This window comes from Lontra canadensis, unplaced genomic scaffold, assembly GCF_010015895.1.
Source record: "Lontra canadensis isolate GAN:19392208 unplaced genomic scaffold, GSC_riverotter_1.0 scaffold13, whole genome shotgun sequence".
NCBI classification, from domain to species: domain Eukaryota; kingdom Metazoa; phylum Chordata; class Mammalia; order Carnivora; family Mustelidae; genus Lontra; species Lontra canadensis.
Window position 1 is genome coordinate 18,606,233 of NW_022631007.1, and position 266,079 is coordinate 18,872,311.

The 266,079-nt window shown below is 55.2% G+C and overlaps 11 protein-coding genes across 21 annotated transcripts; 7 read left to right on the forward strand and 4 right to left on the reverse strand.

Annotated features, from left to right (window-relative positions):
• Positions 1–20,442: 20,442 nt before the first annotated feature.
• On the forward strand, positions 20,443–30,349 carry BOK (BCL2 family apoptosis regulator BOK). The gene is made up of 5 exons (XM_032857721.1): positions 20,443–20,707; positions 21,159–21,410; positions 24,047–24,175; positions 28,364–28,527; positions 29,538–30,349. Exons 2-5 carry the CDS (start codon positions 21,188–21,190, stop codon positions 29,661–29,663), a joined length of 642 nt encoding a protein of 213 aa, XP_032713612.1. The 5' UTR covers positions 20,443–20,707; positions 21,159–21,187; the 3' UTR covers positions 29,664–30,349.
• Positions 30,350–35,699: 5,350 nt separating this feature from the next.
• Positions 35,700–75,555, reverse strand: THAP4 (THAP domain containing 4). Of its 3 annotated transcripts, none has more exons than XM_032857722.1 (6): positions 75,301–75,555; positions 72,154–73,322; positions 52,612–52,771; positions 51,431–51,540; positions 50,503–50,606; positions 35,700–35,953 (listed from the first exon to the last, which is right to left on the reverse strand). In XM_032857722.1, the coding sequence occupies exons 1-6, from the start codon at positions 75,375–75,377 to the stop codon at positions 35,834–35,836; spliced, it is 1,740 nt and encodes a 579-aa protein (XP_032713613.1). In that variant the 5' UTR covers positions 75,378–75,555; the 3' UTR covers positions 35,700–35,833. The 3 variants fall into 3 exon arrangements, with proteins under 3 accessions (XP_032713613.1, XP_032713614.1, XP_032713615.1); XM_032857723.1 differs by lacking the exon at positions 75,301–75,555 and adding an exon at positions 74,810–74,998; XM_032857724.1 differs by lacking the exons at positions 72,154–73,322; positions 75,301–75,555 and adding an exon at positions 59,661–59,788.
• Positions 75,556–75,876: 321 nt separating this feature from the next.
• ATG4B (autophagy related 4B cysteine peptidase) lies at positions 75,877–98,152 on the forward strand. Its single transcript, XM_032857725.1, is given in 14 exon segments — positions 75,877–76,007; positions 76,009–76,043; positions 83,851–83,952; positions 84,085–84,156; positions 85,972–86,070; positions 86,437–86,538; positions 87,172–87,244; positions 90,446–90,525; positions 93,597–93,790; positions 94,312–94,390; positions 94,672–94,817; positions 96,074–96,130; positions 96,518–96,611; positions 97,654–98,152. Coding segments are annotated over 14 exon segments (1,323 nt in total). The 5' UTR covers positions 75,877–75,891; the 3' UTR covers positions 97,728–98,152.
• Positions 98,153–101,355: 3,203 nt separating this feature from the next.
• Positions 101,356–113,239, reverse strand: DTYMK (deoxythymidylate kinase). The gene is made up of 5 exons (XM_032857728.1): positions 113,077–113,239; positions 112,468–112,576; positions 107,718–107,808; positions 105,613–105,810; positions 101,356–101,760 (listed from the first exon to the last, which is right to left on the reverse strand). Exons 1-5 carry the CDS (start codon positions 113,204–113,206, stop codon positions 101,650–101,652), a joined length of 639 nt encoding a protein of 212 aa, XP_032713619.1. The 5' UTR covers positions 113,207–113,239; the 3' UTR covers positions 101,356–101,649.
• A 6,333-nt stretch (positions 113,240–119,572) lies between these two features.
• On the forward strand, positions 119,573–138,350 carry ING5 (inhibitor of growth family member 5). 2 transcript variants are annotated; one of them, XM_032857726.1, is made up of 8 exons: positions 119,573–119,675; positions 121,924–121,995; positions 124,414–124,580; positions 126,021–126,132; positions 126,299–126,392; positions 135,736–135,871; positions 136,034–136,095; positions 137,899–138,350. In XM_032857726.1, exons 1-8 carry the CDS (start codon positions 119,639–119,641, stop codon positions 137,939–137,941), a joined length of 723 nt encoding a protein of 240 aa, XP_032713617.1. In that variant the 5' UTR covers positions 119,573–119,638; the 3' UTR covers positions 137,942–138,350. The 2 variants fall into 2 exon arrangements, with proteins under 2 accessions (XP_032713617.1, XP_032713618.1); XM_032857727.1 differs by having other exon boundaries at positions 126,302–126,392.
• Positions 138,351–143,557: 5,207 nt separating this feature from the next.
• Positions 143,558–164,566, forward strand: D2HGDH (D-2-hydroxyglutarate dehydrogenase). 7 transcript variants are annotated; one of them, XM_032857732.1, is made up of 10 exons: positions 143,558–143,604; positions 144,399–144,766; positions 150,087–150,144; positions 150,715–150,854; positions 151,504–151,697; positions 152,299–152,467; positions 154,492–154,635; positions 157,476–157,618; positions 159,065–159,230; positions 163,402–164,566. In XM_032857732.1, the coding sequence occupies exons 2-10, from the start codon at positions 144,409–144,411 to the stop codon at positions 163,659–163,661; spliced, it is 1,632 nt and encodes a 543-aa protein (XP_032713623.1). In that variant the 5' UTR covers positions 143,558–143,604; positions 144,399–144,408; the 3' UTR covers positions 163,662–164,566. The 7 variants fall into 7 exon arrangements, with proteins under 7 accessions (XP_032713623.1, XP_032713624.1, XP_032713625.1 ...); XM_032857733.1 differs by having other exon boundaries at positions 143,574–143,604; positions 144,404–144,766; XM_032857734.1 differs by lacking the exon at positions 143,558–143,604 and having other exon boundaries at positions 143,734–144,766; positions 159,065–159,126; positions 163,402–163,520.
• Positions 164,567–170,432: 5,866 nt separating this feature from the next.
• On the forward strand, positions 170,433–184,908 carry GAL3ST2 (galactose-3-O-sulfotransferase 2). The gene is made up of 4 exons (XM_032857737.1): positions 170,433–170,511; positions 181,195–181,278; positions 182,433–182,697; positions 183,308–184,908. Exons 1-4 carry the CDS (start codon positions 170,483–170,485, stop codon positions 184,124–184,126), a joined length of 1,197 nt encoding a protein of 398 aa, XP_032713628.1. The 5' UTR covers positions 170,433–170,482; the 3' UTR covers positions 184,127–184,908.
• A 6,399-nt stretch (positions 184,909–191,307) lies between these two features.
• Positions 191,308–195,294, forward strand: NEU4 (neuraminidase 4). The gene is made up of 3 exons (XM_032857738.1): positions 191,308–191,803; positions 191,911–192,166; positions 193,294–195,294. Exons 1-3 carry the CDS (start codon positions 191,603–191,605, stop codon positions 194,274–194,276), a joined length of 1,440 nt encoding a protein of 479 aa, XP_032713629.1. The 5' UTR covers positions 191,308–191,602; the 3' UTR covers positions 194,277–195,294.
• Positions 195,295–198,990: 3,696 nt separating this feature from the next.
• Positions 198,991–210,449, reverse strand: PDCD1 (programmed cell death 1). Of its 2 annotated transcripts, none has more exons than XM_032857741.1 (5): positions 210,295–210,449; positions 202,226–202,585; positions 201,537–201,698; positions 200,446–200,480; positions 198,991–200,227 (listed from the first exon to the last, which is right to left on the reverse strand). In XM_032857741.1, exons 1-5 carry the CDS (start codon positions 210,368–210,370, stop codon positions 199,997–199,999), a joined length of 864 nt encoding a protein of 287 aa, XP_032713632.1. In that variant the 5' UTR covers positions 210,371–210,449; the 3' UTR covers positions 198,991–199,996. The 2 variants fall into 2 exon arrangements, with proteins under 2 accessions (XP_032713632.1, XP_032713630.1); XM_032857739.1 differs by having other exon boundaries at positions 198,993–200,230; positions 210,295–210,448.
• A 7,777-nt stretch (positions 210,450–218,226) lies between these two features.
• Positions 218,227–222,077, forward strand: RTP5 (receptor transporter protein 5 (putative)). Its single transcript, XM_032857742.1, is given in 3 exon segments — positions 218,227–218,450; positions 220,301–221,375; positions 221,377–222,077. Coding segments are annotated over 3 exon segments (1,620 nt in total). The 5' UTR covers positions 218,227–218,298; the 3' UTR covers positions 221,770–222,077.
• A 7,757-nt stretch (positions 222,078–229,834) lies between these two features.
• On the reverse strand, positions 229,835–234,688 carry LOC116867972 (protein FAM240C-like). The gene is made up of 3 exons (XM_032857982.1): positions 234,643–234,688; positions 231,992–232,140; positions 229,835–230,075 (listed from the first exon to the last, which is right to left on the reverse strand). The coding sequence occupies exons 2-3, from the start codon at positions 232,135–232,137 to the stop codon at positions 229,946–229,948; spliced, it is 276 nt and encodes a 91-aa protein (XP_032713873.1). The 5' UTR covers positions 232,138–232,140; positions 234,643–234,688; the 3' UTR covers positions 229,835–229,945.
• Between the last annotated feature and the right edge of the window lie 31,391 nt (positions 234,689–266,079).

The following is a 266,079-nucleotide window of genomic DNA, read 5'->3' on the forward strand; positions in this document are numbered from 1 at the left end:
AGGCACAATGTATTTTCCAATTAGTGCCCATGGCCTTGGCCAATGCCTGTGAGATTGAACTCACAAATGTAGGGCCATTGTCTGACTGATCGCGAGAGGTAACCCAAACCTCTAGTAGTTTTTTGGCTACCACTCCTGTTGTCTCATGTTTGGCAGAAAAAGCCTCTACCCAGCCTGGAAAAGTATCCACAAAAACTAACATATACTTGTGTCCATATTTTCCCAGTTTCATCTCTGTAAAATCTATTTCCCAATAAATTCCTGGTTCCTTACCTCTTTCTCTTTTCGCTCTTCCCATTCTAGTTCCTCCCACATTTACCGCCTGACATTGAGCCCATCTATCTACCACATCCTGAGCCATACGCCCTAATTTAGAAACCTGGAACTGCTTGCCCATAAGCTCCTTAAGCTTTCGTGTCCTCAAATGAGTGTCCTGATGTATCTGGCTTAGCCCAATCCCCTTCATAGTCTAATTTAGTCCATTTCTGTAAATATACTTGCATCCTTGACCGGGAGGGCCGTGGCAGAAATTATGAGGAGGTAAGAGGGGAACCCAGCTGCTACTGGATCTAGTTTCTTGCTAAGATGGGCTACTGGCCTTTGCCAAGGCCCCAGAGTCTGAGTCAGGACTCCTTTGGCCATCCCTGCCTTTTCATCCACATACAAGTGGAAGGGCTTGGTAACATCTGGGATAGCCAATGCTGGGGCACTCAGTAAGGCTGTTTGTAATTCCTGAAATGCTCCTTCTGCCTCAGCTGTCCACTCTATCATAGTGAGTCCTCCCTTAGTCAGTTTGTAGAGAGGTCAGGCACCCTCTGCGAACCGAGGTATCCACAGCCTGCAGTAGCCCACCATCCCAAGAATCTCCCTCATGGAGATCAAAGCCAAAATAAGTGGCATGGCTCTGACAAAGCTGTGCTTTCATTGCTGACACCTGATATCCTTTTTCCTCCAGAGTCTGTAAGAGAGCTCTTGTCCCCCGCAACCATGATCCATAGTCCTCAGCTGCTATTTCTGCTATTCCCACTAACTCAGTCAGATTCTTCTTTTCAAATCCTTCAATTTTCTGAAGTGTCCTCCTTATATCTGGGGCTGACTGACTGGCAAAGGCAAGATTGTCTAAACAAGCTATTGTGCAACTTCTCTGAAGTTTACCTCAAGTTGTCTAGCTTAGGTAAACAAACATTTAAAGACAACCAAATATAGAATTTAACATCCATAAAGATGTGTTATTAAAACATAATTTTTCTCTCTAAAATAACCCTAATTTCCAGAGGTAGCCAAATCAGGACTAATTTATTTGAAAAACAAGTCCAATTTTAACAAACTTGGCCTACTTATTTACATATGCCCAGCAAGAACAGTGAGTGATCATATAGATCTTTTAGAATCTGCTTTGCTGGAACTTCTTATAAGGAATCTCTAGGTTGAACTTTTAGTAGCCTCTCCGGGCCAGAAGCCAAGACATGTACTTGCCATCAGACATGCCTGCAGTACCTGTTGATTTGGGTGAATTCCTCTTCCTGAGGTCCTGTACCTGCCAGGAAGTGACATTCTTTACTCACCTGGTGAGGGGTGAGGCTGCTGGGAACTCTGTAAGCAAGGTATCAGGCCAACAGTTCCGAAGGGCTTTACGGCTCCAGGTTTTATAAAGTCAACCTTAGTTCTTTTAAACTGTCTGGTCATATCTGAGTCTTTTTCAAATATGACATTCCAGTCAAAGCCTTGGTAAAATAACCAGTGTTTCCAATGGTGTCCTGTTACAAGGAGAACGGATTCTTATTGAATTTATGCAAATGACTGATTGCCAGGGAAGAAAGAATACTTACTGAGACCTTTTGGTTTCAGAGGGTTCGGATAGAGAGAAAAGTTGAATGCCTTGATCTGTTTACAAATGAGCACTTTTACATCTCTGTAAGTTACAGATAACTTAAGAAAAACTTTCCCTAGTCTGGAGGAGCAAACATTACAGAACCAGTAATTGTTTAAAACATTAAGAGACACCGCATTACAATCTTTCAGTTCATCTAGTCCCATGTTGCTAATTCTGGTTTAGTCCGAATGCAGCTTTTACTTCTGGAAATTCTTACCCATTTCAGTTCCAGGATTTTAACATATCAAAGACTTGTATTTGTCCTGAAAGTCTCCCATATGAATTTCCTTTAAGGCGGAATTAATCTTACAAGAGAATGAAAACAATTACAAATGACAAAAACTCAGAATAGATATGGTTAAGTATCAAGTGATGACCCTATTAAAACATTAAAACTTTAGGAAATGTATAGAACCTCTAGAGTAGTTACAGCATTTACCCAAATGTAACCCAAGGTTTGTCATTGGCTTAGAGTACTCCCTGAGTAACTTAGCATATCAAGGAAAAGCCTTATGAGCCAAAGAGATCTCATTTACAACTCTGGGCAGGCAAAGAGAAAACCAGTTACATTTTCTTAGAAACACTTCAATCTCTAGTGAAGACTAAATATTAACCAATTGTGAACTGTTACAACAGAATTCTTAGAAGGTAAATTTATGAATCAGTTAAGCACAAAACATGTTTACCAACAGATTTCAAAAGCACAAACCTAGTTCCAGTAACCAGTGCTCTAGCATTTTATCCCATTTGGTTAAGACCTAGATGCCCAACAAATTTAATTCCATTTGTCATCCAAGCAAACCTTTAAAGTTTCAGAAAGCTACTTTGACAATTACCCATTAAAACCCTGAGACAGACAATTAGCCATGAGTTCAGCCATCTCTTTGCTAACAGATTTTAACAAATAACACGAGTTTATTTGACCTTAAGTAAAAACTTTGAAGTTTCACATTTACTGCTGTTAACTCAAAAGACGTGTTCATTCTAATTAACCCAACAAACTTAACTTAGTTCAAATACTGATTTACGTTCCACCTAGGCCCACTCCACTTCAAATGTTTACCTGAGACATGGGTGGGAAGATCTGGAATAGGGGTGTTAGGTCCAGGGGGTGCTCTTCTTGTTTCCCGACAGTGAAGAACAGAACAAAGTGCCACCAGAAGGCAGAGAAAGGGTTTCCAGTTCCAGAGCTCATCAGCTTCACCAGAAGAGCAAATGCCATGCTTTCCCACCAGCAAGGGGGAGGGGCTAGGCAGTCCCCATCGGGCAAGAGAAGACAGGAACTTCCCCGAAACAAAGGCAGTTTTGGCAGCTGCTTGGGAATATTCCTTAAAGTCTCTGTCTCAAGTTAGACTAACTAGAGTTGGCTCCAGTTATAGCCATTAAAAGTCAGAGTCCCCTTACTCTCTGCTTGCCCCATTTCTTCAAACACAGCAAACAACACATCAGACAACAAAAAGACAAGACAAAGACAACCGCAGGCCCAGCGGTCCTTACTCAGAACCTGCGACCGGTGGGGAATTTCTTGATCTCCTGACAGCCTAGGGAGACTCGAACCCCCTGACCGTCCAGGTGGACTCGAACCCCAGACCGCCTAGGGGGACTCAAACCCCCGGTGACTGCCTAAGGGGACTCCAAACCCCGGTGACCATCTAGGGGGACTCAAACCCTCTGGCCGTCTAGGGGGACTCGAACCTCCTGGTGATCTACCAGTGGAGGGAAGGGGCGTCCCCACATCCACTCCAGCCCTGGGGAGTATGGCTGCATCCAGCTTCCCCAGTGGGCCATACCCTGGAGCTCCACAACCAGACACGCAGACAGGATCCCGAGATCTTACCTCCAGAGGCTTTTCCCAGAAATTCTGATGCTGGCTCTGTTCTCGTCATTTAATCCTGGACGAGCCCCCAAATGAAAGGCTCCCCAACTAATGGGTCCATGATTAAAGGAGTGAGGCTGATACAAAGCAAAGGTCAAGCAAAGCCTTATTTTGAGCCAAGCATTGAGAATCAAACCGACCGGCCGGGGCCGCCCCTTACAAAGAGGCGACCTCTCTCTGCCTTACAGACTAGCTTTTAAGGGCAAAGGCCATGTGGTTGGGCCTGGCCACACACAGGTGGCCAATGAGATTGTAACACACAGAGAAAGCTGCACAGTCCTGCTAGGTCACACATAAGTGACCACTTGAATTACAATTTACCCTATAGTAGATATTTGAACTAGCCTATCACCTTGGTCAGAATTGGTGCCCAAAAGGCGGGACCCACACTCCTTGTTAGCTAGGGAGACAGTACACGCCCCCACTGATTGGATACCTCCACCTGGCCTGACCCGCCCTTGTATTTGGGCTTTGTTACCTGGTTTCCCAGGCTTGCCTTTAAGTAAGTCCCCTGCGGGGGCAGGGGGCAGGATCAGTTTAAGTTTTACTGCATAAACAATAAAATGACTGTTTAATCCAAGATGGAATCATTCTGGCTAAATAGGCCCTTACAATTACTTATCAGGGACAGAGTTTCTGTTTGGGGTGATAGAAAAAAAAGTCCTAGAAATAGTAGTGATGGTCACACAACATCATGAATTTACCTAATGCCACTGAACTATACATTGCATATTTTATGTTTTGTGTATTTTTTAAAAGATTTTCTTTATTTACTTGAGAGAAAAAGAGAGAACACACAAACAAGGGAGGGGTAGAAGGAGAGAAAGAAGCAGGCTCCCAGGGAGCCTAATGCAGGACTTGATCCCAGAACCCCAGGATCATGACCAAAGGCATATGCTTAACTGACTGAGCCAGCCAGGTGCCCTGTCATGTGTATTTTACTACAAATAAAGAAACACAGTGATAAAATGGACCTCAACAGGTTTTTAAATTTTGCTTTCAGAGCGACACCGCTAAGATAAGGAAAAGACATCCTACAACACTGGGAGAAAAAAACTGCAAATCACACTTCCAACTGTATATAGATGTAGATAGATATATATATACATACATGGATATATATGTATGTATATATATGAAATTTAGAAAGAGCTTTCCAAACTCAACAGTTAGAAAACAACCCAATTTGTGGCGCCTGGGTGGCTCAGTGGGTTAAGCCTCTGCCTTCGGCTCAGGTCATGACCTCAGGGTCCTGGGATCGAGTCCCGCATCGGGCTCTCTGCTCAGCAGGGAGCCTGCTTCCCCCTCTCTCTCTGCCTGCCTCTCTGCCTGCTTGTGACTTCTCTCTCTCTTACTCTGTCAAGTAAAAAAATAAATTGAAAAAATCTTAAAAAAAAAAAAAGAAAGAAAACAACCCAATTAAAAAAAAAATTGAGATGAGGCTTGAACAGCACAGCACCGAAGAGGACCTATGAATGGCAAATACCGCACGGATGGGTGCTCACCATCATTAACTATCAGGGAAATGCAAATTAAAGCCATAGTGAGGTACTACCTACATACATATTAGAATGGCTAGAATAAAAAGAAATTTAAAATTTAATAAATTGGGCATCTGACTGGCTCAGTTGGTTTGGTATCTGACTCTTGATCTCAGCTCAGGTCTTGAGCTCAGGGTCATGAGTTCGAGACCAGTAAATTAAAGCGGTGCCTGGGGGGCTCAGCCAGTGGAGCATCCGACTCTTGGTTTCGGCTCAGGTCGTGATCTGGGGGGGGTGTGTGAGATCGAGCCCTGCCTTGGGTTCCTTGCTCAGCACAGTCAGCTTAAGATCCTTTCCCCGTCTTCCCTTCTGCTGTTCTCCCCCACTGTGCGTGCTTGAGTACTCTCTCAAATAAATAAATAAATAAAATCTTTAAATAAAAAAGAAGGCTAAAATAAAAAGTACTGACGGTAGCAAGTGCCCTAATTTTCCCAGGATTTTCCCAGCTTCAGCACTGAAATTCCTGCATCCCCGCAAACCCCTCAGTCACCAGGGAGAGGACGCAGAACCAGAGATCTCATAGGGTGTAAATGGTCGGAACGCAGAATGGTGCAGCCACTCTCGACATCCGGATGGTTGCTTAAGTCCACCCTACACCTTGCGTATGAGCCAGTCTTCCTATCCCTGTCTATTTATCCTAGAGAAATGAGTTATCCTCACAGAAAAACAGTATGAATGTCTACAGCATGCCTATTCACAGCCCCCAAATGGAGACAAGCCAGAAGCCCCCAGCGGGTGAGTGAGTGGTCCACCCACGCCAGGAACACTATGGTTACATGCACAACCCTGGTGAGCCCACTCACAGAGCACGCCCACCCATCGCAGAGCTCCCTTACAGAGCCAACCCCCACCCGTGGAGCCCCCTCGTGGAGCCCTCCCCCCACTGATGAAACCCCCTGTCTCGCAGATCCGCCTTCCTCCCGCAGAGTCCTCTGTCTCCTGGAGCCCCCTCACCCCCAGGGCCACCCCAGCACCCTGTTCTCTTCTATGCCCCCCCTGCTGTGAGCCCAGCAGGTGTCCTATGCTGTGACCCTGCCCCAGGCAGCGGTCCCTCCATCCTTCCCACCCTGCCTCTGGGAAGGCGGCCTGGCTCTTGCCTCTCCTGGCCCAGGGCTCGAGGCTGGGTGTCCTGTGGGGCAGGAATGCACAGGCGTCTGTCTGTCCCCAGAGTTCCTCTCCCCCACCCACTGCTGCAGGCTGGGAAACAGAGCTAGGAGCTCATTCTGGGGGACTGCACGTTTTTCCTCTGGCAGGCAGCCCCCTCTTCTGTCCAGTGACCCAGGTGCGTGATGCTATAAGCCCGCAGCCCACCCAGTGCCCCCATGGAGCAGGGAGCCCAGGCTTCCAGGTTCAGAATGGGCTGGATGGGGAAAGAAGTGTTTGGGAGGGGGGATCTGGGGAGCCTTCCCGGACTTCACAAAGAAGCTTCTCTCTCCAACAGAGGCTATGCCTGAGGGACAGGAGCCCAGGTGGCCAGAGCTTGGTGCTCACCCCCTTGAGATGGGGCTTCTCTACCTGGGCTCAGATTTTCCTTAGCACCTGGAGGCCCACTGGCCTTAGGTGAGTGTTTTCTCTCTCTGGGGCCCCTTCCAGGCCCGTCTCGGCTCTTAATGGCCTAGAATGATCCCACTAGCCCAGTGACCCAGGTACAGGGTCAGAACCCCTGCTCTGGGGCCTGGGGTTGGGGTGAGATGAGCCAGAAGACTCTGCTCAGACACGTGGGCTCTTTGGGACAATGTCCATTTGAACTGACTCATCTTGGGAGGGTCCCAGAAGCTCACCCTGTCCAAAGGGCCAGTGGGCCGGCAGCAGGGGTGGGACAAGGTGGGTGGGGAGAGAGTAGACTAGAACCACCTCCCTGGGTGGGAGGGATCGAGCAGTTTGGGCACTTTACCTTGCCCCTGGGTGTAGGTCCCAGAGGGGACTCTCCAGGCCTCTCAGACTTTAAACCAGGCAGGGATGAGAGAATGTGGAGGCCACCATGGGGGAGCTGGATGGGTGGGGGGAACAGCCTTGCTCCCTCTCCTTGGGACAGACTGCAATGAGGGGAATGTGCAGATGGCTGAGCCCATCCCTAGGGGCTTCCTTGTCACACAGTGGTCACCCAACAGCCTTGATCCCGAAACTCAGTGGATGAAGAGAATGGGGAAGAGGAGGGTGTTACGGGCCTCGGCCAAGTATTACCACTTGGGTCCCTGGGCTCTCTGCCCAATCCCTTGGCTTTTGCTTCTGCTCACCACCCACTGGCTTGGTACAGGGCCGGGGCACCCCTCCCTGGGCCTCAGATTCTCCACTGTCCAGGGAAGCCTGGGTCCCTCTTCAGGTCATGATTGAAGCCCCAGCTGCACACAAACTGTCCCTGGGGGTCCCCAGGACTAGGAGGGTGAGTGGTCTCTCTTCTAAACAGAGGCAGCTTTGAGGGCAACCCCGGGAAGGCCTCACATTCCAGCTCTCGGGATGAGGCCAGGGCGGCCACAGAGAAGGGCAGGAGTTTCCCATGAACGCTTGTCTGCCTGTTGGAGCACTGTGGAGGAGGACTGCCCACTGAAAGGGGGTGGGTGAGCGAGGGGACCCCCCATAGCCTCCCCGAATGTGAAGGGAGGCCATGCAAACACTCACCATGCACTACTGAGTGAAAAAACAGGTTTTAGGACTACAGCCTAATTTTGTATCCGTATAGATACTATTTTGAACTGAGAGGATTTTTGGACTATGCACAGTGATGTGGATCTTAAATTTTATTTTTATTTGCTTTTCTAAGCATACTTTAGTGACCGGGTTTTACTCTAGTACTCAGAAAAATGGCTTATCTGTGGCTTCTGGCCAAGACTTTGAAATCTCAGAACAACGAGGATTATTTCAAAACAACATATTCATGAGTAAAGCAGGCCTCAGGATCCCAGGAACATGACTGGTGTGGTTCCCTGGGCCTGCCCCCCGGGGGCTGCAGGGTGAGGGCCCCGGCTGGCCCTGGGGAGCTGAAGCCCACCCCGCCCTGAAAACAGCAGCCTGGGGAGATCACCTGGGTCAAGGTCTTCTGTACCCCTACAGACAGTAAATCTTCACCTTCCAAGACTGAATTTAAGTTTTGGAAACATTCAAAGCCAGTTTGGTGCTTCCTAATGGGTCGTCCACCTCTGCCTCCCATCCAGCTTCCCGGATGCCGGCAGCCAGCTTCTTCTGTCTCTCTGGACACAGACCAGCAGGCATCAGGCTCCAGGTCCCATACTCGTTTTGCCCTGTGCCCAGTGGATGAGCTCAGACCCCTTGGCCAGGTTTCTGTCTTTGGATCCCGGCAGTGGGGTTCCACGGGGGACAAAGCTCTCCTCCGTGACGTGGCCCAGACGCAGAACTTTGAGGATGCCCCTTCTGCTGACCCAACAACTCCGAGTCCAGCATCAGCACTGAGAAAATACAGAGGCACGACTTCGCTCAACAGGGGCACAGGTGCAAACACCTCAAGTACCCAGTGATAGCCGCAATTAAATCACACTTCCAAACTCCCAGGGAACATGGTGCAGAGGCCTCGAACTGTCGAACTGGAACTGTCGTTGGTAATACATCGTCATGACTGAGCAAAACGCTCCCCAGCCACAGAGCAAGTGGGAAAACTTCTACCCTGCTCCCCTTCCTTCCTCCCTCATTCCCCTTCCCCTCTCTCCTCCCTCTTCCTCCCCCTGTGGTTGGATAGGAATGTGTCAGACATTTATAAGACTAGCCTGTGAGGCAGATTATGAATCTTTCATGCAAATTCTTTATATTTTTTCTATACTTTCCAGACTTTAACAATGCCTCTGTCTTACTCTTAGACTAGGCTTCCCCAGGGTGGGGCAGCAGGTCAGCTCCCAAAGTGTCCACCTGCCCTCCCCAAGCAGGCTCTAACACAGCCCAAACACAGGCAAGCTCACAACCACATGCTCCAAGCACACACCTTTCCTGTCGCAACTGTAACACAACGCCACACACTGAATGGCTGAAAACAACAGGTCAGTACTAAGATGGTTCTAGAGGCAAAAGTCTGGCATGGGTCTCACTGGGCTAAAATCAAGGTGGTGCCAGGGCTCCTTCCTTCTGGAGGTTTCCTTGCTTTTTCCAGCTTCTAGAAGCCACCTGCATCCCTTGGCTCCTGTCCACCCCCCTACCCTCCACCCCTGCAAAGCCAGCCTCTCTCTGACCCTGTTTCTCCCAGACCCTGTGATGTATCTCCTCTCTGAGCCGACCCTCCTTCCTCCCAGTTAGAAGGACCCTCGTGATGCTATGCCCACCTAGACAGTGCAGGTGACGGCTGCCTCAGGACCTTCCATCGAAGCCCACCTGCAAAGTCACTTTTGCCACGTGAGCTAGCAATGCACCAGGATTCGGCGGAGGACGGCTTCAGGGTTGTTGCTGAGCTAGCACACCACGCGGGGAAGATGCACCCACACACAGACACACACAGACATACACAGACACACAAGCACACACGGTCACATGCAGACACACACAGAGACACCCACACACAGACACATGCAGACACACACAGACCATACACAGACACACAGAGAGACATGCACACAGTCACACACACAGACACACAAGCACACATAATCACACACAGACACAGACATACACATACACACACATAGACACATAGTCACACACACACACGCAGACACACGCAGACACATAGACACACAGTCACGCATAGACACACAGACACATACATAGTCACACACAGACACACACACACAGACACATACACACAGACACACATCCACATACAGGCCACACACACAGTCACACACACAGACACATACACAGTTACACGCAGACACACACATAGACACACAAGCACATAGCACACACTGTCACATGCAGACACACAGTCATGCACACACAGACACACAGTCACACACAGACCACACACACACAGACACACACAGTCACACGTGGACAGACACACACACAGACACACAAGCACACACAGTCACACACACAGACACACACACTCAGACACTCGGGCCCACACACTCAGACACAGACACACATACACTCTCAGACTCACAAGCACCTTACTCAGACACACACACAGTCACACACACTCAGACACTCAAACCCATGTACTCAGACACACACTCAGACACAGACACACACACATTCAGACACACACAGTCACACATGCAGATGCAACAGCACGCACGGTCACACACAGACACTCAGACCCATGTACTCAGACACACACTCAGACACACACAGAGATACACAACCACACACAGTCACACACAGACCACACACATTCAGACACACACACTCAGACTACATACACAGAGATGTGCAGAGATACACATGGGGGAAAGTTTCCTAAAAAGCAAAGAGAAATGTGGGTTTTCATGTTAGAAGGGGTAATGAAGTCTTGACCTAACACACTGTAGTCAGTTTTAGAATTGTAAAGATAGGGGCGCCTGGGTGGCTCAGTGGGTTAAGCCTCTGCCTTCGGCTCAGGTCATGATCTCAGGGTCCTGGGATTGAGCCCCATATCAGGCTCTGTGCTCAGCCGGGAACCTGCTTCCTCCTTTCTCTCTGCCTGCCTCTCTGCCTACTTGTGATCTCTCTCTGTCAAATAAATAAATAAAATCTGGAAAAACAAAACAAAACAAAACAAAACAAAAAACAAAGAACAACCAAGGGGGTTGAATGGCATCACTCATCGAGATATGGTGAGTCCTAATCCTGTCCTGTGAGCAGGATCCCGTTTGGACAGCGGGTCTTTGCAGGAGTCACCAAGTGAGGACGAGGTTATGTTGAAGGAGGTGGGTCTGGAAGGGGAGCTGTCCATGCTGACACACTGGCGGGAGGAAGGTTGCGTAGCAGAGTGGGCAGAACTTGCGGAGACACAGCTCCCAGCCAGGGACGGCAGGAGAGCCGACAAGTGGCGCAGCCAGGAGAGAGGCAAGGACAGATCTTCCCGGAGGACCACAGGGAAGCCAGCTCGGCCCACACCTGGAATCGGGGACTTGTGGCTTCTGGAACCATGAAGGAATCCGTCTGTGGTTCTGTGCCATGGGGTTTGTGGTCCTGTGTTAGGGACCCCAGGTGATGAACAAAGGGATGGAGCAGGAGGAGGGTCATAGCAGAGACAGGAACACAGAAGGATGGCTTTAGGCCTAGAGATCAAGAGCGGGGTCTTCCAGCTTTAGCCCAGAGCCGAGCTGTGGGCATTCCCACCACACAAGGACTTAGGATTTGCCCCATAAGCCCACAGAGATGGCCGGCACGGAGGCCTGGAGCACCGCAGCAGGATGGGTGGAAGGTGCTGGAGGCCCAGGCTGCCGTGGTGTGCAGGCAGATCCCTGTCTACGGTGTTGGCCGGCTCCTCCCCACACCCAGCTCTGACGACAGTGAGGGAACCGTGAACCTTGGGAGAGGGCTTAAAGACAAAAAAGAGCACAAAGTAGGCACTGGCAGAGGTGAGAGTCGAGTGTCCCCCCGGGGCAACAGTGGACAGATGAGGACAGCCGGTGACTCCAGAGTGGTGCTGTCACCCCATGCGCTGAGGCCACCGATCAGGCCTCTGGGGAGTCCCCATGGCGAGCGGCAGCCAAGGTGTCCTCCCAGGGCAGAAACTGTGTCCCTCCCAAGCTTCTCCCTGCAGCTTGGCCCACATACGGTCCTGGACCTGCTTCGTTCCAGGAGCAACTTCCGTGGAGACCCCTGTCCTGGAAGAGCGAGGAGGCAGAAACCCACTCTGGCTCGTCAAGGTTCTGCCCCATGTGGCCTCATCACCCTACTCATGTGTCATGGGCTGAGGTGAGTCTCAGGGCCTGGCTAGACGTCTAAAGATTTTATTTATTTATTTGACAGAGAGACAGAGATCACAAGTAGGCAGAGCAGCAGGCAGAGGGAAAGGGAGAAGGAAGCTCCCCGCTGAGCAAGGAGCCCGATGTTGGACTTGATCCCAGGACCCCGGGATCATGACCTGAGCCGAAGGCAGACCGCTAGAACCACTGAGCCACCCATATATGCACATGTTTAACAGACAAGAGATTAACTCCCAGAATCTATAAAGATTGCACAAGTCAGTGAGAAAAATAAATACCCTGAAGGAAATGGGTGAATTCTGTGCCTAGAAAATGTCAAGAGCTCAGACGCCCCATAGCTGGGTGGAAGGCTGCCCGGGGCCACTTGGCAAGCAGGGAAGCCATACACATCAAGACAAGGCAATATCGCCACTCATGTTGCTCACTTGGGCCGCTCACGGGGCTGCTCACCTGGGTGCTCACCTGGGCGCTCACCTGGGCTGCTCACCGGGCACGTGGACACCTCTCACACATTTTATAACTTATAACACCAGGGTGCTGCAAGGACAGTGGGGGCATTGGGCAGAGGGGGACCAGGTACAGGCCACCCTTCTAGACATGCGGCCGGAGGGGTGGGGCAGAGGAGTGGGGGGAAGCACGTGGGCCCCTCCCTGCCCTCCTGACTGTTTACCCAGCAGTATCCCGGTGTACCTGAGTATATACAGAACCCTCCCTCTTGGCAGCCTCCTGTGGGAGGCTGAGCTGCGAGAGAGAAACAGCCTAGGAACAGTCTGGGCAAACGGTGACAGCCCCCCAGGCCTCAGCCCCAGGAGACTTCGGGGCAGGACCTCCGTCACCCAAGGCACCTCTGATCACCTCCGATTACTGGGGGATTGCTCTAGCAGAGGAAGGGCAGGGAGTGGACACCCACCTAGGCTGTTTCTGCCCCCCATGGCTCTCCTGAAGGGGCCAGGGAGGGTTACCTGCCCTGCAGGAATACCTGGCACCCCCCCCCCACACACACACCTGCAACAGGGTGGGGAGGGTTCTGCACCGCCTGCCTGGCTTTGTTCCCTGTTCCCGGGGTGGGATGTGGCACCATGGAAGCACTGAGGCCAGACCACCCTGGGAGCCAGCCCACTATGGACAAGCATGTTGCCTCCAAGGGCCCCTCCTGGGCTCTCTGATCAGGCAGCAGGGCGATGACCTCCTCCAAGGGCCTGGGCCAAGCGACAAGGCTTTGCAGATTGCTGTCCACTCGACCATTTTATTAGCTTCTGCTTCTGGGACTCTTTAAACGTCTCCAGGGTTCAAGGATGCTATAAATCTCTGGTCAGGATCCTGTCTCCTTTCTGCTTTCGTGTCCGCCAGCCTCACTTGGTGAAGTAGGCCCTGTGCCAAATCCCCTGCAGAGAGGTTGGGGCCTGGGGGGCTGTTTCCCCTCCTCTGTTTTTTCTGGAAGCTCCTGACCTCCTTCCCAGAGAAGGAGCACCCAAATTCCTTTCCTGTCAGAGATGCTTAAGGGGCACCTAACACCACAGGGAGAACTAATGGTGAGAGGTGCCCATCCTGACCTCAAGAGAAAAAGAGTGAGAAGGTCTTGGGGCTTAGAGTAAATATGAACCCCCAAAAAAGATGATCAAGGGAACCTACTGAAAGGGACAGGTGGTCACAGCAGCCCCCAGACCCCTGCCTCCGGGTCCTGGAGGAGCAGCACACCTGCAGAGCACCTGAGCAGAAGGCCAGGGGACCCCCGAGCCACTGGGAAGGAAGGTTATGCTGTGTCTAGTAGAAGAGACATAAAGCGATGCCAAATAAGGATGCCTGCCTCAGTGATGGTTTGGGCTTTGGGGAGGGCAGACCTGGGTGTGTGAGTGGTAGGCTGAGTCAGAGCTCTTGGGGACCCAACCTCATGTCCTCCTGGCTCACCTTGTCCTTGGCTACCCCTGTAGGGACATGCTTCACACAGAGGATACGGAAGTGGGAAAGACTGACACAGGGGTCAGGGGAGAGGCAGGACACAGGAGAGTGTATCTCTGATGAAATGATACATGAGCAGAGCTATGAAGATAATAGGGAAGCAGGCACAGCAAGAGCAAAGGCCCTGGGGCACAAGTATGCTGGGTATTTTTGATGATCTACAGGGAGATGGGTGACTGGAGCCCTGAGAGCAAGGCAGAAGGAGGGAAGAGGAACCCCCAGAGGTTGGGGAGGGTGAAACCAGGTCCTAGGGAGCTGGGCATTAATGTCAATGGTTGGTTTGGAATAGGCACTGTGACCCCATGCATAGGGTAGACTAGAGAGGTCATCCAGAAGAGAGGGGTGCTGGTCTGGACCAGGGTGCCAGCAGCAAAGGAGGCAGAAGTCGCTCTCTCAGGATGTATTTTTTTTTTTTAAGATTTTATTTATTTATTTGATCACAAGTAGGCAGAGAGGCAGGCAGAGAGAGAGAGAGAGAGAGAGAGGAGGAAGGAGGCTCCCGGCTGAGCAGAGAGTCTGATGTGGGCTTGATCCCAGGACCCTGGGATCATGACCGGAGCCGAAGGCAGAGGCTTTAGCCCACTGAGCCACCTAGGCACCCCTCTCAGGATGTATTTTGAAAGGAGAATGAAGAGGCTTGGTGAAGGCCCACTCCACCCAGGGGTCACAGGTCCCTCCCTGGACAGCAGGCCTCATGTCCAGAGCCTACACACAGAAAGAGCTCAACGACACCTCAGTGCAACAGGGAGGCCCCCTCTGGACAAGCAGCTCGATGATGGCCTGGTAGGCCTGGACCTGATCCGGAAAGCCACGCTCCCACCAAGAGCTTCCCGGGAACCTTCTCAGTTCCAGCTAACCCTGGGAGCCTCTCCCATGCCCGTCCACACATCCACGTCCCTGCAGACCCTGGCTGCTCTGTCCCCTCCAGGGCCAGGCTCAGGGAGAGGCCCACACGGTCTCTGAGGGTGGCTGTGGTGGTGTTGACGGGGTTCCAGGGGCCCTGGCATTTGCTCTGTGGGACAGGAGACTGCCCTGCATGTGCTTGTCTCACTGCATGGCTGTAGGGGGACCAGGCAGGGCCCCCGGTCCATATCTGAGGTAGGTATTAACACTTATCTTTCAAATGTGGCATCACTGGGTTATGGACCCCCTGCTCCCCAAATTGTGACCCCCCCCCACAAAAGTCTTGAGCAGATTTTTATGGAAAGCCAGGATCTTTCTCCTGGTCCTCTTCCATGGGGCCTCATGAGCCCCACCCTCCATGCTATATGGTGGCATTGACAGGCCGTTGTGCCCCATCCAGGGCCAGGTATGCGACCAGACCTGAGGGCTGGGCACCTCCACCATCTCCAGTCACAGTTGGTTCAGGGAGTAGCGCACAACCAAAGATGCTGGCCCCAGGGCACCCCCAGCAAAGCTCTGAAAAGATGTTTTTTGTTTTTTGTTTTTTCCCCAGCAGGAAAGGCTGAATTGGTGAGGTGGGGCGGGGTGGCTGTGTGTATTGTGACCTGCAATCACTCAGGGACAGCCCACCCAAGAGTGAAGCCATCACAAAGGAGCAGACAGACCCACAGATGGAGGAGAGACACCTGGATCCAGCCATGCCTGAAACTTCCCGGACACTCTATTGTATTTATTTTTTTACAGGGGGAGGGGCAGAGGGAAAGGGAAAGAGAGAGAATCTCAAGTGGATGCCATGCTGGGTGCTGAGCCAGAGGCAGGGCTCCTTCTCAGGACCCTGAGATCAAGACCTGAGCCTTAATCAAGAGTCAGATGCTCAACCAACTGAGCCACCCAGGGGCCCCACTCACTCTGGACATTTTAGTCACATGAATCAACAAATCTCCCCATGCTCAAGCCAATTCTGACGCACAGAAGGGATGCACCAAGCAGGGACCAGACTCCACACTTGGTCAACACCAGGACAGACGGAGGGGGCAGATCCAAGAGGAGAGTACAGTGCAAGAGTTCTGCAGAGGCAGGAAATCTGGGCCAAGGGGCACTGGAGGAACGTTGAAGCCCTTTTGGGGAACTGGGGGCCAGGACTGTGTGGATCTGGCCAGCTTCCTCCAGGCCTCAAGGGACAAGAAGACCTCAATGAATTCCAGCATGACCCAGCCTTTTTAAGGTCTGGATAAGGGTTTGTGCTCGAGCTGGTCAGGATTGGTTTAACCTCCTCTCTTAATAAACACTTGGGTCATTTCCAGTTCCTCACTGCTCTCAGTATTCTGTTTTGAACATTCTGAGACCTGGCTTTGATCTAATCTAAAATATCCTGGGAGAAGTCCACTGGTTTCAGGCATGGCTGGATCCAGGCCTGGCATCTCCCAGACTAAACACAGACATGCTATCAGTTTTGTCCAGTGACTTGTCTCCTCGACGTGAGAGTCTGTGAAGGTTTTCTGCACCCATCCATGCTCCTCAGGAGACAGGAAACAGAGAACGGGATATCATTTTGTATAGGAGGCTGCGAGTGGGGCAGGAAGTTGCCTGAGGCCACATGGTGGGAAGGTAGCAGGAGGAAACACCCCTGTCCCCTGTCTGCAGACATAGGATTTTCCCCTGCCAGGTGTACATTCCAGGGACCCCAGGGTCAGACTTCAAAGTTCACAATCTGATGAAACCGGGTTCTGCAATGAGGCCTCGGGCAAGTCCCTTTTCGTTCTGATCTTCCATATTCCCATATATAAAATACAGGGCATCCCCACCTAAGTGCTCTGCAGGAATGCCAATTGCAGAGGCGCCTAGGGGGCTCAGTCCCTTAAGCATCTGTGTCTTGATTTTGGCTTGGGTCATGATCTCAGGGTCATGGATCAAGTCCTGCAGGTGAGCCCCAGGGCAGGCTCAGCCCAGAGTCTGCTTGTTCCTCGCCCTCTGCTCCTCCCCCAACTCATGCTCTCTCATAAATAAATAAGTAAATAAATAAAATCTTAAAAAAATAAAAGAAAGAAATGCCAGAGGCAAACTCTGTCCTGGTGCTCCAGCTCCAGCACTGAAGAATATATTAAAATGCACACTCACATTTTTGAGCTCTGTAGGTTTTCTGCAGAAACTGCTAACAATTAATGAGCACTTCCTACATGACAAGCAAGTCTTTACATAGATTCAGTCCTCTCAACAACCATAGAAGGTAGGCGTTGCTATTCTCTGTACTCTGTGGATGGAGAAGCCGAGGCAGACAGAGGCTCGACAGCTTTCCTAGATTCTACTTGGGTTCCTGATAGTGCTGGCCATCAGTGCTTTGTTAGCCTCACAAAATGAAGTGGTAAATATTTGCTTGCTTTTCAGTCTCTGGACAGGTTTATGTAAGGTTGGCGATCTTTCTTTCTTTCTTTTTTTAAAAAAGATTTTATTTATTTATTTGACAGAGAGAGATCACAAGTAGGCAGAGAGATAGGCAGAGAGAAAGAGGGAAGCAGGCTCCCGCTGAGCAGAGAGCCCAATGCAAGACTTGATCCTGGGACACTGAAATCATGATTTGAACTGAAGACAGAGGCTTAACTCACTGAACTACCCAGGTGCCCTGGTTGGTGATATTTCTTTAACTGTTTAGAAGAATTCCCCAATGAAACCATCTGAATTAATCAACTTATTATTATTATTGTTATTATTGTTATTATTATATCATTTTTAACTAGGCTCCATGTCCACAATGGTTCTTGAACTCACAACCCTCAGATTGAAATTTGCATGCTCTACTGACTGAGGCAACCAGAGGCCACTGAAAACATCTGAATTTCGAATTGTCTTTGTGGGGAGATTTTTAAATTATGGATTAATTTTATTTAAATTGGCATAGGACTACCTAGATTTTCCACTTCTTCCAATGTCAGCTTTGGTAAATTGTGTTTCATTTATATTTCAAATTTATTGTCATAGAGTTGTTCATACTATCCTCTCATTATCCTTCTAAAATTTTTAAATTAATTAATTAATTAATTAATTTTCAAGTAGCCTCCATCCCCAGCATGGAGCCCAATGCAGAGTTTGAATTCACAACTCTGAGAGCAAGACCTGAGCTGAGATTAAGAGTCAGACACTTAACCGAATAAGCCACCCAGGAACCTCTTTAAATTTTATTTTTAAGTAATCTCTACACTCAGGGGTGTCTGGGTGGCTCAGTGGGTTAAAGCCTCTGCCTTCAGCTCGGGTCATGATCCCAGGGTCCTGGGATCGAGCCTTGTATTGGGCTTTCTGCTCGGCCGGGAGCCTGCTTCCTCCTCGCTCTCTGCCTACTCTCTCTCTGTCAAATAAATAAAATCTTAAAAAAAAAAAAATGTAATCTCTACACCCAATGTGGTGCAACCCCAAGATCAAGAGTCTCATGCTGCATCAACTGAGCCATCCAGGTGCCCTTTTTACCCTTTTAATGTTTATAGTATCTCTTGATGTCCTTTTTTTCATTCCTGATATTGGAATTTGTGTTTTCTTTTTCTTACTCGACATTTCCAGGAATTTATGAAGTCTATCAATCTGTTCAAAGAACCAACTTTTGGCTTTGTTGATTTTCTCTAAATTTTTCTGTCCTTCATTAAGTTTTGCTCTTGTGTTTATTATTTCCTTTCACCTTTGGGGTTAATTTGTTCTTTTTTTAGTTCTTGAATTGGAACTTAGAACATTAATTATCAACCTTTCTTCTAAAGCTATAAATTTTCCTCACAGCACAGCTTTACCTGCATCCCATCATGTTTGATACATCATATTTTCACTATTGCTTCAAAATATTTCACAATTTCTGTTATGATTTACTATTGGAACTTTAATTATTTAGAAGTGTGATGTTTAAATTCCAAGCACTTGGAGGCTTTCTAATAGTTTTCTTGACATTGAGTTATAATTTAATTCAAAGAGGACAAACTTGTATGATTCCAGTCCTTTGAAATTAGTTGAGATTTTATGGCCCAAGATACTGTCTATCTTGAATAACACATTTTTTTAAGATTTTATTTTTAGGGGCTCCTGGGTGGCTCAGTTAAGCATCTGCCTTTAGCTTGGGTCATGATCCCAGGGTCCTGGAATGGAACCCTACATCTGGCTCCTGCTGAGTGGGAAGCCTCCTTCTCCCTCTCCCACTTCCCCTGCTTGTGTTTCCTCTCTCGCTGTTTTTCTCTCTGTGTCAAATAAATAAAATAAAATCTTTTTTAAAAAGTTTCTTTTTAAGTTAAATAAAAGCCCCATGGGTCAAACTTGCAACCCTGAGATCAAGGGTCAAATGCTCCCCCAGTGGAGCCAGCTAGCTGCCCCTATTTTTTTGTTAAGATTATTTATTTATTTGAGAGAGATAGTGAGAGAGCACAAGGAGGGTACTGGGATCATGACCTGAGCCAAACGCAGTCACTTAACTGACTGAGTCACCCAGGTGTCCCCAGGGGTCCCTATTTTTTTTTTTTTAAGATTTTATTTATTTGAGAGAGTGTGTGAGAAAGAGAGCACAAGCAGGGGGAGCTTCAGAGGGAGAGGGAGAAGCAGGCTTCTTGCTGAGCGGAGAGCTATATGTGGCCTCCATCCCAGGACCCTGAGATCATTGACCTGACTCAAACTCTTGAGTGACTGTGCCACCCAGGTGCCCACCCAGATGCCGCTATTTTGATTAACATTCTATGTGCACCTGGAAAGAACCTATATCCTACAGCTATTGGGTAAAATGCTGTTATGTACGTGAATTAGAGCAGGTTGGTTCATCTTGTTGTTTGAACTGTGTGTCCCAGCTCAAGGATAGAGGAATTAACCACAGGGATGGAAGAGAGTCCAGTCCAGGTCCTCACATAACAGTTACTTGATTTATGATGGAAGCTCTTTTCCAATTCAAGGGGAAAATGATGGCCTTTTCTACAAAGTGATGCTGGGTCAACCGGATATTCATATTAAAAAAAAAAAAAAAAGAGCTCTGGCCCCTACAACACTACCCAAAGGACGAGTGACCCATCACAGATGGTAAAACATTTAAGCTTCTAAAACATAGGCGAATATATTAATGAAAAAGCACTAATCCTAAGAGAAACAACAAATAAATTGGACGTCACTGAGAATCACTCCGGCTCATTATAAGCAACAGCAAGCCACGAGTGACAGAAGATTTCTGCAGTATCTTCAACCCCGTACATTTTCGGATATCCATCGACAATATCGGATATCCATGCGCCACACCGGGGGCACATATCCAGAATATATAAAGAACCTCTAGGAAACAATAAGAAAATGGAGTCGGGTGTGAACCCAGGCAGCCGACGCCAGAGCTAGGCTCCAGTCACCCACTCCCCCGGCCTTGCCGAGACAGCTCCCGCCTGGTGTCCCTCTCCAAGCCTCGCCGGAAACTCGCTCGGTCGTCCTTAAGCGGGGAGGCGGCGGGGAAGCTCTGGGCCGCGGCTCCGCCCCGGGGGCTGCCTTTTCCTTAGAAGGCGAAGCCCCAAGCCTCGCCTCTCGCCGGCAGAGAGCCGCGCTGTGCGCTCCGCGCGCCCCTCGCCGCCGCCGCACCCCCAGGAGCGCAGAGCCCCGCGCACTCGCGCGCCAGCCGGGCCCGGGCGCGGACGGGCAGGCGAGGGGCGGGCGCGCGTCCTCGCGGCTCTGGATGGAAGGATCGAGGTCGGCGGAGACGGCGGCCAGCAGGTCCTGAGGCCAGAGCCCCTCCCCGGCCCCGCGCCCGCGATATGCCGCGGGAGAGGTGAGCAGGGCGACCTCGCCGTGGGAACGGCTACGCCCGGGACAAACGCGAGGACGGCGAGGCGCGAGGCCGGGTGTCCTCGGAGCGCGCGGCCGGGCCGGGTCCTGGCCGTCGCCTGTCACCCGCCGGCGCCTCCGCCGCCCGCGCACTCGTCTTCGAGCGCGGGCACGGCGTCCCCACGGCGTCTTGCCCTGTCCCCGCGGTCCTTCTTATCCCGGGCAGCCGTGGGGATCTTTGGGATTTAACTTGGAATCCGAAAGAATGTGACACCATGTTTTCAAGATTTGGGGCCCCGAAACGAACGGCTCCTCGCAGTCGGCGGCAGCCCTTCCTCCCCGCGCGCCCCTTCCCCGGGCCCCCCGCCCCCTCTCCCACCCCGCGGGGCGACCTCCTCCCGGGGCTGGCTCCTGGCCGCCGGCCAGGCCGGGGCGCTGAGCTTGTCCCCCCGCAGGTGCCGCGCCCCTAGACCGTGTCCCCGCCATGGAGGTGCTGCGGCGTTCCTCGGTCTTCGCCGCGGAGATCATGGACGCCTTTGACCGCTCGCCCACCGACAAGGAACTGGTGGCCCAGGCCAAGGCGCTGGGCCGGGAGTTCGTGCACGCGCGGCTACTGCGCGCGGGCCTCGCCTGGAGCGCGCCCGAGCGCGCCGCTCCCGCCCCCGGAGGCCGTCTGGCCGAGGTGTGCGCGGTGCTGCTGCGCCTGGGTGAGTGCGGGCCCTGGTGGCCTATGCCCTGGAGGTGCCCTCTGCTGCTGGGCCTCAGTTTCCTTTACGGACAGAGAGGGGGCTGGCGGGGGGTGTTGGGGACAGCCTTGCGCAAGGCAGACCTACCTACACTCGCCTCATTATGCCTCAGGCTGCCCTGCCCACCCGCCACAGCTAGCTCCCCCATATGCCTGTTCAGCCCAGATTTCAGACCTTCTGGCCATAAAGACTAGAAAGCTCCAGGAAGAATATTGTTTCGGTGGTTAAACTTCCAGAGTGACCCTTGTACTGAGCTGGGCACGAAAATCCTTTGTGGGACCACGTGTCCCAGTGTTTATTTTGGAAAGTAGTTCTTTGCAGCTCCTGCCTGAAATCCTGCAGCTCTTTCCTCTTGATGTGGATGCCTGGCAGGGCTCCCTCTGGAAATTTGGTGCCCCAGAAGGGTCAAAGCCACCAAGGTTCTGGGCAGCCAAAATCCCACCTGGCCACCTGGTCATGCTTAGACACCTGGGAGTACTTGGTTGGAGTGGGGTCCCACACAGCACAGTGACTGTTTCCATCTTCTCCAGGGTCTAGACCCCAGAGGGCTGGGGCCAGTCACCACGAGGGCCGAGGTTGCTCACTCTGGAACTGGTTGTTGGGAGTGGGGAGCAAAGATGGAGCCCTGATGGGGTGGCTCTTCATGCAGAGTGTGGGGAAAGGCTGGCCCAGGATCTGGGGTTGGAGGGGGTCCTCAGTGAAAGGGGACAGACACCCTGCCTCTTAGGCCGACACTAGTGTCTGCTGGTCCCAGTTTTGTGTGGCCCCTGAGATCAGGACTGTGCAGACCCAGCTGCCCCAGTGTGGGGCAGGGGGATGGGCAGACTCCATGGGCAGTGTAGAAGATTGCCAGGAGACGTGGTAGCCCACCTGGGCCCCAGGGGAGAGGAGTGGTTCCTGGGTGTGGAGAGCCAGTGGGGTTTGGGGAATCAGACAGGGATCCAGAGGACCTGGACTCCCATGAGGTCAGCCTCCAGTTGCTGTTTCTTCAGCGGGGCTATGGGGATGGCACTGGGGAAACATTCTAGAGGGCCCTGGAGAAGATGGTTCTGTGGTCTCCCAAGAATGTCCCCCTGACTCCTAGGGTAGCCAGAAGGAAGTCTTGCCTCTGTCCTGACCTGTTCTGCCGCTCTTCCCAGCCTCCTGGTCTCTGTCTCCTTGTCTGTGCCCAGGAACTGGTGCTGCCTCTACCTGGGCCCAGAGTCCCTGCTTCGGGCTCTGCTGTTCTGACCAGGCTGGTTTCTGTAGCCTTAGTCCCCCGTGTCCCACCCTGAGAGCCCCAATGCTCCGGGCCTGGTCTTGGGGAGCAGGGGCTGGCCAGGTGCCCAGCACCAGCCCTTTCAGGAGCAGGGTCCTTCCTCCGTGTCAGGCTCTGCCCAGTCCCTGGGACTGGGCCCTGGCAGATAGCTAAGGAGGGGGAGGATTTGGACCCCCAGAGTGCTCTCGTTCTTGCCTTCCTGCTGCGCTCTGCTCTTAGACCGCTCGGCATGAGCCCTTTCATGCCTGGTGCAGTCTCCCTGCCCCCGCCCGCCCCCCCCAGCATGCTCCTAGCCCTCCCAACCCCACGCCAGCCCAGACACCCAGCTCCTGGGGCAGCAGCACACAGGAAGAAGCCGGGGTCGCGTCCCCATGGTCGGTCTCTTGGGCCGCAAGATCTGCATGTGGGAACAGCCAGGCCTGCCCTGGGAATTTCCATGCCATCCACCACTCCACCCCCCGGTCCCCACCGTCCCCCAGCCTCGCTGGTTTCTGCTCTGCATCCAGATCTCGTTTAATTAGATGGAGTGCAGCTGGCCCCAGGGACGATGCAGACACCCTTATCGGCGCACGCTGTCCTGTCCACAGCCTTTCCCTGTTTGCTTTGGCTGCATAAGTGCCTGGGCTGGGGGACACCCAGTCCGCGGGCTGCGTGGAATTCCCGGCACCTCGCTGCCAGGGGCGCTGCAGTGAGCGCGGGCAGCAGGCGGGGCTGCTAAGAGGGCATTTCCTCTGCCGAGTGTGGCCACCCACCCTGACACACCCACTTGGCACCGGGAGCCCAGGTTTGAGCCTGGGCGGGCGAAGACTTAGCTTCTGGGTTCACAGACCCATGCTGGGGGGTGGGGCTGAGTGAGGACGCCCCCCGGAGGCAGGAGCCAGGGGCCCCACCTGTGTGGGGTCGCTGGCATAAGCCTCTACCCATGTGGGGCTCTGGCTGCCTGCCCAGTCCTCCTGCCGCCCGGGCAGCTCGCTGTGGGCCATGAGTCACCCATCAGGCACGGCCCTTGCTCCTCCTCGGGATTCCCGCCCCACCGGCCCGGCCGGCTTGGCCCTGGGTGGGGGTGGCGGGTGGCTGGCTTGTCAGAAGGGGCAGGCCGCAGAGGCAGGTCTGGGGGTGCCCACAGTACCTCCTCGGTCTTCTTATCCCCGGGGGCCATGGTGGGGTCAAGTGGAGGTGGAAATTTGACAGGCTGAGGGGGGTGGTCAACAGTCAGGCCTGTTCAGTGCCAGTTGTGGCCATGGGCCAATGAGCAGTGGGCTGGTGCCAGGCTTGTGTGCCCGTGGGGCTGGGGTCAGGCAGGCCCGACCACCTCTGACCTCCCTGCGTGACTGCCCAGGGGACGAGCTGGAGCTGATTCGGCCTAGCGTCTACCGCAACGTGGCCCGTCAACTGAACATCTCCCTGCAATCTGAGACTGTGGTGACTGACGCCTTCCTGGCTGTGGCGTCCCAGATCTTCTCCGGAGGTAGGCCTGGGCCCCCATGCTGCTGTAGGCCCGGGTCTGTGGGCTGGCGCAGGGCCTTGGGCACTGGGAGGGTGCAGCAAGTAGCTCCCACAGGTCCCAGGACCACCTTACTGCTGTACAAACCCGCCCAGAAGCTTGACCCGAACAGTGCTGTGTGGTGCTTCCCTGGGTTCTGAGGATGGGGCTGTCTGCGGGGCACCTGGCCTCAGGCCTCTCATGTGGCTCTGGCCAGTATTAGCTGGGGTGCTGAGGACTGAGGTCTTCCTGGGGGTGCCTGGGTGGGCTGGTCAGAGAGCCAGTTTCCTTCAGAGTGTCCTAACAGTCCTGACCTGGGTCCTGGGAACCCTGTGAGGATGAACCGGGACGGCGCCTCAAAGAGGAGGCAGCAGGTGGGGCCCAGCGGGCATTCGAGGCTGGTGGCCACCTTTAGCCCTCCCTGGGCTCCTGTGTTCTGGGCCTGACGCTGGTGTGTGGGTGGCCGTGTCTGTCTCGGGGCTGTTGGGCGGCTGGTTTATGAGCCGAGGTCTGGCTTTAAAAGGAAGGCTTCTCTCTGAGAGCGCAGCTCTGGGCTGCTGGTGGTTGGGATGGAGCCGGGAGGCCAGGCGAAGCCCGCGGTGGTGGCAGGTATGCACGCAGGGGACAGGACAGAGGCCCAACACTGAGCACCCTCCCCACCAGCCTGGCCTTGCTCAGTGCGGGTTCAGGCCCGCGAGCTTCTGAAAGGCTCTGGGCTCTGGGAGGAAGGACTTGGGGTGGGGGAGGGGTGGGGATAATGGACACAGGCCACCACAGCTCAACCCACTTGTGGAGTTCAGTGAAAGTCGTGTGATTTTCCTTTGAAATGGGGCAGAATATTCCCCTTCACATTGAAGCATCAGTGTCCGCAGGCCTACCCCATGTAGGTGCCACCCTTCTTCAACAGCCTTCACTCCTGTGCCTGCCCCTCTGGGACTCTGGGGCAGCTGCTCCCTCATGGGCTGTGTGACCTGCAGCTGGTTTCTTAATATCTCTGAACCCAGAGCCGCCTGAAAACGGAGGAGGAGCAGGGCTCCCTGGAGCGTGGGGTCACAAATCCACCCCTCTGTTGTGACCTGGCTCTCAGGCCAGCCCCTCAGCAGCTGTGGCTGCCCCTCCCACCCTCCCACCTGCTGCTTGGCCAGCCTCCCCTTGGCCCTTCGTCCACCTTCCTTTCTCCACAGAGTCAGCCCAGCCACAAGGTGCTCGCTGGCCTTGGTCCCTGTCTTCCTGAGGTCTCTCCCAGACCACTCACTGACCCTCACGCTACCCCTTGTGCCCCCTCTTCCTCAGGACAGGCCCCCCGGCCTTTGGTGGGTGATGGGGCAGCTTGAGGACTGTGGGCGGGGATCTGTGGAGGCGTCTGTGTGCTCCTGGCGGAGGCAGCGGCCACCAGCGTGGCTCCTGGCAGCGGCTGCCCAGCTTAGCTCTCTTCAGGGGAAACACGGATCTTTCCCTCCTTGATGAGAAGTTGGCAGGAGTGTTGTTGTTGTTTTTTTTTTTTTCTTATTACAAGAGCAAAATATTTTACCACAGAAAGGTCAGAAAATGCAAAAGATAAACAAGTTTTAGAAACCAATACTAAAAATGAGCAAAGGATCAGAAGAGCAGACACACGGCTGGCCCAGAGCCCACGAGAAGCCTGCCCTCTGCCGTGGGGGAGACGTGCGGCAGAACCACCGTGAGCCTGCGCTGCGGACCCCCAGTGGCAGGATCGGTGCTATGAGCACTGGCTTGGGCAGGGTGTGACCGGTGGCACCCAGGTGGTGTGGCTGCTTCGAAGGGCTGCCCACCCCCAGGTGTCGCCATGAGGGGCGGATGCTCGTGCATACACATGCCGCCCAGACGCCATGAGTGCGTCCCTCAGAGGAGCCATGGCGCAGGCAGCCCATAGTCACCGGCTGGCGGACACATGCGCCCCACGCGGACACCCGTGACTGCGTGGATGAACCCTGCGGACCCCGTGCCCGGTGCGGGGAGCCCGAGCCACTGTGGAGCACTGGCCAGAGCCCTTTCCTAGCGAACACCGGGAGTGGGGAATCCACGGGCCCAGGGAACCGAGGAGTGGCTGTCAGCCCGGGAAGGGGCCCAACGGTGGGCGGGTGGGTGCGGCCGCATGGATGCCACTGGAACTTAGGGGAACTGCTTACCGGTTTATGGTACTGAGATCATCTATCCATGAGAAATTAAGCACAGAAGACCCCGAGGAGACCACGTGTGCAGCACCTTCCAGACCTTCAAGGGTCAAGGCCATGTGGAGCTTGCTGTCCTCTCATGGGACTGTGAGGCCCCTCTCCGGGTGGCAGTACAGAACGTGGCATTTGGCTGGGGAAGCATGGGGCGAGACACGGTCACTGTGACTTGGGGCCCTGATGGCCCGGCCTATGGAGGTGGGGAGAGTGGGCGCAAGACCTCAGTGGAGGGAAGGCACCCTTGGGGCCAGGGGTTCAGTTGAGATCTCAGAGTTGGATTTTTTTAAAGTAAGCTCTACACCCAGTGTGGGACTCAAACTCACACCCCTGAGATCGGGAGTCATGCTCCCCTGACTGGGAGTGAGCCAGGCCGTGCTCCGTAACTTGGATTTATTTTGAAAGAGATGGAAAGTGGGGCGCCTGGGTGGCTCAGTGGGTTAAGCCTCTGCCTTCGGCTCAGGTCATGATCTCAGGGTCCTGGGATCAAGTCCCGTGTCGGGCTCTCTGCTCAGTGGGGTCCTGCTTCCTCCTCTCTCTCTTTCTGCCTGCCTCTGCCTACTTGTGATCTCTCGCTTTGTCAAATAAATAAATAAATAAATAAATAAATAAATTCTTTAAAAAAAAAGAGAGAGATGGAAATTAACAGTCACAGGAGGGTTTAGGCAGGAGAGGGATGGGATCCAATTTATGGGTTTTTAAAATTTTTCTTGTCACGGTGATGGAGCTTACCTGACCATGAGGCATTGTGATGTGCGGGGACACTGCTGTCCATCTGCCCCATTTCACATTCCTGGAAGGACACCTGGAGCCCTCTTGGCACTCACTCTGCACCCCTCCCCCGTTCTGGACGGTTCATGTCTGTGGACTCACACAGCACAGGGGGCCTTTTGAGTCTGCTGCTCCCACTGAGCGCTGTGTTTCTGACACCCGCCCCTCCCCAGCCGTGGCAGTATCAGGGCTCCAACCCTTTCCGGGGCTCAGTCCTAGTCCCTGGTTTGGAGCCCTTTGCTTTTCTTTTCGCCGTTGGGTGTCTGTCGCTTTCATCTTTTTGAGTGTTTGTCGCTTTCATCTTTTGGCAGGTATGAAGAGGGCCCCCATGAGCGCGGGGGGGCCGGGTTTATGGGAGCTGGTAGAGGCTCTGGCTGCGTGGGAGGGTGCATGGAGGGGCAGGGGCGCCCTCTGCCCACACTGCCACCTCCTCGGGCTCCTGTCCTGCCAGGACCATATGCACGTATTTCACGGACACTGCAGGCGCCTTGGCCTGTTTGTCTCAGCAGACGATACGGCGCAGCCTGTGGTGACCTGAAGCTTTCATTTGATAGACTGTCATCTCTCCCTGCTTTTCTCTGACTTTTCTTGGGTTATTCGTGAGGGCAGACATTTTTCAAAGTTTTGATGCATTTGTAGTTTTTCTTCTGTGAAGCAGCTGTTTCTTCTGTGCTCATATTTCTTTAGAAATGTTTCTCTTTGTTCTCGCGGACTCGTGAGCTCTCCTTGCACACGAAGGAGGCTTGTGCCCCAGCATCGACAGGTGGCCTCCCCACACTGGCCTTTGCCTCTTCCCAGCGGCTGTAGGTCTGGGGCAGGCCGTGCGCTCACGGACCTCAGCTTCTCTATGCAGACTGTCCTGCTGCCCTCACCTGGCCCCTCCGAACACACAGGCCAGGGGCAGGTGCTCCTCGGGGCTGCTCCCTCGGCCGTCAATCGGTCACCCCCACCCTTAGCCTGTTTCCTATTTCCTGGACGGCCTTGCTGCCTGCTCACCTCCTTCCAGGGACTGGGGGCTGGGCGAGGCTGGCCTGGGCCCTGGCACAGGTGTGCAGGTGAGGGTGGCAGGACTGACCCGAGGCAGGTGCTGGGTGCGGGGAGGGGTGGGGGAGGTGGCCCCAAGTCTCAGGCCCTTTGTGTGACCCTGAGGGCTGGACTGGAGCCTGGGTTTGGGTGGCCTTCTGCTCACCGGCGTCTGTCTCTCTCCTCGCAGGCATCACATGGGGCAAGGTGGTGTCCCTGTACTCAGTGGCGGCAGGGCTAGCCATCGACTGTGTGCGGCAGGCCCAGCCCGCCATGGTCCACGCGCTTGTCGACTGCCTTGGAGAATTTGTGCGCAAGACCCTGGCTCCCTGGCTTCGAAGGCGTGGCGGATGGGTGAGGGGGGACCTGAGGTACCCGGTGGGGGGTGGGGGCGGCGAGGGGTTAGGGGAGGTGGGAGGGCCGGGGCGGCTCCTGCTGCCCAGCTCCAGCGCTGACCTGTCCTCTGCTTCCTCCATGCCCAGGGCCATGGGCCCCTTAGCCCATGAGAGGGGAAGTCCTGACCCTGCCCAGAGCATCCTCACCACACCCCCTCCTAGCTACACTCTGATGCTGGGGGGAGACCAGCCCAGACCATGGGGGTGGGTGCGTGGGTCTTACCCACCACGGGCTCTGTGCCCCCAGCTGCCCACCTGGCCCCGACCGGCCCCCCCCGCAGAGATGTCCGTTCTCTCCTCTGTAAATGGGTGGTGGACCAGGGTGTGTGGGGCTCGCTGGCTGGGATGACAGGGCTCAGCAATCTGCTGAGGTTGGGGCCAAAGGCTGAGGTTGGGCGGTGGCCGGGGCTGCAGTCTCCTCTGAAGCTGGCATTGGTGGGGATGGGATTGCTTTCAGGATGACCCGTGGCTGTGGCCATTCATTAGCAGAGAGACCCTGGGGCCTCTGTCCCCCTACATCCTCTCCTCTCCGTGGAGGCAAAGACGTTGCTTGACACCACAGTCAAAGTCCAGACTACAGAGAAAAGATTTTATTTCTCAGCAGGAATAGAAAGGAATGAGGAATGGCTGTTAATTGGGCTTCTGGAAATCTTGGTTCTCAGTCCTGTTCTGAGAGAGAGTGCAGCTGGATCGGTCGCTTCCTGGTACCCCAGTCTCCACCGTGCCGAGGCAGAAGGACACGGGGTGTTCGTGGGCCCATGGGCAGTAGGCAGGTGGCCGTGTTGGGAGCTAGCTCTGGCCTGGAGATGGTGGTGGAGGCCGCAGTGGGGCAGTGTCCATCCCTTCCCCTCCCATGGTCCAGAGCAGACCACAGACCTTCCCTGACACCCTCAGGCACCCCCTCATGGTAGTCAGCTGATGTCTCATGCAAGGTGCTCTGTTCTCTAACCGTGTCCTCTTGCCTCCCAGACCGATGTCCTCAAGTGTGTGGTCAGCACGGAGCCCGGCTTCCGCTCCCATTGGCTCGTGGCTGCACTCTGCAGCTTTGGCCGCTTCCTGAAGGCCGCCTTCTTCCTGCTGTTGCCAGAGAGATGAGCTGCTGCCTCGGGCACAGGCTGAAGCCAGGCACTCCGACCCAGGAGGCCCTGGGCCCTGGAGAGCACCCATGTCCTCCTCGACCAGGCTGGGAAGGCTCCGACACTCAGAGCCCTGCCCCCATGCTGGAGGCCCTGCCCTGAGCCCCTCGCCCTCAGACCCAGGCTCTCTAGAAGGGGCAGCAGAGGGGGCCTCCCTGGCCTGGAGCTGGGCTTCAGTGCCTCCCTCGTTGCTCCCCTTCTCTTAGAAATTCTGCTTGTCCTCTTTCTGGAGCCAGAAAGTCAGGGTCACCTCCTGGGTCCAAAAGGAAGGGAGCTGAGAACACTAGGCTCCACTTGATGCCTGGGTCCCCTCTGTGAAGGGGGACCATGTCAGGACATGAGCTGGCCTTGGTCCTTGTGGGGAATGGGCCCTGCTCGTTCAGTCATAAGGTGTCACTGGCCTGGCCAAGGCTGGAGGAGCCGTGGGGTCTTACTGACCTTGAAGACAGGGCATAAAGTTTATGTGCTGGTTGCTTAATCCATTTCTGGAGGGAGCAGTGTGTCCCCCTCCCATGGCAGGGTCCTTGTGTGGCAGGGACCAGGGGCACGGGGCTCCAGGCCAGCACACTGACCTGAGTGCATGAGCCCATAAACAGAAAGGTTGGTGTGTGTGTTGAATTCCAATAAAGTTTCACGGCCATGGAGGGGTGACCCATCTTTGTGCCTGTTGTCATGCTGCTGCCCAGGGCCAAAAAGAGCCAGTGAGCCCGGGAGTGTCCCACTGTCTTCCCTGATGAGGGGTCTGCTGCCTTCTCCACGATGGGGAGCTCACTCACAGCGTCATGGGTACACACTCCTAGTCTCACTCATGCACATGCACCGGTAACGAGTGGCGGTTGCTCAGCTGTCCTGCCGGGCACGTGTGCACAGTCCAGCTCCGGGCCATGCAATGCCTCCTCTTGGCCAACAACAGCCTCTATCCCCTTCCTGGCCATGGCCTTCCTTTCCTCCATGGCCACGGGCTCCAGGCAGTCCCCTCTATGCTTTCTGAGGCGAGGACATTCTCCCCAGGCGGGCCTGACTCCTGCTCGTACACAGGCACAGGGTGCTGGGGGGCTGCCATGTGGCCTCAGTCTGGTGCCCTTTCTGTATGACGTGTGGCTGAGCCAAGGCCTGCTGAGGTCAGCGGCCCTGCCCTCCCATCCGGCCTCCCAGTGAAGTAGGGATCCTGACGGAAGAGGCTTCCAGGAGTTGGGCATGCTAGAAGGCCTGCGGCTTCCACCAAGCCCTGCCTCGCCCCCTCGCACCTCCCCAGGGCCGGTGCCCGAAACGGGGGAGGCGGGCCTGCCCAGGGGCGTCTGCTGCACTTGGTCCCAGTCCAGGGTCAGGCTGGCCACACAGGGGACACTCAGAGGACAGCAGCGGGGTCTGAGGCCATGCGGATATCGGATGGGGGCTGTCTTCACACAGGGTTAGAAGTCACAGCAACAGAAAGATCAGTTTCCTACGTATCACACACAAGATGTGTGACAGACTGGGTGAGGACACCTTCCCATGTACCTTCAAGACCCCACTTAAAGGTCTTGAGCAGACAGAATCACCACATTCTGGAGACGAAGTCCATCTTATTAAGACAGTTCTTCCTAAGTCAATTTAGACATTTAATGCCATTCTTGTAAACAGAATGGGTTTTATCTTAGATTAAAACAAACTATAAAGTTCATGTGGGAGGAAATGTTTTTAAAAAGCGAAAATAGCCAGGAAGAACCTTAAGAAGGAGAGAGGTGTGGGAGCCCTGCGAGGCACCTGTGTGGAACCCGGGTGTAGGGTCCACGTGCAGGCGGTGGCCTGGGAGACCTGAGACAGCCACAGCCAGACCCTGGTGCCCACGACACAGAGTCCGTGAGGAAGGTGTGGAAAAAGATGGTTTTGCTGACGAGCGTGGACAGAGGCCAGGCGGGACCCACGGGTCATCCTGGACACAGACACGGGTTCCATGTGGATCCCAAGTGTAAACACGGAATAAAAGCTAGAAGACATGGGTGATTTTTCTCTGTACCCAGGGATAGATAAAACTTTCCTAAATAGGACTCAAAATTCAGAAACAATAAAAGACAAAATACATACTGGATAAAAATGTTTATAAAACATTTAACATTTTCAAAAATATTTTAACTTGAGACAGAAAGCAGGAGTGGTCGCCAGGGCTGGGGTTGGGGGATGGCAGTGACTGTCCTGTGGTTACGGTGCTCCTTCCAGGGTGACAGAAATGTCTTGGGAATGGACAGTGGTGACGGCTGCTCAGCATTATGAATACAAAAAACGCCACTATCCTGCACACTCTGGTTTTTATGCACCTTAAAATGACTACAATGGTGACATTTATGTTGTAACAGTGCATTTTACATTTTACCTCAATAAAAAAGCTGTAATTGAACACTGAGAATATCAGGGTTAATATTCCTAATTCAAAAGAGCTCATTAGCTAAAAAAATCCAGAAGAAAAAGGGAAAAAGCAAATAAAGAAAAGAAAGAAATGCAAACCCAAACAATCACAGCTCCCACTCCCCACCCAGTGGGCTGGCCTGTCCCTGCCCCGACCACAGCCGGTCAGCGGGGCCGGGGTGGCGCAGCCCCCATGAGGGGGCTTCCAGCCCTCCCAGCCCCTGAGCAGGCTGGTGTCGCATCCGCTACAGCTTGGCTGGAGGCTCCTGGGAGCCCCAAAGCCAGCAGTGGATGACTGGAGGGAAGGGTCCCTCCTTCACAGCTGGCTTTCTGCGGGGGAGTCACTTCAGGGCGACCGGACGTGGCCGATGCACGTGGAGGGCGGCTTTCCCTGCACACTACATCCCCAACACAGGAGTGACCACAGCTGGGGGCACCTAGCTGGCTCCACAGTCTCGGGGTCCAGAGTTCGAGCCCCGAGCCCGCCGCAGAGAGGACTACAAAACAAGTCAGGAGTGAGAGGCCTGTCCCTTCCCAGCTCCAGGTCTCAGTGCAGCTCTTCCTTGTTGTCCCTGAACTCCCCTCTCCGGGTCCCCGGGGAGCTTTTCCTATTCCTCTCTCCACACCACCTCTCTCATGCTGTGGCTCCAGGGTGAGCACACTGTGAGGCCCACACAGCTCTTCAGGTGTCATCCAGCCCCACAATAGGGTGTCCGTTGTCCTGCTGGAGCACCTCCTTCTCCTCCGGTCTGTCCTCATCCTTGTCCTGCCCTGGGGGCTGTGGGGGCATCAGGGATCCAGACTGCTGGAGCCAAAGGGGCTGGGGCAGGGGCTGAGTGTGTCCGTGGGGCACTCACCAATCGCCACAGCTGCCACCCCCCTCCTGCCTGACGCTCAGGGCCGAGGGTGCCCTACCAGAAGAAAGAAGGGGTTCTCTACCACCCGTCCCCACTTGAGAAACTACACCAGTAGACAGAGTGCCTCCTGCATGGCACTGCCCCCAGCCCAGATCTCACCATTTCCGCCAAGATTCCCTTCTCAGACAGGCTTCTTGGTGCAGGGCACTGCCCGGCCCTCCAGACCAGGGCCTTCAAGAGCTTCGCCATTGGGGGACAAGAACGTGGAGGGAGCCAGTAGTTTGGTCAGAGGCGGCCAGGGTAGAGGGTGGAGAGGCCTGGAGACTTGGCGACAGCGCACGCATGCCAGATAGTAGCTCCGAGCCCCACGGGTCTGCTCCCCTGGCTCTTTGGAAGACGCTGTCTCCTGGGACATGCCCCAGAAATGTCCATACTCTCCTCAGTATCCTGGGAGGGCCTGGCTCATGCCTGGAATTCTTCCCTCTCCTCCCTGTTTGTATGGGTGGTGGCAGCGACAGGGGAGTATGGGGGAGAGAGGTCCTAGCTGACCCCTCCTGGTAGCTACAGCTTTAGTCTCTGTTTGCTGTCTCCTGCAGACCCGGAGGCATGGAGTGAGTCAGGGGCCATCCCGTGGTTGCCAGAGAAGAAATGGGAAGGGGGCGGCAGGCACCCAGCCTCTTGCTTTACTCAGTCCACCCAGAGATGCCCTGAGCACACCCATAAGGCAGGGACCACAGAACCCAGTCCCACCATGTCAGCATTCCTGCTCTGCGGCCACCGGCTCCTTCCATGCAGCTCACCCTTCCAGTCCGTCAGCACCTGAGGGGAAGGGCCCAGGGGAGCCCCCTTGCCCATCACAACACTGCCGACTGCTTTGCATTTTTGGCTCCTCTGTAGATTTTGTAAAATAAAAAATACACCAGATCCAATAACACACAATGTCTATGCGCACACACACACACACACACAAAACAAAACAAAACAAAAAAAGAGAGAAAGGAAAAAGAAAGTGCCTGGCTGTCTCGGTCAGAAGAACACATGACTTGATCCAGGGGTCGTGAGATCAAGCCCCACACTGGGCGTAGAGATTATTTAGATGCATAAACAAACTTTAAAAAAAAAGGAAATGACTGTAACAGGAAGGTGGCCAGTCTGTGGCGCTGACCAAGGGGCTGGCTCAGAAGGTCCCCTGGGCGGCCTCTGAGTTTTAGCATCAGCAGCGGCAGAAGGCGGATAGGTGAGGCTCCTGGTGCCGGACAGAGGTGCTGGGCATGCCTTGCAAGCAGCGGATCCAGTGAGAACTTCCCACCTGCAGGGAACAGAGGGGACAGAGGAACCAGACAGACACACCCAGAATCCAGCCTGGGAACCCTTCTGAGATTAGGGACCTGCTTCCCAACAAGACAACGGCCTAGGGGTAGGAGACCGATGACGGTGCAGGGTGTTTGCTTCTTGTCCTGGGCTCTGAGCCCACGCTGCATGCAGCTCTGGGAGCTGCCCTCTGAGACCCTTGGAGCCCTGTGCAACTCAGGAGGAGGGATGGAGAACTTCCCGCAGCTCTGAGACAGCTTCCCGGTTTCCTCAGTGCCAAGGTCTGAATGCTTGTTCCCCCCAAACCCGCATGTGGAAATCCTAACCAGAGGGGCTTTGCTGTCTCCACCTAGATTTTGGAGGGTGAAGCAGTCTCGGCCTTGATCCCAGCAGAGCCACTGGTGATTCCAGCCACAGAGATTGGAGTAGCCTGTGTGATCCCACAGGGAGACCAGGGGAATGGCGGCGTGGGCTGCGCCCAGTGAGGCTGTGGAGGCAGGACCCCCCACGGGCCTGGAGGGCAGACAAGGAGCCCAAGAGAGTAACTGTCGCCCGCGGGCTCTGGGCGTGACCAGGAGCGTCCATCCCGACCGCGGCTGTCGAGGCGCTTTGGAAGCCCAAGGTCTGGTCCCACAGGTTCCCAGAGGGGACTCTGCCCCAGGGTGAGTTTGCACTGCGAGTCTCCTACAGGTGCTTTACCAGGCCCGATAGCACCAACCTCCTCTGCCCCTGGGCCCTCCTCTGGCGACCCCAGCCACTGATGCCTTGGGACCCTGAGCCCCGGGGGTGGGGGGTGAAGGCTGCAGCTGCTGTCACCGGTTCTGATGTCCCCGGGGCCAAGCACCACCTCCCCCGGCACAGTGCCCCAAGCTCCTGGCAGGACTTTATAGATGCTGGTGTACGAGGAAGAAGAAAACGGCTTGGTTTTGTTTTTCCAGGCATACTGCAGCAGTCAGGGATAAATGCCCAGAATTTGTTTAAAAATATGCCCACCAAAAGAAGGTAGAAGAAAGGAAGCCAGTGGTGGGAAACAGTGGGGTGACAGGCACATGGGGCTCAAGCGTGTTTGGGAGATGTCACAGTCAACACACGAATGATAGCAGCATCCTGATCCACAGTTAAGATGTGTGCAAGGATGCCGAGCTCACACCATCCTGGGGCCTCGGACGCCCTTCATCTGTGTGGACGTGGCCCCAAGACCCTGTTAGCTTCAAAAACAGTGAAGTGACTGTGACCCTATTTGTCCCACGTTTGTCATCAGCTTATTATTGGCTCCTCCAGGAAGACTTACAAATATTTTAGGTCTTGCCAAAACTGCCGGCAGAAGAAAGGGGGAAAAAAAAAAACACTCCTTAATTTTTTAGGGAAACAACTGGAAAACAAGTTACTCACCAGCTGATGAAAGAAATGCACAGTCTACACAAGTGATAATATTCAAAATGCTCAGTCATAAAAATAAAGGCCTTTTATTTGGTTTTTCTACGCTGTTACAGGAACCCGTGGCAGCACTCTGGGGCCCACGAGGCCTGAGGCCACACCCGCACGGGCTGTGAGCATCTACGGAGAAGCCGAAGGGTCACGGGGTCACCTTCTTGTAGGTGATGTGAAGATGCTGAGTCATGGGCTGGGTAGTGGTTGCCATGGAGACCGTCTGTTCAAGTTTGCCTTCAGAATTCAGCCTGAATTTTCGGGTGATCTGAGCAGAATAGAAACACCTTAGTTTTACCTTCCAAAGGCGGTCCTGCCGTGGGCCAAGGGCTCTGTTCAGGCTGCAACGTGCCGCCCCACTGTCAGAAGCCCGTGGGCCGCACAGTGTCCCCACTGATGGATGATGGACATGCAGCCCACAGTCCGGGGTCTTACGGGGTGTGCCAAGATCAAGGGGTCCTGACCTCTGGCCCTTTCCTCTGGCCCTCGGCTGTCCCCAGAAGACCAATAGGCATGCTTGGTCTTGTCTCAGCTCATTCAGAAGCCAGCCACTTTTTCCTTTTGGACAAAAGCTGGCCTTCCATTACATTCCGGCTTTCCCCTCTTCCCTTTCATGCTAATAACGTGAACTGATGTCACCCGTGTTTTCGGAAAACTCAGTGTGAGTGCCTTTGGAACCACTAATTTATCAGAACAAAGTATGGTAGCCGATGAGAAAGTCCTGTCCTCCTGGAATGTTGAAGTGACTGCTGAGACTCAATACACAGCCTCCATCCTCCCCATGACCTGGAGCACGACAGGGCCAGAATGTATGAAACAGGCCACAGCCAACCACTCTGTAACTGACCATATGTCACAGAAAAACCAGAAAAGCCACATTTTAGAAAGTCCATTTAAAGATACAAGGGAACCAGCCCAGAAGGGAGGACAAAGGCCCTGGAGAGAAGAGAGTGTAGAGACCCTGCTGGGAGTGACTATTCCCCTGAGGAATGTGCCTGCCATGAGGGGACAGAGGTAGGAACAGGAGGCTGGGGAGCCGGGCCAGCGTGCCGATTCCTGGCACACTTTGGAATGCGTGCCCACTGAGAAGGAGAGGCCATGGAAACACCCCAGACTTTGGGTTGGGACCCGAAAGGCTGCACTCTAGGAGGGAGAGTTAATCAGAAGCGGACAGGCAAGGCTGGCTTCCAAAGAGCTCAGCCTCCAACAGTCCAGGTCTGCCCTCCTGGGACGGACAGCCAGCAGCACGAGGACAGCTCTGCGGTAGGAGATGGCATTACACAGAGCCTTGCGGCACCTACAGTTTTCACACGTGGTGCCTAGGATTCAAGAAGAGAAAAACGCAGAAAAAGCCGACTTAGCAAGGGAGGTGAGACCACAAGTGCATGAGCAGATGCCCTGAGGCGGGCACGCCAACAACAGAGTCCTTAGGAGCAGGTGTGGAGCTTTTCAGCAGAGGACTCGATCCGCCAGGAGGAGTAAAATGGGAATTCTATAACTGCAAAGTGGAATCAGCAGAACAGACCCTGCCCAGAAACAGTCCGTAGAAAGACCCGGCTGCAGCCGGGAGGAGGATGGATGGGAGCCACGATGGGAGCGAAGAGACCCAGTGGAGACCTGAAGTCCTGACATGCATGCACTGGGGACCCCAGGAGATGGGAAGGAGAACGGAACACAAGCCAAATGCGAAGGGATTACAGCCAGCTCTCTGAGGCCGACAGAACATATAGCAAGCCACAGACGCAAATTACAACCTAGCAAGACACCGGACAGATGGACACCTGGGGGCACGGGGGAGGGCAGCATGTCCAGGGACCAACTGCCACATGGGCTTTGGGCTTTCCCAGAGAAGGACGGGAGCTGGAGATGACGGGACGGCCTCTCAAAGTCATTACCATCACCACCACCCAAACCATTCTCAGTGCGGTGAAAATACTCTTCAAAAATGAAGGCAAAATAGGGGCATTGCGGGGTGGGGGGTGTGTGTGGTTTCAGTCCACTGAGCGTCTGCCTTCGGCTCAGGTCATGGTCCCAGGGTCCTGGGATTGAGCCCTGCGTCGGGCTCCCTGCTCAGAGGGGAGTCTGCTTCCCCTTCTGCCTCTGGCCCTCCCCTCATCGTGCACACATGTGCCCCCCCACCCATAAAAAAAATCTTAAAAAAAAAAAAAAAAGGCAAAATAAAGACATTTCTAGACCAAAAAAACTCCACAGCAGTTCTACCAGCAGCAGGAGTCCCCAGCCCCTGGAAGGAAATACTGGAGGAACTTCTCAGGTTTTCAGAGGAGAGGCCCTGCAGCAGCACAGAGAAGCAGGGACAGCCGAAGCCCGTGGCCAACCACGCAAGCCCAGTGTGCACCGTGGAAGCCTGCGAGTCGGGAACCTGAGGCGGCGGCATGTGTGTGAAGGGAACTGGCCTGTGTCCAGCACACGGATGGGCACGAGAAATGCCTGAAATCTTAGTGATGTTTCTGAAAATACGTTTCCCCACCCCACCTTCAAAGTCAGAACGCTGGGGTAGCACATACTGCGTTTCTTACTTCAGAAATCCAAGTGTCTGTTTTTGACCGGAGAGTGTCACCTGCGATGGGAGCCAGATAAGCCCGGGTTCTGATGGAGCTCCTGGGCTCCTTTCCAGCCAGAGGTTCCCTTTTAAAGCAGGGACACTTTTGTTCTCTAGAAAGAGTGTTTACCCATGTTTTCAAGTGGGAGAAAAGATTTCCAAGTGTCGGGGCGCCTGGGTGGCTCAGTGGGTTAAGCCTCTGCCTTCGGCTCAAGTCATGGTCTCAGGGTCCTAGGATCGAGCCCTGCATCGGGCTCTCTGCTCAGCAGGGAGCCTGCTTCCCCCTTTCTCTCTGCCTGCCTCTCTGCCTACTTGTAATCTCTCTCTCTATGACAAATAAATAAATAAAATCTTTAAAAAAAAAAAAAGATTTCCAAGTGTCGTCTGTGATGAAATCTCTGACTCATGTGAAAATGACATTAAACATTTGTATTTACTTGTAAGAAGGAAAAAGTTTCATTTTGTTGTCGTTAGGAAAAACAGTGTAATGTAAGACAAAAAAGCAAAAGAAAGAAAGAAAAACTGATAAACGAGGCCCCCTCCCCCACAAAACCCCAGGACTGGAGAAGCAGACAGGGCCAGGGGAAGACACTTGGTGTCCTTGTCCTGTGTCTCTGTGACTCCATGTCCTGAGCACCACCAGCAGTGGTAGCTGCCGGGAGGTGCCAGACACGTGGCCGCAGGCGCAGCACGTGGAACCAACACCCTAGCGCTGGTGTGGCCCAGGCACCAGGAGTGGCTGTCGCAGGCTGAGAAGGGCCATTCCCAGGTTCCTGAGGTGGTCTGGAGCAGCCCGTGCACCAGGTTATGTCAGACACCCATTAACGCAGACCGCATTTGTCATTGGCAGAAATCACTGAAGGACAGCAGGGGAGGGACAACACCTGCGCCAGTAGGCAGGAAGACAAAAGGGTATAAGAGGGCAGGAAGGGGGATAGCAGGACACCCAGAACCAGATAGACAGAAGGACACTTCGTCTGCCAGGGAAGCAGTCTGACGCTGTCTTAGCATATTTATTTTTTAAAGATTTTATTTATTTATTTGAGAAAGAGAGCATGTAGGAGCAGGGGAGAGTGGCAGAGGGAGAAGCAGACTCCCTGCTGAGTAGAGAGCCCGATGTGGGGCTTGATCCCAGGACCCGGAGATCATGACCTGAGTGGAAGGCAGAGACTTAACCCAATGAGTCACCCAGGTGCCCCATATTAGGGTCTTTAATTCTACATTACTTTTTCTGGAATTTTGTTTAGAAATAAACAAAGCTTTTACTTTTGAATCCCTTCCAGAGGAAACGAGGTGGTGTAGAGATACGCCCCACCTATGCACACACACACAGTATCTTCTCCAGGGCAGGGCTCGCCGACCCTCACAGCTCAGACTGCGGACGGCTGGGCCTTTGCCTCTGTCATGGGGACACGGTGCTCTTACAGCTCCCTCACTTGAGTGCCCACAACAGACCACACACATGGAGCACAGACGGGCCAAGAGGGACGCCTGCACAGGGACATGCAGGGGAGGGGGCCGTGGGAGCCAAGGAGAAGAGTGAGGCCCCTGCTTTTCTCCTCAAGCTTGATGGGTGCTGAGGCTGACAGTCCCCTTGTGAAAACACCGACACCTGAGCACGGCTGGCCTGCTCCCAATGGCTCTGTGCTATCAGTGCGGCAGGGGCTCCTGGCCACACCCACGGGCCCCACGTACCACACACACTGCACAGCGATCCAGGCAGGGGTCCCCCAGCCCTTCCCTGGGAACCCTGTCCTGACCACCTTGCTTCCGGATCAGCAGGTGGCGACAAGCAGCAGCCGAGCATGAGAAGGGAGACAGGACTGGGGTGTGTACCATGACCACCAGGTCCTAGGGAAGAACAGAGCGAGGGGCCGCCCATGCCCACTGTCACGGGAGCACACTCATGGGCCTCTGTTCAGGTTGGAGACGTCCCAGTCATGGAGCATGGCCTCCAGAGTGCCACCACCTCCACCACAGAGATGACAGCCTGCTGTCACGGCAGTGTAGTTGGCTCCACAGACAGCAAAGGCACGGCCACACACAGGCCCCCGGGGAGTCACTGGGTGGGTTCCTTTGGGTTTGCAGCCCTGCAGAGGACGTTTCCCGCCCCATCTACCTCTTCCCGTGGAAGTCGCTAGGACTGAACATGGATGCAGGCTGTACATGCCTGGTAAGCTCACTCCTAAGAATTCCGTGGTCATTCTAAGTCATCCGCCACAGCTAAGGCATCATCCTGATCAAGGCCTGTCTGGCCCAGATGCATCCCCGCTTGAGGAGGAGGGAGCTGGGGGCAACTGCTCGCCTCCACAGCTTCAAAGTGGAGATTGTTCAGGCTACTGGGGGATCATAGGCCACACGCCCACATTGCTCGAGTGCCTGGTTCCTGCTCATGAAGCCGGATCAAGGGGTCCCTTGGCCTCAGAAGGTTCAGGAAGAGTCCATGTCAGTAAATACAAGTGCTTATTTAAGCCAAGCGTGCTCCCGCTCCCTAGACTGCTCCGTCTCCAAAGGAACAGAACCGTGGAGGGAAGTGTGACATGAGAATTTCTCTGTGTTTTAATGCTTTTCAAGGCATTTCCCCCGCCCCCGACCTTGTTTCCTTCAGTAGGGAAAAGGTGAAAAGGAACGTCCAGAGGAAGATGGCTATGACTGTGTTTTAGGACCTAAAACAAAGACATCAGGAAGGCACAGCAGCTAATATACCCCCTGTAGAGCAAGCCTGGATGTGGAGGCAGGAGGGGCCCCACCCAACGGGCATGGGAATCCCAGTGTGCTGACAGCACCCCGTGTCTTTACAGAAGTGATGGCTCGCTGACAGCGGACACAGCGAGGATCAGAGCAGATGCACGCTGCCCATAACACACACAGCTTCTTCCCCCACCCCTGCTTTCCTGAGATGCGACCGGCACATAATGCGATGCTTGGACATGCATGTGTACGGTGTTGGCCGACACCCCCGTCACCTCACTGCTACCCTTCACGTGTGGAGTGCGGGAGCTCTTAAGATCTACTCTCCGAGCAAACTTCACACGACATGGTATGAACGGCAGACAGTGTGCTGTCTGGTGGCTCCCTATGACTCACCCCTCTTACAGCCAGAGGTCTGTGGCCTCTCACCTACAGCCTGCTATCCCTCCGCCTCCCGGCAACACCACTAAAATCTGTTGTTTTTTTAATAAGTCCACATATAAATAAAACCATGCAGTACTTCTCTTTTTCTACCTGACTTATTTTACTTAGTGTAACCCACTCAGGGATTCATGTCACAATTCTTTTAACGGTTGAATGACATTCCTTGTGTGCATGTATGCATATGCATACGTATGTGCGGACACGTCTCCGTGTTCTTGAACAGGCGAAGGAGCTTACCCACAGGGGGCCCGGGGCCAGAATTCTGTTTCATAGCTATGGACACACAGCATGGCCATGACTATAACCAAACCCCTTCCCTGGCCCTCATGGGTGACAAGGAAAGGTTACTGGTGTGGGAAAAGGGGAGGCAATGGAGAGGAAATTGGGAAGAGGGATCATTTTGAGAAAAAGCATAAAGACAGAAGAAAAATTCACTTATTAGCTTAATAGCAATCTGGAGACAGAAGAAACAATTGGTGAATTTGGAAACAGGTCAATAAAAACATCCAAATTGGGGGTCCCTGGGCAGCTCAGTCACTGGAACATGTGACTCTTGATCTCGGGGTTGTGAGTTCAAGTCCCATGATGGGTGCAGAGATTAAAAATAAAATCTTTAAAATATATAAACTGACTAATATGGAAAACACAGACTGAAGAAGAATGAACAGAGTCTCAGGGACACGTGGGACAGCATTAAATAGACTGACATCTGTTTAGTAGCAGTTCTGATGGGAAGAGTAAGAATGGAAAAGAAAAATGTTGAGAAACAATGGGAAAAAATCCCCAAGTATGACAAAAAACACCATCTTACAGATCGAAGAATTTCAGGAGACCTATAAAGGATAAATACAAGGAAACCACACCCAGTGAAAGGGTGTAAAAGAAAGAAACCCACAGTGAAAGTAAAGTAAAAAAAAAAAAAAAGTCTCAAAAATGACTAGAGAAAGGACGCCTGTGTGGCTCAGCTGGTTAAGTGTCTGCCTTTAACTCAGGTCATGATCTCAGGGTCCTAGGATCGAGCCCCACACTGGGCTCTCTGCTCAGCAGGGAATCTGCTTCTCCCTCTGCCTCTCCCCTCACTTGTGCTCTGTCTCTCAAAATAGATAAATGAAATCTTAAAAAAAAAAAAAAAAAGACTAGAGAAAAAAGACAAACCATGCACAGGGCATGAAGAATTTAGGCTGACTTTCAACCAACATAATTAAGGTCAGGAGACAATGGAACGAAATGATTCCTTTTAAAAAAGTACGCCTGTTGGGGCACCTGGGTGGCTCAGTGGGTTAAAGCCTCTGCCTTCAGCTTGGGTCATGGTCTCAGGGTCCTGGGATCGGGCCGCACATTGGGCTCTCTGCTCAGTGGGGAGTCTGCTTCCCTTTCTCTCTCTGCCTGTCTCTCTGCCTACTTGTGATCTCTGTCAAAATAAATAAAATAAAATAAAAAAAAGTATGCCTGTTGACCCAGAAGTTTATTTATGATAAAAAATATCCGCAAAACTGGGAGTGAAAGAGGATTCCGTGAAGAACTCCAGTCCCTGGAGCTGGTCTCCCCACTGGATGCAACTGTGCTGGCCTGTGCTGCAGCAGGAGACAGCTCTGTGGTGTTGCAAGAGCAGCCCGTGGGGCCAGGGTTGGCGGCAAGCACCTGACCTCGAACACGGAGGACCTCTCAGCTCTGGGCACATCACCAGGGACCCAGAATAAGATAAAAGAAATTCCCGAAGAACAAAACTGAAGGACACATACCCCGCCTGATTTCACAACTGTCCGGCCCTAGCATAAGGATGGCCCTATAAATCGATGGGACAGAACAGAGAACCCAGAAATAAATAAACTCTCACAAATGTGGTCAAATGATTTTCAACAAAGCTGCCAAGAAGACTCAATGGGGAAAGGACAGTCTCTTCAACAAACGGTGCTGGGAAATTGGACATCCACCCGCAGAAGAACTGAGTCGAATGCTCACCTATCACCACACACAAAAACTAACTCAAGTGCATTGTAATTCATGAACATGAAACACTTTCATGCATCAAAAGATATTAAAAGCAGAGTGAAAAAGCAGCTTGCAAAATGAAAGAAAGTATCTGGGAATCACATATCTAATAAGGGATTCCAAGAAAATGGAGATGCCGGCTTCTGGGCACAAGCAGAGGACAGGCCTCATTGCTGAGGCCGTGGGGGGACTGGGGCCCATGTCGGCGAGGCTGTGGGGGGACTGGGGCCCATGCACCACTGGCAGGAACGCAAAGTGGGTCAGCTGCTATGGGAAATGGTATGCTGGTGCCTCAAAAAATTAGTATGGAGTCACCTATGATCCAGCAAATCCACTTCTGGGTACACGCTCAGAAGGGCTGAGAGCAGGGTCTTGAAGAGATATCTATAACCCACGTTAATGGCAGCATTATTCACAGCAGATAAAACATGGTGGCAACTCTGGCATCTAGTGACGGATGAATGAATGAGCAAAACGTTAATACACACGTGATAGATTACCATCCAGCCTTATGAAGGAAGGAAATTCCATCATATTCTATAACATGGATGAGCGCTGAGGATATTAAGCTGAGTAAAAGAAGCCAATCACAAAAAGACTAGTGTGTGATTCCACCAAGATGAGCTTCCTAGAGTAGTCAGTTCATAGACACAGAAAGCAAATGGGGGGGGGTCTTTTTAACAACCGTACTGGTAATATTTTTATTAAATGTAAGTGGACTAAACATTCCAATGAAAATATGGAGCTTTTTGATTAGACAAGAAAAGCAAGACCATGGGAGATACACTCTGAATATACAGAGATAAATAAGTTGAACGTAAAAAGGTAGGAAAACAGATGCACTGTATGAACAAGCACTGGACAGCAGGTGTGGTTCTGCTGTCATCAGACTTCAAGGTGCTTACAACAAGCTACCAAGAGGAACATTTCATAAATGTCATACAGACCGCCATATAAGCACCTGAGGACAGAGCTTCAGTCACGAAGCAAAAACAGACCCAAAGAAAGGAACAGAAATAGCCTCGATCACTGTTGGGAGATTTGAGCACATCTCAGTTATCAGACAGAACCAGATCCCCCTCACCAAACAAACCAGCAGTATAAAGGAAATCTGAATGACCTTATCCATCAACTTGACCTAAGTCCACTACACTGAACAGCTGTCAAATGCCTATGTATCTGGAGTGCGCGTGAGGCATTCACCAAGTTGTACCGCACCTATGGCACAGAGTAACTCCGAGGGCATGTTCTCTAGGCTTTTACAGAATTGAAGTAGAAACCATTAGCAATCGAATATGCAGAAAAGCCTCAAATATTTGGAAAGTAAGTAACACACTTCTAAATGACCCAGTTCAAATAAGAAAGTCACCAAGGAAAGTATTTTGAGATCGGAGGTACTAAGAGCACACCCCTCATTCCCGGGGGATGCAGCTGAAGCAGGGCTCAGCGGGAAATTCACAGTTTCGAGTGGTGCATCACAAACTAAAAATGGGCTAAATATCAGTGACTTAACTTTCCCATTTAAGAAACCAAAAAAGAGGAGATTAATAAGCTCAGGATAATTAGAATAAAAGAAATAATATGATGCAAAAATCCTTCAACTTGTGTATTTTAATAAAACATAAAACCAGAAATAACTAAATAACTAAAAATGACAAATTGTTTATCTGTCATTGGGATTTATCTGAAGAATGTGGGGTCAGGTCAACCTCTGAAACCCGTTCCTATAACTCAACGCATGAATAGAACAGAGCATCTCAATGGTTACAGCAGAAGCACCTGTCAGAACTCAACACCCATTTGTAATTTTTAATAACTGGCAAACTAAAAATATAAGAAAACAGAAGGTAGTAAAGGGCATCAGTGGAAACCTGACAGTGACCATCACAGCCAGTGGTGAAAGACAGTGGCTTCCTGTGAACAGAGAACAGGGCCTGGTGCCTACTCCCACCGCCTGTACCGAACATTATGCAGGCTGCCCTTCCCATGTCCTAGCGCAGAAGAAAGAAATCACATCGAGACTGGAAAGTGACCCTGTAACAGCAGATGACAGGATGTGTAGAAAACCCCCAAAAAACTATTAAAAAAAATGAATAAAATAAAGAAGTGAATTTAAGAAAGTTACATGATACAAAATCAATGTGTAACAGTCTAATGCATTTCTATATGCTAACAACAAGTAATTGGGAAAAAAAAGAAATCACTTATAACAGCATTCCCAAACCCCAGAATACCCAGGCATAAATTTTGCAAAATCCATATGAGATTGTACACTAAAAACTCCAACACAAGTTGGGGTAGGGGAGCCTACATAAACGGAGAGGTTTACATGGTACTGGATAAGGAGAGTCACTTCACTGAAGATGGTACTTCCCAAATTCATCTAGAAATTCAAGAAATCCTAAAAAATTCTTTTACAAGTTGACAAGAGGATTCTAAACCTCATACAAAAAAACGTGAAGGGTCTTTGGGCAGCCAAAATAATTTTGTAAAGAAGAAAAAAAAGTTGGACAACCGAAATGATCTGATTTCAGACATTACTATAAAGTGACAGTACCCCAGATTGCGGGGCCTCGGTGTACACGGAAACCCAGAGATCACCTGGATGGAAGAGTCCAAAACGGACCCACGCGAGCGCACCTCACTACGGGACGAAGGAACGAGGGCAGTCTTTTCAACAAATGGTGTTGGAACAATGGGATATCTATCCGGGGGAAAAAAATCGAAGAATCTTGACCCCTAATTCATACCACAAAAAAACATAAATCCCAAAATTATAGACTTTAAAGCAAAAGGGAAAACTGTGACAATTCTTGGAGAAATTGCGGGTTAAAAATCTCTGTGGCCTGGGTTAGGCAAAAGAATTTAAGACGGGGCACAAAAAGCACAGAGTATAAAAGAAAAAGCTGGTAACAGAACATGAAAATTCAGGGGCACCTGGGTGGCTCAGCTGGTTGTGTCTGCCTTCGGCTCAGCTCGTGATCTCGGGGTCCTAGGATCGAGCCCCGTGTCGGACTCCGTGTTTGGCGGGGAACCTGCTTCTACCTCTCCCTCTGCCCTTCCCCCAAGCTTGCTCTTGTGCTCTGTCTCATTTTCTCTCAAATAAATAAACTCTTTAAAAAACAACAACAACAAAAAAAGAGAACATGAAAAGTCAAACATTTTGTCAAAAGCTGGGTGCACATGCCCCTGATGAAGGACTTGGCTTCAGAACACATAACTCTCAGAACTCAGTAGGAAGACCAACAACCCGCTGGGAAGAGGAGCCCAGGATCTGAATGCTTGCTTCAGAAAACAAGAAATACATGGCAAATAAGCACCACGGAAGAGGGCCAACATCATCAGTCATCTGGGAGACATGTTTAACTGCGTGAAACGCGCCTGTGCAGCCACCAGGACGGCACTCAAGGACCAATGCAGCAGAGGGGGCAGAGGGGGCAGGGTGGCCAGGACACCTGACCCGGCCTGGTGCGCCCCCACGTGACTCTGCAGTCCCAGTCCTAGGTCCTTAGCCGAGAGACACAAGAACACACGTCCGCACCAAGATGTCCACACACAGGCTCAAAGCAGCTTGATCCCCAACAGCCCAGACCTGGAAACAAGCCAGTCGGTGTCCATCAACAGAGGGAGACAGATGCAGCTGGGATGTGTCTGCGGTGGGGAACACTACCCAGCAACTGAGAACCCAAATGACCACTGACTGCAAAAGCAAGAACAAGTCTCACCAACACTACCCTGAATGAAGGGAGTAAATAGTACATGGCTCTGTTTGCAGTGAGTCCTGGAGATGCAAATCTAGTCGGTAGTGACGGGGTCTACCCTGGCTTGGGGAGGTGGCCAGGGGCTGTTAGGAGCCCCGTTGGGGCGCTCTCTCTGGGAGACGGATGTTCTCATCTTGACGGGGGCACGTTCCAAGGCTGTCCACTTGAGCTGCATGCATTAACTCTATGTAAGTCATACCCCCAGAGAGATGATTTTTTTTAAGTAAAAAAAAAAGAAAAAAAAAATTCTAGTAATCCACGGTAATTAGTGGGGAACCGGCCCGGGTCAGGGGGACAAGCAGGGCACCTAGGACGGGGGTGGGGGAAGGGCAGGCTCTGCCAGCAGGGGCCGGGCAGCTGGCCACTCAGCCACACAACTCAGTTCTGGGTGAATTAATGACCCGAAGGGGAGGTTTTAGGTTAAGCTGTTATGTTTCCAGGAAAAAATATATATCTGTTTGCGGGGAAACCTGCTTAAATAAGAAACACTAAAATCCAGAAAGGAGAGACTAGGAAATGGAACCACAAAATTAAGAACTTCTGTTTCTCAGAAGCAGCAAAGGAGTGAAAAGATACAAACTGGAAGGGTTATTGGCCACACAAGTAACTGTGAAGCTTACATCCAACTCAGAGAAGAACGAGTGTCAGGAAGGACAGACACTGTGGACGCTGGTCAGAGGACCTGGACGGGACCTCACTAGACGGGGGGCAAGCAGGATACAATGGGATGCTGGCTGTGACAGCAGCTCCAGCCACAGGTCTCAGCCCCTCGGGATGTGGCGGGCATTAATGGGGGGAGATCCTGGAAGGCAGGGGCCTCTCTGATCCTTGGTGTCAAAGAGCCACCTGGAGCCGCTGTGTCTCGGGGCTGCCATAGGGCACCGCCGTGTGGACTGTGTAGGATCCTCAGTGACCAAGCACCAAGAGCAGGGGAACAGAGATGGGGCGATGTCAGGCTTCAACAACAGATAGTCAGGGACACCAGGTTCTGTAGAAGCCAGGCCTTCTGACCACCAGCTGCTGGGAGGACAGACAGATGCTTCCAGCCCCTGCCTCCCTCCCTTCCAGGTTCTGTCCATGTTGACCCAGCACGAAGGCCAACCCAGGTGCACCCGGCCAGCCGTTTGTCAGCTAGGTCATTGACCCCATGGGGTTTGGTTCCTCCCCTCACTGTGCCCTCATGGGCTTTACCTCACCTCCTCCCTCCTTTTACAGAGAGAGACTCTTGTGTTTAATTAACAAAGCCCAAAGTTAGTTCTCTAGCAAAAATAAATAAAATCTACCCCCCCAATCCCTGATAAAATAAGTAACTTTTGATAAGTATGAGCCAGAAAACGAGAAAACAGACACATATAAAAGATCAGGAATATAAAGAGGACACAGAATGGCAGATACAGAGAAAGCAGTAAGTGTTACTTCTTCCTCAAACTCTGAGTATCTCGGTGAAAGAGTGCTGCTCCAGGGAACCTTGACCCTGCAAGTGCAGGGAGGTCAGAGGGTGGTGAAGCAGGGAAGAGAGCACGGGCAGCCCACCACACACTGGGCCCAGATACTTCCCTGCGGACATCTAGGAGGACCAGGCGATGTTGATGGGGCTCCCTCCTTGTCAGGGAACAGAAATAGCTGAAAAGCTCCCAGCTCACTCTATGAATAACCTGATACCAAAATCAGGACAAGGAGGAGTTATCTTCCAAAAGCAGACATGCCTCAACACTTAGAAGTTATTAATACAATTTACTGCATCAATAGCTTCAAGTGGAAAAAACACAGAATCCTCCTAAAAGAGGCTTCAAAAGCCTTTGATGAAATTCAAAACCCATTTCTGAATAGAATTCTTACCACAGTAGAAACAGGACATGCTTACCGACAAGGGCTGCCTGCCAGCAGGCAGCCTCAGGCCAGTGCCTTGAGGGGTGAGCGCTCCGCCCAGGCTGTGCCCGAGAACCAGGTACCAGATGTGACACTCAGCAGAAGCGCACGGAAGCCAGAGCACCCCCCCTCTGTTGACACAATCAGAAGAGGGAACGGAAGCCACGTGCCACTGACGCGGCCACGAAGACTAGAAAGCACTACAATGTTACCCCAGCATGAAATGTCCGAGACCTGCATAATTAAATTATAAAGAAATAAACCTGATACCTACTGAAGGAACCCAAAGTAGGCCACCACCTGCCATCCACTGACTGGGACTCCCCCATCCTCAAAGTGATTCATGTGCTTATGTGATCCTGGTGTAAATGGTGTGGACCCAACAAACAGGACAGGCCATCTAGAAGAGGGACTGCTGAAGAATTAACCAAGAAAATGGAGTAAAGAATATCAGAAACTTTCCCCAGATACAAAGATAGGACCTAGAGCTACAGTAACCTAAGTTATTACATGACCTTAAATTACTGTTGGTGAAGAAGTAGATGAAAGAACAGACCCTCCTCCCCTATTAACAGGGATGGGCTTAAGACAGGTATGACCTTTCAGATCTGGGGGCTGCTGGTCACCCGTCTGTACGTGGCATCATGTAAAAACCCATCCGGGAAGGACTAGGGTCTAAGAGTAAAAGGGAAAGATACAAGAGTGCAGGAAAACAGAAGACCAATTTTATCATGTGAGCAGAAACACCTTCCAGGGCCAGAACCCAGATCCAGACCCCATAAAGGAAAAAGACCACCAGAGAGAAAACAGAAAAGCTCACAAAGCTATGAGGGGAACGCATCATAAACCAAACTCACGTAAGCCACCCAATGGAGAAATATTTGCCCTGTAAACAGCCACAGTATGCAGAAAGCTCCCGTAAACCAGTAAGACGACGACAGCCCATAAAAACACAGGCAATGATTTCGAACATCAATCGTATGGAGCAAGAAACACAGATGGCCCCCAAGCATAGGAAATGCTCCTTTGTACCCGTAAGTTCAGTTTCAAACACAAATGAACTACCATCTTTTATGGGTCAGATTTAAAAGATCAGTGAGTCTGGAAATGCGGGTTGGCATGCTCCCGCAGCGCTGTTGGGAACAGTTGTCAAGAAAAGCAATTCAAAATGTACCTGTCCTCTGATCCAGCAATTCAACTGGGAGAAATCTCCCCAACAGATAAGGGCTCAACTGGCAAAGTGCACAGCCCAAACGTAAAAGGATGTCTGTGACAGAAAAACCACAGCCAACCTGAGAACCCCTAAGGGCCCACCTGCCAGGGACCCGAGGATCCTGCCACGGCACACCCCCACCTCGGCATGTGGGGAGTGACACGTGACAGTGCCACACTGTCCCGAGACAGTGGAAAGGTGGACTCCAGGCCGAGGGGTGATCTGTGACCCTGCTGAGGATGAGAAGCGTGTGGCAGAAGGAGGGAAGGCTGCAGAGGCAGACTCACCTGCTCCACGTGGGGCTCCTTGGCGAAGGAGATCCTGGCAATGGAGTGGGACGTGATGCACAGCTCCTGCCCGTTCACCTCGCCCTCTTCCACCTCCACGATGCCTGCAGGGGCCATCAGAGCTCAGCAGCCATCACGCTTGCTATGCCCACTGCTCCTACCACCCGCTCCTGCAACTGGGGCTTCAGCAGTTCTGAATGCGGAAGCCGGAGCCTCCCAGGTGTCAAGGGGGAAAAACTCACAAGTCCTCTTATAGCCAGAGCAGAGGATCTATGGAGGGTCACCCTGTCGGGGGGGTGGGGTGACCTGCCCTGCCCCATCACACAGCCCAGGGAGCCTCCTCCATCTCCAGCTGCTGGCTGCCCCCGGACTTCTAGCTCGCCAATGCCCTGGGCAGGCCCACTCCAGGGTGGGCTGGTCTGGACTGTTCAGCCTCTAGGAAGTGAGACACACTCGAGACAGGGAGCAAGGTAAAGGTCAAGTCGCTATGTTTTTAAGTACTTTCTAATTAATGAACCTGGTGAACTATCTCAGGGTGGGCTCCCACTGGGGACAGAATGGATTTGCAGACACAGAATTTCTGGCTGCATGGTGAGCCTCCTGGTTCTTGTTCACACCTGCGTGTGGAGGCTGAAAGAGGCCGTCATGCCAGTGCCGGAGCAGCTCAGGAGCAAAGGGAAGCAGCCCCTCTCACCAGCACCCCTGCCAGCATGCCCTGCCAGCCCTGTGGAGCCTATCCAAAGGCCGATGCTTCCCACCCTGACAGGCACTTGATTGTCCCCTGCAGACGTGTCCACGAGCACGGACACCCCCAAAGGCCACTCTGAGAGCCAGAGGCAGATGCCGCCTCCCCCACTGGCTGCCCCTCTGCAGGCAGGCGCAGGGCATGGGCAGGGGAGGCCGGGGACGGCCGCCGAGGGAGGGGTACCTGTGTTCTGGGCGCTGATGAAGGCCACCTTGTTGGTGTCGGGCTTGAGGCGGATGAAGCCACACTCCCTGTGCATGGGTTTGCGCGTGTCCGGGTGAAAGGCGTTGAACCTGAGGGCAGCAGGTGAGGTGAAGCCCCGGGTATCAGATGTCCCCAGAGAGAGAGCCAGACTTTGTGGACACAGTTCTCGTACTTTATAAAGCCCCCCCACCCACCAAATATAAAATAATGCAGTTTGCTGGGGTGCCTGGGTGGCTTAGTAGTAGGTTAAGTGATCGACTCTCGATCTCAGCTCAGGTCTTGATCTCAGGGTTGGGAGTTTAAGCCCCACGATGGATGGAGAGAGGACTTAAATAAGACGTTAAAAAAAAAAAAAAAAGTAGTTTCTTGTTCATGTGGAAAACAGAGATGCATAAAAGACACAGCCCAAGAGAGATGAGTGGGCCCCAGCCGCCAGGTGCCTCAGGACCTTTCACCAGACTAGGAACAGCTCTCCCACATGCGCCTTCCTCTCTTGTTCATGTCTGCTGTTCCTCCGTGCTGTCCCAGTCACCACCATGACTGACCCTGACCCTGGGATGGGACCTTGGGACCTATAAGGTAAGTGGTCCGCACCCACAGGACCCCCTCATGGTTCTCAGTCCCAAGAACCCCACATGCCCAGTAAAATCCCAGCCTTACACTGGGCTTTGCCTCTTGTGAGCAATTCACAGGTAAGTAGCAGAACAGGAGCTGAGTCAGGATGCGGCTGGAGGGCCACTGAGGACTTTCGCTCTGCTGTGTAGTAAGGCTCTGAGAACGACCACACTAACGGCTTCTCTGGGACCTCCAATTGCTTGGGGTGACGGGAGCCGGAGCGGGGGGCAGTTTAAAGGAAAGCCATGCCTTTATTTTCAGTAACATGGGGGTGACTGGTTTCCACTGGGGTTAAGTAAGCATGGAATGAGGGATTTAACTGAGCACAGGCACCTACTTTCGTGTTTGCATGAACAAGCCTGAGATTTTGTGGTCATTTCAAAAACACGAGACACCCAGAAAGTACCATTTTCATCCATATGATCAGATTTGGGGCAGGAAGGGGGGGCCTTTCTGAAATACAACCAGGTTCCTTTGGCACCGTCCTGCCTAATGCCTGTTATCAGCCCGGAGCTGCTCTTGCGGGCGATCGGGCCTGCACTTACGAGAAGTTCAGCACAGGCTGGCCCACGTGGGAGATGTACACCTCCTCCAGGTAGTGGAAAGGCTGCAGCGTCGGGAAGGTCCCGGCTCCCGGCGGGTCTGAAAGCCAGGTACCCAGCATCCAGGACAGTGGCTCCACCACGGGGTTCATCGTGGGAGGCTCTGAGGACAGAAGGAAGAGGCAGTCAGTGGGCTGTAAGCATGCCCTGCTGAGCTCTGTGTGCAAGCATGCCCTTGCAACCACGGCAAACCCCGCGTGACCATGAATATGCCACCAGCCACCTGTTAGGAGGGGGAGAAAAAGGGCAAACAATTCGCAAAGGTCATCTTGCCACCTCTGAATCTTCACAGGAAAGACAAGTGGGTCTGGGGGGTGGAGCAGTGTCAAACTAAGCCAAAGGACGATGGGGCCCGAGGCTGGCAACATGGCTACTGGTGAGAACGGAGGTTCGCACCTTCAGCTTCTGAGCCCCAGGGGACAACACAGGCCACCAGGACAGGAGGGTGGCCAAAAACCCGCTCCCTTCCCCATCTAGCTAGCGCCTCTGGTCCTGCCTCCGATCACCTGTGAACAGCTAGGAAGTGAAGACAGCAACAGCTGAGATCTATGCCATCAAACTCTTGTAATTAGACAAGACAAAGTTAAGTTAGTTATAATCTCTGGTGGAGATAAGCACTAAAAGCTTCAGAAGCAAAGGTCTGGGCTGTAGGACTCCACAGAGCCACAGAGAGGTGCTGTCCCCCTTAGCCCCCCAGGGCACCTGCGTCCTACTAAGCAAAGATAGCAGTGCATCAGGAAATAAGGATGCCGAATGGAACATGCCTGAGGTGACAAGCAGAAAGGGACACGCGGCTGTTGGGCGTTTTGAGTCCTAAACTGGGAGGGCCGAGGACAGCTCTCTGAGATGTGTGTAGAGGTCGCGGCAGGAGGGGTCCCATGAACTTGGGGGTCCCTGGCGAGTCCAGCACAGGAGGTGCAGGGAGCAGGAGGAGGGTAGCCTGGGCTCCACGTCACTGGTGGAAGCCGTGGAAAGTGCCAGATTTGGGGTCTGGTCTGCAGGCAGAGTGTGGGCTAACAGCTGGGATGTGGGGCAGGACAGCAAATGGTTCACGGCCATGAAAACAGAGAAGGCTAGAGGAGGTGTGTTGGTGGTTGGGGCTGGAGGTCCAAATGGCCACGCCCTCGGCTCTGACAGCTCATGTCCCATGGTTTGCAGAACAAACAGAAATAGTTGTTTTTCCACCAGCCGTGGCCTCTGAGTTGCTCTCTGATGGGTATGCTTGTCATGCTTTGGGGTTGCACGGAGGAAAAGCCTGCCTGTGAGCTTGCCACTGGACTGGCCCACCTGGCTGCCCTACCACCTGGGTCCTCGTCAGTGGACGGTAGGCAGGGCGGTGTGCTTCCCTTCCGTGCTCTCCTTCCTAGGCAGGGCTGCTGAGTGGTGCCCTTCTTCCGGGGTCAGCCTGCTGCCTGGAGAGCCTGTGATGGGGCTGTAGTGGCCTCCAGCTCTAGGAAAGAGCCTCTGTGCCTCTTCTCCTGGGCCCGAGCTGTGGGACTCCACGCTCCTGTTCCCGCTCAATGCCCCCCCGCCCCACCACCGCCCTGCCCCGTGGCTCCCATGGTGGCTCGTCAGGGGTGACCCCTTCAAAGGAAGGCAGTGGTGGGAAGGAGCCTAGCCCTGCCCTAGATGGTGCACCCCGTCCCCTGCAGCTCCCCAGCCCGCAGGCCGGCCTCTTCCCACCACAGGTCCACAAGCAGCCCCTCCTCTGGGACACGGCCCCACTGGGAAGACCCTGAGGGCAGGAGCCCTGTCCTCATCGAATCCGCTCTTCTGGACGACCCAGGGAGGGGGAGCTCCTCCACCATTGGGTGCTCGGGAGACACACACACAGAGGATGAGACAGAGACAGGGAAAGCCCCAGACAGACAGACAGACAGACAGGGCTGGGTCTTGCTCTTATCTTCCCTCAAAGTCTCTCTGGGTCACTCTGTGGGAACACGACTGGGGAAGTGAGCATTATCATCTCTACCAGAAAATAGCAAAAAACTATTAACAGACAATTAAAAACCTCCCTCCTGAGCCTGAACTTTCCGGGAAGACAGGTCACAGCCCCCCGAATGCATGTGGAGGTGGCCTGGGCAGTGGCCCTGGGACCCTGTCTGTGTGGACAGGACAGGGCGTCATGTGTCGCTCACCGAGGATGCTCAGTGGCTCCGTCACACTGTGCAGAGCATGGGAGTTGGCCTGACAGTGGACCCGGGCCTGGAACCCAGCACTGGGGGAGCGGTGAGCAAGCCAAGGGACACTGTGCCACCTGCCACCACCAGGGCCCCAGGAAGGCCATGAGCACGTGTCTCAGCATGGAGTGAAGCAACCACCCCTGGGGAGAAAGGGCCCTGAGGAGAGATGAACTAGGGAAGGCGGGTGCCCATGTGGGGCAGTCGGTAGAGCGTCCGACCCCTGATCTCCACTCGATCGTCATCTCAGGGTTCCAGGGTTGGGGTGTGTTGGGCTCTGCGCTCGCAGATCATCTGCTTCTCTCCCTCTGCCTCTGTCCTTCCCCCAACTCATGTTTGCACGCCCTTTCTAAAATCAGTAAGTCTTAAATAGATGTAGCAATATTGATTTAAAAAAGAAAGAACTACAGAAAGAAGTGGCCAGAAAGCTCGAGCTGCAGAAGTCAGGAGAGAGTGCCCAGAGCTCCAGCACATGGAGGCTGGAAGGGGCCTGCCAGACAGCGTGGGACTCGGGGCAGAACCAGACCACAGAGGGGACAGGAAAAAAAAGTGATGTGAGAACGTCAAAAGGCCCTCGTGCCGGGGGGCATGTGCAATGTGCGGCCTGTGCTGGGACAGCAGCCACTCCGCTGAGTGTCTGAGCTTGGAGCCCGGCCTGGCACTAGGCCTGCTGCAGGGCGTCCCGTTACCAGAGGACACACACCCACACAAGGACTGCTGCTCACAGCTGCAGGATGTGGACGATCGGCCATAAGAAGGAAGGAGGCACTGATGCGAACCACCATGTGGAGGAGCCGAGGGAAAGGAGTCACACACTCAGGCCACACGTCGTGGACTCCGGGCACCAGGGACGTGAGAGCAGCACGTCCACAGAGGCCGACGGCAGAGCAGGGCTCCCCGCACAGTGGTGTCCTGCAGAAGTTTCCAGAGCCACACTCACAAGATGGATAGGGTTTTAGAGTCGCCACCACTTCGTCTGACATACGGGCTATGACCTCATGGCCACACGCTGACATTGGACCTCACTGGTCCACCGAGACGTGGTTTAGGGGTAAGATACATGCTGGATTTCAAAAACTCAAGGCAAGAAAGGAGGACTTCAGACATCTTATTAACTTTTAGGAATTGATAATTACACGCTGAAATGATAATATTTCAGACAATATTGGGTTAAATATATTAATATTTTTAAAGTTTTTATGTATTTATTTTTCAGTAACCCTACACCCAACCATGGGACTCGAACTCATGATCCCAAGATCAAGAGTCAGATGGTCCTCCAACTGAGCCAGGCAGATGCCCCAAGTTACATAGAATATATTATAAAAGTTATCTTCACCTGTTTCGCTTTACCTTTTTATTTTTAAAAGCAAGCTCTAGGTCCAACAGGAGGCTTGAACTCACGACTCTGAAATCAAGAGCTGCACGCTCCTCTGACTGAGCCAGCCAGGTTCGTCTCTACCTTTTCAGTGTTGCTATCGCACAATTCTCAACTGGGTATGAGCCGGATGGCACCACAGTGGACAGTCTCCACACGAACACTCAGGGAACTCTGCTCCTGTGAATTCTGAGGACATCGCAGCTGGACAGCCTTATCCATGGGGAAGTGTCGGCAAAGGGATTCCCAGCCGGTCCTGAATGTGGTCCACAGGAGAACAAGTAGTGGTCACAGGTGGTGAACGCCCCGACCATGCAGGCACTGAAGCTGCTGGAAGCAGGGGAGCCGGGGAGGAGGCTGCAGGGCAGGCCCACGGTTTGCCACTGAGCAGCAATGTCACTGAGGCGGGCAAACCAAGGCACAGGTCAAGTGGGAAGTTTTTATTCTAAAAGCAAAACACCACAGGCACAATATAAAAAATAAGGCAGAACGAAGGCCAAACACACCTGAAGTCACACATGAAAAGAAAAACCTTTTCAGACTGGATCACAAAGCAAGACCCTCAGTTCTCACTGTGAGAGAGGCAGAAAGAAGAGTGATTCGGAAAGGCATACCAGAGCCAGGCAAAGGTGGGCAGTAGGAGAGTAAGCATCACAATCTCACTGGGAGGGACAAGGAACTTCAGGCCAAAATGCATTAAACCGGACAACAGCTGTGTCAGGACGAATACCGCACCGTCAGTGAGCCCAGCGTGCCCGATGCCGCAGCAGCACTCACAGTCCAGGACCCGCGGGACACACACCGATGCTCACAGAAAGCAGCGAAAGGGAGTCCGGCCTGCTCCGTGTCCAGGTGACCTCCACACCTCCAACAATGAGAAAGCTACATCTGGTCAGGGACACAGCACACAGCACCTGAAAACTAGGGAGTACACCTTCTTTTCAAGTTCTTCTGGAATATTCATGAAAATGGGCCTTAGAAATGGCCAGAGAAAATCTGCAAGTTTCCAGAAACAGAAAGAGTTCCTACTATGTTGTCTAATTAGAATGCAGTAAGGCTAGAATTAAAACACCATCTGATTTCCCTCAACAATGTTATGCCACAAAAGAGAAGCCAGACACAAACATGCACGTATTCTGATTCCATCTACGTGAAATTCTAGAAAAGGATGAAGAGCGCCAGCAGCAATTGGATGGGGGCCGGGGTTGGGGGGGGCAAAAGAGAACCCCGGGGATTCTGGATGGGGGTGCAGTCCCACAGGTGTCTGCACCCATCTGAAGTCACGAGGGGAACACCTGAGGGCTGTTTCACTTAAATTGTACCGCAATGAAAACACTCAGAGGCAAAACAAACATAAAACAAAACAAAACAAAACAGACCCTGAAATGCCTGGACCTATTTACTACGTTACTGCAACACAGGGCCAAGGGTGGTCAGGTGACAGCAGCCTCGCCTTCCAGGGCCTCCGGTCCATGCCGGCCAACTGCTGCCCACAGGGGGAGGGTCTTCTGTTGCAAATCTTCTGCTATTTTAAGAAAATCCAGAACTATTGATTTGGGGGTTAAATATTCCAATTTCTAAAGGTGTAACTGAATTAAAGCAGCAACAACAGGTTGCAGTGTGAGGCATGAGGCATGGGTCAGCCGGTCAGCGGGAAGCGAGAGCACAGCAGTCCCAGGCCAGGGCCTGGATGTGCAGACACCCTCCCGACACCCCTCTAAGGGCCCAGGCCCTGAAGGCGATCCTTGGTGGACCCCGGGCCCTTCTGCCTTGGCCCTCATTCACTAGTAAGTGAGAGAGAGAAGACAGGAAAAGGTGTTCCAGGGAGGGTCCTGTGAAGGGACAGGGAACGGGGCACCATGACCACCACGTGGCTAACAAATGCAGACAAACACAGAGCCTGGCCTGCAGCCTCTACCTCCGGGGCACTGGTGCAGGGCCTCGGGACAAGAGAGCTGCCAGCAGTGCTCCACTAGCCCGGGTCAGGCCTGTTTGCACTCTGCTGGGTGATGACATCCCCTGGTCACATCTGAGTGCAGATGCTGTGCTGTGGGGGCTCAGGCAGGGGACACGAGGACAGCAGAGGAGGAACTGGGTGAGGTGGAATAGGGGGAAGGCCTGCCTGGGGTGGGGACAGAGGCTGGAAGCCCTGAGAACAGTTGCCAGAACCAGAACACAGGAAGAGGGGCTGAGGTGATGTGGGTCAGGGAAGGGGATGAGGAGAGAGGAGGAGGACAGGTGGGGTTCAGGTGGAGTTAAGTCCAGCCATGGCTGGAGGAGGATAGGAGAGGGCAGAGGCCATCCCAGGACTGGTCAGAACCCCCGGAGGGGTGAGCTCCACATGGCCATGGCACCTGAACATGGAGTGGGAGGGTGTCCCCAGAAGAGCAGGAAGGAGAGATGGCTGAAGGCCTAACTTCTACCTCTCAACAGGTCTGTCAAAAACTAATCCCATCGCCTCCACCAGAAGGTGTGCACCAGTCACGTGGCACCTGCATAGGTACGGCTGGCCAAGCCTCATGGGAGCACCACTCAGTGTCATGTGGGCTGACTCTGAGCCCACAGAGCCCCTGCGTGGTGGCCGTGCGGCCAAAGGGATGCAGTATTCACTGGGTGGCAGAATAAAAAATCCTAAAGTGACTCTCTGAAGTCAGAAGCACATTCTGAGCAGAAAAAGAAAGCACCTGCGTGGGGCTGAAGGTGCATGCTATTAAATCCACGTCAGGACACACTCCCCTGGCGGCCTGGCTTTCCCTACCAGCACACATGCCCAGCATCCAACACCATTAAGCCACGATGTGGCATCTGACTCTGCATCCAAGCTCGGACGGCTCCAAGGATTGTGTCAAAGTGAGCTCTCCTGGCTGCATGTCATTTGCTCTAACTGTAAGGAAGGTCACCTGAATAAGGGGCAGTGGTAAACCTGCACGCCTCCCCCAGTGGCTCCCACACCGGCCAGCAATGGGCTGAGCCAGGTTGCTCTGACGGGTTGGCTCCGCCCCCCAACACCCCTGCAGTCCCTGCACCTGCAGCACCGTCCACTGAGCTGCCTGCCACCGTCTTTCCTGTGTTCAGGGAAGCCTTGCAGGGGAGAACTGACAAGTAATTCTGAGACCCACATGTCAGCTTCCAAGAGCCTACAGTGTATCTCAAAATTCATCCAACTAAATCCTTAGGACTTGTGTATTTTTCTCCATGTAAATCATACTTCACTAGAAAAATAAAAGTAAAACAAAAAACATAAAAAGTAAGGGATTTAAGCCTAATTGCCACTTTTAACCTCTTCAAGTAAACCGGACACTTTTAAATGCATTTTTTTCTTACTGCTTTTTGCTTTTATTAACATCTTAACCAAAATGCAAAAACAAGAATTTAAATTTTCCAAGAAAATTAAATTTTCATTTTTTGGCCTAAGACAGCAAAAGCAAGCTTACCCATCAGTGATGGTGAGTTTTCTGAACTCCAGACACGGTCAAGGTTCTTCAAGGTTGTTTTCTGCCAATTGACGGAAAACGTCTGCACCTGGCTGTTAGCAGCTTGGCAGGAAGTGAATGCCAAACTGAAGACGGCATTCTGGGAACTGTAGTTCCACCCTAGGACATGGCACCTCAGAAACCCATGGGAGACCAGAGACCTGGAGGGGACTGAGCCTGGGATGTGGGAGCAGATCAAGTCAGATCAGACCATGGTGGGACAGGCAGGGAGTGAGGAGCAGGGCTTCCGCTCTCTGCTGCTTCCCCTGGGGAACACAGAGGGAGCTGATCTGTGTCATGGGGAAGCAGGCAGAACCAGGCACGTAGCAAAAGCTGTTTCTGGAACAGTCCCTCTGGAAACTCCTGATGTGTCCCCTCTGTCTCCCAGGGGGCTGGTGGCCCACTTATCTTGGCTTTAAGAGCCAATGCTTGGAGACTTCTCTGTCTCCTGGCAAAGGTGCCAGCAGGCAGGTCCAGGACCCCAAAGAAAGGAAGGGAGCAAACACATTCACTGGGACAGACTGCTTCCGGGCAACTCCCACCGTCACATCGCTGTGTTAGTGACAACAGTTTCCGACACAACACGGAGAGACCCCAGGCCGAGCAGACACTGTCCTTGCATGGGTGACCTGTTTGTTTCCCACTTGCCTGGCACACTGGGGGAGGCTGCTCTGAAATGATAGCAAGACCCTCACTTTATTACCCATGAAATGAGAAGGTGTGTGTGCACACAGAGGAAAAAAATAAATGACTGGAAGTAGAGCATGTTTCTATAAAACACAAAAGACAGAAAAGGAGACCCAATAATTTTAATTTGCAAAAGTTATGGCTGATTACTTAACTCAAAAGTCTCCACTGAAAAACTATTAGAAAGTGATTTTGATACAATGATTAGTTATTAAAATTGGCAGCTTTCCTACACGTTAACAATAACCAGATTTCTAACAGGGGCAGGGGCTTCAAGGTTTAACTCTGAACTGTAAAGAGCTTAGAAGCCATAACTCCTGTCCTTACAAAAGAAAAAACAAAGAACAAACTGAAAAATCAGTGACTTTGCTTGGACCCATTAGAGAAATGAGTCCCAGGTCTCCCAGAACTTGGAGGACATGCTCCCCGGGAGTGGATACAAGCTGATAGGGACCACAGATGGCAACCGGGCAGGAGGCTGGAGCTGAGCGCAGGTAGACAAGCATGACAGACACTTTCCTGGAGGCCCCCCGCTTCCAGGGGTCTGACTTCCAGGAATCTAACCAGTTCTCACCATGAAAAGACAAGAAAAAGGGGCACTGGGTGGCTCAGTCGTTAACCAGTTGCCTTTGGTTTAGGTCATGATCCCAGGGTCCTGGGATCAAGCCCCCCATTGGTCGCCCTGCTCAGCGGGAACCCTCCTTCTCCCTCTGCCCACTCTCCCTGCCTGTGTTCCCTCTCTCGCTGTGTCTCTGTCAAATAAATAAATTAAATCTTGAAAAAAGAAAAAAAAAACAAGAAGAAAATCCCTTGTCTCTGCAGTGGGAGGGGAAGGAATAGTCCTGAACTAAAGTCAGAGCATTCTCCAAGAGGAAAGGAGGTTCTGCATGGAAGATGATCTTACCTGAGCTTTATTTACTTCAACTGGGGGCAGGACTTTCCCCACCAGCCCCTCCAGCCTTCCGTTCTCACTCCCCGAAGACTCATGAAGGTCACAGCCCAGAAACACAGGCCACACAAGGCTGAACCTCAACGCTGATACTGCAGAGCGCCCCCCTCCGCCACACCACTCCTCAGGGCTCCCGCAGGTGTAAGAGGATCAGAGTAGAAAAAGCTCCAGGTGCGCTTGCTGGGAGGGAGTCCTGAGACAAGCAGTAAAGGCTTGAGAGGAATCTGAAGCCACCACGATTGCACTGGAGGTTAGACACGACCCAACTGCCAGGCAGGCCGACCTGATACCTCAAGCGAAAGGCCTGTTTAGCTCAGCTTCTATTACCTGTTACACCACGTCCACCTTTCAAAAAAACTACAAGCCATGCTAAAAGGCAATGAAAAAACGCAACCCGAACAGACATTAGAACCTTGACACAGATGAGGCAGTGGTTCTGGAATCCTCAGACCTGGAACTTAAACTGATTCATCTAAGGGTTCTAATGGAAAAAGCACACAACGCGCATGAATAGAGGGGCTCGGTAGGAGGAGAGGACGCCGAGGACGCCGAGGAAGAAGCCAAAGGAAAGGCTGCACACCCAGAGCTGCAGCAACAGAAGTGAAGCCTGGGATGCATGAGGTCGAAGACAGAGCCGGTGAACCGGAGGATATTCAGCAGAAACTCCCCCACTGAGATGCCAGGAGCAGCACACACAGAATACAGGAGGACTGGGGGACAATTACAAAAGGGATATGCATACGCAATGGACACAACAGAAATAAAGATGTGTGAAGTAACAGCAAGAAGTTTTCGGAATTAATGTCAGACAGCAAACCACAGATTCAGGAAGCCCAGATGACACCAAGCACAATAAATACCAAAAAACCTACACCTACCGAAAAAAAAAAAAAAAGCTAAACAGGTCTTTCGCTTGAGGTATCAGGTTGGCCTGTTTGGCAGTTGGGTCATGTCTAACCTTTCAAATTCAAACTGTCCAAAACCAAAGATGGAGAGTCTTGAAAGAAGCCAGAGGAAATAGTTCTCACCCATAGAACAAAATGGGTAAGAATCACAGTGGGTGGGTCATGTAAGCAAACAAGAGTAGAATTCTATATCCAGTGAGACAGCCCTTCAAACACAAAACCATAGGCTAACTGAGTGGAATTAAAAAGGAACTTTAAATTAAAAACAAGGGGCACCTGGGTGGCTCAGTGGGTTAAGCCTCTGCCTTCGGCTCAGGTTATGGTCCCAGGGTCCTGGGATCGAGCCCCGCATCGGGCTCTCTGCTCAGCAGGGAGTCTGCTTCCCTCTCTCTCTCTCTCTGCCTGCCTCTCTGCCTACTTGTGATCTCTCTGTCAAATAAATAAATAAAATCTTAAAAAAAATTTGTTAAATTAAAAACAAAAATTAAAAAAAAAGAGAGAAGAAAATAAACTGCCCTTCAAAAGCAAAGAAGAACTGAAGACTTTTTCAAACAAAAACAGAGGGAATTACATGCCCTGTAAGAATTATTAGAGGTTCTTCAGGGAGGAGGAGGAGGAGCACGTAGGACAGAAACCTGAATCTGCAGACAGGGGAGAGCTCTGGAGAAGGAATATGTGAAGGTGAAATAAAATTCTTCCTCTTTCTTCTTCTATTTAAAAAAGATTTATTTATTTATTTGGGAGGGGAGAGTAGGGGCGGGAGCAGGGGAACAGAGTCTGAAGCAGACTCTGCCCCAAGTGGAACCCAAGGCAGGCCTCTATCCCAGGACCCTGAAACCACGACCTGAGCTGAAACTGAGTCGGGACACCCAACCAGCTGCACCTGGCAGGTGCCCCCTCTTACTCTTAACTGATGCAACAGATAAATGTTTGTTCAGATTAATGATAGTGTGATTACAGCACACGGACAAAGCAAATGAATGACATCAATTTTACGAGGGATGAGAGGGAGAAACTGGCGTGGACCTGGAAGAGCTGAAAATGACTCCACGGTACCCATGAACAAAGTTCCCGCAAGAAGTAAAACCCACCTGCTAAGGAAGGGGTCATCACGCGCAATGTTCAGTCAAAACCAGAGAAAGCAGAGAAGGAGGGCAGAGACACAGAAGAAGCCAACAGAAAGTTGTTACGGCCAGGAGAGGTACTAGTCCAAGCTGAAGCAGGAACCACTTTAATGTGAGTGGTCCAAGTACACCAGTGAAAAGATGGAGACTGTCAGAGTAGACTGAAGAAAAAGACCAACTATATATCATCTAGAAGAAACCCACTTCAAATATAAAAACAGATCAAAAGTACAGAGACAGAGAAATATCTGTCATACTAGCACAAATCAAGAGAGAGCTGGACAAGCTGTATTAACTTCAGACAAAGCAGACATTGGGACAAGAAAGATTATCAGTAGTAACAAGGATCGTAATGTAATTAATAACCAAGGTGTCAATGCTCCAAGAAGACGAGGGTCCCTGATGCCTGCGTACAGGAGACAAAGACTGACAGAACTGTAACAAGAACAGACAAATCCACTGTACGGCTGGAAACTTCAACACTCCTCTGTCAGGAACTGGCAGATCCAGCAGCAGAAAATCAGGAAGGACTTGAACTCAACTGCATCATCTATCACCAGTCTATGAGCTGCTGTGATAGGTAACTTCTGTGTCCATTTGAAGGGGCTAAGAGATGCACTCAGAGCTGGTAAAACATTACTCCTGGGTGAGGGAGTTTCCAGAAGCATGTGAATTGGTGAATGGATTAGAGAAAAGACCCTCCCCTATGTGGGTGGGTACCCAAGGCCAGGAATAGAACAAAAGGGCAGAGGAAGGGTGAATTTGCTCTCTGGTTGAGCCGGGTGTCTTCTCAGTCCTAGGACATCAGCGCTCCCATCTTCAGACTCAGTCAGACTCAGATGCAGACTTATACCCCATCCACTTCCCCCGACAATGCTCAGGCCTTTCAACAGGGACTAAATTATGCCCCCAGCTTTTCTGGCAGCCCCCATCCTGCCATTCATAATCATGGGGGCCAATTCCTGTAATAAATATCCTATTCTCCATATGTGTGTATATATAGAGAGACACAGATATCTACATCTACATCCTCCATCCTACTGGTTCTGTTTGTCTGGAAAATCCTAACAACTACTGCATCCAACAGTAGACACATGTTCTTCTCAAGCTCACATGGAACATTTCACCAAAACCATAAAACATATCTTCCCAAATTTAACAGACTAGAAACCAAACAAAGTCTATCTGGGACCACAACAGAATTAAATTGGAAGTCAGTAACAGCAAGGTAGTCAAAAAAATCCCCAAACATTTGTAGATTAAATGAGATACTTCTAAATAATAGGTGGGTTGAGAAATAAAAAATTATTTGAACTAAACAGATTTAAAAATATACTTTATCAAATTTTGTGGGGTGTAGTAAAAGCAATGTTTAGAGGAAAATTTACAGCACTGAATGAGTATATTAGAAAAAATATCTAAAATCAACAATCTAAGTTTCCACCTTAGGAAAGTGCGAAGAGAAGAGCAATTAAGTTGAAAGCAAGCAGAAAAAAAAAAAATAAAATTAGAACAGGAACCAATAAAACTGAAAACAAAGACAAACAATAAAGTGAACATCAAAGATTTTTTAAAAGATCAGTAACATTGATAAACGTCAAGCCCAGTTAACTAAGAACAGAGAAACAGGACATAAAATACCAATATTATAAATAAAAAAGGGCCATCACTACTAATCTTGTGGACATTAGAGGGTCAGTCAGAGGGGAATACGAACAACTCTATGCCCACATATTTGATAACTTAGGTGAAATGGACCAATTCCTTGAAAGATATATACTACCAAAACTCACACAGAACTAATAATCTGAATTGGCCTATATCCCTCAAAGAAATTAAATAATCTTCCAAAACAAAAAGCACCAGGTCTAGATGGGCTTATCAATGAACTATACCAAAGAATTATGGAAGAAGTTCTACAATTCTCTACAATCTCTTGTAGAAGGTAGAAGCAGAGGGAATATTTCCTAACTCATTCTATGAAATGCACAGTATTGTAACACCAAAACCAGACAAAGACATTACAGGAAAGGAAACTACAAATATCTCTTATTAACACAGATGCAAAATCCTTAACAAGCATTCAGCAAATGGAGTCCAAAAAGGTAAGAAAGTGAATTATACACCATGACTGCGGGTTTATTCCAGATGTGCAAAGCTGGTTCAGCACTCTACAACCCATTAATGTAACTCTTCACACCAAAAGGCTAGAAGGTAAACCACATAATGACAGCAGTAGATGCAGACAGACTGTTCGACAAAATCCAGTACCCATTCTTGATAAAAACTCTTGATAAACTAGGAATAAAAGGGAACTTCCTAATAAAGAATATCATCGATAAAGCCTTATAGCTAACATCATACTCAATGGTGAGAAACTCAAAAGCTCTCCTGCTAAGATCAGCACCACTCAGAGTCAACAATGTGCTGGAAAAATCCTACTTGATGTAATAAAAAAGGAAATAAAAGGTTACAGGTTGGGACAGAAAAAATAAAACCATCTTTGTATCCAGATGACATGACTATCAATGTAGAAAACCCCAGAGAATTGAGAAAAAACTCCTGGAATTAATAAGCAATGGCAGCAATGGTGCAGAATACAAGGTTAACATATAGTTGTTCTCTCAGACACCTGCAAGAAACAACTGGAATATGAAACTCTGATGAAAATAAAAGATCAAAATAAATGGACGTATAGTCCACGTTGATGCACCAAAGGCTCAACACTGTTAAGATGTCAGTTCTTCCCACGTTGGTTTATAGAGTCAACACAATCCCAATGTCAAAATCCCAGCAGGCCATTTCCTGGAAATCAACCAGCTGATTCCCAAGTTTATATGGAGAGCCAGAAGACCCAGGACAGCCAACACAACACTCATGAAAAAGAATAAAGTTGAAATATACGGGATTGTGAGTTTTCCAAGACTTACCAAAAGCTACAAGCTAACCAAGACAGCATGATACTGACGAAACAGGAGCTACAGAGATCAGCACAATGGAGAGCCAGAAGGAGATCCACACTAATTCATGTACCTGATTTTTGACCAGGGAACGAAGGCAAGTTGATGGAGAAAAGGTAAGTCTTCTCGACAAATAGTGCTGGAACAACTAGACACCGACATAAATATAAGTCAGTGGAAACACATTCTAGGTTTATAGAAACTTGACATTGTTTAAGTGTTGCTACTAAGCAAAGTAATGTACAGATTCGATGCAATCTCTATCAAAATCCCAGTAACATTGTTTGTAGAAATAGAAAAACCCATTGTAAGATTCAGAAGGAATCTAAAGGGCCCTGGAACAGCTAAAACATTCCTGAAGAAGAACAAAACTAGAGCACTCCTACTTCCGGATTTCACAGCTCACTACAAAAGCTACGGTAATAAAAAGTGTGGTGTCAGCATAAAGATAGACATACGAAACGACGGAACAGAATACAGAGAGCTGGAAATAAACCCTTGAATATGTATGGTCAACTGATTTTTGACAACGGAGCCATGACCATTCAACAGAGAAAGGACAACGTTTTCAACACATGGTGCTGGGATAACTGGGGATCCTATGTAACACCATGTATAAACATTTACTCAAAACAGATCAAGAACCTCACTAAGACCTAGAACAATAAAACTCTTACAAGAAAACAGCACAAAAGCTTCACAGCCACAGACTTGGCAATGATTCCTCAGGCACCACACTAAGGGCACAGGGAATACAAGAAAAAAACAGACAAACTCGACTTCATGAAAATTTTAAAAATTTGTACATCAAAAGGTACTACCCACAGAATAAAAGGGTACCCCAGAGAATGGGAGAAATATTTACAGACCCGATTTCTGATCAGAGATTGATGTTTGCCGCAGAGAGAGAAGTCCTAAAACTCAGCAACGGGTAGAGGAAGAGCTCAACTCACAAAGGGACAATTGAGACTTTTCTCCAACGACACACAAATGGCCAATAATGCATGAGAATGCATTCACCATCACCAATAATTAGGGACACGCTCACCAGAACTGCAGTGGGACAGTGTGTCACACCTGTAAGAATGGCTGGGATCAAGAGGACAGGAAACAACTAGTGTCAGTGAGGACGCAGATGGAGCCTGTGCTCTGCTGGGGGGACGTTAAGACGGTGCAGTCGGCATGGAAAACAGCACGGGGTTCTCAAAGGAATTAAACAGAATCACCACAGGATCCGGCAAGTCCACTTCTGGGTATTTACTCAGAACCACAGACAGTAAGGTCTGGAAGAGGTCTGCTCATAGCAGCACTGCTCATGATGGCGAAGATGCGGATGCAGCCCACATCTGGTGCGAGATGAGTGGATGAGCACGATGTGGTCTGTTCACATGAAGGAATATGCGGATTGAGCCTTAAAAAGGAAGCAGATTCTGCAACACACCACAATGTAAGGACATTATGCTAAGTGCAATAAGCCAGTGACAAAAGGACAAACACAAGGATGGTTCCTCTTACACGAGCCACTCAGAGTCGCCACTCAGAGTCGTCAGGATCAAGCAAAGAAAGCAGAATAGTGACGCCAAGGGCTGCAGGGAAGGGAGAGGACAGTCACCGCTTCACAGGTATCAAGTTTCAGACTGACCGCAGTTACAGGATGGACAGTGGCGACAGCTGCACAACCATCTGAACGTACTTAATACCTCGGAGCTCGACACTGAAAAATGGTTATTACGATGGTAAATTCTTTATGTTCTGTATATTTTAACTCAATGTAAAAAAAAAAAAAGGGTAAAACAAAGAGCCATCGAGGCACAAAAAGACAGGAACCTTAAATATACACACATTGCTCAAGTGGAAGCAGACAATCTGAAAAAGCTGCCTGTCCACCCCACAGGGTCCATACAGGCCACGTATTCCACCTACAGGACATTCTGGAAAAGGCAAAACAACAGAAACACCAGAAAGACCAGTGGTGCCAGGGCTTAGAAGGGAGCACAGAGATTTTTAGGGTGATGGTAGATCCATGAGGGTACTGAGGTTCCCCTTGTATCACAGTCCAAGCACAAGACAGTGCACTTTGACCTGCACGAAGGACTTCAGTCACAGCCATGTATTGGGGCTGGCTCCCAACGTGCAGGGAGTGAACCTCTGGGCTACCAGGTGGGCCAGCACGGGTGGTCAGGCAGCTCGAACAGAAACCGCGGCAGGAGGGGTGGACGCCTCCCTGCAACACCCCGTGAGAAGGCCAGTCAGCACCAGCTTTCTGGAGGCCAAACCTCTGTACCTAGAACCTGCAGGCCCCGGCCAAGCTGCCCTGTTGCACAGAATCTGTCCAAAGACAACGGATCGGCTACAAATAAAGGGCTGAATAAACACGTGGACGGCTCCTTCGACATAAAATCCCTAAAAAGTTTCCTTCACTGACCACAAATTCATGACAGCACTGGGCACCACTAAGACAGAAGACACTTTGAGTCAGGAGTCCAGACAGCCCCCAGAGGCCATGCCCAGGAAGCCACTCGCCCTCCTCACCCCTCCCACTGCCACTCCCCAACACCTCTTGCATCTTGCACCCCCACCCCCAGCGACCAGCCCCACCCTCCAGGGAGCATTGGGGCAGAGGTGCAAGTACACCCCCTCCACCAACCCCCTCCCCAGGCAACTTTGGGAGCCCCAGCACACTCCTTTTGGCTCTTAGGACTCCACCTCTCCATCCCACCCACCAGCAGCACAGCTGCTTACTCGTCTCCACCTCGCAGATAAAAATTGCCCCTGGAGCCATGTTCCCCTTGTTCCCCTTCGGTTACTGTACAGGGTCCAATCCTTCCTGGCTAAACCTCTTCACCAAAGTGCCTCACCCCTGCCCCCCCCTTCACCAGCCCTGGACCGGGCAGGATTCCCACTGCTCCCAACTAGAAAGTGATCACCAGTGACCCCATGTGGCTGAGGCCAGCAGTCTTTTCTCCATTCTGATCAGAGCTGGATCCAACCCCGCTGAGCAGCCCTCATTTCCTCTCCAGGCTGCCATGACCCCACATTCCCTCTTTCACTCTCTCCTCCTGGGCCCTCTCCTGCCACCCCTTCACAAATATGTCCTGCTCCTAAGCTGGGCCCTGGCCCCGTCTCCAGCTATAGCTTCTCCAGGAAACTTCATTCTGTCCCATGGCTTTAAATGCCCGACCTCATCCTGACACTGCAAACACAACGAAACTTCAAGAGGACAGGTGCGGGCGTGGGGCATCAGCACCTAAGGAGCATCTCAAACTCAATCCTCTCAAAGTTTTACTGTGCTAGGAGTTCCAAAAATACCATTAGATACTCCCCGAGAAGAAACATTTGGATACAATAAATGGTGATGAGCTAAGTAACTATCAGATGTGTCCTTACGTCTCATTCCAGCTGATATGGGGAAGCTGGGACTGGGGAACCAAGATCCCACACAGGCCCTGCCAGCAGAATGCAGGGGAGGAGGTGGGGGAGGGGAGCACAGCAGCTAGTCAGGGTCAGCTCCAATGGTTACAGAGATGAGCCTCAGTGATCCTTGGTAAAACCTGACACCCACTAGAAGAGCAGAAAAACCCAACAAATTAAAAAAATAAAACCGCAGGCACAGATTCCAAACAAACAATAATCCCAGGTAAATGGATTCAAAGGCTCTATAAAAAACACAGACCCGCAGACCGAGTTAAAATACAGCTAACAAATAAAGGGCCATAAAGAAGTTTGCAAAATAAGGAGATAAAGAAGTAACACTTCAATGGGGACAAAAAAGGGGTGCTCCATGCTGATAATGGTCAAGAACACCTGGGCATCTATTGCAGGGCAGGGAGCTGGCCAGCAGACTCCATGCTCTCTGGCAGGGACCAAGGGACTCAGGAAGTCACGGCGCAGATCTGTGGATGTGCAAGCTGGACCCAGGCTCAGAGGCACAGAAAACAACATGACCAACTACTGGGGCTGATACATTTCTGCTCAAACCACAATGAACAGTCACAAAAACAGTCTGAGTCTCAACCAGCACAAAATCCCAAGAGTGAGCCCCCAAAGCAGCTACCTTTATGTGACCAAACCACTGGGCCTTAAAGCAATAAAGTTTACAAGTAATCACAAAAAAGGGAGGGGGGGCCACAGGTGAAACAGGTGAGGGGATGAGAACACACTTATCTTGATGAGCTCGGAGTCTAGTCTCCGGTTATTGAATCACTCTACTGTACACCTGAAACTAATACAACACTGCATGCTAATTATGCTGGAACTTAAAAAAGAATACGATTTTAAATAGAATATTTGAACCTGTCCCAAAAAAAACCCCTACAAAAATTAGCTCCCCTTCCCCAATGCATCCATCCACTTGAAAAACTTCCAAACCCTTCTAAATCACTCAGTTAAAAAAGGGAATAAAGACTGAACTGACTATTCAGAAACAAAAAGCAACGAGAGCAGCACGAGACAAATCCTCGTGGGGACCTGTGGGATGGAAGCAGCGAAACACCTTGGAGGGCAGGTATCAGGAAACACAAGCTTCACACACAGAAGCTAAGCGCGTCCCTCCGGGGGCCAGAACAACAGAGTTAAACCAGAAAGTAGAAAGAAGCGAGGATTAATGAAGTGGAAACAGCAATGCGGCCTTGCTCAATGGAGCGAAGGGTTAGCTGTTTGGAAAGTCCTGTGACCGCGTCAGACCTGGGGAAGTCTGACCAAGGAGAACAGAAAAAGGTACCAAAGTAGTATCCGCTATGAGAAACCATAAAAACAGCTTTAAATGCTAGCAGACAGTACCTCAGGGGTCCTCCGCTGCAGGGGTCCTTCCCCCAGCGTGATTACGGAAAAGCACAGGATGGGTCTCTTTTTTCGCTTTTGTTTTTGGTTGTGTTAAGGGTGGTTGCCCAGGGGTCCAGGAGGTCTTGAACAGCCTGTCACACTGACAGCCTCCCACCCCCGCCCCCGGAGTGTTCATTATGTCGGGGAAGACAAATAGTGATCCAGAGGAAGCGAACATAAGCAGGAAAACATCCTTCATGGACACACAGCAGGTAAAAGATACTATACTCAGAATGCAAAGAATATCTTAAAACCAATTTTTACAAGCACTAAGTAGTAAGAAAAAGAGCTGACACAGAGCCAATAAACACACAATGGATAGGTTAGATATGTATCCAACCCATCAGTATCAGTACAAAGACATGTATGGAAAAGCACAGAAAATAAGTCACACAGGAAACTTTAAAAAACACCAAAAGGTGGGAGGTGAGAAATGGCGACTCTCACCACTTCTTCGCCCATACATCCCTGTAGTAGTTTAAGTTCTAGAATGAATATATTCTACTGTAAGAGACATTTAAAATTTTAAGGTAATTATTACTGTTCAAAATGACGTAACTTCATGGATATTCACTAAAATACAAATAGAAAGAAACTCCCCGTGATTTTCAGACCCTCCCCCACTCTTCTAACAGCTGGCTGTGTCTACATTCTGCAATGGGACGCTGACCGGGCTGGCGCCGGGGTGAGCGTGAGGCATGGAGTGGAAGCGGCCTTGCCCCTGTTCCCGTGGGAGACCGCGCAGCGAGGGGCTCTCCCGGCGGCCACGGAACGCCTCCCCTCTCACGGGCCAAACCCTCACGGCTCCAGATGCCCCTCAAGCGCCCCGGAGTGAAGGAAGCTTCCAACCGGGGCTCCCCCTCTACCAAGTGCAGTGACCAGCGGAGCCCCCTCCCAAGGCAGCCGGGCGCTTGCAACACGCAGGAGTGCTCAGGGACCGTGGGCCACGCAGCCCGAAACCCGTCCCCACGACCAGGCAGTGCAGGCGCGTGAGGCTCTGGTACTGACCGCGGCTGAAGGGCAGCAGGCTGCTCAGGTAGGGGAAGCTCACTCTCCGCAGCTCGTCCAGCTTCTCCTGCAGCTTGCGCACCTGGCTGTCGGAGCGGCTGACCCTCTGGCGCAGGCTCTTCAGCTCGCCGTTCTTCTTCTCCACCTGCTCCCGCAGGCAGCACACCTGGCTCTTGTTCTGTCGGGAGGAGAAGCAGTAGGAGTGCAGCGAGTCGATGAGCTTGCAGGCGCCTGATGCTGACAGGATGACCTCGTTGATGGACATAGGGCTGGCGTCGCTGTGCTCGCTCTGGACGGCCTCTGCCGCTGGCTTCGGGGTCACGTCTGTCGGGGGGGCAGAGGGGCTCTGGGAGGGCTTCTGAGGCGTCACGGTGAGTGATGAGCTCGGGGGGCTCTGGGCCAAGCCCTTGTCGGGCCCTAAGCTGCTCCCGCTGCAGCCAGGCTCCACGTCTCTCTTCAGCCTCTTTCGGTCAACAGGCTCTCGGGGCACAGACGCCCTCTCTCGAGTGTGCTTGGAGGAGAAACTGTAAGAATGCAGTGAGCCAATAAACTTGCAGGCCCCAGACCCTGGAGGGGTAAAGTCATCCACGGAAATGCCGCTCTTATCCACCAGGCCGCCATCAGGGGCGGCGGCGGTGCTCTCACCACTGGCTTCCACGGCAGACGTGTCTGCCTCTCCCTGGCTGCCCGCCGCCGCTGCTGCGCTGGCCACACCATCGCCTAGAGCTCCTTCCGGGGCCTGCCACGTGCGCTCCTGACTGGCGGCATCCTGGGAGGCCCTGGGGGCAGTCTCACCCTGCAGTGCAACTTGCTTTGCCTTCCGGGACCCTGGCTTGGCCATTGGGTTTTCCCCTGAGGAAGACGATGAACCTGTAGCTCCTTTCCCGTCTGCCCCGCTTGCGTGTCCCCTCAGGCCCCCTGAGGACTTTCTGGTGACCTTTCTCCTTGTGCGCCCATGACCTCCAGTGCCCCTCTTCTTCTCGGGCAGGTGGAAGATGGAGGGCACCGCCGTGGGCTTGAGCAGGCGATGCTGATCCTCCAGCCTTTTGGAGAAGCTGTCTTTGGTGAAGTGTTCACTACAGAGGAAAGAATACTTAGTGGGGGTCCAGTTATCCCTCTGAACAGCTTTTAACCACTGGATCAAACGTTTTGAGTCCTTTAGGGGGAACCTGCAGGCAAAATGACAACAGAATTAGAAATAACTGCACGTCTCCTCCCAAATTTATCAACTATAAAGGCAAAACAAGTGTTTCTGTAAATACCCAATCTTGTATTGACTTCAGTCATTTAAAATGTTAGTAAAAATTTAAGGAACATCTACTTGGAAGTAAGCACGAGACTGAACGATGACAGGCTCACTGCCCACCCTTAAGGCACTTACAACTGGTAGGGCAGATAGAGGATGAAGGTAACCCCTCCCAGGCTGTGGTCAATGCCCGGTACGAGAGGTCACACAGGACAGCACCCAACAACAGGAAAGCCTTCAGGAAGCCCTGGAAATAGCTGCTAGAAACACACAGCTGAACAACCCTCCTGGTGTGCCTCAGATGCAGGCTGGGTGCTAAGGCAGGGGTGGTTGGTTCCCCTGCTCAGAAGCCAGGCCCGGTCCTGGGCCGCAGAGAGGGGAGCAAGGAAGCCAGAGCCTCTGTGACAGTGCTTGAGCCCAGCCTGAGCCATGACTCAAGCAGCTGAGCTAAGACGAGGTCAGACTCAAATGCTCTGGCCCCCCGTTCCTGCTACAGTCCCACTGCCAGGAGGAAAACTGCGTTTTGAAAAAGCAACCAGCTCCTGGAAAGTACTGAATAGGATACTTAGTAATCACTTCTTCTCAATAAAACAAGATCTCTATTTAGAAAACTGGAAGGAAACTCTATGCAGGGGTGGGGTGGTTAGTCTGGAGGGCTATCTGCTCCACCTGAGGTCTTCTAACCCACCTGTGGCCACTGTGGACCAGAACCAGGACCCAGACAGATACTAACTCGCCAGAAAGCTCTGTGCAACATGGCCTTCCACACTTCCCCAAGACCCCGATTCGCACATCCTTTGCCCCATGCCAGCAAAGACCATTGTGAATGCCAAGGGCAGCCTTCTGTGCAGTGCTATGCCTGGCTTTTGAAAGCAATATCAAAACTTTACCGGAAAAAGGCGCTGAAGGAAACTCAAGAAAGCACAGTGGCTGGCCTCCAAAACAATGTATTACCAGTTCCTTCGATAGATTGTAACAGCGTGAGAGAACAAACCACTGAGAATTTCTAATGAAGCTACAGGTAACATGCCAGTCGAGCCTCCAAAAGCTAACTCCCTGTAACCCACAACAGAAGTGCCCACGAGGAGGCTTTCCAGGCTCTACTCCTGAAGCCCTCAGGAAGGGAGCCGGGACAGAGAAAGCAGAGCCCTCTCCCTGCCTTGGCGTCTGAGCAAGAAGTGGCCCAGAGGGCCCGTGCACGCGTCCGGCTGAGGAGCCGGCCTCGCCCTGCCCCAGGCAGGATGTCCCAGGACGCCCCGCAGCGCGGCAGGGCCACTTCTCCCCGCGAAGGCGAGGACCCTGCTACAACCTGCGTTTGCTCAGCCACACTCCCGATGGCACAAATCAAGGCAAGCTCGCTCGCGATCAAAAGAGCACAAAAGTCACAGCAAATGTAAGAAGACAACTGACCCAAGAGCGTCTCCAGAATACACTGGAGACTGGTGGTACCAGCGCGAATCAATGGAGCGCAGGGTGGCCGCGGGGCTGGGGGGAGAGGGCGGTGGTGGTGGCCGTACGGTGGGCGCCGGGGGGGCCGAGGGATGGCCTCCGGGTGGTCTCCTAGTCGGCGTGGGGTGGGCGCCAGGTGTCGGAAGGATGAGGGGCGGGGGGGGCGGGGGGCCGCTAGGGGCAGCTGGGGGCCGCGAAGGGGGGGCGCCGGCCGCCGTGGCCCCAGACGCCCGGCCCAGAGACGGCGGCCCGGGCCAAGGTCACACAGCGCCCGACGCTGACTCACTCGCGGGACCGGCCCCCAGGCCCGGCGCACCGAGGCCCTCCCGCCTCGGGCCGGGCTGCGCGGCCTCAGTTTCCCCGCGGTGCCGGGCCGGGCCGGGCCGGGCGGGGGCGTGGCCGGCGGGCCGCGCGGGCGGCGGGCCGGGCGGCGGCGGGCGGAGCCCGGTTACCTGTGGAAGGAGACGGCGCGCTTCTCCCCCTTGCCCTGCCGGTTGGAACAGTTCGCGGCCGCACAGCAGATCACCATCTCGGGCCTCAGGCCGCCGCGCCGCCGCCAGGCTCCGGCCCTCGCCTCGCCGCGCCGCGCCGCGAGCGGGACCGCCCCGAGGGGAGGGCGCGCGGCGACACGGCTGCGGGACGTGGGAGCCGGCCGCCGCGGCTCCCGTACGGCAAGATGGCGGCGCACGCCCTGCCGCCCGGCCGTCCGGCCGTCCGGCCGGGACTCGGCGTGCCGGGGCTCCCCAGTACCCGGCTGGGCGCAGCCCGCGGCTCGCGGCGTCGGGGGTGGGCGGGGGCGGCCCGGGCCGGCGGCCCGGTACAGCGGCATGGCGCACTGGGCCGTCCGTACGGCAAGATGGCCGCGCCGGCGGCCGGGGCGCACGCTGGGTTAGCGCGCCCTTTCCGGGGCCCCACCGCTCGCCCGCGTCTGCCTCCGCAATCCCCACGGGTCGCTGTCGGGGTGCCCGAAGCGAACGGGCAGGCCGCCAGGGAGCCAGGCGCGCGGGCCCAGCCCTGGGCTTTGGGCCTCGCCGTACGCCAAGATGGCGGAAGTGCACTTCCTCCCACACTTCCTGCCCCGCCCGCGCCCGCTAGGCCTGGATTGGCCCCGGCAGCGGCCCGTCGCGTCGCGCTGCGGAACCGTCGGAGCGACGCCGCTGCTCAGTCGGCGGCCGGAGAGGGAAGATGGACGCAGGTAAGGGCCCGAGCGGGCGCAGGGCGACCGGCGGGCGACGCCCTCCTGGCCCCTCTGCTGCCGGGGCCTTGCCCAGCGCGGCGTGGGTGTGGGCTGGCTGCGGGGCCGCCGGGCCGCGGGGCGGAGCCGGCCCTGGCGCGGAGCGGGGCGGGGACGGCGTCCGTGGGAAGGCCGGCGCGGGTCTGACAGTGGGCTGTCTGCATGTCTCGGCGCTTTTTCAGGGCCGCCCGCAGCGCCCGGGCGCCGGGCGACAAGCCCAAGGCCGGCGCGGACGAGCAGGGGCTGCGCACTGTGCGAGACGGGCGGGGGGGCGCCGGGCGGAGCTGGCTCCAGAGCCGGCGGCGGGAGAGTGCTGTGCCTGCCGCCAGCCCACGCCCCAAACGTTAAGGAATGGAAGCTCTTTAACTCTTTGGAAGTTACATCGGGAGCCTGGTGGCGAGAAACGTGCTCCCAACACTCACAGAACACGCAGCTTTTTTTGAAGTTTTTTACTTCAGTGCCCAGTACATCATGCAAGCTTCCTTTTCGTGGTTGAAGAGAGAAACTGGATTCATGTCGTCATATCTTAACTTCTTGGGGTCCTTGTGCGAAGTATGTAGCGGGTGGGAGGGCGTATGTGTGCGTGTGTGCCCGTGTACACGTGGGGATATGTGCATGTGTGGCTCTCTGGACTGTCTCATTGTGCTTCTGTTCCAGCGGGGACATCCCTTGTGTTGCCGTCAAACTGTTCTGGGTCTTGGTTCAGTAGCCTTGAAAGTGTTCTGACACCGGCTCTCTTGTCCTACACCAAGGGTGGGGACAGTTTTAGTCCTTTCATTCCCTGTAGGGAGTAATTTACCTTCAAGCACCTCCCTGTGTCCCCACCGCCACCTGGTGTAATTCCACCTGTCATCCTGGATAGCTTTGTTTGCTTTGTCTTTCTTCTCATGGCAGCGGCAGCTTAAATTTACCAAAATCTCAGTTTGGAAACTGGAATGCAGACGTGTATGGCCAGTATTTCAGTGACTTGTGGCATCTGGCTGGAGCAAACAGTAGTCTTGACTCCCGAAGAAGCATGTTAACCAGATTGTGTTTTGTGAAGTTCGTTTAAAAAAAAAAAAGAAACCACAGAGAGTGTTTTACTGTTTCCTGGGGAAATGGGGTGGAGAAAGGAATAGAAATATTTATCTGCTTTCTTTGAAGTTATCACTGGCTGGGATACTTCAGACTTCGTAGGAGAGACTTGGGTAAGATGGAAAACACAATTCTGTGTTGGTTATATTAGCTTAAAAAAATGGAAATCATCATGTTGAAGTGTATTTCAGAGTAGAAAAAAAGTGTTTGCATTTGAAGGCCGCTGTTGCTGCTGATAAAACATATGATCCTTGGAGGCTGTGATGGAGTTTTCCTGACAGGATGCTCTACATCTTTTTAGGGGTCATTAATGGTGCAGCCTCCTCTGATCCTGGACTCCTTACAGACTCTGCCTTCTTTGACCAAGTCTTGGGCAGCTCCTAGTTGTTTTTATAGTGATCCATTCAATAAACTACATTTGTTATTGAATGAGAGGTTTGTCTTGGGCATTGTTCTAGACCCTGGGGCTAGAGAAGGGAACAAAATAGACAAAACCCATGTGGTTCATGTGGGAGAGTGATGTGGGCCAAGCAAGAGGGAGTTTCAGTTATACCCAGAATGACCAGGAAAAAAAACTCACTGCAGACAGAGGTAAGTTTTGACCAAGACCCAAAAGCAGTGCAGGAGGAAGGGCAAGTGGGCCATCGTGGCCAGGATGCAACAGTTCAGGGTGAGAGAAGTAGGAGCTGAAGGCAAAGAGACAGATTTGGCCCAGTCATAGGGCCTGGTTGGGTCATAGTGAGGACTGGGGTGTTTATTTATTCTAAATGAGTTGGTGAGTCTTTGGAAGGTTTTCAGTATAGCAGTAATGTGACTGGACCTATGTTTCACAGACTGGCTCTGGCTGCTCTGTCCAGAACATACTGCATGTCCTGCAGAGGGGCAAGGGCAGAAACAAGGAGCCCAGTTAGGAGGCTGTTGTAATGAGGCAAGTGAGAGGCCATGGAAGCTTAGCTCAGGGTGGAGAGAGGAGGTTGACTTCTGGATGTATTTGAGGGTTGAGACGTCAGGATTGTGTATAGGCTGGAAGTGATGGGTTGAGGGGAGGCATGGAGAGGGAGGATTCAAAGATGGTGCTGAGGTTTATGGCCTGAAGTGAGAACCTCTGGTGGGGAAGACTTTGGGGGTCTTGCTTGGTGGGGGAGCTGTTGGTTTTGTATGAGCGGACTGTTGTTAGACATCTTTTTTGTGATGTCCAGGGAAGCTTAGGGTCCACAGGCCTGGAGCTGAGGTCGTCGGCCTGGACTTGAAGTGGAAGTGTGTGGAAAGCTGCTTTGGATGAGTCCCTGAGGGTCTGAGAGGAGAAGAAAAGAGAAGGGGCCTGGGAGGGGCACCCAGGGCTGCTGGCTGCCATAGACAGGTCCAGAAGGTGCAGATGGACTGCAGGCTGGTTGTGTTCTCCACCAAGCCCCCAGCACTGTGTGTGAGAACACACTCTGGGCTCAAGAGTCTGGTGGGCGCCCTCAGTTAAAACATGGCTGTGCTGCCTGTCCCTGAGGACAGAGCCATATCTCAAGTTTGCATCTCCAGGGTTTCAGCTGTGTCTGGCATATGGTTGGTAATCGAGAAAGCAGAACTTGAATTAATGTCAACTACGTGTTCCTGCACTACAAGGACTTCAGTTTAGAGAGTCTGTTAGTGTATAAGGTGTCAGTGGCGTGAAGGGGCTGCTGAGCCCTGCAGGGCAACGGGGCTCGGTGTGGTGTTCTGTGCAGTATGCTTACAAGTGCAGTGTTTTCTAGGTCTCTGGTGTAGCTGACCTTCCGGGCGCTTTTCCTTTCTCTTCCTTGCTTTTCATTCAGAACTGAACTGCCAACATCTTCATGAAAATTGTTTGGGATTTTAAAAAGTAACTACTTGCAAACCTGTTATTCTAAACTTAAACATTTTCCTTTTCTTTCTTTTTTTTTTTTTTTAAAGATCTTATTTATTTAGTTGGTGGAGGGAGAGAGAGAGAGAGAGAAGAGCACAAGCAGGGGGAGTGGCAGGGAGAGGGAGAAGCAGACTACCTGCTGAGCAGGGAGCCCAGTGCGGGCTGTATCCCAGGACCCGGGATCATGACCTGAGCGGAAGGCAGATGGTTAACCGACTGAGTCCCCCAGCATCCCTATACATAAACATTTTCTAAAGGAAAGGTGAACCCTATTTTTGATTTTATTTACGAAGCCTTATCTCTCAGAAGCTATAGGTGGTTGAGGGAATTATCTTTGAAAAGTGATGCTTTTTTCTGCCAGATTAATAATATTAAAATATTTGTTTCTAATGGAATTGCCATACCATTAAAGGGCTTTCTGCTTCCTCTTGTGGGTGTGGTCAGAGACCTTTTGGAGGAAAATATGGAAAATCAGGTGTCTGGGACCCAGGTGACCAAATGAGGGAGAGTGCCTCTGAAGCAGCGTCATTCTTACGTTGGCCAGAATCTGTCAGTCTTGCTTGTCCTCTGTGTCCTCTTAGTGGAAGTTAAAACCATTTCCTGGAGTCTGGAGACTGGCATTATTTTTGAGATTTGATCTCTTTTCACTCAGGAGCATGTGAAATGCACATATGATTTGATACCATGTGTGGTGATGATGAAATTATTCTTAGTCCTAATTAATTTGGGGTGACCCTGTCTGGGAAGGATGCAGAGTTTGCTGGCCTCCAACTCCTGTGAAGCTGGTCAGTCTGAGCAGAGAGTTGGAGGTGAGTCTGAGCCTCCTCTGTATTGGGTAATCCGTGCAGATGTAACTGTGAAATTTAGTTTTAAAATAGAAAAGTACTGGGGAAGCCTGGGTGGCTCAGTTGGTTGAGCAGTTGCCTTCGGCTCAGGTCGTGATCCTGGCGCCCTGGGATCGAGTCCCACATCGTGCTCCTTGCTGGGTGCTGCACACGATGCTGGAACCTGGCCCCGGCCTTGTGTTCCCGTCCCACGGGCAGAGGAGCAGCTGTGTCCCACCTTATGGCAGGGGGACCAGGCCCGTGCATCCTACAGCTAGGAAGTGGGCTCTTCTGTCTCCAAAACCAAATCTTCATAGAACTGAAAATTGAGTGTCAGGAGTGAATGGTATTTTTGAGAGCACCATTGGGGAGTGCGGCCCAGAAGGTCCGGGAGCTTGGTGGTCTGGTCTGCTGCAGGGGGCCTGCGCTGAGTGAGCAGCCTTTGTCCGGGGGAGCCCTGAGGCATTGGGGCGGTGGCATTCATTCCAGGTGTCGTGTCCCCTGCTGCAGGCGGGGCTGGGCAGAGCCACCGAAGGCCAGTCAAGACTTTCTGCTGGTTGTACGGGGATGAGAAGTCCTTCACTTGCTTTCTTAGTCGGAACTGCTGCGGGTCCGTGGGACTCCGTGTGCTCATTTACCAGGGCGGAAACCTCAGAACATTGAGCTAGCTGGTGAGGTGTCGCCAATGGCTGGCTTCTGCTCCTGAAAACCCAGGCTTGGGAGGCAGGCTTGTTGGCTACATTCAGCTTTAGTGAGGTAGACCATGTATTTGGGTGAGTTTCCTGTGTGTGTCGCACTGGGTGCCACACCTGTTACGGAACGCGGAGACTGGTCTTCCTTGCATATTGTGGCACCACGAACTTACCTATTCCAGTGACTCCCAGGGAACCCACCCCAAAACGTGCTTACTGTTGCCCAGCGTGGGGCACAGCTTTTCACGTTTCATCACACTGTCTCTGAGGGAAACACAGCTGTTCTCATCTTACCAGTGAGAAAACTGAGGCACAGTAAGGTCTCCACCAAGTGAGGGTCAGACTTCGGGCTGCCCACAGTGGGGACTGTGTTCATTGGGCGTGATGGACACACACTCCATGCACAGCGTCCCCCAGGACCAACAGGAACACGGTCCCTGTCTGAGGAAGTTGCCAGGCCATGGGGTAGCTGTGTCTGCAGCCAGTTCCAGAGACACATGGGACCTGTACCCAACAGGAGCAGGATTCAGGGGGAGTGGCTTGCATGCGCAGTCAGCTGGAGGGGCAGAGGTAGAAGGAGCAGTGATGTGAGGTGCATGGGGGACATAGAGGCATGGGAGTCACCCATAGGTGACAAATGTGCACCCTCACTTCGAGGACCCTGCTACTCTAGCAAGAGCTGGGGTCACTTCCTGGTAGTTTGTTCTCTTGCTTGGAATGACAGTGTGTGTGTCTCCTTGCCTGGTTTTGGCTGATGCGGTAAAGAATCTGAGGCCACACAACCCATAATTTGGTTAGCTGTTGTATAAAATTTGGTGATAAAGTGTTAACTTAATAGAACACCTCTTATTTTTTTTCCCTCTGAAGTTGGCTTGGTTGCCTATAAAGTTTGCTAGTAAACCTAAGAAGTACGCCTGCTTTGCATTTTGTTACCTCTCTACTTCAAAGGCATCCCAGCTTTGATATGGGGCTGTGGTCCAGTGACAAGTGCTGTGCCCCTGTGGCACAGAGCACACACGAGATGCTCACCCATAGCACTTGGTAGCCCTCCAGGATTGGTAGCAATCTCTGCATCGTTCGTTCACAGTGGTGGCCTTCGAAGGGTCCTGGGCATCAGTAGGACAGGAGAGTCAAGGTCGTTTGCATCCTTTTTCCTTGAGAGTAAATGTTTTGGTTTGAATCTACATATCAGTTAAAGCCCAGGGGTCCTAACAATAGAGAAGTAACAGAAACACCATGGTGTGCGCAGCTACTTGAGATCATGGAACTTGAGTTCACTCGAATGTAGCATTGATAATTATGGGCAGAAACAAGTAATCTTATGTAGAAAGAGGGGGAGAGAAACCTGGACTCTGGTTGTCCCCAAGCATAGAGCAGTGTGCTTGGTGTTGGAGCACGGGCAAGTTGGACACCCTGAGCAGAGCCCCTGAGTGAAAGCTGGGCGGGTGACAGCTCCCAGCACCCACCGTTGTACTCAGGTGCCCTGGGCAGCACAGCTGGTTCTGGAAGCAACAGGACTGCCCTGACGCTGTCAGGTTTCAGATGAAAAGAAGAAAAGGCAGAGCTGGATCTGGGTTCCTGACAGCCAGAGAATTGTTGAAGTAGCAAATGCAGGGTCTTTGATTTCTTTGGATTTCTTTGTTCATGGAGCATTGCTCACCCAACCCTGGGCCTGGGAATTAGCTGTGTGCCCAGTCTAGTCTTTTGGGTGCAGTAAAATTGTATGACTTTGAACCTGCAGTTCTGTGTCCTCAGCATTAATGACCCAGGCTGACCTTGGCGCCCTTCTGTCTGCCAGCTTGGGTGTGCGCACCTCATGGGAAGGGTTTCATGGATACTCTGCAGCTGCACTAGGAGGGCATCCTGTTATTTTTCCCCGCATTTTATGAATAAGGATGTTTCTACACTGAGGGGTCAAGGGGCCCAAAGAACCTAGAAGCTGGCAGTGCTTGAGCCAGGGCTGGACCTCCACTGCAGGCACTAGGGCCAGCGCTGTGTCCCAGCACCCGCAAGGGTTATGCACAGCACAGAAGGACATGCAGGGATGCTCACACGGGGTATGTCAGGAGCACTCTGACAGGGCGCAGGAGTTACTGATGGCCTGGACGTCTGTGCCGTGGGGTGCTGTGGGACCATCAGATGTTTGCTGGAGCTCTGTGTCTGTGTGGACTGACCGTCATCGTTGAGAGAATAGAGACAAGGAAATCACAGGTATGGTATGGTATGGTTTCCTTTACGGATCTATGCAGAGACTTCTGGAAGGAGATTCCTTGCTGGGTATGAAGCTGCAGATGATTTTTTTAATAATTTTTTTTTTTAGTCTTCGGGTTTTTGAAAATTAATACATCATTGTTACCAAAAGGTGGGGCTATTGTCAAAAGATAAATTCAGATGTGGGAGAAACTACTATAATTGATGTTCCGAAGTTTTCTGGGCAGTTTGCAGGTGAGGGCACTAGAGACTAGGTACCATTGAGGCTTGAGCGACAGCAGGTGAGAACTGTGTGTTTAGGGTTCTGTGAGGAGCAGCTGTAGAGTTGGGGGACCCAGGATACCCTGTGCCCCTTGCCTCGCAGGTGCTGGTCTGTGTTCTGCTGAGTCTGGAAACCGTGTAGAGAGGTTTTCCTCAGTCGGCTTCCAAGGACAGAGGGGGACACTGGGCCTCTCTGGCTTCTTAACTGAAACGGCACAGGATGACATGGTGCACAGGTCTTGTGAGCTGCATGCACAGCCACCTTCTTAGGAGGTGAGAGCTGGTGGCCATGCTCTTCTAGGAGCATCTTGAGGCAAAAACAGCTACAGGGAGTCTTAGGGACTTTGCAGAAGGGTGTGTCTGTTTCTGAGGGGTTGTGTCCCACCCAGGAATAGTACCTGTCCCTCCATGGCTGGTTGTCACCATCCCCAAGCTTGTGTTTCTTGCCCCGAAGTCCCTGCCTTCCCCTTGGTCTCTGGACACCTGCTCCAAGGGGAGTAGGGGGGGACGCTGACTCCACCTCCTGTTCAGCTTGCACATTGAGATGCAGTGATTACTTTTGTTCTGTAGGTTTAAGTTTAAAACCAGTACTGAACTCAGGGGCTTCCCTGCCCTGGGCCTGGCACTGTTGGCCTCGCCCTCGTGTCGGCTGGAAGGTGAGGCTCGGGGGCTGCTGCACTGTTGCTTACAGTTGCTTTGTCTTTGGTGGTTGTCACTGCCCCGCTGAGACACTGAGTTACACGGAGTTCTTTACATGGAAATGCTGGAAATGATCTTTCATATTATTTTATGAAATGATAAAAATGGGATCAATGTGTGTTTGGTTTCAATAGCTACTCTAACCTACGACACTCTTCGATTTGCTGAGTTTGAAGATTTCCCGGAGACCTCAGAGCCTGTGTGGATACTGGGTAGAAAATACAGCATTTTCACAGGTATTAGCCATGTTGGAGCCCGTTGTGCTCTCATGTTGGGGGAATAAAATAATAGTTATCTGTTAACTTCCTGTATCACATGATCTACGAAGTTAAGGCTGTGTATGTTTTCTGCTTTTAAACAATCCCTAGAAAAGGATGAGATCTTGTCCGATGTGGCATCCAGACTTTGGTTTACATACAGGAAGAACTTCCCAGCCATTGGTAAGTATGCCATCGGCTACCATGCGTGCTAATAGATATAGGCTTTATAAGTAGGACGGGTTGGACGCATAGTGTTGACTTCGGGATGCCCAGTCCTCGTCACTTCATCTCTGATGTCACGGCGACCCTAGTGACTTAAGCCAGCTGAGGTCTTGCCCCTCATGTGGCAGAATTAGGGTCCAAACCCAGGAATCCCGAATCTCCTGAGGGCAGGGATTTTCCGACTGCTGGTCCTGGTTTCTTACTGGAACCTCAAAGTCAGGATAATGAGTCACAAGTAGCATTTCAAAGTGAGAGCAGAATGGAGTGTGGAGTCGTGGGTTTCCACAGTGAGGCAGCGTGTGGCTTCAGGAGGCTTCGGTGTGTACGTTGGAACGGTGTCCTGGGTCACGGTTGTCACAGTGCACTTCAGACTGCAGGCCCAGGGTGTCTGGAGGCCACTGCTCTGCGTCATCACCTTTTCTGCGGTGTCCCGTGCTTAGTTGCAGGGAGAGCTGAAGGGCCGCGTGGATGTGCCTTGTCTTCACGTCGCACCGATGTGAGTCCCATTCAGAGTCCTGGCCCTGGAGGTGGACGGGGAGGGGCCCCAGCTCTCAGCCTCGCTTTGCCAGTTTGAGAACCTGAGACCAGAGGGTCGGCACCAGGAGGCTGTAGCTTCCCGGTGGCCTGTCTCCGTCAGGCCCCTCCCAGAGATGCGGGCCTGGGTTCTCTGGAAGGGAGGGGCATGTGGTGTGGCTGCAGGGTCGTGGCGGGGAGTGCTGTGGGATAGGAAGACGAGGCCAGTGCCACCACAGGCCATCTAACAATGGCATTTGTCTGCTGTGCTCCAGGATGCCATTCATGCCACAGCTGCTGTGCTCAGCCCTGGAGACAGGGAAGCACCTGGTCGTGGAGGTGTGCTGGGCACTGGTGCAGGGACACCGCTGTCCTGTAGGTTGCTGTCTGGATGCGCAGAGCGGGGCCAGGCTTAGAGGAGCCTTGTAGTGTTTGGGAACATCCTTGAGGAGCAAGGTGCCTGCCACTAAGGGCCCACATGGTCTCTCCTTCCTAGCCATGGGGAGATGGCTGGCAGGTATGGCTGGTGGGTACAGGAGTTGTCGCATGCCCCCAACTCTGCCCCTTGGGGCGTGTATAGGAGGGGCTGCCTCTGGTGGCGCTGCAGGGAAGTATGGGGCCTGCCGGGGCTGCTGCTCCGAGGGCTGGCCATGGCCTCTCTGCTCCCGCGCCGCCTCGCACCTCTTGCCTCGCTGGGCCTTCGGACATCGGGATGTCTCCTGTTGTGCTGGGGCCAGTCTCAGAGTACCCGCAGAACTCTGGTGCCCAGCATGGGTATCCTCTGGGCCCTGGCAGGGGGCATGATGTGGCTGGGCTCCGGGGTGCGTGTGCTTGAAGTGCTGAGGGCTATCACCGGCCTGCCCAGGCTTGTGTTGCCGCCCTCCTGCACACAGCCCAAGCTCCCAGCAGGTGCATCTTGGCTCTTCCGGTGCGTGGAGAAAGGTCGTCCTTATTGAACTTGGACTTTCCTCGATTACCTGTGAGACTTAGTGTGTTCCATATGTTTTCCAGACAATCTAATTCTCTGTGACAGACTAACTGTTCACGTATTTTGCCACATTCAAGGGGTTGGCAGGACGTGTCATTGCCCAATAAATGTGCCCTTGGCATGACCAGGTTCTAAATGGCCTGTCCTCTGAGACGGAGCTGACGCGGCATAGGGCTGATCCCAGCATGCTAGGACCAAGGCCTCTTGCCAGTGGACTCCTGAGCTCCTGGGACATCTGATGGTGAGGGCTCTGTCTTTATTCACCATGACAGGGGGCACTGGCCCCACCTCGGACACAGGCTGGGGCTGCATGCTGCGCTGCGGACAGATGATCTTTGCCCAGGCCCTGGTGTGCCGCCATTTAGGCCGAGGTGAGTCACGGCCGTTGGAAGCCAGCAGGACTGGGGGGCTAGGTTACCCAATGCATGCAGACTAGGGTTCAGGGTTTTCTTCAGTGGCAACCCACTGGTTTTCATTGATTTTTAAAAAGTGACATTAAAGAATATTGATGAACGTTCATGTTTTAGAAATGATTTTTATATCACTGAAACCGTTTTCTGTTCTGTATGGATTTATCTTGACGGGTTAGCATGTATGCATTTGGAAATCCTAGAGAATTTGGCTTTTAACTTTAGAAAGGTTCAGAAAAGGGTATCACTGTGGCTTGAGTGTTTTAGAAATGTAAAGGCTTCTTTCTCCTCTTTTGGTAAAATTGAACTTCTGCATCTCTCCACTAGATTGGAGGTGGACCCAGCGGAAGAGGCAGTCTGATAGCTACTTCAGTGTCCTCAACGCGTTCATCGACAGGAAGGATAGTTACTACTCCATTCACCAGATAGGTGGGAGATTGCTAAGTGCGCCAGGCCCTGCTGCTTAGAGCAGGCCAAGTTGTTGGTTTCCCCGAGCGCTTCTCTGGTTTGGGGTGTTTGAGGCATGAAGCTGTAGGTCCCTCTGGCCGTGGCCTCCGGGGGCTGCTGTCATGGGTCGGGCCAGCTCAGACCCGGGGCCTTGCTGTGGCGTGGTTGGGGGTTGGGGGGGGGTGCATGGCCACAGTGGGGTGCAGGCTGCTGATTGCGGCAGCAGTGTAGGTGGGACAGCAACTCCAGGGGTCATCCCTCTCTGAGCCCATCACTAAGTGTAAATGCTCCTTTGTTTTGAGCATCATGTCCTCACTTACAGAGGAAGTAAAGATATAGCTTTGATTCGTTGAATTTCCTCTAATCCTACTCCTTATTGAAGGGCTGGTATCCTGGCTTATAGTGAGGGATGACCTTGAGGTGGCCTCTCTCCCTCTTGGAGAAAGTGTCCTGGAGTCTGTCAGGAGCTCCTGCTGGAGGGGGGGGGGGGGGGGGGTGCCAGTCCGGGTTTCCTGTGGAGTTTTCCTGCTGCTATGTGCTGCTGCCAAGATGGGCCTCTTCTGGGGGAGGGGCAGGGGGGAGGCACAGGTCACTAATCTCATCTGTTTCCTGCAGCACAAATGGGAGTTGGCGAGGGCAAGTCCATCGGCCAGTGGTACGGGCCCAACACTGTTGCCCAGGTGCTCAAGTATGTGCCAAGCCCTATCCCTCCCATTTCCTTGGGGTGGCGTGAGCATGACCTGTGGGTTCAAACTCTCCTGAGTCTGAGGGGTCTTTTATACTTCCCCTCATGGCCCTCCTGAGAGTCCTCAGAGGTGGTCGTGGCCCATGATGTTTCCTCATAGAGGAGTGTCGTCATCCGGATAGTGCCTGCTGGATGGGGCCTCTGTGTCTGTTACATGGACCCATCCACAAGGCTGGAGGTTGAAACTGGTCTGGAGTGACCGCAGTGCAGTGTGGGTGCCATGGGCCTCGGCCTCTGTGCTGACCTTCTCCCCGCAGTGGACCCTGTGGCTTTCCCTCCACATCCTGACTCAAGCCTCTGTCCCCTGCTCCTTGTACCCCAGGCTCCCTGCTCCCAGTGTCTGAACCCACCCCTCTTCCCTCTCCCCACAACCCACAGTTGGAGTGAAGGGCTGCCCTGTCCATGTGGCCTCTCTTGGCAGGTTGTTGGGGACCTGCCAGAGTGCTACTTTCTTCTACAAATCCACCTTCTAGCTGATCCTCAAGTCTGCCCATGGTCTCTCTGTCCCCTCACCCTGCCCCCCCATTTACTCAGCCCCTACCACATGCCCCTAAGAGCCCTGGGTCCAGCCCTGCACACCTTGGAAGCAGTCTTTCTGCACGGTCAGTCTCCCTGTGTGGTCAGTGTGTGTGGTTTGCGTGTGTAGTCCATGTGTGTAGCCTGTGTGTGGCCTGCATGAGTTGTCTGCATGGTCTGCGTGGACTGCGCATGTGCTCTGTGCATGTGGTGTGGCTGCACAGCCTGTGTGTGTGGTCTGTGTGCATGCCTGCACGTGGGGTTTGCCAGTGTGGTCTGTGGGCTCTCGCTGTCCCTAATTCTGCTCTGAAGCAGCTCCTTCGAGGTTGCTGTCCATCTAGTCCCCTCCCAATGCCAGGATTTGGTCCTCTGTTTACTCAGTTGTTTGGCAGGTGGCTCTTGGTGCAGATGTTCTCTCTAGGAAACCCTGTGTGGTATAGTCATGCTCCCTGGTCCCTGTTGATGGTCGATGGCTCCATTGTCATCCCCCCGCCATGAGCACTGCGGGGCTGACTTGGCCTTTGGCCGCTTCTCTTTTGTGCCAGCAGCAGCGTGAGCTGTGGTCTACAGGGTGCAACTCTCAGAGTCCCCCCCCCCCCCCGTGCTGATTTGTGCCCAGACTCGGGTCCAGGTACTTACTCAGAAGCTCCCCTGAGATGTCCGAGGGGCATGTCAGCCTAACAGCCAGAACCAAAAGGTGACCCTTCTCCCCTTCCCTGGCCTGTTCATTCTACAGGGAATGGCAGTGCTGTCCTTCCAGGAACTCAGGAAAAAAAACTGGGGTCATGCTGGATTTTTTTTTTTCAACACACCCCATTCACTTGGGTCTGGACTCTAACCAGTGCTTGTTACCTCCCTGTCCTCACCACGGTCCAAGACCCATTTCTGCCTCCTTGTTGGTCTTTTCGATGTCCTCGAGGCTCTTTTAAAATACAAATAGGCGTTAGGGCACCTGGGTGGTTCCATCAGCTAAGCATCTCGCCCCCCCCCTTTTTTTTTTAATAAAGATGATTTATTTATTTGAGAGAGAGAGAGCAAGCAAGAGAGGGAAAGAGAGCATGAGCGAGGAGGAGGGGAGCGGCAGTGGGAAAGAGAGAAGCAGGCTTCCTGCTGAGCAAGAAGTCTGATGTGGGGCTTGATCCCAGGACCCTGGGATCATGACCTGAGCCAAAGGCAGCGGCTTAACCCACTGAGGTACCCAGGCGCCCCAAGCATCCGGGTCTTGATTTTGGTGGGATCGAGCCCCTCCCTGCCCACATTGGGCTCTGTGGTCGGTGGGGAGTCTGCTTGAGATTCCCTGCCCCCCCCCGACACCGTACTTGTGCACACACTCTGTCTCTAAATCAATGAGGGTTTTTTGAAGATTATTAGAGAGACTGAGTATATACACGTGGGTGGGGAGCAGAGGGAGAGAGTGAAGTAGACTTCCTACTGAGTACAGAGCTCACCATGACGCTTGATCTGAGGAACTGAGCTCATGACCTGAGCCAGAATCAGGCGCTTAACCCACTGAGCCACCCAGGTGCCCCTAAATCAATAAATCTTTAAAAAGTAAGATAAAAATAAAATACCAATAGGTGTTGGGACGCCTATGTGGCTCAGTCAGTTAAGCATCTGCCTTCAGCTCAGATTGTGGTTCCGGGTCCTAGGATCGAGTTTCACATCAGGCTCCTTGCTCAGTGGAGAGCCTGCTTCTCTGTCTGCCGCTCCCCCACTTACACGCGCACTCCTGCTCTCTCCCTCGCTCTCTCTCACAAATACATATAATCTTTAAAAAAAATACCAATAGGTGTCATTTTCATAAAATACATGGTGGCGGTCTGCCCCTTTTCTACTAGAACCGTCCTGGGGCTTCCCAGATGACTCCAGGGGAGGCTGCAGGTGTAGATGCGGCTCTGCCTCCCTGTCTGGCTCGGTCTCCACCGCTTGCCCCCGTGCTCAGTCCCAGGCACACTGTACCTTGTGCGGTTTCACCGCTGTACCTGGCCCTCAGCAGGCGTGAGAGTGAGTCAGCTGGCAGAGTGTTGCATGTGCTCCCCTGGGCACCACTTTGGCCTTCCCATGGGGAGGAGCTCTATGTGGCCCTGACACCCTGCGCCCCCCACGGGTGTCCCCAGACGGACTAGGTTCGCCCATTAGACCTGTGGTTGTTGCTTGCTTGACTTGCAGAGGCTCAAGCTTTTGGGCGCTCTCTGCTGCCAGCTCTCTCTGTGGGGCTCCAGCTGCTCGTCAGCCTGTCACTTTCGGGGTGAGGTGGAGCAGAGTGTGAAGGTGCAAGGGGTATGGGGATGCTGGGCCTGCTTGGGCTGACAGAATCTGTGATATAGCTGAGACAGGGTTTGTGCTCCCTTTCCCAGGAAAGAACGCCCTGCAGCCAGGGCTCCTGTGCAGGGACGCTGTCCCCATGCAGCAGCTGGACGTAATGGAAGCAGCACTGGGCCCAGGTGGGAAGAAGCAGGCCGTAGCCTTGGCTTTCTTCCCGTCTGCAGCCCTGAAGGTGTCAGCTGTGCTCTTTCTCATCTGCAAAACCTGCGGGAGCATTTGCTGTCCTCTCCTTTACTTGGCCCATGGAAGTGAGAGATCTTTGAGTTGTGAAGGCTTACTGGTGTGTCCTCTCTTTTCTGTTAGGAAACTGGCTGTCTTCGACACCTGGAGCGCCTTGGCAGTCCACATAGCCATGGACAACACGGTGGTGATGGAGGACATCAGTAAGTGAATGAGAGCTCAGGGGCTGTAGCCGGTGGGACTCAGGGAGCGGCTCCCCGGCCCACGGAGGGGCCTTGAGTGGCATGCAGGTCGGTGCCTGTACACGGCCAGGGGATCCCTCATTCTCATCCAGTGTACAATAGGCTTAGGGGACGGGCCCAGACTCTCTGCAGAGCTGGGCTACATTGTACCCCAACTTGCCATGTCCGCTTGCCAGAACTTGTTCAGGTGTGCTGGGTCAGTCTTTCCCTGGCACCATGCTCGTCAAGGAAAGGCAAGAACAGCTTTCAGCTGTACTGTCTCTAGCCAAGGTGTAACAGGAAGCATAAAGGAGCATAGCTCTCTTCCTCTTTCTGGAAGGATCCATGGGAAACTTGAAAGATCCAGGCATCCTGAAGTTTTAGTCACCGATGCTGTGCCAAGAAGGAGTGAGGGACAGGCTGCTTTCCAGAGCCTGCATTCCTGCGGGATCCAGGGTGAGGTGCGGGCTAGGGCCTGGAGGAGACTCAGCCATGTCCCCAGATGATGGCCCCTGGCTCTCGGCATCTTGGGTCATCTGTAGCCATGCTACCAGAGATCAGTGCAGACCTGGGCTTGTCTGAGGAGGACTGGGTCTGTTCTGAGGAGGGCCCGGGCCTGCAGATGTAACAGTCTCATGGTTGGGGTGTGTGTGTGGCTGCGTGGCCATGGTCAGGGCCCTGGAGTCCTCCCCTCCTGAGTCAGAAGCGACACAGGCTCATCAGGGGGATGACTTAGGAAGAACAGCGTCAATATACAACCAGCAAGGACGCTGGGACAGAAACAGTGCCTGGGGTCCTGTGCACAGGTTAGTGAGGTGACTAGTAGGTGGAGGGGATTCTGAATGGCTGTGCTAATTGCTTTTGGCTTTAGAAGCCTCAGGGGGCCGGCGGGGGGGGGGGGGTGATACTTAGGCCTCAGCCAAGGCAGGCGAGCAGCCACTTTTCTAGTCTCAGCTCCTAAGGGTCACAGGTGTGGGAGAGAAGGCTCCAGTTCACCAAAGCAAAAGTTGGAGAACCAGTACTGGCCAAGCCAGGGCTGTCCCGGTGTCCGGAGCTGCTCCCTGGTAAAAGCGCGGGCTTTCCGCCTTCCCTGTCTGTTTCAGGGGAAGGGTGCTGGGCGGGGGGAGCCTTGCTGGTTGAGATGTGCCCACCCTCCTTGGGGGGCCACCCGGGACCTCCAGAGCAGCCTCTCCCAGTGCTTTCCCTGGATGGCTTTCGAGCTTCATGAGCGCAGCAGACACCTGCAAGGCCTTGAACATGGGGAGGAGTTAGAGATTGAAGAAGACCACGAGACAGCACTCACAGAGGTACAGCACAGGAAGCGTGCAGGGGGCGCAGACCCTAGGCAGAGGAGACTGTGGTTGGAACTTCCAGGAGGCGAGGACAGCTGGCCCAGGAGGGACAGAAGGTCAGCCTCCCTGTGCTGGAGCTAGCGTTTTCACAGCTGAACGCCTCCCAGTTTTCTAAATGGAGGTTCCTCAGATATGCGCTTCCAGAGTTCAGAGACGGACACATGGAAGCATCCAGATGAAGTAGTGGTAGGAAACTGCTTCTGAAGAGAGGTGGTCCTGCTGGTCTGGCTGTCTTATTTTCCTGCTGTGGCAGGTGCTGGTGGGGCCGGGGCGGCATGCTGGGCAGTTAGTTATATGGTATGTGGCCGTTGTCATGGACTGGCTTGGAGAGAGCTCAAGCATGGTGGGAATGTGAAGGGAACATGACCAAGGGACCTGTGGGTTCCTGGACGCTTGCCATGTCACTGGCCACATGCAGCCTTGGTGAGTCCCCGAAGTGCAGCCGTGATGGGCCCTGCATCCATCATTTCTTGAGCTGATCGATGTGAGGGTCTTTGCTGGTGAGGAAGGTGTAGTCGGCAGGGAGTTCCTCCACCCCCATTCTTCATTTTCCAGCTGTGCATTCTGAGGAATTCCAGTCCCGCACTCGTGCAGCCATCCGCCTCCCTCCTTTGTCCCCAGTGGTTGGTGGTCAGCACACCTGCCTCCTCGCTGCTTGGCTGGCCTGGCCCTCCCTGGTTCACTCCAGCCTGTGCTCAAGCTGCTGGGGTTGTGTGTGCTTGCCACACCTGTGCAGTCTCCTCTGATCTGGAAAGTTCTCCATCTTGGTTTATTTTCCTGCTTTTTCATAGCACTGACGTTTTCAAGAGGTCGGGCCCATTTGGTACAGTGACCCACACTCAGTGTATTTGGTTCGTCAGGATTAGATCGGGGAGACCTCTTGGCCGAGAGCACTGCCTGGCGGCTGTCCTCAGCACCAAGGCAGGAGGCTGGTCAGTGGCGTTTCCGTGGGTCACCGGGCTCAAGTCATAGCTCAGGCTGTGTCTCTGCCTCCCTGTGATTGATGGGGATTAACGGGGATCCAGGGGTGATACCGAAAGTACATCGAGGATTTTTGCCTGGAATGGTGGTTTCTGTAACCATCCCTCCTGCCGGGTTTACTGGCTAGCAAGGTGGCTGGCCCACCTTGTCCTTTCTCTTCCCCAGCCTGGGGTCAGTGGTTTCTCTAAAGAGCCCTGGTTCCGTTTAGCAGGGAAAGGTATTCAGAAACCATGGCCTGGGTGCCTGCTGGGCTGGGGCCCCTGGAATGCCCCTGTCCCCACCACCAGCCTCCAGGGTAGCACACTGATGGAAGAGTAGCAGTGCGCTTAGAAGATACGAGTTGTCTCCATACTGACAAGGGAGGAGCAAGGTTGTTCCTTGATGGCGTCCCAGCTGTGGGGCCAGTGCGCATGCTGCTGGCATGGCCACGGTGCTGGCCTTATCGCTGCCCGGGACGCGTGGTGGTGTGTGTTTGCTTTCATTCGAGACTGTTTCACGACGACAATTTTAAATTGAACATGCGTAGAAAATGTTTCATTCTTTTTTTTCCTCTGTGGGCGTTAGGATTCATCTTAGACTTGTTTTCCAGATTCAGGTTGTGTGAAGCACTTGACTTTGTTACACTTGTTTCCCTTGACTGAGTAATGACACGCTTGTTCCTTTTGGGTGAGCTTCTGTTGGCTTCTGTTCAGCGCTTGAAAGCACATCTCTGTTTTCCAGGAAGGTTGTGCAGGGGCAGCCTTCCGTGTGCGGGGGCCACCGCACTTCCCGCGGATTCCAGCCGGCACTGTAATGGCTTCCCGGCGGGAGCGGAGGTCACCAACAGGCCGGCACCATGGAGACCCCTGGTGCTTCTCATCCCTCTGCGCCTGGGGCTCACAGACATCAACGAGGCCTATGTGGAGACGCTGAAGGTGGGCCTTCTCGCTGACCAGCAGAGGGACCGAAATACTGCTTGTTAAAACCCTGCTGTTGTTGCCATAATGGCCCGTTCTACCCTCTGACCGCTCCGCCCCCCGCCCCCCCCGACCTGTGGACTCCTGGCCTCCACCTGGATTGTCTTGACCGCCTCTCCTGCTGGGCCCCACGCTCACCCTGCAGTCTCTGCTCCCCTGCCCCCAGTCCCCAGCAGCACCGGTCTCGGTGTGGCGCCCCCGCCCCCACACACCTCTCTGCCCTGCACATGGGCCCTTTTCGCCCCTGTCCACACCTTCTCCCACAGCCCCTCACTTGGTGCCTTCCGCAGCCCCACTGCCTACGTGGGGCTTTCCTGGACACAGCTGCTGATGAGGCTCTTGGGGACCATGTCTTCTCACTCTCCATCCCCTGACACCCCATCAGGCCCTGGCTGGGGAGGAGGTCGGCTTCGTGTGGCACATGGGCTTGTGGTCACCAGACAGTGTGCTCAGCCACCTGCCTCCCCTCTGCCCTGCAGCGCTGCTTCATGATGCCTCAGTCCCTGGGAGTGATCGGAGGGAAGCCCAACAGCGCTCACTACTTCATCGGCTATGTGGGTGAGTGCTGGTCCTGCTGGCAACTGAAACATCGTGAGGCTCTTGGCTTGACCCTGGGTGTCCGGTGTAGAAGCAGCACGCTTCTGTGAGAGGTCTACATACCTGCCCAGTCGGTGCTGGCGTCCCGAGGATGCTCCTTCCCTGCAGTGGTCTGGCTCCCACCCCATCTCATGCCTGCTGTCTCCCAACCTGGCGTGTGAGCAGGTGGATTTCCACGTGGCCAGTTGGAGTGGGACCCCAGTCTGTTCCCTTCCCATTGACTTGCTCATCGTCTTTCCCAGGTGAGGAGCTCATCTACTTGGACCCGCACACGACGCAGCCTGCGGTGGAGCTGACTGACAGCTGCTTCATCCCAGACGAGAGCTTCCACTGCCGCCACCCGCCTAGCAGGATGGGCATCAGCGAGCTCGACCCATCCATTGCCGTGGTGCGTCCCCCGCTGTGTGCTGCCTGCTCTCCTGGCCATGGGAGCTCGTGGGCAGGTGGGAAGGAAGGGTCTCCAATTTTATGATTTTGTTTTCAGCGCATTGGAGGAAGTATCACATTGATGTGGTTTCGCATGCACAGGGCACAGAAGGTTTTAATAATGTCTGTTAGCTTCTTGTGCGCGCCTGGGGCCCTCAGCCTCTGTGGTCCCCCATGGCTCCCTGGCCATCACAGCTAGTGGCCCCCCCACTAGCTCAGGGGCAGTCTGCTCCACTCCCTGCCCTGCATCACCTTTTTGGGGTTTGGGGTTTGACTTTTCAGTTTTTGACTTAATGTATCTGGCAGGTGATTCCTAAGAATGAGCTTCTTTGCTCTGATTACAAGGTAGAATTTTGGGCTGTGATTTGTGTAAACCTATGCATTCTTAGAATGCATTTGATGGGGATGGGGGTCAGAAACACCCGGAAGGAATGGTGTTCCTCAGGGAGTGATTAAGTCCCCGACAAGGCAAATCCTGGTCCCGAGACGGAGCTCTCTGGACCTGTGGTCTGGGTCTCGTGTGGTGTCCTGAGGTGGGTGGCGGGTGGAACCGTGCCTTGGAGGGTTGAATTCCTGGGGCTGTGAGCGTGGCTCCGTAGTGGACCGAGGCTGGTGCCCGCGGAGACAGAGCAGGTCAGAGTGGCAGTGCTGTGGGCTGTGGGCGTGCGGACACCAGGCAGGAGGGGTGACCCTGTCCTTGCCTAATAGGAGGAGGGCTGCATGTGGGCTCCTCAGGAGATCCCGGCTTCTCGTCTCCCAGCAGCATGTCACGCATGTGCTGTCACCGAGCTAGGGCGGCACAGATGGTCTCTGGAGGGAGAGGGCACCCGTGTCTAGGATCGCACCTAGAGTTCTGGTGGCGCCTGGAATGTCTAGTAATGTGTCCCTGGCATTGGTGCTGCATGTGCGATGGTTCTAGCCGCGTGCCATCGCTGCTGACTCTGCGTGGGACCCAGGGCTCCCCTCATCTAGGTGCCGCAGGTGGGAGGCCCACTTTTTGAGTTGTGCTACGCTCTGTGGATTCTGGTGGCACGTGAATGGCCAGGCCATGAAACTGCACATGGCCTCTGTGTCCTGGTCGGTCAGGGCGGAGGTTCGAGCTGCAGACCGAGCCCCCAGAGAAGGGCAGAGACCTAGATCTCCTATGGCCACACTGCACTCAAGTGTGGCCAGCTCGTGTGCCTTACCGTGTGCTGCTCACGGCTGCTTCTGTTCCAGGGCTTCTTCTGTAAGACTGAGGACGACTTTGATGACTGGTGCCAACGAGTCAGACAGGTGGGTGGCAGGTCCCCGCGTGTGGGTGGTGGTTACGGGAAGCTGTCTCAGGGTCTCTGGCTTGGGGTCCCGCCTCCCTTGGCACCTGGCCCTCAGCTCACAGTGTGGCTTGTGGCTTTGGCCTCATGCGCAGAGAACATGGCCACGGAGCTTGCTGTGAGACTTTGCAGGGCGTTTCAGATTTGCCCGTGTTGTGGCTGCGAGCGGAGGTGGCATGTGGAGTTTGGCGCCCTCTGTGTGAGCGATTGGAGACCTGATGCGCAGACCAGCAGAGGCCACCTCCCCGTCCTTGTCCATGGCTCCCTCTGCCGGCAGTGTGATCTGTGTGGATGGGGGTGCTTCGCCACACCCCCCACGGCTGTGTCTAACGGACTTGTCTGCTGACAGCTGTCATTGCTTGGAGGTGCCCTGCCCATGTTCGAGCTGGTGGAGCAGCAGCCTTCCCACCTGGCCTGCCCCGACGTCCTGAACCTGTCCTTAGGTGAGTGTGGAGGCCACAGGGCCACATCTCAGGTGGGGACACGGCTGTTCCTGGAGCGGTATGGTCTGTGCAATGTTCTGTCCTCTTTGCTTCGCCCAGGTCCTGTTCCAGTTGCTTTTGACTTTTAAGATTTGTATGGGCCCAGGATGTGAGCCTTTGGTGGTGTATGTGTGGGACAGGGTGCTGCCAGATAGCCTGGCTTGGGCCCCAAGTGGCAGCAGGGCACTCTGCTGCCCTGTCCTTCACCACATGTGCGATAAGCTGGCCCCCAAGCATGGAGCCAGGTGTGCTCCTCACGTGGCCCCTTGGGTCCTTGTGAACTGGAACGTGCCAGGCTCTCCGCGACGGGCCAGTGTCTCTGCGAGGTCCAGGACGGGCGCCAGACCTGGAGTGGCAGGCCACAGGTGGGCTCCGTGTCCTGCTGCTCAGTGGCTCTAGGCCCAGGGCCTCCTCCCTCACTCAGGCCCTCAGTTTCCCTAAAGTGAAGCGACTTGTGGCACACAGAGAACCGGGACTCAGCAGGCAAGCCATGCATACATCCCATTCAGGCAGCCATCTGTCTCTGTGATGGTGACGGGGCCCGTGTCCCTGTCCCTCCGAGGAGATCATGGAGGATGGTGACTGAGCCTGCTGTCTGGTAGGAACCAACAGGGAGTCAGGGGGTCGCATTGGAGACTCAGGACAGATGTCCCATCAGTCCCCAGATGGTACCTGGGGTGCTACCCATCCTGGGACAGGAAGCCCTGCTCTCCCAGCCACTGCCCCTTCCCTCTGTGCTCTGCCGAGAAGCGTGTTCTGTTTCAGAAGTGCCTGTGGGATTCTCTTTCCTGCCCTTGCCTCGCCAGCTGAAGCTCCCAGCCTGTGGAGCCCCACCGCCCAGGAGGGCCAGTGCCTCAGCAGGGCGGTCCTGGTGTCCCCTTGCCTCCTGCTGCATCAAGGGCGAGCAGGCCACATGCAGGGTGTGGGTAGCGTGTCTCCTCATCCCCGCCAACCAGAGACCCCATGCCAGGCGTCTAATGAGGTATTGTCTTGTTTCTTCTAGATTCTTCTGACGTAGAGCGACTGGAAAGATTCTTTGATTCAGAAGATGAAGACTTTGAAATCTTGTCTCTTTGAAAATCCTGGAGTTGGGGGACACTCTTCACTGGCCCTTCCTGGGGGCCCCTTCCAGAGCCCGGCCCTGCCTCAGGGCGCTTGGCGCCGCCGTGTTTCATCCATCCAGCCTGCCCGTCCGCTGAATGCCCACGCCCCATGCTGCCTCCGCCCACAGATGGAGGACTGCCCTGTTCTGGGGGCCTTCCTGCGAGCCTGGGGACTGTGCAGGCCCGGAGGGCTTGCCGGGCTCCCTGGCACAGACGAGGCGCCGCCCGTGGGAAGGCCTGTGCAGCTGGGCAGGCGCTCCTGAGAGCTGAGCCGTTCGCACCTGAGAGCTCTCCCTGCGACTCGGCCCGCCCTGTGTTTGCGTGCTGCCTCTGCCCTGCTTCCTCCTGGGCACTCGGTTCTGGGTTTGCTTTGGAATTAAAGTCCTGTTTGAAGTTCCAAGGACATGAATTTCTGTGGGGCATGTCCCAAGTCAGGCTCCGGAGAGCTGCAGGGCGGGCCTGCGGACTCGGTCCGGCCCTGCCCTCTGAGGCCCCTGCCCTCCGCACCGCCTGCCTGGCGTGCTTCTCAAGGGCTACCTCAGCGGGAGATCGGGCTGAAGAAGTGTGGCAGGGTTTCTCCTTCCTCTGGAGAGCAAACTAGTAAAATGGTGGCACATGGTGGAAACCCAAAGATGTCCCCGTGCTTGGGACTCACTAGGACGGGGATGTGCCTGCTTTCCCGGAGCCGCAGGTAAAGCCCACGTGGGCTGCATCTTTCTCACGCCGCCTCTGCGGGTCCGGGCATCCCAGATGCCCCACGTGCTGCTGCTTGCTTGTCGCGCCAGCTTCCTCTGGGTAGGGGTTGGGTGGGGGGAGGAGCTGTTCTGGGGCCCCAGACCTGGGGGGGGGGTGCGGGGTGTGCAGCCTGCTGCCATCCAGGGCCTTCCTCCCACTCACCAAGGCTTTAGGTGGTTTGGGGCCGGAAGGTAAAGCTCATAGCTTTACGATGTGAGCCTGGCGCCCCATCCCTCTTGTGTACCAGACATTTCCAGATCCTTCTCAGCACCTACGTCAGCACCTGCAGCCTTTAGCCTGAGTCCTCTGGGCCCAGGCTGCACCACTCCCATTCGGGTTTGCCGTCCATCTTGGAAGCCTGGCTTCTGTCCCACCAGAAGTGTAAATGGGCTGTGGGGGGGCTTGGTCAGAGGTGATGGGCTGTCCCAGAGCGCCCAGCCGCCTCCGAGCCCTGCCTGGGAGGGCGGGGCCTGAACTCATGGTCGCCCTGAGCTCGTCCTGCCGGCCAGCGTGCTGCCCACATAAGCGACTTTTTCTGTTTTGTTTTTCCTGTTTCGCGCCCCGTTGGTGAGGTAGAGTTGGGGGAGCAGGGAAGGTTGGCTGGTTTCCACTCCTCCAGCACTGCGTTTCTCTGACAAACACCTGTGCTCCTGCGGGCTGGGTACCGGGGGATGTTGTGGCTGCCACTGCTGCTGGTACAAACCAGGGACGCAGGCGATGGCCTGACCCATGGAGAGCTTTGTTTCATGTGTTTTGAAAAAGGCTTACTGAAGAGAATGTTATTCATTCTTAGTAGTGTAGTTTGCAATTCTTAATGGCAAATAATAACAGTTTCAGTAGAAAACACTTCGTTGTCTTGTGTCTTGATTTTTTCTCAAGTTCTAAGTGGATGTGGTTAAAGCAGGAATGTGGCCCAGGCTCCTGATGCCACCAGAGGGCTCCAGGAAGGGATTGGTGGGGCTATGGCCTCAGACCCATCCCACATCCTACCCAGCCTGTGAGCGGTGATGCTGTAACTTGGCCTCGCGGTCCCCAAAATGAAGAACACAAGGGAACTTGCTTTTAGAACACACAGGATCTCCTTCAACAAGAGGCTTTGTAGAAAGTGTCCCCAGTGCAACTAGCTTTACTTTTGTTTGTAAAAGCAGTGTCCCTCAAGGTGGGCTGAGTGCTGGCTGCGAGTCACACAGGACATGGGCAAGGCCTATGGTGGGATGATCCAGAGGGGGCTGTGAGGGGCTTAAGGCAGACACAGGTGGGAAGCACCGGCTGCTTCCCAGGTGAGGAGGTCCACCTGCATCATGGCCTCTAGGAAATACCCATAGGAGCTTCTCGTGCTGGATCATCCCCCATACACAGCCACTTCGAGCCACAGCTTTCCTATCAGGATCCCAGAGGCCAGTGGTCTTAAGGTCTCTGCAGGGCTGATTTCTGCTGGAGGCTCCAGGGCACAAGGTTTGCCCTCCTTTACCCCCTCCTGGAAGCTGCCCGGGTTCCGCCTTAAGCGTCCCAAAGGTGTGCCCTCTGACCTGTCCTGTGGCCACCAATGTCCCCTGACTGGGACTCCTGCCTCCCTGCAGGAGACCCCTGTGACTGTGTCTTGGGCCTTCCCAGACAAGGTAGGAGGGTCTCTCCACCTCGCTGTGCGGCTGCTGTTCCCAGGCTCCGGTAGGACTGCGTGTCCATCTTCGGGGGCCATTACTCTGCCCACCCCAGTGCAAAAGCCACCGGAGCTGGGGGCTCTGGACCATGTCACATACCATATGCCTGCCCCACCCACCCCCTGCCCATGTTGGCCAGGCCTGCCCTTGCAATCCTGGCCAGATGTTTCAAGACACATGCTGGATTCCCTGAAGAAAGCTTAAGTCTGTTGGACTGTTTTTGCCTCCAGCCTGGTTGCACCACCCACCACCTACGGGACCCCCTCTGCTCTGGCTGCTCCTCCTGAGTTCCCTCCACCTCTGACCCCACGGCCTGGCCCGCATCCTGCATCCACAGCTCCAGCTGAGCAGAGTGCTCCGCCTGTGTCCTGGTCTGCGCTGGCCACCCTGGCTTACTCATTTCCCCACCCCCACCCCCCGGGTGGCCCTGATGAGGGTCCAAGAGGCAGAAGTTCGGGGTCTTAGGAGATTGGGCTGACACGCATTTTCCTCGCAGAGCCTTGGTTGCGGGAAGCAGCACAAAGACGGCTACAGATAGTGCTGCCAGACCAGCCCTGTGGGTGACACAGGGCCCAAGGTGGACCCCGTGTGTGGGGTCCACTTATGGTGTCTGTCTTGGCAGCGGGTCCTCTGGCTCTGAACTCACGTGTGCTGCCCACTCTGGGCGGACACCTGGCCATCAGCAGGGCCCCACCAAGCTGCAGCAGTCCCCTCTGTGAGCACAGGACATGGAACTGCGACTCCATGACTGTTCCCTTGTGGCCTCACTCAAGACTGCACAGCCACCAGGCACGCTCACCTATTATGTCCTTTGCCCCCTTCTGAGGGCCAGCTGCCCAGTGACCAGACCAGGAACCCTGACAAGCACAGATGCTGGCCACACGCAGGCTCTGCCCAGGCCCCACACAGAGAGCACATCCGAGCCACAGGAGAAAGCTACTGCCCTCCAGGTGGGGGATCCCTGCCTGCCCTCCATTTAGGGCACTGCTGTGTGCTCTGGGTTCTCCAAAAGGCCAGACCAGTCAGGATAGCTTCAGTGGGACAGAGTGTAAACACCAACACCAAGCCCGTGTCTGTAGTGCTGAGGTGGGACAGGCCACCGTGCCCCTGGGATGCAGCCTGGCTGGACCCAGCTTGGGGCCGTGCCTGCCAGGAAGTGCTCTCTGGCAAGCCCTTGGCTGCTAAGGAAGGCGGGAGCTTCCACAGTGCCTTTTCAGATGCGTTTTTATTGGTGCCTCTAAGAAATTCAGAATTTCAGTTGATGACCATCTCACTGGAACTGCCTGCATGTGGTCATGAGACTCCCGTAAGAAAGCACTGTCATTTACTGGTGCTTGGGGGGGGGGTAGGAGGACAGAGGAAGCTTGCAGCACTGCCTGCGGCGCCCCCGGTGTGCCCTGCTGACTTGTCTCTGCTCTGTGCACTGTGAGCACGTCGTCTGGGAGTCCACCATCCCCCCCAGCTCAGCCTCACAGGACCAAAAGGCGGGGCGCTGCATGGCTACTTCCATAGCTCGCCTAGCGGCCTCTGTGTGACGGCCTGGATGGTGTCCACAGAGAGGGCGTGGATTTCCTTGTGGACATCTTCGATGCTTTTGGAGGCGTCGACCATCTGTCCCCACGGGGGAGGCAGGAGAAAAAGAGAACGGTTAACGCTCTTCATTACTTTCCATGTGTAGGGATTTCACACGGGGCTGGGTTCTAGAAGGGTACAGTACACCTCTGGGATTCTTCATCCTACACCTTTGTCTGACCTTTGCCCTTCTCGGCGTGGGGGGGAGGGACTTGGCCTATGTCCTTGGGATGAAGCTGACCCACACTCCTGCTGCAACCCAGATACAGGAGAAACACCCCATCTTGCCACTGATCAGACCCTCTCCCTCCCCCAGCTCATGCCAGCGGGCATGTCAGTGGGGCGCCCCGCACCAGCACCCACCCCATCCCGGTTGGTGGGGCTTTGGTCTCTGCAGAGGAGGCCGGGAGAGTCTGCCCCTCTGAGGCCATGCCGGATGCTGCTCGGAGCGCAAGAAAGTTCTCCACAGAAGCTAACCCTGGGTTTGACTACTCTCCTTCTGGGGAAGAGGGTTCCATCCTGACCCAGCTGGCTGCTTTCCCCCTCGATGAAAGCATGAGGACCTCTGGTCACTATGCGACCCAGCCACCTGAGAAACCACTCTCTGCCTGAAGCAAGGATGACCAAGCTGGACAGAATCTTCTGTGTGCTCAGGGTGGGGTACCCTGTCTCACTGTTGGTCCAGGCTCGGTCCTGAAGGATCCCCTGGGGCAGGCAGTTCTGCAGAAGCTGCAGCGGTTGTGGACTCACTCAGAGGCATGTATGACCATCTGGGAGGTCTGACTGCACAGCTCGCAATGATTTGCCCCGCCTGAGACCCCACACAGTGACAGCTGCCTGAAGGCTCTTGGGACTGCTTATTGCAAACCATGAACTAGGCTGAACCTCACACATGGGTGTAATACATGTGCGTGCACACACACGCTGCATATGACCTCGTACACTGGCATACTACATGCACACACACACTGCACATGGGCGTACTATGCACACATTACAGATAAACTCGCACACACACAGGTACTACACACGCGCACATTACATATAAACTCTAACGTAGGCAATCACGTCTAAACCACATCTCTAGTCCTCTGAGGGCCTTGGGGCAGAGACAGCACCGTGTCAACAAGCACCTGGGCCCCTGGACCCAGGTTTAGGATAGCTTTCCCCTCAAGACGGGAGCACGGAAACCTGGGGAAGCAGCCAAACCCAGAGCGGGGCTGGAAGTGGACAGGATGAACCCCGAAAGTATTAATGTGCTGGGGGGCAGTCAGTGTCCCAACATGCAGGGGACCCACGAGAAGGTAACAGGAGCTACTGGGCGGGGCACAGCATAGATGACAGGGAGTCAAAACAGAAACACGAGTCCGTACAGATATGAATGTACAAGTAAACTGAAAATCCGATGAGCTGTGAGATTTTTACAGGGTTTATAAGAATCTCATCACAAACTGCTTCTTATTTACAGGGGGAGATAGAGTCCACATCCCCGTGGAGAAGCCTCGCAAGTACCACTGAGCCAAGTGGTGAAAGGGGATGTCACTCAGCCATACAAAAGGATGAGCTCTTGCCATCGGCAACAACACGGGGGGCCCTAGATGGTGTCATCCTCTGTGAAATGAGTCACAAGGAGAAGGACAGATACTGTAGGATTTCACTTATATGTGGAGTCTCACGTAAGTGAATAATCGCACACAGAAGCTGAGCCATAAGCGTAGAGGACGCACAGCTGCCCCCTCGGGGGAGGGGGTGGGGGCAGACAGATGAGAGGCACCGCACAGGGACTATGGTCAGGGATCCCATGATGGCGTTGTGTACTGACAGGTGCGGCCACCTGTGTGGTGAGCCCCGAGTAACGTACAAGCCTGTCCAGTCACTTGACTACACACCGACGTTCGTCTAAGTGTGTGTCAGTGGCATGTGAGTAAAAATAAATACCCCAGAAAGTGAACATCACCAGAAGTGGAACAAAAGGGAATCCTACACATATGGCAGGATGCAGTGAGAACCCAGTGCCCCTCCCAGGCCACCAGCAAAGACACACAGCCTGGATCCCACCACGGGGAAAAAGCCGAGTCCACTGGACACTCACAAATCACCCCCTGTGAACTTCAAAAGTGTCAATGTCATGAAAGTCACACAAGCTGGAGAATAGAGAGGGGACTGTACACTGAGTCATTTGTTAAAAAGGACACTAGTGGGAGGGCGCCTGGGTGGCTCAGTGGGTTTAGGCCTCTGCCTTCGGCTCGGGTCATGATCCCAGGGTCCTGGGATCGAGTCCCGCATTGGGCTCTCTGCTTGGCAGGGAGCCCGCTTCCTCTTCTCTTTCTCTCTCTCTGCCTGCTTGTGATCTCTCTCTGTCAAATAAATAAATAAAATCTTAAAAAAAAAAAAAAAAAAAAAAAAAAAAAAAGAAAAGGACACTAGTGGGACCAGTGGGGGAGCCTGAATGGGGCTTGGGGACCTGAGGGTAGCAAGGGATGCACAGTAATGTCCCAGTTTTGACAGTACACGGCAGGGAGGGGGCATCAGAGACTAATTTGTTCTCAAATGGTCCCAGGAAGAATTTTTTGTATTGTACTTGCAAGTTTTAAGGTTTTTCTTTTTTGTTGTTGTTATTGTTTAAAAATCTTTTCAAAGAATGTTAAAAAAGTTAATTTTCAGACAAATAAAAGCTGAGAGTTCTATCCTAGGAGATCCAGCATACAGGAAATGTTTAAAGATGTTCTTAAGTTGAAGAAGTGACATGAGATGAAAACTGGGGAGGTTCGGGGTGGAGAGAGCCAGCACTGGTTGGAAGGAGATGGTTTCCTGTTTCTTTCCCCACTCCCACTCCAGATTTCATACCTTCTTGTCTTGTTCTTTACAGGGTTTGAAATGTGTTATAAATTAAAAATTGCTTAAACCACACAGAACTGATTGACAAAGGAAAACAGGAAAGGAACAGAACTTTGTAATTTCTTGTATGATAAAATTATACAGTACAAAAATGGGACTGAAGCTTCCATGTGCGGAAAGAAATGCCCTTTTTGACCATTAGACAAGCTCACCACTGATGTGAGCTCATGAGAGATGGAGAGCCTGTGGATACGCAGGCATACTCTGCTTTGCGAAAGTTCGCAGTACACCAGTTTGCTTTCGTGAAGGATTTAGGTTAGTACATACTTTTACTAACAGAAAAAGATCCAAAAAGTGTTTTTGCTTTTGCAAAAAAAGGTGAAAAGCAAAAAGTTCATTCAGCGTCAACACTGCAGGGAGCCGTCCCAGGCACCCAGAGCAGCAGAAGGCGCCCGCGTGCTCCTTCTCGGGAATCTCTCTTGGCAGCTCCGCGTCTGGCCGCCAGAGCTCGGCTCTGTGTCTGGGAGCCTGTGGGCTTCATCTCCATTGACTCTGGGCATCTGTTAGCAAGTTGGGTCCTAAGTACCAGAAAAGCCTAAGAGAGGTGATTTTCTAGCTCTGGGAACGCTCGAAAAGATTTCTGTGTCAATCAGTGGTGATTGCTTCTTTGCTTTATGGAATTTTCACTCATGAGCGGTTTCACTGTACTTCTAGCTAGTGGTGAAAGCCATACTTTAACAATATGTGTGAGGAGTGCCTTAGAGGTCGATGTTCCAGGTGACAAGCATGGCAAAACCTGGCGGAGGACAGCTGCCTGTGCAGGACTGCTGTTTGGGAGGGGCTGTCTGGCCCATTCTCCCCAACTCACCCAGCAGGTACCCATCTCCCTTGTTTCACACAATCACAAAGGAGCAGAAACTGAGAGGGTGCCCTGAGGCACCCTCCGGCGGAGCAGCCCTTGGCCAATGGCTCCTCTCAGGCGCAGGACCTGAGCCACTTGTCGGCGGCTTCCAGCCGGCCGGTTCTGGGGGCAACACCAGAAGACACCCTCACCTTCCAGTTCAGAGTCTCGTCCGCCATCAGCTGGTGGAAGCAACGCAGTGCCCGCTCCTGGAAGTTCCCGTTCTCGTAGCGTTCACGGCCGAACTCTCCCCGCGCCGCAGCCTCTGCCAGCCGTAACTGAAGGAACACCACCAGGTCCGGCTTGGGGAGGCCCACGTCCGGCTGCTTGCACCAATCCAGGGAGAAATTCTGGCAGCATGGAACCCAAGAGTTAGAGAAAGAAGGTTTAATGGGGTCTAATTCTTGATTTCAAAATTCATAAAAGGGGAAAAATGAGCTAATGTCCAGCTGATATACCAAAAATGGAGCCTTCTTACATGGTAGTGGTTTTTATTCCTGAGATCTCAAATGGTTTTGCCTTCTCCCACGTAACCTTCGTTTGCTTTGACTTTGTGAATATACATTCAAAGACAGGATTCCCCATAACCCCGTGGAATCAGCACCCATAGCCTGGGTCCAAGGTGGGCGTGCCAACACAGTCCCATGCCCTCTGGCCAGGTAGAATGCTCAGTCCATGTGGCAGACCCTGGAGGCCCACCGCACACAGGAGGCCTGGGGTAGGCAGCAGATGGGTCCATGGGGGGAACGACCCCTAGTTTGGGTCCTGTACCCACACCTCTGCTGGGTAAGGGCGTGAGCCCCCTTGAGAGAATGCTGGAGCCCTGCTGCAAGCATGCGCCACAGGCCTCTCCTCCACCCTCCTGCTCCTATTCATCCCATCAACTTCTAAAAATAGTGTCCCCATTTTCGGAGGAAAAGGTCATGTCCAGGAAGGCCCTGTCTCAAAGCCGCAGAGCTCTGAAGACTTAGGTTTAATAATTTTTTTTTTAAAGATTTTATTTATTTATTTGACAGGTAGAGATCACAAGTAGGCAGAGAGGCAGGCAGAGAGAGAGAGAGAGAGAGGAGGAAGCAGGCTCCCCGTTGAGCAGAGAGCCCCATGCGGGGCTTGATCCCAGGACCCTGAGACCATGACCTGAGCTGAAGGCAGAGGCTTTAACCCACTGAGCCACCCAGGCGCCCCAAGACTTAGGTTTAGAACCCAGCTCTGCACTGGGAGCTATAGGCTCAAGTAAGGTACTCAGCTGAGGAGTGAGCCCGTCAGCCCCCACAGACCCCCAGCAGCACATCAGGAAGACACGAGGGAGACAGTCCAGGACATGATGGTCAGTTGCCCCATCCTCCTCTTCCAGACGGAATCTCACTGACCAACACTTCCATAGGGCAAGTGTCCTTTTAGAAAAATTCCAGCCAGCACAAGAGGAATGATGAGCAGAATTGAGGTCACCATTTTACAACCCCTCGTGAAGGTACCATCACCCAGGGCTGTTACCACAAACGAGATAGCCAGATACCCTGTGTCTCTTGATATGAGAGCCCAGAACTCCTTCAAGTAATCTCCCCAAAATAAAATCCTAAAAAATTTTTAATGCAAGGAAAAAAGGAAATGTGGGAGCCTGTATCATCACAGAGATCTAAGACACACGTCAAGTACGGCCCTGACATGGATTCTGATCCAGTTCAACTGCAGAAACCCAGGATGAGTCTATTTCTAAGTGAATGGCCACTGCACACACAGACCGAATGATGGCAGCATAAAACACCTGCATTTGTAAGAAGTCATTTTTGGGACATGAGCTGAATGAAGTGTTCACGAAGGAGCTAGTGATGTGTCTGGTGGGTCGGGGCAGAGAGCAGCAGGGGACAGTGCTGGGTGGGATATCGTTTTCTCAGCTGGTATGTAGCTGAAAAGTTCTACTAAGCCACAGACCACAGTGGCAGAGTAGCCCCTGTACCCCAAATGACCGCCCCATGGCTGGCTCGCGGAGGCCGGGAAAACCCACAGAAGGTGCCCGACATGCACCATCCACTCTGCAAGCATGACACTGAACAGAGGAGCACTGCTGAGTGACCATCATGGGGAAGGGACATGGCGACACCCACCGCTGACATTACCGATGAGCTACGGCTCCGTCAACGTCTGCTCCTCCCACCGATACACAGCAAGTGGACCAGGCAAAGGGAAGGTCCCTAACGCACTACACGCTCCTGAGTCCACACCTGGCATCATCCCACTGGGGCCACGCGGCACTCACCTCCTTTGCACTGGTGAAGGCGACACCAGAGAATGCATATCTGTCAACAACGAGGGTGATGCCCTGGCCCAACTTCTTCTTAATCAGAGGCCTAAAAACAGAGAGCGTTCCTGAGCCATGGTCCTGGCTTCCCAGGCCGACAGCGTAAGTCACCAATACATACACCAGCGCAGTGAAGGGAAGACAGGGTGGTGATTTGCAGCCTCGCGTGTATTCAGAAAAGCTCCGGGTCTTCTCTTCAGAAGATGCCACTGGGGTACTCCCAGCAAAGCCCAATGTGGAGAAGATAAGTCCACGAAAATAGAACAATCACAACTGCTGAAGACGAATGAACAGAGGCAGGCTTGAGGGCCGTCTGGGCGAGGATGGGGAGGGGGATGCGCAGGGGGATGCGGAGGGGCTGGGTGATCCTGCTGGGAAGGAGAGCCCCGGAGAGCAAAGGCGCAGATGCAGTGAGGAGGGGATCATACTTGCTGCCTAGAGTCTGAAGGGCCAGGACGAGGAGGGACAGGCTGGCCAAGGATGTCCTCAACCAGGTGACGGCAGCTCAACCCCCATCCCCCTGCCCCAAGACCTTAGGAGGACGCGCAGACAAGGAGCTTGACGTTAGTAGGAAGTGTCACTTGCACTTTGTGGAAGAGAAAGATGAGAGTCCTTGAGGAGCTCACAGAACGGTAGGGAGGAAGAAGGTACACCTCCAGCAGTAAAATGCGGTTTCCATCACAGCATTAGCTGTAATCGCAAACTATTAAAAACAATTACTTGATCTCACAAACAGAAAATTGGTAGAAAATATAACTACAGCACATGCACAAGAGGATGATTCTGCTGTATGAGGAGTAAGAGCCATGTCTGTCAGTTGGGAAAGCAGAGGACCACACGTGACAGGCTACGTTTTGAGGAACGGGGCAAACTGGAGAATGAAGACATCACATACATCTCTGCCTGTGTGTAAAATAATTCCAGAGGGGAACACTAGAATGGAATAGGGGGCACCTGGGTGGCTCAGTGGGTTAAGCCTCTGCCTTTGGCTCAGGTCATGATCTCAGGGTCCTGGGATCGAGCCCCACTTTGGGCTGCTTGGCAGGGAGTCTGCTTCCCCCTCTCTCTCTGCCTACATGTGATCTCTGTCGATTAAATAAATAACATCCTTATTTAAAAAAAAAAAATGAATGGAATAGGCTACCCACAGAGGATGGGCAGAAGTGGGTGGTAAGGCAGTGACCTTTTTCTATGATTCTGACTTTTAGAAGCATTTAATGTTTCATGTATTCAAAAATTAAATCAAATGGGGGGAAAAAATCCCTAAAATCACATACAAAGTCAAATGAACCTGTACCCAGATGAACACACAGTGAAGAACAGAAAATCCTGCCCAAAGAGACCTCTGAACACAGCACTCAGGGTGCCCTTGTTATAAGGACAGAGGTGAAAACCATCAGTGACCTCTATGCAGGCTTTTACAGAGGTGGGTAGACTGACGATGCCATGAGCCAGGAAGAGCATGGCCCTGGAATGGACCACCAGTTATCAGTGACCACAGAGAGAGAGAGAGAAACAGACACAGACGAAGATAAAATTACACGCAGGTCCGACCACAACTGGAGTCTAGAGTCAGGGATGCTCACTAGCAGCAAGCACCCAGCACCCAGATGTTGCACTCTGCAACTACACAGAAAGGAGCAGCTGGCTCCTGGGCTGGAGCAGGAGAAAACACAAGAGAAACCTGAACATCTTGTTCTCCCAGAAAGTTCTCAAAAAATGGACAAAGGAGCCAACGTGAAGAGATTTCCAGAGGCCAAATTTGCAATAATCTGAACATCAAAACAGCTGATAATGTGACCCTCCAAGTAAAAAAGAGCATGTGAGCCCATGTCGATGATGGGACGCACGGATGAGCAGGGGAGGCTCTTCCTTACGTAGGAAGCCGACTAATACATGCAGAAGTGACGGATTAGAAAAGTCACCATCTGAAATCACAACAGACTCAAGCAGGTTTATTAATGAACAATGAAGTACAAAATCAAAGTTTGATAAGGAAGGGGATATTTATGTAGTTTTATAGTATTCCCTCCCCTTTCTTATACTGATTTTTAAAAAAGATTTTATTTATTTGCCAGAGATAACACACAAGCGGGGGGGAGCATCAGGTAGAGGGAGAAGCAGGTTCCCCACGGAGCAGGGAGCCTGATGTGGGACTTGATCCCAGGACCCCGGGATGATGACCTGAGCTGAAGGCAGATGCTCAACTGACTGAGCCACCCACATGTCCCTCCCCTTTTGACTACTTGTAACAGGAAGGAGTCATTTGGTGGAACAGCCTGGCCAGCACACCTTTCACAAGCAATCCAGTGATGGCCAAACCGCACTGGATCCCTCCTGGCTCACTGTCCTAGACAACTGACCCAACGTCACTTCCATGGTATTCTTGACAAAAATACAAATCCAGCTCTACTTGTGAGGAAACATCAGACCAACTCGGAATTTCATAAAATAAATGACCTGTAAATTTTTAGAAAGTGAGCAAATGATAACACAAGTGTGACAAAGTATGAATAACAGGTGAAGTCTGGATTCTTGGCACTGTTCTTGCAACTCTTCCAGCTGACTAGAATTATTCCAAAGTAAAAACTTAAACATATGTAAAGTAGAAAACTTCTAGATTGGGGCACCTGGGTGGCTCAGTGGGTTAAAGCCTCTGCCTTTGGCTCAGGTCATGGTCTCAGGGTCCTGGGATGGAGCCCCACATCAGGCTCTCTGCTCAGCGGGGAGCCTGCTTCCTCTTTTCTCTCTCTCTGCCTGCCTCTCTGCCTGCTTGTCATCTCTGTCAAATAAATAAATAAAATCTTAAAAAAAAACAACTGCTAGATTGATGAAATAAAAGAAACCGCTCATTTCTAGGAGTGAATTCTTGCAGGCAGTGCTATTTCCGACTCTCCTGGAGGAGCACTGGGTTTTGGTAAACAGAGATAAGGAGAGAAATGGAGGGTGTCACCCCATTCTGCGAGGGGAGTGCCACACGCTCTGTGCTCCTGAACTTTAAAGATGCCAGAGGACAAACATTTTTGCGAACCAGCAACTGACTCAGTTAAGATGAAGCATAGCAGAGAGGTGGACAATTAAAGGGCTGGAGGAAAACACCAGTTTCTCTAAAAGTTCTTCCAAACAGCCCAGGTTGACTGAGCCCGAACTCCCAGGCCTGCCTGGCCAGCTTTCCTTGACCCTGGCTGGGGGCACCGCCATGGGACACCACCACGACTGCCACTCTGATGAGGAAGCTGCGGTGCAGAGCAGCTGTGCAGGGCCACGGTCACACAGCTGGTGGGCAGTGGTGACACATGTAACCCTGGCATCCGACCTGTCACCCAAGGACTTTCAAATCTAACCAATCAAATGGCGGTGGCTGGAATGACCCTAGTCGCTGTGGGAGCTGAGGCAGAAAAGATGGAGCATAGGCATGCAGACCTGTGTAGTGGGGGCAGGATCACGAGGAAGCCGGGTTAGCATTTCCACTTTTAAATGGAACTGCCTTATTTTTCTATAAAGCCCCAAAAAGTAAAATCGGAACAATTATACCCATAAATTCCAGATGTATTAAGGACTATAAAAATGATCTCATTTTGCTCTTTTCCTTGGGAGTGGGAAGGACTTTCCAAAGCAGACACCACTAAACCAGAAGAGAGCAGTGCAGGCTGGACTGTAAGAGGGAACGGTGCAAAACCACGAACAAGCATCTGGCCGAACCTACTGCCCACAGCCTTTCTGGAGAGCACCCCAGACTGACTGGAAAGTCATAGCTCAGCCAGGCAGCATCAGAAAGCCAGTTATGAGATGGTTTGTATGGGAGGACCTCTTTATGTTAAAAGATAAATGGAAACGTGGGGCGCCTGGGTGGCTCAGTGGGTTAAGTCTCTGCCCTTCGGCTCGGGTCATGATCTCAGGGTCCTGGGATCAAGCCCCGCACTGGGCTCTCTGCTCAGCGGGGAGCCTGCTTCCTCCTCTCTCTGCCTGCCTCTCTGCCTACTTGTGATCGCTCTGTCAAAATAAATAAAATCTTAAAAAAAAAAAAAGGAAACATAAGCATCTAAAAGCACACAGCACAGGCACTTGCTCACAATTAAATGCTGAGTGAAGAGGTAGAAAATGTTAAGTAAAAGGGGGTGGGGGGAGTAAACCGTGAACTGCTGTTAATAATGCTGTCAACATGTGGCACTGGGGGGCTGTTTCTGACTCCCGCCAGCTCCTAATCTCAGGGGCCTGGGAATTGGGCTCACACTCAGCACAGAGCATGCCTGTCTCCCTCCCTCTGCGCCCCACACCCACCCTCCTCTCACCGTCTCTCATTCTCAAAGAAATAAAATCTTTACAGAAAAGCGTATCAGTTCATCCACTGCAGCAAATGTAACACACTAATCTAAGACAAATAATATGAGAAACCGGGGGCAGAAGGGGGAGGGGACAGAGGTGGGGGAACTGTACTTATCAGGAGCTTTTCCATAACCCTAAAATTACCCTACAAAACAACGTCTGTCTGTTCATTACAAAGAGGTGGCAGGGCAGGAGGAAGAAGAAGCGCGAGTTTGTGCTCTTTGGCAAACACAGGGTTGGAGTCAGGGGGACAGGATGGGCGCTCGCCCAGGTATGGCCTCGGGCTTACTGCCCACGACCCCCGAGTCGAGAGCCGCGTTCACCGCGGCGGTCAAGCAGGAGGTAAAGCGCTGGGGGCGGGCGGCGCGTCAGTAGCGTTTACACTTGCTCCCAGCGGTTCGCGGAGAAGAGCAGATGCACTGAATGGTCCTCCAGCTCCCTTTTCTCCTCCAAGTAAGAGCTCAGCAGCCGGCCGATCTCAGTTGATCTTTCTAAACAGAGAGAGACCCACGAAGTGAGCGCAGGCCTCCCCACCTGAGTGAGGACACGGCTGGGGCCGGGCCGCGGGCTGCGGTTTCCTTTGCGGCGCCGCCCGGGTTCGGAGCGTCCCCGAGAGCCGGCCGCGGGGTGCAGGTGCCCGCACGGAAGCGCTCAAGGGAGGGAAGGCCGGAGCCCCACGACCCCGCCGCGCGCCGCTGCCCGATCCGCCCGCCTGAGGCGTAGCGGGGAGACCGCCGCGCCCGCGTCTCCGTGCGCAAGTCCGAAGCCGGTGAAGCCATCCCTCCAGCCGCTCCGACGGGAACAGCCAGGCCAGAAGCCGCGGCCCGGATTCCCGCCAGCGCCGGGACCGCCTGCCCGCCCACGACTGCAGCCACCGCCCCGCGGCCCCGACAACGAGCGGCCCCGCAGTCCCACGGCCCCGACACCGAGCAGCCCCACCGCCTCGAGACCTGACTCCGACCCCGAGCGGCCCCGCTCGCGCCACACCCACCCGGGAAGCGGAGCAGCTCGGCGCGGTGGCCCGCGGCGCACAGCGCTGCCACCAGCTTGCGGCTCTGCGTGCTCTTCCCGGCGCGGTCCACTCCCTCCAGCACGATGAGAGCCCCGCGCCGAGCCGCCATGCTCGCGCCTTCCCGCCGCTCGCCGCCACCGCGTCCCCGGCGTCGCTCGGAGCTCCCATTGGCGGGCGTCGGCTGCGCGCACTGCGATTGGCTGAAACGGACCTGCGAACGCGGCGCGCGCTGGGACGGGCTGAAATAGGCCCGCGTCCGTGGCGCGCTCTGGAATGGACTCTGGAGGATCGCAGGCTGGGATTGGCTGCCATTTTCCGGCCTTGCCCGGATTGGCTGGTATCGGCATAGGGGCGGGGCAAAGGAGAAGGCGCCATCGTCGCCCCGCCCCTTCCGGCGGAGGTCCCGCCTTCCGGGGCGGTCGAGCTGGCGGCGGCGTGGGCTGGCGGTTGGCTGCTGGCGGGGAGGCCGGGGGCGGACCTTTCCTGTCCCCGCGGCAGTACCCGGGAGACGGTGGTGTCTACTCTGCTTCTCGGGACTGCAGGGCCGGGGGAGCCGCGAGTCAGAGACGCCGGAGGCCGCCTCGCAGGGGAGGGAAAGGACGGTCTTGCCGGCCCTCGTGCCCGACTCCTGAGATGGGGGTCCCCGTCACGTCCGGAGGCTCCCGGGCGCTGTTTCCCCTTCAGGGGCGTCCAGGTCGCCTGCGCATGGTCCGGGCGAGACCGTGCGTTCATGGGCGGGTGCCCTGCTGACTCCAGAGGGCCGGTCCTCGGGTGCCCGCCCGTGGGGGGCAGCGCTGGAAGGCGCGGGGCTGGCGACGAAGCGGACTCGCAGGCCACGACGAGCCAGGAGCCGCATCCCGCAGTATCCCCCCGCAAACGGCTTCGCGTCTGGACTTGTGCTGGACTCGGCCCTCAAGGCTGCTTGCTCGTGAGCTCTCGGGGGCACCTGCCGCACGGCTGCCCGCAAGAGCTTGCTGAGGTTTCCAGGGTGGGCGGCTGCGGCCTCGCGGGGTTCTGGAGCTCACACTCCGCGACTTCCCCGACTTCTCCTCCCCAAGCCCCTTAGAACGTGACTTCCCAGGTAGCTAGCGTGGCTTCTTGTGCCTCAACCGGTTTGCCTGATGTAGTCTGAGTTCGGGAAGGGTGCGTAGATGATAGTATTCTTCCAAAGCATTTCCCCCCTTCCTTGATGTTGATATTGGCCGTGCGGCTTCCAAATCCTGTTGGACTCACAGCTGACTCGCGTCCTTTGAAGGGGAAGCTGTGGAAGCTCTTGTTTGGCTCGCTAGTTCCCTCCTCGGGCCGTACCCCACCCCCAACGTGAGAAGAGCCTATGCACAATTAGGGCTGTGTTTTCACCCTGGATCTCCAGTGAAGGAAATAAAGCTAGGGCCAGGCTATGGCCACAGACGGATAGGTAGCACGGCAAGAAGTAAGCCATCGGCATGCCGAGTCCCTCCTGGAGATTGCGGGACCCCCATTACGGCAGCACAGCCTAGGGAGGGTTCACTGATAGAAAGGCTAGAGCGTAATGTTGTTGTAGGGATGGAAGCAATAGCCTTTGGTTTTATGTCTCCTGTTTTCAAAAGTCCATCTCCTGGGCCTTCAAAGGATGAAAGCATTACAGTAGAGAAGGGAGCCTTCCCAGGCTTGGGCAGATGCCAGCCAGCCTTGAACCTCATCTGCCGGATGAGCTCCCTGGGGTACAGGGAGAACATGTAATGCAGCATGTCAGCTTGTGAATGCCTGGTCTTGCTGGATGTCTGTGAAAATGGAGGAACCTGGCGGTTGGGGGCTTGTGTGCAGGTTGGTGGTGCCGTGCCCTTTTGACCACAGCAGTTGCTAAACTAGCACAAGTAGGGTGAGGTTTGTTATTAAGGTACAACAAGCATTTTTGCTTCGAGTCTTCAACACGTCCTGCCTCATATCAGAATGACACTAAGTGCAAGTACCAGCCTACCTGTGGCTTACATCATGGGGATATTTCGTTATCACACATAACTCAAAGTCCAGAGTTAGGCAGCCGATAACTGTTTCTGCTGCCTGGTGATGTCAAAGGTCAGGCCCCCATGTTAGCAGTTCTAGCTTCTCCTTCCCGGTCACAGGGTGACTTTAGCATCTCCATGCATCCAGTGCTGATCTTGTGGCCCCACCATGGGCAGGGGCGTGGCCTCGCATCTGGACATTGTCTCCTTTCTGCTCTGCTGCATGGACAGGTTGGTCTCAGGCCTGATGGTTAGCACAGTCGGCCCTAGAGCTGTGCAAGTAGGATCTCTTCACAGCACCATGGAGGCCTTATAGGTGGGCACTTGGTGGAGGAAATTATAGGGTTCTGGGTCTAAGTGTGCTTGGAGACAGAGGGGACATAAAATGGGTTGTAAGGTGCCAATGGCTGATGAGCACACAGGGCTCATTAGGGCCCCCCTACTCTTACATGTTTGGGATTGTCCTTTAAAAAAAAACCCCAAAAGGTACTAAAGCCCTTTTACTCTTCCCTCTTCCTTAAGGATTGTGGCACCAAAGGCTTTCTTGTTAGCCAGGCTACCCTGTCCAGACAGCACAGACCGTGGGGCTCCAATGGAGCCAGTCTTCCCACCATGTGGGTGTGGAGAGAGGTCGCCAGTGTCTCTTCTTCCTCTTAATTCCCTCTCGGCATAGTCACATCGGTAGCTAGCATTCCTATGAATCTGGGGGACTACTCAGTCTACAGCACTCCTGTACTTCCAGAAGAGTCTGCTGGCCACATGAGTACCCCGCTAGCCTGACTTCGTTTCCCAGCCCTGCTTGCAGGTGGATGTGGCCATACAGTTAAGCGCTGATGAACCGTCCGATGAACTGTGATCAGACACAGCTTGTGCTCCTTCGGTGCTTTCCCTTTGCCCACCGCTTCCCCTCCCTGCAACCTGGCCTTGACCCTATTGATGATGACAAACTCCCTGGGGGCAGACACTGCTGGAAGGGGCCCACGAGTGATCCGATGGAGCCCGGCTGCTGCCCGCTGGGCTATTCACACTGGGACTGCTGCACAAGAAATAAAATTCTGGGGGGCGCCTGGGTCAGTCATTGAGCGTCTGCCTTCAGCTTGGGATGTGATCCCAAATCTGGTTGTCCCCAACAACTTGCTTGACCAATAAAATGTAGTGAGATTTCTCAGGACTACCGAGGAGTTTTCACAAGTAGTGCAGCTTCTACTGAGGCTCACTGGAACTCTCTGGAAGCCCTCCCTGCATGGTTAGAACAGTACCAGTACCTGGGACTGCTGTGCTGGAGAGGTCTCATGTAGGCACGCTGGTCCACGACACCAATCATATGCTACCTTCCAGCTACCCCAGTGACCTCTAAAGTATTACATAGAATGAAAGAATCACTCGGCTGAGCCCGGCTGAAATGCATGACTCAAAAATTCTGAGTGTTGGGGTGCCTGGGTGGCTCAGTGGGTTAAAGCCTCTGTCTGGCTCGGGTTGTGATCCCGGGGTCCTGGGATCGGGCCTGTGTTGGGCTCTCTGCTCAGCAGGGAGCCTGCTTCCCTTCCTCTCTTCTCTGCCTGCCTCTCTGCCTACCTGTGATCTCTGTCAAAGTCTATAAAAAAAAATCCTGAGTGGTAATAAAATACCTTTTTTAAAAAAGATTTTATTTATTTGACACAGAGAGAGACAGAGAGGGAACACAAGCAGGGGGAGTGGGAGAGGGAGAAGCTCCTATCAAGCAGGGAGCCCGATACGAGGCTGGATCCCATGACCCTGGGATCATAACCTGAGCCAAAGGCAGACGCTTAAGGACTAAACCACCCAAGTGCTCCTAAAACGGTTCTTTTAAGCAATTGTTTTCAGGTAGCTTATTATGCAGCAATAGCTGGAGCACACAGGTACGTACAGCCATATGAACACATGTTCATCAGGGCATTACTGATGCTAATGAAAACTTCGTACAATCAAAACATTGTACATCTGTTGTTCAAAGTATGGCACACCAATGCAATGAAATAATCTAGTAAACAAAATGAAGTAGAACGAGTAAAACATGGCCTGGTGTTTACAAAGAGTATGAAGTTAAAAATGTAAATAGTAGAAAAGTGGATAGTGTGATTCACCGGTAAGAAAACCAACAGCCCACGTTAAAAAGTGGACAAAAGTTAGGAAGTGCCTGGGTGGCTCAGCTGGTTCAGCATCTGGCTCTTGGTTTCAGCTTGGGTTGTGATCTCAGGATCTGGCCCTTCACTGGGCTCCACACTCAGTGGGGAGTCTGCTCCCCCTCTGCCCACCCCCCACCACTTTCTAAATAAAATGTTTTTAAGTTTTCTTTTTAAGATTTTATCAACTTATTTGTCAGAGAGCGTGAGAGAGAGAGCACAAGCAGGAGGAGTGGCAGGCAGAGAGAGGAGCCTGATGTGGGACTCGATCCCAGGACCCTGGGGATCATGGCCCTAGCTGAAGGCAAATGCTCAACCAACTGAGCCACCCAGGCATCCCATAAAAATTTTTTTTTCTCAAAGATTTTATTCATTTATTTGATAGTGAAAGCAGGAACACAAGCAGGGGAGGTGGGAGAGGAAAAGCAGACTTCCTACCAAGCAGAGAGCCTGATGCGGGGTTCAGTCCCAGGACCCTGGGATCACAACCTGAGCTGAAGCCAGATGCCTAATGACCGAGCCACCCAGGCGCCCCTCTAAATAAAATCTTTTTTAAAAAGTTAAAAAAGAAGAAATGGGCAAAAGTTATGAACAGACACCTCACCCAAAGAGATGTACAGACAGCAAATACACATGTAAGAAGAATTCATTAGGGAATTATGTCATTAGGGAATTGCAAACAGAACAATGAAATATCTTTACCCACCCATCAGAATGGTCAAAATCCAGAACACCGACAACACCAAGTGGTAGTGAGGATGTGGAGCAACAGGATCTCTCATTCTTTACTGGTGGAAATGGAAAGTGATACAGCCACTTTGGAAGCCAGTTTGGTGGTCTCCTACAAACCTAGACAATCTTACTCTTCTTTGTATTTAACCAAAGGAATTAAAAACATGTCCACACAAAAACCTGTACATTAATGATTATAGTAGCTTTATTCATAATTGGCAAAATTTGGAAACAACCAAGATGTCTTTCAATAGGTGAATGGGTAAACTGGTACATCCAGACCATGAAATGTTACTCAGCATTAAGAAGAAATGAGCTACCAAGCCACAGAAAAGCACGGAGGAAACAAATGCATATTACTAAGTCAAAGAAGACAATCTAAAAAGTCTGCGAAATGTGTGATCCCAACTCTACAACATTTTGGAAAAGGGAAAACTGCAGTAAAAAGATCAGTGTTTGCCAAGGGTGCGGGGAGTGGGGAAAGGGCTGACAAGGTAGAACACAGCATTTTGGAGGCAGAGAAAGGATTCTGTATATTGTAATGTTGGATACATGTCATTACACATTTGTTAAAAACCTACAGAATATACAACACAGAGTGAACCCTAAAGTAAACTACGGACTTTAATAATAACGTATCAAGGGCCGCCTGGGTGGCTCAGGCAGTTAAGCGTCTGCTTTCAGCTCAGGGACCGACTCAGGATTCTGGGATCCAGTCCCTCATAGGGCTCCTTGCTCAGCGGGGAGCCTGCTCCTCCCTCTCCTCCTCTCTCTCTGACAAATAAAATCTTAAAAAAAAAATACTGTGTCCATATTATTTCACCAGTTATAATAAATGTAGCACACTAGTGCCAAGTGCTTGTAGTGGGGCTGTGTTTGCGCGTGCGCACGTGTTTAGGGGTCTATAGGAACTCTATTTTCTTCTCGATTTTCCCGTAAGCTTAAAATTACTCCAAAAAATGTAGTTTATTTAGTTAGAAACAACGCAGGCACCGAGGTCGGCGGTGCGCGGTCGCGTACCTGCGCCTGTGCACTCCCCCGAGCACCGAAGGGACGTGCGCGGGCCGCGAACACTCGGACTCAAAGCTGAACCGGAGGCAGGTCCGCAGCCCGAGGACGTGGGGAAACCTGTCAACCATTCACGCGAACGTGAAACTGGAAACACTGTGTTTCGTTGGCTAGTATCAGGCAGGTTTCGGGGAAGCTCACGAGGGCACGCTCCGTTGAAGCACGCATCTCTAGCGCCGAAGCCGCTACAGCAGCTGCCCGAGCGAGCAGTGCCCGAGCCTCCGGAGCCCGGTCCCTCCGCCGCACCCGCACTCCACCTGCACGTGCGCCGCTGGCCGCTGCAGGCCCCGCGCCGCACACCCTGCCCGTCCTCCCGGGGAGGGGGCGGGAGCCTGGGGCCGCGGCCACGCGGGCAGGGACGTGCACCCAGGACGGGCGGGGTCCCCAGACCCCACTCCCCCGGGCGCCTGAGCCAGGAACCCGACCCGCTCCCGCGCGACGCCGTGCGCAGCCCGCCGGCCGGAAGCTGTGGGGCGGATCCAGACGGCGCCCCGCCCCGCCTGACGGGCCAATCACCGCCCGAGGTTCATTAATACTGAAGGTACCGGCCCCGCCTCCGCCCCTCGCGGCACCGCCCGCCCGCGCAGACCCAGAGCGCGGCCGCGGACGAAGATGGCGACCGCCATGTACTTGGAGCACTACCTGGACAGTAAGCGCCCCTCGCAGCCCTTGGGTCTTGCGCCCGCGCAGGGCCTCCCCACGCGGGCCCACCCCGCGGGCACCAGGTGCCGCTCGCGAACCCGGAGGGCTCGTTGGGGCGGCAGGGGCGGTCCGGCAGCGGCGGGGGCGGCGGGGGCGCGCGCCGGGCGGGGCGGGGCCGCAGGGAGGTGCGCGCGGGGGGCGCGGCGCGGGGTCCTACCGTCACGGCCGCGCCAATTCCAGGTGCGTCACGGGGAGGCGGGGGCCCGTGCGCACGGGGCGGAGCTTGCGTTCCACGGCCCCGCCCTCCCCGGCTAGGCCCCGCCCTCCCCGGCTAGGCCCCGCCCTCCCCGGCTGGCCCCGCCCTCGGCCCCTCCCGGACAAGTCCCGGCTCACGGCCCCGCTCCGCCCTTCCCAGCCCCCTCCGCTCTCCTGGCCCCACCCCCACCCTAGGCCCCGCCCCTGCCCCGCCCCCACCGCGGAGTCAGGCTAGGGTGGTTGGGCGCGGGCGGTCGGGCGCAGGTCGTTGACCTCAGCAGCTTCGGACGCTGGGCGGTGCTTGGGGGGGTGCTCCGGGTCTGGGATGTGGGGGGAGGTCTCCGGCCTGGGTTCTGTGTCGGCTCGTGTGGTGACCTGGGTGTTGGAGAAGATAACTGGCGTGGGCAGTCCCCTAAGATGCCCGTCCTTCCGCGTGGCCTTGGTGGGAGGGGACTGGCGGGGCTGGTTCAGGTGTTGAGCCCAGGGATGGTCACCACGGAAAGCCGCCTGGGAGGTGCTTCCTGCAGGCGTCCTTTTGTCTACATGCAGCTCAGCTTGGGGCCTCCTGAGAACTCCTGAGCAGATGGGGAAATGCAGGCCGCAAAGGCCAAGTAGCTTGTCAAGGTCATGCATTCGACAGCGGAAAGCCCACGTTTGAACGCTGCTGATCTGAATTTGGATCTGGCTCTGGCTGCGTTCGGCCTTGGCGTCGGGGAGGGGGACGGGCGGGAGGGCCTGGGCTGGGTGCTCTGGAGCTCTGTGTTGCAGTAGGAATATGCACGGTTATTGGTACCTGCCTCTACTGCCCTGGGGGACACGTTGGGGTTCAGCTCTCCCCAGGGTGGTTGCCAGTCCGAGCCTGAGCCATGGGGGAGTCCCGGTGGGAGAGCACTAAAAAGGGGAGGCCTTTCCCTGCCATTGTCACTACTGTTCTGTCATGTCTGTTGGGGAGCTCTGTGGCTTCCCTTCTCTGTCCCAGTACCTACCCAGTGAGCCCTATGAGGACACTTTGAGGTTTGTGGATTCCATCATGCATGGGGCACCTGTGTGAAGGCTTAGGATGGAGGTGACGGCTTGATTTTTGAGCACTTGCTGTGTGCTAAGCCTCGGTCCTCATTTTCCTGGAACTTATTTCCAAATGGGCAAATGGATTTTTAAAAGTTCACAGATTAAGGGGCATGAAGGAGCCCAGCAGGTTGTGAGAGACCCGGGGTGGCACTGTCCCGCAGAGCCCAGGATAGAACCAAATAGGGAGGTCCTTGGGGAGGCTGTGGTGAGCCTTGAGGCTGGGGAGGGCCTGTGTGCCAGTCTCTGGGTGAGCTGGACAGCTGTCATCTGTGCAGACAGGCTGGAAGGCTGGCCTGGAGCAGGAGGATGGCAGCGCAGTGTGGAAGGCAGTGTGGCCTGGGGTCCTCTACCTGTGCTGGCCAGTGTGGTCTGTTTAACTTGAAATTAATGAAACTTGAGCAAATGCAAAGTTCAGTCCCTCAGTCATAGTAGCCCCATTTCAGGTGCCCAGCAGCCCCACGGCCAATGCCTGCTGTGTTGTGTAGCTCAAATGTTCTGTCTCCTTGCATGAAATACACTACACAGCACTGGCCTGCTCCACCCTGTGCATTGGGTGTTTGAGTAAGGCTGGGGTGGGGGAGATCAAACAGACCCCAGGGCTTTGGTCTTACCTACTGTGGGGGAGTACTGAGAGGGAAGGACTCGCTGGGGGTGTAGGGTGGAAGGGTCACACGCGCCATCTTCCTAGCCTCTGCTTGCAGCTCAAGGGTAAGTCCTCCTCTAACTTTTCCAGCTTCCAACACCCTTTGAAGCCTGTCAGTCTTATCAGAGTTTCATACCCATCCCCCCCCAAAGATACCTTAATCCTTCTGTTCCCCAAATCCTCACAGAAACAGGAAATGAAGTGAGTTTATTATTTGTAGACTTTAGGTATAAAATCTGGAAGGCAGGTTTTATCCTGCTTCTGAGAAGTACATGTCTCTGTGTTTCAGGCATCGAGAACCTTCCATGTGAGCTTCAGAGGAACTTCCAGCTCATGCGAGAGCTGGACCAGCGGACAGAAGGTAGGTCCAGGCTCTTTTGTCCAGCCTGTGGTGGGCCCTGGCAGCTGGGAGAGGTGACCCTGCTCCTCCAGGGCCCCAGGGCAATGGGGCTGCAACCCAGCCTTCAGCTTTGGGCCTTGGCTGATGTCTTATGGATGGTGTTGATGCTTTAAAATTCGACTTAGTGTTTTGGGTTCTGAAACATCTTCCTTTGGCATCTTCACAGCTGTCGTGGATTCCTCATTACCTTTCCTTTCTTTTAAAAGGTTTTCTGGTTCCAAACTGTGTACACACAGTTTAAATTTTTTTTTTTTTTTTTAAGATTTCATTTATTTGAGAGAGAGAGAGAGAGAGAGCAAGAGAGGGGAGAAGGTCAGGGGGAGAAGCAGACTCCCCGTGGAGCCAGGAGCACAATGTGGGACTCGATTCCGAGACTCTGGGATCACGACTTGAGCTGAAGGCAGTTGCTTAACCAACTGAGCCACCCAGGCGCCCCTCAAACTGTGTACACATGGTTTAAACAGATAGCACTTTGCAGTCTTCTGGTATTTAGCTCCCTGTTTCTAAACATCCTGGTTTTGCTGCTGTTTCTTACTTTATTTCCCTTTTGCTTTGGTCTTTATTCTGTTACTGTGGAATATGAAGGTTAGATCCCCCCATCCCCACTGTTTCCTGGTGCCGTGATGTAGACTCTGAGTCTGCTGTAGACCAGGAATGGCGTTTCCTTCAGGACCCCATGGCAGTGGCTTGCACCTGGGCCACATTGCGTGCTCTGCTTATGTGACCTTTTTCTGAATAACTGTTTTTCTTAGTGCTCAGAATTGCTTTGTTTTCCGTATTCCATATGCATTCCCCGTGTTCACTCTGTCTGCCACACGAGGTGCTCTGCCCGTCCCGAGTTCGCCCTCCTCACCAAACCTTTCTGCTGGAGCCTCCCATCCTGTGGCTTTTTTCTGGGCCAGTGGCTGGTGCACTGTCTCTGCTCATCTTTGGGGCAGGACCCTGATTCCTGTGTTGTAAACATCCTTTCTTGAAAACTTGCATTACTGGAGTCTTTCCTGCAGTAGCTCCCTGAAACATGGTACACGCTCTATGTCTGAAAACGTGCTTACATCATGGTTGATGAACACTTGGCTGGGTATAGAATTCCAGCTTGAAAATCATTTTCCCTCAGCATGTGGAAGGTGCTGTTGCGTTGTCTCCCAGCTTCCCTGTTGCCCTGAGAGATCTGCTGCTGTTCGCATTCCTCACCCTTGATGCATGTGCTCTTCTTTCCTTTCCTGTTTAGCAGCTTTTGGGCTGCTGTCTTTGAACCCGAGGTTTCATGTTTTGTGGCCATGTGCTTGGGCATGGGTGATTTTTCATTCATTGTGCCTGCCACATGTTTTGTAAGATCAGAATAGCTGTGGTTTTTCACTGAGCTACAATCACCTGACCAGTAGATACAGAGAATTCTGTTATTGTGAAAGTACAGCATTTGCGTTCAGGAATAAGTGTAAGTGTTTGTCCATTGCTTAACAAGCAGCACCTTGCAGACCTCTCCTGGGATAGAGGAATGGGGCCTCTGGTACCTGGGGCCCTGTGTAATCCGAGTGTGCCATCCCTCCCCCAAGGGGCTCCCACCCTCAGTTTCTTCTGTAGCACGTTTTTTTTACCTTCCTAAACCAAAGAGTTCACGGTTTTATGTGTTTGTCCTTAATATGGATGGTGTCTCCCTGCGAGTTGTCCTTCATGTCTTGCTTTTGTGGCTCACTGCTGCCTTCTGTGGGAAGAATCCCCGTGGCTGTGTGCCATTGGCTTGCTGTGTGAACGGACCACAGCATCTCAGTCTGTTTTACTGTGGATTGCACGTCGAGCATGTTTCATGTTGTCTGCACTGATGAATGTTTTCCTGTATGTGTCCTAAATCTGGGGGGCTGTGTATTGAAGAGTAGAATGCCGGGTTGTAGCCAAGGTGAGCACATGATTTGCTATTCCAACAGGGGCTGTTGGGAATCCGAGAGGTAGGAATACATCCTTTCTGGGAGGGCGGTTGCACACTGTCCCATCCTGGGTGTGCTGCCCGGGCTGTGGTGTCCACACGGCCCCTGATGTTGGGCTGTCTGCTGAAGGCTGTGCCTGCCGTGCTCCCACCAGCGTTCAGCCAGCCACTGCTTTGCTGCAACTTGGCTTTTTTTTTTTTTTTTTTTTAAGATTTTATTATTTGATAAAGAGGGAGAGAGAGAGAGTGCACACAAGCAGGGGGAGCGGCAGAGGGAGAGGGAGAACAAGCTTCCCGATGCGGGACTCGATCCCAGGACTCTCAGATCGTGATCTGAGCTGAAGGCAGACGCTCCACCCACTGAGCCACCGGGCACCCTGCAGCTTGGCCTTGTTCAGCTTTACTTGCTAGTGTAGAATCTCTTGTAGGGACTAGCTTTTCCCCCATTTCTGTATCAGATAAGAAAGCCGAGATTGACATCCTGGCCGCAGAGTACATATCCACGGTGAAGACCCTTTCTCCGGACCAGCGTGTGGAGCACCTGCAGAAGATCCAGAGTGCCTATAGCAAGTGCAAGGAGTACAGTGACGATAAGGTGCAGCTGGCCATGCAGACCTACGAGATGGTGAGGAGGCAGGGCAGGGGTCAGGTGGGGGGTTCAGGCTCCGCCCTGTCACACAGGGAGGGGCCTAGGGCTCAGAGTGCCAGGTGGGCTCAGGCTTTGACGGGGAGATGCTTCTTGAGGAAGCAAGTACTGGGGTGTCCTTTTGTAGGGACTGTCGTCCTGCAGTTTGGTTTCCGTGCCCTCTGTGGTTGTGCGTTTGGACGCTTTAGTGACTCTTTTAAGTTTTTGTGTGTTTTTAATGCCTCTTTTTGTCAGCTCTAGTTCAAGTATTAGAATTTGTTGTGTCCAGTTTTCTCTCAAGTAGCTTTGTGTGGGGCTCCCGTGGGGCACAAGTGATTGTCCTGTGATGCACATCAAGTTGTGTAGTAAAGGAAGGCCTGCATGCCATCCCCTGACTCCATTCCCTGTCCCCTGAGAAAAAACGGGAATTTTTTAAAAAACCTGAGTTAAGTTGTAGCTGAGAAAGAATACTCAAAAAGGAGAACGTAATGCTTATATTTGGGGTTTTGATGCCCCAAAGCACTGAATCTTTTTTTTTTTTTTTAAAGATTAATTTATTTACTTGAGAGAGAGCATGCGTGCATGGATGAGGGGATGAGGGTGGCAGGGAGAGGCAAAGGCAGAGGGAGGACCTACAGCAGACTCCTTCCTGAGCCTGACAGCACGGGGCTTGATCCTAAGACCCTGAGATCATGACTTGAGGCGAAATCAAGGATCGGATGCTTAACCACCTGAGCCCCCAGGCACCCCTGCCAAGTGCTGGATCTCTACAGTAAGCAGCCTGCTTTTTAAGAGTTAGGTTTCAGCAGTTGTCAGACACATTCAGGTTTTCTCTGAGTCATAATAGGTTTGAGATTGGAGCTTGTTTCCCGACAAGGATGGGTAGAGACAGTGACGCTTGGTGTGGCTTAATGGGTTCATTGCTGTGAGCCCACTGAGTGAAGGGATGCCTTGTGTTGCGTCCTCATGAAGTCCTGGCAGTCTCCCTGGAGGCTGCCTTTGTTGGGCAGTGTGGTCACTGTCATATTCCTGTGCTTCGACCATTGCCTTCTCTTTCTTCTTCTATCTTGTTCTAAATACAGTGTTAGAGGCCTTTTCTGTGAGAACCTGTATGTTCTTCAGATTTTTGAACTCAGGTTAAGTTAGGGTTCAGTATTATATGTCCTCATCCCCATTCCATTGCATTTCCCAGCTCCTTTTCTCATTATTGCCTCCCTTCATGGTTTTCCTGAGTAGGATTTCTTCTGTGGAGCTGTCAAAACGTGGGGACAAAGACCCTTCATGAACTGAGATAGTGGACCTTGTTTTAGGAGCTTTCTTTGTTGAAAACCCAAGTAAAGGGCAAGAAAGTACTTCCTGGTTGGTTTCCAGTGTATTTGGGATTCCTGAGGTGTTCTGCTTTCATTTTTAAGTAAGACTTGTGAGCATCCTTCTCGTTAGGTGGATAAACACATCCGAAGGCTTGATGCAGACCTGGCACGCTTCGAAGCGGATCTGAAGGACAAGATGGAGGGCAGTGACTTTGAAGGCTCCGGAGGACGAGGGTTAAAAAGCAAGTCTGTTAAGTTTTTTTTTATTTTGTTACTGTTACCTATGGAGTTTTGAAGAGTTTTTGGTGATAAACATGTCAGGAACATTATGGGAAATATATTTGAGTAATTCCTGTGTCCTGCTTTCGTGAATTTCTTGAGGGTAATTGGGGTTTTATTGTCTTTCAGAAGGTCGGGGTCAGAAAGAAAAAAGAGGCTCCCGGGGTCGTGGCAGGAGGACCTCAGAGGAAGATACTCCAAAGAAAAAGAAGCATAAAGGAGGGTGAGAGGCTCTTTTCCTTGTCTCCTTCTCTCCAAAGATTACTTAGCATTAGTATTTCCTTAGCATCTAGAAACACCAATGGCAGCTAACAGCGAGGATGTGCTTCCTGCATGCCCGCGGTGGGTGTAGTTCTGCATGCTTTCCACGGGCTGGCTCTGGCTCCGGCTTCGGCTCCGGCTCCGGCTCCGGCTCCAGCTGTGCTCGGCAGCCCAACGGGGTTCCCAGGGAGCACGACCAGCCCTAGGGTTCACAGCTCCTGCGCGGGGGAGCTGGGTTTGCCCCGGGCGGTCCGACTCCACAACCCACGCTCTTAGCCACTGTGTGTCCTGCCTCTCGAGAGACACTATATTTATTGACAGTTCAGGCTAAGCCACGCTTTAACAGCTAAATATATAGCTGTCCATTGTTTTATGTATAAATATATATTTTGGATATATTTGTTATTAAGTTGCATGACTGCATTTATTAAATATATGTATCATTTACCTTGAACTTCAGAATATTTCATTTAAAGCTTTCTCCCACCTGCTCCCCGCCAACCCCCAAGCTACTGTGTTGCTTCACAGAAGTGATTTTTAGAGTACAGAGAAAACAGTAAAGCGTCTGGTGACTTCCGTGGAGGTGGTTTTCTCAGTTAGGGGGAGATCTCAGAGAGTCTGTTCTTCACCAAAAAAAGGGAGAAGTTTTGGTTCTTAAACCTGGTGTTTAAACTTTTAAGAAAAACTCCAGATACCATCTTGCAGTATACAAACGCAGAACAAACATGTAGTTTAATGAACTCATCCGAGGCACATCCTTGTCTGTCACTGACTACTGCCAGAAGCACTTTTGTGTACCCTGTTGAAATCATAACCTCCTCCCTCTGCCCCAAGTGAACATGACCCAGACTTACGCCATTTTTATGCCCATTCTTTGTAGTTTTGTCCCCAACATGTACATTCCTGGACACTATAGTTTAATCTTGCTCTTTTTTTTTTTTAACCTTTTAGTTAACTTTATTAAGGAATAATTTATATACAATAAAATGTTCTTATTTTAAGTTTACAGTTTAGTGCTGTATTCAGTTTTTTTAAAGTTATGGAACTATTGAGCCTTTCTATTTCTTCTTGAGTCAGTTTTGGTAATCTGTCTTTCAAGGAATTGGTTGTTTCATGAGTCATCAGATTTATTCACATCAAATTGTTAATAATGTCACACAATTGTCTTTCTGTGTAGGATCTGTAGTGATGATTCCTCTTTCAGACCTGATGTTGATAATTCATGTCTTCTCTCATTTTGTCTTGATCTTCACAGAGAATTAGATTTTGGCTTCATTGGTTTTTATGTTTTCTCTATTGTTTGTTTTCTATTTCATTGATTTCTGCTCATATATTTTTTTGGGGGGTGGGGGCAGAGGGAGAGAGAGAGAATCTTGGGCTCCATGCCCAGCACAGAGCCCGATGCAGGGCTCAGCCTTATGACCCTGAGATCATGACCTGAGCCCAAATCAAGAGTCAGATGCTTAACCTGCTGAACCACCCAGGTGCCCCTGTTTCTGCTCATATTTTTATTTTTTCTTCCCATTACTTGGATTTACTTGGCTTTTTTTTTTTCCAGCTTTTTAAGGTGGAAGTAGCTTAGATCAGTGATTTTCGTACTTTCCGTCTTTTCTAATATAAGTATTTAAAGCTATAAATTTTCTTCTAGTTACTGTTTTAGCATACCCCACAAATTTGGATATGCTGTATTTTAATTTTTATTCCATTCAAAATATTTTAAAATTTCCTTTGTGATTTTTCTTTGACTCATAACTTATGTAGAAGTATGTTCTCAGTTTCCCAATAATTTGGGATTTTCCAGGTAGCTTTCTGATCTCATTTTTTAAATTAATTCTGCTATGATCAGAGAATATCATAAATAGAAATAATCTGAAATTGATTAAGAGTTGTGTTATGGTTTATGGTCCTGTCTTCCTGTATATTCCTTATACCCTAGAAAAGAATGTCATGTTTTACTGTTTTGGGTGGAGAGTAGATGTCAATCAGAAAGCTTGGTTGGTAGTGTTGTTGGTCTTCTGTATCCTTACTGATACTCCTTTATTCGATTGATAAATTGCTAAGGGAAGAATGTTGAAATCTCCCAGCTCTAGCTATGGACTTGTCTGTTTCTCCTTTCTGTCTGTCAGTTTTGCTTCACATTTTAAAGCTATGTTACTTCTTGTTACCTTTGCATTTAGGTTTTTCTAAAAATAGCTGACTACTTCATTGTTACGAGATGTCTTCCTTTTTTATTTCTTGTATTATTCTTTGTTTTGAAGTCTACTTGGTCTGATATTATGATGATCACTCCAGTTGTCTTATGATAAGTTTTGGCATGGTGGAGCTTTTTCCTTTTTCTTTCCTTTTTTTTTTTTTTTTTTTAAGATTTTATTTATTTGTCAGAGTGAGAGAGAGAGAGCATGCACAAGCAGGCAGAAGCAGAGAGAGAAGCAGGCTCCCTACTGAGCCAGGAGCCCGATGCGGAACTCGATCCCAGAACCCTGGGATCATGACCTGAGCTGAAGAAAGTGGCTTAACTGACTGAGCCACCCAGGCATCCCTTTACTCTCAACATATTTTTGTTTTTGTATTTAGAGTGGGTTTCTTGAAGTCAGCAAAGTTGGGTCTTGCTTTTTTTATCTAGTCTGAGAATCGCTGCCTCTTTTTTACTGCAATATTTAGAGTCTCAGATTTAACACAATTACTGATACGACTGGATTTAAATTTACCCTCTTGCTGTTAGTTGTCTCTGCCATTTCTTATTTTAGTGTCTTTTAGATTAATTAGGGTTTTTTTAAAAGATTTTATTTACTTATTTGACAGACAGAGATCACAAGTAGGCTGAGAGGCAGACAGAGAGAGAGGAGGAAGCAGGCTCCCCGCTGAGCAGAGAGCCGGATCCCAGGACCTTGGGATCATGACCTGAGCCAAAGGCAGAGGCTTTAACCCACTGAACCACCCAGGCGCCCCTAATCAAGTATTTTGTAGTGTTTTTTTTCCCATGGACTGTTCTAGTATGTACACCCTGTTCATTAAGTGAACTTCCAATGATATTACACTATTTCATGTTTAGTGTAAGGTCGAACCCAAGTATTTTTACCTCCTGTCCTTTGTGCTTTTGTCAAAAGTTTTACTTCTACGCATGATATAAGCCTCAAAACATGTTGTTATTATTTTAGGTCTAAACCATTAATTATATTAAACAGATTTTCAAACGTTTATTGTCACTCCACGCACATACCATTTCCACTGCTTTTGTTTCGTTATGTAGATGCAGATTTCCCTCTGGTGTCATCTCTCTCCTGCCTAAAGAACTTACTTTAACATTGTTTTATAGTGCAGGGCTGTTGGTGATGATGAATGTCCTCAAATATTTTCTCTGAAAATGTCTATTTTATCTCCTTTTTTGAAGGATGTTATTGATGGATATAGAATTTTAGATTTACTTTTTTCTTCTAGCGCTTAAGATGTCCCATTGTCTTTCATCTTGAATTGATTCTGATGAGAAATTAGTGATAATTTTTATATTTGATTTTTTTATATGTAAGTGGCTTTATTTTTGCTGCTTCTAAGATTTCCAATTAGTAATTTGATTTTTAATAACTTAATTATGATTTGTTCTGGCGTGGGTTTTTTTTATGTGTATTCTGCTTGGAGCTCATTGAGTTTCTTGGAACTGCTGGTTTATATTTTGTATCAAATTTGGAAATTTTTCAGACATTTATTCTTAAAATAGTTTTTTCTGCTCTCTTTATGTCTTTTTATTGGACTCACATTACATGTACATTAGCTTGATATTTTCTCACAGTTCACTGAGGCTCTGCTTATTTTTTTGGCCAGTGTTTTTCTTTCTATGTGTCTGGATAGTTCGTGTTTGGATAGTTTCTATTGCTTTATCTTCAAGTGTTTTCTTCTTCTTCTTCTTTTTTTTTTTTTTTTAAAGATTTTATTTATTTATTTGACAGAGAGAGATCACAAGTAGGCAGAGAGGCAGGCAGAGAGAGAGAGGAAGGGAAGCAGGCTCCCCGCTGAGCAGAGAGCCCGATGCGGGGCTCGATCCCAGGACCCTGAGACCATGACCCGAGCCGAAGGCAGAGGCTCAACCCACTGAGCCACCCATGCGCCCCAAGTGTTTTCTTGTTTGATGTCTAATTTAATCTTAATTTCCTTTAGTGAATCTTCCACTTAAGTGATTCTCTTGTAAAGAAGTTCTATTTATTTCTATTTCATACTTTCTGTTTTTCTTATTACATTTATATTTTTCTTAATGTTTTTGAACACAAGTATTTATAATAGCTTTTTGAAAGATGTTTTCTGAATCTATTTGTTACTTCCAAATATATTTTTTTCTTTTTAAAGACCAGTTTTTTAAGGTATGATTGACATACGGAAAGCTTTACATATTTAACTTATACAATTTGAATGGTTCAGCAGGTCTGTTTATTGACTGGTTTTTCTCATGGTTGAAGCATTTTTCTGCTTCTTCACATGTCTAGTGATTTTTCATGGGATGTTAGTGTGAATATTACGTTGTTGAGTGTCTGCATTTTGTTGTCTTTGGTTCGTGGGTATTGAATTTTTTTTTTTTCCAGTTTTTGTTCAGTGGTTTAATCACCTGTGGATCAACTTGATCCTTCATGGCTCTTTTTTTTTTTTTTAAGATTTTTTGTCTATTTGAGAGAGAGAGAGAAAGAGCGGGCACGCAAGCTGGGGTGAAGAGCAGAGGGAGAGGGAGAAGTAAGCTCCCTGCGGGCTTGATCCTGGGACTCTGGGATCACCACCTGAGCTGAAGGCAGATGATTCACCAACCGAGCAACCCAGGTGCCCTCGCAGGCTCATTTTTAACCTTTGTAAAAGAACCCTATTTTCTTAAAGGGCCAGATAGTAAATATTCTAGGCTTGCAGGGCTTATTGTCTTTGTTGTGACCATTCACTTCTGCTGTTTTATGTCAAAACCATCCACAAAAAGCACATAGCTGGGTGATGTGGCTGTGTTTCCATCAGACCTTATTTACAGAGACAGCCCGCCACTGCAGGCATCACTTCGCCAACCTCCAGGTGAGGGTAGCCTGGTTGCTGGGGTTGCTGATGTCATCCTGCTGAGGTGTGGCCCTTCAGGGTTGTCTTCTGAACGCCTGTTGACTGTAGTGTGGCCTCTCCCGGCAGGCTGGCTGGAGCTGTAGCACCACCAAGCCTCCATTGTTCAGCTCACAGCATGCCCGTGTTCTCTGCCTGGGCTCATGGATTCTCACCCTGGGCACAGCTTAGTTTTTTGTGAAAAACTCAAAGGGATCCCTTTGCAGATTTCTGGGGCACATTCTCTTTACCCTCGTCCTTTACAGCACCTCACCAGCAGATTCCAGCAGCCTTAACCTCCTGGAAATTTGGGGTCTTCCTCCGTTTGACACACTGTGCTGTATTTGGTTCTCCTGTTGGCGGGCTGGGTGTGGGAAATGCAGCCAGCAGGGCTCACCTTGTTTGTTTACCTTCGCCTGGGGTTGCAGTCCTCAGCTGCCTTTTGTCAGTGTCTGGAAACAGCTGTGTGACATGCTCTGTCCTGTTTTCTAGCTGTTCACAGTAGGATGCAAGTTCAGTGCCTGTTGCTAGGTCCCAGTCGAAGTGGAAGCTTTGTTCTTTTCTTGTGTCGCTAAGCCCTGTTAGTCTCTTTCACTTGGGCGTTTGTCTCCTTCCCTTTCTTTCTTCACAATTTTCCTTTCAAAGAACCTAGACTTTTGACTCCTGGCATTTCCCAGGGTTTTGATGTTGCTGACAAAACACGAAACCCCAAGAGCGTATCTTCACTAAACATTAAGACAGTGCTTCTCCTCATTTGCTCGGGGGATTTGTTTGAATTTTGACTGGGGTCGCCTAGTTCCATGAGCTGGCGCTCTGTGGGTCCGGCGGAGTTGAGCCTCTCCTGGGGTTGCAGCCACATTTTCCTGCTCTTTCTCGCATCCCATGGTTCTTCGTATCTGTCTGACTTCAGGTGTGCGAGGAGTATGTGGGGTGAGATTTCTCCCCAGGAGTTTCTTTTGCTTTTGGTGCAGGCAAACTGAGGTGGGTGGGGGCTAGGGGCCCTTTGCCTGGGCCTAGTCCCCTCTGATGTCGAAGCCTTATGAGGGGAGGCCGTCCCCCATTCTTGATGGGAACCCATGGTTTATTTCTCCTTCTTGAAAGGCTCCCTGTGTGGCTGGGCAGCGCTCTTGCAACGTGTAGCTTTCCTGTCCTGTGTCCTGCCTGCCGTGTTGCTGTGGTTGGCAGAGGTCAGGAGGAGGCAGGCCCTTTCCCTGAGAGCGCCACACGGATCTTTGCTCAGCCTTCCTGCCACTCTGCAGCAGCTGCAGGGCTCCCGGGTTCACTAAACAGGCTATGGGGTCCCTCCCGCCCTGAGTGTAAGGGTCGCAAGTGTCTGCAGCCATGATGGCTCGGTGCATCCCCCGGAGTGCAGTCAGCCCTTGGCTGAGCCCAGGAGTGGGGCAGCCTGCCAGCTCGGCCACCGCCCCTCCCTTGCCCCGGGCGCTTCTGGCCCATGTCACTCCACAGCTTTGCCAGTGTCTTTAAAACATGGTCTTAGCAGCTTACTGGGCTTGTTTTCTTGACTTGTAGCTGCAGGGTTCTGAGTCTTCCTGCTCCTCGATGATCAGAACCCAAAGCACAGTGGCCTCTTACGGAGACAGTAGGTGCTGTCATTGGCCTCCTTCTCTTGTGGGGAACAAGGCCCCAGCCTCCCTGGCGGGGCGTGCACCTGGCTGTGCTCAGACCTCATGGTGACCCATGTGTCTAGCCGCTGCCTATGTGGACACACTTGAGATGAACGAGCATGCAGCTTCTCCCTGGACAGAGCTGTGACAGTGTGCACATTGCCGACCACTGTCTGATGGTGCTGAGGAGGTGGACCATGTGGCTGCTGCTGCCCCAGCTTTTCTTCTGGGCTGGCTGCAGCTGAGAAGGGGAACTTCGTGGGGGAGGTCTGCAGAGCACCTTGGCAGGCAGGTTGGGCTGGACTTGGCCCTTCTGCGTGAAGTCCTTCTCCACGGCCCCCCAGGGCAGCTGTGCTGTTCCTGTCCTACTGTATGGATGTCGGGACAGCCCAGAGGGGCTCACTGGGGTGACAGGTGTGTGAGGGCTGCGTGAGCAGCTCTGGGCCTGCTCGAAGTCTTGCTCCGATGTGCATTGGGATGCACAGCGGAGGTTCAGACACTGGAGGGGGGTTCCTGGGGCTGCCCGGGGAGGGGTACCCACCGTGTCTAGGGAAGTGAGCTCAGAGGACACCGCTCGTGCCCAGCACGGCTGACATGGGATTTGTAGCCTGCCTGGTGGGCTTGGCCTCCCTGGGACCTCCTGGCATTCCCTTCCACCCTCCCGCCCCAGAACCCCCTCAGCTGAGACGGGAGGGAGGCGGCCCTTGAACCTGGGGAATGGGGGATCAGGGCTGGTGTCAGCTCGCCATGTGGTAGTTGAGTCAGGCTTTGCCAGCAGAGCACACAGAGCCGCCGAAGCGCAGTCAGCACATGGAAGGCGCGTGCCCTGAGTGCGCCTGTGGGGGACCCCACGCGGGTTGGCACTGAGCATCCAGGTGAGTGCCCGGGGATGGAAGCCCACTGATGGGAGGGACACATCCAGCAGCGGGTGAGGGTGTCAGGCCAAGCCGAGAAATCTGCTTGGCAGAACAACTGGAGACCATGTCCCTGCCTGGAGGGTAGCTGAATGCCTGGGGCGTGTGGAGAGCTTGTAAGCATGTGTGAGAGTGTGTGGAGAGCATGTGAGCATGTGTGGAGAGTGTGTGCATATGTGTGGAGAGTGTGTGTGTGTGTGGGGAGTGTGTATGCACATGTGAGCGTGTGTGGAGCGTGTGTAAGTGCATGTGGAGCAGGGTACTTTTCGTGATGCATCCAGATTTCAGATAAAAAGAGAAAGCCCTGTCTGTTCCCAGAGACAGACAGCAGCTCAGCTGTGGAGGGCAGAGGCTGCGAAAGGCTCTGGAGCCTTCAGGGACATCACTTCCTCCATCCGAGGGGTGGTGCTCTCTGTGGGGGACAGCCACTGGGACAGAAGATGGCGCTCTTGGTGGGGTACTAGGACAGAGGATGGTGGTCTTGGGGGCGGCGCTGGGATGGAGGAGGGCAATCTCGGTGGGGGGTGCTGGGACAGAGGATGGCGGTCTCCGGGGGGGGTGCTGTGATGGAGGATGGTGGTCTCAGGGTGGGGGGCGCTGGGACGGAGGACAGTGGTCTTGGGGGTGGCGCTGGGATGGAGGACGGTGGTCTCTGGGGGTAGGGGGGCGCTGGGACGGAGGACGGCAGTGTGGCATGGAGGCACAGGGCTAAGCCTGGGATCTGACTGTAGAGGCGCAGAGTATTTCCTGACAAGAGTTTGGGAGAACAGGGTGGCAGTAGCTTCTGGGACATGTCATCGGTGTGCTTCTCTGTGACCTGCTGCGGTTTCTCAGCTCCCTCTCAAGCTCCTGGTGTGAACTGGCTGTGTCCCCGCAGCAGTTGCGTGTTCTTGATTCTGGAGGGGGAGGGAGGGTGGTCTTTCTTTGCCAGTCAGAGCAGAGTGTCTACATTGTCCGGTAGTGGCAGGTTTCTTTGAAGCTGCCAAATCACGGAAAGAGTGAGCACCCCAGCCCTTCACGCTCTCTTGCAGGTGAATGCTCCCTTCAGCTCTCCCCACTGCTTAGCTGCAGGGCTATGGGCAGCCCACAGGGAGGGAGGCTTGGGCAGGCTGGATTCTGGCTGGGCCACTGGTTCCTGACCTAGAGGGGCAGTGGAAGTGGGGAGCAATAGGCCTGCTTCACGGGGGTGGGTGGGTGACGGCGCCATGTGGTCAGAAATGGCCTGCTGGCAGGTGGGCAGCTGGGGGTGGGAGGGGGTTCCCAAGACTGACAGCTCCAGGAATGGGGAGGGCATCTGGAGGTTTCTGGATTTTGGGGTGAAGGTCCCGTGGGCATGTGTGGGGTGGAGATGTGGTCCTGGGTGTGTGGGTGAAGGCGGCAGGGTCAGTCTTGGTTGAGGTCCAGGGTTCTCCAATGTCATCAACTGGCGGCTGGTGAGTTGGGGGTTTGTGCCTCCACCGAGGGAGAGGATCCCCAAGAGGCTGGGGAGGGTGGATCTGGGGCAGGGGGGTAAGGGAGCCCAGGAATTAGGTCCTGTCCAGATTGAGGGACAAGACAGAGATGGGTTCGTGCCCCCAGAGTGGGGCCAAACCCCAGTGCTGGGTGGTGAGAACCTCCCCTCACATCCTCTGGGGTGCCTTTGTGCCCCTCTTGTGCCAGGGGCATGCTCCATCCCTGCCCACCTGTGCTCACGGCCGGGGTTTCCCTGCAGGTCTGAGTTCACCGACACCATCCTGTCTGTGCACCCCTCCGATGTGCTGGACATGCCTGTGGACCCAAATGAGCCCACGTACTGCCTGTGCCACCAGGTGTCCTATGGGGAGATGATAGGCTGCGACAACCCAGACGTGAGTGTGGGCGCTGGCATGGGCTGCGGGCGGGGCCGGCATCCCTGGTAGTGGGGTGAGGGGTGTGGGTGCTGGGCATGGGCTGCGGCCTGGAGCGTGCACCCTGGTGTCCGGCCCATGGAGTGCAGGAGTCCTGACTATGGCCTGTCCTCTACTTTGCAGTGTCCTATTGAGTGGTTTCACTTCGCCTGCGTGGATCTGACCACGAAACCCAAAGGAAAATGGTCAGTATGGGGCGCTGCTTGGTCCTTCCCTGTCTGTGGGGCATCCTATGCGCCGTTCCCCTCTGAACCGGGCCCCCCAATGCAGCGCTCCTGGTTCTTGGGGCTGAGCTGCTGGGGGGACAGCTGCTGCCCTCCTCACCTGGGGGCAGGTCTCTAATGACATTTGTGAGATTCTTGGAGAGAACAACTGTTTTGATTCTTTTTTTTTTTTTTTTTAAGATTTTATTTATTTGACAGAGAGAGACCACAAGTAGGCAGAGAGGCAGGCAGAGAGAGAGGGGAGGAAACAGGTTCCCCGCTGAGCAGACAGCCTGATGTGGGGCTCGATCCCAGGACCCCGAGATCATGACCTGAGCTGAAAGCAGAGGCTTAACCCACTGAGCCACCCAGGTGCCCCTGTTGTGCCTCTCTTTATTGAGGTAGAGATACTCTGAAATACAGATGTGAAATGGAGAGCTCTTGTCCCTGGAGAAGTTTTGGGAAAAGGCAAAGAGGACAAACATTAAGATGGTGCAAACTTGGGCATAGGCTGGGCAACTGCTGAGGGGCCTCTGTTGCATTGGGAAGGTGCTCGGAGAGCGTGAGCCCTTTCTGTTCCTGATCCTTGGGTTCAGTGGCTGCAGCAGCTTTTGTGTTGTTCTGAGATTTCTGAGGTTTCAAAAAAAAGCAGGTTTTATTTATCTGTGCTTAGAAGGGACGTACACCCTAAAATGAAATCCTGGAAATCTTGTTCTCCAGCGGAGAGGAGAAAGCCCCAAAGGACAGACTGTCATTCCAGGTTTCAGGGGGTGCTAGCAGCCCCGTGCAGACCCGGCACCGGGTCACCTCAGGGAGTCTGAGTAGCCATGGGACTCGCCCCTGACAGAGCCCTGCCGCCTGGGCGGGCACCTGAGTGGGAGGTGGGGGGGGCTGCTGGCCCACCTGTGTGGCAGATGTGGCTCGTGGTGGGGCACGAGGCAGGGAGATTTGGTTTGAGTTGTTTGTGGAAATCCTGGGTGGAAGAGTCCGTAGGTTATGGAAAATCATTTTGCTTCTGGGAGGGCCGTGCAGATGGGGATCCCCCCACCATGTGGTAGGAGCAGGGCAGGACGAGCAGTGTCAGGAAGGCCGGGTGGGCCCCGCCACTGCTGTGTAACTCTGTGTTTCTCTGGGGTCTTTCCAGAAACTCAGTGTTCAGGCAGCTTCCCTTTTAAGCCTGCAGCTCTGACACGTGTTCATGCTGCACAAGTGTTACGTAGGCCTGTTTGCTGTGGAGGGGGCTTGGCTTCCTCTGAGGCTGCAGCAGTGGCGTGCTGGGTGCTCACTTCCAGGCACGGACCTGACCCTTGCAAACAGGCCTAGGGCTGGGATGGGCCCATTAGCCGCCTCCTGAGTCAGGAGCCAGGAGGGCCTAGGTGAGAGCAGGGTCACCAGGGAGCCCTGGCTAGTCATGCAGGTCCTAGGGCCCGTCAGCACGCCTGGCTGAGTGTGCCACATACCGTGCTCCACTGTGCTTGGTCCCCAGTGTGACTGCGCGTGTGGCCTCCAGTGTGATCAGTGGCGACCACAGGAGTGCCCAGGGATGACCAGTTAACTTGACTTTGAGGAGCATTCGTGGACAGAAACAGTTTTCCTCACTGACTTGTATTTGTCGACTCCAGAACATGCTGACCAGGGTGACTCACTGGGGTTCCCCTTGCCGGGGGTTTCCCGATGCGACAGCTGTGTGCTCTGAGCACTGTCCCCTGGCACTGTCTGGTGGCCCGGGGAGGCAAGCTGGGGCCTCGGCACGCACAGGGTTGATCCCTGTGTCTTTCTTCTCAGGTTCTGTCCACGGTGCGTTCAGGAAAGGAGGAAGAAGAAGTAAGGTGGATGCCCGGACCAGAAGAGCAAGTTAATATATTCCTTCTTCACGTTGCAATATTTTCTCTTCATTTTAAAACTACCTTGTTTCCAATGATATTTAAGAACTCAGTGGCCAGTTGTAATTCTGGAGACTTCCTAAAACAAACAAGAATCCTCCTGAGCCCTGTTTGCACGAGGAGTGGTCTTACGGGGACTCGTCATGGTGACTTTGTTCTAGAGACGTGGTACTGGCTCTGTGCTGGGGAGCTGAGCCTTCCATGGGCGCCGTGGTGGGGACCGTCCAGCCCATGCACTGCCGTCCCTCTGCAGCTGAGGCGCAAGCCCGCGTGCTCCGTCCTGCTTTGCTGGGGCTGCGCCAGCACGTCGGGCAGCGTATCTGTCCTCTGCAAGGCCTTGCCAGAGTCGTCTGCTGTGTTCAGGCTCTGCACCAGAGCCCATGGCCTTGCCTGGGCAGGGTGGGCTCTCCCTGGGGGCGGAGCGCTCTGTTTCACTGTGCACTGCCATTTCCGTCTGAGCTCCCTGTTCCCTCTGTGAGGGTTTCATCTTCTGGAGTAGACGCTCTCCGTCAGCACACAGCAGTCGTTCCTGTGACTGGCCCACGGGAGCCGTGTGACAGACAGCGGGTGCGCCATTTCTCTGGGAATTCCTGACATTTTTACTGTGAAGATGAAATTATCATAACAGCATGGAGATCGTGGGTCCGTGTGTCTGTGAAGTGAGTCTAGTCCAGTGAGACCTGATTTTAAACCTGTTCTTTCGCACACGGGTCGGTCAGCAGCTTCTGTCCAAGGGGACGACGATCATGTGATACGATGTGTGAATTTCTTGTGCCACGCAGTCCTGGAATGAAGCTGGCAAACTAGAGTGTGTCTTCTGTTTAATCTGCATTCACCAAACCAGTCCTGAACCATGTTTTTGGGAATAGTTGGGGGAAATTACATATGCTTGGCGTGTTGCGATACATTTGTGATGGTGCGTAGTGTGACTTCTGGGAACATGCGTGGACTCGGAGACCCTCCGGCACACGTCTAAAGGAGTCCGAGGAGTCCTGAAGAAAGGGAAACCTGTTTCTGTCCTTGAGGCAGGAAAAGAAATCCAGGAGGCAGGGTCAAGATGTGAAATTCCTAACTGACGAAGAATCTTGCCTTCTTTATCAGGAGGCCTTCTGGAATGGTGCACCTGCTTTCTGCAGTGGCCGTGTCTACCATATGTTCCCACCTTTTCTCTAATATTTCACCAACAGCAGGAGATGACGTGGAGAGAAACTTGGGGGACTGTGTCCTGCATGGCCTCTCCTCACCAAGGCCGTTTCCAGTCGGTAAATGAGAGGTGAATGTTAGCTTTGACATCAGAGGGCCGTGAGCCCCTATCTGTGGTTCTCAGCGGGTCGGCCAGCGCCCCACATGCTGTCCCACCGTCCCTTCGGGGCTTCCAGGGCACTGCAGGTGGGGTCAGTTTGGAGAGCGCCACCCATTCTGTCCCGTGCTGCATGGTTAGGGTAGGGGGTCAGCAGCTGGCCTGACGAGCTATCCCAGAGCCGATGCCTTCCTGCTGCCCAGAAAGGAGGGGTGGGGGGCTCAGGAGGAGCACCGGCCGGCTTGCGCTCCTCAGTCTCAGCTGTGGCCAAAAACGAGGCTCGTTTGTATTTAGTCACTTAGATTTTTGTTAACACAGGTGTTTAAAGATTGTGGGGAATAAATTGTGGAAAACTGTTTCCTTCACTCTTTTACCAGTCTCTGTGGAGAGGGCAGGTGAGCGCACGAGTTTGTGATGGCCCTTTGGAAGCTGCTTTACTATTTGCACTGCATCTTAGAACACTTCCCGGCCGCCGTCATCATGGGAAACCAGTGCCCAGGGGGTGGCTTGGTGGCTGTCCGGGGTGCCTGGTCCGGGGCCTCACTCACAGCGCAGGAGGGCTGGCCAACTTCCCTGTGGGGTCTTGCGTGTCGCCGGGTTACAGCCCAGCCGCCGGCCTTCTCTTTGTAGGTCTCTGTACCCGCTGTCTCTTGCGTTCACCTCGGTTACGTAAATATCCCTGGAACAACATGCATAGGTAGAGCTTTGGAGAAGACAAGACGTGAGCAGAATCGGAAGATTCCCTCCCCACAACGCTGTTTGTGTCAACACGGATCCGCTGCCCCTTCCTGACTGCGAGTGCTGCCCATAGTTGCAGCGACACCCAACAACGGCTGTTTGCTGAGGAGACCAGGTCCTCCCCCTGGCCTGGCTCCAGCCCTGCACGGGTGGCTGGTGCCCCTGACGATTGCGCCGTGAGGCCTGGCCGCCGACAGTGGGGTGATTCCCACCAGATCCTGTGCGCCTGCCAGGAACCAGACCTGACCCAGAGGTGGCTGCAGGACCCAGGTTCCTTGGGTTGAGCGGGGGTCTGGGCTGGGCCCAGAGGTCCCTGTCTCAGCTGCATCTGAGCCAAGGGCCGTGGGGCTTCCTTGCAGGGAAGGGGCACCTTGTTCAGAGGACGCTCATGGCCCTTGCTCTCAGTGCTCTGTTAGCAGTCAGTAGGTTGACAAATAGCCTCTTGTTTCCTGTAGAAGAACACATGTTGCACTTGCAAAAATAATGTGTGAAACTGAGCCCCCTGCAGCCGTTGCCCATGGAGCTGCCGGCTGGGCTGCAGACAGAGCTGGGCCCGCGTGCCTGGGGTCCCCAGGTGGCCGGCTGTGAGATGTGACCGGCCACGGCCACGGGAGCCTGGTGGCTTCCGGTCTGCGCAGGGATGATGGAGATTTGCTGGGACATGTGGGGACGATGGTCCTCTCCTGGGCGGCCACAAGGCACTCCTGACTTGTAGCTGGCTGCCCAGGGCAGGGTTGGCTTTGAGCAGTAACGCTGTCCCGAGAGCAGCTTCCCTGTGTGGCCGTGGCTGGAATTCGGACACTTGTCATGGGCCTTGGAGATGGAAGGTTTTCCCTAGTTGTTAGTGAGCCGGGACTGTTCCTCATTCCCTGTGCCGACAGAAGTTTTAAAACAAAGTCTAAGAAAAATGTTCTCATTCAGAAGAGAGTTCTATGAAGTTTCTTTCTTTCTACAAATGTATTTTGTGGTGTTCACTTTTACCACATTTCATCCAAAAAGATGATGCAGCTTTAACACGAATGTTACATTTTATTTTCAAGGAATTATCTATGTTCCATTTGTAAAGGAAAGATAATATTGTAAATCTTTTTATTAAATAATGTAGAGATGTATATCTGTATTTTTGGATCATGTTCTAGATTATGGATATATTGTTTAATAAATGAAGTATTTTTTGGAACAAAGGTTTGAGAAGGAGTCATTCTAGGAAATGATAAACGCTCAGTGCTATGGCCAGAGATGGTAAGTGGACCCTCTGGTAAACTTTGAGGGTCACGGCTTGGCTGCCACTGTGTTCGGAACCGGTCCCCAAGCCCCCGAGAAACGTCCTTGTGGACTGCTTGGAGTTGCTCTTTTATAAAGGCATAAAGTGCTTTCTCTGGAACAGAGGTCTGCGCTCCCAGATCTGCACAGGCATGAAGACCCCTTGGGGAACTAAATAGTACTTAGGACATTTTTCTTTGAGGAGTATTAATGGTCAGGGTCCTGAAACCCAGCTTGGTCACCACAACGGACAGGCCCAGCCTCTCACTTGTTTTCCAGATGAAAACCAACTCACAGACCCAGAGTCCTAGCTGGAGGTCGGGCGAGGTTCTGACGGAAGGGCCTGGAATGCCTCCACAAGCACGCATTCCCTCTGGGCACTCCAAGGGTCCCTGCAGCCATTTGTTGGGGTGACTGCCTAGAAAAAGGGAACACCAGTGGGGTGGGTGTGGTAATCTTCACTGGCTCTTAGTGGTTAGTAAGTCCCAGAGGTCCACAATGCCCCTGGTCGACTAATCCAGGAGGGCCTACCATTATCAAGTGACAGGTGACATTTGTCTGACTGTGTCCACAGACTCTGTGCTTGTCTTCCCACAGCTGGAATGTGCCATTGAAACACACTTGAAAACTGGCAGAATCCCACATGGATTCACATTGACCTGTGGAGCAAGGGCCATTACCATAGGGAAGCCAGGTGGAAGTCTTTGGAATGTCCTTTCCTTGCCAGGACAGTCATCCAAAGGCAAAATACATCCCTAGTGGGAAGACTTAGTGGTGACGTATGACATACTTAACACACGTGGACGGGAGGTGGGTGGGTTATAAGGAATGTAGTTTTCTGGAGACACAGGTGATGCGTCCAGCTGCAGCTGCTGTCCCCATCTGGCATCACTGCCAGAGTTGGCACATGGCATGCTGTCATGGATCTGGCCTGTGCTCGTTCTCTCGGCCAATTTGCAACACCATGAGGAGCCATTTGTCCTGTGTGGCAAAGCCAACAGGGCACCTCCACCTGCTGGCCTCCGTCCTGTGGACCAGATGTCTTCGTTATTTTAACATCCCCAGAGCATCCTGTCAGCTCCACTGTCGGCATCTGTAACCGGGTAACTGGATGAGCCCAGCAAGCGCTGGAGATGCCCCAGGAGAACAGCAGGGAGCCAGAGGGAGGGAGATGAGCCCCACTCCTGAACCAGGTTCACTGTGGCAGCAGTTCGATGTGGGGTGTTGGGAGAAAAGTCAGAAGGGGAGCACAGAGGTGATGGGGATTGCAGGAGCAGGCTGGTGGGGGGTGTACCGGAGTTGGTGGAGGGAGCAGCCTGTAGCGGGAGCGAGGATTAGGACTTGGAGCCCTGGAGGGCTGGCTGCCCTGCTGTGGGTAAGGTGGGGTGGCACGTGTTGCAGAGCTCAGGGAGGGGGTGCCCCGGGGAGCTGGGACCCAGTGGCAGCTTGCACCCCTGAAGGGAATGTGACGAGGCCAGAGGTGGCACAGTGCTGCAGGGCTGATGCCACTGGGACATCCATCAGCCACCCCTGCTTTTGTCTTCTTCAGGTGCCCAGGCTTCACAGCCCCAAAGGCCAGAGGTCAGAGGGCCTGCCAGAGCCCATGGTGGGGCTGTAAGAGGCAGCATTCCTGCCAGGCTGCCTTTGCTTCCCGCCTGGGGCGGTGTCAGGGCCACCCAGCTCTGGCATGGTCCCTCTGACCTCTCCTCACTTGAGCCTTTGTTCAGGAAAAGGCTCAGGTTGTGTGGCACAAGCAGCTTTCCGAGCCTTGTGGCTTCTGCCTGGGTTCTTGGGAGCCAGAGTTTCCTGCTAGGAGCAGGGGTTGGGGGGAGGAGGGACAGTTCTCTGGGGGTAGCCAGAGACCCCTGGGGGGAGCAGAGTTCCCTGGGTGTGGGGAGCCAGAGACCCCTGGTGGGGCAGAGTGCCCTTGAGGGGGCAGAGATCCCTGAGGGAGCCAGAGACTTCTGGTGGGGGACAGAGTTCCCTGGGGGGAGCCCTGCAGCCGGGCAAGGAGCGGGGTGGTTATGTGGACCACGGTAGAGCCGGCCCTGGGGAAGGGCTGGGAGAGTGTGCGGGGACCCCTGCTGGGAGTGCCGGACACTGGTCCAGGCCAGCTGTCCCGCGGTGTGTGGCGGACCGAAGTACGCGCCCGCCACGGTGCACCTGCAGCCCGCAGGGTTGGGGGCGGGGCCTGGAGGTCGCCAGGTCCCGTGGGGGGGGGCGGGGCCGGAGGGCGCCAGTGCGCAGGCGCAGTCGGTCCCGGCTCGGGCCGTAAGGCGCTTGCGGCGGCTGGTCGGGGGCGCGGACGTGAGTGTGCGCGCGCGGCCGCCGGGGCCTGGGCCGAGGGCCCTGGGTCAAAGGGTCGGGGACGCGGTTAGAGGCGGTGGGGGGACCGCGGGTCGGGGCGGCGGGGGCGTCTTTGAGTGCGAGTCCGCGGGGCTGCGTCCCCTCCTCGGAGTGGGTGGCCCCGCGTCCGGCCCTCGGCCCGTGGGCTGCCCCGACGGCCGCGTCCCCGGACGCACAGGATGTGCGCAAACCCCGGACCCGGCTCGGCGGCCCGGGGAGCCCGCGGAGGGGCGCGCCCCTGTGCCCTGCCCTCTGTGCTTTCAGCCGGGCTGGGGGGCTGCGCTGCTGGCTGGTGCCTGCAGCGCGGTGTGCAGCCCGGAAGCCTCCTTTCCCGTGCTTGTCGTTAACTCCTGCACTGTCCAGACTTGTGCCGGCGGGTACCCAAAACATAGCATTTACCGTTTCAGCCATTCTGCATCGCATAATTCAGGGCATCCGTCCGTTTAGTGCCTAGACTCTGGTTTCGTCCTGAAGCAGGAGGGTTAAGAGGGAGCTCTGTTACTGCAAGTGTTCGACTCTGACTCGACCAAGCTCCCAGCCACTGTCCTGTGCCCAGAAGGGCCTTACAGGGAAGCCCAGCCGGGTCAGGCTCAAAGGCAGCCCGCCCAGCGCCTCCGCCCCCATGCCCTTTGGCTGGTCTCTCCAGGAGGCTGGAACCTCATGGCCTCTCCCTGGAAGACTGCCTCTGTTCCTGGACTGCAGCTGGGCTTGGGTTGTGGTTTCTGGATCTGTAGGTCCTACCGCTTGCTTTTTAGGGCAGGAGCGATGGGGTCCCATGTGGTGCCCAGGCAGCTGGTGTGGCTCTCCCGGTGGCAGGCGGTGTGCGCTCGGGGAGCTTCTGTGCAGCACAGGACACGGGCAGCGGTGTCCAGGATCCCCAGCCTGCTCAGCCCTGGGGGGACCTTGGCCGCCAGCCCCCTGGTCCGAAGGAGCAGCTCCTCCACGCCCCCTGGTGCGCCGGAGGTGGTACTGACCCAGCAGCGCTACCCCGTGACAAGGCTGCCCTTCTCGGCGGTGTCTGCCGAAGACCTGGCAGCCTTTGAACGCATCCTCCCGGGCGGGGTCATCACAGACCCAGAGGTGCTGGAGGCTTCCAATGTGGACTGGCTGAGGACGGTCCGAGGTGAGTGAGGGTCTGGCCACAGCAAGTGCTCCAGGGAGGGGCTGTGATGCCGCTGGGGTGGAGGGGTGTGCCTGGCACACACACCCTCTCATAATGAGGAGAAGCTGTGTTGTAGTTTCAAACTGTTGTGAAAACAACATTCCTGGAGGTTTATTGGTGCTGCGTGATGTCTGCAGAGTAAAAGACAAGGTGGCCGGCTGCTCTGAGAGATGCGCGTGAACTCCCAGGGCCTCTGTGACAGCCAGCACAAGCTGGGTGATGGAGGCTCTCCTGCTCCCAGCTCTGGAGGCTGGACCTGCTCCCGCTAGAGGCTCTGGGGGGCTCCTTCCTGGGGGCTGCGGGCGTCTGTGTCCCTTTAAGGACACCTGGCATCACCTAAACCCAGGACCTTGTCTCAGGACCCTTAACTTGATCACATATGTCATGACCCTTTATGTAAATCAGGGCATGTGCACAGGTTTTGAGGGATGCGATACAGACACACTTTGGGAGGCCCAGTCTGCCTGGGGCAGCTCCTTCAGGCAAGAAGCAGGGGGCTGGTTGGGCCACGCGAGCCCCGCTCCTCCCAGCACATGTGTCTGCAGCAGCACACGCCTGTGCCAGCTTGGGAGTTCTCAGCCTTCCAGACCCAGTGCACCCCTTCCCACAGGAAAGATCCTGTCACTCTGTGTTCTGTCCTGCAACATTTTCAGAGATAACGTAAGCTTGCTTACAACAGAGTCACGAATTACACATGTAATGCCAGGACACGCCAGCAGCCAGGTAGGCCTGGATCCGGCGCCCGTGGGACTTGACAGAGCATTGTGTGTGTGTGTCGGGGGGTGTCCAGTGGCCGCGACTCACCATGGCGAGGGCTGTGCGTGGGCTCGAAGAACTCTGAGAGCGGGTCTGAACCAGCTTGCGAACTGACCTATGGTGCAGAGTCTGTAGCACGTGGAGGTGGGGTGTGGGACACGCTATACTCACAGGGAGAGATTCAGGTCGGATACCTTGGAAGTCCTCAGACTTCTAATTTTTTAAAGACTGTTATTTATTTGAGAGAAACAGAGATAGTGGCAGACAGAGCAGGGGACAGCACAAGCAGGGAGGAGAGGAAGACACAGGCTCCCTGCTGAGCAGGGAGCCTGACACAGGGCTCTATCCCACGCAGACGTTTAGCCAGCGGAGCCACCCAGGCACCCTCCTTGGACTGTTCCTTGTGGCCCAAGTGCCCAGAGTGGAAGGGCTTCCAGCCCCACCCTGCCTGCTAAGTCAGGACCCCCTGGGGCTGGAGGATGTTGCCCGCTGGGAGCCCACTGCCCGGACAGGGCCTGCAGGTTCACATGCGTGCTCCCAGAGGCAGGAGAGGGTGCTGTCCATCCTGGGCTCAACCAGGCCGGGCCCTGGTCCTGGCCGGCCCTGCGGCCTGAGCGCCAAACCCCACAAACTGGGGATGGGGCTCCCACCTCAGAGGTAAAAGCCCAGGGTGCTGGGTACTCAAGACTTGGGATGTCTTCCTCCTGGGGCTTCCAGAGTGCACACTGTAACTGGGATGGGGCCTGTCTGCCCCCCACCACCTCCTGGACAGGGCTTAGCTGTGTGCTGGGGGCTCTTCCTGGAAGCCTTATGTGGCTCTGTCTGTGTCTGTGCCCGTGTGGACGACCCCCGCCCCCTGGCTGCTGACACCTGAGCTCAGGAGGGCGGCACTGGGGTGTATGTGTCTCTGAATCCGCAGGACTTGGTGTACAACACTTGCCCAGTGGGTGTCTGTTGAAGTTGTTTGTTCAATTTTTTTTTAAGATTTTATTTATTTATTTGACAGACAGATATCACAAGTAGGCAGAGAGGCAGGCAGAGAGAAAGAGTGGAGGAAGCAGGCTTCCTGCTGAGCAGAGAGCCCGATGCAGGGCTCCATCCCAGGACCCTGAGACCGTGACCTGAGCCGAAAGCAGAGGCCCTACCCCACTGAGCCACCCAGGCGCCCCTGTTTGTTCAATTTTTGTCGAAATAACCCCTTTATGTAGCTGTTTTTGGGGGAGAAAGCATGTCTAAACTTATCATTTAACGTTTTAGTCTTAAGAGTTCTATAGAAAATGCAGCTAGTAAAAGCCAATTAAGATTTTATAATTTTCTTAAAAATGGACTTTATTTGAAATGGAAACTGTCCAAAAATTAGATCACTTTGTTCATGGGTGGACCCCATAAACTTCAGTGAGCACTTCACTGTGTGTCTGCACACGGTGCAGGGCTGGGGACAGGATGGACAGGAGGATCACCCGAAGGGCGGTGGCATGCCTGCCAGGTGGGCATGCCTGCCCAGGAGAGTCCCCCAGCACACGCTGTTTCCTTGGAACCTGGGGAAGCCATCTGGAAGGGTGTTCTGGGACAGGAATAGCCAGTGCAAAGCCTCTGAGCAAGTCTATGCTTGGCATGTTTGGGGAGCTGTAGACCCATGTGTGGCTGGAGTGGACGGACGATGGGGAGGTCAGAGAGCGAGGGGGCTGGGTCATCGATACCTCGAGGGCCAGGTGAGTCCCAGTAACTGATGGGGAGCTACTAGGAGGTCAGGAGGAGAGATGCCCACAGCCTGGTATGGCTGCCGTGTCGAGGAGCAGCTTTCACTCCCCGGGCATGGAAGCTTGGAGGAGAGCTGAGTCTTCGATGGGTGGTCAGGTGAAACGGTGTCAGCTCTGTGTGTGTGCAAAGAAGAGTCTGGGATGTGCTGATGGGTGTGTAGGGTGTCAGAGGAGCCAGGATGCAGGGACCCATGGCCTGAGCAGTTGCAGAGGTAGCCTTCCACTTGCTGAGGAAAATGGCAGGAGCACCAGGTCTGTGGGGAAACTGGAAATCTGGGTCTGGACAAGTCCAGTTGGACACGCGAAGGGGCCCGTTGGGCTGTGAAGCCAGCTAGCCCAGGGCTGGGTCCATGCAGCTCCGATGTCCAAGGAGGCCAGTGGCCGCTGTGGTCCATGCTGGCGAGCAGGCACCAGCCAAGGGGACTGAGCAGCTTGGGCCGGGGCTGAGGAGGACCTGGTGCATGTGTGAAGAAAGGGGAGCCAGGGGTCGCCAGGGGTTGCCTGGTCAGGAGCAGCTGCTGTACCGGGGCCCATGGCAGGAGGTTGTCTGTAGCGTGGAAGGGACACGCCTCCGGTTGGAGCTGTTCGTGGGGGCTTAGGAGGCCCCCATCTGGTGGAGGCACTGGGCTTAGGAGGACAGAGAGGCCGGGGTGGGGGTTGGGATGGGGTCAAGAGATGTTTTTGCCTTTTCGGGGCCGGTTTCAGACAAGACTGCTGTCGCAGCAGATTAATAGGTGCATGGGAATGATCTGGTTGAGAGGGAAGAACTGGTAGCTTGGTGAGAAACAGGATCGCCGTGAAGTTGTCCAGGAGCTGGGCGTGGAGGGACCCAGGCCCTCCTGGGGCCGCAGTCTTGGGAGGAATGGCAGTGGGGGGCCATACAGAAGCAGGTGGGGGCACTGCTAACATGAGGATGGGGGAGGCAGTGAGAGCTATGGTCTGTGGGGGGGAGGGTGTGGTGCAAGAGAGACTGCTGCCTGTCCCCTAGTGTGCGGGACAGGGAGGGCCCGGGGACTGCTGCCTTGGGGTGGGAGGAAGCAAGCCGGGAGGTTGTTCCTGGAGCCTGGGGAGCAAGACCCTCAGCCCAGGTTCCCAGGGGTGGAGTGTTGGGCCCCAGGGCTGAGCCGATGGGAGAGAAGATTTGGAGGCGAAAGTCTCAGCCATCAGGTTCAGCAGCGTCCTGCAGAGATCGAGTTGGTGTCTGCCACAGTCTGTCGTCTGAAAGCGGCCACACCAAACAAATGGGCATCGGGCTGTTCCTGCAGGGCTCCACGTGCAGGCGTAGCCCAGGCTGGGCTTGGCCTGAGTGTGGGGTTTGCCAGCCCTGACATGGCAGTGTGCTCTGGTCCTTGGGAGGAAGGCAGGGAGCCCGCCAGCCGGGAGTAGGCATGCTGTGACAGGTGACAGGCCGTGTCCCAGGAGGGTCCTTCCGTACCCCACGCCCTGGGCGTCCCAAGTGAGCGAAGGCCTTGGAGGGCTGCCGGGAAGCCAGGAGGGTGGAGAAGCAGGTGGTGGGCAGCACGGGGACTGTGCTGCTGAGACCAGGAACTGGCACTCAGTCTGCCTTTCTCGAACGGAGGGACGAGAGTCGCGGGCCAGAGAGGCTCGCAGCCTTAGCTCCTCCCTGGCTGTCCCCTCCAGAGCTCGGCTCTGCTCCTTCTGCACTGAAGCCTTTCCTGCTTCTGTTTTCCCTTCTGTTCTTTTGAGTCTGTCCCTCAACTTAAGAGACTCTGAGCACATGAGAGAGAAGACCAGGGCATAGATGAATGTTAGTGAATCCCGGGGCAGCCCGTCTGCAAAGTCCTTTCCTACTTCCCCCGACACGTTCCAGAAGCCAGTGCCGTCATCAGCCAGCAGCATGCTGACGGCTGCCTCCCTTTGGCCAGTGTCCTAAGGTGGACAGTAGACTGCTAAGGCCTCCTGGAGGCTCGGGGGCAGGGACGTGCAGGGAGAGCCAGTTACTTAAAAATTGTTAGACTTTTGTATCAAGCCAGTTGTGAAACACAGCTGTTATTAAAAATTAACATGTAAATGTACGATTAAATTATATTTAATACAAGGATTGTAAATATTAGTAACTCAGACTTTCCTAAAAAGCATGTAAGCTAAGAACTGCAGCCAGATCTCAAAGCTGCGTGAGAGGTCACTGACATGGTGGTGGTGGTGGTGGGGGTGTCCTGTGCCTCCCGCCTCCCGGGAGCCTCCTCACCTGCTTGTGCACTTGGAATGAAGTCAGAGGGCCAGAGAGAGCCTGCTTGTCTTGGGGAGCCCATGGTCAGGGACCCCGAAGCGCGGGCATCCAGGGATGCATCCTGGCATCATGTCAGTCATCACAGCTTAGAGCCGCCACCTGATGCATAGAAGGAGCCATGAGTGTGCCCCATGTAGATGAAACACATATGGGAGGGGGATGGGTAGCCCCGCCTCACGGTGGGAAGTCAGGTACTAACACAGGTGGAGGGGTGGATCTGGACAGGTCGATGGCCCGACGTCAAGTGTCTCCGCACAAGATGTGCAGTTAGGTGGGGGAAACACGGCCCCTCCCAGCGAGCAGCCAGGCAGGTGCCCCAGCCTTGGCCTCCCTACCCAGAGAGGTGGGGCCCGTGTCTGACACCTCGCCCTCGTCCCTGAGGTTCCGGGGCTTGGTGCTGACCCTGGTTGTGCGGGTAGCCTGCAGAGGAAGGAGGAAGAGGAAGGAGGACCTTCTTCTGGAGGGTAGACTGAGCGCTGCCTTCTGTGTGTGTAATGTGCCCTTGGTGTTGCAGGTTGTAGCAAGGTGCTGCTCAGGCCTCGGACCTCCCAGGAGGTGGCTCGCATCCTCAGGTAAGGAGCGCACGGGGCCCCTGGGCGGTGGTGGGCGACTGGGAGGGCACACGATGGAGGGTACGCGACTGAGGAGGACACGCGAAAGCAAGCCCTCTTCCCTCCAGATGTAGACCCTGGTGAGGTTTTGTTCCTCTCGCTTCTTCCCTGCCCGGTGGGGTTAGGTACTGTCACATTGCGTCTTCCCCATTTGGCCATATCTGCGACCATCCCTCTGTGCTCCTTAGGCTTCCAGGCCAGTTTCTGGTGGAGGTGAAAGGGACACGTTGGGTGGAGGGGCTGCAATGCTTTTGGTGAACAGCAGGGGGTGCCGCTGGCACCTGCATTGTGCAGTGCATTGTGCAGTGCATTGTGCAGGGAGGGCCTTGGCCTCTCAGGATGTTCGGGTACGAATACCAACCTGTCTGTGATCTGGACTGTGCAGACTTGTGGCTCGCTGCCGTTTTGGGTGGCCCGGGGACTCCGGGTTCGGTGGGCTTGCAGCCAGGGTTGGCCTGGATCACGTTGCACAGGGATGGTGGTGCAGGGGGAGGGCAGGGAGCCGTGATGCCTGTCCTGTGCTTGCCCCAGGTACTGTCATGAGAGGAACCTGGCTGTGAACCCGCAGGGGGGAAACACGGGTATGGTGGGGGGCAGTGTGCCCGTCTTTGATGAGATCATCTTGTCCACCACCCTGATGAACCAGGTCATCAGTTTCCACAGCGTGTCCGGTAAGCCTGCGCTGTGGCCGGGTGGTGAGGGGTTCAGGCTGGGGAGGAGAGGCCCGGCTTTGTCTGCCCTGAGGGTGCTGTCCAGGGGTCACTCAGGTGGTTTGTGCTGTGGGTCTGCGCTGAAGGGCATGGGCTGTTGCCGCAGCTCCTCCAACTCTGAGATTTTCTAACCAGGACAGCTCTTTTTGCCCTTGTAAACAGGGCACAAAGGACGGGGTACAAGGAGGTCTTGAGGTGCTTTCCGCTCAGCGGCCCCAACAGTCTCTCCAGCATGGCATTTTGGGCGGGTCATCCTCTGTGCTGGGGGCACATGGGCACCATAGCTCCGTGCCAACAGTGCTCCAAGTTCCACGTCGCCTGGTGGTGGGACTCCCCACCCCGGGTGGGGGCACTGCCGTGTAGTGATTCTCATCCCTTCCCTTCCACGAGTGTGAGCGTGAGGATTTCTTTCTTTATTTTTCCCCATCAGTTTTTCTTTTTCTTCTTGATAAAAGATAACGGTAACTTCTGGGGGACAGGTTGGGGGACATGCTTCTTGTCCTCGAGGGGGACCCCTGTTCCAGGTGGCTAACCCCTGCAGAGCCCCTGCAGTGCGTCTTCTGGCTCTTCCTGGGCTGAGAACACCTATGGTAGCACGTTCTTTTGGCAGGGACCCTGGTATGCCAGGCGGGCTGCGTCTTGGAGGAGCTCAGCCGGTACGTGGAGGAGAGGGGCTTCGTCATGCCCCTGGACCTGGGGGCGAAGGGCAGCTGCCACATTGGGGGAAACGTGGCAACCAATGCAGGCGGCCTGCGGTTTCTGCGCTACGGCTCACTTCACGGGACTGTCCTGGGCCTGGAGGTGGTGAGCTGGGGCACCGGCCACTTTCCTCTGTGTCCCCCTGCCCGTGTCCGAGTGGCCGGACCCTCAGCCTCTTCCCAGTGCTGAAAGTACTTAGCGTGTGAGGTGTCTGCGGGCCCCCGCCCAACCTGCCTTGACTCCATGGGCCTGTGCCCCCTCGGGCACTCTCTCTGGGGTGGTGTGGGGCAAGGCCGGGGCGGGGCTGGGGTGGGGTCAGTGGGGGGGGCAAGGTTGGAGCAGCAAGCGGCAAGGGGGGTGGGGGGGCAGGGGGCGGTAGCAGGGCAGGGGCCTGGCGGCCCCGGGTGAAGTCCCGGGCCTGGTGGATGAAGTGTTTGCAGGGCGTGGCCCCCGCGCTATGTGATTCTCTGCCACTGCCTCCCCACTTTGGGCCCTGAGCTCCATGGGTGTGGGGGGCATGAAAGTCCTCTCTTAGCCCCATCGGGGCGCCTTCTGGCCTGGGGTCACCCTGGGGCCTCCATCTGGGGTGGGGTGGGGGCTCGTGCTTGGCTCTGCTTTCTGTGGGACCCCTGGACGTGGGGGCGAGAGGAGAGGGGCGCCTGCTAGGGCCCACGTATAGGCCCTTGCTTCTCCCCTTCTTGGCTAGGTGCTGGCCGACGGCACTGTCCTGGACTGCCTGACCTCTCTGCGGAAGGACAACACCGGCTACGACCTGAAGCAGCTCTTCATCGGGTCAGAGGGCACGCTGGGGGTCATCACGGCTGTGTCTATCCAGTGTCCACCCAAGCCCAGGGCAGTGAACGTGGCTTTTCTCGGTAGGCCGGCTGTCGGGGTGCACTGCTGGGCACCCTGTCCCTCCCCCTGCCCCGCTGCCTGGCCCTTGGCATGAGGGGGGCCGTTCCTGTGTCTCCTGGCTTCTGTGTCTGGAGGGTTGGTGCTCCTGACGGGGGGTCTGCAGGGGGCCTCTCCCATCTCAGGGCAGAACACCCTGTTCTTTAGCACAACTGGGGCTCTGCTCAGCTCTGCCACTCCATCTCCTTCCTTGATTCTGAGTGAAGCAGTGTCATTTCTGGTGTGTTCATTCCTGAATCAGTCACAGCCGTAGGAACACTGTCCTCTCCATCCCCCTGCTGTCCCTCACTGTCCATGCCCTGTCCCCCATACTGTCCTTGTACTATCCCCCTGCTGTCCCTACTGTCCCTGACCTGTTCCCCACACTGTCCCCGATGCTGTCCCCCACTGTCCCTCACAGACCTCTGCCCTGTCCCCCACTGTGTCCTTCACTGTCCCCTGTCTTGTCCCCCACCCTGTCCCTGATCTGTTCTCTACCCTGTCCCCCACCCTGTTCCCACTGTCCTCCTGCTGTCCCCACCATGACCCCTTGCTGTCCCTCTACTTTCCCCACTGTCATGCTATCCCTCGTGCTGTCCCTTCTGTCCCCTGCCCTGTCCCCAGCTGCCCATCGGGTCCTCTGCTTCCAGCAGACTGTGAGCGTGGGCTTGGGTCTTCTCCTCTGAAGCCATATTCTGCCTTGCCTCCACTCAGAGCCTGTCAAACTCTGGTAGTTAAGAGGCTGTGGAGACATCCGGTCTTCTGGAGGTCACCGTGGGCAACTTAACTCCCCGGTCTGCTGTTGGCTGTGCACTGCGGTGTCTGTACCCATGGCAGGGTGCCGGGTCTCACGGCCTCCCTTGTCTCTGTGGCTGGAATTGCTGTGTTCTTGCAAACGTGCCATTTCCTCTTCTGATGTGCCGTTCTGCACTGGGCTCATCCTCCCCGTAAGCACGGCCTGGGTCTCATGTCTGACCCATTGGCCGCACCTCCCCAGCCCTCGCCCATGGAGACACTGTCGCTGGTTCTCAAACGAGGCTGCTCAGAGTCGTCCCGCATCCTGCGCTTGTGTCCTCCATGGCTGCTGCTCCCAGTGCTGACGTTTTGTTCTTCAGTCACTTTGAAGATTTTCTCTGTGTCTTTGCTCATCTATGGTTTGGGGTCTCTTGCCTCTGAGGACACATTCTCACCTCAGATCTTCCAAGCCTCCTCACCCCGTGTCTTGGTGTCTTGTCAGTTGGAGGCGTCTGGCCATCTTCCTCCCCCTTTAGGGCTGTGACCGGATGCACCCACGACAAAGCTCTGTGGCCGGTCCTCTTCATCCCTCCCACGGTTTCCGCCCTTTTACACTCCTGCTGCGTTGTTTCCCATCTTTTCCGCTTACCGGTGTTGCCGCACGCTGTGGTCCCCAGGTGGCTGAGCCCCCACGTCCAGCCCCGCTATCCAGCTGCGGAACTCCACGTGCTCCCGGGTGTGCATAGGAGACGTCTGCCTCTGGCCTTGCGCTCTATGAACACACTCCCGTCAGCTTTCCCACCCCGTCCCCAGCATAGAGTCAGTGTCCTGGGCCCTTCCCACCTGCTCCCGGCTGCTGACGACGGGCTCCCCAGGCCCAGGCGCCTCAGAGATTTCTCCTTGTTCTGTAAGTTGAGTGACTCGCCCTGGGCTCCTGGAAACACAAGTGCTCACTGTGGTGAGAGAAAGGCAGTGAAGCCCTTTCCCAGTACGACCCTGTCTCTGGCCCCCTGTGCACCCCGGCACCTCTGGTTCCTGTGACCTTCCTGCACACCGTGGGTCCTCCTACGGGCCTTTCCTCCTGGACCGTCACTACCTGGGACGCATGTGCCACTGGCTCGCGGGCGTCCCTGTGGTGGTGCTCTGCTGCTCCACTGGGCTGCCCTGCTCGCCAGCACCCAGGGCCACTCAGCGCAGCTGCTTCACGGGGGGATTTGGGGGGTGTCTGGCCGGGACTCTGGTGCCCACGCTTGAGGTCTTGTTGCCTTCGCAGGTTGTCCGGGCTTTGCTGAGGTCCTGCAGACCTTCAGCAGTGGCAAGGAGCTGCTGGGTGAGATCCTGTCCGCGTACGAGTTCATGGACGCTGAGTGCATGTGGCTGGTCACGCACTACTTGCGCCTTGCCAGCCCCGTGCAAGGTATCGACCCCTGCGGCCGGGCAGCTTCCGCCGTGGCCCTCATGCCATAGGTCTCAGGGGATGCTCTCTTTGGTCACTGACAGGCCATCAGCCTGTCCACAGAGGGGGAGGCAGTGACAAGGTTGCTGGAATCAGCGTGGCTCCAGCGTTGCCGTACCCAGACGAGTGAGACTCTCTGACCCGCGTGGGAACTGGGCCCCCAGTGTGGGTGCAGTTGCTGCCGCCAGTTGTGCCAGAGCCCCAGGGTCTCTGAGGGTCCTCAACCTGTTGGTCAGAAGTGCTTCTTTTCCACCAGAGGAGCCACTGGTCCGTGGAACTTTCCCACTTAGCCAACCAAGCCCTGGCCCTGCGTTCCAAGGGCCACCTGCCATCGTGCTCCTAGAGGGGAGAGCTCTCTACTGTGGGTCTCAGCGTCTTCACCTCCGAGAGCCTCCTGAAATGTGGTGGCTTTGGTGCGGGCAGCCTTGGTGGAAAGCCACAGGCTCAGGTCATCCACATGGGATGCCTGCTTCTTGCAGCTCTGGAGGCTGGAGTGTCGGATTGTGGGGCGGCTTGGCCCGTGTCGGGTGCAGCCAACAGTGCCCTTCTCGCTGTGTCCTCAGGCGGCCCTGTGTGTACAGGAGATCCATGGTGCCTCATCCTCATAGGAGAGCTGTGGTCCTATGGGATCTGGGCCCGCCCTTATGGCCCAATATAACATTGAATCCCTCTCTGTAGTCAGACGGGCTGGGTTAGGACTTTAGTGTGTGGTCAGGCAGAAAGATCTTTATGCTCTAAATTTTTAATGAGGTGTTGCATTTAGTACAATAGAACAGGAAACAACTGGAATATCCAGTAGTAAAGAAATAAGATATGCAATCACTGGAAAGGTGGGGGACCCATGGGCAGATGGAGGGTCACTGGGTAGACAGAGGGTCTCTGGGTGGGTGGATAGAGTATCCCTAGGCAGATGGAGAGTCTCTGGCAGACAGAGGGTCCCTGGGCAGATGGAAGCTCCCTGGGTAGACAGTGTCCCTGGGCAGATAGAAGGTCTCTGGGTGGATGGAGGGTCTCTGGGTGGGCGGAAGGTCCCTGGGAGGATGGAGTGTCCCTGGGTGTGTGGAAAGTCCCTGGGTAGACAGTATTCCCGGATGGAAGGAGCGTCTCTGCATAGATAGCATTCCTGGATGGACGGAGGGTCTCTGGGCGGATAGAGGATCCCTGGGCGGATGGAGGGTCCCTGGGTAGATAGCATTCCTGGACGGACGGAGGGTCTCTGGGCAGGCAGAGGGTCCCTGGGTGGGCAGAGGGTCCCTGGGTGGGCAGAGGGTCCCTGGGTGGACAGAGTGTCTCTGAGTGGATGGAAGGTCCCTGGGAGGATGGAGAGTTCCTGGGCGGATGGAGGGTGTCTGGGTGGACAGAGTGCCCCTGGGTAGACAGCATCCCTGGGTGGACGGAGGGTCCCCGGGCAGATGGAACATCCGTGGGTGGACGGAGGGTCCCTGGATGGACGGATTGTCTCTGGGTGGACGGAAGGTCCCTGGGAGGATGGAGAGTCCCTGGGCAGATGGAGCACTGTGTGGCCCTTGGGCATGTGTGTGAGAAAGCTGCTCCTAAGGTCATGTTTAGGAGAAAGGAAAGGCCAGCCCGCTGTCCTGGGCAGGTTTCAGTGTGCAGATCTCCCTGACTGGAAAACAGGAAGGAGTGCTGCTGACCATGCTGGTTTCTACATCTGGCAAGCTGGGGATTTTTTTTTTTTTTTCAATTTATACTTGTCTTTGTTTTCCAAACTCCCTTTTATAAGCATGTTTTTACTTTTGTAATTGGAAAAGGAGCCCATAGAAATTAAAACACTCCCAGTGTTTTCTAGGACATGTGATAAATTAAAGAGCAGAATTTGCATTTCATCATGGAGAAATGCCAATATCTAGAAAACACTTGTTCTCCTTATAGTAGGATGGGCTTGTAGTATTTTTCTGGAAAGCACTTATAATGTAGTGCTAAAGGGAAGAACTGTGCATTTGGTGTTTTCATTTGTTGATTTCAGTAAGTTAAAAATAAATTCACAGTAGCCTTAAAAAAAAGACAAGCTTAAAATTCTCTTATAGTTCCTAATGCATTTTTAAAAAAACTGTAAAAAAGAGACAGCTTGGGCAAAATCATGCCTTTTTTGCGTGTCGTGCTAAGCCAAGTGCTGCGGGCATCACAGCACCCCGTGGGCACAGTGGTCTCTCCTGTAGCCTGTGGCCTCCCCAGCACCGGGGGAAGGTAAGAGGGGCTCCTTGACCACAGCCCTGTGCAGGTGCCCATGACATCGCTCAGGGCTGTTATGTGTTCTGGGGAGTGTGGTTTCTTTCCCAGTGAAAGACCTATTTTTTTTTTTTTTTTAAGTTTATTTTTTTGGTAATCTCTACAGCCAGTGTGGGGGTTGAGGTCACAACCCTGAGGACAGAAGTCACATACTCTTTTGACTGAGCCAACCAGGCACCCCAGGAAGGACCTATTTATATTTTTATTTTAATTTATTTGAGAGAGAGAGTGAATGTACCTGAGAGCTGGGCGGGGTCAGAGGCTTGACCAAGAGGAGAGGAACAAGGAGACTTCCCACAGAGCACGGAGCCTGACACGGGGTTTGGTCTCACAACCCTGAGATCAAGACCTGAGCTGAAACCAGGAGTCGGACGTACCCCCCAGGCACCCATGAAACACTGGTTTTTAAGCCACCGGAGACCAAGTCTAGGCAGAGGCTTCCTGTTCTGTGGGCCACACAGGGGCCGCCAGAGACGCTCAGACAGGCCGACACAGGCCTGTCCTCACTCTGTCTGACCACCTCTGTTCATCCTGCTTTCTGTGCCTTCCAGAAAGTCCGTTCTATGTCCTAGTGGAGACCTCAGGCTCCAGAGCGGGGCACGACGCGGAGAAGCTGAGTGACTTCCTGGAGCGGGCACTGAGCTCTGGCCTGGTGACGGATGGGACCGTGGCCACGGACCAGACCAGACTCAAGGTGTGTGTGTGCTGCCCATGCCTCCTCACATCCCCCATGCTCAGCTGGTCCAGGACGTCTGTGTCTGGGCCTCGTGTCTGGCTCAGAGCACGGGTTGTTGGAACGTGGGCAGGTATCCTGCCTCTTGGGAAATGTGCTTTTGGGTCTTTGTTGTGATCAGTGATATTTTATTTTAAATTATTTTTTTTTTAAAATTACTTATTTGAGAAAGCGAGTGAGTGTGAGTGGGGGGAGGGGCAGAGGGAGAGAAAGTATCAAACAGACGTCCCACCAGGCATGAAGTGTGACACAGTCTCGATTTCACAACTTGAGATCATGACCTGAGCCGAAACCAAGAGTCAGAAACTTAACTGACTGAGTCACCCAGTGGGAGCCACCATCACCATTGTGGGGGGCCCATGGCGGTGGGAGCTGCTGTCACCATCCTGGGGGGGCCTGGGTAGTGGGAGCCCGTGGGTGGGGCAGGTATGGACAGTCAGATAAGGAAGCCTGTGGGCTGCAGCATGGCCCTGTAGTACTCCAGCTTGGGGTCCAGCAGTGCGGGGGACTGTGTGGGGTCGTTGCTGGTCTAGGTGTGTGAGAAAGGTGGTGGGAAGGAGCTGCTGCAGGTTGGGAGTGGGAGTCGAGGAGAGGGCACAGAGGGACCGTGTAGTGACCTTGAAAGCCAGTGAACGAATGGGGGAAGCCAGACGCTGGCTGGTGTCTGTGGAGGTAAGGGGCTGTTGCTACTCTTCTGGCGCAGACCTGGCATTGTGTCATGTGGAAAAGCAGGAGGAACCAGTCCTTACTACATAGAAATTTTGCTGAGACGTTTCTTGAATGGGGGGACATGTGGTGGGTGGGGCGGGGCCAGCCCCATAGCCGAGCGATTGCACATTCAGCACTGTTTCCTCCACTCTGTAACCAGGACTTCCAAGTGTCCTCTGTGACCAGTCAGCCAGCCAAGCCAGTAAGCCATGGCTGGCTTTGTGTGGAAGGGCAGTGATGCGAAGAGCCCCCCACTCCCCAGGCCCCCTCAGCCCCACCCCGCGCCGCCCTCACTTTCCCGCTCAAGCTCCAGCACCCATGTGTGTCTCGGGCAGCCCAGGGCCCAGCAGCCCCGTCCCCTTTGTCTATAGTGTCTTCCCTGCTGGACCCTGCCATCGCTCAGGTTCCCTCGCCCGCCAGCAGCCCCTACCAGCCTCTCCCACCATGCCACCCAGAGTGTCCTCCATCCTCCTGGAGAGGGGCTGTCTGTGTGCCCTGGGGTGAACCATGGCCGCATTCTGGAGTCTCGCCCTGTATGGATTCTTAGGTCAGAGCCCCGTGCTTGTCACAACACAGAATATCTTTGTCACTTGGGAAGTTCCGTCATGACCTTCCTGGTCATCTGAGGCCGGCAGGATTCTAATTGCTGTTAGACACCCTTCACGGTGCCCCTCTGACTTTGTTTTCTGTCTGTCCCAGGCGCTGTGGGCCCTGAGGGAGAGGATCTCGGAGGCGCTGAGCCGGGACGGCTACGTGTACAAGTATGACCTCTCCCTGCCCACCGAGAGGCTTTATGACCTTGTGTCTGATCTGCGCGCCCGCCTTGGCTCACAGGCCAAGCATGTGGTGGGCTATGGCCACTTGGGTGAGCTGTTCTGGGATCAGGTGGTGATGGGGATGCTAGTTGTTGAGAGAATTCTAATCATCTTCATGGTTCTCGGGCATTTTGGAAAGGACCTCCGTTTGCTGGCCACCATGGTGGCCTGCCCTCGGACCCAGCCTGCTGTATCCCTGATGAGTGCCTCTCACTCCCCTTGCCAGGTGCAAGCGTTTGAAAACTAGTTTCAGATAATTCTGTTTTGCAGAAAAATCAAGCTTTATGTTTAAAGTGATTAATTCCTCAGAAAGGAATGTCTCATCCCTCTCGATTCTTGGCAGCCGTGCGTACGGGCTGCACAGAGCCCCATGCCTGCAGCCTTCATGGCCTGTCTGTAGTGGGGGGTTCAGGTCCCCCTCCTGCAGTTGAGGGAGGCTCTGGAGAAATGGGGTGAGGGGCTTGGCACACGGCATACTCTGTCCCGGCATCTCTGATGCTTGGTTTGGGAACTTGTCATCACAACAGTTTTCACAGGTGGTGCCTTACTTTACCCGTGAGCAGGCTCCGCAAGTCAGGTGTCTGGGATGCTCAGTGTGCGACAGACGGTGACCCCCAGAGTTGGGGGGGTAGGGAGGGTTCCTGGCATCAAGGACAGTGAGGACATTCAGTGGCTCAGGGCGCCTGCTGTCTGTGGGGCAGGAAAGGTCTCTCCCTCCTGGCAGACAGCGCTGCTGTACAGAGTAGACTCTCAGCCATGAAGGAAGATGTGTGAAATTTTAAGAAGGGGATGGGAGAGTGCGTGTGTGACCTTGAGGTGGGGAGATCTTGTCAGGACCACACGGGAGGCATAAACCATAGGGGGAGATTGCTGCTAACTTGGACTACATGAAAATAAAAACCATTGGGCAATCTCAAGCAGAACGTTGGAGGGTGGAGATGTGGAGCTGGTGAACCCAGTGTCAGGGAGGAAGGCTGGCACGGTCTCTGGGAGGTGGACACCCGAGTGGGGGTGGAGGACAGGTGCCCTTGGCCAGGGCCTGGGCGAGGTGGTGAGGCTGCTGGGTGTGGATGTGGGGCTGGGGATTGCTGGCCCACCTTCCGCCTTGAGGGGCACTGAGTGCAGCTTTGCTGCCGGTGGGGTGAGACTCATGGCCTGTTGAGGGCTTCTCTGGTGTCCAGTGGGGCAACCGGCCTGGTTTCCCTATGGTCCGTGAGGCTGTTCCTGCCAGGCCCCTTCTGCAGGTGGAGCTGTAGTCCGGGGGTTGCCCAGCTTGGCCACGGTCCTCTGTGTCTTGTTTGGTCCGTGTGCCTGTGTTATGTGCGGGATTTCCCTGGTACATCCTGGGCTGTAAGTCCCTTCCCCATGTCTGCGATGGGACGCCAGCGTCCTCCCACAGTGGCATGGCTGTAGTCTCTCCCTTGGGCCCCGAGGGGTCCGACTGGTTGGCCTTGATGCCTCATTGGCCATGTGGCAGGAGCTGTGGTGAGGATTCGGGGCAGAGGGTTTTGTGTGCTGGGCGGTGGGGGGCTGACTGCAGGCCCGTTTCTTCCCCAGCTGCAGGGCAGGCCGAGCTTCCTGGGTCGGTTTCAGTCATTTTGTTTTCTGGGAGCGTGTCTGTTTCTTCTGAAGCCTCGGACATGTTGACACACAGGTGTCTGTCACGCTCTTATTCCCGTGTCACATCAGCATTAGTGGGGTGGCCCCTGTTTTAGTCCCGGTCAGGTTTGTTCCTCATGTCTTTCCTCATCTGCATCTGTCGCGTGCTCATGAGGTCTGTGGTCCTGCCTGGTTGGCCACTCTCTGCCTTCTGTCTCATGTTTCTTGTCATTACCGTTGTCCTCAGTGTTCGTGTCTTCTCCCCTGTCAGGTGTGTCCTGCGGTGCCTCTAAGCACGGGAGTCCTCTGGGCCTCCAGCCTCTCCGCTTGGTCGCAGAGGTTAGACTCCCCCCGAGGACCAGGCTCGCCGTTCCCACCGTGGCTCTTGTTAAATAATGTCTGTGTGTCGCCTTGTTGGGCTCCGCGTGAGGTTGGAGGGGCCCCTGTGGGGCCAGCATGGCCACCTGGTCCGAGCCGTGTGCACCCCCGTGGTCCGAACCCCGCGCGCCCCCCTGGTCCGAGCCCCGTGCGTCCCCCTGGTCTGAGCCGTGCGCGCCCCCTGGTCTGAACCATGCGTGCACCCATGACCCCCTCACCCCCCGCATCAGTGAGAGGGCGGAAGTCCACACAGTAGCAGCTGGCTGCTCCCCTCTCCCGCAGCTACATCCTCTTGGAGGATAGGGGTTGTACCTGTCCTCTCATTCCAGGGTGAACGGGCACTCTCATCACAATAGACCCTTCTGAATGCTGGACCTGTGCTGGCCTCCGACCAGTCACACGGGCTCCTCCCATTTAGTGTTTCCCTGACATGTGTTTGTTCCCATTATCTTCACTGTCTTCCATCCTATGGTGTAGATGCGTCTTTCACAGACACCGTGGAGGTGGGGTCTCCCTGTCATGCAGTTTGTCATTCATTGTCTTTATTATTTATTTATTTTGAAAGATTTTTATTTATTTGAGAGAAGGAGCATGAGAGCAGAGGGAGTGGCAGAGGGAGAAGCAGACTCCCTGCTGAGCAGGGAGCCCGACACGGGGCTTGATCCCGGGACCCCAGGACCACGACCTGATCTGAAGGCAGACGCTTCACCGCCTGAACCCCCCCTGGGTGCCCCTCCTGGAGTGTAGTTTGGTTCTGTTTTCTGCCCCGTTTGGCGGTGCCAATGTTATACAGCTGGCAATGGCCCAGGCTCAGCCACGCCTGTGTCCCTCTTCATTCTGGTGTCGTGGCCTCTGCCTGAGCTTCAGCCTGAGCTTCAGCCTTGTCTCTGGCTCCAGGGACAGGAGGTGATGAGCATCATGGATTCTGCTGGCCTGTTGCTCAGGGCTTCTTCAAACGTGAACATCCGCACGGTGACTGTTTCTCCCACGTGGGGCGAGGTGGCCTGCTGTGCATGGACCTGTGGTGTTGCTGTCCGCAGGGATCCCAGTTTTCTTGTCTTCCCTTGTCTGGGGGGCTCTTCGGGGTCACTCATTTGGGTGAGAATTTGCCTTTGCGTCTGAGTGCCATGGGGCTGTGGTGAGAGGGATGGCTCTGCCCTTCTGTCCCCAGATATCTCTGCCCATCCTCCCCTGCCTTCCTGGCTGCGTTCCCCGGGCTACAGCCCTGTGGCGCCCCGCCTGCCTTCTCCGCGGCCCAGCCCTGACTTCGTATCATGTTCAGGTCACATGTTTGATTTCCCTTCTGCGCTGTTCATCTCCTGTGGGGGGTAACACACATCGAAACCTGTCTGTGGACTCCGGCCTCTTGGTGATTGGTAGTTTCTTTTCTGGAAGTTGGTTGACATGAGATACTTGCTCAATCCATGTCTTATGTGCTTTATCTCTTACTTCTATAAACGTTGGAGACATTTGGGTTCTGTTTCTGGAAGTTACGGGATCTGAAGCCTTTGTGGTCAGGTTGCCGGTTCTTGCTCATGGTGGCTGCTCTTGTGTGCGTGGAATTTTGGGTGTGGGCTCGTCTCTCTCGGGGCTTCGACTGTGGGGATTACTTGAGGCCTGGGTTGGAGGTGATTTGCTTGTGCAGGGGTGCAAGTGGAGGGGGCAGGGTCTCCTAGCTGGAGCCTGTCTCGTCCTCACGCTCTCAGCTCAGGGTCCGTGGGACCACTGAGGTAGCGGGAATTCCAGCTGGAAACCTGCAGGCTGGCTGGTGGTTGTGCAGGCCCCACCGTGGGGGGTTTGGAGCCTCTGCCTGCAGGGTAGCAGTGGGACCACTCTGGTGGGAGGGGGGTCCCTCGTGTGCTCCCTACATCTGAGAAGCCTGGAGGGAGGTGACCATGAGAGGCTCTCTGTCACTGGATCAGAGGCCCCAGGTCTGCGCCCCGTGCTCCCCTGGGCTTTGCTCTGCCTCTAGGAGCTCCTCCTGCTGGCTCATGAGGCTCTCTGCCCCTCAGGGCATGTGCACTGCCTGCAGAGGCTGGCTGGGCGGGTGGTCTGTCCCTGGGAGCTGGAAGCCTCAGGGGACCGTGTGGGTAGAGGGGAGGCTGTGGCGTGGTCACTGCAGGCCCCTTCCGTCACTGCAGGCCTGTGGCCAGTGGTGCAGGCACGAGGACAGGGCAGGACTAGGGGCTGTCAGGAAGGGGTCTCAGCCTGCCCGGCTTGACCCCAGCGTCCCTGTGTCTGTAGGGGACGGTAACCTGCACCTCAATGTGACGTCAGAGGCCTTCAGCCCCTCGCTGCTGGCTGACCTGGAACCGTACGTGTACGAATGGACAGCCAGGCAGCGGGGCAGCGTCAGCGCCGAGCATGGCCTGGGCTTCAAGAAGAGGGGCGTCCTCAGCTACAGCAAGCCGCCTGAGGCCCTGAGGCTCATGCAGCAGCTCAAGGCACTCCTGGACCCCAAGGGCATCCTGAACCCCTACAAGACACTGCCTGCTCAGGCCTGACAGGACCTGCAGGGTCCGCAGGAGACGCAGGAGGGGCCTTGGCCCAACCCTGGTTTTGCCTGTGGCTGTGGGCCTGCGGGGTTGGCATGAGCTGAGTGGGGCAGCAGCAGGTGGGGGCGCCCAGCTACAGGCTGGAGGGGCCAGAGCTGGCCCCCAGGCAGGATTCTTCCTGGCTCTTTCCAGCCCTGCTGGGCGGGCAGAGCGGAAAGCCACCCAGGCCACCTGGTCTGCTCTCTCAGCCCCTAGGTGGGCACTGCCCGACCCTCTGCAGGCTAGGAAAGAGCCTCCTGTGGCATGTCCTGTGTGGGCTGGGTGGGCGAGCTCTTCTGCCCATTTGGGAGACCAGGCCACATTCCACTGTGCTGGGGGCTGCCACTGTGGGAGGGGGCATGGATGGTCCTGTGCCTGGGTCCCCCAGGCAGGATGTGTCCCTGGCAGAGGTGACGAGCTCCGTGGGACAGTGTGGGCTCCGTCCCGAAGCTTTGAGCAATAGCCTTGGTCACCGGTGCCTTGTGGATGACCGGGCCCTCGGATGAGCCAGAGTAACAGGATGGTCTCCGCCCTGGAAGGCATCGTTCCCCCATTTTCTAGAAGGCCCATCCATTGGCAAGACAGTCGTCAGACACTAGTCATTCGTGGTTCACCCCGGTGGTTCGCAGTGATGTGCCCGGAGCTGTGGCTTCACTTCTGCTTCTGCTTCCACGTCCGTGAGGCTAGCGTGAGAAGCCCCAACATGCACGAGTGCATGTGCCCAGCGGGGCAGGCTTGGTGCGCACACTGCACCCTCACCCGCCCCACTGTTGCCCTGGGCCCAGGACTGCTCCTGGGGCTGTGAAGAAGGTCTGGACACGTTTTCTCTTTCTGGCTCTCATGAACTTCCAGTAAAAAATGGGAATTGATCACAACGCTGTCCTTGTGTCTGTTCCTGGAACAATCTGGTGAAGCCTGTGGCGAGGTGCATGTTCCCTCAGCACTGGGACACTGGGTGCCAACACCGTGCCCCCAAGCCCAATCCCTTTCTCTGTCCCATTCCTCCCCCCACCCCCAACTTAAAACCTCATGGGCTTGGGAGGTGGTTGATGTTGGTGTTGTGCTGAGGGGCATGGAGGTAGCCTAGTCATCGTCAGCGAGAGTCATGACGCAGCAGATTTACTGTCGAGAATGGAAACAACATGAGGTATTAAAAGGCTTAAGATCTTAGGTGTTTTCTGCTAGAGTCAAGGTAGGGCTTTGAGAAGGCAGTACAGTGACTGGGGGTCACAGGCAGCAGGTGGCAGGAAGAGCCTCCATCTCCCCAGAGGATGAGCTGGTCCTCCAAACGTCAGAGTGTGAAGTGGGGCCACTTGGGCTCGCCCTGTGGAATGCACCTACATGCACATCCACACGTACACACGGGCCATGTGCAGACGTGGTGCACACATACAGTACACACGTGCACATGAGGTACACACAGGCCGGTGCAGATGTGGCACATGTGTGTACACGCAATAGACGCACACGTATGGGACTCACTGGCGGGTACTGTGCTGTCTTGTCTGAACGGCGCCTCAGACCCGTGAAGCGCCGGCTGCCTGCCTTCATGCCTGCGGAGAACAGGCTTTCCAGCGGCCGTGGGCCATTGTGAGTCCTAGTGGGGCATCCGTCCAACTGCATTGAGTCCTGCACCATCCTGCAGCTCACGGCTGCGTGGCCACACCAGACATTATGTGAAGAGATAGGAAGCCGGGCTATCAGGAATGTCGACTACCCAAAGCTGGTCTTCAGACTCTAACCTGGCCCCTCCTGGACCAGTTCTGGGCAGGTAGGGCTTCTGCGAGGATTATCTCCCAGTGCGCTGGGAGGAGTTGAGGGCTGTTATTGTGTCTGGATTAGGAAAAGCTTATGAGTTTCACCTTCAAACCTCTAAGCTGCTGTAACACGAGAAGTGGTTACAAAACAGAGGGGCCAGCGGCCCTCACCGCTCCTGGCCCGTGCCCGCCAGGCCCTGGGTTGGAGGGGCACAGGGTGTGGTGAGGAGGAAGCCCCAGCCAGGGACCTGAGCTGCCGCCTGAGGGATGGCGGGAGTAGGCCCAGTGGTCTCAGCCCAGGGAACACAGGGGAGCCAGGACACTGCCCACCCCTCACCCTGGGATGTGGCTGGGGCTGGGCTGCCCTCCTTGGGCCTGGGCCGCCCTCCTTGGGTCTGAGGGGAGCAGAGTCTGTGGGAGAGCTGACTTCCTGTTAGGTTGGGGCTGTGGTGTCTGATGATGGAGGACCCTGAGGGCTCAGACGAAGAGTTTGGGGGTCATGTGGCTCTGCAGGGCCCTGAGGGTGTCCATCAGGGTGCTGCCCTGGGGAGGGGAAGAGGTGACAAGCTGTAGGACACAGTGCCCCCTGACCAGTGACTGTGCTTATGCTGGCCATAGTCCCAGGCCTGACCCTCATGGGGACCGGGGTCCACTCAGTGGGCTCCCTCACCCTATTCTTCCCTAGTATACCACCTGCCATCCTAGACTTGAGGCCCATTGGACCTCGGGGGTTGGGGAAAGCAGGCTGGGTCTTGTCCTGCCAAAGGATCAGACTTCAAAGGCCAGGTGGGTGGTGGGGACATGACCTGTCCACTGGGGTGCTGAGGAGGAGTGTGCAGGCTGGACCCCGCCCCCAGCAGTCTTAGATTCATAGTGGTCCCTGGGCAAGCCTCCCATGGGTGTTGGCATATCTTGCCCCCTGCCCTGTGGGGACACCCAGAGTCACTGTGAGGTTTCTGGAAAAGCTCCTATGCAGGGGTGTGTGAGGAGAGAGCTTTCTGGGTAGGTCTGGCTCCTGGCTCTCCTCCCTGCTGGCTCTGGTCCATGGGTACAAAGCTAGGTGCTCCATGGGATGGTGGCCCAGTCAGATGCCATCCTTTCACCTCTGGGCAGAGTGTGCAGGGCCCAGACTGCTTTTGGGCCCAGTGGCCATGGGCCCCTGGACAGCAAGGGAGATGAGTGGCAGGTGGGTCCAAGGAGGTGTGGAGGCACGGGGCTGGGACCTGTCTGATCTGGCTGCCTGAGTTTTCACTCGTCTTTAGCCCCAGAGGTAGAGACATGGCAGGGGCAGTGACTCTTCCCCGGGGCATGGTCACACTCCTGTTTACGGATGTGGTTCAAAGCCAGGGCCCCGGAGGCCTGCTCTGTGGACACTGGCAGGCAATTGGTCTGCTGTCAGAGGTCCTGGCCCTCCCTCCCCTGAGCCCTGGGCCAGCAAGAAGGGCGTGCCTCCATGTCTGTCCATCCCCGGCAGGACTGGACTGCATGTCCAGCACGGAGACAGGAGTCCGAGCAGGCCCATGCTGCTGGAGGCACCCTGCCCATGCCAGATGGCCCTTCCTGTGAGGCAGGCCAGGGCAGCGTGGACAGGGATCCTGTAGTTGGGCAGCATGGAAGTGCCCGTTGGGCCCTCCAGCTGTGGCTCTGCCAGCAGGGGCACTGTACCTGCTCCCAGTGTCCCCTGGAATCCTCCTGCTGGGTGTAAGCTAGACCCCAGCGGACCCTGCTCTCCTGGGGGCTCGGCCCACGGCCTGGGCACCACGATGGTTCTTTCCCTCCGTCCCTGGGGCTGGGCTGCTAAGGCCCCATGTCACATTGCTTTGTCCTGTTCTGCTCCCCCAGCCCCAATCCGAGCTGGGGGTACAGTGGATAGCCCACTCTTCCCGCCTGGGGCCAGGGGAGAGGGACCCCAACTGCTGAAACATGCCCCTGGGCCCCAGTGTCTGTAAATGCAGGGATCAGAGAGGTGACTCCCAGCTGATGACAGTCTAGGTTTGGGCAGCAGGTGGAAAGGCAACATCCCCCTTAAATGTGGAGCAGGGAGGGGGGGATGCAGAGGCTCTTGGTGTGTCCAGGTGGAGTCGGCTGCCACCTGCCATTGGGATCATGACTTTAGGCTGCAGGCATGGGTGAGTGGGGAAGGGAGGCCGTGGGTGTCTCTGGGCGCCCACATCCATGCTGCCCCCGGGCCTCCCCTGAACAGCCTGTTGTGGGGTGACGTGGGGCTCTCCATCCCAGGCCCTTGTCAGAGTGGACACTGGGGCTCATGGGTGCATCACAGGTGAGGAGCAGCAGGACCCCTTCTGAGACTGGCCAGCCCTGCCCTGTCCTGCCTATGCGGTTGCCTGGCCACAGGGAAACATCCATCCCACGTGGGGGGCCTGTATGGAGGCTGGACTAGAAGCACACTGTCCTCTCACTGAGCCCACTGCCTTGACAGGGGCATTCCAGGGTGCCACCAGGGCCCCTTGTCTGCCCCATCTGCTAGGCCTTGAAAGGTGAAAGAAAGGGTCATCTAGCCAGGTCTCCCAAGTTCAGAGCCTCGTGATGACACTGCGGGGTGGTCTCATGTCCCAGCACCCCGCAGCGTGTCCTGCCCATCCCGTGTCCCCAGGGTAGCTCCCATGGATGTCTCCTCTCCTGGAGCCCCTGCCTGCTCCACCCCATGGTCCATCCTTGCCCTGTCCTCCCTGAGCTCAGCTGCACCACCCTTCATTCTCTCCCCTCACTTTGGCCTCCCAGCCCTTGGCCAAGGCCTGGTTCCACAGGCCCCCCTGGGGCTCATGGCTCTGGACACCTGGTGCCTCCAGCTGCATCACCCTGGACCCTGAGCCCTGCCCATTACTGTCTGGGGCTAGCACAGGGACAGGCTTTCCGGCAGCTCTGTGGTTTTTCGGGTCGCTCAGGATGGAGCCGGATGCTGGCTCTGTGAGGGGCAGCCAGTGTCCACCCAGGGCGCTGGTGGACAGTCAGGGTTACAGGAATAGTATGTCAGGGGGAAGGGAATTGTTTCCAGCAACAACAAAATTAGAGGCCCAGGCAGGTAGGGAGGTGGGGTGTCCCTGCTGGAGAGTCCTGGCCCTGTGCCCACCTGGGGACTCCTTTCCATCTCGAAGTGGACAGACAGATGAGTGCCCTGTCAGCCAGAAGCGTGCTTTCTTGGATGGGGGCAGGAACCTGCTGAGGTGGATGAAGAACCTTTTGAAGCTGGAGTGACAGCCGTTTGCCCTGGTCTATTGGCCCCACCACAGCCCTTCCTGGGCAGCCAGATAGGCACCTGCATCCTGACCCCAAGGAAACAGAGGAGACCCTGTGCTGTAGGAAGGACCGGGCTTCTCTGGACTGGGCTCCCCGGTGTGGGGGTAGACAAGGGACACTGTGGCCAGGACTGCACGGGGAACTCAGGAACAGAGGGGAGGAGGGCCCGCAGTATGTCTAGGGCCTGGGCCAGGCCCCTCCTTCTGCGATCACCCTCCTCCCTAGGGCCACAGGAGGCTCACGGGCACCTGGTCTACATCCAGTGACATCTCTCACCTGGGTTGGGACTGGGGGTGTTGCACAGGATGTCCCATGGATCACTGCCACCTCTAGGAAGGGCCCCCTATGGGGAGGGGCTCCTCACTCCCCGGCGTGGCTCCACACCCTTCCCCTTGACCTTGGGCTTGGTCATGTGGTTTTTCATGTTGTGAGGTGTAGGGACTGGGCTGCAGTGGGGGCGTGAGGTGTGCTCTTGGCTTCCCTGTGACCCTCCTGGAAAGAGAGCTGTCTGGGCAGCTGCTCAGATCCAGAACAAAGGTCCAACCTTTGGTGGCCTGGAGGGCAGAGCCCCAGTTCCTTCAGACTCATGAGCAGGGGGGTGGGCATTTGCCCTGACTCCACAGAGATCCCTCCTGGAGCCCCATGGAGGGTGGCAGCAGACCTCATCCTACCCCCACCCCATTCAATGGAGGGTTGTCCTGAGGGTGCAGACTCCCTGCCCTCCGAGCTGGACCGAGGAGTCCTGTGTGACACTGTGTGCATGGCGGCAAGATGCTCCTGCCGGCTGACCCGGGGGTTGGAGGCCCAGCAGCAGAGGACGCGGGAGCAGCCTAACCTGGCCTCCGTCCACGGCACCCCTCTCCTCCTCGAAGCCCCTGGCCCACCCGCCTTTTCAACATAATCAATGTGCCAGGCACCAGCCAGCAGGGAGGATGGTGTGGGGACTCAGCCGGCCCCGGAGGGGGGGATGGGCGGTGGGAAGGTGGCCCACGGGCCCGGCCGGGTGGTGATGTCCTGCTGCCCGCTGGCTGGCTGGGCTTATGAAGCTGCAGGTGCCTGGTGGCCAGTGTGGCGAGGGGTGTCCACCGAGCCTGCCTCCTTGGCTCTTCCGGGGTTTCTGTCCTCTGATGGATGTAGCACTACGGGACAGCTGCAGACGCTTCCCCCCACCCCTGTCTGTCCTTCATCTTCAGACCTGTTTACTTCTTTCCTGAACTGAACTCTCATGCAGTAACTCTCTACTCCTATTTCTATCTCACGTTGCAGTGTCCTTGTTCTAAAGTTCTTTTCCATTCTAAGACGTACAAAATAGTTGGAATTCCCCTAGCATAAAGCGAGCTGTGAAGCAGGAGAGGAGAACCTGTCTGAATTTGATCTTGTGTTTCCCTTATTCATCCTCCAAGGGATCAGCTGAACCTCCGTCTTCACCTCCCACCTCGCCCTGAGCTCTGGGTCCAGAGGTCCTGGAAGCTGCCCATGCCCCCATCCCCCCTTTGGTGGATGGAGCCTGGGGAGTAGGGCGCAGCCTGGGGGGTGAGCCCAGAGAGGAGACTCTCCACCCCCACCGCTCCCCAGGAAAGTCCAGATCTTCCTGAGAGCGGAGGCTGAAGCTGTCCACAGGGTGGAGGGTGTGGCCTCGCTTGCACCTGAGCCACGGGCCAGCTCCCGGGGAGGGAAGTTCACGGTTTGCCCCTTGCCTGTGCCCCGGGGCGGAGAGCCGGCTCCATCTGCCAGCCCGTCAGCTGCCCCCTGCCGTCACCGCAGGCCCCAGACAGCATGCCGCCCCTGCGGGGGGGCACACACAGGTAAGCTGGGGGGTGTTGGCAGCACAGACACAAAACATGTCTTGAATTCCTGGGTGGTCTGAGGACCTGGCAGAAGTTATTCTGTGTCTTTTTAAAAGGAAGTCATTAGATTTGGGGCTTTTTTTCTCTTATGATGCCCCAGACTCACCAGCTGGGGCTTCATTTCGGACTGTGAGTGACGCCTCCTGGGTCCTGGGGCTCTGAGGGGATACGGGGCTCAAGCTCAGGGGACGACAGTTCCGTGTCTGGGCTTGAGGCCTGGGCAGGCGGCGGCTAGGAGTCTGGGACCTCCAGGCCTTCAGTCCCCGGGCCACGGCCAGGCCCCTATGTTTGCAGCATGGGTTTTCCCAGCTTCGGGGGCGTCCCTGCCTGAGCTTCTGACCCTTCCGGCCAGTTCCCCGCATGTGTGTTAGGGTCCTCGCTGGGGGCTCCAGGGACTTAGAGCGAGTCCCCTCTAGGGTGTGGGTGCCCAGCCCTGCTGGCTCTGAGTCATAAGCGCTGTTTTCTCTTACATAGAAGGAGTTGGATTTTTCGATGCAGTTTAGGTGTGGAGGGGAGGTGGGTGTGCCTGGAAATGCTTTGCATTTTCCTTTTCTATCTCATCCCACATGCTCTGGGGAGAAGCCAGTGCCTCTGGGTGCCTCCCTGTGGGCCCTGGGCTTGAGCACAACCAGCATCTCTGAAGACATGACTTCCATCTGCTGGTGAGGACAGGGGGTCCCCCAGGAGCTGGCCGAGGGGGGAGGGTACAGGTGTCCCTCTTCCGTGGAGGTGTATGGGGCCACTGTGCTTGTAAGGGGGAGATGTAAAGGTTTGGCAAGGATTGCTCGGCTAGCTAGAGGCCAAGCCCCGGCCCCACTGGTGCCCAGGCCTCTGGTTACACGGAAGGGGAGGGAATCCCAGGGTGAGACCCAGGAAGCAGGCTGCCTGGTGGGGCAGCAGGATGGTGTGTCTTAGGCCTACCGAAGGTGACTCTGCTGACACAGGGTTGGGGCCACAGCTGCTCCGTGTGTCCCAGGCTCCCCGGTTTGGCTTGAAGCCCCAGGAGGAAGGGGCGCCCTGGGTCACTGTGGCCACATTCATTTACTAGTCCCACACCCGGAGGCATGGACTGTCCAGAACTTCTTGTTTATTTTCCTTGAATTATACAAATGTTTGGAGGCTCTTCCCATGCAGGCCAGTGTGCTTGGCTGGTTGACAGGTGGGCTGAGCCATGGCCCTGAGGAAAGGGGGACATTCCCAGATGGGCCTGGCCAGGTGGGTACTCAGAGGCTCTGGGCACAGGGAGCAGATGGCCCTGGGCAGACATGGCCACGCAGGTATCCAGTGGCCCTGGGTGGTGTGAGGAGCTGCCTGGAGCAGAGACAAGACCTCCCCCTCTCAGCGAGTTCCGGGATTGTGATGTACGAAGGCACAAACCGTCCTCAGCTGCCCCAAGGTTTGGGACAAGCCCAGATGTGGGTGGCACCCCCAGCAGAATCCTGTTGCTGTCGGGGACCCCAGCCCTAGGTGGTGGAGTCTCTGGATGGCAGAACGGAAACCCCAAAGTTCTGAGTTCTGGCCCTGAATGTGTCATGGGGGGCCTCTTGAAAACCTGTGTGTCTGGGGACCAGGGAGCCCCTGGAGTGCTGAGCCCTGAGGAGTCCTGCCCATGGGGCCAGTGTGTCCCCGTGTGTGACCCCATGTGTGACCTGTGTGTGTGTGCTCCAGGTGGCCTTTCTCTTCTGGAAGTACTGCAGCCCCCTTGGGGGGCTGTCTCTGGGGGCGTTTTTGGGGAGCAGAAGCTGCAAGATTTTTATGGGTCTCCCAGAAACCTCCCAGCATCACGTTGGTATGTTCTGTTGGTCAAAGCACGGCCATCATTCCTGACTCAGGTGTGGGGCCATGGGCTTCAACAGTCTGGGAGGGAGGGAGGCAGCGGGAGGTGGGTGGAGGGACAGGCATCTGTGGCTGTGTCTCTGCTCTTCACGTCCAGCAGACAGTAACGATGTGGCCTTCTTTTCTTTCTCTAGAAGGAGCCCCTGGGTGGAGGGTGACCCACATTCCCTTCTGTTCTTTGTGAAATGTTGAGTTTGGATGTCTGACACCCCATCCCTGTTCCTTTTTGATTTGGCTTTTGTATGGATGGCTCTGTGCTCCCGACTCCCTGGCCTGTGGCCTCCATCCACCTGGCACTGACAGAGTCTTCAGCCCTGGGAGCTGTCCCCAGCCTCGGGGAGACCTTGGGCAGCTCGGCGCTGGCCTCACACTGATCCGTCTGGTTGGGGGGGCACTGGAGGCCAACTCCTCACTGCTGGTTCTCAGGCTGCTGAGCTGGGGAGGGGTCCTGCAGGGCCTGGTCTCCTGATGGGGCAGCATTTCAGGCCAAGTGTTTGGCCATGGGGAGGGAGCCCTGAGGAACGGTCAGTCCTGTCCTCGGTCCCCACTAATTCCAGGCTCCCACTGCACCTGCTCCCCTTGGCTTGTCCTTGTGCTCTGCAGTGCGTTGGGGCTCGATGAGGACCATGTGAAGAATGAATGGTGGAGGGGGGGGGGCTTTATCTGACAACTCTGGACCCTATACACGAGCTCTGAGTTAGGGCCCAGGTGCGCTGAGGGAGAATGTGTTCTAAGAAAGCCCATGCTTGTGTCTGGAGGCCCAGAGGACAGACAGAGGGCTTTGTAACAACCATTGTGTGTGGGGGTGCAGAGGGGACAGTCCACTCTGCTTTCCTCAGGCTGTGGGGCCACCGAGAGGGACGAGAGACAGGGTGGCCGGGCAGGTGGTTGTGGATTTTGTGGGGCTGACTTGTCAGCTCTGAGATAAGGCTCAGTATTGTTTGCCTAGATTTTGGCTAAAACTGGCCACTGTATGACCAGCAGACATTGGGTTCTGTGTCTGTCTACAGTCCCCCTGAGGCGGATGTCTGTCTGTCTTTCAGGAGCTGGTCAGATAGATTGACGTGTGTGAGAGAGATCCTGGATATAAAAATCCCATTTCCATAAAACCCTTGTGAGTCTCCCGCATAGTAAACAAGCTCAGTGAAACCAGAAGTTCCTGGAGCTGGAGTGGGGATGTCTTAACCCTGTTTGTGACCCGTGACTTTAGCTCTTTGACTGGTTCTTACCCAGACACGGGAGAACTCTCCCGAGTGACCTGAGGGCAGACCCACCTGGAGTGCTCACCTGGGGCTCAGGGGCTCCCCGCCCCTGGCCATCAGCTACTCATCTGGGGCTCAGGGGCCTGGGGGCCTTGAGCTCTCCCTGTGCCCCACCAGGACCGGACCAGGGCCGCGTCTGGTGGACAGCCTTGGCTCTCAGGCCTCTGCAGCAGGAGTTCTGTTTTCATGGTCTGGAACGCTGTGGCCCCTTCGGCAAGGCCTGACTGAGAGCCTGCTGGCCCCCTGATCACTGCTGGGAAGCAGCCTCGCAAGCATTCCTGAGGCGGGCGGCAGGCGCACGGCCTGGACGTGGGGCCTGGAGCCCCCTCCCCAGTGATTCCAGATGCAGGAGGTCTGAGACCCTTTGGAAGGTGTTCACTGAGCATGCAGGCTGACCGCCAAAGGAAAGGCAGCTTGGCAGACACCCTTGGAAGCAATGTCACGTGGTAATCATTTCCAGCTGTATTTATTTATTCCCACAATTGTTAGCTTTCAGTTTTTTTGGCAGCTGAGCTCTTTAAGAATATTTTTTAATTTATTTTTTATCATTTTAGACAGTTTTATTGATGCAATTCACGTACCAGACAATGTCCCCATTTAAAACTGTCCGTGCACTGGGCTCTCATGCTGACCACGCGTCTGTGGGACGCTCTGTGTGCAGGGCACATACAGGCCACAGAGGGGCTCGGTCCCTGTCGAGCTGCTTGGCAGAACATACTGCCCACCTGCGGGCCCGGCTGTGGCCCTGACGCCTGGCTACGTGGCCCCCCGGCGGCTCCAAAACCCAGGACCCTGCGGACCCTGTGGGTGTTGGACCAGAGGGCTTTTGGTGAAAGAGGAGCCTCTCTTTAGAAACCAACGGATTTCTCTGAGCACCATTTGTTTTCATCGTACAGCTGGAAGAACGGAGACAAATTCCTGTTGCCTCAAGACCAGAGGGGCGATTGTAAATGTCGATGCAGGAACCTGTAACAGATGAGCAGCATGTGCCAGAGTTTTCCTAGTCTGTGCTTCAGGGGCCAGGAGACGCGTGGTGTTGGCAGAGGGAGTTGTCCGCGGCGGGATAGTGCGGTGTCTTGAGGGAGCTGGCGGGGCTGCAGACCAGCTGGCGCTGGAACGGTCCTGTCCGGGCTGTGAACCTCTGTGGCCTCCTTGGCACTTAGGTTCCCAGGGCAGGGAGAGGGGAAGGGCTCAGCGGAAATGGCTGGACTAGTGCAAGAGCCCGTGACTGTGTGACCCCGTGACCGGGGCGTGGCCTTCCGAAGGACAGTCCTGTGGGTTTCGGGAATGCTTGTCCCTTCTCACTGGCTGTAGGTACCTGGGCCCCCTGAGAATCATGCACGTCCTGCTGGGGCCCTGCTCCCGTCTGGCGGTGGGCTCTCCTTCTGCCTTTGTGGACAAGGGATGGAAGATGCCAAGACACGGCTTCGCTTTGGTTTCGTGTGAGCACTGTGGGTGGAGAGATGAGTAAGGATGGGAGACCCCAGTTCTGCCATCTCCTGTGACTTGGAGACCACACTGCTGTGCGGGAAAGGGGACGAGACGCTGTAAGAAGTTTCCTTCAAAGAGCTGTGGGCTTGGGGTTTTAGCTGAAACTGGAGCTGGACACGCCCACGTGAGCTCATGAGAGATTCTGTCTCCTTCGGCCGACAGGGCCCTGAAACTACCACCTTCTCTGAGCCGCCCCCAGAGGACAGTCCCTGAAGACCATTCCTGCCAGTAGGACACCAGGCTTCTTAGAGATGCGGCTGGCTCCAGGCCTGGGCTGGGAGGAGCCCAAGACAAGCCCAGATGGCAGGGATGCCAAGTCAGGGCCACCATAACTCTGGAACAAGACCGTGATACATGGTAAATAGGTGGCGTGACCGGAAGTGACACCATACTGTGAAACAGGTGGTTTCCTCCTCTAGTGGCAAGGGCCCAGAAATGGAAGCTGGAGAAATCTCTTTTCCAGTGGCTACGAGAGCCAGCAAGCCAGAATACGTGCTTCAGGAGCCTGTGGAGACGTGGAGACAGCCAAACCGGGTGCAGAGCTCCCAGGTCGGCCATCGACTGAGGAGGGCACAGTGCTTCCCATGGGATGGCAACATTGTAGCAAAGTCCCCATCTCCTCGTCACCAGCACCCCCTCATCTCCCTTCCTGGGCTTCTGAGGTGCCCTGATTTCCACCCTCTCCACCACGGCTCTGCTCTGACCCGACCTGCCCCTCTCCCTGGGACATGTCGTGGCTGTGGACCATGGCCATGTCCTCCACCTGGAGTCCTGGCACTGTTCCACGTGGAAGGATGCTGATGCGTGTCTCCTTCCGTCCCCAGCTGGCTGCAGTGAAGGCTGCCCAGACGGGGAGAGTGCGGGCCGTGGGGGGACACAGCTCTGGGCCACAGGCCTCCTTGCTGCTGCCTGGTGGGGGCCTCAGGCCAGGCACGTGGCTTCTCTCCGCCCAGTGGCCGACAGCCACCGGTGGGAACTCCACGGCATAGAGCAGGTGGGGTGCTGAGGTCAGGGAGCCGTGGTAACTACGGGATCAATCCCAGGATGCAATCTCCCTGGGCAAGTGTGCTGTGCATTTTAACTGAGGAGTCCCAAGAGGTGGTACCGATCAAGACACCAGTGACAGTGAGGGACAGCCTTGGGCTCTCGTTGAAACGTGGCCCATGTGGCATGGATTCTGACTGATGGAGTGAGGTGGAAATCCAACATAATCCTTTTCTGGAGTTGGCCAGCTGAGCTCACGCCATCTGCTGTGCCTGCCTCTGCTCCGTGCCCAGAAAGCCACCTCACTCCCCACATCCCCCTGGCTCTTTCCATCCTGCACAAACCCCAAAGAGCTCCAGAGAGTGATTTTCTGGGCCTTGTGGTATAGACTGGGCACTCCTGCTCATTATCTCTTAGAATTTCCTTGGCTGTTACTATATGATTTCCTTCCATTGAACTTTAAAACTGACTTTCTAGTTAAAGATTCTCCTTTGGGAATTATGTTAACCTCCCAGAGTGTTTTGTATTTTATTTTATTTATTTTTTAAAGTAGGCTTCACACCCCGAGAGTAAGAGTCACATGCTCTATCAACTGAGCCAGCCAGACACCCCACTTTTTTTATTATTAAACTTAAAGAGCCCCCCCCTTTTTTTTCTAAAAGATTGTGTTTATTTGAGAGAGCACAGAGGAGGGCCAGAGGGAGAAGCAGACTCCCAACCAAGCAGGGAGCCCAATGTGGGGGCTAGATCCCAGGACCAGGGACTATAACCTGAGCCGAAATCAGATGCTTAACTGACTGGGCCACGCAGGTGCCCCTAAACTTTGAGAGTTTTCTGCAGAAATTGGTCATCTCCTTTCCCCCAGGATGGAGGGGTGCTGGCCACAGCTGTGCAGGGGTGAGCCCTCCTTGCTTCGGACTCACGGCCAGAGGGCTGTGACCGGGCCAGCCATCCCCTCCTCTCCACTTCCCTGGTTGGCATGTGGACACACCTTTCGCCACTGAGCAGTCAGCCCATACCAATCCACCTTCGTGTCATGGGAAGGCTGAGGGGTATCCTACTAGGCCCAAGTCTGGTCTTCCTGCTGCTCCACTGTTGCCCTGATGGAGGTGCCCAGCTCTTGTCCGGTTCTTCTAAGCCAGCTTCTCAGTCCTACTTCCCCTTGGTTGGAATGCTATCCCCATCTGGTTGTCGTACTCCTATGCACCCTGTAAAGCCCTCTGTAAAAACCCCTGTCCAAGCAGGAAGCTCCTCCCTGTGTCCTGTCCAGATGCTAAGCTCTGGAGTCCAGGTGTGGGATCCAATCCTCTCATGACCTGCAACTTGACCTCCTAAAGGCCAAGTGTCCCATGGCAGAGCCCCCTCAGCCCCACTTCCTCTGCTCAGAGGCCTTAGTACCAGTTGGTCCTCTGTGTGGCTGGAGCCCATGAGACAGTCTACCCTTGCCAGGTACAGCCTGTTGGGGAGACTCAGGCCCTGGACTAGGCTCCTGGAGAGACCCCTCTGTCCTTTTCCCTCTTCAAATACAGGGAAGTCTGGAACTCACCCTCTGACTGCAGATCCCGTCCAAGGAGAGGCTAGATACCTACTCCGTGGTATCTGTGTCCTTGGGAAGCAGGTGGGGGGGGGACAGTGTTCTGGAGAAGGCTGTGAAAACTTGGAACCAACTGGGAAGGACAGCTATGGAACCTTCCTGGGTGTGTCTGCAGACAGGGACCTGGCAGCCGCCTGTCCTGGAGGCAGCAGTCGGGCTGGGTGGCTTCAAGCGGGTCCCCCTCTCAGAGCTCAGAATCCAAGCCCTGTGTCATCAATGGTGAAGTCGGGTCTCTGTAGGTGCTTCCTCTCTCCAAGAAGTCAGGACGCAGAAGGAATCTAGTCAACAGTCCACTAAACCATATAGGTCACTTGTCGGATGGCCAGGCCATGTGCAGGGCATGGCAGGGGTCATGGGCTCCGAAAAGGCTGCAGCCCCTCCAGGTGGCATTCTGACCCCAGCAGAAGAGACCCCTGCCTCTCCCCACCTGAGCTCACGTCTGCACGAGGGCAAGGCTCTGGTGAGCTGGGTGGGGCGATGCTGTCTACTGTGGAGTGAGGAGGTCCACGTGGTTCTCTCAAGCAGCCATGTTGCAGGTCGGCTTGCTGGAAATCACGGCTGAAGATATCTCGATGCAGATGGACGTTTTCAGTGCTGATGGGCTGGAATCAGTAACAGGCAGCAATGTAATGGACACTTATCTATCACATACCGGGAAAATAACAGGAGACACGGACCGCCCGCGGAGACGTGGACTGCCCAAGGCCCCGAAGACGGGGTTTTCCCAGTGGGCTGCTGTGTGCCTGTGGTGGGCTGCAGCCATGCCCAGTGCTGTCGGGCTCATGAATCCTGTCTGAAGAGCCTGGCATCTGGAAGGTGCCAGGCATCCCAGTGTTGGGACGAACAGAGGCCTGACTACTGGGAAGCCCTGGGCTGTGAGGGGCCCCAGCTGCTGGCCTGGCCATGTGGGTCCCAGGACACCAGCCAGGCCACATCTGGGGCAGCCACTTGTATTTCTTTCATAGACATGTTTGCCTTCGTGAGCAGGCCCAGCTTGGGCCCTGGCTGCCCCCCAGCATTCCCATAGATTTATAGAAATGAAGCTATATAGACACTCACCACCTTCTCCCTGGCCCCCCACCACACAGTTGTAAACACTTGGCAAATGCTTTCTGAGCTCCCCCTTGTAGCTGGAGGTGACCATGTGAACGAATTTTGGCCAACAAGATGGAAGTGGAGGCTCTCTAGGAGCTTCTAGATGGCTTTTTGGCTCTTTATCATGGCTGGTCCTGTCCCTTCTTCCTTCTCCTTTCTTGCTGATGTGATGTCTGGAGCTTGGTAGCCATCTTGTGACCATGAGGCAACAAACCTGGAAAAAGAGACATGTCAACATCCTCAGTGTGGTGGGGCTGAGTCTGCCAGAACCAGCAGCCTCCCCTCTCCAGACTTCTAGATTGATGAGGAAAATCCACCACTGTTTTCTGATTCTTGGGACCAAGTAGCTAAGTGATGTGGCATTTTTATGCCGACGTGAAAATGTGTGCCACAGCAATTCCTTGAGGTCTGACTCCTTTTCCAACCACTGACTGGTAGCTCCACTTATGGGTCTCAGGACATTTTGTTCCAAAAGATTTGCTCCCACATCTTTCAAACTTGTCCCAAATTTCTAAGTCTGCAGCAGGAGGAGAGAATGCGTGCTTGGCTTCATTTATTCACTCAGCAAATGTGACTTATATATGCTGTTTCTCTTCCAGGGACTGAGGGGGCTTACTCATTCATGGGCACTACAGACTATACTCAGACAGAAACATACATGACCCCTCCAGGTAGCAGTGAGGCTGGGGGGAGAAACAGCGAGGGTGGTGAGAGCTCCTGCAGGAGGGTTGGGGCGGTCACTGGGGAAGGTGAGGATGGAGCAGAGACCAGTGGAGCTGGGGGTGAGGCATGCAGCAGCTAAATCCTCGGTATGCACAAAGGCCCTGAGGCCAGATGTGTGAGGACTAGAGGAAGGGGGTGGCTGGAGAGAGGAGCAACCTGGAGAGTTGGCCTGGAGAGTTATTTTTATGTATTTATTTATTTAATTTATTTCAAGATTTTTAAAGATTATTTAATTTTTATTATTGTTTTTAAGATTTTATTTATTTGACAGAGAGAGACAGTAAGAGCAGGAACACAAGCAGGGGGAGTGGGAGAGGGAAAACATGCTTCCTGCCAAGCAGGGAGCCCGATGTGGGGCTCAATCCCAGGACCCTAGGATCATGACCTGAGCCAAAGGCAGACGCTTAATGACTGAGCCACCCAGGCATCCCTGAGAGTCGGCTTTTTTAAACTAAGGGTGTGGGTTTGAGAACACTGGGCTTTTGGATGCAAGGATTGTTTGGGCTGCTGAGGGAGAGTGGGCTGCCCATGGGAGGGCAGGGACACGTGGACTTGGAGCAACAGGCTGCCATGGGCTCGGGAGCCGTGCAGGAGGGGAGCGGCTGTGGCTCAAGGCTGAAGGTGGGACAGATAGGCACTTCATGGGGCCACAAAGCCAGAGCAGGTGGAGGGAACCGCTGACCACCAAGGGGAAGGGGTATGGCAGGCATATCAGGAGCTGCAGTCTGGACCCTGGTGACTCTGATGCCTTTGGACATCCCAGTGGGGAGCTGGGGCTCGCTCAGTCTGGGGGTGTGAATTTGGGGTGGCCTATACACCAGTAATACACATAGAGGAGACCAGCTGCTGCTTCCTGTCCCTCCCAGGCCTCGCCCCCTGTGTACCCAGGTGGCCTCAGGGTGGGGAGGGGCAGGGGGACCCCTTATGGCAAGTTCGCTTGCCGTCCAGTGCTTCCTCGGTGCCCTGCCCTAGTGGGAACACCTAGCAGGGGTGGGGTGGGGTGGGGTGGGGTGGGAGGGTGCTGCTGCAGCTCCTTTGTTCTGGGGATGGCAGGACAAAGGGGTGTCCCCACCTAACTCTATGGGGCTCCCCTTGCCCCAGTCCTGTCTCTTCCCTGATCTGGTTGCAGCATCTCCCCTTGGTGACAGGGACTGGGAGGGACCCATGCCTCCAGCACACCTGCTAAGCACCTGGTATGCAGGCAGACCCTCCAAAGGGCCTCTCTTTCTCTCATGGGGCCCCTCCCCTCCCCCAGGGGTAGAATTACAGGATGTCCCACCTCTCAGCCCCTCCCCTGATGTGTCCTGGGGGTGCTTGAGCTCATGAGTCTCTGTCAGGCCACAGTCTCCCAGGGGACCCTGCTCAGGGCCCATCAGCTGGCCCCTCTCCATCCTCTGCCCCCAGCTTCTCCTGGCTTTGGAGCCACTGTGGAGCTGCTGCCAGTGCAGCTGGGGGCCCGGGAGGTGGGTAGAGTCTGATGATTCAGGCCCTTCCTGGGTCTCAGCTCCACCACGCCAGGGCCCCCCGGGGATGGGTGCGGGTATATTCTCCATAGGAATGGATACACAGTGATGGGGGGTTGGATGGAGGGGCAGAGATTGTGCTGGCCCCTCCCTGCCCCTGACTGAAGGCTGAAGGTCTTCCTTTGCCCCACAGGTGCTTCCAGGCTGTCCTCCTCCTGGCTCTGACCATGCTCCTGCTGGCCGGCATCCTGCACATGGACGTGGGGCTGCTCATACCGTGAGTTTTGCGTGGGGTGCCCGCCCCCGGGGCAGGGCCTGTGACCCCAGCCTGCCCACCTCCGGGTCACACTCTGCATTGGCTAGTGATCATGCAGTTCGTGCCTCCCCACGGGGCCTCAGCTTTCTCCTGTCTATGAGAGGAGGGGTGGGCCCTTCGCTTTAGGGATCCACAGCCTTCTGGAGCCCTCCAGGGTCTCCTGCGGGGAGCAATCTGCCCAGGCCTCTGGGCAAGGCACCTCTGGGCAAGGCTCAGGGAGGGCGGGAGTGAGCCAGGGGTGGGCATGTCTTGGGTGGAGCTGCTGTGTGCAGAGGGTGACAAGGTACTAGGAGGCAGGGCTAGGGTCCAGGGTGGGCCTGGGAAGGTCAGGTCCCCTGCTCCCCTGCCTGCTTGGGGTTCATCCTCTGTGAGGCCCAGGGTCTGCAGGGATGTTCACGCAGGCCCTGTGCTTCTGCCTGGCCGCTGAGAGGTGTGGCTCCAGGCCGCCTCTCCCCACCTCCCCACCTCTCTGGTTGGATCTCCCCAGGGGGCACCAAAGCTCCTTGGGTCTCTCCCTTGGTCCTCCCATTGTCCCCAGGGCTGGCACATGCCTGTGTATCCTGTCCCTCACTATCAAGGGTTATTCTTACTGGGGCAGGAGGGGTGCCTGTCGCTGCAGGCTGGAGGCACAGCGGGCTGGGTGCCATCACGGGACAATGAGAGTGGGCACCGGTATCCCCTTCAGCCCTGCAGTCAGCCTGGCCAGTCCCTGTGTCACATGTCAGCCAAGAAACTCTGGGTGTGGGGTCCAGGCCATGGGGCCAGCGCCATGCTGGATGCCCTGGGGACCAGACAGGAACTTGGGGGCCAGAGAGGGGGTGCCAGGGCCCCAGGGGCCCAACCTGTGGTATGTGGGGGGACAGAGGATGTGGCCACTTAGGGAGCAGTCAGGCCTGTGCCGGTGGGTCCTCCGGGATTGTAGGGTTGGGGGTCTCTTGGTGAGTGGAAGGAAGCACAGTTGGAGGCGCAGGGTCTGGGTGTCATTGGCAGGGCAAGTGTGGGGCAGGGGATCTTGGACTGGGGAGAGGTTGGTGATGGAAGATGGTTTGGGGGTTGCGCTGGGTGGGGGGTCCACGGACCCTCCCTGGTTGACAGTGGCCATGCTCTCCTCCCAGTCTGCTCCGGAGCCAGGCCGAGGGGCCACCCATCGTCAATGTCATGTTCCTCAAGACGCACAAGACGGCCAGCAGCACTGTGCTCAACATCCTCTTCCGCTTTGCTGAGACGCACAACTTGTCCGTGGCCCTGCCCGCCGGCTCCAGCTTCCATCTGGGCTACCCCTGGCTCTTCCTGGCACGCTACGTGGAGGGCTCAGAGCCCCAAGGCCTGCAGCAGCGTTTCAACATCATGGGCAACCACCTGAGGTTCAACCTGCCTGAGGTGTGGGGTGTGGGTAGGAGGGGTGGAAGTGGAAGGACCGGCCAGGACCGGTCCCAGGCTCCCTGTGGGGTTGTGCCTTTGAGTATGACCCTGGGGGTTGGTTGTGCCCAAGACACCAAAGGGACAAAGGCTGTGGATGTGTGTACCTGCAGACCTTGCCAGAGCCTCACCTGGGGGCAGGGGTGGCTAGCCACGCACCCTGCTCCTCTCCCCCACAGACAGTTGGCTGTCATTGCTCTTGGAATCAGGTGCCCTCAAGGCCTGCCGCCCTCTCCACCTACCTCTCTGGACTCCTGCTTTTGCTTCCCAAACCCCTCTACTTCTTCCTACTCAGGACCTTTGCCCAGGGGCCATTTTTGAGGGGACACTCTTCACATCTCCTCCTCTGGGTCATTTGCATCTCAGTGTAGAGGTCACTTCCTTGGTGGGGTTTCCCCCTGACTGGCCTTCCAAAGGCGCAGGGGGACCAGGGGCAGGAGGCGCTAGGGAAGGGCGGGGCCCACTTCAGATGCTTCAGGATCCTTCCTGTGCTGTGGGAGGGGACATCTGCCTGCTGGGCTGCTGCAGGGATCCTGAGAGTAACAGCCCTTCCTGCTGGGCCTCCACACAGGTGCAGAAAGTCATGCCCAACGATACTTTCTACTTTTCCATCATCAGAAACCCCGTCTTCCAGCTGGAGTCCGCCTTCACCTACTACAAAGACTACGTCCCTGCGTTCAGGGATCCGGAGAGCCTGGATGCCTTCCTGGCCTCCCCGTGGACCTACTACAATCAGAGTGTGGGCCTGCTCAACGCCTTTGCCAGGAATAACATGTGGTTCGACCTGGGCTTCGACAACGACGCGCGCGCCGACGACCAGGGCTACGTGCGCGCGCGCCTGGCGGACGTGGAACGGCAATTCCAGCTGGTGCTCATCGCGGAGCACTTCGACGAGTCCATGGTGCTGCTGCGGCGTGCGCTGCGCTGGCGGCTGGACGACGTGGTGGCCTTCCGGCTCAACTCGCGGAGCGCGCGCAGCGTGGCCCCCCTTACGGCCGCGGGCAGGGCGCGCGCACAGCGCTGGTGCGCCCTGGACTGGCAGCTCTACCAGCACTTCAACCGCAGCTTCTGGGCCCGCGCGCATGCCGAGCTGGGCCCGCGGCGGCTGCGCTCTGAGGTGGCGCGGCTGCGGGCTCGGCGGCGGGAGCTCAGGGAGCGGTGTCTGCAGGACGGCGCAGCCAAGAACCAGTCGCAGATTGCCGACCCCCAGCTGCGCCCCTTCCAGTCGGGCCAGGCGGACATCCTGGGCTACAACCTCAGGCAGGGCCTGGATGAGCAGACACAGCGGATGTGTGAGAGGATGGTCACTCCCGAGCTTCAGTATATGGCCCGCTTGTATGCCCTGCAGTTCCCGGAAAAGCAACCCAAACGCCTCCCCTTCCTGGAGTAGGGGGGCGGCGCCAGGGACAGGGCACGAGTCCCAGCCCTTCTCCTGTCATCCCTGGGAGACCAGGGTACCGACTGGTGAGGAGGGGGACTCCTGCGGCAGCTGTGCGTCGGGGTGAAGACCCCACTAAAAGCACCCACTCAGGATCCATCCTCTTGGAGGCGCCACTGCCGTGAGGGTCCCACTTTGGGACCTGAGGGTTTGAATCTGGTTAACAGGTAGAAAAATCTTACAAGGTAGGAAAGTGAGTGACACTAAATTACAAGTTGACATACTGCCCCTCGAAAGGACACACGTGGGCACATCGACCATCACAGGAACTCGAGTGCAGGGGGTCAGGAGAAGCTTGGGCAGCAGGTCTGGGAGTCCCTGAAGGAGCCCGGTGGCTCCCCAAATCTGCTGGCTGTGGGACAGGGGGCTGGTCACAGAGAGGGTTGTGCGACGCCCACAGGGAGCCCTGGGAAGCTGACACAAGGCAGCAAGGATCTGGAATGTTCAGCTTCCCATCTGTGGCTGGATGAGGCATCTTTGCAAGTAAAGAATGGCTTTAGGTTGAGAAAAGTTGAAACTGTTTATGAAACAAATGGTTTAGCCAGAGCTAAAGGTGAGGATTAGGGCCCTAGCCCCCTGTCCGGATGGCCCCCTTGGAATGTGGGGTGTCTGACCTGCTGGAGGAGCTCCTGCGGCTTATAGCACACTCTGTTGTCCTGGAGGGCACCTTGGATGCAGTCCCAGAGGAGGGTGGTCGCATGGCTGACGGCATTCGGACAGCCTCCTCGGAGGGCAGCATCGAGGCACCCGTTTGTCAATTGTCGGGAGGGACGGAGGGCCCCCTGTCTCGAAGGATGTGATCCCAGGTGCCTGGGGGCCCAGAGGTTAGAGTGGGGTGCACACCACTGCTGTAGACCCCGCGTCCTGAGGAAAGTGGGGGGTCTGGGGCACTCATGGAACAGAGCTGCTCTTACATGTGACGCCTAGAGCTCAGCTGTCCCATCTGCCTGGCACCCGGTCCATCTTCCTTCCTCATAAGGTTCTCAGGCCTGACGACCCCAGGAGCTTGGCCGGGGCACCTGAGGAGGGGCTCCGTATATGGGCATGGCCGCCCTTCTCGGGGATCTACCTGTCAAGGAACCTGCCAGCAATCAGAAGATACAGCTCCCTGGGACACCAGTTTCATGGAGGGAAATTTAAAAAGAATGAATTTTCAGTGAGATTAGAGGACATATTGCCGAGATTTTGAAAGGCAAAGAGGATATTGGAAACTGAAAACATGACTTTCAAAGCAGCACACGGAGACAGAAAAGAACAGAACGGGCAGGGCAGGGTCAGGGGCGGCGGGGACACCATCCTGAGGATCGTCATCCTCCACCCAGAGGAGATCGTGGAGGGCTGTCCTGAGGGACAGCGGAGAAAGCAATCAGATGCAGAAGAGCCATTAGGCGGATAATGGAGAGCCTGAAGGAGGGTCAGGGTTATCAGTAAGAAGCTACAGCCAAAGAAAGAAATGAAAATATGATCCTGGTTGGAAGGAAGTATCCAGGCAAATGTGGTGCCCTGAGCATCAGGCACCGCCCCCCCCGGAGCCACAGAGCCCCTTGCATGGGTCAGCCCGGCCAGCCTGCCAGCGTGGGCTAAGGGAGATAGGTGGCCGCTTCTGTCCCTGCTGCCCCAGAAGGGGGTTTGTTCTCAGCGGCACGTGGATCGGGACCACGAAGTTCCAATAGAAATCTAAGGGTGTTTGCTTTTGCCTTCATGGCTGGAGGAAACATAAATCAGTTCTGTCTCTTTGGAAGGAATTCCGGGGTTATTTATTCAAAGTGAAGTGTGTGCGGATTGGAAGACAGCTTGGAAAACAGCCGGCAAGGGAACTCTGTCCAGAAGGCAGGTTTCGAATGCTGAAGTTGTTTGCAGCTGCTAAATGATAGCGTTGGGAGCACAGGGTCTGCAGAAACTCCTCTAAGGTGGGGGGATTTCGGAGCCTTGGTGATGCTGGAATGGGGGGGTGGGGGGCAGGCAGCCCAGGAGGGTGTGTGATGGCCCCAGAGGACCAAGGACGCCCAGGAGCCAGACCTTCCTTCTGATTTTTCAAGAGAAGCTAGAAATACAGATTTTTAAGTGAAATCTCTATATTTAAAAAGGTTGGTGTCTCATTAGAACATTAAGGGGGTGGGGAGGATGGGGGAGTAGGGTTAGAGATACAAACTTTCAGTTTAGGAAGGCAGAAATAAGGACGGTGGACAGGGGAGAGGATGCAGTCCGTCACTGTGCAGTGGTCTGGTGTGCGGACGATGGTGACCGCTGGCTGAGGTGAGCCTTTTTGTCACACACCTACTTGTCGGATCGCTGTGTTCTGACCTGAAACTCACAGAATGTCGTGTGTCAATTATACTCCCAACAGAAAACAAACCCCACAGATCTCTTATCCTGTTTATAGAGGAAAGGTGATTGTAATATATGAAACACAGCTAGCTCTGACATCAGTAGACAGGGAAGATTACTAATAGCTTACTTAAAATTTTTTCACCATATTGTTGAAAGTCTCTATGAATAAAAGTTTTTCAAATGATAAGTTATTTATTAAGCATTCTTTGGCTTTGTTAAAGTGAAAAAACAAGCAAACACACCCAAACCTCAAATCCCCAAGTAGAGGGAATGAAGCCTGTGTTTGGGCTGCCTCCTTCCAGGGCCCCAGTGGGCATCCTGCTTCGACAGCCCAGCTGGACACGGGGGCTTCACATAGGTGGTGTGGTCATGGGGGCTCAGCAGGGGGCCCAGCACCAGGCCCAGACATGGGGGACAGGGGAAGGGGGATGGATTCAGAGAGGCCCTGAGAGATGGGGAGATGGTACTTGATGTGGAAGCATTGGGGTCTGGAGTGAATAGCTAAGAAAGAATCCTTGAGATGTCTTTGGTGCCAAAAGGTGGTTTTATTAAAACACGGGGACGAGATCCATGGCTGGGAAGAGTTGCTCCGGGGTTCTGAGGAGGGGCCCATTATATACTGTAAAGTTGGGAGGGGATTAGGGAGAGTGTAAGCCTCCCAGGTATTTTGGCAACAAGGTTTCCAGGATCCTGAGGGAGCTAACTATTGCTGGGAAAAGTCATTTATTACTGTTTAGTAAAAACTCAGTCATGAGACCCTCCAGATGTAATCGGTGGGTGGTATGCTTGGGAGTGATGGCCAACATGTATCTTGGGGGTAGTGATAAAGGAAGTTTCCAAAGGAATTTCTATAGTTAAAGTAGACTCACAGGATCCTGGGGTCAGGCTAAGATTGCCTGTGCCCTTAGGAAGGTGTCCACATGGAGGCAGCCAAGCTCCCGGGAGAAGGTCACTCTGCCCGTTTCAAGGACTTGTCAATGGGCTTTAGGTATGAGGAAATTTAATTTATCTTTTGCCCTTGTTTCCCACATCAGTGCTGACCCCTTCCCCCAGTCTCCCCTTTTCCTTCTGTGGCAGAGAGCCCTGGGCTTTCCTCTGTCCCCTCCCCAGCTCCCCTGAGGACCTGAAGACATGACAAGTTTGTCATCTCCCCATGGACAGCATAGGATGTCTTCATTTTCCCAGAGCCCTGTTTTCCCTTTGAAGTCCTATCGTAACCGAGTGGACCTGAGTTCTCTCCTCAGTGAGTCACACGTGGAAACTGCACCAGGTAAGCTGTCGCACAAAGGAAACTTTATTTGCTCCAAATAAGGAGATCCCAGGGAATACGGTCCAAAGCCGTGACTCCCTGAGCAAGGGTGGACGGAGTCCTTGTGTTTAGGGTTAGGATTAATCCTCAGAAAGAGGAGGCTTATCACTATATGCAGAGGCGGGCACAAGGTCACGCCTGCGCTTTGAGGAAGGACTAGTGCTCCTCCTTGGGCAGAGGTCTTAGTGTCATAATGAGGTCAGGGTATCAGTCGGCCACTCCACGGTCCATGTGCGCAGGCGTGAGTCTGTGAGTCAGGGGCTGAGTTCCCACTGGCCCCGGGTGGTCCAAGCAGTTGTTGTTGCCCAAGGGTGGGGCGGCAGGCGGGGAGCAGTTTCAGCATCCTTCATAGGATGCTTTACCTGTCGGGTTTTAGCCTGAGTTAGAGATCAGTTGGAAAGAAGAGCTTCAGGAAAAACGTGGGATGAAGGTCAGTGGGTACAAGCAGGTGGGCAGTAAAGGTCAGGTCTTGGGGTCTATTGTGCAGGTGGGGCCCAGGGAACCCCTGAGGGGGATGGTCCTCTTCACTGATGGGGCTGGGATGCTGAGGGCTCCCCAGAGGCGCTGGCCTGGACAGTGGTCACCAGTCTGTGGTCATCGGTGAAAGCCTGCAGGAGCACTGACAAGGCAGCTGGTGCTAGGAAGGGGATGCGGTACTGCCCCACCCCCAGGCTGCGCTGGTCGCCTAGCATGGACATAGGCCAGAGCCGAGGAAGAGCCAAAGGGGCTGGCATCCAGGCTATAGTGGGAAGGTCATGGAACCTCACTGGGATGCTGATGGCTCACTGGGGTTTTTGTGGGAGGCTATCTCTGGAAGAGGCTTGGGGACAGGGAGATCTATATGCCCCTTGCTGGACTTGTGGGATGGTGAGCCCCCAGATCCAAGCACTGCAGGGTGGACAGAGGAGCCCTCTTTGGCCCTAGTCGGCCCCTCCCCAATGTGGCCCGGCACCACCCCTCTCCTCACTGCACTAAAGCAACACAGCTGGCGGGGGTGGGGGGTCCGAGCCTGCGTCCTGATGCAGCCCTGGGACCCTGCCAGCTCCGGCTTCGGCCCACACAGCCGGCCGGCCCTTGTCTCCACTCTGCTTCCTGGGTTGGAGAAGCAGGCACTCCTGTGTTGCCCCACAGCCGTTCTGCAGTCTCCCCGTGGTGCCCGGTGAGTTCCCTCCCCGCTCACCTGAACCCCAGCCCCTGAGGGCCAGAAATGGGCTCCTCCGTCCTCCTGGCCGTCCTTCCTTGGGCCAAGGGTAGGGTCCGTGCATGGAAGGCTGACTGACCAGATGCTCTTCACGGATACCCCACCTGGGATCACTGCCTGGTCCAAGTGGCAGGGGTGCCCAAGGGCCCAGGGATTGATTGAGAGGCTGGGAGAGGTACACTGGGCTGGCGCTCAGAGCTGGGGGCCTGACCCGGCCTGTGGAAGCTGACGGGTGTGTGGGCCCTGCTCCACGAGGCCCGAGCTTTGCAACGAATTCTGGCCCCTCACGCGGCACAGGTCACTCAGGTCAGACTTGAGACCCTTCCCAAAGTGACAGACCTGGGCGACCCCTCTGCCCAACTTGTATGCAAAGCCCTTTGCTCTTCATACGCATGCTTTTAAGTGCCCTGCGGCAGGCTGGGATCCTGCCGGAGGACAGGGGCTGTGCTCCTCTGGGGGTGTGGGTGGGGACCTGGGCTGTCCAGAAGGCTGCAGGGAGGAGCCCTGACAGGATGTTGGGACACAGCCATCCTGTCCTGGTCAAGACAAACCGCTGGACCCTAACGATTTGGCCAAACTGGTCCAGTTGCCCACGAGGCTCTGCTCTGCCTCTTAGATTGAGAGGTTCTCTCCGGGACTTTGGGGCTCTGCAGAGACCTGGGGCCTAGGCAAGGATGGCGCGGGATGCCCTCATCCTGCTTGGGCAAACAGCAGAGTGAGCAGCGGGTCTGGGCAACCTCGCAGTCCAGGTGGTCTCTGGCCCAGTGGAGGAAGCCAAGTGCAGAGAATGTGCCCTTGTGTCCATTCAGCCTGGAGGGACACGTGCCACTGACACCTGCTTCCTGCTGGGGCACAATTGCCTTTTGAAGGCAGAGTGGGCGTGGGGCCCAGGGGCTTCCAGACACAGGAAGTTGCTCTCACAGCCCCCAGGCCTGAGATTGGCAGGGGGCCTGCTGGGCTCAGCAGGCGGTGGAGCAGGCCACGTCGCTGCCCATGAGAGCCTTTCAGGAGCAGGTGGCCTTGGGCAGAGGTGGACTGAGGTGAGGTGTCTGTGTTTTGGGGCCGTCGGCTGAGCCAGCCAGCACGACCTCCCATGCGTCTGAGCGAGGCCACTCTTGTTTAGGGTGTTCTGCCTGTCACGGGTCAGCCCCTCTCCGTCCCTTCTCCTCAGACATGCCCGGGCCGTGCCCTGTGTGCAGTGGCTTGACCCTCTGAGAGCGGTGCTACCAAGTGGGATATGGGGCTTTGTGCTCTCCCCCTCCTCCCACTCTCTCCTCCCCTTGGTGCGGAGCGCTGACCAGTGTTTGGTCGCGGGCTCTGGCTGCTCCAAGTCCGGCTCTGCCTGCTGGCCCCGGACCCCGACGGTGTTCCCTCACTTGCATCCCTGTGGGGGGCCGGGTCAGCCCACGGTTGCCTTTGTGCAAATCAGAGAAAGAAACCCCCCTCTGGGAGATCACAGACCCCTGGTGCACACCAGATATACCCCCTCATGGCCTCCCTTGGGAGCACACTCCTGGGAGGAAGGCTACTTGCAGAAAGGCTGCCCTCGGTCATTCCCCCGCACCCCTACAGGAGCCCCAACTTGTGGTAAGGGGGGCCGGGTGACCTGCCAAGGTCAGGGAGCTGGGCAATGCAGGGCGCCGGACGCAGGGGCAGAAGTTGGGAACAGGACTGCAGCGTGGACAGCCCTCTTTGTTTTGCTGAGTCCCTCCTGGGGTCCTTCCAGCCAGGGTCTGCCTGGTGCCTGGAATGTGGCCTCCTCTCTGCCCTTCTCCCCTCCCCTCTTAGCCTTTGCTCCAGGAAGCCCCCAGGCTCGGCACACCCTCCCCAGCCTGGCTTCCCACCTCTGTGAGCAGCCACTTGTCGGGCCTCAGACACTGTGGGTGCGGATCTTCCTCCCGTCACTGTGGGGAGCAGCTTCTTTCCAAGGGTACCCCCAGTGCAGGCCGGAGCTGGCTGGGCCCCCTTTCTGCCAGGAGGGGGTGGGGTAGGACAGCAGGGCGGTGATCTCTTTGGCCTCCTCAGGGTCCTGCTCACTGCCCCTCCAGCCTGCACGGTCTCTAACTCCCTTGAGGCACATGTGGGAGCCATTTGGGGCACCCTGAGGGTGCGGTGGCTCTGCTGGTCCTCCCATGACTCCCAGCTTGGGTCAGGAGCCCAAGGAGCAGGGTGGCTGGTTCCCTGCACCTGCAGACGTCCTGCTCGGACTTGGACTTCAGGCCCCTTCTTAGCAGGACACCCACTGGCACCCCGACAGCTTTCAGCAGGCCACTCCCCCCGCCCCGCCCCCATCCATCCTGGCCACTCCCGAGAATCCCAGAGCCCCCCAGGTCTGAGAAGGGTGGGGGCAGCAGCTGGGGCGCCTTCTCCAAGAAGCCTGTGTCTGAGTGTGTGGAATGCAAACGTCTTTCTGTCTCCCAGGGCCGTGGTGAATGCGCGTGCGTCTGTGTGTGCCTCTGTTCAGTGCTTAAGTCTCTCCTTGTTTCATTTTCTGTGTATCTGGTGTATCTGTTTGTGTCTCCCCGCTGCCTGTGGTCGTGGGACCCCTATTTGGGGAAACTGAACCCCGGCTTGTGCCCCACAGAACATGGGGGCCCCACGTGTCCCCGAGCGGACTGTGCTCTTCCAGCGCGAGAGGAGCGGCCTGACGTACCGTGTGCCTGCGCTGCTGTCTGTGCCCCCTGTGCCCACCCTGCTGGCCTTTGCGGAGCAGCGGCTCAGCCCTGATGATGCCCACGCCCACCGCCTGGTGCAAAGGAGCGGCACGCTGGCCGGGGGCTCCGTGAGGGTGAGTGGCAGGCACCTATGGTGGGCAGGACTCGGGCAGGGCACCACCCAGTGCACAGGTAAACTGAGGCCGCCTGCCCTCCCTTCCTCCCTCCCTCTGCCGGGCAGTGGGGTGCCTTGCGCGTGCTGGCGACGGCAGCCTTGGAGGAGCACCGGTCCATGAACCCCTGCCCGGTGCATGACGCCCACACGGCTACCATCTTCCTCTTCTTCATCGCGGTGCGGGGCCACACTCCCGAGGCCACGCAGATCGCCACCGGCAGGAACGCTGCTCGCCTCTGCTGCGTGACCAGCCGGGACTCTGGGCGCAGCTGGGGCGCGGCCAGGGACCTCACGGAGGAGGTGGTGGGCGGTGCAGAGCAGGGTAGGTGGGGTGTGGGTAGGGGGCTGTGCTGTTCATGGGGTGCTGGGGAGCAGGGTGGGATGCACGGGGGAGGGGTGGGGCCCGTATCTGGGCTTGTCTGCACTGGGAGGGGGCCCGCAGAGTGGCGGGTGGGGTCTCATGGGGAGGTGTCTGCACAGCGGTCTGAGGGTGTCCACATGGGGTTGGGCGTCCAAACGATGGGGGGTGGGGGAAGGGTCCGGCTACAGGTCAGGGGGCTACCTACAATGGCTCCCAGCCTAAGGACCACTCCCACCGTTTCCTGGGGCTGCCACCCCCTCCCCTGAACCCCTCAGTCCTGGAGAAGGGTGCTGGTCACCTCCCTGGGCCTGGAGAGCAGGCTCATCTAACTGAGACTGTCTCTGTCTGAGCGCTGAGGTCCCTCCCTCCTCCCAACTCCACTGCTGCCTCACCTCCTTTACCGCTTGCCCTCTGCCTTCTAACCCGGGGTTGTCCAGCCTAGGGTCCAGGTCTGTGCAGGTTGCCTGACCCTAAAGCTTTTCCTCTACTCCTTCTGCCCCTTCCTTAAAGGCCTGACCACCAACTGCCCTCTGAGGCCACCCCAACCCTGGCATGGGGACACTGACCTAGGGGTCACCCTGACCCTTGTAGGTGGGATCTAAGCTGAGAGGTGTGGCAGGCTCTGAGGCTTGGACAGGACACACAGAGCTGGTCTAGAGAGCGATCTGCTCCTGTGGACCCTATTCCATGGGATTCAGGCCCAGGGCTCGACCCCACCCTGAAGGTCTGCTTAGCCTCTGCCCTTGGCTGCCCCTCTGTCTAGACAGCACTGTTGTTGGCTGTTCATCTACACTCCGGGACTGGCTACCTGCTCACAAGCTGAGAACTTAGCCAAGTAGCCTGCCTGGGCTGCTGGCTCCTGGCTCCTGCTGATGCTGGAGAGAGGCTTGTCTGGCCCCCGGCGATCTGGAGCGGCCAGCAGGAGTGGAGGGCGGGGGCATGGTCAGTGGGGGCTTCCTCATGAGCCGTCCCTTAATCTGAGGCACTGGCTGTGGATCCTCCCCAGCTCCCTGGGGTGGGTGGTGGTGTCAGGCTGCGGCCACGGCCGTCTCCTGGCTGGGATGGCGGGCAGCCCCTCTCCTCCACAGACTGGGCCACATTTGCCGTCGGCCCGGGCCACGGCATCCAGCTGCACTCCGGCCGCCTCCTGGTGCCGGCCTACACCTACCGCGTGGACCGGAGGGAATGTTTCGGCAGGATCTGCAGGACCAGCCCCCATGCCTTCACCTTCTACAGTGACGACCACGGTCGCACCTGGCATCGTGGAGGCCTTGTGCCCAACCTTCGCTCGGGCGAGTGCCAGCTGGCTGCGCTGGACGGTGGGCAGGCGGGCGGCCTCCTCTACTGCAATGCCCGGAGTCCCCTGGGCAGCCGCGTGCAGGCACTCAGTACAGATGAGGGTGCCTCCTTCCTGCCCGGGGAGCTCGTGCCGGCACTGGCTGAGACCGCCTGGGGCTGCCAAGGCAGCATCCTGGGCTTCCCTGGCCCGCTCCACTCTCTAAGGGTTGAGAGATGGTCGGCAGGTGCCAGGAGCCACCCCCAGTCCTCACGCTTCTGTCCCGGAGTCTGGCAACCCTCAGAGGAGGGTATTACAGACACCCAAGGGGACCAAGGGCTCAGCGGGATGGAGGGATGTAGGTCCAGCCCTCAGGAGCCTGGCCTGGGGCCTGGGCTCAGTGGGACCAGGGGCGCCTGGGCCCCAAGACTCCCTTGGCTCCCTGCTACCCTGTCTCAGAGCCCCACCTGGCTCCTGTATTCCCACCCGGTGGGACGCAGGGCTCGGCTCCACATGGGAATCCATTTGAGCCGGTCCCCCCTGGACCCCCACAGCTGGACGGAGCCCTGGGTGATCTACGAGGGCCCCAGTGGCTACTCTGACCTGGCCTCCATCGGTCCCACCCTCAAGGGAGCCCTGACCTTTGCTTGTCTGTATGAGAGTGGGGCCAGGGTCTCCTACGAGGAGATCTCCTTCTGCATGTTCTCCCTCGCTGAGGTCCTACAGAATGTGCCGGTGGGCCCCAAACCTCGCAGCCGCGGGGGTAAGCCTCAGGAGCGCTGCCGGCCTTCCTGATGGACCCTCTCGCCAGACCCATTTGTATGTCCCTAACACTGTGCTTTGAAATAAGACACAAAAGCAGACAGACCTAGAGGAGAAAATAGAGCCATAGTTGTAGTGGAAAATTTTAGACACATGTCCTAGTAACCGATAGAGCAAACGGACAAAATCAGTGAGGATACAGAAGATATGGTCAGGCTGCTGGGCAGACCTTACTAAATGGACACACAGAGAACCCAGCAGGAGATAATCGCATTCAAATACACCTGTTTACACCTGTTCAAATACACTTAGGTGTAAAAACTGACATCATGCTGGATCATGAATTCAAGTCTCTACAAGACTTCGAAGGATTGACAATTACAGTGAAATTGAGCTAGAAATAAACGTGAATGGAAATTTAAAATCTTCCTTGTGAAGGTTTCTGAAAATTGAGAAACATGATTCTGAATTGCTCCTGGTCCAAAGAAGCAGGTCTGGTGAAAGTGAGGAAAGAGTCTGAAATTAATTACGTGAACACTGCACGCACTGTGTGAGAGGGGCTGAAGCGAGGGCCGCCGCCGCCCCACTGTAGTGGGGGCAGGAAACTGAATCCAAGGGGGAGGACAAAGAAGAGAACAATCATGAGCAAACCTAGAGGGATAGGAAAAATCATACAGTAGAGGGAATAAAGAGAGCCAAAGCCGGGTTTTTAGAAAACTGATTAAGCTGGTAATCTTGTTGAGACTGGTGATAGAAAAAGGAGAGAACCGTGAATAAGCCACATCAGGAATGGGAGAGGGTGTGCGGGGCTCCTCCAGATGTTCAAAGATTTCAAGAAGATATTAGGAACCTTTTTATGCCAATACACTTAAAAATTTAGACAAGATGCACAATTCCTGGAAAAATACAACTTATTAAAGAAGAAATAAAAAATCGGAAAAACCCTATTAAAGACCCCGAATCCCTCACTGAAAGTCTGCACACTAGGAGAGGAGAGCTTCGGGTGGCCCAGCTTCCCCATGAATTCTGCCGGCAGTCTCAGGACCATCCGTGCTGGTTTACTGGGTATTTTCCCGTGTGGGAAGCTGTCGCGCCAGTCTTCCAAAGTGGTGGCACCATCTGTAGATCTTTTTGGTGAGTGTCTGTTTAGAGCTTTGCCTCTTTTTCAGTTGGGCTGTTTGTCTTCTCACTGTTGAGTTTAAGAGTTGTTTGTACATTTTGGCAACTGAGAGTATGGAAAAATGTTCCATATCCTGTGTCAGGGGAATGTCCTGCTGCTCGCTTAGCAGAATGGGCAGGATCTGGAGCGCCGCCAGCACCACCTGCTGGCGAGGGTGGGGACGTCCCGGCAGGACTGTCCCTCGCGCGGGCAGAGGGCGGGACGGGGTAGCCACCAGGAACAGTTTGGCGCTTTCTTACCAACAACCAACTCTTATCATAGGATGCGGCATTTGTGGTCATTGGTGCTTATCCAGATGAGCTGGAAACTCATGTCCACACAGAAACCTGCACGTGGGTGTGCATAGTGACTTCATTCGTCATTGCCGGACCTTGGAAGAAATCCGGATGTCCTTTGAAAGATGAGCGGACAAGCTGTGGTCCAACCAGACAGAGAAGACATGGAGAACCCTGAACTGTGTACCACTGAGTGGAAGGTTACATGCCCTGTGACCCCATATGACAAGAGACGGGTGGTTGCCAGAGTTTGTGAGGAGGAGGGATGAACAGGTGGGGTGTAGAGGACTCCTAGGGCGGTGGGATGAAGCTATGTGATGCTCTCATGGTGGGGACGTGTCACTGTGCATTTGTCCAAACCTCAGGGTGTGTGACACCGAGACGGAGCCCTGAGTGAGCTGTGACTTCGGTTGATAATTCTGTATCACCGTTGGAATCATCAATTACAAGATTGTACCCCATTAAGAGGGGACGTGACCCCAGGGGAAATTGTGTGTCCAGCTTGACCTTGGATTCCTCACTGAAGGTGGCCAGCTCTTGGCTCCAGCTCGTAGACCAGGAAAGGGTAGCCCAGGTCCTGGGAGGGGTCGTCCTCCTGGGCAGAGGGGCTCCAAGTGCAAGGCTCAGGTGGGCCCTGGCTGTGGGGGCGGCCACATGCCTTATGCTCTGGGTTCCCTGCCTCGGGCCTCATTTGAGAAGCCCAGGCTCACCACCCCCTCCCCGTTCCTGCCGCCACCGCCCGCCCGTGAGATGCGTGGGGCTGGCAGGGAGGGACCTGCTGGGCGGGCGTGGGTAGGGGTGGGCGAGATGCCCCAGCCTTGGCCGTTGACACATGGGGCTGGGGCAGAGCAGGGGACGGAAAAAGTGAGTGGAGGCGGGCTGCAGAGGCTGCATTCCGGGAAGGTGAGCAGCAAAGTGCTGACTGTGCCTGGCTCGCTGGCTTCTCATTGGAGACTCGCTGCTGCCCGTGGGTGGCCCGGCCGGTGGCTTGGCGAGGCCACTGCTTCCTGCCCTCTCTGCTGTGTGTGTTTTGTCTTTTTTTTTTTTTTTTAAAGATAATGAACTCATTTGTTTAAAAACATATTCAAAATGTGTTGATTTGATTTTTACTTTTAATTTTGGTATTTTTTTATGCTCAAAGTGCTCCTTGGTCTTTTGATGGGACGCCAACTCGGTTCCTTTCAGGGGCAGCAAGTTGCCCATACCTCACAATGACCAGCATGGGCCGAGGTCCCAGGGACCCTCTTCACTCAGAGCCTGTGTTGGGCCCTCCTGCTCCGGCCACCTGCCCTGGGGCCTCCCGGGCACCTGGCTCACCCCCGGGCGGTATTTCACAGGTGGGATTCGTGGGTCAAACAGCAAATGCTTGGCTAATGCCTGGCTAGTGTCAGTTCTCCAGTGTGGCCATCCTGCCCGCCACACTCCGGTGCTCCAGGGGCCTTCGTCCCTGAATCCTCGCCGGTGAGGTGGAGGATGGTTCAGTGTTGCCTGCGGACAGGCTCCCTGTAACCTGCATTTTCCTTATGAGTGAATGGAACAGCTTTTGTTGCTGAAGGGATGTGTACATACATACATGGAGTGCACACATGCATAGTGTTTGTGGTTTGTGTGGTACGTGTGCATCTGAGCACACACGTTTGTGTACATGTGCATTTATGCACACGTGTGTGCCCATGCGTATGGTTGTGTTGTACAAGTGTGCACATGCATGTGTGCTCATCCACGTATATGTGTATGTGTGCGTGTGCATACATTTGCGCATTCATGTGCATGTATGTGCATGTGCCTGTGTGTATACATGTGCACGTGCATGTGTACATGCACGTGTGCATAGTTGGGAAGTGCCTCATCATAGCTTCTCTTCACTTTCCCACTGTCCCTTTGACCCTTTCCGTGTTTTAGAAGATCTTTATCTAATTGGAGTATTAACCTTTTGTGTAATATTATCAATACTTTCCCTTAGTTTGCTTTGACACTTCTCTTTGCCACATTAAAGCATTTTCCCCAATTTGTAGAATGGAATGTCTCCATCTTCTCTTTCACGACGCTGTGAATTCTAGCCAGTGTCAGGAAGGTCTTCTCTAGTGTGAGGTACTCACCCCTGCCTTCCAGTCTCAGGGTTTCTGTTTTACACTTACATTTGGGATGCGTGCAAGTGCATGGCAGGAGGAGGGAGTTTGCCTGATACTTTTTTTTCGCGCTATAAACACCACTTACTACTTCCTCTGTCTTTGTCCCCTAATGGTTGTCCTCTGGTGTGTGTGCCGCCGTCCGTCACTAGTTGCAGGTCTGATAAAGCTGCTGTCTTTCACTTTCTTTTCTCGGTTTCCTTGGCTCTTGCCTGCTTGTTTGTTTCTCCGTATGAACTTATCAGTTGCAGAGATGTGGGCTTCTACTGGGACCGTGTTACAGCTACAGGTTAATGTGGGGAGAACTGGCCTCTGGACGGCGCCAAGTGTTCCTGCCACAGGGGCGTTCCGCCCTTGCGCCCAAGCTGTCCTGTGGGGTCGCACATTTCTCATAAAACTGATGCCTCGGGCATTTGATCTCTGTTGCTGTTGTCAGTAGAAGATCTTGGCCACTTTTTCTTCTGACTGCTTATTGTTTGAAAATATGAAAGCCATGTGTTTCTGGGTGTTAGTTTTGGATGTGTGACATTTTCTCACTACTGTCCTCGTCTTTCCACGGAAGCTACTGGTTTCTTCAGACTCTCAAGCCTGCACAGCCCGCAGACTCCCCAGCAGTGTCCCTCCAAGTGTGACTCTGCCTGGCATCCTCAGAGCAAGGCGGCCTCCTTGCCTTGTCCTGGGCGAGGTGCATCTACGTCCCGCGCAGCACTGGTCAGGACCCCGGCGCAGTAGGACAGGACCCCTGTGCAGCAAGCCAGGGTGTGCGTGCAGAGGACCTGGGGGGAGCTTTGTGCACGGCCCCTGAGGGTTTGGACAGGGCGCACTGGGAAGGGGCGAGGTTGGGACAAGAACTGAGATCCCCTCACAACAGGGCTGTATCTTCTTCCGGAAGATGGACAGACGCTCCTTTGCGAGTGGGAAGGGCTCTTTCTCCACCGATGCTGCACCCTCTCTCCACCTGTGCAGCCCACATGCATGCCCACTGCCCAGGGCCCTGGTGCTGCCTGGGAGGGACTCTCAGGTCAGGGGGAGCCGTGCCAGGCTGAAGCAGTCTCAGGACAGGCTTCCTGGGGGGTGATGCCCCGTGGCACCCTGAACTGTAGGGATCTCACCCTGCGGAGGATGTGGTGCATGCACATGGGGGGAGCAGAGATGAGAGGCCTTGGGGGGTCTCTGGGGCAGTGAGGATGAGGGCCTGAGGAGGGCTGGCTGGGTCCTCCATCTTCGGGCAGAAACTCACCCCCCTCCCTTCCCACCACAAGAGCAGGAGAGAACTTGGGCTTTTCTTAGAGCTTTTGTCATTATTTAATTATAATATAATAGAATAGGGTGAGGGGCTCTGAAGTGTTTGTGGAACGCAAGACAGGACATGTGCTCCTGAGTCCCTGACACCCAGGCAGCCACGGACCAGCCTGCCCCGCAGCAGACCTGCTTGCTGGGCGAGGCCCCATTAAATAGCACCGTGTGTGGTTGCCAACAGGAGGGCGATTCCCGGGGGAGGGTCCCCAGGACTGGCCTCTGAGGGGGTGACTCCAGCTCTGCCTGTTCTTCTCCTTGCTACCCCCCCACCCTGGGGCTGCTTGGTGGGTGGGGCCGTGCCTCGGGGTGGCCCTGGGCCCCCACTCTGCCTTGCCAGGGGCTCCCTCCCAGGCCTGGAGGAGCACAAGGTCCCCACCCCCTGCGTGGGCCCCTCTGGGTGCACGAGGGGGCACGTCACTGGGCCACTCCAAGGCAGGGTCTCCAACCAGAGTCCCTGTGCTCCCGTGTCCCAGCAGCAGGCTCCCCTGGGAGGCGGTGGGGGGCTACAGAGACTCGGGCAGCCTGACCCTCTGGAGGCCACAGCACTAGACCAGCCCCACTCCCCGGGGAGACACTGGTGGGAGGCCCAGTGCAGCACAACCAGAGATTGACCGGCTCAGGCAGCTGGGCCTGGAGTCCTGGGTGATTCTCCTTTCCTGACCACAGCGGGCGACAGGGACACCTCCCACCCACAGGTTGTACAAGGGGAGTTGAGCAGGGCTGGCGCAGGCAGGGCTGGTCACCATCACCGGGCTCAGCCCTGGGGCGACCCCCCACCTCCTCCCCACTGCACACTCCTTTAGGGAAATCTCCCACCTGGGCTCCCAGTGGAGGGTCTGAGGGATGCAGGCCGCCCAAGGAAGCCACTGGTCAGAGGGGCCAGGGGCAGGGTCCATGTTCGGAACTCAGAGGCTGGGGTCCCTGAGGGCTATTGGCTGAGGCCCTGCGGCCCGGGGATCCCGGCATGCTGGGGAAGACAATTGTGGCATACTCCGTCTGTTCAGGGGCGCAGGGGGCGGGGGGCTCCGGCGTCTTCTCTCGCCACTGGAAGTCCAGCTCCCCATAGTCTACGGTGAACACAGGTGCCACACAGGGGCCCTCCTTCTTTGGGGAGAGAAAGAGGGAGGCGTTAGTGGTCTGTGGTGGTGGACAGGCAAGTGCACGCGTGCCCACGAAGGGCCAGGGCAGGGCCTGGGCTCCCAGACCCTTGCTAGGGCCTGGTGTCCCTGTGCTCAGATCCCGTGAAAAGGCTGGAGACAGGCGTGCTCCTGAGCCTGCAGACTCCGCACCACCCGGGACCACAAAGGGAAGGAACTCACCAGAGGCTCGTCCTTGCTCCCACAGGCACAGGTACCTACAGAGAAGCGTATCTGGAGTGAGGAGTCCCAGGACACCCCACACTCCTGCACGTGGTGGGGCTGGGGGCTTTGTAACAGGGCCCTTCCTCCCCAGGAGCTCCCATGAGGGTGATCGAATGTCCTCTCCCCTACCCGATAGTCTGGCTAACCCCACCCCCCACACAAGGACCCCATGTCCCTGATCATCAAGTGGAGAGCCACAGGTCCCATGTAGACCGGGAGTTGTGCTGGGTGGCGGCCATGTAGGCCCGCTGGCTTCCAGTCCCCATACTCCTGCCACAGGAACCTGCCATCTCTGGCCACAAACCCCCCACGGGGAAACATGCAGGCACCAGCCCCCGCACACAGTGGACGCCTGATCAGCAATGCGGCAGCCAACCTCTCTCCATCGGAGGCCACACAGCTGCCAGGGGGCTTGTCTGGGACCCTATGGGGCCTCCTGTTCGGCTACATGTTCCCTGGGGTGCCCCCTGGCCCAGGATACCAGAACCAGGCCTTCGGAGGAGCTGACCCCCAGGCTGGGTCCCCTCTGGGGGCCTCCTTCCAGCCCCAGATGCGGTCATCAGAAGACTGAGTTCAAGCTGTCTAGGACAACCAGGAGGTCAGGATGTGTGTAGAGTGGGGGTGAGTGGGGATGGCTGGGGGGCTCACAGCAACCACCCTGGTGTCTGTGGTTGTCAAGGGCAGAGCCCAGCGGCTGTGAGAGATCCTTTCAGTGTCCTGTGGGCTGTGGTGTAGCCTGAGCTTTGGGAGGGCCCTGTGTTCCCAGCATAGATGGCTCAGCCTGGTGGGGGGGCTGTTGCTTGCCTTTCTGTGTGAACTTGGCCACGACCCTCTCTACACCACTCCCCTCAGACCCCTCCTTAGAGCAGGTGCATGGGAGAGGGGTGACCCCAGAACCTGGGAGGCCCACTTCAGCCCCAGCCCCTCCATGAGAAGTGCTCACTGTGGGCAGGGAGGGGTGGTGGTGGCTGGGGGGAGGACGGTGTCGGGGGGGTCCCAGCTGCAGGAGACTGGGGTAGTGACAGCAGTGGGGCTTGGCGGGGCCTTACCTCGAGTGGCCCTGGGGAAGGCAGTGGCCAGGACCCAGGTCAGCAGCAGCAGGAGCAGGACCCCCACCAGCACACCTGTGATGCCAATGACCAACCCCTGTAACTGGCCAGGTAGTCTGGGTGGGGGGCTGGGGCTCTCCGTGGGGGGCTCCAGGATTCTCTCTGGAGAGGCAAAATGAGAGAGACTCACAGAGGGGACTTAGTAATGGGGACTCAAGGAGGGGACTCAGGGAGGGGGACACAGGGAGGGGAACTGAGAGAGAGGCGCACAGGGAGGGACTCAAGGAGGGGACTCAGGGAGGAGGGTACAGGAAGGGGGCTTAGAGAAGGGACTCAGGGAGGGGGTCGCAGGAGGGAGGCCAGGGTGGGGACAGGGCCCTCCCCTCCGCTCTCCATGTCCAAGGGGCCGGCCCCTGGTCTTGCACTAGCCAGTCTTGCCCCCGACCCCGCCCTGCCCACATCTCCGCTGAGCCTGAGCTTTGCTGCATTCTGAGAGGCGCCAGCCACCTGGTGCCCTCCCTCAGGCTGTGCCCTCCCGCCAAGGGCAGGGGGTCTGAGGGTGTGTCCCATCCCAGAGGTTGATGGTTGATGCCGTTTGTCCCTGCGGGCCTGGGTGTGGACAGAGCTGCTCCTGGAGCCGGGGAGGCCCTGCCCACTGCACCCCCCCCATCTCAGGCTTGAGGCCGCACCCTTCACAGTGAGCTCCGCACGGGGGCTCTCGTTGATCTGTGTGTTGGGGGGCAGGTAGATGGCCCCACACAGGTAGGTGCCGCTGTCATTGGGCCTGGCAGCTGCGATGCTCAGGTGGAAATCCCGGCCGCTGGGCAGCCGTGTGATGTGGAAGCGTCTGTCTGGGCCGGGCTGGACGTGGTCCTCCTGGAAGGCGACCAGCTTGTCTGTCTGGTTGCGGGGGCTCATGCGGTACCAGTTGAGCACAAAGCTCTTGGGGACGCTGGAGAGGCTGCAGGTGAAGGTGGCGTTGTCCCCCTCGTGCACAGTGAGCTGCGCCGGGGAGAAGGTGAGGGGGCTCCAGGGCCTGTCGGGGGAGTCTGTGGAGGAGGACCAGAAGCCGGTGAGGGAGGACCGTGGGGATGGCCGCCCAGATCCTTCTCTCCAACTCCCCCAGCTGCAGGGCCTCTGCCTCCAAGCCTTGCAACTTCTTGCACGCCCCCAGGGATGTGGTGCTCACTTCTCACCAGGCAACTCCATGGTGGGGTGGGGTTTGATGATACTGGGACCCGAGGCCTGGGCTGTGTTCTGGCTCTGACCCCCAGGTCTCCCATTTCTCCCCCAAACAGTGGGGTTTCAGGTCCTCCCTGCAGGCCTAACCGTCATGTTCCTAGCTCCACCATCCTGGGTCCCTGGCTCATCAGGCTAGCCTGGTCCTGTGTGCCCTGAGGGGGGCAACGGTGGGCCAGGATGCTGGGCGGGCCGGTAGGGGCCTCCCTTGGAAAGCTCAGCATCCAGCAGGCTCAGGGTCCAGCCTTTGGCCTATTGTGGGACAAGCTCAGAGCTGGGACGGGGTCTGCCTTCTGCCTTCTGCCATGACTCAGGGGACTGGAGCTCAGAGCAGCTGGGCCATTACCCCTGATATGGACAGAAATGGAGGCCCCTGATGGTCCTGGACTCTGGCCCACACTCCTCCTGCAAGAACACCTAATTGCCAGGCCCTGGCCCCGGGGATACCCCCACATCTTTGGAGGGGCTCATGCCTCCTTCCACCGGTGCCTGCCTCACCACCACATGCACACGTGCCTGTGTGAGTGTGTGGGCCCATCCCCCCCCACACACTTGGCAGAAGCCCCTCCCATCTGGCCCAGGCCACAGGACAGCAGCACCTCACAGGGAGTCAAGGTGACACAGGAACAGGTCAGAGGCTCCCAGGGTCCCAGGGTAGGAGCCACGGCCAAGCCCATACATGCTAAGCCTTCCATTCTCCGTAGCTGGCTCACCAGGGAGGCTGTGCTGTGATTCCTGATAGACACACGGGGACCAAGGCGCAGATGGAGGATGCGCCAGGCCTCAAGCTGCTCTGTCGGGACCCAGCTCTGGGTCTGCCTCTGGCTGCCCTGACCCCGGCCAGGGGACCTTGCCTGGAAGCCTGGGGCTTCTCCTGGGCCACTGCCAGGCTGCTCCAGGCCTTGGTTTCCTCACCCGGTAGGGAATACCCAGACCCAAGATGTGGCCCAGTGAGGTAATTTCCTGGCCCCCCTACATGTCCCATACCCTTCAGCTCCCAAACACTGCAAAGACGAGAGGCCCACTGCCCTGTGGGGTTGGGCATCTGCCCATGGCCCCCAGCCTGGCTTTCCCAGAGGAGACCCCCCCCCCCACACAGGGGACCACGCTAAACCCCTTTCCTATTTGTCATTGCGTGTCCCACCCACTCACAGCCAGCCCACCACAGTGGGACCTCCCTGGCAGTCCTGACGCATGTCTTCATTATCTGTGTACTCAAGAAGCACATGCGTTTACAAAGAGAGCATCAAGGGAGTAACCAGGCAATTGGGGTGCGGGGGTGCCAAAGTCGGCCGGGGCATTGCAGCCTTGGCCTGGGCTGCTGGGTCCCTGGGCCTTTCCCCCACCCTCACTCTGCATGTCTCCTGCCCAGCCCCACATGCCCCTGGTTCCACCGGAGACGTGCCTGTGCCTATCTCCTGACAAATGCCCACCAGGAACCCCCTCCCACTGAGGCCTCCAGACAGACAGGCCCCCCTCCCAGGATCTGGGCCTCTGAGAAGTGGCCCTTGGGGTTCCGCAAAGTGCGTAGCATCTCTTCCCCTCCTGCAGAACCCCCCGCCTGCCTGGCAGGCCTCCCCCTGGGCTTCTGAGTGGACTCTGGACCAGGCCCTCAACTACCCTCAACTATCCCACCCCTCACCCAAATTGGTGACCATTTGGGTCACTTGTCTGTTGGTTGGCTCTTTGCAGCACCTCTCAGGGAACCCGAACTTGGCAAGGAGGGAAGACTGGGTGGCTCTTAGCCCAGCCTCTGCCTCGGTCTCTATGTGGCAGCATTCTGGTCCTGCTCAGGCTCTGCTGACTCCCAGGTCCCTCCTGGTGGCCCTTGAGACCCTACTCCCTTTGGGCACCATGGCTTCCTTGCTTCTCCTTGGACCCCTCTCCAGGGCACCCCCATCTCTGTGCCTGTTGTACCCCCACCCCCAGGGGTCTCACAGCATGGTCAGTGCCAGGGCCTGGATGCAGCAGCAGCCATGGGTCCATCCCGAGACAGGTTGGGGTGGTCTTCCCTGTGGGGAGTGTGCTGCCCCAGAGCCCATTCTGACCAGGGAGCACCCACCTCCCCAAAGTCACAAGAAGCATGGCTGTTGAGGGCTCTGACAGTTTGGCTGGGGTGCAGGCCCACGGGGGGAATCCCGGCAGGGTTCTCAGCAGCCTGTCCCCATGGAGAAAGATGAGCTCCCTGGAACGGGGGCTCAGGGACACCCGGGGAAGCGGGCCGGCGGGAGCACGGGGCTGAGACCTCACTGGGGTGAGGGGGGGCTCGGTGGGCACTGGGCTCGCTGCTTTCTGGGAGCAGATGTGACGGCCAGATGGGACAGGGACCCTGTGTACACACACCTCTAAGTCGACCCAAACTTTCCCAGAGGAGCGCTGGTAGTAGAGCCCAACTGAGTACGGCCATCCCTACAGTAGGAACACCTGTGAATCTTGTGTTGTTTGGCTTTAAACATTGAAGTGTCATCTACTTATTTCATATTTGATAATAAAATGTTGGTAAGGGGCCCCAGGGCCTTTCTTTGTCTGGGGAATGGGTCAAGGAGGGAGCCGTGTGCGCAGGTGGGGAGATCTCGGGGTCGGGCTCAGCACGGTGGGACGGGCTGCGTGGCAGGGGGCACAGCTGCTGCTGTCCTGGAGGTCACAACTTTCTCATCTAGCACCCAGCCAGCAGCTGATTTACGCAAGACCTGCCTGTGGTGCTGGAAGAGTCACCCGGTGGATGGTCAGCTCCTACAACGCCCATGAGTCTCTCACTCCGCAGGAGGGGGACAGGGTGCCTTCACCTCCTTGCCGTGGGGTCCCTGAACTTGCCGCATGGAGGATCAACATGTCCTTGAGCTCCCACATGTGTCCGATGCACCCAGACGACATGTACCTACCCACCCTGCTGGGACCAGTCAGGGGCACGTGGGGGTCCACGGCAGGGAAAACAAGCAAGTTTTTGTTGGGGACTACACCAAACTCAAACCCTTCACACGGCAAAGAAAACCATCAACATGATGGAAAGGCTACCTACAGGACGGGAGGAAATACTTGTAAATCATTTATCTGATGAAGGGTTAATATCCAAAACATGTAAAGAACTCACATAACTCAATAGCAAAAACCCCCAAATAATCTGATTAAAGAATGCACAGAGGACCTGAATAGACAGTTCTCCAAAGGTGTCCAGAGGGCCGACAGACGCCAGGAAAGATGCTCACCACCCCTCAACATCAGGGAAATGCAAATGGAAACCACAATGAGATACCACTTCACACCTGTCAGGATGGCTAGACTCAAAAAGACACGAAACAACGAGAAAAAGGCACCCTCGTGCGCTGTTGGTGGGGATGGGAGCTGGTGCAGCCACAGTGGAGAACAGTGTGGAGGGTCCTCAGAAAGTTAATAGAGCTGCCCTAGGATCCAGCCACTGTACTACTGAGTATTTACCCAAAGAGAACAAAAACACAAATTAGAAAAAAGCCACATGCACTGCCATATGTCCTGCGGCATGATCTACAAGACCCACGGTACAGAAGCAGCCCGCGTGTCCATCCACAGATGAGTGGTTAGGAAGGTGTTGTGTGCGCACACAATGGGACGTCACTCAGCCATAAGAATGAGATCTCGCCATTTGTGACAACATGGGTGGATAAGGAGGGCATTACGCTAAGTGAAATAAGTCAGTCACGGGCGCCTGGGTAGCTCAGTGGGTTGGAGCCTCTGCCATTGGCTCAGATTGTGATCTTGGGGTCCTGGGATCAAGTCTCAAATAGCATCGGGCTCTCTGCTCAGCAGGGAGCCTTCTTCCCTGCCCCCACCCGCCTGCCTCTATGCCTACTTGTTATCTCTGTCAAATAAATAAATAAAATCTTAAAAAAGAAAAAAAAGAAATAAGTCAGAGAAAGATGAATACTGTGTGATCTCATTTACATGTGGAAAATAAAAAAAAGAAAAAAGAAAAAAGAAAGAAAAAATTAAACAAAAACTTAGCTCCTGGATATAGGGAATAGATTAGCAGTCGTCTGAGGTGGGACTGGGGTGTCAGTGGAAGGAATGAAGGGGTCAGGAGACACAAACTTGCAGTTATAAAATGAGTAAGTCAGGGGAATGGGATGTAAGGCATGGGGACAGTAGCTAATAATCCTTTCTCGCATGTTTCAAAGTACCTAGAAGAGTGAATACTGAAAGTTCTCCTTATAGATTTTGTGACTCTGTGGTGACATGTGTTAACTGGTTAAATTTTGTAATATGTACAAATAGCGAATCATTTCACTGTACACCTACAACTAATATAAATATTCCTAACTCAGGCGCCTGGGTAGCTCAATTGCTTAAGCATCTGCCTTCGGCTAAGGTCATGATCCTGGAGTCCTGGATCGAGCCCCATCTCGGGCTCCCTGCCCAGTAGGGAGTCTGCTTCTCCCTTTCCTTCTGCTGTTCCCCCTGCTTGTGCTCTCTCTCTCTCAAATAAATATTTTTTTGTTAAAGATTTTATTTATTTATTTGAGAGAGAGAGAGAGAGGGAGAGCACACAAAGGAAGAGGGAGAGGGAGAAGCAGACTCCCCGCTGAGCAGGGAACCTGATGTGGGGCTCGATCCCAGGACCTGAGATCATGACCTGAGCCAAAGGCAGATGTTCAACTGATTGAGCCACCCAGCTGCCCCAATAAATAAAATCTTTAAAAAATATATTCCTAATTCTAAGTTTTCCACATCTAAAATAAAATTGAGATCTGAGTTAAAAAAAAAGAAAAAAGAAAAAAACCAACCAGAATGCCAGGGTTGGTGACAGAGAGAACTGGCGTTTGACCAGAGTCAGAAGAAGCCAAGGACAGTGACATCCAGGGAGGTAGGCGGCCCTTGACTGGGCTCCCATCAGGGCCTGATAATCCAGCAAGAGGGAGCATCAGAATGAAGGGCCCGGGGGGAGAGCCCCTGGAGTGTTAGTAGAGAGGTCTGACCTCTGTCAGATGAGTGGAGCCGTGACCCCCAGTGCACCTGCTGGCGCAGCCCTGAGCCTCAGCATGGCACAGTGTGACCTTATTTGGAAATAGGGTAGGGGCGCCTGGCTGGTGGGTAGAGCTTGCGACTCTCCACCTCAGGGTCGTGAGTTCAAGACCCATGTTGGGTACGGAGACTACTTAAAAAAAAGGGTTATTGCAAATATAATTTCTTTTTTTTTAATGGCTTTTTAAGAATTTTTTTAAAGATTTTTATTTATTTATTTGACAGAGAGAGATCACAAGTAGGCAGAGAGGCAGGCAGAGAGAGAGGAGGAAGCGGGCTCCCTGCTGAGCAGAGAGTCCGATGCGGGGCTCAATCCCAGGACCCTGGGATCATGACTGGAGCAGAAGGCAGAGGCTTTAACCCACTGAACCACCCAGGCGCCCCGCAGACATAATTTCTTAGATAAGCTGGAACCCATGGGTTCCTAATGCAACATGGCTGGTGTCCTTACAAGAAGGGGAAAATGTGGACACCAGCGTATGAGGGGAGCGCCATATGACGCTGGAGCCAGATGTCCTGTTGCATCCACAGGCTGAGGCCCCCCGGGTTGCTGGCAAACACCAGGCGCTGGGGGAACCTAGAAGGGAGACTCCCTCACGGTCCCGGCGGGAACCGGCCCCATGCAGACCTGGTCTCGGACTTCCCGCCTCCAGAAATGCCAGACCACAACCTCCAGGTGCTGAAGCCTCCAGGGGTTGGCTTTTTCCCCCCACAGCCCCAGCAAATCCATTCACAAAGGTGCCAATACAGCCAATAGGAGACTCGGAGTAACGGGTGTTCACTACCGCGTTCTTGTGACTTTTCTGTATGTTTCAGACATTTTTCAAAATTTTAAGTTGGAAAAATAACTAAAACAAATCTGCCTTCAAAAAACAAATCATGGGCTATGCAGGCAGTTTTCAGAATTGACCTGGTTGAATTCTCAGTGCAAGGCAGACACTAGTGTCCCCAGCCGCAGGTAAGAACGCCGCTGCCCAGTGAGACAAGATGACTTGCCAAAGGTCTCATCAGCCATGCCTTCCTTTGAACTCAAGCCTGTCCTGTTCCAAAGCCTGTACTCTTCCTTACTCTCATTCAGTAGGATCTGGGCCAGCCAGCTACTGGGTTTGGGATATTCCATTAAATGGAAGAAAAACATGTACGTAAGGAGGTATGGGGGTGGGTGGGGAGACATCCATGGGAATGATCCAAATAATAAGGGCAACAAATTAGGAAAGCAAAGAGATAGCACTCAAATGTCCCCACAGCCAGGAGCACCCGAGTCTGGTGGAAGGGGAAGAGGGTAACCCGACATATGATGTTGGCAATGTGGTGTGCTCAGGGCTGAGATGGGGAAACTGAGGCTGCTGAGCCCCAAGCTGGTGCCTTTGACTCTGGACAGTGGCTGCAGTATCTCATTCTCACCTTCCCCTGCTTGGGGAAGGGGTCCCGGGGGGTTGTGGGCCTCCATGGCTGAGTCAGGGCCCCCATTTATGCCTCCGTTCCCCCTCCTGGGGTGATACTCACACCTCTGCCTCTGTGCCTGGGCTCCCCCGCAAGGCCCCCCAACGGGGCACCTTTGGCCACATGCCCTTGGGCCTCTGACCTCAGCTCTGAGTTTCCTCTGCTAATCCTGAGAGTGGCCTACATGCCTTCCTGGAGAGCCAGGCTGGGCTGGGGAGGAAACATAGGGCGGCTGGCACCCCACCATTGCCCAACAGGCCCGGGAGGAGCACCAAGACTCCAGGATGGGCAGTCCCAGTGGGACCTCGTCGTGGTCCTTCTGGGGGCCATGCCACCTCCCAGCCCAATGAGGTCCAGAGGAAAGACCCTGGGCCCATCCCAAGGATCCACCTTCCTCAATGTTCCCATCTGTGCAGTAGCCGAGGACAAGGGCAGCTGGGCCCCTCTCCTTGACCAATGGACTTCGACCAGGGGCCCCCAGTGATAGATGATCTGTGCAAGGAGGCTAAGGGCCAGCCTCCCTTGCCGGAACCTGCTGTGGATGCTCGAAGCCACACCCAGACCATATACACACAAGAGTCTCGTCCAGAGACCTAGGTCCACAGCAGGTGGGCTGCAGAAGTGGACAGTCTTCACTTGAATGGTTACTCTTCTGATATAATTAGAAAAATGTCTCTTGGCCATCTACCTGGGACCTCACAGAGACAGTCAGTCCCCTGGGGGGCTGGTCCCAATCCCTGGAAAATATGGGGCATCTGGGCTGAAGTTTGTCGCTCTGGTCAGCCCTTATCTTACAGAGGGGCAAGCCTGTCCCATGGGACCCTGAGGAACAGCTGGGATGTTCCTGCCTGCTCATAGGTGAGGGCTGGACTCACCGCCAAGTGAGGTGGGCAGGCAAGAAGCTGGAGCCCAGAGATGCACTTCACCCACCCAAAGTCACACAGCACCCTGCCAGGGGCAGTGCTGGGCCTATGAGGCCAGATCCCAGCACAGCCCCCTCCCTGTCTGTCTGCCAGGGACCAAGAGCCAGAGGTCTTTCCCTGAGACCTGATCCCGTGCCACCCAGCCCTGACCCACGTACCTAGGAGCCGTCCTGGCCACCAGCCCAGCTGCAGCACGGCCCAGACGAGCGGCCAGGGCGCCCGTGGGGTCCCCATGCCCAGAGCGCAGCCAGCCTCGTTTGCCAGTCTCCTCCTCCACGGCTCTGGCAGAGGTGTGAGCGGAAAGGAAACTGTCCCGGGTCAGGACCGAGGGACACGCCCCAGCCCCACCCCCTCTTCCTCCTCCTCTTCCTCCACGTGGGTGGAAATAGGAGGGGAGCCCGAGAGATACTGGGGGACTGAGGGAGAGAAAGATGGGGGAGACAGAGTAGGGGACGGAGAAGGGGGATGGGCGAGAGAAAGAAGTAGAGAGGGTGGGGGAGGGGTGGGGGGTGGGAGGGTGGGGAAGAGTGAAGCACAGGTGGATGGGGCGGGCACCCAGCTGCCCCTCTTCCCCTGTGGGGTCTCTCCATCTGAGCAATTTGTCATTTGTTGTGGCTTCTTTCCCCTTCTGCTGAGGCTTGTGCGGGATACTGGACTCTCCGTTCTCCCCTCCCCCATCCATTCTGCCCTTTGCAGGTGGACTGTGCATTCAGGACCCTGGGGCTGCGGTGAGGGCTGGGCTCAAGCCTACGCCCACCTTGTCTTCTCTTGAAGGCTTGAACCGACCACACTCTGCCAATGCTGGGGAAGGTGGGGCAGGGCCACTGCCAAGGGTGTGCCCCTCCCCCCAGGCCTGCAAGGCCACACGGGACAGCTGAGGGTCTGCCTGAGCCCCAGGCTGGGTCCGGGAAGGGCATTTCCGGTAGGCCTACCTGAGACGTCCTCCCCTCCTGTCCTGCCCCAGGCCTTGGAGTGCCCTGGCCCTGGGTGGGGGGAGGGGGCTGCTGCAGGAGGCTGGCACCCCCAGCCCCCAAGCTTCAGGGTGCCACCTGCCGGCCTCCTGAGGACGTCCAGTGTTGGGGGCTTAACATTCAGCGTTCGGGGCCACTTGCCCAGGGCTCCCCCAGCTCCCGCTCAGCGCAGCCTGGGGACAGGGGCGGTTGGGGGCGGTCGTGGGCCGGGGTCTCCAGGCTCATCCGGTCGGGGAGGGGGCGGCGCGGGCTGGGTCGTGGGCCCGGGGTCTCCAGAGCGCCGGCCGCGTGCAGCCACACGTCTGGCCTTGGCGGGTTTGCTGGAAGCGGTTGGTGATGAATGGAAAGCGCGAGAGGAAACTGCTGACAGCGGCAGCCCCAGGCCGGGTGCGTGGGTCTCACAGCCCGAGCAGCAGCCCGACAGCTGGCGCCGCCCCAGCCCCGTTCACCTCGGGCTCGGCTGCCAAGGGAAAACATTAAAGACAACTGAAACGATGGAAAAAGAGCATCAAAGATGGTGTCTGCAAGCGAAGGCGAGCAGAGGAAGCTTCGGTGGTGAGCGCAGGGCCACTCCCGGAGCCCTGCGTGGGCGGCGGGGGGCGGGGCATGCGGCCCCGAGGCGTCGGGTTGCTGGGGGGTGGGTGGGCCCTCCGGACAGGTGTCTCCTGGTCCGCCCGCCCTCGGGGCTTCCCCTGGGGCCTGGGACTGGGGATGTGCGGTCAGGTGGGGTTCGGGGCTGCCAGGCGCCCGGCAAGTCTCGGACCCCGTGGTCACCGGGGGACCTGCACTTTGGAGCCCCAGGCTCTGCGCTGAGGGACATGCCTCCCTCGGAGGGGAGTCTGAGGGGTGTGTGCTGGGATGTCAGGCGACTTCAGAACCCTGGCCACCCCCACCCTCCATCCCCCCAGCCATCCCATCTGTGATTCCATCTGCAAGAGCTTGGATGCATGTCTGCCTGTCCTGAGTCGGGATGCACTGTGCCCCTCCCCCAGCACCCTCTGTGGCCTCCTTTCTCCTCCCTCCCGCTGAGCTCCCTTGGGGTGAGGGGCTGTGGGCACCGCCCACTCAAAATGTTGGAAGGGGCATTTGCGCCCTGGAGGGTTGGGTCAACAGGCAGATTTGGAGTCACAGGAGGGCACAGAGACCCTGCAGGCGGGAAGGGGAGGGGTACACAGCCTGGAGGAACCTCACACTTCACACTAGGGTGGGCAGGCGCAGCAGGTGATGGGATCAGAGTCTGGGAAGGAAGCTGGGACAGGTGGGGGAGGGGGCAGGGGTCCCAGGGACTGCTCGGGTGCTGTACTCCCCAAGGGAGCTTCCTACCACTTGTCAGCACACTTTCCACCAAACACATATTCTTCCTGTCACACAGTGTCCCTGTCATACTGTCCCTTTCACACACACCGTCCCCCCAAGATATAGTGTCCCCACTGCCTATTGTTCAAACCACACGCTGTCCCAATCATACTCACCGTCCTCATCACACGCAGTGTCCCTGTCATACAGTGTCCCCATCATACTGTCCCCATCACACACACCATCCCCCCCAAGACATACTGTCCCCACTGCATACTGTTCAAACCACACACATCCTTATCATACTCACTGTCCTCATCACATACAGTGCCCCTGTCACACAGTGTCCCCGTCACACTGTCCCTGTCACATACTGTCTCCTTCCCTCACCATCTTTTCTTAGGGATAGGACAGGCTCCCTGGCTGGAGGGAAGGGCAAGATCAGGGTCCTTTGTGTCCCTCCCTGTGTCCCCCACAGGCTGGCCCTCTCCTCCCTGCCCTGTGTTGTGGTTTCACCCCTTTGGGTTTGGGGGGTCCCAGCTGAGGTCACAGCCGGGGTTGCCTGTCCCTGTCTCCACTTATAAGCAGGCACCAGGGACAACACAGGAGCCCCGTTCAAGGGATGGTTCATGAAGAAAGTGTGTGTGGTCACTGAGGTAACTAGGTTCCCTCGCAGTCTTGGAAACAGCCGAGAGCCGGCCCCTCACACGTGGCTCAGGCTCTCTCGGTAACACGTTGCACAATCGGCAGTGGTGTCACAACCAGGATGCCGACACGGGGACCGTGCCCTGAGCACAGTCAGTTCCCGTGCGTGGTTCTCGTGTGCATGTCTTGTGGCCCTGGGACCACCCTGCACCCCCGCACACAGGAGTCACCGAACCCTCATGCCTGTCCCTCCTTCCAGTCACCACCGGCTTTCACATCTGCTCCATGTCAGCCTGGGGGTGATCCAGCATGTGGCCTGTGGGGTGGGTGTCCTATGGCACGATCTGTCCACGTCCCTGCGCTGCTGGTGGGCTCCTTCTTGTGTCCGCCCAGAGCTCTGTGGTGGGCTGAGCACTGGCGGGCTGGTCCCGGCTGAGGCCTATGCTGGGGCCGATCGGTGCAGGGAGTCTGGGAGCTGCAGCCTCCGTCCCGTGAGGGCCTCCTGTCCCACGTGCTCGCCGCCACACGCCCGTTGTCCTGTGGTCCCGCCTGGGCCGTGTGTGCTCCTGGGGAAGCTCCCCTGTCCCCCCCACGCCCCCCGCCCCCCATGTGCTTCCCACTGGACCAACACATGGCCCTGAGGGTGGGGGTTGTTGGCAAGGTGGGTGCTGCCATCTCCCCTGAAGCAGGAGGGTCTGGTTGTCGGGGGCGGGAGAAGCTTCCTGCCCGGGGCCCTCCCACCCTCCCCGTCAGAGAAGAGGAGTCTAGTTTCCAAGGTGCCAGCCCAGCTGTGACGCCAGGCAGGGGTGTGCGGGCGGGCAGGCGGAACCTGAGCCAGAACGATGGAAAGTGGGGGAGATGGGGATCTCCCCGCGCTTTCCCGTGGCAGCAACCCGGTCACAGGGAAGTTTCCATTTATGGTAAAACACAGGAAGCAGAAGGATCATCCTGAAAATGCCTCTGAGCGGCTGGGCGGTGATGTCACCCGGGCCTGGACGAGCTGTGGCCCCGGGAGGCAGCGGCGGGTTCGCAGTATTTCTGAGGTCGGAACAGGAAATGGTTAATAGTGTTTGCAAATAAAAACTTTTTGTTCTATCCTGTTTTTGAAGCATTTCCCAGAAGTTAGAAAAGAGCACCCAAGTTATTTGCCCAATTTAAGAACCCAATTTTTAAAAATGTGAACAAAACATGACACCATTTATTATAGACAAGAACCGAGATGGTTGGAGTGTCTGTTTGCTAAGGTGACAAGTTACAGATTTCCTGCTCCCCTTTCTTTGTCAACTTTCGAGAACGCTGCTTTTTAACGTGAACTTACTTGCAGCTTAAATTTCCACGTGTGTTTGTGTGTATATGTGGCTGCATTTTGTGTGGGGTGTGTGTGTGTGGGTACGTGTGTGTGTTCGTGTGTCTGCACTCACACGTGTGTGTGAGATGTGTGCTGCGTGTGTCCACTGCGTGACCACCGCTCGGACTCCCAACTTGCTGGTCCCCCGACTGGCACAAGGGCAGCCCCCTGCAGGCCGTGACGCCAGGCACTTGCCAGCTACCTGCCCTCTGGGACCTCCGCTCTGCTCCGGTAGATGTGGGTGAGGAGGGAGCCTGCCCTGCCCCACACTTACCTGCTGATTTCGGTGGAGCCGTGAAATCTGGCTGTGTACCTGTGTGGAAAACTGAACTGTCAGATCAAGCTGTTCTTGCCAGTTATGGTTTATCCTTCACAAAAGTGACGTGTGGCTGGTCAGTTAGGCGATGAACTTGCTTACAGCAAAGATGTCTGCGGCCAAAGTGCCAACCACCTGGACCCCCCCGTCATTGGCCCTGAGGTCCCTGGTCCATCTCTTTGTGGCCCAAGGTCAGTCTCTGTGGCTCTCATGGGTCCCCACCAGGGCTTCGTAGACGTGACTGGCCCCCGGCAGGACAGCAGTCAGTGGACACCAGGGCAAGGAACTTTGGGGAGTGGGGGGTGGGTAAGAAGGGCTTGTGGGAGCAGAATGCTGGACGCTGGACGTGGGGCTGCAAGGGACAGATGCTGCCATCCCAGCCGCTGAATCCATGGCCCCCGCCTGTAGCCCAGAGACACGCACCTTGCCTGCTTGCAGGGGACTGGGCCTGGGATCTGCCCAAGTAGCCTGTGTCCCTGAAGCCGAGGTTTGGGAGAAGGCAGGGGTGAGCCCAGCACGATTATTTCCACCTGACTTTCTCTCCTTGCCTGTCTGTCTCTCTCAACTTCTCTCCTTCCGGACACACAAGGTGGGGTCCAATCAGCTAGGTGGCCTAGAGCTGGAACCTGTGATACCCTCCTCTCCCAGCCTGGCTTCCAGCTCTGACTCATTGGCTATGCTGTCCTGTCCCAAAGCTGGCATTACTCTGGTCCAGCATGGCATGGAGGGGTTTTTGGGGGACCTGCCCAGGCCACGCCCAGGCCAAGAGGGGGACAGAGGCTCTGAACATTGTCACCTGCAGGAGACTGTCCTCATGGCTCGTCAGGGCTGCCAGAAGATCTGCTTTCAAATGCTCCACCTAGAGGTCCCCCAGTGGTGAGGGCTGAGCCCTGCCTTCTAACCATCTTCTCCAAAAACTGAACTCAAGAAGCTAAGTGCCAGGCAGGGGAGTGTGAGCCAAAAGGAGTGTCCACGGAGGCGGGGGGGACCAAGAAAGTGCTGTCTCCATCAGGTAGGGCGGCAGCAAGGGCAGTTGCCCTTGGCACCACTCTCCATCCCTAGCCCGGCCCATTCTGGAGTCATCCATGCATCGGGAGGCTGGTCGCAGAGTGGTGGGCAGACGGCAGAGGGCAGAGTGGGGCGGAAGGGGCTGCTAGCCAGTCTCATTCCTAGAGTCCATCCTTGGAGGGACCTGTGTCCATGCAGGTGGACCCCACACAGCAGGCCAGCTTCGGGGTCACGCACAGCCCTCAGGTGTTGGCTGAACACTGTGCCGTATTCTGCCTTGTCCATCACCCTCTGGTGAAGAAGCCAACCGACTTGTTAGTTGGCGTGAGTAGCTTTTGCAGAGAGCTTGGTTTGTGGGTTTGGGGGGGACAGATAAATGGGCATATGGGAAGAGGCACATGGAGGCTGGCTTCCCTGGAGTCTATCCCCTATGCCTTTTGAGCGATCTTTTGGGAAAGGTATAAGGAAGTTCCTGAACCAAAAAGCTTATTTTTGGATGGTGGTCAGTCCTGATACCAAGACTTCCCTAAACTCAGAGGCAGGTTGTGGTTTCTGGAGCAGAGAAGGCTGTGGGGTGGGCCGTGCAGATGGGGCTGTAGCACGGGGTGGAGCACGGGGTGGAGCACAGGCTCCCACACCCGCAGGCTGTGGACTTACTCAGGGTGCGGGGTCCAGAGAGGCCAGGTGGAGAAGAAAAGCCCTGTGGGGACCTCTGCAGACCATGCTCCAGCTGTCTCCTGGAACCACTGCTGGCCACGTGACCAGGTCCACACGCTTGTTCACCTACACACAATGGCCCTGGACCAGCCAGAAAACCCGGAGCATGAGGTCTTACTTACCATGAGAGCAGGATCTGGGCGTTTACCTCTCTCTTGAACAACAAATCTGGAAGTAGGTGATCCTGAAGTAGTACAGGGATTCCAGCTGTCATCAAGGTTCCAAAGTCTTGACTTTCTGCTTCCTCCGCATGTGGCTTCTAACTGCAAGTTCACCTCATGGTCCAAGGGGGCTGCAGGAGTGCCAGACATCATGTCTGCATCAATGAACAGACGTGGGGGAGAGTGCAGGGGCAGGGGTTTTCCCAGCCAGCTGGTCCTGTAGGATGGAGCCTTCCCAGGAGCACATCCCAATCATTTCCTCTCCTACCCCGTGATCTCACTTTGCTGCAAGGCAGACAGATGGCGCATAGCTGAGACAGCCAAGAAGTTTCGGAAATGCAAAATGTGAAAGGGACATCTACTCACTTGCCAGGATCAGCTGCAGACGGGACAAAGATGAGCAGAGAATTCGTCAGCCGTTGAGAGAGGAGAAGAATTGCTCTGCACGCAGGTCAGAGAGGCTGTCATGGAGTCACAGAGGGTGAGCGAGGGGTTTAGGGAGCCACAGGGGTGAGGTGTTTGCTCTACCCTTGGGAGGTGTGGGCTCATGTCCCACTCTGGAGCTTTTGGGGCCACCAAAAAAGCAGCAGGACTGGGTGCAGCATTCGCAGCCATAGAGGGGTGGGAATGGAAAGATGAAACTGTGACCCCAGCAGGAGGCATGGGAACAGGGAAGGGGCCGGGGGGCAGGTGGAAAGACCCAGGGAGCCCAGGTCCTGGGAGGGGTGGAAGCCTGAGGCCTGAGGACGGTTTTCCAGCGGGTGCCACAAGCCTCATGTGGGGCACACGGCAGCCTGGCCGCGTGCACAAGAAGGGGGTGGTCACTGTGATGCTTCTGTGAGCCAGGGGAGGATGGGGACCCAGACCCACACACACACAAAATATGTCCTGCACGATTCCATTTACATAAAGCCCAAGGTGGTGAAGGGGAATGTCTCCAGTCGTGGAGCTGGAAGGGGTCCTAGCCAGGCTGGAGGGGCCTCTGCAGGGGAGGAGCCTACGGAGTAGGTGGGGGGCTGCCCTTCAGGTGCACAACGAGTCTTTACAAAACCATGACGTTCTGCATTATGTTTTAGCCGTTATATGCAAACATTCTATGTTTCTAGCCAATATAAAGTTAGAAAAAAAAAAAACCCAGAGGAGAATTTGCAAGGATACACACTCAGTGCCTGTCCTCCTGGCCTCGTTTCCGATGGCGAAGGAGCACTGAGCAGTCAGGGACTGAGGCGGCTGGACGGACGGTGACATTTGCACGCGGATGAGTGGGCAGCCCTGTCCATGACAGGTCGTGGGCTGAAGATGCCAGGGCGCACCAGCACACGTTCAGTGTGATTTCTTGCTTGAGGAGAAGACATACCAGTGTGCGTGTGTGTATGTGCCTGGGCCACATACGGACATCAGCCCACCGTGACGATTTTGTGCAGATTTATTTTCTATTGTATGTTTTCCTTTGGATATATCTGTTTGTTTCTCATTTTTCCTAAAATGAAAATATATCGCTTGCGTAATAAAAAATATTCAAGGGGATAAGAAGGAAAGGCCTGTTTCTCATGTCTTGGAGACGAACCCGGTTGCCATGGAGACTGGACGGTTGTCAAGGCCGCGATTGGCTGGTGAGGGTGCGGGATGCAGGATCCAGGGCTTCCTGGGAGCTGGGGCTGGCGCAGCTGTCAGACCGCACTGCGGAGCCCGGTGCCAGCATGGACGGGGTGGACGTGTGGGCCAGCACCCTGGCTCAGCTGATGGCCAAGAGGAAACCCCAGGACACCTGGGAGCTGGTCCCTGAGGAGAACCTGGCATCCGGGCACGTGGAGGGCGGTGGTTTCCAGTACCGGCTGAGGGGGCTTTCCAGGTGCGCGGCAGTGGGCAGGGGCCTTGATGGGTCACTGGGAGGGGAGTGGTTGAAGCTGCTTAACCCCAGCTCGGTCGGCCTTGAGTCTGGAGGCTGGGCTGCCGCCGACCGGCCCTCATGGTCCAGGAGGGGTCATACACCCAGCCGGCTCTTGGCCCCCAGCAGGTAGGTGGGCCGGGGGAAGTGGGGGGCTGGGAGCCACCTCTGTTCAGTCCCTCAGTGCTGGCCACCCCAGTGGGGGCCCTGCAGAAGCGGGGGCGGGGCATATGCCGGGGTGTGACTTGGCCACCCTGGCGTGAGAGCCTTGTTTGCTTGAGGCAGCATCTTCTGGTTTCCATGGCAGCAGAGCCAGCCAGAGCCGGGTAGGGGCAGGTGCCTGTGCTCACGCCCAGCCTGCAGAGGGGCCTGAGGAGGGGGTGCTGAGTCGTGCCCAAAGGGGCACAGGCCCAGAGAGGGGGAGCAGTGTCTGGACTGGGCTGCGGGCCAGGCAGGGGCCTGGCTGGGAACCCCAGTGTTGTGGGGGTCCCTGGGTGAGCCCTGTTCCTCACTGTCATGGTGACAACAGTGGGGACGGGCCAGGCCTACAGGGACCCCACCTAGCCAGGCATCCCTGGCCTTCCAGAGGCCGGCAGGGAGGGGGGCCAGTGGGGAATGGAGCCTCATGGACAGGTCACTGTGGGGACTCTGGGCAGCCACATTTTGACACAGATGCCACAGCTCCTAGTGTCTGAAACCCCTGGGGCAAGGTGTCTAATGGGAGGCTGGGCTCCCCGGGTATTAGGAGAATCAGCAGACCCCCGCCCCCTGCCCCCGCCCTGTGTCTGAGAAGTACCTGTTCCCACAGCCAAGCCCTAGCTGCCTTCAGTGGTAGAGGAGGGTCACAAACACCGTTCCCTTGCCTTTCAGCTTTCCTACAGATAGAAAGACCAGGGAGCGGGTTGGGTGGGGCACAAGGGACAGTGCCACGTTCTGCAACACGGCAGCCGCTGGCCACAGGTGGCCTTCAGTTACACTGAAATGAAGCTGAAAGTTCAGCTCCCCAGGGCGCTCGCCTAGTCCAGCCACACCTGTGGCTGTGGGCTGCAGGCTGGGCGCACACAGATGGAGCCTGTCCTCACTGTCACAGAAAGTTCCATGGGATGGCACTGCCTGCGAGATGCTGGGCAGGCTTCCGGTGTGCATGTGGTTGCTCGTCCATGACCTAAGGGTCTTGGAGAAGGAGCCCACCTCTTGGCCCTGGGGCACATGGCCACAGAGGCCCCAGACTGGTACCTTCTTCAGCCCCAGGGTGCATGGCAGTCTTGCTCGCAGGTTTGGAGCCAGAGGGGACCTGTCCAAGGGGCTTGCTTGCCATCGTCCTGGGAGCCCCCAGCCCTCCTGGCTCTCCCCACCTTCCATGTCCAGGGATTCCCTGCCCATGCTAGCTCACCTTTTCTCCGTGGGGATAGGGCTCTTCCTGCCAGGGCCTCCCCTCATTTCTCTGCTCAGCATGGAGACAGCTTCTGCCCCCCTCACAGGACCCACAGGACTGTCTTTGGCTCTTGACATGTCCTCAGGGCAGTGAAGCCTGAGCCACAACACAAAAGGGCAGCAGGAGGCAGCAGCAGGGGGTGACCTTCCACAGGGGTCAGGCCAGTCTTTGCCATCCAGTGGGCTTTTGGTAGGAAACTCATAGAAAGGGGTTTGCTTTTCAGCTTTCCTGACGACGACGTGCTGCCGGCGAGGGTCGTGCACCTGTGGGAGGGGTCTCGGGTGAAGGAGCTCCTGCTGGGCCAGCCCCCAACCCGGCCAGGGGCAAGGGCCGTCCCTGCCAGTCTGCTCACGGCTGCCTCTGTCCTCCCCACCCCCAGGCTCCAGTGTGGCCGCTGCCAGTGGGGCTGGTCCTCAGCCCACGTGCACATCCTCTTCCAGGCGTGCTTGGACGAGGACAGCCGCCTGGGGCTGGTGAAGATGCGCATCTGGGGCCAGCGGTGCCGGCTCTGCCCGCCGGGCACTGGGGGTGATTGCCAGGTGAGCCTTCTGAACGTGCGGCTCTTTCTCAACAAGCTGGTCCCGGTCATCCTGCAGAAGTGCTATGGGGAGAGCCTCAGCTCCGACCAGTGCCCCGAGATCTGCTTCGGGGAGCGCTGCGAGGCCTGCGATCTGGGCGTCTGCTTCTTCCAGAAGCCCCCAGATCCAGCCTGGGGGCCTGAGGTCAGGAGCACCCCCACCATTAAGGGCAGGTACACCTTGTACGGAGAGGATGGCGTGGCCACTCCCGCTGCTGGCAAGCAGCTGCTCACCCTCGGCAGTGGGCCCGTGGTCGACCGTGCCAGGGGCTACACCCCCAACTCCATCACCATCCCGCTGTCGGTGTCCGACTTCATCAGGAACCCGATTTCTGAGAGCAGCAACTTCTTCAGCCAAGATGATGACATCGTCACCGTCCCCTTCTCCCTCGTGCATGTGCATAGGGACCAGGGGCACGTTGGCCCCAGCTCGGGCTACCCTCCAGCGGCTGACCCCCACGCACCACTTATCATTGCCAAGGGCTCCATCTACTTGCCAACCAGGTCCACGGCCACGCCCAAGCGCAGAGGCCTCCTGGTGAACATCAAATGCCCCATCTTCCATGGCAGAGGCCTCCTTATCAGCAGCATCAAGCCCTTCCAGCTGAAAGGCTTCATCTTCAAAGGCCAGGGCTCCATCTCCAGCCCCACCGACCCTGAGAAGGGCCTGGGCTCGGTCCCCAGTGCTGCTGAAAATGACCCCCCACCCGTGTCCTATATCATTGGCCTCACGGATGATGGGGAGGGCTCTGTCACCTTCCCCTCGTCTTTGGCAGACCTCATCAGAGACAACTCCATCCCCGGCATTGACGGCTGCGTCACCTTCCCCTTCATCTTTACGGATGAAGACAAAGGCAAGAATGCTCCTGCCAATACCCCCCCAAGGCAAGGAGGAGGGTGGTGGTGACGGCCCTGCCCCTGCCGGCCAGGATCCTCTCCCGGGCACCCATGCCCGTAGACCTGTCACCATCAGCGAGGGCTCCATCAGCATCCCCTTCTCCGTCTTCAACCTCATAAGACACAAAGGCCCTGGCTCCATTGCCAGTGGCCGCCGGAGCAGTGGCCTGGCCATGCATGGCTATGATAAGAAGATGATGCAGCCAAGGGCCAAGCTCAGCGGGTCCGGCTCCGATCCCGGCTGGGAGGAGGACTTCTGCTGGGATGACGACTGCTGCGCGCCGCGTTTCGACCCCTATGAAGAAGTGTGGATCTGGGTGTCCATGACTGTCTGTGTCCTCTGGATCATGTACCTGTACAAGTTCAGCCCCTGATGGCCACCGCAAGCCTGACGCTGCCTGCCGGTGTCTCCCCGTGCCCCTCAGCCGCAGAGCAGCGGGACCCTCTGCCCCTGCCCGCAACCCCAGGGCCCCCAACCCACACCTGCCCGCCCTCCCCAAGCCGAGCCTGGGCCCACAGCCTTCTCCTGCACCCCTGCTTCTGTGTGTGTAGTCTCCTGATGGGAGTCGTGGCTTCACAGACGTCCACACCATGATTATCTGCCAAGCTGCCCACCTGGGGTCCAGGCGTGTGTCTGTGTGAGTGTTATGGTCCAATAAAATAAAAGTTAAAAGGAGAAAAAGAACAGTGTGCCTGTGCTGCGAGGAAGCTGGCCCCCAGGAGAAGGTTTTTAGGTGGGAGGGTGTGCTGTGCACATCACTGTCCCCCGTTGGCCCCTGTGGGGAGTGGGTCATATGCACTTCTTCCCCTGATAGCTTCTGGATTCCTGGCCAGGGGTGACGGGACAGGACATCCAGGCCAGCCTCCCCTTCAGCAGCGTTCCTGTGTGTATCCATGGGATTTTCCTGGGTGCTCCCTGGGGAATGATTAAAGCCCCCCTTGAGCCTGGGCTGGTGACCCCCCAGCATGCATCTTTCCCGAAGCTGTTCCCCCTGAACCGTGGCCAAGAAGACATATCCCACCCAGAGGGCAGGGGCCGAGACACAGCCCTGCCAGCCCCCAGGACCCTGGACCCCTCCAGCACTGGTGCGGTTTGAGAAGGGCTGTCTGTGCCAGAAGTCAGAGCCCTCCTGTCCATCAGTCACACTCTGAATTTCTACCTTCAAAGGCCAGACAGCCCACTTCCACAGGGTGGGGGTTGGGCTGCATGGCTCCCAGCAAGGTGGGTCAGTGGGCACGACCCTGTCAGGTCGCCACACCCTCTTCCTTTAGGCCTGACCTGGCCCCCAGCACCCCAGGTAGGTGGGGCCGGGTCTGGAGGGACCCCAGGGTCAGACAAGAGGGTCTGGGGAAGCCTTGCCTTATGGGGAGGGGTGAGTGTACGGAGACCTCTGTCCAGGGCTCTCTGTCCAGCTGCCCTGAGCCTGACCTGGATCCTGCAGGACCCTGCCGGGGGAGGCAGGGAAGACCTAAATCCAGACTCTCCATGTCCCTGTCTACACCGGGTGGGACTCTCACTGTAAGGCCAGGACCCACCACCTACCTTCAGGGTCCTGTCTACACCAGGTGAGAACCCTTTGTCCTCCAGCAGGTAGCATCTTCCCACCATGGGTGTCCTGTCCACACTGGGGGTGAAGACCGAATTGGGTGGCTAGGTAGAGGTGTGTCTGATTAGGAAGGTCCCACGTGGCCTGGCTTTGTCTGGTCCCCACACAGCGGTCCCTGCCCAGATCACTGGCTTTCCCTGGAAATGGCTGTTTGGGGGGGGGAACTGTGGCCACCGTGGGCACTGCAGCTGGACTTTCTCCTGAGACAATCTGTCTGCAGTCGCAGGGGTCCCAGGACAGGACAGACCCCACCCATCCTGGGGAGCACCCCTTAGGGCCTGCAGGTGGAGACCTTCCCGACCCTCGTCCAGAACCTGAGAGGGGCTCCTCAGAGGCCCTGCCCCTCCCCTCAGAGGGCCCCCTCTGGCTCACTTTCTGCAGATCAGGGACCCTGCCCACCAGGGCCCCCCTGGGGAGGGGGCTAGTATCTGTCTCCCTCCTGGTGTCTTTTGTTTGAGGGATCCAAGCCAGTCAGCTCCAGTAGGAGTAAGGACGTGTGGGTCGGCCTGGTCTCTCCGCCCTGCTGGCTGCATTGGGCCCTCTCTATCTCCACCCACTTCTCCAGCTCCTGCACCCTTCTTCCAGCCCCCGCCCCTCCACCTTCCTTCAGGGCCCTCTCCCTTCTCCAGCCCCCTCTCCCTCCTCCAGCCCTTGGTCCCCGGCTGCCCCTAACCCCTCCTCCAGCCACAGCCCCCATCCTCTCCTCCAGCCCCGTTCCGTCCTCCAGATCCCACCCCCTCTCCACCCCCACCCCCAGTCCCTTCCCCCGTCCCTCCCCTCCTTCCTCCAGCCCCAGCCCACTCCGCCAGACCCCGGGCTCCTGCCCCGCGCGCTGTCCTGCGGCGCCCCCGTGTGGTCGCTGGCTGGCGGCGCAGCCCAGAAATGGGGGATCTATTGCAGCTGTTTTAACTGTTTCAGTTTCCTCAGTTTTGTTACAATCCAGTAAACTCCATTCGCCATCAGCATCATTAACATTAGTCTTTATGAGTAGTTAAATTTCATTTAAGTCATTAAGAATTAATTCATGAAGAATTAAGTTTCATCAGGGCGCCTGGGTGACTCGGTTGATTAAGCGGATTTCTGACTCTTGCTTTCAGCTCAGGTGGTGATCTCTGGTCATGGGATCCTGGAATTGTGGGATTGTGGGATCGTGGGATCGAGCCCTGCGTTGGCTCCCTGTTCAGTGGGGCGTCTGCTTGGGATTCTCCCTCTTCCTCTGCCCCTCCCTGCACTCATGCGCCTGTGCATGCTCTCTATCAAGTAAATAAAATCTTTTAAAAGAAGAATTAAGTTTCATTAATAAAATCAAGAGCAAATGCAGTAGACGCACTTGCTGGGTGGCAGACCGATATGTAAACAGATCAGGTATTTTGAGTGCCACGTCTACCTTCATAATCACGGGAGACCTCAGGCTTACAGACATCAGTTAAAATGCCAAGGGCAAGCCTGGGACTCAAATCTAGGACAGCCTATACCTGAGCCCACACCTGAGCCCACACCTGAATCCACGCCTGAACCCACACCTGAGCCCACACCTGAGTCCACACCTGAGCTTACATCTGAGCCCACACTTGAGTCTACACCTGAACCCACTCTGAAGCCCTCACCTGAGTCCACACCTGAGTCCACACCTGAACCCACACCTGAGTCCACACCTGGACCCACACCTAAGTCCACACCTGAGCCCACACCTGAGTCCACACCTGAACCTACTCTGGAGCCTCACCTAAGTCCACATCTGAACCCACACCAGAGCCCACACCTGAACCTGTACTTGAGTCTGCACCTGATTCCACACCTGTCTCTAGTACAGCCTGAATGATCAGGTTGGGCCTAATTCAGTATGATTTGGTGTAACTATTTTTGGGAACTCAGTTGGTAATGGAGACACAGAATGTATACAACATTTTAAAGAGAACCAAAAACAATCACATTTTAAATGCAATTATTGTTAATTCAGCCAAAGTTGGGGCCTCAAAGTGTGAACAGTTTCCTGATTTTTGCTAAATGTTCTAGTGAAGGAATGAATCACACTTCCTGCACCCTGGGCAGTGGGCACAGTGATATGAACTTCTCAAGCTGGGAGGAAGAAGCAAGAGCCTGTGTGTTGAGGGAGGACTTCAAGGAGGTCACCTGCAGGGCAAGAGGGAGGGGGCTCCACCAAACAGACCCTGATTAGCTGGGAACCCAGAACAGTCATGTCCCATGCCTGGACACAGTGCTCAGAGCACGTCCCATCACGTGGCTGGATCCTGTAGGTCCCACATGCCCTCGCCTGAGCCGGCAGCAGGCAGCTGGGACCCCACTCCGCACACGGCAACAGCTGGGTTCCTGATTTTGAGTCACCCCACCTGAAATGCTCTTCTTTTATGTTTTCTCTGAGTTGAAAGGTCAGAGGACAATTTGTTGACTTAGATTAGAAAACACATCTACCGTATGGTCCAGCTGTTCTCATCAGCAAGTGTAGGCTGACATTGCTTCCCAGCAAATTCTAGAATTCTATCATTGTAATCCCAAAAGGGCTGGGTGAGTTTGGGGGCAGGCAGATCAAGCCCTTCCCTGGCCAGGGTGGGGCAAGACCCCAAGCACCCAAGACTGGGTGGGCTTGCCTCCAGGCAGAGCTCCTGGGACGCTCACAGGAAACACACACTTAGTACTGCTCCTGGTCTGAACCATTCCCCCTATTTTTATTAGGGAAGTCACATGAAGAGTTCAAACCCCAGGAAGTGGGGGGTTCGGGAACTGTGTCTGCCCTCTGCTTCTGGATGTCACTGGGGTGTCTGCTGTGTATCTGCCTAGAGTTTCTACTCTACACCTTCCTGCAGCACTATTATCCTCAGATCATGACAAAACGGGACTTTGTGTGTCCTTTCAGTGTCAGAGTAACTCTTCATTGAGCATAGTCTGGAACAGCTGAGTCCCCTCCTGCACCAGCTCAGCAACCCTGCCACCTGAACCTGCCTGGATTTTTGACTTTTCCTGGTGATGATCCAGGGCCTGCAGGACTGGGCTTGGCTTCAGGGCAAGGACAGAAAGATGGCATCGTGCTTCTTTTAAATACAAGAGGAACATCATGAAAGTGACACACACTTATTATTGAAAAAGAGGAAAGCAGAGACACAGTCCCCTCCGCGGCACACCAAGCCCACTCATCCTCCCAATCCTGATCTTCCCAGCGGCTCGGAGGTGCGGGGAAGTGTGGGGTGGAGCACCAGCCCCTTGATACCCCGATACCCTCCTGAAGAGCCTGCCAGGAGCCCACTCAGAATGCTGAGACTGTTAGCCCAGACCAGAGGCCCTGAGGAGGCAGCAGTGGGGAAGGCCGTGAGTGATGCAGCCGACGAGTGGGGCTTTGTTCCTTCCTGATGTGTGGGGGAGTGGGTGCTGCCCTATGACAGGCTTCCCAAAGTTGGCCTTCCCCCTGCAAGAAGTGGCTGGCTAGAGCGTGGCCATAAGATCCCGGCCAGAAAGCAGGGCCCATTATGGAGCCCAGGCAGCCTGCTGTCCCCAGCCGGAGTCCAGGTGGGCCGGCAACCCAGCCTGAGGCCACAGTCAGGTCTTCCCGAGAGGCTGAGGGCAGGACAGGCTGCAGACTGGCGGCTGGAGCCAGGAGCCACCAGGACCAGCACAGGTGTGAGGGGCCACGGCTGGGCCACATTTTCTCTGGGCCTTGGCTGTGTGGCCTGTTTGTGGACAAGGTCGCAGCCTGTCTGTGGGTATCAGAGGTGGGGATGGGTGACCACAGCTGTGCTGACTGCGGGCCCTGAATCCGTGACTCAGCCCGAGGGCAGCAGGGTGGCGTGTCCCCCACAGGGGCAGTAAACTGCTCTGTGAGGATCCCTGCTGAGCCCCTGATCTGTTAGGAGGGTGAAGCTGTGCCTCCTGGCGCCCCGTCTGGATGGAGGGGGAATGTTCCCCCCCGCACCAGTGGCCACAGTCATGGGACAGGCCCTGGCTCTGTCTTTCCCCTTTAGTTCTGCTCATTTTTCTTTATATATTTTGAGACTCTGTTATCAGGTTCATAAGTAGTTAGGATTTTTATGTTTTCCTGAAAGACGGTCTCTTTGCCCTCTGTTCCTCTGGTGAGACCACTTAGCCTGAGAGCATTCCACGGAAGCTTCCTTATGCTGGGTTCTGCAGGGCATATCTGTCTCTCCTTTGAACATTTAACCTGTGTCCTTATGTTTCTTTTTTAACTTTCTTCTTTTTAAAAAAAGATTCATTTGTTTTAGAGAGAGAGAGAGCTCAGTGGGGAGGGGTCTATGGGGAAGGGGGGGGAAGAATCTGAGGCAGAACCCATACCAGGGGCAGAGCTGGATGCCAGGCTCAACCCTACAACCCTGCTATTATCACCTGAGCCGAAATTAAGAGTTCGAGGGTCAATCATCAACCGACTGAGCCACCCAGGTGCCCATCTGTGTCTTCATGTTTTATATATCGTCAGGTTTGCTGTTCGTCTGACAGTCTCTGTCTTATATTTGTTTTCTCCCTTTGCATTGTATATAGTTACTGATATGGTTGTCTATGAACCCTAGGACCAAACTGTTCCCAGGGAAGGGGCCCTCAGCCTCAGGCAGGGGTGCTGCCCATGAAGGAGAGGAGGCAATGGGGGGTTGTCAGCCCCTGGTGAGGGGAAGGGGTGATGGGTGGTGGAGTCAGCCCCTGGTGAGGGGATGGGGTGATGGGGGGATGTCAGACTCTGGCGAGGGGAAGGGGTGATGGGGGGTCAGCCCCCTGGTGAGATGGTCCATCAGTTGGGATCGGGGGAGCCCAGGGGATACTTCGCGCTGGGGTGTGGAGGGCTGTGGACCGAGGCCCTTTCGCTGGTCCTTGGTGGGAGGGAACAGTCCCAGCTTTACTTTGAATCCCTGGAGCCTCTAGAGTGAATGGCTGTGTTTCTGGGTTTAAAGGATGAGAGAGGCTCGAGGACAAACCAGTAGCCGGTGAGGAAGGAAGGGACCATCTGGCTTTTGGCTCGTCAGAGGCGTGTGGGGACATGCAGACTGTGGCCATGTTCCCTGAGTCCGTCTCACACGCAGCGCTGCTTGGTTCCATTGACTATAGTGAATCTGGCACAATTGGGTGCAGGGTATGGGATGCCTTCCGAGGCTGTGGCCGGTGTGAGCAGCCCAGCAAGCTGGGCTCTTCAGAAAGAGCTGCAGACCTGGGTGGAACGGCTTCAGAGAGCAGGAAAGAGGGTGCCCGTCAGTGCCCTGCAAGGTCAAGGCACCTCTCCCCTGTGCACTTGGCACCCAACGGTTGTGTGCGGGAGCACTGGGTGGGAGCACTCAGAGTGGCCAGCACACGGTGGCCCAGGTGCAGAGCTGGGTGAGCTGGGGGCCCAGTCCCTGCGTCCTGGCAGCGCCATGGGACCCACAGCACCCCACCCCCTGCCCATTCCTAACATCTTCCTCACCCCATGTCTCCTGCCTGGGAGCCTGGCTTGGCTTTGTCTGGGGGCCACTTAGTGGTGGAGAGAGCACAGATGTGCCTGGTCCACAGCCCAGCATTGGAAGGCAGTGGGTAACTGGAGAGACACGGGCTCCAACCACCGACAGAAAGCAAGGAGGGCATGACTGTTCTAGAAGATTCCTCAGAGCCTGGCGGCATGGGCCGCTGTGTGAACACACTCGTCTGCCCACCGCAGTCTAACTGGACAGCTCTGCTGGTTAGTGTTCTGTGCCACAGCGTTCTGAGTACACCACTAGACAGAGTTACCCTCCAGCAGCCTGGGGCATTGCGGGTGCCAGGGAGTGACCTCTGCCCAGGAACTACTTGGGGCTATTAATGGCCACATCCACCAGTGTGTTCATCAGTGGAATCTGAGTCATGAGTGATGTCGGACAGCCTGGGGGCCACTGGAGGAACATGTATTCATGGGCTGGTGTCGCAAGGGACATTTGCTGGGTTCTCTCCACGTGTTGATTTGGAGAACCAGATATCCATGCTTTGTGTAGGGTTGGACCTGTCTTTCTGCCCTCTGGAAATGCTCTACGAGGCATCTGAATGCACCTTAGCTATTGGTCGATGTGTTTTCTCTGGGCAGTGTCTCATGACTGGCAAAGCCGTGCTTATCCCCCCTCTGCTTGCCAGCTTGACTGGGGAGTCACAACAAAACCCAAACCCAATAGGTAGTTACATCCGGAGACATGACACTGGCTGGATCCCATCCCCCATGCCGGGTCCTAAGTCACTGAGGATGGGATGCAGTGGTGACAGCAGGTGCACGTAGTAGGAATACAGCTGTCGGGACCATGCTGGCTGCAGTCTGGGTCCCCATCAGTTGATGTGGCCCATGTCCTCGGGCAGCCTGGCCTCTGCTGTGTGCTTGGCCCTCCTGCCCCTCCAGGATGGTCACAGCCACCGTGGGGGCCCCAGAGGGACAGGACTGAGAGCAGTAAAGCCCTCGATCCTGGTGCTAAGGGCCTTCGTGGACCTCGGAATTACACACATACCAACTGTGAAAATAAGGATGTGTTAGTTCCTGAGATGTTCTGGGTCATGAATGATGTGTTTAAGGGGATTCGGAAAAGCAAGAAGCTTTACACAATGTCGCATCGGATGGTATCCCAGGGTAGGGATTAACGTGCATATTTTGATCAGACGGAGGACAAACGTGTTTAAGTCACAGGCTGGAGAAGATGGGGGCACCGACTTGTCCTCCTCAGGCTCCAATTTCCTCTGGGGTTTGTCCCAGGTCAGCAACATCATGGAAAGCTTCTAATGTGGACAAGACTTAATGATAGGAGTGCAATTTTGCAGGAAACACGTAATGCGGTTATCTTAGGTTTTATTGGGCATGTGCTGTGTGCTAGAAAAGCATGAACTGCCAGGAGAGCCCGCGAGCTTCTCAGAGGCTCTGGTCCCAGCGGTTGTTCTGCCCCGAGCCTCCGCACTGAGCCTCGGGTGCCTTTGGACCCCGGGCAGGGCAAGTCTGCAGGCCTCAGGAGGCAGCGGTGTCCTGCGTGGGGAAGGGCTCAGTGCCCAGCAGGGAAGGCCCGGTGGCCACCTCCGGGGGGCCCTGCAGCGCCTTGTTCCTCCCCTCCAGCATCCGAGCCCACTCGCCGCGGAGCCTGGGACAGCGATAATTTCAGCCTGTGAGTCACTGTTTTAGGGCCGGGTGGCAGCCAGGCCTCTGTCGGCACCTGAGCACATGTTCTAACACAGCCCAGCACCCCCCAGGCTGCCAGCGGCTGTGACCTTGTGGGGTCCCAGAGAGCCCTGCAGCCACTCTCCCAGGGCTTGGCCAGTCCCGTCCAGGGGGCCACATGACTCGGGTCTCTAGCCTGAAGGGGAGAAGTGTTTTGCCCAGGAAGCAGCTTCTGGAAACTTCTGAGGCCCGGAGAACTGAACTCCTTCGCTGGCACCCCTGTTGGAGTGCTCCCCTTTCCCTGTGCTGCCCGCCTGCCTGGCGCCCCTCCCTGGGAAAGTGACCACAGCAGGATGCACAGGGGTGACCTGGGTGGGAATGTCCTGGCTATCCCCCCATGGGAAGGCCCCTTGCCCCCTTCACCGAGCCCCTGGCTTCTGAGGGACTGTGGGATGCCGAGGGGTGCTGTGAGGAGCTGCTACTGTCTGGGGGATGGGGCACAGTCCTTCTGGCTGTGGTCTGTGCCCTCATTAGCAGCCATATGTCCCTGCAGAATGTCACCATCCACAATCCTTGAGCGGCCCAGACCCTTGGCGACTAACTCGTCCGTCGCTGACCACACTCTCGCCATCTGCCCCAGAGCCCATCCCTGGGGCCTGTACTGTGGGCAGAAGACCCAGAAGTTTCCAGGGCCTGATGGCATGTGTAGGACAAGGATGAGGACGTGGAGACCACAGTGGGGAGCAGGGGGCCTTAGTGCATGTCTCCTCTTCCTACGTTTGGGCTCTGTGCTGGGACCCCCACCCTGAGAGGTTAGGGGGATGGCACCATGGCTTCCCATACCGTGCCTAACGGGGAGATGTCCTGAATGACAGGGTGGGTGGCCTGCCCAGCAACCAGGACTCCGGCAAGGTCAGCACCAAGTCCGGTCCCATCGCGGCTGCCAGGTACCCTCTTTCCAACTGGGCTCCTGGATAGCAGCTGCTGGTGCTATTTGGGGATGAAAGCTGTGACCACTTTGGAATATCTGTCCATTCGAGCCTTTGTCTAGGTGCGAATTATGTGCTAATCTGCCCTCTTAGCTGTCCCTGAGACCAGGCACTCCTCAGTCTGCTCACGGTCACCCAGGAGACCCTCTTCAGCACCCACAGGCCCCTGGCCTCCGTCCCAGGGATGAAAGGGGGCTTTGGATCTGCTAATGTGTGGGAAGGACTATGATGAACTTATCCTGCCCTCGGGAAGTGCCTGTCAGAAAACCAGCCTAACCAGACACAGATTCTCTGATAACTTCCCACAAGATCTTCAGGAGTGGGGGGATAGGGAAATGTGGAATGGGGTGAGTGATGGGGATGGGGTGTGGGATAGGAGAATGGGGCTGGGATGGAGGGATAGGGTGAGGGATGGAGGGATGGGGTATGGGGTAGAAGGATGAGGTATAGGATGGAGGGATGGGGTACAGGAAGGAAGGATGGGATGAGGGATGGAAGGAGGGCATGAGGGATGGAGGGATGGGGTGTGGGATGGAGGGGTGAGATGGAGGGCAGGTGGTGCTGTGTGGGGATGGAGGGGTGGGGGTTGGGATGGGGATGGAGGGATGGAGGGGTGGGGTGGGGGATGGAGGGGTGGGGGATGGAGGGGGGTGGTGCTGGGTGGGGGTAGATGGGTGGGGTGCTGTCCTCTCACACCTGCTGACCTGGTGGTGGTTGCAGGCCCTGTTGTGGGTGTGGTTTTGCAGTTCCAGTCCCTCCTGCAGTGACACCAGTGACCCCTCCCGCTGTGACAGCTGGCCTGGGGGCAGCACTGGTGGCCAAGTGGCTATGGCCTCAGTTGTGAGGAGTGGTGGACCCTTGTGGGGGCTCCTGTTCGTGGAGCCCAAGCCTTGCTGCTCGGAGAGCTCACCTGTCCAGGGCACTCCTGCGAGTCCTCATGGCCTCGCTCTGAAGTTGTCTTGTGTGCAGCTCGATTTTTTCCTCCCAAAACGTCTTTATCACACTGGCGTCGAAGGCCACCCTTCCTGGGCGCTTCAGAGCGTGGCTGTCACTCATTCTCTGGAAAAGGGAGAGTTGACAGGACTTAGCGTTTGTGCCGTGTGGTTGGACAGCGCAGGGAACCAGCAGGTTAACAACCGTGGCTCTGGCTCAGCCCCACACACTGGATGCCCCCCTCTGTTTCTGGGAGCACCCTGGGGCCAGGGTGTCGGGAAGGCAGGCTCAGGAGCACACCGCTGTGGGCAGCAGGTACTATGCCCCGCTGCCTTCTGAATGGTTTCCCGCACGAGTGCAAGCAGCAGCTGATAGCAAACGCTGTTTGGGACCTTTGGGCTTCTCCAAACTTAAGAAAGGGTCTAGTTTTGTTTGTGGTTTTGGGAGGGTGGCCTCAGGGCTCTAGCCAGGGCGGGCATCGTCTGGAATGCCGGGGGACTGAGCAGGGCGCTGAGCCTGAGGCGGGCACAGAGGCCATGCAGAGGAAAGCTCTGAAACAGCCACGGCAGAATCCAGCTGTTGCACATCTGTTTCCCAGACAGGGCCCTGTCCACCTGTTTTTTGGCACGGTCTGGTGACAGTGGTGGTTGTCTGCTGGGCACCAGGGAAGGGGGGATGCGGGAGCAGCATGGATAAATGGGGCGAGTGGAGGCCACCAGTGTCTTGGCAGTAGAGCCCCAGAATTGTGCTGCAGCCCCGTTGGTGAGTGACAGAGGTCTCAGCTCCCCTCCTGGGCCTCGAGGCCCCAAGAGAAGCCCCACAAGCCATTGCTGGTCATGCAGAGAAATAGCATTGAATAGTGTAGGTTAGAAGTAAGTACAGAGATCTTCCTTCGGGCAAAAACTAAGGAGTCCAGAGGGAGAGGGTGGCATGTAATCTGGCCTGCAGCGAACTGGTAGTTAAACTTCTAGCTGCAGGCCGTGTGACACAAGGCCGAGCTCGGACGCCCGCTGCCCCCACATGGCATCCTCTCACCCCAAGGGTCTTCTGGAGGGTTCTGTCGCGGGACTTACTAGGATCCTAGAGCCAGGACACTGCCCCATAGGCTCACTGTGCTCTCAGGGGTTCTCAGACACCCCTGTGGGGACCCCCCGCAATGAATCTGTCAAGGGGGGTAACTTGTGGGCATGCCTGCCAGCAGCACTCAGGGCCCGCCTGCCTCTGGGGCTGGCCTGGCCCCAGGGTCACAGCACAGCCGATGCCACCCCAGAAGTCTGACTGCGAGAGCAGTGGCATCTGCCACACCATGGGGCTCTCAGTTTCATCCTGTTTCACGCGTGTAATACTCAACAGAGATGCCTGAGGGAGGGTCAGACCCAGCCAGGAATGTAGAGCTTTTCATGCCAAATTACTTCCCATCACATGGCGCTGTACAAACACATGGATGGAGTCAGACAAAGGAGAAGAGGAAGCCCATCTTGATGGGGATGAGAGGTGATGCTCACTCCTGCAAGGAAGGAGTGCTGGGAGAAGGAGGACAGGGGAGATGGGAGGAGGGGCGGGGGACTCCGCGAGCAGACGCAAGCTTTGAGGGGAGGGCAGGGTCCCAGGAGAAGTGCAGGGGTCCCCAGGAGGCCAGCTTCTGGGTCTGTGTCTCCTGCTTCTTGCTCAGCCCTCGAAGTGCTCCAGTCTCTGAGAAAGGTGGCTGTGGAGCCGTGGCTGTGGAGCCGTGGCCCATCTGTGCTGAGCTGACTGGTGGCCGACAAGCCCACCAGCACTGGTCGCTCGGCAGACTTAGTTTTGGGCTGCGGAGCATATGGATTGACTCTGGGCCAACCCTGTCACCAGCACTGCCCCTGGGGTCACCTTCACTCAGCTTCCTGATGGTCACTAACCCTTGGTCTGAAATACTCCCAGTGGGGAGTCGAATGGGCCAGAACACGCTAAAAAGTTCAATTCGACTATTGGAGAGAGAAGGGTCTGGGCAGGTTGCCTAATATGTCCCTTATGACGGATCCTCTTGGGCTCTGGCTCCCAGGTCCCCTGTGAGGGCACGCAGAGCCCATGTGGCAGTTTCCTGCAAGGGGCTGCCATCAGCCATGTCCACCTGCGCAAAGTCAGTGTGCCAGTGGGTGAAGGAGTGAGCGTGTTGGCTGGTTGAGAGCTGGACACACGGCCCGAGACCGCGCCCAACCCCAGCGGCCCATAGGGAGCTTCGGTGGCCCTCAGGGGTCTGGGTGGAAGTCCTCAGAGAAACCAGGGGCTGGCCTCGACTTCCTTTGTGGCAAGTCAAAGCTTTGAGGCTGAGACCTGGCTGCTCTCCTCTGTGGGTTCCCCGGAGGCTTGGCCTGCAAATCCTTCTGCGGTGGAGACGACCAGCCCACAGACAAAGGGAAAACCAGAAAGTGGGCAGAGGGCAGCACGCCAGCAGGGCCCAGAGCCAGACGTGAGAGCACTGTACGCCCTGCCGCGTCTGCACCTGGGGGGTCGCCCCAGAAATATGCCTGGAAAGTCTCCAGTTCTTGTGTGCGCCCCAGCTCCCCTCTGTTTTTCTCATTGATGGGGCCCCCAACCCTAAGCCCGTCTCCCACAAGGTTAGTGTCATCTGGCAAATGGGACAGAGCTTACGTTTCAGGGGCTCCCCAGCCAAATCTCTGGATGTCCTGAGGGCGTCTCTCCCGGGGTGGGCGTCCTCTCAGCGTCTCTCCGGAGCTCACTCACTCTTATATGGCCTTTGTGACGTGGCACCTGGTGCCAGTCCAGTTGCCAGGAAGGACAAGCTGCCTCCCATCTGGCCAAAGGCCCTGGAGACATAATTTGGCTCCTGGAACATAGTTACTGGCAGACACGCAAGCCTCGGCCCTCAGTCCAGGACTGTGGAGTCCGCTGAGCTCGCTGCCTGCTGGCTGGTGTTATGGTGGCCAACAGCTTTCTTCTGCTGAGATGCTGCTCCTGGGGAGCCCAGTAGGTGGACAGGGAGCTGGAGCCTGAGCAGAGGGTGGACCCTGGGCCTGACTGCTACCCGAGCATGTGTCCTGGCTGAGCATCATGCTGGGTCCCAGGCCTATGCCTCCGGAAGGGAGGTCTTTGCAGCCAGTACATGGCAGGTCACTTTAGAACAACAACCGGACGTATCCAACATGGGACAAGGGGTGTTTCGGGTTGCTCTGCCTGGCGCCGGCTGGTGGACGAGGGGCGGCCAGCCCTCCCACCAGCAACACCAAAGTGCCCATCTCCAACTCAAGCAAACAGTGAGAGAGACCCCTTTCTTTTACGGGTCACACGACAGCAAGGTGATGGCGGAGCTGTGGCAAGAGCCGGGTGCCAGATGCGGGAGCAGAACTCCCTGCAGCCTCGAGGGGCTGGCCAGTGCGGGCTGTTGTCCTGGTTAAGCTGGGAGATACTTGTGACTGGTCAGCCAGCCACGCGAAGAAGTGCTTTGCTGGGAGAAAGGTCCTCTCCCCAAACGTTCTTGTGTGTCTGTGGGTCTGTGGTTGGCGGGTGCAGTGACGCAGCAGTCCGTGGAGCCGTGGGCTCTATGGCTGCTGTGTGTTCCCTGGGCAAGGATGTGATGTCTCCTTCCGCATCCAGAATTCCATCTCTGCCAACAGATGGTGGTAGAAGACCAGGAAACAGTACCTGTGGCTCGGCAGAGCCCTCCCTTAAAACTGGGGAACCCAGCCTTGGTGTCTGTTATGGCTGCATAGCCGCCCCCGCATAGAGAGAGGGTCCTGGGACCCTCACCAGCCTCCCGGCTTCAGGGAGGCCCACACAGCCCCCACAGTTGTGGCCCAGACTCCCCCTCTTCCCCAGGGCTCAGCAGCCATGCTCCATGGACGCCCGGGCAGGGTCCTCAGGGTTAGGCAGCCTGCCTGTGACTCTGGTCTTTGGGGGCGCATGGCCCAGAGGCTGTAGCTTCTCAGCTCCCAGCACTCAGCCTGCCAGCCTGGTGCCTGCCAGCCCTTCCTGGGCCAATCTGCAAATGCAGGAAAGTACATAAAACAAAGACTCTCGAGGAAAAGCTAGCATCCGTGGGACACCCATCTGGGAAGAAGTGGTTTGTGGTCAGGGCAGACCGCCAAGTGTGAGCCCCAGTGTGGGGTGTGGTGCCTGTCCATCCCTGGAGGGCTGTCCCCTTCTGGGTGCCATTTTTGGATGAAGACTGTGGTTCCTCAAAGGACAGACGTCCGGCATTTATGCTCAGGATGTCCTGACTCTGGGCAGGCATGTGGTCCTTTGTGGCCTTGCTATTTGCAACAGCCATCTGTCCCCCAGGGCCCACCCTGCTTTCCCACTGGAACGCTGCTCTTGGGGGCAGGGGTTTGCTGCCGTGTCCACCAGAGCGGTGTCCAGGCTGCAGCCGTCACTGGTCATTGAGTGCATGAGGGCACAAAGGTACGCATCCTCCCACAGAAGCAAGCCCCAATGCTGTGGGAGCCCAGGGTGTGGAGAGAAATCCCAGAAGGCCCCACAGAGGAGGCAGCATCTGCAGTGGGTGAGAGACAAGGGGGATCTCAGTGGCAGAACGAGGAGGATGGGGAAGGGACACATGAGGCAGGGGGAGAGTGTGGGTGGGACAGCGCGAGGCGGGCGCAACCTTCCTTTACGACAGCTTCGTGTTGGGAGCGGTGAAATCTGTGGCAAACGGAGACCCAGTCAAGCAGGAAGGGCAGCTGGCCGTCAGCCCAGGCTCACTGATGCTTTGAAGACACTTTCTCAATGGAAGCCCCAAGTCTGGATTGTTCAGGGGCCATATCCAGATTTTAAGTGTTGGCTAGTAATTAACTTCAAGTCACCGAGCCAGCCAGCTGCACGAGGGCCAGGCACAACAGGCACGGGGAGCCCTGGGAGCCTGCAGAGACTGTGGGGGACTTGGGTTCCAGAAGGAGACAAAACCCCTGCCTGGAGATGATCAGGAGCCCTGGGCCAGTCCCCTCTTGTTGCGCTGGGCCAGGATGGCCAGGAGAGGACAGATGGATGCACAGACGCCAGGCAGCTCACAAACCATGGGTGTTGGGGGGCAGGTGAGTTTTTGTTATCAGTTTCCTGACCAGAACCACCTGTCAAGGCCATTTTTCTTGGATGCTTTATTTTTTCCAGGCCAGCAGGAGCACGGCCTGGCTCAGGTGCCAGGTTTGGGAGCCCGTGAACCTCGCCCGGCCGCCTCTTCTCTTCCCGGTTCACCGACTGTGCTGCTGGAGTATGAGCCCCTCCTTCTGGGGTTTCTGAGTTCTCGCCGAGCTGCACACTCGTGGTGCACACCAGGCCCGCAGCGACCCTTCACCCCTGCTCAGGGGGCCCTCCCCAGCTGTGGTCGGCCGGGGCGACCAGTGGCTCTGGCTGAGTGCTGACCCTGGCCGGGAGAAACAAGGGGGTGTGCACACGTGCACATGTGTGTGTTTGGCTGTGACTCAAAGTGGGGCTGGAGCTTCTCTCTCAAATGTCCGCATGGTATTTAGTGGCTGGCACTGAGAGGCGCCCTCCTGATGTGGGTCTGCCCCTTCTCCCGTGTGACCCGGATCGCCAGGTGCCTTGTTCCACAAGCCGCGGCTTCCTAACATCTTTGCGGAGACGCCCTGGTCGGCTTGGTGTTATTTTTCTTTAAATCTGGTCATTTTCCCCCAAATGTATTTCAAAAGCTGTATTCCTCCTCCCAAGTCTCCCTGGTAGGAGTAGCAGGGATGAAGCCCACCAGAGTCCTCCGCACCTTGCTGGCAGGGGTGGGTTTCCCGGGGCTGTCTGGCTCGGCTCCTGGGACGCCCTGTGCTCAGACTGCTGTTCCCCCATTCAGTGGCCTCTCTGCCACCACAGGGCGGGGGCTGCACCCTGAAACTTTCTGGGGGGCGCTCAGGCTCTCCCCATGCTCTAAACATCCTGCATCCAACAGAAGTGGCCACCTTTTCCCCAGAGGTGTACTGGGAGGAGGCTCTGGGGACAAGGGGAGTACGGACTGTGGGTTTACATGAGAGGCAAGTGGAGATGTCGTGTCCACGTTTTTTTTTTTGAAGATTTTATTTATTTATTTATTTGACAGAGAGAGTGCTTGAGATCACAAGTAAGCAGAGAGGCAGGCAGAGAGAGAGAGGGGGAAGCAGGCTCCCTGCTGTGCAGAGAGCCCGATGCAGGAGTCGATCCCAGGACCCTGAGATCATGACCTGAGCCGAAGGCAGAGGCTTAACCCACTGAGCCACCCAGGTGCCCTCGTGTCCACGTTTTGGGAAGGACAAGAACCAGTGGCTGGGGAACCTGGGACACATTCTCGTCCTCAGAGGGGCCCCACCCTGCTTGCGCCTGAGCTCGGGATTCTGTGGTCTTACCCGAGATGATAAACTTCTGGTGTTTGAAGCCACCGTTTGTGGTCACAGCTGTCATGGCCGCTGCAGGAAGCAAGCACAGCCCCGGAGGATGCCCCTGACTATTCCTGGGTCTGCAGGGTGTGAGCCAGCTCCCAGCTGGTGGGCAGGAGGATCCCGCCCGGTGACGACCCCCAGTTCACACTGGGGGCGTCCTCCTGCAAGGGAAGATGCCTCTGCTGTGTTTCCCATGGCTCTGAGGCTGGGGGCCATCTGAGGGCTTGCACCCAGATACTGTGGGGCCCCCTGAACAGGGCAGGAGGCAGGGGAGGGCTTGGGGTGGGAGAGAGGGGCTCAGCTCCTGGGGCCTGGTGAAGGCCAGTGGCCCCTACAGAGGAAGGGCCAGTGGGGGACCCCTGAGGGTGGACAGCAGGGCCCAGACTGACTCCCCAGGCACAGCAGCTCACCTTAAAGCTTGAGCTCTAAGAGGAGGGGACAGATCTGGGAGCTGAGGTGGCGTGCGGCTTGGCCCGGACCCCCAGGTGGAGTTGGGGCAGTTGGAACGGGCAGTTGGAACGAGCAGTTGCTGAGCACAAGCGTGGACCAGCCCAGGGCTGATGGGGCTTGTGGGTGCTCTGGGCAGGGTCCCCGGGTCCCTGGAAGGCCCGCTGTCTGCTCTGTCCCTGGAGGGCTCCACACACATGCAGATGCCTGGCGGGTGCTGAGTTTCTCCCCATGGCAGGTGCGTGGGCTCGATGTTTCCATGTGGCTAGGGGACACTGTGCAGGAGGCATCGCGCAGCCACCTCTCATCACACAGGGAACTTGCTGGCAAAGCCCCGGCTGATTCCCGCCAGGAGGGCTGGGCCTCCCGTTTCTCCTCCATGAGTGCTGGGCTGGCTGGCTGTGCACTGGGGCAGAGGGTGCCAGTCACCAGCATTGCTGACTCGGGCGTGTCCCTCCTGTGTCCTCTCCATCTGTGGCTCCAACCACACAGGCCGCACCCTAGGCCCCTCCGTGCAGCCCCCCTTCTCATGGGCCAGCTAGATTCTCGTGCCTCATGCTTCTGTCACCCGAGATCTGCTCTGTGCTTGTAGGACTCCATGTTTCTGGGTTCTGAGGTTCTAATATATCACTGACTGTCGTTTTCATTGTGGTTGAAATTTCGTTTCTTTTCATGCAAAATGAGCAAATTCTAACCGCCCTTCAGAACCTGAGTCTGCTGTCTTGGACATCTGGGCCATGGGGTGGGCTGGGCTCACTGCCTTTGCGAGGATGACGGGTCCCAGCTCCCCGTTCCCGTGTGTGTGACTGTGGATTGTGTCCTGGACTTTTGGATGGTGTGTTTTTGTTGAATCAGGTTACTTAGGTAAATACCCAGCTCTGAGTCCCTGGGTCCCGGACCAGTCCCCAAGGGCTGCTGGGAGTCCCACACGTGTGTTTGGGATCAGCAGCCGACCTGGGGCTCCCTCTCTTGCTCCCCTCTTCGGGACCCACCACCCTGGCAGCCACCCAGCCATGCTCTGGCTCTTTGCACCAGCTGGATGTGGGTTTTCTTTTTCTTTCTTTCTTTCTTTTTTTTTTTTTTTTAAGATTTTATTTATTTATTTGACAGACAGAGAGCACAAATAGGCAGAGAGGCAGGCAGAGAGAGAGGGGGAAGCAGGCTCCCCGCTGAGCAGGGAGCCTGATGCGGGGCTTGGTCCCAGGACTCTGAGATCATGACCTGAGCCGAAAGCAGAGGCTTAACCCACTGAGCCACCCGGGCACCCCAGGATGTGGGTTTTCTAAAGACAGTTTTGTCTCCCTGTGTGGGGCCAGCTGCACTCTGGCAAGATGTCCCGAAAGAGAGAAATGTATCCAGTGCCTGACTTCCTCCAAGGACCAGGGTCTCGCCAGTTCCTTTCTGCTTTCGGTGGTTTTCTAGTGCTTTCTGGTAGTTGCTTTAAGTCTGCCCAGGGGATGTAGGAGGCCGCTGGTGTGATGGGAGAGGGCTCAGCTTGGACAGGCTGCAGACCCTTGGGTCCCGCTCTCATTGGGTGACTGTGAGCATGGTCGGCCCAAGGCGGGTGCGTCCCCACACTCTGGGTCCTTGTCGGGATATATAACTGACCAGTGCTGGCTGGTGCTGACCGGGAACTAGAGTCCCTGGATTCTGGTAGCCAGGCTAAGGGTTCCTGGCCTCAGTTTCCCCACTTGTGCACCATAGAACACACAGAAGAGGGTTTTGCATGCAGGGATGCTGGATTTTATAGATTCAGTTACGATCCTTGGCTGGAAGTGTTCTGGGGTTGGGTGGCCCCTGTCTTTCTATCCAACCCTACATTTCTTGGCTGTATTTGATAATAGGACCCACATTTATTTTGTGGACATTCTATCAACACGCTTTGACACTTTGGTGATTAATCTGATTATTAACATCATTCTAGATAATCTGAATTTCATCCCCGGACCGAACGGGATGACTGTCTACTCAAAACTGCTGACTTTTTCTGCCTTTGTTTTCCTTGGACCCTGATTTTTCAGCTATTAATGTATTAATCTATTAATTTCTCATTCTGATTTAGTTTCACTAAGCCCTCTCAAATGCAATTAGCTACTGTCAGTGTGTAAATGAACTACTTTCTAAGGGGAGACATAGAAATACTCCTCATCCGGACTTGGGGACGTAGGGACAGCCCCAGGCTCTGCATAGCAGGCTGATGTCAGTTCCCAAGGTGGGCTCGTCCTCCGACTGCCTGTCTCCACGCGGCCATGAAGGTCCTCACTCCACCGCACAGGCGGTCAGGGCAGAAGCGTTTCTTTAAGGACAAAGCCCAGGACTCAGGAACCCTGGTTCCAGCTGAGGGGGTGCAGAGCCCAGAGCCAGAACTCAGGCTGGAAAACCACCCAAAGACAAAGAACCTGAAGGGCCTGTGCGAGATGGGAGAGGACACTGAAGATATTGGTATGAGATCTGGCTACAAAGGTCCCTGTGCAGAACATGGGAAGGACTGGCACAAATCAAGCAGAAGCAGCAGGTGACAGACTTGAAGAACTGGTGCCAGATCTTCCAAACCGTCACAAACAGGAAGAACAAAGGGCGCAGGCGGGAGGGCTGGCCCCACAAGGAGCGCGGCCACAGTCAGCTCCATGGCTTCTGTGCTGGCTTGTGGCCAGCAGGGAGCGGCTGGTGTGTTCTGGGCTGCTGGGGACCACAGGTGCTGGTACCGTGCTCAGAACACAGCCTGACGTGCGACATACTAGAGTCATACATGTGCATGCCCGCCCAATAAGTCCCGTCTTCGGCACACGCAAGACCCCCCCAGGGCCCGGACGTCCCTGGGGTAGGCCGGTCAACGGCGTGTTGTGTTTGGACAATGGTTGTTACCAGTGATGACAATTAGCAGTGCCAGGGACAGAACGGTGCATCTGGACCTAATGAATGGGGGCAGAGAGAAGTCCAGCTTGTGGCACAGGCGGGCAGGGCTCCTGGGATGGCGTCCAGGGGTGAGGGGGGGTCCGAGCCTGCAGGCCCTATGTTGAGCAGCACGGGGAGTGCACACCCCTTTCCGTGTGCATGTCCCAGCAGGCTCTCTTGGTGAGGAGTGGAATCGGTTCCGACCGCTGACTTCAGACACTTTCCAGCTGCCAACCTGACCATGTCAACCCGGAAAAGGTGAAACGATTCTGCTATTCACAAGTTCCCGGGCCTCGTAACCAAAAAAGCTGTACACAGATGTTGGAAGGAAAATGTGTTAATGAGGATCCGCTGAGTTGGCAGGATGTGTTGTAAAAGCCAACCACGCTATGTGGTCTCGTGGGCATCAGAAGCCACATTGATTCAAGTGAACCCAGCGTTTCATCTAACATGGGTATTTCCCTCCAACAGGCGTCACTGTCAGCCTGTTCCAAACGGCACAGGCTGCTCCCGGGAGCGGTTCTCCTCCGCTGGGTTTTTGGAAGTCTGCTGCTCTGTTGGTATGAGCAGTGGATCGGGCGCCGTGGGGCAGATGCGATCCCAAAGCTGGAAGGCATGGTTTCCTGGACAAACACACACAAGTGCATTTCCTTTAAAGATTTGAGTTATTTATTTGGTGGAGGGAGGGAGTGAGAGGGAGCAAGAGAGAGCAAGAGAGAGCAAGAGAGTGAGCGAGTGTGAGAGAGAGATCGAGAGAGAGCGAGTGTGCAAGCAGGGGTGGAGGGAGCCACAGACCCCCGCTGAGTGCAGAGCCGGATTCAGGGCTCGGCTCGATGCCCAGACCCCAGGATCCTGGGAACATGACCTGACTCTTAACCAACTGCGCACCCAGAAGCCCCCACCTGGGTGCATTTTTTAAAGCTGAAGTGAGAGTAGCTTGATTGTGCATGTTATCCAGAAACAGTGTGAATTCCTGATTGCTCATTTTAGACACTGTGTGTCCCTATGGGTGGCTCGGATGACCACAAGTCTGTGGCTGGGCCACAGGGGCTGCCTTGCCTTGTGCCGTCACACAGATGGATGGGTGTGGAGGAGTCCAGACTCCTTCTCTTACCTGCCCCAACCCCGGGGGCCTGGAAGGGAAGAGCCAGGCTGGGCCCACAAGCTTCCCGTGGCTCCAGCCCCCTTCCCCAGAGCATCTCTTGCATGACTAAGTGTGTAACACAGCTGGAGGAGAGCAGAGGGGAAAGAGAGTCTCTGTGACTATGGGCCTGGGGAAAGTTCCTCATCAGTGACCCCAAACAGCACAATCATATAGAAACAACAAAGGCCCTAGACGTCACTTAAATCCAATCTGCTTTTTGAGAGACACTGTGGAGAGCATGAAAAGTCACCCCACAGAGGAGCAGAACACATTTGCAAACCATGAATCTGAGGAAGGACTTGTGTCCTGAACACAGGAAAACGTCCCACAACTGAGTGAAAAGGCAGGCACCAGTCCTGACGGCCACTTCAGCAAAGGAGGGACATGGGTTCAGCAGCACACGCAAAGATGCTCCCCTCCTTGTGCTTAGGGGCATGCCCTGTAAATCCACGACATGTGTCTCCCAGTGGCTAATGTGGAAGGTGTGGGTCCTGTCCAGCACCGCCAGGATGTGGGGGAAGGAAGGCAAGACCGAACAACTCTAGAGGACAGCTTGGCAGTCTGTTACAAGGGTGAGTGCACACCTGCCTGGGTGCGGGCATTTCCCTCCTGGGGACTGATGCCAGGGACACGAGCCCACTCATGCAAAGACCAGAGGGTGAATGACGGGGCAGGTCCACTTGTAATGACCCCGAAGAGAAGCCTGAAACCCGCTGGGGAACCACACAGCCGTCCTCCTCTTCCCTTGGTGGGCGTCCGCATGGCCAGTGGCCCCGAGACACCTGGCAGGGGGGCATGCTGTGCCAGTTGCTTTGGAAAGCTGCAGATTTCCAGAAAGATGTACCAAAAACTGCTCAAACTCCTGAGGAATGAACGGAGGTAGAAATAACCGCAACAGCAAAATAAAAATCCTTGTGATAAGAAACAAGGAGAGAGGACCTCCTGTGTGTCTCATGCCGCCCAGTACGCACCTGCCTGGGTTATGTAGCATCATGAGCCTGAGGTCCTCCCTGTGCAAACGGCGTGATTTCCATCTGCGGATCGCGCGGCTGGGAGTGGGGACAGTCCGTGCCTCACCTCCTGGGTCTGGTTTCCTGATCCCCTTCCTCCAGCCCAGGGGCGAGTCTTGCGTAAACCTACCAGATCCGATGGGAAGAGAGGCCTGGACGTGCTGACCATTCCCCATATGCCGATGAGCTCTGAGACATATCCCAACTTCCTGTGAATCATTTATAACCCTGTGACTGGCCTCCTCCTGAAACCTCGCGCTCTCCAGCCCTGGAATGGGGGTTTATGACTCACCATCTCATGGACCCCTGGGAGGCCAACAGGGGCCAGTTTTCACCTGTCCAGTTTTGCAGCTCCAGTAGGAGAGTCCGAAACACTGGAGGCCATTGGAGAATCTGGAGATCAGAAGGGGGTCGTTTTAATGGAGAAGGAGCTCGGTTAGGGAAGGCTGATTGATCAAAAACAAGGCACAGGGAGCTGAGGTTGGAAGAAAGAGCAAAGCCCTCCGAAATCAGCACGTGAAGCCTCACCCTCATTGTGTGTCCCCCCCACCCCTGCCCTACTGTGCAGGCACTCATGTGGGTGGTCAGCAGGCACGTGTGATGTTGTGTGAGGGTGTTGAGGACAGTGTGGGGCTGGCGTTGGGAACATGAGAGAGGTGTCCTGGTGGGGGGCGCCGGGACTGGCCCTGGCGGGCGAAGTAGGGTGCGCCCTGGACGGAAGGAACCTCTGCTGGGGTGGGGGGAGACTGGGAGCACTGGGTACCGTGTGGTCAGGCAGTGGGCTAGGGCGTGTTGGGCAGGCTGGGGTCCCAAGGAGCCGCACAGGGGCAGTGGGGACCTCCTGGCAGGAGATACAGCAGCTGAAGGGGCTGCTTGTGGGAACAGGCCAGCTGTGTGCCCTCCCCCAGTACGGGTCTGAGAGCAGAGATCATAGAGCCACAGTGGGAGGGGTGACAGTGCTGAGCTCCCAGTGGGCAGGACAGTCAGGGGCAGGGATTGAAGGTGTGGGTGTGGTTCCTGGGAATGGTGGGCTGTCAAGTGGATGCACACCCCCGTGGCTTTCTTCTTTGTGGGGAGCAGCTGCAGGTGAGAACAAGGTCCATTTCCTCCTCTGTTTCTTGGATGTTTCTGGTTGGATGAACGGTGTCCTGATGTCTATGTCCACCTGGAAGCTCAAAATGTGGCCTTATTTGGATAAAGGGTCTTTGTAGGTGTCATTAATAATCCAAGGGTGGACCCCAGATCCAGCAATGGGTGTCCTTCCAAGAAGAGGAGACACGAGATGTAGGGGAGCAGCCCGGAGCAGATGGTGTCTCCCTTGCTGGTAACGGCCCACATGAGAGAGATGGACTGTCCCAGAACCCCCGGGGAGCATGGCCTTGTGGATGACACTGGCCCTTGCTGCCGTGAGAAAACCGGTCTCTGGTTTTAATAACCAAGTCTGTGGTCACTGCTTATAGCTGTGCCACCCGCTAATCAGCGTTCACTCCTGAGCCATCTGGGCTCAACTGTCCCTTGATGGCTCTCACATGTTCTGCCCCTGGGGCCATATGTCCCCTGGATTGGGCTGGGGGCAGGGTGGGGGAGGCCAGGGCTGTTGTGAGGCAGGCTGGCTGCACTGGGTGGTGGTGGCAGGACCTTGCTTCCTGGTCAAAGCCTGAAGAGACACTGTTGGAGGTAGGGGGATGGGCTGGAGGGGTAGGGGGTGGAGGTGGAGGGGGTGGGAGTGGGGCTAGTGGGTGGGTCAGGGATAGGGGTGGGTTGGAGGGGGTGGGAAGAGGTGGGTTGGGGATGAAAGTGGGGAGTGGGGGTGGGAGGGTGTAGGGGTGGGGGTGCAGGTGGGAGGGGGAGGTAGGGAGTGGGGGTGGGAGGGGGAGGTAGGGAGTAGAGGTAGAGGGGGTAGGAAGGGGTGGGGTGGGCGGGCATTGGAGCAGACAGAGGTATAGGTGGGAGGGGGTGGGGGGCAGGGACTACCACTGAGGTCTGTAACCTGGAAGATTCTGGTTAAATCCAATCAGTGGGTGGAGGCTGGTGGGTGGGCCCCGGGGGCAGATTATGGAGGGGGGGGCGATTATAGAGGCAGAGGCTTCCCACCTTCCCACGAGGTTCATCTGTGACCTAGAAGCCGGGAGTGCCTTCACCACTGGTTTGCTTTTTACCCCTTGCATTTTTGAAGGGTGTCAGTGAGCTTACGAGGCGGTTAAATGTGGTGGTTTCCTGAGGACGAAGGTGTCACCCCGTGACCGTGTTTATGGCTGGTCATGATGGGAGCGGCACTAGCTGCTGAGGTTACCTTTCTCTCTGATTTGTCTTTGGGGGCCCAGAATGGGGGGGTTCATGGGGAGAAAGGCTCATAATCAGAAGACGCCCATCCCTGGAGTTTCAGGACTGGCAGGCTCTCCAAAGCTGGGTGCGCGGCACTGGGCTCCGAGTGGGTATGAGGTAGGGTGTTCCGGATGCTGCTTTCCTGAGGTCACAGCTGGAGGCCAAGGGGCCCTAACTGACTCCACCAGGCATGGGCTCTCATGGTGAATTGTGGGACACATCCTTGGGAAATGGTGCTGTTAGTGCGGTGTAGGGAGTGGGGTGTGGGCCGCAGCCCCCTTGTCCTATGGGGCTGCAGTTAGTGTCTTCCCTTCCCTGCTAGAAACACATGGACGAGCTGGTGGTGGGTGGGGGCTGGCCACCCTCCAGCCCCCTGCCCCAGACTATCTCTGAGATGGGGGAAGACTGTTCTACATTTCGGGCTCAGGGTCCTTCCTGCAAAATTATTATAATTTGCTTAAACCCACATGTTATGGTCTGAATATTTATGTCCCCTCCCCCTAATTTGTATGCTGAAATCTTGACCCAAGTGTGATGGCAAGTGCAGTAGGGCCCCAAGGATGGGGTTAGAGCCCTCGTAGGGGCCTCACAGAGCTCCCTCACCCCTTCTCCTGGAGGGCATAGCAAGAAGCTGATGGCCCTGAACCAGGATGTGGCCGCCCCAGGAGGCAGCCTTGACCACAACTTAATCTTGGACGTCCGGCCTCCAGAACGGTGAGCAGTAAATGTGTGTTGTTTAAAAGCCCAGTCCACAGGGTTTGTTGTAGAAGCGGGCACAGGCTGCCAGAAGGGAAAAGTATCAGTAAGTTATTCATGTTGCTAAATTGTCTGCAAACACAGACGGTGTAGAAACATCTATTTCTTTCACCTCTTTTCCACTACACAGTAACAACAGGTACTGTGTACTTACTGAACAAACAGAGCTTTATTTTTTATTTTTTTAAAAGATTTTTATTTATTTGACACAGCAAGAGAGGGAACACAAGCAGGAGAAATGGGAGAGGGAGAAGCAGGCTTTCCGCTGAGCAGGGAGCCCGACGCGGGGCTCGATTCCAGGACCCTGGGATCATGACTTCAGCTGAAGGCAGAGGCTTAACCCACTGAGCCACCCGGGCGTCCCCACATAGAGCTTTAGATTCCCCACAGAATCTGTCCGAGTAATAGCCCTGATTTAGGTGTGGTGATATTCTTCTGAGACAAAACTCCAATGCTGAATTTAACCACAGGTGTGTTTGGCTTCTTTATGCTTTCTTGGTGTCCTACCTGGATATGAGAATTTCTGCCCAGACGACTTGTCACCTGGCTCTTCATCATGACCGTGGTAATTTTTCATCTGCAATAGCTTTACTGACCGGCAGGTCATATTGATGGGATAATCTATGTGATGGTGCACGCCCAAAGTCATGCTGAGAAATGAAGATGACTTTTCCGAGGAGGCTTTGCCGTCTCATGTTTCCTGCCCTGCTCAGTGCTGGGTGGCATGTGGTCTGTGAGCTCGGGGCGTACCTCTAAGGGCCCATTTCTGCCGAGTGAGGCCAGAAGGGTCTGCTTCCTTGTATTCACACCGCAGGCATACCTGGCTCTTACAGTGCCCTGTGAGGGCCTCCCATACCCACCAGTGAGGATATGACCATCCGCCCGCTTGTGGACTTGGCTATGAAAACAGGTGGCTGCCTTCCACCCTGAGCGTTACTGGTATGAGCCAGAGTGTTGCTATTTGTGGTTTCAGATCATCACTAAGAACAACACACAGCATTTACAAATCTCACAGACTCCCTGCCCCCAGAAAGTATATCGTCAGATGTTCCACCCTCAGTGTGGGAAGTGTGGGTGTAGATCCTGAAGCCCCATGACTCTGGGAGATTTGCTTCCCGTGGCTCACTGTATCTCCACCACCACGTTGCTGGAATCAAAGAAACAGAGTCTCTTTGGAATGGAATAGAAGTCAGGATCTTGTCCATAAGGGACAGAAAACTGACTCAAAAATGCCAAGTGAGAAAGAATTCATTGGGTCATAAAGCTAAAAACTCTAGCATGGGCTGCCTTCAGGTACAGTTGGATCCAGGGGTTCAATGCCATCTGGAGCAGCTTGCTTCTTTCTGGTCTTTTGGTTCTGCCCCTTTCTCTGACCATTCTCAGGTGTTCTTGCCTCTCAGCTCACCCCTTGTCCAAACCCAGTGGAGAAGAGGGCTGTGTGTCCCAGCAGACCTGGGGAGGTCTTCTTGACTCAGTGTCTCACCAGGAGCACATGCCTGGTGGGGAGCAGAGTGCGTCCACAGCTGATAGCAAAGCAGGAGGGGTGTGGACACTGGGAGGTAAACCACAGGGGTGGATTTTGAAAACCCAGGACCACTCCCTGGGTCCCTCCAACTCTCCACTTGCTGGTCATTAGCTGGGGTGCCTGAGAGCAGGGACCCTTGTGTCCTCAGCATTCACCCCCTGCCTGGCACACGACGGCCCTTGCCGGTCAGTGGCTGTTGGGCGGTTGGATTGACTGAACGGATCTCAGCTCTGAACGGTGTATCGCCTGCTTACCGGAAAGGCCACGTGGCATCACAAAGGAAATGAGTCATGTGTCAGGCCCCCAGAGCGAAGATGCGTCTCTCAGGGTATTTGCTGAGGAGCACTTGCTCTGCAGAAACCGTGAAGCTGCTGCTTTGTTGATTTCACATTTCGGCAGTTCTTAGCAGGACACGTTTATGGGAAATGCTGCTCCCTTTCCTTCCAGCTGCCTCCACCAGGCTGAAAGGCTGTAAACGCAGAGCACAGAGAGCATAAATCCACAAACGTTCTCCGTGTCTGGCTCGACCACAGACGTTCATCCCCTGAAGGGAGATGGGCTGTGATCGGGTTCAACCACCCCCCAACCCCACGGGGAAGGAGAACAGCCCACAGAAGCTGGGGCATCGGGTGACAGAGAGCTCCTTTTCAGATTTTGGGAAAGCACTGCAAACATCAGAACAAACCCTTAGAACCCTGGGGTTTATGAGCAGCACTAAAGTCGTGCCGTCACTTCAGGTAAATGGAATGGAGCTGAGACACAATTTCAAGTGCCTGTTCATCCGTGGGAGGGGTTGCTCTGGGGCTTTCTGGCAAGGAGTCACAGGTCCTCCCGCCAGGCTTCCGGAGTGGGGCTGCCGTTCTGTGAGGACCCGGGGCAGAGGAGAGAGGGGCAGCCCCCGTCAGTACATCCCCCCAGCCCTGCTGGGCAAATAGAACAGTGAGTGGGGGGTGCCCCTGCCCCTCCCGGGCTCACAGGCTGGCCGTGTGCTCAGCCTGGGGTCCACGGCGCCCACTGGGCTTCTTCTCTGTTTATCGCATCACTCACCCCTTCTCTTGCAGCTTTGGTTTTCTGTTTTAATCGTTTGTGTCCTGTTAAAATCTCCCTAAGGGTCTGCTTGGAAATGGGGGGCACACAAGCACTACCATAAAATACGGTGTTTCCACTGCTTGGAGGGAACAGCCCCATTGCCACGTGGCCCAGAGCTTTGGGGTGGCAAGGGCGCTGAAGGGAGTCCCAGGGGGTGCCCACTGGCACCGGAGCTGCCCTCCAGGACATGGGACTTTACCGAGACTGATTTAACAGCAGTCACCCCATGGGACTACTCTGAGAGACATAAAGGACAGGGCGGCTGGTGGAGGTAGAGATTTTCCTGATGAGATTCTTTTCATGTCAGACTGTGTGAAACGGAGAGGACTTAGGTCAGAGCCACCGAGTGTCGAGTGTCGCAAGACCAGGGCTCCTCCCCCCACCGGCTTCAGCCCACTTGGCAGGCTGCACAGAGGTTGGAGGTTATCTTAGGAAAGCCCGTGGGTTTCAGCTGCTTCAGAGAGGTTTTGAAGGATTCTGGACACTGACAGGTGCTCAACCATATTGATTGTGAGCCTCCTGTGTGATTTACATGACTGGCTTCTCAGAGTGCAGCTGCGGGTGCATGACGCCCCTTCCGTCTCCCAGAACAGAGGGGCTCGTGTTTGGGAGGAGAGCCTCGGGCTGGCGGTACATGGCTGATGTCCCCAAGCCAGAGGCACGAGGGCTGTTATCGGTCTGGAAGCCCAGCCTGGGTCCCTAGGGATGGATCTACAAAGGACAAGGATGTGTTTGTCAGACGGCCACCTGTGACCTGGCGGCAGTGGGAGAGGAGAAGTTAACACTCGCTACGCACACGTCCGTTAGCTACTGCCATGTAACAAACCAGCCACGGACCTAGGTTCATTTCCCACAAGCCGGCAGAGGTGGGGAGGGTGTGGCAGCTGAGCCAGGCCAGACTGAGAGGGCGGGGCTGGACCGTGCTTCTGAGCTCAGCCACAGGGGAAGTGAGGAGAGGCTAGTCTGGCTATCCTGTGTCCGTGTGCTCAGCAGGCCAGCCGGGGACAGAGTCATGAGATGTCCTGCGCACCCTCATGGTGGGAACGGGAAAGGAGGTCAGAGTGGGCAGGCCTCCTGGGGTCTGCTGCGGGGGCTGGGAGGTGGACTCTGTACTACAAAGGAGAAGGGGGGTCTGGGGGCCCTGGGTTCGTGCCCCAGGCTGCCTAGCAGGCCAGGCCCCTGCTGCTTGGTTTAGTGCCCTCTCCATGGGCTGACTTCTTGGTTCTCCAGCTGGTGAAGGGGAGGCGGCAAGGACTTAGGCAGTAAGGGGGCAGCTAAGCCTGACCCCACCTGGACCCCCGAGGCTACTGTGGGTCACTGCGGGTCCTGGTGGTAGGATTCTTTCATTTTCTTCCTTTTCAGCAGCCATTCAGGGTCCTTTCCTTTAATCAGAGTTGTGTTGTGTCCAGATTTAGTCAGCTTCTGGGAAGGGTTTGCTGAGTGATTTCAAATGCCGTGCTGAGCTCTGTGGGCCGGCTGCGGCTGCCGAAGCAGATTGAAGAGCTTAATTTTACCAGATTTGTGGTGTCAGGACTGGTGTGCCACACAGGGCTGTTTAAAAGTTTGCCACATATATTTTTATGGAATTCCGATTTTGTCGGCAAAGAGATTCAGACTCAATGGCAATTGCAGGTCACATGGGTGGGACCCAGGTCTGCATGTGTGGGTCTGTGTGTCCCCTGGGTCCCACCAGTGCAAGATGTTCATCTCTCCTGTATTCCTCAGAATACAGCTGAGGGGGAGGGGAGGATGGGGAGGGGAAGGAGGAACAGAAGGGGACAGAGTGAGGGTAGAAGGGTGGAGGAGGGGAGGAGGAGAGTGGGGGAGGGTGGGGGAGGGGGGCGGTACGGGAGGGCACACGCATCATCTCACAGCTTACTTTCCCTGGGCCACAGGAGTCTCCTGTGTGGTTTCAAACTCTTGGTAAATGCATTAACTGCTCAGTGTTTGATGTGGGGGAAGTTTAGAATTCACTAGACATTGCTGGATGTTTAGGTGGGTTTTGGTGTTTTGCTATTTATATCCCTGCGGTGAATTTGTACTTAGAACTCTCCTGCATGCCAGGCTGTTTCAGTGCCTCACTTTTTGGTGGACAGCCCGGGGGCTTAGTGCTGGGCCTTGATCCTGGGAGAGTAGGATGGGGCCCTGGCCACTGGGAAGAAGATCACAGGACTTGGGAGTAAATCCTTGAGGTATCGACTGTCTTCCCATGCACTTTAAGATTAAAAAACAGTAAAATAAAAATATGGCTTGCCTGAATGAAATGTGCAGGGCAGCCTGTGGGCAGCTGGCGCTGGGTCTTGGTTCTGGGCCCGTGTGCTCCCCACGGGGCTCCCTGTGAGTCCCTAGGCCTGGGGAGGAGCTCTGTGTCTGACCTGCACCCAAGGCACCATTGGGTCCCTCGGGGTGCTTGGTGGGGCCCTGACAGCCGCTGTTGGGCAGTGGGACCGGCTGTCACCTGCGGGCTCACCTCTGTTGGCATGGGACAGCTGCTTCTGGCCGTGGGTGCTCGCTGGACCGATGTGTAAATATGCGTTAAGGTCACTGCTGTTTTAAGTGGGGAGGAGAGTGGAGGTGGTCGGGGCTCACTGATGGGGCCACAGAATCAAAGCAGCTGGTGTGGCTCACAGAACATGGCTTCCTTGTAGATTAGGGGCCAGCCTCGTTGTTCAGATGGAGACCGTTTTTTTATTGTTCCAACTCTCTGCTCTGAGGAGGATCCTTCCTGGGGTCCTGGGTGGGAATAGGGGTTCACAGGGGTTAGCCCCTCGAGGGCCCTGCCATCTGGGCTGTGACCTTCCCAGTGTGGGGCTGCCCCTTCCTCGGCATTGGGGTTGCAGCTGTGATGGTGGGAAGAGACGCTTGCGTTCATGACTCATGGATGTCAGAGCTGCATGGCCCGTTTTCCTCTCCTGTTCACAACAAGACAGCAGGCCCGGAAAAGCCCCTTCTCACCGTCCAGACTTCACCTAATTACAGTTTCGGCTCCTCCAGAGATAGAATCTTAACCCAGTTGGGTCATCTGCCTGCTGGGTCCTGGCTGTCCCCTGAAGGGAGTGGAGACCTTGTCCAGACATCTGTCACTTGCCAGTATGGCTTCCTTGTCCTGTTCCTTCTGCCTTCTGCCTTGTGTTTCCTACAGCTCCCTGAGCCTACCTGTCTGCTGGGGTGGGGGGGGGGGTTGCCGATTGGTCAGTCCTGGATGGACGCACATGAATTTTGTTTTTCTCACACTGTTTCTTCCCTTTTTGCTCAGACAGTCGCTAGGACAGAGAGCTGGGGTCCCACAGGACAGAGCAGGGTTATAAGTGACCGTTGTCTCTGGAAACCGACTGCACACCACAAACCCCCTTTCAGCCAAGCGTTGGGAGTCTGGACCTGGAGAGCTCAGGGAAGGATGCTGCGTCTGCCTCCATAGTCCGACTTGCAGTGGGACCAGCAGTGCACATCAGGAGATGTGCTCATCTGAGGTCCCATTGGCTCCCCACGTGCACAGGCTTGGTCTTGCAGACTGGATGAGAGTGGGGCCAAGCTGCTTCCAGGGACAAAGGCATCTGGTCCCCCAGATGGCATCACTGTCACGTTCCAGGGCCGAGATAGTGGCAGGTAACCATGGTAACTGACCAGACCCCATGTTTCCTGAGGTTCAGCCTTCTGTACTCATTCTCTCCATGGGTAGGGCAACTCTCTCTTGACCTTGGCACCATCGACCTTTCCCTGCACAAATGCACTTTGTAGCCGCAGGGAAGGCATCTCTGCAGGACACAGGACTTGGGCTCCAGGGTTTCAGGCTGCGTGCTTTGCCTGCTACAGTGACCAGGTTTCCATGGAGAACAGCAGCCTCACAGGTGTATCTGGTGCCTGGAGGAGGAATGCTTAAGGCACATTGTTGCTTCTAGGATTTTCTTTTTTTTTTTTTTCCAAAAATGAGAAGAAACATGTTTTCTGAAGAAGATGCTGGAAGTCTGTATGGCTGTCAGCTCCCCTGGGGGGGCGTCCACCATGCGGTTGGAGGCTGGCTTTCCCAAGGCGGGGGTTGCAGGGGGGCTCATAGGAGCCAGGTGGAGAGAAACAGCCAGAAGAGCAACCTCTGTGTCCCGAGGAGCAGGGTCAGGTGACTGTCTGAAGGTGAATGTCTGCAGTTTGGGGCCTTGGTGTCAGGTCGGTGGGGTCCCTCCAGCACCCCAGGACCAGGCAGGGTCTTAAAGGAGCAGCATGGGGGGGCAATAGGGATCATGGGGCCGGACACATGTGCTCTTCCCCTGGAGGTACACCAAAGCACAGACTGTGGTTTCATGCTGGGCGGGTCCTGGTTGCTGAGATGGGACGCACAACCACAGGGAGGCCTGGGGTGGGAGAAGGGTCCTCACACACAGCTGAGGTTTAGAAAGACCCACATTCCTGGGCTTGAGGAGGGAGCATCAGACATCAGCACTCTGGAACCCTGAGGCGGGGGCCTGGTGAGGGTGCGCAGCTCAGCACGTGCACCTGGAGGGCTGCCCTCCTGATGTCCCCTGGGTGCAGAGTCGTCCCTGGAGCTGAGCCTCTTACTCTGACCCCAGGACATATGGAGCAGAGGCTGGGGATGCGGTGGCTAGCCAGGCACTCTACAAATCTAGCTGAGTCTGTAGGGCAGAGACGCCATGGTCTTCACCCACCGGCTTGAGTCAGGGATGGAGGGTGGACGGGAGAGTGCTGTTTGGTGGGAAGGGTGGGAGGGCTGTGGGTTGAGGAGCAGGCGTCTGTGGCGGGGAGGGGGGGGCAGATGCGTGATGCTGTCCTCGGTCTCCACGGGGAGTGTGCTGGGAACTGAGGACCTGTCCAGGTACCTCCCCCAGACCCCGATGCCAGGAAGGTCCCAGCTGTCTCTGGAGTGGAGAGTTCCAGAAACCCCAAGCTTTACGCTGTTGAGCCACATTGGCAGCAGGACCAGAGTGTCCCCTGCGGGACATCACGCCTCTTCCTGGGATAAGCAACCATGTCAAATGCATGGCCCACCGGCCGAGCCACCATCTGGGCCTCTGCTAGTTCGGGACTTCCAAGGAAGCTGAGTCCTGGCAGCCCTTGCACTCGGAGGACCTGCCTCTGGGGACCCAGGATGGATGCTGAGGATACAGTGCCAACAGGGGACAAGGCTCCCCCTGCACGGGCTGGAGACTGCAGGCAGGGACCCCCAAGTCAGAGCCGGTTGCTGCATGTCAGGGGCTTGGGAGTTTCTTACCGACTGTGTTTGCAGCACAGGCCTCGGCGGACAGGTACCTGCTTCCTCTAGAACCTAGGCAGCTGCATGAGGGACCCACCCCCCACCTTCAAAAATATCAACAGAGCAAACCCACAACAACACCGAGAGATACTTTCTGCTTCAGTTGTCAGGGCATCAATGAGCCCAGGTGGATGTGGGATCCATCATGGAGTTTGGCAGTGACCACCAGGGGCCACATGGGGCCTATGCTCTCCTATGGCCCGAGGCCTTGGGTTTCCTGAAAAAGTCAGAGAACAGCAAGCCTCAAATGCAGCTTCCTTGGCTCACCTGAGGGTACCTGCCCTCCTGAGGACACCCGCATACCCGAGGGCACCCGCACACCCGAGGGCACCCGCTCAGTAAGCAAACTGCTCCCCTGGAGTTTGTAGCCCCAAAGGGCCATCTCTAGATATGAAGACTTGAGCAATTGGATTGCTACAAAGTGTCCCTCTTCCCTCTGTTCCTGCTGGGAAGGGCTGCAGGTGACCCAGATGGCTGTCTCTGGGTAGCTGCTGATGGGTGTCTTCGCCAGGCAGGGAGTCGGTTGGTTTTGGGCTACAGGTATGGTTGGGGTCTTTAGAAGCCCGTGGACTGCTTCACAGCCTCACACTGACCTGGATGAGGACCTAGGGGACTGTCACACTGTCTGCAGGAGAGGCACCTGTGGCCACGCCTGCATGCCTGTCTGCACAGGCAGGCGGCCGGCTGATGGCCAGGCTGCTTTCGGTGGGCGCATGGTGGGCGCCTGCCCTTGGGACGAGAGCTCCTGCCTGTTACTGGCCTGGGCTCTGCTCTGGCTCGTTATTCCTCCCCAGGCATCATCAGAGCTGACAGTGACTCTGTGAATGGCTCTTGGGCAGCTTTCTCTTCTGCAGGTTTCGTGCCCTCCTGGGGGACGAGCAAGTGAGCACTGCTTCCCCGGACTGGGGTGGGTGTTTGTCTTCTGAAGTCTGTAACTGAAGAGTAGGCAGTCTGCCTGGAGGGCGGGCTCTCTGGGGTGGTCCCTGCTGGTTTCGCACCGGGCATTTGTGCTTGGGGGGTCTTTGATGGAGGCGTGGGTGCGTGGACTGGCGGCTCATTGTCCTTCCCTCTGGAAGCTCAGATCCTCCTTCGGCAAAACCTAGTCCTGCCTCTGTAGTCACACAAGGTGCGTGAAGGTGGCTCGCACACCTTTCCCCAGCCTTCCTTTCCTTGTCCCCAACACACCCAGGCTTTCCAGGCACGTCCATCTGTGCCTAAAATCCCGCCAGTTCTTCCCAGCCCAGGGATGGGGCCGCCAGGGACCCCGCGTCTCTATTTTTGCACCTCCCGGGACCCTGTGGGGTCGCTGTTGAGTCTTTGGTCATGTGCCACCTGTAGCAGGGCGCCCTGCTGGATCTTTCCTGTCCAGCGGCTCGGGGGTTTCTGGCACACTGTACTGGGTATCATTGCTTGTGCGATCAGATGATTCTGGGGTTATCTCAGTCAGCTCCTGTAGGAGGTGCTACCTTTGTGCATCTGCAGGGGACAGAAAAGCAGAGGTGGGGACAGAGAAGTGGGAGTGAGGAGGAGAAGCGGAGGGAGGAGGAGGAGAAGAGGGGGTGGATGGGGAGGAGAAGTGGAGGCGGGGATGAGACATGAAGGTGGGGAGCAGAAGCAGGGGTGATGAGGAGAAGTGGGGTGGGGACAGAGAAGCAGGGGTGGAGAGGAGAAGCAGGGGTGAGGATAGAGAAGCAGAGGTAGGGAGGAGAAGCAAGGGTGAGGACGGAGAAGGAGGTGTGGGGAGAGAAGCAGGGGTGGGGAAGCTGTGTCACAGGCTGCACCTGCTCCTGTGGGTGCTGCCCTGTTCACCGTTCCTGCAAGTCCCAGGCGCCTCAGAGGGAAGGGCACCCCCTCTTCTCATTTCTCATGGCCCCGGGACCTTGCTTGATTGTTTTCATGGCACCGTCTGGATTCTCCGCCGGTGTCAAGGTTAAACAGGTCATCATCTTAGATTTGTCTCATCAAATCTCCATCAACGCTTCCAAGTCAGACACCAGGTCAGAGTCTCACTGCTCTCCTTCCCAAGGTGCTGCTAACAGGTGGCGGCTGGGCCCACCGTGTGCCGCTGTCCCTCTCCCACCTGGTCACTTGTGTGTGGTCAGACTCTGCACATACCCTAACAAGCCACTGCTCCTTTTCCTGTGACAGTTTGTTTCCAGCCTTTTCTGATGACGAGAGAGCGGTGCCACGTGTCCCTCACGCACCTCCCGCCTGCCCCCAGCAAGTAACACCTCATGGTCACCCCACTGCCGGGACACCCTGGCCGGCGTCCATGCTGTAGCCTTCAGTGCACTGTGTCATTTCAGCAGGGGACAGTCCATGCTGTCGTTTCTACCCTGAAGGCCTTGTAAACAGAACACCCTGATGGCCAGTGCGAGCCTCTTCGAGCGTGGCCCTGGCTTCCATGGGACGTGAGTCGGCTCTAGTCCTGTGCTTCTCTGTCTTCTGGGACTGGCGGCTACCAGGGTGTGTCCTTCGCTTGGCAGAAGGAAAGAGCGTGAGAGGACAGGCCTAGCCCCTCCAACGGCATCCTTTCTGCTAACATCCTTGGCCAAGGTGAGCCCCATTGCCAAGCCATACACAGAAGGCATGCGTGCACCATACATCTGCAGGGAGGAACAGTGTCTACACAGCCCGGAGCATGCTTGCAGGGAGCGATGAGGAGCTGGGAAAAACAAGGTAGCATGTTGGGCGGGGGGTCTCCTTTACAAAACAAACCATAGCACCACCATCTCCCCAGAAAACGAAGGGTCACTGGTGGTACAATTTCAGCCCCCATCTCAGTATCGAAGGACTGAGATTTCCAACGGTCTCATAAACGTCAGTACCCTCAGATTTCTTCTTAAATCGGGAGCCAGATGAAGCCCCTGCCGCTGGCCTCACATCCCTGTCCACCCACTGGTGCCTTCCGCACTCTGTCCTCACCACCTACAAGGCAGGGGCAGGCGGTGGGTGGAGGAATTCTCATGGGTGGACTTGACATTTTGTGCGCCTGATGCGGCCGACTGCACTTCTGTCAGTTTTCCTAAAAATCAGTATTTGGACGTGGAGTTGTGATCGGACTGCAGTTTATTGACTGTTTATTCTGGCAGGAGCACGTGCCGGTGGTGGCAGTGTGCGTGTCTTTAGAGCTTGACTGCAGGGTAGTGTCCCTCTGGGGAGCATCAGCCACCAAGGATGGTTGTGGCCTGGCCATGGAAGAGCTCTGTTCTGGCCCTGGATTTACCAACTTCTCAAAATATTGGTGGGTTACTCCGGCTCCATGAGCGAGGGGTCCCACCGGTGGCCTGTGGCTTGGCTCCCGAGGGCCTCTGTGTCCTGTTCGCGAGCTGCCTGCTTCCGGTGTGACATGACCTTTTCAGGACCCTCCTGCTGGGTCCTGGTCTCAGACTTTAGACCCCGTGACCTCTGCAAAGGACGGATTCTCCTGAGCGGGATGCGGTACTTGGAGACCACGGTCTGGACGTGGAGGAGCTCGTGCTCCCCAGTGGCCATTGTTCCAAACTTGCCTGTGGGCGGAGCTGGCCTGTCCCCTTCCTTTCCCGTTTAGCAGAGCCCAGAGTGACTCATGGCAAAATTTCCAGCTCAGATGGAGGTCTACAGGCTGTAGCCGGCATCCTTGCCCTCCCTCTGTGTGTCCGTCCTGCTCTGCTGAGAGTCCCCTTTCCCGACACGGTCACTGACCTGCTTTCTGTTACAATGCAAACACGTGAGCTCAGCCGAGGGGGCAAGGCCCCAGCATTACAGAAAAGACTTGAAGACACACTGCATTCTCCCATCTAGGTGTGTCCTTGTGGACGGAAGCTGCTTGCGGGTCTCTAACAGGAATTGGTGCTGGAGGGCTCACGCTGACATGCCACACACGGTTGGTTCATGTGGCTCATGACATCTTCTGACTGATAATCACCTAACCACCAGCCTTGTGGTTGCACAGTAATGACACTCCAGACCTTCAGTTCAGGGAAGAGCCAGTCTGTGAAGCGTGAAGATAAGCTGTGTGTTTTCCCTGAGCTTATCTGCCTGTGTGGACATGTGAGGAGCTCGGAAGGTGCTAAGGCTGGGGCTCTGGTCTCAGCTGCCCTGCCTGTGACCCTCCCTCCCCTCCTCCTCCATAGCCCCTCCCTTCCCACCCGTGTTTCCAGCACCTGCCCCTGCTGTTTGCAGCATTACCTTCAGCCTGTAGCCCCAGCAGTGATTAGCAGGAGGCTGGGAACTCCTACTACCGGCCTGAGGACGGACAGGAAACGCAGAGGGGAACTGGACAGAGTCATGCTGTCACTCAGTGAGCGTTGACTAGTGATGATGCAGAAGGCCCAGGAACGGCATCTGGGTGTCTTTCCACCCTGCCTTGCCCTCTCAGGCCTCGTCTGTGCCCCAGCTGACCCTCCAGCAGCCCAGGCTCCCAGAGGGGCTCCCGCCCAGCACCCGATGAGACTTGTGGGCCCCAGGCATGGGGTCTTCCTTTTCCGTTTCAATGTCCAGTTTGCTGCAGTGTAGACTGGACCATCAGGGGACTGGGAAGCCTTCTGCCTGCACACCACCCCACACAATGCCAGGCACTCGGCATCTTCTCTGAAGCCCCTTGCCATGGGGTCTCCATGACACCAGCTCTCCCTCCGCAGGCGAGAGCTCAGTGCTGTTCTTGCTCCTGCAAGTGTATCCAGGAGCCTCAGGGCCTAGAAACCCAAGGAGAGAAACCTGGAGCCCATGCTGTCACTGCCATGAAAATGTCCTGGGGCGAGACAGGAACAGTGTTTGCACAGCACGGGGATTGACTGATCTGTCCACTGCAAGATGGCTCACCTCTGTCGTGTGAATTGCACCTCAACCAAAAAAAAAGGAAAAAAAATGTACAAAACTTTCTTTCCTGGGAGGGAGACAAGTTATCACCTAACACCACAAAACTGAGAAGAAATGTACAGACAGAGTAGTCAGGGCAACAGCCAAAGACCATACACCCGGAGTGGCTGGGCTGCCTCAGTGTCCCCAGTTTAACTCATCAGTATGGACTCGGCAATCAGGAGCTCACCGTGCCACATTCCTGTGAGTGAGGGCTCTGATGGGGGTGACAGCAGACGTGGAAGGTCATCCCGTGTCAAGGGTAACACTGGGGGCCAGCTAGGTTCTCTCCCCATCCCATGGGCTCACAGCTTCTGCAGCCTTGGACTCTCCACGAGGCCTTTCTAGCACTGGCTGCTCAGGTCCTCCATCTCTGGGGCTGGTCTCCACCTCCCAGGTGCACACCTTGTGGACAGAGTCTCCAACTTCTACAGGTGTTTCTCCATGACCCAGCCAGCCTGTCTGTCCACTTGACACCTGAGACCCCAGGGGTCACTTCCTCAAAACTGCCAACCAAGTCCACTTAGTCTTCTGCCCCCTGTTAGGAATTAGAACTTTCCTCAAAGCCTGGAGCTTTCTGCCTTACTTGTTGTCTTCAGGTTTCTCTGGTTTCTTTTACCAGGTGTGAAGGGACAGTTTAATAGAGGTAGAGCCCAAGGGCATGCAAGCCTATTAAGGATCCATTCTTCTCCAGCCGTGGGGGTGGGTGAGTGCTTCTGGGGTGGGTTTGGGATGAAGAATAATACCGTCCAGCCTGTCAGGATGCAGAGGACAGAGGGGACTTAGACACAGGTCAAGACAGCTGCTAAAAGAGCCATCTGCTCCATGCGTGCTCTGGAACCACAAAGCAAGTCCTTTCACGAATATGATTACCCACCCATTCTTCTACCTAGCCATGTATCTACTCCTCTGTCCATTCACCGGCCCATACGTTCACCCAACTACCCCTCTGTTTATCCATTCACCCATTTCTACTCATCCATCCACCCATCTTCTCATCCATCCACCAATCCATCCACCACTCATCCATCCATCCATCCATCCAACAATCTATCATCTGTCCATCCATCCATCCACCATCCTTCCATCCATCCTTCCACCCATCCATCCACCCATCTATCCACGCATCCATATATGCATCCACCCTCCATCCATCCACCCATCATCTATTACCCATCCATCCCTCCATATGCACATTTATCATCCAACTATCCACCCAAATATCCAACCACTGATCCATCTCTCTCTATCCAACAAAATTCATGTAAATGCCCTTTAGGTTTTGAGTAACCGATTTTCTTGGTTGAGTGCTGGTTTATCAAGTGTGGGTTATCGATTGGACATGCTTACTATGAATAATTCCCCCCAAAAGGAAGATCTTGGAAGATTCTTAGAAACGAACTCACTTTAGCAGTTTGGCCAAAGTTACCAGAAAAATGTGCTAATGACAACAAAAAACTAATGTTTGAGGAAATCGTGATCACTGATGCTGAATGGTAATGCAAGCACAGAATCAGTGTGCTGACCATGTGGAAAACACAATTGGGGTGAAAGACATTTCCTCCTTCCTCTCAGAGGCTATGGCTTCCATGCCCTCACCACCGGGCTTCTGATCACAGCAGAAGTTCTGACCTACGGACCCCATTCAGAGTTGAGCTTCTTGTGCCCCATCTCCGTCTGATCCTGGTTCAAAGCCCAGCTCTGAGGAGTGGTGTCTCTTGTTGAGGAAAACACTTTCTCTTTATGGGTAGAAATATTCTCGTTAAGAAATCATTCACTGTTGGAGTGCCTGGGTGGCTCAGTGGGTTAAGCCTCTGCCTTCAGCTCAGGTCATGATCTCAGGGTCCTTCAATCGAGCCCCACATCGGGCTCTCTGCTCCGCAGGGAGCCTGCTTCCTCCTCTCTCTCTGCCTGCCTCTCTGCCTACTGTGGTCTCTCTCTTTGTCAAACAAATAAATAAAATCTTAAAAAAAAATCGTTCATTGTTTCTGACAAATGGCAGCTGAAAGTCACCTTATGCACAATTCCCCATTTTGAGAATAAGCTCTTGCTTTCTCATCCTGTTAATCACAAATAGAAACATGCTCAAATATAGAATAAGCAAAGCGAAACAAATCGAAATAAGAAGCAAAGGCATAAAGAAAAGGAACATAAGGTGCAGTCTTGAACATCCACATTTATATATGTTTTTTCATTTTTTATTACTTGCTACAGAAACCGTCAAGCACATAGAACCCTATGGAAGTTGGAGAGATGTCTCATTACCAGCCCTGCAGTCTGCCCCCCATCCCTTTTATGTTGCCATAAACTGACAAATAAATAAGCTGGATCTCACTGTGATACACACTTAGCAGGAGAACCGAGCATGGAGCAAACCAAAAATCCCAGAGAGTTCTCCTGGGAGGTGCAGGCAGGTCTGCAGGGGCTGGGCCCTGGGAACTGGGGTCTCCTCCCTGGTCACACTGGTGCAAGAAGCTCTGGATGAAATTGGGGCAGGGAGGACTGTGTCATGCAGGGGCTGGGGAAGGAGACCCCAGAATCAATGAAGCATCAGGTGCTCAGGGGATCTGTCTGGCCTGACGCTGAGAAGATGTGTCTGCCCCTGGCTCTGCCCATTCCCAGGGGTCCTGCAGGGAGCCCTGCCCTCCCAGACAGACTGCTGCACCCTCTGTAGGCCTGCATTGCCCACACCCCTGCACCGCTGGCCCTTACGCCATGCCCCCGGGTCCTTCGGGTCACTGTGCTGGTCATATGTGCATGTGTGTGTGGAGTGCATGGAGCAGGGAGCCCGCGGGGGAGGCAGACCCTCGTCCCCACTGCGCTGGCCCTTGGTCATGGAAATGTGGTGTGGCAGGGGTCGGAGGCGGCAAGGCCCCAGGTCTCAGTGTGGTGTCGGTGGTGTCTACCGTTAAGACGGTTGGATGACAAGTCACCTGCCCCTGTGATCTTTGCTGTCGAACTGTCCCAGGGGTGGCTTTGCCCGTGACCCTGCTGATGGCGAGCTGCGCGGTGTTTGTGCTGCCCGGGGCTTCCCTGTCTTCTCCAGGAGTTTGCACAGGTCGTCACGGCGAGTGATGCCGTCCTCCTTCTGAGAGTAAAAATACTTTACCTGAGTTCCCTTTGAGGATGTTCATGCTTTCAATCTGACATGTAAGCCTTGGTGCTTTTGGATTTTTTTTTTTTTAATTGTAAGGTGTGAGGGATGGATAAACCCAATTTATTTATTCATATTTTATTTATTTATATGTCAGAGAGCGAGCACGAGCAGGGGGAGGAGCAGAGGGAGTGCGAGAACAGACTCCCCGCTGAGCGGGGTGCCTGATGTGGGCCTGGATCCCAGGATTCCAGGATCGTGACCTGAGCCGAAGGCAGATGCTTCACTGACTGAGCCACCCAGGCATCCCCTAATTTATTATCCCAAGTGACTAGCTAGGTTTCTGGTAGCTCAGATAAGATGTGGTTTTCCCTGTACGGCGTTCAGATGCTGTTTGTGAAATCAGTGAGTAGGTGGGGTGAGCAGCATTCCCTGAACGCTCTGACCGTTGAATGACAGGTGAATGACCATGTGTGTGGTCATTCTGAGGTCAGGCAGTTTTTAGCTGTGTGTGGCCCCAGGGAACTTCTGGAAGGTTCTGAAGATAAGGCTGTCATGACGAGGGAGGGGCACTCCTGGCGCCCGTGGTCAGAGACGGGCGCTGCAGACACCTGCTCATAGAGGTCGGCCCCAACCACCGTCCGGGTTAAATCTTGGGAACATCATTTCCGTGCGCGTGAAAATCTTGCTCTGAGAGTTCTTCTGTGCCAGACATCTGCAGCAGCAAAGACAGATGACCTAGGTTGGATAGCTGAACGGCACTCAGGTTCAGGGAATTTTCTAGTACACTAATATGTCTGTCTTTGCTGCTGCATGTGCTTCTCCACTTTATGGAGACATTCCCGGGGACGAGGGGGAGGCATCTGGAAGACCCTCACCTTGTCTCCAAGTCTCCGGAAAGGGGTGGGCAGGGGCTGAGTGCTGGGCCTGAGCCAGCCTCAGTTGGAAATGTGTTCTCTTTCTGAGGCCACATGACCCAGGATGACCTCCCCTCTGTGTCCCCTCATGACCTCCCCCTCCATGTCCCCTCCATGTCCCAGCGGTGACATCCCCCTCCATGTCCCAACATGGCCTCCCCCTCTGTGTCCCATCATGACCTCCCGTCCATGTCCCAGTTGTGACTTCTCCCTCCATGTCCCATCATGACCTCTGCTGCCATGTCCCATGGGTGACCTCCCCCTCCGTGTCCCATCATGACCTCCCCCTCTGTGTCCCATTAGACCTCTCCCTCCATGTTCCATCATGACCTCTCCCTCTGTGTCCCATGGTAACCTCCTGCTCCATGTTCCAGCCATGACTTCCCCTCCGTGGTCCATCATGACCTCATCCTCCATGTCTCATCATGACCTCCCCCTCCGTGTCCCAGTGATGACCCTCCCTTCATGTCCCATCATGACCTCCCCCTCCATGTCCCAACATGACCTCCCCCCATGTCCCAGTTGTGACCTCCCCCTCCATGTCCCATCATGACCTTCCACTCCGTGTCCCAGTGGTGACCTCCCCTTTCATGTCCCAGCAGTGACCTCTCCATCTGTGTTCCAGAGGTGACCTCTCTGTGTCCCATCATGACCTCCCCCTCCGTGTCCCATGATGACTTCCTCTTCCACATCCCAGTGGTGACCTTCCCTGCATGGTCCATCATGACCTCATCCTCCGTGTCCCCTCATGACCTCCCCCTCCATGTCCTATCAGACCTCTCCCTCTGTGTCCCATCATGACATCCCCCTCCATGTCCCTTTATGACCTCTCCCTCCATGTCGCAGTGGTGACCTCCCCTTTCATGTCCCAGCAGTGACCTCTCCCTTTGTGTCCCAGAGGTGACCTCTCCCTCTGTATCCCATCATGACCTCCCCCTCCGGTCCCATGATGACCTCCTGGTGTCCCAGCTGTGACCTCTTCCTCCGTGTCCCAACATGGCCTCCCCCCTGTGTCCCAGAGGTGAACTTGCCCTTTGGTGCTGGCTCTCTTTTCCACTTGGAAAGCCACAGATGTCTTTTCATTACCTGGATGTTCTATAATGTCCCTGAACAATGTGTTTGGATTCTCTGAATACAAGCCTGGGGTTACAAATGCCCTGCACCATATGTGTTTTCAAAAACTCCAGCTTCCACTTATCTGTTGCCAGTATATAGAAATATAATGATGTTCTGTACATTGCTCTTGAGTCCCGTGACCTTGGTATACTTACTCTTCATTTGTTTTTAGCTTTTAAAGACATGTTCAGGATTTTCTAATAGAGAATAGTGTCATTTTCAAATAAAATTTTACCTTTTTCTTTCCAATGTTTGTGTCTTTTTTTTTTTTTCTTGATTTATTGCAGTGTGTTTGGCGGGGGTTCCTGCCTGGAGTCTCCAGTGAAATGTTGAGTAGCGGGGGTAGGAATGGTATCCTTGCCTGATTCTTGATTTTAGGGAAAAAATTATGTTTCACCATGAAGTATTATGTTAGCTATAGGTTTTAAGTAGATATCTTTATAAAAAAGATTTTATTTATTTATTTGACAGAGAGAGAGAGAGAGAGAGACAACGAGAGAGGGAACACAAGCAGGAGGAGTGGGGAAGGGAGAAGCAGGCTCCCCACAGAGCAGGGGGCTCGATCCCAGGACCCCAGGGCAAATGCTTAACTACTGAGCCAACCAGGTGTCCCGTAAGTAGATACCTTTAATCAGGTTGATGGAGTTTCTTTATTTTTTTCATATACAGATTTAAAAAATATAAATTAGTGTTGAATTTTGTCCGTAGTTTTTCTGTATTTATTGAGAAGATCACATGGTTTTCTCCTAGATTTACTTTTTTTCCATCTCTGTTCTCCCTGTTTATATTTTAAACCTGACAACACATTGTTACTGTTTTTCCTTTGAAGAGTATAAACGTTAAAACATGGGAATAATGTATTTTATGTCTACTCACTGATTTATCATTTCTGGACTTCTCATTTTTTTTTTTTTAAGATTTTATTTATTTGTTTGACAGAGAGAGACACAGAGAGAGGGAACACAAGCAGGGGGAGCGGGAGAGAAAGAAGCAGGCTTCCTGCTGAGCGGGGAGCCCGATGTGGGCCTCGATCCTAGGACCCTGGGATCATGACTTGAGCTGAAGGCAGCAGCTTAAAGGCTGAGCCACCCAGGCGCCCCTGGACTCCTCATGATTTTATGTAGACCCAAATTTCCATCCAGTATACTTTTCCTTTTGCCAGAAAATCTATCTCAACCTTTTTTTTTTTTTTTTCTTTTTTGGTAACAAGAATCTGTTGCAACTCATTTATTTATTTATTTATTTATTTTTTTGGTCTGAAAGTTATTTCATTTTATTTTTTATTTTTTTTTTTT

Bases quoted from the DNA above. Each gene is read 5' to 3' on its own strand.
- BOK (XM_032857721.1), top strand. From the start codon at position 21,188: ATGGAGGTGCTGCGGCGTTCCTCGGTCTTCGCCGCGGAGATCATGGAC. The intron at 24,176-28,363 runs GTAGGCCTGGGC...CTCTCCTCGCAG, and splicing joins GTCCCAGATCTTCTCCGGAG to GCATCACATGGGGCAAGGTG. The intron at 28,528-29,537 runs GTGAGGGGGGAC...CTTGCCTCCCAG, and splicing joins TTCGAAGGCGTGGCGGATGG to ACCGATGTCCTCAAGTGTGT.
- THAP4 (XM_032857722.1), bottom strand. From the start codon at position 75,377: ATGGTGATCTGCTGTGCGGCCGCGAACTGTTCCAACCGGCAGGGCAAG. The intron at 52,772-72,153 runs GTCAGTACCAGA...TTCTGTCCTCAG, and splicing joins CCTGCTGCCCTTCAGCCGCG to AGCCTCCCACGATGAACCCC. The intron at 35,954-50,502 runs GTGAGTCTGCCT...TATTCTGCTCAG, and splicing joins AGGAGCCCCACGTGGAGCAG to ATCACCCGAAAATTCAGGCT.
- DTYMK (XM_032857728.1), bottom strand. From the start codon at position 113,206: ATGGCGGCTCGGCGCGGGGCTCTCATCGTGCTGGAGGGAGTGGACCGC. The intron at 112,577-113,076 runs GTGGGTGTGGCG...CTCTCTGTTTAG, and splicing joins CGAGCTGCTCCGCTTCCCGG to AAAGATCAACTGAGATCGGC. The intron at 105,811-107,717 runs GTGAGTGCCGCG...CCATGCTGCCAG, and splicing joins CCTTCACCAGTGCAAAGGAG to AATTTCTCCCTGGATTGGTG.
- ING5 (XM_032857726.1), top strand. From the start codon at position 119,639: ATGGCGACCGCCATGTACTTGGAGCACTACCTGGACA. The intron at 121,996-124,413 runs GTAGGTCCAGGC...TTTCTGTATCAG, and splicing joins GCTGGACCAGCGGACAGAAG to ATAAGAAAGCCGAGATTGAC. The intron at 135,872-136,033 runs GTGAGTGTGGGC...TCTACTTTGCAG, and splicing joins TAGGCTGCGACAACCCAGAC to TGTCCTATTGAGTGGTTTCA.
- D2HGDH (XM_032857729.1), top strand. From the start codon at position 144,304: ATGGCCTCTCCCTGGAAGACTGCCTCTGTTCCTGGACTGCAGCTGGGC. The intron at 144,767-150,086 runs GTGAGTGAGGGT...TTGGTGTTGCAG, and splicing joins CTGGCTGAGGACGGTCCGAG to GTTGTAGCAAGGTGCTGCTC. The intron at 154,636-157,475 runs GTATCGACCCCT...TGTGCCTTCCAG, and splicing joins CCTTGCCAGCCCCGTGCAAG to AAAGTCCGTTCTATGTCCTA.
- GAL3ST2 (XM_032857737.1), top strand. From the start codon at position 170,483: ATGCCGCCCCTGCGGGGGGGCACACACAG. The intron at 170,512-181,194 runs GTAAGCTGGGGG...TTTGCCCCACAG, and splicing joins CTGCGGGGGGGCACACACAG to GTGCTTCCAGGCTGTCCTCC. The intron at 181,279-182,432 runs GTGAGTTTTGCG...CTCTCCTCCCAG, and splicing joins GACGTGGGGCTGCTCATACC to TCTGCTCCGGAGCCAGGCCG.
- NEU4 (XM_032857738.1), top strand. From the start codon at position 191,603: ATGGGGGCCCCACGTGTCCCCGAGCGGACTGTGCTCTTCCAGCGCGAG. The intron at 191,804-191,910 runs GTGAGTGGCAGG...TCTGCCGGGCAG, and splicing joins TGGCCGGGGGCTCCGTGAGG to TGGGGTGCCTTGCGCGTGCT. The intron at 192,167-193,293 runs GTAGGTGGGGTG...TCTCCTCCACAG, and splicing joins GGTGGGCGGTGCAGAGCAGG to ACTGGGCCACATTTGCCGTC.
- PDCD1 (XM_032857739.1), bottom strand. From the start codon at position 210,370: ATGGGGACCCCACGGGCGCCCTGGCCGCTCGTCTGGGCCGTGCTGCAG. The intron at 202,586-210,294 runs GTACGTGGGTCA...CCTCCTCCACAG, and splicing joins GTGGCCAGGACGGCTCCTAG to ACTCCCCCGACAGGCCCTGG. The intron at 200,231-200,445 runs GTGAGTTCCTTC...CTCTCCCCAAAG, and splicing joins GGAGCAAGGACGAGCCTCTG to AAGGAGGGCCCCTGTGTGGC.
- LOC116867972 (XM_032857982.1), bottom strand. From the start codon at position 232,137: ATGAGTGACAGCCACGCTCTGAAGCGCCCAGGAAGGGTGGCCTTCGAC. The intron at 230,076-231,991 runs GTGAGCTCTCCG...TCGCTGTCCCAG, and splicing joins CGCAGGAGTGCCCTGGACAG to GCTCCGCGGCGAGTGGGCTC.